The 288,358-nt window shown below is 42.6% G+C and overlaps 8 protein-coding genes across 21 annotated transcripts in view; 4 read left to right on the top strand and 4 right to left on the bottom strand.

Annotated features, from left to right (window-relative positions):
• Nucleotides 1-36,370: 36,370 nt before the first annotated feature.
• Nucleotides 36,371-39,375, top strand: LOC109867911 (protein phosphatase 1 regulatory subunit 3C-B-like). The gene is made up of 3 exons (XM_020457238.2): nucleotides 36,371-36,528; nucleotides 37,565-37,619; nucleotides 37,737-39,375. Exons 2-3 carry the CDS (start codon nucleotides 37,606-37,608, stop codon nucleotides 38,752-38,754), a joined length of 1,032 nt encoding a protein of 343 aa, XP_020312827.1. The 5' UTR covers nucleotides 36,371-36,528; nucleotides 37,565-37,605; the 3' UTR covers nucleotides 38,755-39,375.
• Nucleotides 39,376-47,295: 7,920 nt separating this feature from the next.
• prkab1a (protein kinase, AMP-activated, beta 1 non-catalytic subunit, a) lies at nucleotides 47,296-59,391 on the bottom strand. Of its 5 annotated transcripts, XM_020458009.2 has the most exons (9): nucleotides 59,233-59,353; nucleotides 57,659-57,669; nucleotides 56,411-56,569; nucleotides 55,359-55,525; nucleotides 49,227-49,320; nucleotides 48,930-49,056; nucleotides 48,616-48,749; nucleotides 48,413-48,481; nucleotides 47,296-48,235 (listed from the first exon to the last, which is right to left on the bottom strand). In XM_020458009.2, the coding sequence occupies exons 3-9, from the start codon at nucleotides 56,537-56,539 to the stop codon at nucleotides 48,158-48,160; spliced, it is 798 nt and encodes a 265-aa protein (XP_020313598.1). In that variant the 5' UTR covers nucleotides 56,540-56,569; nucleotides 57,659-57,669; nucleotides 59,233-59,353; the 3' UTR covers nucleotides 47,296-48,157. The 5 variants fall into 5 exon arrangements, with proteins under 5 accessions (XP_020313598.1, XP_020313597.1, XP_020313599.1 ...); XM_020458008.2 differs by lacking the exon at nucleotides 57,659-57,669 and having other exon boundaries at nucleotides 59,233-59,391; XM_020458010.2 differs by lacking the exon at nucleotides 57,659-57,669 and having other exon boundaries at nucleotides 56,411-56,547; nucleotides 59,233-59,391.
• Nucleotides 59,392-64,507: 5,116 nt separating this feature from the next.
• LOC109868615 (PHD finger protein 24-like) lies at nucleotides 64,508-101,612 on the bottom strand. Of its 2 annotated transcripts, XM_031802416.1 has the most exons (9): nucleotides 101,222-101,612; nucleotides 93,427-93,851; nucleotides 91,473-91,658; nucleotides 76,289-76,367; nucleotides 73,384-73,586; nucleotides 68,695-68,861; nucleotides 67,254-67,286; nucleotides 66,282-66,362; nucleotides 64,508-66,193 (listed from the first exon to the last, which is right to left on the bottom strand). In XM_031802416.1, the coding sequence occupies exons 2-9, from the start codon at nucleotides 93,847-93,849 to the stop codon at nucleotides 66,097-66,099; spliced, it is 1,269 nt and encodes a 422-aa protein (XP_031658276.1). In that variant the 5' UTR covers nucleotides 93,850-93,851; nucleotides 101,222-101,612; the 3' UTR covers nucleotides 64,508-66,096. The 2 variants fall into 2 exon arrangements, with proteins under 2 accessions (XP_031658276.1, XP_020313887.1); XM_020458298.2 differs by lacking the exon at nucleotides 67,254-67,286 and having other exon boundaries at nucleotides 101,222-101,611.
• A 26,806-nt stretch (nucleotides 101,613-128,418) lies between these two features.
• On the bottom strand, nucleotides 128,419-130,096 carry LOC109868721 (C-C motif chemokine 19). 2 transcript variants are annotated; one of them, XM_020458446.2, is made up of 4 exons: nucleotides 129,916-130,096; nucleotides 129,545-129,665; nucleotides 129,292-129,416; nucleotides 128,419-129,144 (listed from the first exon to the last, which is right to left on the bottom strand). In XM_020458446.2, exons 1-4 carry the CDS (start codon nucleotides 129,974-129,976, stop codon nucleotides 129,128-129,130), a joined length of 324 nt encoding a protein of 107 aa, XP_020314035.1. In that variant the 5' UTR covers nucleotides 129,977-130,096; the 3' UTR covers nucleotides 128,419-129,127. The 2 variants fall into 2 exon arrangements, with proteins under 2 accessions (XP_020314035.1, XP_031658275.1); XM_031802415.1 differs by having other exon boundaries at nucleotides 128,419-129,194; nucleotides 129,916-130,051.
• Nucleotides 130,097-137,258: 7,162 nt separating this feature from the next.
• Nucleotides 137,259-151,311, bottom strand: pigo (phosphatidylinositol glycan anchor biosynthesis, class O). Of its 2 annotated transcripts, none has more exons than XM_020457793.2 (11): nucleotides 151,191-151,311; nucleotides 150,111-150,589; nucleotides 149,825-149,968; nucleotides 149,612-149,735; nucleotides 149,243-149,402; nucleotides 148,934-149,116; nucleotides 145,476-147,072; nucleotides 140,121-140,324; nucleotides 139,687-139,877; nucleotides 138,859-138,929; nucleotides 137,259-138,687 (listed from the first exon to the last, which is right to left on the bottom strand). In XM_020457793.2, exons 2-11 carry the CDS (start codon nucleotides 150,586-150,588, stop codon nucleotides 138,558-138,560), a joined length of 3,282 nt encoding a protein of 1,093 aa, XP_020313382.1. In that variant the 5' UTR covers nucleotide 150,589; nucleotides 151,191-151,311; the 3' UTR covers nucleotides 137,259-138,557. The 2 variants fall into 2 exon arrangements, with proteins under 2 accessions (XP_020313382.1, XP_020313381.1); XM_020457792.2 differs by having other exon boundaries at nucleotides 151,071-151,286.
• Nucleotides 151,312-152,755: 1,444 nt separating this feature from the next.
• stoml2 (stomatin (EPB72)-like 2) lies at nucleotides 152,756-165,972 on the top strand. Its single transcript, XM_020457880.2, has 10 exons — nucleotides 152,756-152,942; nucleotides 158,277-158,438; nucleotides 158,577-158,676; nucleotides 158,778-158,836; nucleotides 158,932-159,033; nucleotides 159,120-159,254; nucleotides 159,423-159,567; nucleotides 164,407-164,486; nucleotides 164,578-164,706; nucleotides 164,846-165,972. The coding sequence occupies exons 1-10, from the start codon at nucleotides 152,901-152,903 to the stop codon at nucleotides 164,954-164,956; spliced, it is 1,065 nt and encodes a 354-aa protein (XP_020313469.1). The 5' UTR covers nucleotides 152,756-152,900; the 3' UTR covers nucleotides 164,957-165,972.
• Nucleotides 165,973-167,631: 1,659 nt separating this feature from the next.
• Nucleotides 167,632-267,975, top strand: unc13bb (unc-13 homolog Bb (C. elegans)). 7 transcript variants are annotated; one of them, XM_031802409.1, is made up of 42 exons: nucleotides 167,632-167,877; nucleotides 173,687-173,716; nucleotides 199,476-199,575; nucleotides 202,321-202,438; nucleotides 202,607-202,730; nucleotides 207,026-207,099; nucleotides 207,566-207,623; nucleotides 208,936-209,149; nucleotides 220,894-221,205; nucleotides 221,337-221,427; nucleotides 241,065-241,111; nucleotides 241,246-241,324; nucleotides 241,598-241,603; nucleotides 242,243-242,317; nucleotides 242,445-242,664; nucleotides 243,193-243,420; nucleotides 243,617-243,758; nucleotides 244,151-244,320; nucleotides 246,479-246,594; nucleotides 246,732-246,895; nucleotides 247,685-247,835; nucleotides 247,962-248,030; nucleotides 248,126-248,215; nucleotides 248,408-248,545; nucleotides 249,423-249,553; nucleotides 249,638-249,723; nucleotides 254,281-254,407; nucleotides 254,501-254,597; nucleotides 254,685-254,828; nucleotides 257,365-257,442; nucleotides 257,722-257,799; nucleotides 261,995-262,015; nucleotides 262,500-262,523; nucleotides 262,980-263,068; nucleotides 263,236-263,382; nucleotides 263,555-263,678; nucleotides 263,786-263,917; nucleotides 264,104-264,251; nucleotides 264,618-264,674; nucleotides 264,924-265,016; nucleotides 265,120-265,279; nucleotides 265,429-267,975. In XM_031802409.1, the coding sequence occupies exons 1-42, from the start codon at nucleotides 167,856-167,858 to the stop codon at nucleotides 265,712-265,714; spliced, it is 4,860 nt and encodes a 1,619-aa protein (XP_031658269.1). In that variant the 5' UTR covers nucleotides 167,632-167,855; the 3' UTR covers nucleotides 265,715-267,975. The 7 variants fall into 7 exon arrangements, with proteins under 7 accessions (XP_031658269.1, XP_031658270.1, XP_031658273.1 ...); XM_031802410.1 differs by lacking the exon at nucleotides 241,598-241,603; XM_031802413.1 differs by lacking the exon at nucleotides 264,618-264,674.
• Nucleotides 267,976-274,083: 6,108 nt separating this feature from the next.
• The window catches only part of atp8b5b (ATPase phospholipid transporting 8B5b), an 18,596-nt gene continuing 4,321 nt past the window's right edge, over nucleotides 274,084-288,358 (top strand). The window contains exons 1-19 of the mRNA XM_020458048.2: nucleotides 274,084-274,430; nucleotides 280,656-280,737; nucleotides 280,915-280,973; nucleotides 281,110-281,223; nucleotides 282,196-282,294; nucleotides 282,433-282,494; nucleotides 284,439-284,511; nucleotides 284,704-284,774; nucleotides 284,897-284,979; nucleotides 285,098-285,256; nucleotides 285,383-285,471; nucleotides 285,618-285,805; nucleotides 286,265-286,473; nucleotides 286,617-286,660; nucleotides 286,799-286,964; nucleotides 287,293-287,481; nucleotides 287,696-287,811; nucleotides 287,963-288,127; nucleotides 288,245-288,356. Of these exons, the coding sequence (XP_020313637.1) occupies nucleotides 280,683-280,737; nucleotides 280,915-280,973; nucleotides 281,110-281,223; nucleotides 282,196-282,294; nucleotides 282,433-282,494; nucleotides 284,439-284,511; nucleotides 284,704-284,774; nucleotides 284,897-284,979; nucleotides 285,098-285,256; nucleotides 285,383-285,471; nucleotides 285,618-285,805; nucleotides 286,265-286,473; nucleotides 286,617-286,660; nucleotides 286,799-286,964; nucleotides 287,293-287,481; nucleotides 287,696-287,811; nucleotides 287,963-288,127; nucleotides 288,245-288,356 (2,053 nt within the window). The 5' untranslated portion in view covers nucleotides 274,084-274,430; nucleotides 280,656-280,682. The remainder of the gene's footprint in view (nucleotides 274,431-280,655; nucleotides 280,738-280,914; nucleotides 280,974-281,109; nucleotides 281,224-282,195; nucleotides 282,295-282,432; nucleotides 282,495-284,438; nucleotides 284,512-284,703; nucleotides 284,775-284,896; nucleotides 284,980-285,097; nucleotides 285,257-285,382; nucleotides 285,472-285,617; nucleotides 285,806-286,264; nucleotides 286,474-286,616; nucleotides 286,661-286,798; nucleotides 286,965-287,292; nucleotides 287,482-287,695; nucleotides 287,812-287,962; nucleotides 288,128-288,244; nucleotides 288,357-288,358) is intronic.

Raw genomic sequence — 288,358 nt, 5'->3', positions numbered from 1 at the left:
ACATACACTAAGTTGACTGTGCCTTTAAACAGCTTGGAAAATTCCAGAAAATTATGTCATGGCTTTAGAAGCTTCTGATGGAGGTGTACCTGTGGATGTATTTCAAGGCCTACCTTCAAACTCAGTGCCTCTTTGCTTGACATCATGGGAAAATCCACAGAAATCAGCCACAGAAAAAAAAGACTCAAAAGAAAAAAAGACCTCTGAAAAAAAGATGGTAGACCTCTACAAGTCTGGTTCATCCTGGGGAGCAATTTCCAAACACCTGAAGGTATCCCGTTCATCTGTACAAACAATAGTACACAAGTATAAACACCATGGGACCACGCAGCCGTCATACCGCTCAGGGAGGAGACGAGTTCTGTCTCCTAGAGATTAACATACTTTGGTGCGAAAAGAGAAAATCAATCCCAGAACAACAGCAAAGGACCTTGTGAAGATGCTGGAGGAAACAAGTACAAAATGATCTATATCCACAGTAAAACGAGTCCTATATCGACCCAACCTGAAAGGCCGCTCAGCAAGGAAGAAGCCACTGCTCCAAAACCGCCATAAAAAAGCCAGATTACGGTTTGCAACTGCACATGGGAACAAAGATCGTACTTTTTGCAGAAATGTCCTCTGGTCTGATGAAACAAAAATAGAACTGTTTGGTCATAATGACCATTGTTCTATTTGGAGGAAAAAGGGGAAGGCTTGCAAGCTGAAGAACACCATCCCAACCGTGAAGCACGGGGGTGGCAGCATCATGTTGTGGGGGTGCTGTGCTGCTGGAGGGACTGGTGCACTTCACAAAATAGATGGCATCAAGAGGGAGTAAAATTATGTGGATATATTGAAGCAACATCTCAAGACATCAGTCAGGAAGTTAAAGCTTGGTTGCAAATGGGTCTTCCAAATGGACAATGACCCCAAGCATACTTCCAAAGATGTGGCAAAATGGCTTAAGGACAATAAAGTCAAGGTATTGGAGTGGCCATCACAAAGCCATGACCCGAATCCTATAGAAAATGTGTGGGCAGAACTGAAAAAGCATGTGTGAGCAAGGAGACCTACAAACCTGACTCAGTTACACCAGCTATGTCATCAGGAATGGGCCAAAATTCACCCAACTTATTGTAGGAAGCTTGTGAAAGGCTACCAGAAACGTTTGACCCAAGTTCAACAATTTAAAGTCAGTGCTACCAAATACTAATTGAGTGTATGTAAACTTCTGACCCACTGGGAATGTGATTAAAGAAGTAAAAGCTGAAATAAATCATTCTCTCTAATATTATTCTGACATTTCACATCCTTAAAATAAAGTGGTGATCCTAACTGACTTAATACATGGAGGTTTTACTAGGATTAAATGTCAGGAATTGTGAAAAAATGTGTTTAAATGTATTTGGCTAAGGTGTACGGGGCGGCAGGGTAGCCTAGTGGTTAGAGCGTTGCAAGTTCAAACCCCCGAGCTGACAAGGTACAAATCTGTCATTCTGCCCCTGACCAGGCAGTTAACCCACTGTTCCTAGGCTGTCATTGAAAATAAGAATTTGTTCTCCTAGTTAAATAAAGTATGTAAACATCTGACTTCAACTGTATATGTCTCACAAGCAGTGGGAGTGAGATCAAAACACAAAGGTGAGTATCCATTGGCTTTTAATTTGAATAACACATATGTTTTTCAAAACTTTACTAACGCAAATTCTTTGTGATCTGAGCATGGGTCATATTGAATCAGGTCACGGGCTGCATACGGCCCCCGGGCCAGCCTTTGCCCAGGCCTGGTGTAGATAGTGGGGTTTGAAACCAGGACAGCTATTTTGGAAACAGAAATAGAAAGACGGAGGAACGTGGGTGGGAAAATATAGATAAGGAGGATATTATCTGAATAGGGAGACAGAGATATAAAATAGGGGGGGGAAGACTGAATAGAGATTTAATTAGATTTATTAGGATCCACATTAGCCAACGCCAATGGCAACAGCTAGTCCTACTGGGGTCCGACAAAGAGATAGCGAGAGACTGAGGAAGCAGGTTGAATGGTAGGCTACAGTACATGACTAGAGTTGAAACCTCTAACACGTGGCATTTCTCTCTGACTATGGCGCATCTCAGTCCTGCCCCAGAGGGAGCAGGTTATCCAAATTTCAGAGACCATTCCCTTGACTACATGACCATTCCCCAAGTCTTTATTGCAGGAAAGTACGCTTTTGGATGGAAAGTCTTTCATGATTTTATCCAGCTCCCCCTGAGTACAGCCCTCAATGACCCGTTGATTTCTGGTCACCCAGGAGATAAGCAGGAACTGCCATTAAAAATAACTTTTCCCTTCTTTTTAGACAGTCACTACCAACTGCATTTTTTCTTTTTTTCTTTCTTTCTTTCATTCTTTCATTCTTTCTTTCCTTCTTTCTTTCTTTCTTTCTTTCTTTCTTTCTTTCCTTCTTTCTTTCTTTCTTTCCTTCTTTCTTTCCTTCTTTCCTTCATTCTTTCTTTCCTTCATTCTTTCCTTCTTTCTTTCCTTCTTTCTTTCTTTCATTCTTTCTTTCCTTCTTTCTTTCTTTCCTTCTTTCTTTCCTTCTTTCCTTCATTCTTTCTTTCCTTCTTTCTTTCCTTCTTTCTTTCCTTCTTTCTTTCCTTCTTTCTTCCTTCTTTCCTTCATTCTTTCTTTCCTTCTTTCTTTCCTTCTTTCCTTCTTTCTTTCTTTCCTTCTTTCCTTCTTTCCTTCTTTCCTTCATTCTTTCTTTCCTTCTTTCCTTCTTTCTTTCTTTCTTTCCTTCTTTCTTTCTTTCTTTCTTTCTTTCTTTCTTTCTTTCTTTCTTTCTTTCATTCTTTCCTTCTTTCTTTCTTTCTTTCCTTCTTTCTTTCCTTCTTTCCTTCATTCTTTCTTTCCTTCTTTCTTTCCTTCTTTCTTTCTTTCCTTCTTTCTTTCATTCATTCATTTTTCAGTCTGAAAGTTTTACAACTTTCTCCGAACATTCTAAATATACATTGTCTTGACACCTGAGGTTCACATCAACATTTATACTCATTAGTAGGATGAAACGTTCTGAAAGAGGTTAGTGGCTTGAAAGCATGAAAGTTAAATTACAGAGAAAATTAAACATGCAAAGTAGCCTCAATATATTATTTGTGGTTAATTACATTTCCCTCCAAAGGGGACAACCAAAAAGCTATATGCTCAGACTGCCACCTTCAGCAAGTCAAAATATAAATGGCAGATACTTTGCAGCAGGTGGATGTCAGCACCCAACCACTCACCTAACTAAGCCTGAAGAGACAGCAGGCCAGCAAAGATTACAGCAGCAGAATAGCACGGGGCTCTCCTATCAGTGACCACAGAGAGACTGGGGCTCTGGTGCTGGATTGGCATGTCTGCAGTCCTATCTCTCCGTCTGTCCCACCCCCTCCCCATCTTTTCAACCCTTTGCCCCTCTCCCCATTTCTCATCCCATTAATGCCTGAATTATTCAAAGCAGAATAAATTGATTTCTTGATAGTTGATAGTCTCAAATCAAAACCAAATCTCAGGCCCGTCCAATCAGGCCCGTCCAATCAAATATTCATAGAGGAATAAACGTTAGGAGATCATTTGGCTTCTGGAGAAATAAAGTAGACACATTGGAATTTGAAATGAGGAGAATCAGGAAACACACAATTAACTATGACAATATGCAGGTCCAGAGTAATGAAAAACTGTAAAGTTATTTTACATTTCATTCTACTCACGATCCCTTTTACCTTCCGTTTTATGAATCACAAAAACACCAGACATTATGCTTTAAAGGCGCAATCTGCAGTTTCAACATCTATTTTTGGACTTCAAAATGTATGATACGTATAGGAGCCCAAAATGTAAACTTGTTTTACTCCAATGTTTGTAAACAAAGTAAATGTCAACAAACACTGTGTAACCTCAAGACATGGTTAATAAGAGAAAATGAGCACGAGCAGGAGGGAGAGAAAGAAAGAGGAACAGAGCGTGAGATCAAATGGCAGCCAACCCCATCACAGGGAATGAAGGAGTAAGAATTAGTCAAGAGACTGTGGTTTTGATTTCCCAGAGTGCACTGCTAATGTACTAATGAACTCTCCCGGTCTTCAATGAGAGGCCAACGCTGATTGATTCACCCAGGATATAGAGGGAAAAACACCAGAGATATTAATCATGCTGATAACATCAGTACTCAAATCAAGAGAACCTTTGTGCAATTATATGAAATTGCTGTTTGCGTTTCACATCTTTCCCTCCTCGCTGTGCATGACGTCGAAACATTGTGTCTGAAATTAGAGCAGTATTCCAGTCATGTTCAATTCAAAGACCTACTGTAAACCAGTGGTGTAAAAGTAAGTAGTAGTACTTAAGTAGTTTTGGGGGGTATTTGTACTTTACTCATGATATTTTTGACTACTTTTACTTTTACTTCACTACATTCCTAATGAAAATAATGTATTTTTTACTCCATACATTTATTGTGGCAGCCAAAAGTACTCGTTACATTGTGAATGCTTAGCAGGACAGGAAAATGGTGCAATTCACACACTTATCAAGAGAACATCTCTGGTCATCCCTATCGCCTCTGATCTAGTGGACTCATTAAAGACAAATGCATTGTTTGTCAATTATGTCTGAGTGCTGGAGAGTGCCCCAGGCTATCCGCAATTATTTAACAAAATGTTCATTGTGCCGTTTAGTTTGCTTAATATAAGCCATTTGAAATTATTTATACTTTTACATTTGATAAAATCGTGCCGTTTGGTTTGCTTAATATAAGCAATTTGAAATGATTTACACTTTTACTTGTACTACTTACTGTAAGTATATTTTAACTTGAAATGCTTTTTGACTTTTACTCAAGTAGTATTTTACCGGGTGACATTCACTTTTACTTGAGTCACTTTCTATTAAGGTATCTTTACTTTTACTCAAGTATGGGAGTTTTTCCACCACTGGACCTAACTGGATGGCATTTAATTAACAGAGAGTCTTCTCTCCTGGGAACTGAATCCATGACATAAGCCCTTTAATAATGCAAAATCCATGAGATGGGACACTCCTGTAGGCTGTGCTCAGAGTTGTGAGACTAGAGTATGCAATAGCTATGGGATCATAAGATGCATTAGAGGAAAAAAGTTATAGTGGGACTGTGATTTCACATGGTAACAAAAAGGATTCATCATACTGCAGCAACTGTTTCCTACCGTAAAGCTAGGGGGACTGTGATTTCACATGGTAACAAAAAGGATTCATCATACTGTAACAACTGTTTCCTACCGTAAAGCTAGGGGGACTGTGATTTCACATGGTAACAAAGAGGATTCATCATACTGTAACAACTGTTTCCTACCGTAAAGCTAGGGGGACTGTGATTTCACATGGTAACAAAAAGGATTCATCATACTGTAACAACTGTTTCCTACCGTAAAGCTAGGGGGACTGTGATTTCACATGGTAACAAAGAGGATTCATCATACTGCAGCAACTGTTTCCTACCGTAAAGCTAGGGGGACTGTGATTTCACATGGTTACAAAGAGGATTCATCATACTGCAGCAACTGTTTCCTACCGTAAAGCTAGGGGGACTGTGATTTCACATGGTAACAAAGAGGATTCATCATACTGCAGCAACTGTTTCCTACCGTAAAGCTAGGGGGACTGTGATTTCACATGGTAACAAAAAGGATTCATCATACTGCAGCAACTGTTTCCTACCGTAAAGCTAGGGGGACTGTGATTTCACATGGTAACAAAGAGGATTCATCATACTGTAACAACTGTTTCCTACCGTAAAGCTAGGGGGACTGTGATTTCACATGGTAACAAAAAGGATTCATCATACTGCAGCATCTGTTTCCTAACGTAAAGCTAGGGGGACTGTGATTTCACATGGTTACAAAGAGGATTCATCATACTGCAGCAGCTGTTTCCTACCGTAAAGCTAGGGGGACTGTGATTTCACATGGTTACAAAGAGGATTCATCACACTGCAGCAACTGTTTCCTACCGTAAAGCTAGGGGGACTGTGATTTCACATGGTAACAAAGAGGATTCATCATACTGCAGCAACTGTTTCCTACCGTAAAGCTAGGGGGACTGTGATTTCACATGGTTACAAAGAGGATTCATCATACTGCAGCAACTGTTTCCTACCGTAAAGCTAGGGGGACTGTGATTTCACATGGTAACAAAGATGATTCATCACACTGCAGCAACTGTTTCCTACCGTAAAGCTAGGGGGACTGTGATTTCACATGGTAACAAAAAGGATTCATCATACTGCAGCAACTGTTTCCTACCGTAAAGCTAGGGGGACTGTGATTTCACATGGTAACAAAGAGGATTCATCATACTGTAACAACTGTTTCCTACCGTAAAGCTAGGGGGACTGTGATTTCACATGGTAACAAAAAGGATTCATCATACTGCAGCAACTGTTTCCTACCGTAAAGCTAGGGGGACTGTGATTTCACATGGTTACAAAGAGGATTCATCATACTGCAGCAACTGTTTCCTACCGTAAAGCTAGGGGGACTGTGATTTCACATAGTTACAAAGAGGATTCATCATACTGCAGCAACTGTTTCCTACCGTAAAGCTAGGGGGACTGTGATTTCACATGGTAACAAAGAGGATTCATCATACTGCAGCAACTGTTTCCTACCGTAAAGCTAGGGGGACTGTGATTTCACATGGTAACAAAGAGGATTCATCATACTGTAACAACTGTTTCCTACCGTAAAGCTAGGGGGACTGTGATTTCACATGGTAACAAAAAGGATTCATCATACTGCAGCAACTGTTTCCTACCGTAAAGCTAGGGGGACTGTGATTTCACATGGTTACAAAGAGGATTCATCATACTGCAGCAACTGTTTCCTACCGTAAAGCTAGGGGGACTGTGATTTCACATGGTTACAAAGAGGATTCATCATACTGCAGCAACTGTTTCCTACCGTAAAGCTAGGGGGACTGTGATTTCACATGGTTACAAAGAGGATTCATCATACTGCAGCAACTGTTTCCTACCGTATAGCTTGTGTTTCATAATATGAAACCATTTTACCACACCATATACTGTTCTATTAATTCACTGTAAAAACAGAATATGGGCTTTATATGATATGAATGCACAATACGTACTGTAGGTTGCAGATTGCATTTAGTGTCTCATTGCTGTGCTTTGTACCCACCTTTATGAAAGAAGCTGCATCATTCCCAGTATAGAACTGCTTCATACCACAGTACAAATAACTGTTTCACTATACAACACAAGAGCAATGGGCACGCTATCAATAGAAACTGTTATTACTGTCTCGCAATTGATTGGTTGGCATGTTATTGTAGCAAACGGGGAGCAGGGAAGCGAACCCGAGTCCAAGGCCGGCGCTATAGGGTGGCAAAGCAGGGCATGGCCACCCCAGATAGAATTTGTGCCACCCCAATCATAATATTACAAATAAAAAAGGATCTGTCGCTGTGCACTTGAGCAAGCCACATATCCCTAATTGCTCCAGGGGCGCTTTACAATGGCGACCCTGGCCGTGACCCCACTCCATGCAGGTGTCTCAGGGTGAGTTGGGATATGCAACAACAACAACAAAAATTCCAGAACAAATATAAGCATCCCCCCAAATAATAATAATATAAATTATTATTATTATTTAATGACCATGCCCGGTTTTGCTAATGTAGCGCCTCCAGGCCTGCAGACCAGGGCCAAGGCTATATGCTGGCGTGCACTCATGATCTGAAGAAGCGGGGGAGGGTGAAATAATGTAATATTTAGTAGTTAAATTTTTTTTTAATGCATTATGATTGGGCACCTAGCCATGCAATGTCATAAGGTACCATCTTCATTACCTTGTTTTCTCACAGAGAGGGAAAAGGTTGTTCATGTTAGCTACAGCTAGCTTCGTTAAGTTTTGGTAGTGGCGCACTGAGTAATTATAGCTAGTTGGCTAAGCTTTGATCAGCATGGTTATCCGAAAATGGCTGGGCACTGCCAAAAGCAAAACTACTGAGGACCACCATGCCGAAACTACAGACTCTGGTTCCACCATGCCGACACTACAGACCCTGGTTCAATTCCAGGCTGTATCACAACTGGCTGTGATTGGGAGTCCCATAAGGCGGTGCACAATTGGCCCAGCGTTGTTAGAGTTTGGCCGGTGTAGGCCGTCATTGTAAATAATTTGTTCTTAACTGACTTGCCTAGTTAAATACACCTGCACATCTGTTGCCACTAGCACCTGACGACCTCAATGATAGTGAGCCAACGCAGGATTATCTTGATACTTAACCCAAGCTGCATTTTCAGTGGAAGAAAGTGGATATTTTGTAGCAGAGAGTGGCTTGAATATTCCTGCAAGTCAAATGCAGCCTTCTGCCATCCTTTAGCATCGGCTCCAATGCTAATTCAGACAGCGCTTTCACTCAAACTGGCTACTGAAATTGGAAACATGTCATTGACAACACTAAAGGGCTGGGGAAGCAAGCCTCTTGTATAGAGCATTTGAAATGCATGATTTTATGGAAGACAAGACAAACACGAAGTACAATGGGAAAATAAATGTCTCACTCTTGTGAATACTGAGCAGCTAGGAAGATATTATCTTTATCTGTGGACAGTAAATGAGCTTACATTGTGAGGGAGAAGGAAGCAGTGGACTTTTTCTGTCAAATGTTGGAATACACGCTGAGAAAAGACAAGGAACTTGCAAAAGCATTTAGCACAATTCCACGTCATAGCTCTTATGGGTAAGATTTTCATAGAGGAAATTGTGAAGGAAATTGGTGATTCGTGGTATACACTGAAAGTAGATGGAACCAAAGACCCAACTGGATGAGAGGACATTTATATTGTCATTTTTTTTATCACTAACCTTGTTATCGCTAACTAACTAACTAACCACTATCGCTAACTAACCTTGTTATCTCAGCGCTAACAAATGTTGGCCTCAAGACTGAAAATGTTCCAAATCAATGCTACGAGTGGGCAGGAAACACAGGGGTGTGCAGAAAATATTTCAAGGTAACTTTAATTGCAAAGTGCCATTGTCGACTGCATTTGGCTGTGGTGCACACTATGTTGTATGAGGAGGCGACATAGGACTTTTACAATATGTGTAACTTACTGTACAATTTCTTTAGGAAACTAACGGTGGCTGCAGAGTAGACTGTGGAAAGACGTAAAAGACTTATTGATCAGAGATGGACTGGCCACCTCGCCACGGTGTCAGTTATTTCAAAATCAAGTGACCACATCACAGAGACGATCTGTGAAATCGAGTATACTCGTGCATGGGGCACAGAAGTGAGACTGACAGTGCATTCGGAAATTATTCAGACCCCATCACTTTTTCCACATTTTGTTAAGTTACAGCCTTATTCTGAAATGGAATCAATTTCCTCATCAATCTACACACAATACCCCCTAATGACAAAGTGAAAACAGGTTTAGAAATGTTGGCAAATGTATAAAAAAAAAACAATTTTAAACAGATATACATTATTTACATAAGTATTCAGATCCTTTGCTATGAGACTCAAAATTGAGCTCAGGTGCATCCTGTTTCCATTGTTCATCTTTGAGATGTTTCTACAACTAATTGGAGTCCACCTGTGGTAAATTCAATTGATTGGACATGATTTGGAAAGGCACACATCTGTCTATATAAGGTCCCACAGTTGACAGTGCATGTCAGAGCAAAAACTAAGCCATGAGGTGGAAGGATTTGTCCATAGAGCTCCGAGACAGGATTGTGTCAAGGCACAGATCTGGGTAAGGGTACTAACATTTCTGCAGCATTGAAGGTCCCCAAGAACACAGTGGCCTCCATCATTCTTAAATGGAAAAAGTTTGGAACCACCAAGACTCTTCCTAGAGGTGGCCGCCCGGCCAAACTAAGTAATCGGGGGAGAAAGGCCTTGGGTCAGGGAGGTGACCAAGAACCCAATGGTCACTCTGACAGAGGTCCAGAGTTCCTCTGTGGTGATGGGAGAACCTTCCGGAAGGACAACCATCTCTGCAGCACTCCACCAATCAGACCTTTATGGTAAAGTGGCCAGACGGAAGCGACTCCTCAGTAAAAGGCACATGACATCCCGCTTGGAGTTTTCCTAAAGGCACCCAAAGGACTCTCAGACCATGAGAAACAAAATTCTCTGGTCTGATGAAACCAAGATTGAACTCTTTGGCCTGAATGCCAAGCATCACATCTGGAGGAAACCTGGCACCACCCCTACGGTGAAACATGGTGGTGGCAGCATCATGCTGTGGGGATGTTTTTCAGTGACAGGGACTGGGAGACTAGTCAGGATTTAGGGAAAGATGAACAGAGCAACATACAGAGAGATCCTTGATGAAAACCTGCTCCAGAGTGCTCAGGACCTCAGACTGGGGTGAAGGTTCACCTTCCAACAAGACACCGACCCTAAGCACACAGCCAAGACAACACAGGAGTGGCTTCGGGAAAGTATCTGAATGTCCTTGAGTGGTCCAGCCAGAGCCCGGACTTGAACCCGATCTAACATATCTGGAGAGACCTGAAAATAGCTGTTCAGTGACGCTCCCCATCCAACCTGACAGAGCATGAGAGGATCTACTGAGAAGAATGGGAGAAAGTCCCCAAATACAGGTGTGCCAAGCTTGTACCGTCATACCCAAAAGACTCAAGGCTGTAATTGCTGTGAAAGGTGCTTCAACAAAGTACTGAGTAAAGGGTCTGAGTACTTGTTTAAATGTAATTTTAAAAATGTTTTTTTTTTTAATTGTGGGGTCTGAATACTTCTGTAAATGTTATATTTAAGTTTGTATTTTTGTGTTTTTGCTTTGTCATTGTGCAGTATTGTGTGTTGATTGATGATGGGGGGAATCTATTTAATCACTTTTAGATTAAGGCTGTAATGTAACAAAATGTGGAAAAAGTGAAGGGGTCTGAGTACTTTCCGAATGCACTGTAAGACCACAGGCATATTGAAAGCTACGCCAGAGCCAAGCTTTAAGTTTATTGCTGACATGAATCAAGATCCTGGGGCTCCTCGACCCTCCTAACAAGTTACTTCAGTCAGAAGCTACTGATTTACACACTGGTGTCAAACTTGTCTGCTGTATGTATGGGTGCTTGAAAACTGTGATATGAACCAGAATTCAAAAAGTTTTGGGAGGCATGCCAGGAGGGCACGAGTCACCAGCTCCAAGCAAATGATGGAGACTCCTTAGTAAAATGCTGCAAGAGTATGTAGTTGAAAGCACAGTGGGTCAGCATGATGATGGAGACGAGAGGGAGTGTAAACAACAGTTTTTCAGCACTTTGGATGCCGTGCTTGGGGGAAATGTTATCACGATTTAGCAAAGGAAATGTTAAACTGGTGTTAGCTCTTACTGCCATGGATCGGAAGTGGAGTTTTTTGTGGCTTTCACATTCTTGCAAAGTGAAATCACAACCACAGCCAACGACAACAAATGGAGCCCAGTCAGTGTTCTTCAAAGATATGGTGGGCCTTTGTCAGCAATGCCAAATGTGCTGTTGGCACGGAAACATAAATTAACATTTGGGGCATCTACAGCAATGTGCGAAAATTCCTTCTCCACCCTGAAGAACATATTCAGTGAACACAGAGAATCATTGTACCATCTAAACCGCTGTGAAATACATTTTCTTTAACCAAAAATATAGTATTTTCAGCTGTTTGAAGCTGGTGTACAAAACCAAAAGTAAAAGACTCAAAAACAAAACTTAACAGGAAGCCTAGAAAGTCAGAGCACATAGAACAGATCTACTGCTTCTTAGACTTGCTTTCAATGAGAATGAGATCTATAACATACTATAACATGTGAATTTATTCGGTTCGCTAAAAAAGTTACAAATTGCAGCTTTCATTTACTGGTTTTCCCTCATGTAAGACTGGTTGTTTGGCTGATTTTTTTATGTAATGTATAGTTACTGAAGGCCTTTCCTTTCTACTTCAATGCATGTTACATTTATCTGTGATTCTTAATGTCATTGCTTGTTTTTGCGGGTCTAATTTCTATTTATAGATATACTGCTTGCGCTATTTTATGGATATAGGGATAATGGCCAATGTAGCCTATTGGTTGTGCTCTGACGTGAGGCCTGGCGTGGTGCTCTTATTGTCCTGGCTGTCCATTTTGGTGGGGTTGACATTGGCAGCGCATCCTTTCATCACGCTGACTGGCAGTGCCTTCTGTCCATGGTCCTGAATCAGAATCAAATCAAATCAAATTGTATTTGTCACATGCGCCATATACAAGCCCTTAACCAACAGTGCAGTTTTAAGAAAAAGAGCTAAGAAAAAGTAACAAATAAAAGTAACAAATAATTAAAGAGCAGCAGTAAAATAGCAATAGCGAGGCTATATACAGGGGGGTACTGGTACAGAGTCAATGTGCTGGGGCACCTGTTAGTCAAGGTATTGAGGTAATATGTACATGTAGGTAGAGTTATTAAAGTGACTATGTGTAGAGAATGACAGAGAGTAGCAGCAGCGTAAAAGAAGAGGGGGGGTAATGCAAACAGTCTGGGTAACCATTTGATTAGATGTTCAGGAGTCTTATGGCTTGGGGGTAGAAGCTGTTTAGAAGCCTCTTGGACCTAGACTAGGCGCTCCGGTACCGCTTGCTGTGCACTAGCAGAGAGAACAGTCTATGACTATGGTAGCTGGAGTCTTTGACAATTTTAGAGCCTTCCTCTGACACAGCCTGGTATAGAGGTCCTTGATGGCAGGAAGCTTGGCCCCGGTGATGTACTGGGCCGTATGTACTACCCTCTGTAGTGCCTGCGGTTGGAGGCTGAACAGTTGCCATACCTGGCAGTGATGCAAACCGTAAGGATGGTCTCAATGGTGCAGCTGTAGAACCTTTTGAGGATCTGATGACCCATGCCAAATCATTTCAGTCTCCTGAGTGAGAATAGGTTATGTTGTGCCCTCTTCACGACTGTCTTGGTGTGCTTGGACCATGTTAGTTTGTGTGAATGCCAAGGAACTTGAAGCTCTCAACCTGCTCCACTACAGCCCCGTCAATGAGAATGGGGGCATGCTCGGTCCTCCTTTTCCTGTAGTCCAGCGGTCCCCAAGCACTGGGCACATTTTCTATCGGGTCTCATGAAAAGGATGAATAATAAAAAATAAAAAATGTTAATCGGTAAAATAAATTAATAATTATATACAATTATAGGTTATTTGTGCAGTAATTAAATTGAACTTGGTGCAGTCTGTTCTGTTGGTCCTTTTCTCACCACTCTTTAGTAATGCGAGTGCCGCGAGTTCATCACGGTCTGCTTGAGTTGTGTTGCTCGCCAACTTTGTACTAGCTAACTATGTTAGCTGACATGAATGAAAACAAACATCGCTGGAGAGCTTCAGAGGGGGTAAGGGAGATAAAAGGCCCAACAATGATGTCGATAATGCAGAGACAGCAGAGCCAGAGACTGCAAAAAAAAGAAAGCCTCATTCAATAGAAAATATGATGAATCCTACCTAAAATATGGCTTTATTGCGACAGGTGACATGCATGTTCCAAGCCTCCTGTGCGTAGTATGTGAAGATAGGCTATCTAACGAGGCAATGAAGCCCTCAAAACTGCTTTGGCACATCGAATCCAAGCACCCTGCACTTAAAGACAAACCTGTTGAATTCTTTGAGCGAAGAAAACGTGAACAAGAAGGACAGAAGCAAGTCTTGAAAGCTACCGCATCAACAAACGTGGTTGCATTGAGAGCGTCATACTTAGTGGCTAGCCATATTGCTAAGGTCAAGAAGCCTTTCACTATTGGCAAGGAGTTGATTCTACTTGCTGCTAAGGACATTTGCCATGAACTCTTAGGAGAGGCTGCAGCTAAAAAAGAGAGCACAGGTTCCTCTTTCGGCTACCACCGTCACTAGGCGAATTGATGAAATAGCGGAGAACGTTAAGGCACAATTGTTAGAGAGGCATAACGAGTCACCGTGGTATGCAATCCAGGATGGCGAATCTACCGATGTCGACAACAAGGCAATAGTGCTTGTTTATGTGCGATATATATTTCAAGATGATGTGCATGAGGATATGTTGTGTGCGCTGACTAACACAACAGGACTATTCAAGTCTTTAGATGATGACATGTCAGGAAAATTGGATTGCTCATTCTGTGTTGGCATATGCACAGATGGGGCTGCTGCCATGACTGGACGGCTGTCTGGTTTCACTACCCGGGTTAAAGAGGTTGTGCCTGAATGTGAGTCTATGCACTGTGTCATTCACAGAGAAATGCTGGCTAGCCAAAAAATTTCCTCTGAATTTAACGTCGCATTGAATGATGTTATTAAAGTTATCAATCACATCAATGCACACGCCCTTAACTGTTGTCTGTTTGGCAGCTTTGTAAGGAAATGGAGCGCAAATGCCTTCTCCTATACACAGAAGTCAGATGGCTATCCAGGGGGAGATCGCGTGCCAGAGTGTTTGAGTTACAAATGCCGCTGCAGAGATTTCTTTCAAGAAATAATGTCACCTCTGGCAGCACATTTCAGTGTCGAGGAATGGGTCGCAAAACTTTCTTACATGTGCGATATATTCAACCTGCTCAACGAACTCAATCTGTCATTTCAAGGGAGAATGACAACTGTCCTTAAGTTGGCAGATAAAGTGGCTGCATTCAAAGCCAAACTGGAACTGTGGGGATGGCGAATGGACAAGGGCATATTTGACATGTTCCATACATTAGCGGGGATTTTGGGTGAGACTGAGCCTGGGCCGTCTTTCTCCCAGCTGATGCGCAATCAACTAGCTTCGCTGTCAACGCAGTTCGAGCGTTACTTCCCAACCGCCAAAGACCCACGAAGAGCGAAGGAATAGATCCGCGACCCATTTGTGAATGTCCCAGGTAAATTGTCCATGTTTTGACGGTGGCCTTAAAAGTATGATTGAGATAACTTCATGTCTGCCGACCTTTTGGATTAAAATCAAGGCTGAATATCCTGAGATAGCCATAAAAGCACTGAAAAAGTTGCTTCCATTTCCAACATCCTATCTCTGCGAAGCAATGTTTTCCACAATGACGGCAACAAAAACTAAATTACGGAGTAGACTGGACATAAGGAACACCCTTCATGTCACCCATCACCCCTAGATGGGTCCATCTTGTTGCCGGGAAACAAGCTCAGCGACATGGTGAGTTGCAATGTTTTTATTATATGGTCTTTGGAGAAAAATATGCACTTGATGTTTTTTATAATATCATCAAGTTAGACCAACTTAAACTAAAATGTTATGAAAAAAGCGTCTATACTAAACTTATCGGCCTAATCGATATTCCGGTTGTGTTTGAAGATACTATGGTGTTGAACGCTGAGCTGTAGTCTATGAAAATCTTTCTCAGATTGGTGTTCCTTTTGTCCAGGTGTGAAAGGGCAGTTTGGAGTGCAATAGAGTGGATCTGTTGGGGTGGTATGCAAATTGGAGTGGGTCTAGGGGTTCTGGGATAATGGTGTTGATGTGAGCCATGACCAGCCTTTCAAAGCACTTAATGGCTAGAGATGTGAGTGCTACAGGTCGGTAGTCATTTAAGCAGGTTACCTTAGTGTTCTTGGGCACAGGGACTATGGTGGTCTGCTTAAAACATGTTGGTATTACAGACTCAAACAGGGAGAGGTTGAAAATGTCAGTGAAGACACTTGCCAGTTAGTCAGCGCATGCTCGGAGTACACGTCCTGGTAACCCGTCTGGCCCTGCGGCCTTGTGAATGTTGACCTGTTTAATGGCCTTACTGAATCAATAGTTACATTGTGTGCTGTTTTAATGAGCGCATCATAGGCTATCAGTCTTCGTGGGGCTTCTCTTTAACATTGCTTGCTTACTTGTGTGCAAAATGACAGATGTGAGAGCTTTCAAGGAGCAGGACATTATTCCGGACACTTACAAGAAATCTTGCTACGCCCTCCGACAAACCATCAAACAAGCAAAGCTTCAATACATGACTAAAATCGAATTGTACTACACCAGCTCTGACGCTCGTGTGGCAGGGCTTGCAAACTATCACAAATTACAAAGGAAAACCCCGCTGAGAGCTGCCCAGTGTTGCGAGCCTACCAATAGAGCTAAATGCCTTCTATGCTCACTTCTAGGCAAGCAACGCTGAAGCTTGGGTGAGAGCACAAGCTGTTCCGAACGACTGTATGATCACACTCTTCATAGCCGATGTGAGATTTTTAAATGGGTTAACATTCAGATTTATTACCAGGACCCGTACTCAAAGCATTCACTGACATTTTCAACCTCTCTTTGACCCAGTCCGAAATACCTACATGTTTCTAGGAAACATAACCTGTCTAAATTACTACCGCCCCGTAGCACTCACATCTGTAGCCATCAGTTGCGTGTATTCATGAATGCCAAGGAAAGCCAGGCTTCCACAAATACAGTGCCTTGCGAAAGTATTCGGCCCCCTTGAACTTTGCGACCTTTTGCCACATTTCAGGCTTCAAACATAAAGATATAAAACTTTTTTGTGAAGAATCAACAACAAGTGGGACACAATCATGAAGTGGAACGACATTTATTGGATATTTCAAACTTTTTTAACAAATCAAAAACTGAAAAATTGGGCGTGCAAAATTATTCAGCCCCTTTACTTTCAGTGCAGCAAACTCTCTCCAGAAGTTCAGTGAGGATCTCTGAATGATCCAATGTTGACCTAAATGACTAATGATGATAAATACAATCCACCTGTGTGTAATCAAGTCTCCGTATAAATGCACCTGCACTGTGATAGTCTCAGAGGTCCGTTAAAAGCGCAGAGAGCATCATGAAGAACAAGGAACACACCAGGCAGGTCCGAGATACTGTTGTGAAGAAGTTTAAAGCCGGATTTGGATACAAAAAGATTTCCCAAGCTTTAAACATCCCAAGGAGCACTGTGTAAGCGATAATATTGAAATGGAAGGAGTATCAGACCACTGCAAATCTACCAAGACCTGGCCGTCCCTCTAAACTTTCAGCTCATACAAGGAGAAGACTGATCAGAGATGCAGCCAAGAGGCCCATGATCACTCTGGATGAACTGCAGAGATCTACAGCTGAGGTGGGAGACTCTGTCCATAGGACAACAATCAGTCGTATATTGCACAAATCTGGCCTTTATGGAAGAGTGGCAAGAAGAAAGCCATTTCTTAAAGATATCCATAAAAAGTGTCGTTTAAGTTTGCCACAAGCCACCTGGGAGACACACCAAACATGTGGAAGAAGGTGCTCTGGTCAGATGAAACCAAAATTGAACTTTTTGGCAACAATGCAAAACGTTATGTTTGGCGTAAAAGCAACACAGCTCATCACCCTGAACACACCATCCCCACTGTCAAACATGGTGGTGGCAGCATCATGGTTTGGGCCTGCTTTTCTTCAGCAGGGACAGGGAAGATGGTTAAAAATGATGGGAAGATGGATGGAGCCAAATACAGGACCATTCTGGAAGAAAACCTGATGGAGTCTGCAAAAGACCTGAGACTGGGACGGAGATTTGTCTTCCAACAAGACAATGATCCAAAACATAAAGCAAAATCTACAATGGAATGGTTCAAAAATAAACATATCCAGGTGTTAGAATGGCCAATTCAAAGTCCAGACCTGAATCCAATCGAGAATCTGTGGAAAGAACTGAAAACTGCTGTTCACAAATTCTCTCCATCCAACCTCACTGAGCTTGAGCTGTTTTGCAAGGAGGAATGGGGAAAAAATTCAATCTCTCGATGTGCAAAACTGATAGAGACATACCCCAAGCGACTTACAGCTGTAATCGCAGCAAAAGGTGGCGCTACAAAGTATTAACTTAAGGTGGCTGAATAATTTTGCACGCCCAATTTTTCAGTTTTTGATTTGTTAAAAAAGTTTGAAATATCCAATAAATGTCATTCCACTTCATGATTGTGTCCCACTTGTTGTTGATTCTTCACAAAAAAATACTGTTTTATATCTTTATGTTTGAAGCCTGAAATGTGGCAAAAGGTCGCAAAGTTCAAGGGGGCCGAATACTTTCGCAAGGCACTGTATTTGACCAATATTATTTTGTAATTATAAAATAATTCATCTTTTGTCTCTGTTTTCACAGTTTTTCCGTCAATTCGCAAGTGGATAAATCTCACCAGAGAAATTATCAGAGCGCGGGAAACAGTGCCACTGCCTCAGTATGTGTAGCACATGTTTCTGATGCTGTCTGGAACAAAGAGTATGACTTGTTGCCGCCATAGCATTTGATTGATTGATGCCCGCAAGCATTTGGTCTCCCTTGATTTAAAACCTCTTGCGGCTCGGTCTCCCGCTAGCGTTCCACTACGACAACATCCGGTGAAATCGCAGAGCGTGAAATTCTAAATTCTAAAATTGCAATATTAAACATGAATGAAAATACAAGTGTTTTACATAATTTAAAAGCTTAACTAATTCAACCGCATGTCAGATTTCAAAAAGGCTTTATGGCGAAGGCATACCATGCGATTATCTGAGGACATCGCCCCACATCAAAATACTTTTTCAAACCAGCACAGGTGTCACAAAATAACAAATAGCGATAAAATAAATCACTTACCTTTGAATATCATACTCTGTTTCTAATCCCAAGGGTCCCAGCTACACAATGAATGGTCATTTTGTTTGATAAAGTTCTTCTTTACATTCAAAAAAGTCTAGTTTAGTTGGCGCTATTGATTTCAGTAATAAACTCGTTCAACTTGCAAACAAACAAATCCACAAAGTTACCGGTAAAGTTTTCCAAACAAGTCAAATGATGTTTCTAATTAATCCTCAGGTACTCTAATAGCTAAATAAATGATCATATTTAAGATGGAGAATAGTATTTTCAATAGGGAAGATAAATAACGAAGAGTGCACACCTCATTCACGTATGCAACAAGACTACTTTTCTAATGAGGGACACCTTGGATAAACTACAACTCCTTGTTCGTCAAGAAACAAGCCTGAAACCCTGTCTAAAGACTGTTGACATCTAGTGGAAGCCATGGTAACTGCAATCTGGGTCCTATTTATTTGTATATCCCATAGGCTAGCATTGAAATGGCCTGTGACCTCAAAAATACATTTTCCGGATGGATTATCCTCGGGTTTTCGCCTGCCATATAATTTCTGTTAAACTCACAGACATAATTTTTTAAAATTAGAAACATCAGAGTGTTTTCTATCCAATGCTACCAATTATATGCATATTCTAGTTTCTGGGACTGAGTAACAGGCAGTTTTCAGCGTTCCATACCATAGCACCTTCCAAGTTCATCACTAAGCTAAGGACCCTGGGACTGAACAGCTCCCTCTGCAACTGGATCCTTTACATCCTGACGGGCAAACCCCAAGTGATGAGGGTAGGCAACAACACATCCTCCACGCTGACCCTCAACACAGGAGCCCCTCAGGCTTGCATGATCTGTCCCCTCCTGCAGTCCCTGTTCACCCATGACTGCATGGCCACACACGACTCCAACAGGCTCAACATTAAGTTTGCAGACAACATAACGGTGGTAGGCCTGATCACCCCCGACAATAAGACAGCCTATAGGGAGGAGGTCAGACCTGGCAGTGTGGTGCCAGGACAACAACCTCTCCCTCAACGTGGGCAAGACAAATGAGCTTATCTCACAGGTTTACATACACGCCCCCATTCACATCGATAGGGCTGTTGTGAAGAGCACCATAGCAACACCCACCCATAGCACTAGCTACAGCAGGTGGAAGTTGAAGTCACAATTCCTGACAATTAATCCTAGTAAAGATGTCCTGTCTTAGGTCAGTTAGGGTCACCACTTTATTTTAAGAATGTGAAATGTCAGAATAATAGTATAAAGAATTATTATTTCAGCTTTTATTTCTTTTATCACATTCCCAGTGGCTCAGAGGTTTACATCCACTCAATTAGTATTTGGTAGCATTGCCTTTAAATTGTTTAACTTGGGTCAAACGTTTTGGGAAGCCTTCCACAACCTTCCCACAATAAGTTGGGTGAATTTTGGCCCATTCCTCCTGACAGAGCTGGTGTAACTGAGTCAGGTTTGTAGGCCTCCTTGCTCCCATATTCTTTTTCAGTTCTGCCCACACATTTTCTATAGGATTAAGGTCAGGGCTTTGTGATGGCCACTCCAATACTTTGACTTTGTTGTCCTTAAGCCATTTTGCCACATCTTTGGAAGTATGCTTGGGGTCTTTGTCCATTTGGATGACCCATTTGTGACCAAGCTTTAACTTCCTGACTGATGTCTTGAGATCTTGCTTCAGTATATCCACATAATTTTACTGCCTCATGATGCCATCTATTTTGTGCACCAGTCCCTCCTGCAGCAAAGCAACCCCACAACATGATGCTGCCACCCTCGTGCTTCACGGTTGGGATGGTGTTCTTCGGCTTGCAAGCCTCCCCCTTTTTCCTCCAAACATAATGATGGTCATTATGGCAAAACAGTTTAATCAGTTTAATTTGGTTTCATCAGACCAGAGGACATTTCTCCAAAAAGTACGATCTTTGTCCCCATGTGCAAACCGTAGTCTGGCTTTTCTTATGGCGGTTTTGGAGCAGTGGCTTCTGCCTTGCTGAGCGGCCTTTCAGGTTATGTCAATATTGGACTTGTTTTACTGTGGACATAGATACTTTTGTACCAATTTCCTCCAACATCTTCACAAGGTCTTTTGCTGTTGTTCTGGGATTGATTTGCACATTTCGCACCAGAGTACGCTCATCTCTAGGAGACAGAACACGTCTCCTTCCTGAGCGGTATGACGGCTTTGTGGTCCCATGGTGTTTATACTTGCGTACTATTGTTTGTACAGATGAACGTGGTACCTTCAGGCATTTGGAAATTGCTCCCAAGATGAACCAGACTTGTGGCGGATACTTTTTCTTCTGAGGTCTTAGCTAATTTCTTTTGATTCTCCCATAATGTCAAGCAAAGAGGCACTGAATTTAAAGGTAGGCCTTGAAATACATCCACAGGTACACCTCCAATTGACTCAAATGATGTAATTTAGCCTATGAGAAGGTTCTAAAGCCATGACATCATTTTCTGGAAGTTTCCAAGCTGTTAAAAGGCACAGTCAACTTAGTATATATAAACTTCTGACCCACTGGAATTGTGATACAGTGAATTATAAGTCAGATAATATGTCTGTAAACAATTGTTGGGAAGAAAAATGACTTGTGTCATGCACAAAGTTGATGTCCCGACTGACTTGCCAAAACTATAGTTTGTTGACAAGAAATTTATGGAGTGGTTGAAAAACGAATTTTAATGACTCCAACATAAGTGTATGTAAACTTCCGACTTCAACTGTATATTGCACTGGTCATCCCCAAAGTCCGCATTTCCTTCCAGTTCTCTGCTGCCAGTGACTGGAATGAATTGCAAAAATCTCTGAAGCTGGAATCTTATATCTCTCTCTCTCTAACTTTAAGCATCAGCTGTCAGAGCAGCTTACCGATCACTGTACACAGCCAATCGATAAATAGCACACCTCATCCACATATTATTACTTACCCTCTTGCTCTTTTGCACCCCAGTATCTCTACATCATCATCTGCACATCTATCACTCCAGTATTAATGCTAAATTGTATTTATTTTCACCTCTAGGGCCTATTTATTGCCTACCTCCCTACGCTTCTACATTTGCACACACTGTACAAGGTTTTTCTATTTTTCTTTTCTTTTGTGTTATTGACTGTACGTTTGTTTATGTGTAACTCTGTGTTGTTGTTTTTGTCGCACTGCTTTGCTTTATCTTGGCCCGGTCGCAGTTGTAAATGAGAACTTGTTCTCAACTGGCCTACCTGGTTAAATAAGGATCAAATAAACAAAATAAAAACATCTGTGGCATTGTGGCATTGCACATTTTAGAGTGGCCTTTTATTGCCCCCAGCACAAGGTGCACCTGTGTAATGATCGTGCTGTTTATTAATCAGCTTCTTGATATGCCACACCTGTAAGGTGGATGGAATATCTTGGCAAAGGAGAAATACTCACTAACAGGGATGTAAACAAATCTATTCACATAATTTGAGAGAAATAAGCTTTTTGTGTGTATGGAAACTTTCTTGGATCGTTTTACGTTTTGCGTTTATATTTTTGTTCAGTATATATATATATATATATATATATATATATATATATATATATATATAAAACATAAGTTATACCACTCTTACAGCCTACATTTGAGATCCATTTTCTTTACATTTGTACAGCAGTAGGACCAATCTACCTTATTTTATTAGGGCTCTAAAGCAATACTAGTTGTGCCACCCCATGGATTTAAAATGCAGCCTCTGGCATGTCATCTGGAGCCGGGCCTTCCTGGCATTAATAGCAAACACCCTACGCATTGCGCCAATAGGGTTAACCCACTTGGTGGGAATTATAGCGTGGCATACAGCAAGGATTGCTACAGTATAATACTCACACTATTTGAATTCAATGTCTCATTTCAGTCAAGTACAGTAGTACCCTACCAGCAGCCTATGTAGGCCTACAACATGACAGCATTACACAGTTAAACCCTCAAATGACTGTTCGATTTGAGCAGGGCGCACCTCCCTCACCGGCTTCGCCTGGTCATGTGACAGAAAATAGTCGTGTTCAACACGGGCCAACTTAATCAAATCCCCTCTATGTTCCAGTTGCCCTAGTGCTGGGATTTCCATAGAGATAGATAGAGAACTCTTGTGCCCAAAATACCATTTTAGTATGGGCAACGCCATTAAGGACTTACACCATTTTGGGTGGGACTTCCTATGGGTCGAGGAAGGATGACATAATTCCATCTGTGTCATAAGGAGGGATCAGTCAACCTTGGCTTTATACCTGTACAAACAACACACTCCAGGTGGGAGTTTACCAACTCATAGAAGTAGAAGAAGAAGAAAATGTACTACTTCAAAATGGGGATGGCCTCAATGGCGCTGCCAATGCGCTCACAGATGACACAATGGGACAGATATAATGGGGCATCCTCTAATTATTTCTATGGGGATTTCTGAAATATCAGCTGGTGGACATATTGGATTTCGCCGGAAGTCGCATTTCATAATAATAATTATGATACATTTTATTCATGCCTTTCAAGATACCCAATAAAATAGCAAAAATAAACATGACAATAATTAAAGTAAAGTGCATTACAACTAGAGTGGCAAAGCTTAAACATTTGAAGTAATAATTACTTTTCATTGACTTTGAATTCAACTTACTATAAGTATTTGGGGTTTTCAGTCAGCATGATGCATCGTTCAGAAACATACATCTCTTTTCCATAAAATATGTTCTAATTTTCAAACAAGGTTTAATTGGGGATGTAGATAAAGCATTTTTATCAAAAGCAATCACTTTTGTATGTGAAAACCTGGTTCCAAAATAAACGCCATCATTTTTCACCCAGTGTAAAGTCCTCCCACCCAGGCGCCCAAGCCAGCTTAATCGAATCCCCTCAATGGTTATATTGTGGGATGAAACCAGTCACAGGAGGTTGGTGGCAACTTAATTGGGGAGGACGGTATTTTATTTCCTCATTTCCTCATTTCCTCAAGCTGATCCTGAAGTCAACGATTCCCAGGCAAGGTCATTTGACATGGAGCTCAGTCAGCTGTCTCTGCTCCAGCATCTTTTCATGGTGTTTATTAGGCTTGGTTTTAACAGGATGAAGGTGCTGCTAACTGTGAGTCATTCCAGAATCTGTATCATTCATTTATGAGATGGGAGGCAACCAGTGGATCTTGGCACTGAGTTTTGGAAGAGAGTGCCAGTAAGTAAACAACATATTGCCTAGTTGATTTCTGAGAGAATGAATGTGTGCATATAGCTACAGGAAATGTGAAGGTTATGGTCAGTGAGTGAGGAGAGAGTGACACTGACAGACAAATGCACTTGGTTGCTGTGTCAATCCACACACTGAGCAGTGACTCTCTCTCTAGCCAGGATGGAGAGGTTTAGGTCCAGTGCTTGGCAACATGGTCCTATGCTGGTTTTCTTTCAGGGCAGGGTAAAAGTGTGAATTTTTACTGCAAATATTTTAAGGGCTTCTATCTTTCTGTCTGTCTGATGCCAGATGGAACATGATACAGACATGGGCAGTGGTCCAGTGATTTAATCTCTCCTTTTTTGAAAGGTAACATTTGTTGTATGCTTTTTCTTGTGTGCACACTGCATCACGGAACCAACTCCACTGCTTGGCAGTTTACAATATATCCCATTTGCTATCAGGATATTCAAAGCTAATGCTTCAGCGCCATCAAGTGGAGCTACATTAAATTACACTTAAACAAACAAAAAATCATTGAGATTTCGGTAAATCCTCCTAAGTGTAGACCCCACTCTGTACATAATATCCCCCATAATACAACTTGCTGAGAGTCGTACCACAAAATCACATAATTTTGTAACAGGAAATGAAAAGCATAATGGATATACATTTTTTTTAAACAACAACAAAGAAACACCATCCATGGACCTTGATTGAGATGATGAATGTTCTATTTAAAACTGCAGATAGTATCCCTACACACACACACACACACATACACACACACACACACACACACACACACACACACACACACACACACACACACACACACACACACACACACACACACACACACACACACACATACACACACACACACACACACACACACACACACACACACACACACACACACACACACACACACACACACACACACCAACACACACACACACACACACACCAACACACACACACACACACACACACACACACACACTAATGACTTACACCCACACACATGAACACACACATGCACATTTACACTCTATCGTTAAGTGGTAATTTAGTATATGGGCTCACAGAAATCAATGATTTTCAAATATAAAACCGCCTTGTAATCAATTGCATTTGCCGGTTAAAGTATATCAATGGGGATTACTTGACCAAATTTGGAACATTGCTTTGGCTCAAGAGATACATTCTGTTATCTGAGAATTCCAATTTACTGAAAGAACCATGTGGGCTCATCAGGGCCAATGTCACATTCCCTTTATTCAGGTCCTCCTAATTTATCTTTTGACCACTGACTGCAATTACTGTACCTGCTCTTCTGTTTTGATCATGTCATATTAATTTTGCTGTGGTTAATATTGGTACTTTTCTTTTTTCACTTCTCTTTAATAACAAACCCAGGTTTTCTTTTATGCAGTGGTGTTTAAAGCCACCCCCTAACAATGTGATCAATCACATTTACAAACATCTACATCCTATTTGTTTGTATTGCTCAATAATCTTTCACTTATCTCTGATTTCCAGCTAATTGAAACCTGAACATCAGTTCCAGACTTTCAGGGATGGTTGTTTAAGGACATGTATTTTCTTTGTTATTGTGAACTGTGTGATGAATCTGGCACCTCTAAGGGTCACGCCTGGTATCACCTCTGGTATCACCTCTGGTATCACCTGCCACTGTCCATCTTGATACACTATTCCACTTCTCTATTGAAGGTTGAGATATCAGAGAGCAGATACTCTATCAGCCTTTAGTGAGATTATTTATGCCCCCAATTTAACTTTGTGTGACTCGTTTGATTCAGGTTGAAGGTGAAAGGTTCAGCTGTCTCCTCTACTGTCTGTGTCTATTGAATAAACTGACCCAGCAATGCTTTGTTCTGGGAAGAGTCTTTTTGATCCCAGTGCAATTTACAGTTAATTTATACATGTAAAAAACAAATATCAATTACCAGTTCTGATATTCAGAGATGGAGTAAACTATCTAGGGAGATACTAGGGATACGCCTACTTTCCTCCTATTCTTGCCAGCTATCCGTCATTTTTGAACCACGTACTGTATTGGGAGAGAAAAATGGAACAATAACCAGTTTTCCCCTGGACAAATGAGGCTCAGAGGCTGGCATGCAGGCAGACAACTAGGAGGATCGGCAGACAGATGAATAAACGTACAAATTATAGACAGATTGACAAACTAACCTTACTCATTGACTACTGTGTGAGTTTACCAGTGAAAGTGGCCATGCAGTAGACATGCATTGCATCAGCCAATGATGTCACTTCACCAAGATCTTTAGAACAGCTATTGAAAGACTCCTATGTCTGTGGGGAGAAAATAAAGGTTGAAATAAAAGATCCCATTTAATCTGATTGCAAAAAAATCTATGCAACAGACCTTTCCCAGACACGCCCAACAGCCCTGTGAAAAACCTTTACGCTTTTAATTAGCAACATAACTCGTTTTTAACTGGAATAAATAACTCCATCTGTATCATAGGAGACACCCTGGAAGTATAATTGTCTTAATTGGCATCATTCACACAAACATTTCTTTTTATTGTATCATGTTTAAATGGCAATGCCATTTTTAATAACACATGCCCTACAGCACAAAAGCTGATGCATCCTTGTCTGAACCTGAATGCAGGGTTTGATTTCACTTTGACAATGAATTCCTAATGACAATGTGCCCGGTTCAATAATATTGTGGTTTTGTTTCTATGCCTATCTTATAATCCTGTGTTGTGTAAGACAGTTCAGCCTGGGTCATTTCTGTGAGGCTTACCCTTGTAGACAACCCTATAACCAGAGCCATGCAGTCACATGACCCAGACTGATCTCCTGATAGATTGGGTCAATAGATGGGTCTGTCCCTCTACCTCTGTCTTGTGGATATGCTTGCAAGTGGCAACATAGGTGTGGGCAACAGTAAAAATGGAGTCGTTTGTAAACAAACACACTGTAAACATTACTATGGCTGATTCAATTGAATTTCAGCCATTCCAAGTGAGAGGATTAGACTAATCCTTTGTATTTATGTGTACGCTGTGTACAGGATTACTTTATAATGTATCTGTAATGCACAGTGGACACTCTGCGGTCCAACTCATCGCAAACCATCTCAAATGGGTTGAGGTCGGGTGATTGTGGAGGCCAGGTCATCTGATGCAGCACCCAATCACTCTCCTTCTTGGTCAAATAGCCCTTAGACAGCTTGGAGGTGTGTTGGGTCATAGTCCCACTAAGCGCAAACCAGATGGGATGGCGTATCACTGCAGAATGCTATGGTAGCCATGTTGGTTAAGTGTACCTTGAACTCTAAATAAATCACAGACAGTGTCACCAGCAAAGCACTCCCACCCCATCACACCTCCTCCTCCATGTTGCACGGTGGGAACCACACATGGGGAGATCATCCGTTCAACTACTCTACGTCTCACAAAGACACAGCGGTTTTAACCAAAATCTCAAATTTGGACTCACCAGACCAACAGACAGAATGTCAATTGCTCGTGTTTCTTGACCCATGCAAGTCTCTTCTTATTATTGGTGTCCTTTAGTAGTGGTTTCTTTGCAGAAATTGGACCATGAAGTCCTGATTCACGCAGTCTCTGAACAGTTGATGTTGATATGTGTCTGTTACTTGAACTCTGTGAATAATTTATTTGGGCTGCAATTTCTGAGGCTGGTAATTCTAATTAACTTATCCTATGCAGTAGAGGTAACTCTGGGTCTTCCTTTCCTGTGGCAGTCATCATGAGAGCCAGTTTCATCATAGTGCTTCATGGTTTTTGCGACTGCACTTGAAGAAACTTTAAAAGTTCTTGAAATGTTCTGCATTGACTGACCTTCAGGTTTTAAAGTAAGGATGGACTGTCGTTTCTCTTTGGTTATTTTAGCTGTTCTTGCCATAATATGGACTTGGTCTTTTACCAAATAGGGCATTCATCTGTATACCACCCGTACCTTGTCACAACACAACCGATTGACTCAAACGCATTAATGAACTTTTAACAAGGCACACCTGTTAATTGAAATGCATTCCAGGTGACTACCTCATGAATCTGGTTGAGAGAATGCCAAGAGTGTGCAAAGCTGTCATAAAGGCAAAGGGTGGCTACTTTGAAGAATCTCAAATGAAACATTTGTTTTTGATTTAACACTTTTTTGGTTACTACTTGATTCCATATGTGTTATTTCATAGTTTGGATGTCTTCACTATTATTCTACAATATAGAAAATAGTAAAAATAAAGAGAAATCCTTGAATGAGTAGGTGTGTCCCAACTTTTGACTGGTACATTATGTCTGACTTTAAGCACTGCAGTCCGTTTCACGGGCGTAGGCGGGAACAAAGTGATTCATGGCTACATCAAGATTAGGGAATGCAGTTTTTGCTGGCTAGACAACATAAATCTCATTTGTGTCTATAGCACTTCCAATTGTTTTTATAGAAACAAAGAAGTTGTGTTTATAATGTCTTCCCTAATGCTGCTTTTTAAAAATATGTTTTAAATTGGCTCACAACAGAGGGTGTGCGGTAATAGTATTGATTAATGACATTGAAATGTCACACCTAGCTGCTCTGATTGGCCAGGGTGGAGACTGGAAACATTTGATTGGTTAAATGCAACACGGATCACATGAAGAATCAAAAGCTAGTGGTACGAGTAGCATCTCATTAAAATAGCACTTAAATGTCTTGTGAGAGAAATCATTCACATTGAGCGTCTAAAGGTGTGATCGATACCGTAACAATATTTCGAATGGAAAGAACTGGGAGGTGATTTTCACATGCAGACACACACTCATGACTCACACATGCACACGAAGACACACACACACACACAGACATTTACACTCTGTTGGTAATTTAGTCCAATCTAGTACAGGCTTAACAGAATGGACAGCAGAGACAGAATACAATATGACATTTTATTAAATAGTTTAGGCAATGGCCTCACACCGAGGGAAGATCCTCGGAGCCAGATGACATGATGGCAGGTAGCCCTATGCGGGGCTGCTGGCATCGACACCCTGCTGGGAGAAAGGAGTTCCAATGACAGGCCTCATGAGGTTATTACAGCTGGTGGTGGTAGGGAGGTGGAGGGTTGTATAGGCTCTCAGAAATCAATAATTTTCAAGTGTAAAACTGCCTTGTAATCAATTGCATTTGCCGGTTAAAGTGAATCAATGGGGATTACTTGACCAAATGTGGAACATCGATTTGGCTCAAGAGACACAGTCCATTCTGTTATCTGAGAATTCTAATTTACTGAAAGAACCATGTGGGCTCATCAGGGCAAATGTCACATTCCCTTTATTCAAGTCCTCCCAAGTTCTCTATTGATCACTGATTTTGCCAGTAGACCTACCTGGACTCCCATTATGATCATGAGTCATATTCACTCTTCTGTGGTTAATATTGGTACGTTTTCTTTTTTCACTTCTCTTTAATAACAAACCCAGGGTGTTTTATTGCTGGGGTGTTTAGAAGCACCCCCCTAACAATGTAATCAATCACATTAGCAAACAGGGGCGCCGGAAAACGTGTGGCGAGGCAACATTTGCCACAGCCCTTTTCAATCAGGCGCCACACCACTTTGATTTAGTTGAATCAAATATATAGACGCAATGCGTTAAAAAGAGGGGCAGAGTTATGTTTTTTATTGTACCAATTTTGTCATGATTTGTCTAATTGCACACAATTTCTCTGTCCTTCACATCGGAGTGCTGCTGCAGGCTCTTTGCTTTCTTAACCAATGATTTATATATGCCATAGATGACTTACAGGGGGCTCTGTTTTGAAGCCACCATGCTTCCATCTTGGCACTCCTCCACCGTTGTAAAACATATTTTGGAAGCTGTAGAAATGCATTTATTAAAGTATACATTTGTTTTTGCCACGTTTATTCTATTACAGACTCCTTAATGCAGACTTTTAACTGATATTGTGTGAGCTAAACATAAAAATAGAACATTTTAAAAATTTATTTTGGAAGTTCTAATTTTACTGTCCCCACTACAACAACAAAAACAATTCAATTCATGTAATTTTATCCTTATAACATTTATTTTAAATACTGTAGAATTCCATTCATTCCTATGAAACACGGTCTCCGTGTGAAACTCGGTCTAGGGGGGCCCCCCCTGGGTGCACGTTTTGGTTGTTGCTCTAGCACTACACAGCTGATTCTTATAATCAAATCTTGACAATGAGTTGGTTATTTGAATTAGCTGTGTAGTGCTAGGGCAAAAACCAAAATGTGCACCCAGGTGGGGCCCCAGGACCAAGTTTGGGAAACTCTGCCATGGAGGATTGTTTCTTCTGGGGCCTGCCAACATGGCCAACCAGTAGCTTTAAAGCATTTCACTGGCCAATACACAGCATCATCAATCCAGGGTTTATATTCATCATTGGTCTTGACCAATATGATTCACTGAAATAGCAGGTCACGCGGGCCTGCACAAATCTCAAGGTGCACTTTACACTTCCCCTCTGTATTTATTTAGCAAACATGATAGCACATTACTCCTGACAGACACAAGCAAAAACTATTACAGAAATTTAGCAGCCCTTACACCTAAACATTAGCGATCTGACATGCTGTATTGGTTTCTAAGCTGACATATGGAATTGTTTTAAAATGGTCAGATCATTTAGCTATTGGATTTAGAATTTTAGGACCCATTTAGCACCCCACACACCATCACACCTCCTCCATGCTTCACGGTGGGAACCACACATGCAGAGATCATCCATTCACCTACTCTGCATCTCAAAGACACAGCGGTTTAAAATTTGGACTCATCAGACCAAAGGACAGATTTCCACCGGTCTAATGTCCATTGCTGGTGTTTCTTGACCCTCTGTTGCAGAGGTAACTCTGGGTCTTCCCTTCCTGTGGCAGTCCCCATGAGAGCCAGTTTCATCATAGTGCTTGATGGTTTTTGTGACTGCACTTCATGAAACTTTAAAAGTTCTTGACATTTTCCGCATTGACTGACCTCCATGTCTTAAAGTAATGATGGACTGTCGTTTCTCTGGTTATTTGAGCTGTTCTTGCCATAATATGGACATGGTCTCTTACCAAATAGGGCTTTCTTCTGTACATCACCCCTACTTTGTCACAACACAACTGATTGGCTCAAACACATTAGAAGGAAAGAAATTCCACAAACTAACTTTTAACAAGGCACACCTGTTAATTTAAATGCATTCCAGGTGACTACCTCATGAAGCTGGTTGAATGCCAAGAGTGTGCAAAGCTGTCATCAAGGCAAAGGGTGGCTACTCCGAAGAATCTAAAACATATTTTGATTTGTTTAACACTTTTCTGGTTACTACATGATTCCATATGTGTCTTCACTATTATTCTACAATATAGAAAATAGTAAAAATAAAGAGAAATCCTTGAATGAGTAGGTGTGTCCCAACTTTTGACTGGTACATTATGTCTGACTTTAAGCACTGCAGTCCGTTTCACGGGCGTAGGCGGGAACAAAGTGATTCATGGCTACATCAAGATTAGGGAATGCAGTTTTTTCTGGCTAGACAACATAAATCTCATTTGTGTCTATAAGCACTTCCAATTGTTTTTATAGAAACAAAGAAGGTGTGTTTATAATGTTTTCCCTCATGCTGCTTTTTAAAAATATTTGTTTATTTGGCCCTGGAATGAGTAGGTGTGTCCAAACTTTTGACTGGTAGTGTCAATTTTTAATACATATTTAACCGTTTTGGGGCAGGCACAAAACTACCTCCATACTTCCATTCATTTTTTCAAACGGTACCAGTTACCTTCAGACGAGTCACATGACACTTATGGGGGTTGTAAGAGCAAAATGGATAACACTACTGTGCCCGTGATTATCTCCCCTTTCCACAGTGGGGAGATTCGGAAGCTAAACAAAAGTGTTAAACACCGCTGTAGCTCGGCCACCTTCCACCGCGGATGCGGAAGTCCGCCAAAGGCAGATGCGATAGATTGAGATGCAGCCCATGAAAACAAAAGCTCTAGCTTAATTTGATGGATTTTGATGGGGATTTTTGTATTATGTTACTTAGATTGATGCATCTGTGTGTCAATAGACTCATGTTTAATTAGGCCTACAGTTGCATAGGGCAGGACTACACGATGTAAAACTGCATGAAGCAAGCTCAGCGTTGTGAGTTGTATTGTCCAATCATGTTGCTTTCTCTGTGTATAGGAAACCCACCTAGTCCCCTTCTTTAAAATATAATTCATAAGAGCAAGTACAAGTTTGCTGCAGTTTTACAGGGTTTTCATCCTCCTCAAGGCCAGGAGTTTTTTTTAACAATGTGACCTGATTAGAAAAACTCTGGTCCCATCATAGCCCATATTCAAACTTTTTACAACAGATTTATCACGTCATAGAGTATAAGGTCCAAGGTTTTACCTGGTTAGGTTACCAGATCAGGAAAAACAACTGCCCCAGAATGTTCAGTTTGCCACACCACTCTGGGACCTGAGGTGCCATCTCTGTTAGCAAGCATCTACATCCTGTAAATAGTCAACTTGTTTGTATTGCTCAATAATCTTACCCTTATCCATGATTTGCAGTAAATCCCCAGTGCCCAGCTAATTGACCCGGAACATCCGTTCCAGACTTTCAGATATGGTCGCTTAAGAATTTTCTTTGTCTTGATAAATCTGGCACTTCTAGTATCACATCTGGTATCACCTCTGGTATCACCTGCCACTCTCCATCTTGATGCACTATTCCACTTCTCTATTGAAGGTTGAGATATCAGAGAGCAGATACTCCATCAGCCTTTAGTGAGATTATTTATGCCCCCAGTTTAATTTTGTATAGCTTGTTTGGTGCAGGTTGAAGGTGAACGGTTCAGCTGTCTCCTCTAATGTCTGTGTCTATTAAATATAATAACCCAAAAATGCATTGTTCTGGGAAGAGTCTCTTGGATCACAGTGCAATTTACAGTTCATTTATACATGTAAAATATTTTAAAAATCAATGACCAGTTCTGATATTCAGAGACGGAGTAAACTATCTAGGGAGATACGTGGGATAAGACTACTTTTCTTCTATTCTTCCCAGCTATTCGTCATCATTGAAACATACTGTATTGGGAGAGAAAATAATTGTTTTAGCCTAGAACAAGAACCAATTTTTCCCAGGGCATATTAGGCTCAGAGGCTGGCACATAGGCAGACAGGTAGGAAGATCAGTAGACAGATGGATAAACATAAATAATATAGACAGATTGACAGACTAACCTTACTCATAGATTAGGTGTGAGCTCACCAGTGAAAGTGTCCATGCAGTAGACATGCATGCATCAGCCAGTCACTCCGTCGAGACCTTCGGTGCAGCTGTGCTTCTATGTCTGGGGGTGAGAGGTCAGCTGAGGTAAGGTTGAAATAAAAGGTCCAGTTTAATCTGAATGCAACCAATCAACTCCCCCAAAGATCTTGCCCAGACACACCCAAAAGCCCTGTTAGAAAGGTTAAGCTCTTAATAAGCATCAGGTTTTACATGACTAGTTTTTAACTGTCATAAATAACTACATATCTATCCTAGAAGTCACCCTGGATGAACAGTGCCTTCGGGAAGTATTCAAACCCATTCACCTTTTCCACATTTTGTTACATTACAGCCTTATTCTAAAATAGATTTTTTTATTTTTTATAAAAAAATCCTCAGCAATCTACACACAACTCCATAATGATGAAGGGAAAACAGGTTTTTAGAAATGTTTGCCAATGTATTACATATAAAAAACAGAAATACTCAATAAGTATTGAGATTCTTTGCTATGAGACTTGAAATTAAGTTCAGGTGCATCCTGTTTCCATTTATCATCCTTGAGATGTTTCTACAACTTGATTGAAGTCCACCTGTGGTAAATTAAAATGATTGGACATGATTTGGAAAGGCACACACCTGTCTATATAAGGTTTCACAGCTGACAGTGCATGTCAAAGTAAAAACCAAGCCATGAGGTCAAAGGAATTGTCCCTAGAGCTCAAAGACAGGATAGTGTCGAGGCACAGATCTGGAGAAGAGTACCAAAAAATGCCTGCAGCATTGAAGGTCCCCAAGGACACAATGGCCTCAATCATTCTTAAACAGAAGAAGTTAGGAACTACCAATACTTCCTAGAGATGGCAGCCCGGCCAAACTGAGCAATTGGGGGAGAAGGGCATTGGGAGAAGGGAGGTGACCAAGAAGCTCTGGAGTTCTTCTGTGGAGATGGGAGAACCTTCCAGAAGGACAACCATCTCTGCAGCACTCCACCAATCAGGCCTTTATGGTAGAGGGGCCAGACGGAAGTCACTCCTAAGTAAAAGGCACATGACAGCCTATTTGGAGATTGCCAAAAGGCACCGAAAGACTCTCAGACCATGAGAAACAAGATTCTCTGGTCTGATGAAACCAAGATTCAACTCTTTGGCCTGAATGCCGAGAATTACGTCTGGAGGAAACCTGGCACCATCCCTTTGGTGAAGCACGGTGGTGGCAGCATCATGTTGTGGGCATGTTTTTCAGTGGAAGTGACTGAGAGACTAGTCAGGATCGAGGGAAAGATGAACGGAGCAAAGTACAGAGAGATCTGATGAAAACCTGCTCAGAACCTCTGGGGAGACTGGGGAGAAGGTTCACCTTCCAACAGGACAACGATCCTAAGCACACAGCCAAGACAATGCAGGGGTGGCTTCTGGACAAGTCTTTGAATGTTCTTGAGTGGCCCAGCCAGAGCCCAGACTTGAACCTGATCGAACATCTCTGGAGAGACCTGAAAATAGCTGTGCATCAACGCTCTCCATCTAACCTGCCAGTAGCTAGTAGTGTCATACCCAAGAAGACTCAAGGCTGTAATCGCTGCCAAAGGTGCTTCAAAAAAGTAATGAGTAAAGGGTCTGAATACGTATGTAAATTTGTTCTTATTTTTAATAATTAGCAAACATTTCTACAAACCTGTTTTTGTATTGTCATGATGGGGTATTGTGTGTAGATTGATGATGGGGGGGGACATTTAAATCCATTTTAAAATTGGCTGTAACTAGGGCTGCCAGGAACATGTGATACAGCAAAGCAAGTGCAACTGCTGCCCATTGGGAAGCAATAGTGGAAAGCACCTTGATACAACACCGTTGCACTGGTCATTCACACATGTTAGCTACAGTAATTGGAATTTCAATCAAATGTATTTATAAAGCCCTTTTTACGTCACCATTTTACATCAACCAATGTCACAAGTGCTGTACAGAAACATCTCAATCTAAAATCATGTGATTAATATGGAGTTGGAACATTGCTGAGGGCACATTCTTCCATTCAGCTACAAGAGCATTGGTGAAGTTGGGCTCTGATGTTGGGCGATTAGATATTTCTAGCTGTTGTACATATGTATATAATGGTGTTTTATATCATCTATTATACAAGTGTACTGAGAAGTAACTGATTCCAGCTGCATCAGAAACCAGTAAAGTGTTGACTTCAACTTCTGGATCAATTCACTGTGATATTCATGAAATGTATTTGGATAAACTAGCTTCAATCTTACTTCTAAAACAAGTCATGCAGGGAGCTGGTGTATCATTTAAACTTTAATTTGTTGGCAAATAAACATGCTTTAATAAAACCGATTAGTCAGTCAATGTAGCAAATAAGTAGATATGCCTTGTATTCAAGACAGTTTATTTGCTCCGGAAACCGAGGCGAGTTTACACAGCAGTATGAAGGAACAGTAATGTATGACATATATACAGTAGAAGAAAAATATACTACTAACGTTTATAATATATGATAAAAAATATTAGCTATAGTGGAATAGTTATGTCTGAAACACACTCTCGTCAATCAGAATTATGTAGGGAGATAGGAAAAACACCCCAAATAATGTCTAGCGGTGAAGTATCCCTTTAATTAACCAGAGCCATGCTGCCGTTGTTGCCAGCTAGCCAGCATAAACTAGCTAGCTGGGAAGAGCATGGCTTATCAGGACAACTGACTGAACCGAATCCATTCATCTCCACTCGAGTCTCAGTTGCGCAACATACGTCATCAATTTGGGAATCAGGCGTGTCCATATAGCTGCTCCCATGTTCCCTGAAAACTGGAACATCTGGTTGTTGGGTATTTGGAACATACTAGACAAAGATGGATATACTGACAAGATACACTACATGACCAAATGTATGTGGACACCTGCTCGTCGAACATCAATCAAATATCAATCAAATTGATTTGCAACATGTCTAAATAGCTCAAATGCTGCAGTTGTCCTTCAATAGATTCAATATGCGTGTTACACGTAATGTACGTTATGTAACCATACCAAACATAACATATTTAATTTGATTGTCTCAGATTTACATTTAGCCTATTATGTTACGTCTAGTCTATTAGACCAGTCTGCTACATTAGATGAATTTGATCATGCCACACTTCATTCATACAGGAAGCTCCTTTTGACGAAGGTGGAGACAGGAGACATTTGATTGGTTAAACCACACGGTTCACGTGAAGACTCAACTGCTGGGGGCGGGACTCACGAGGAGTATCTCATTAAATAGCCCTTGGATGTCTTGAGAGAACATTCACATGAGCCGTCGAAAGGGTTGATACTGTAACAACATTTAGAATGGAAACAACTGGGAGGTGATATTCCGAAGGTATTCAGTGTGTTTATTCTCTGTTCTTCAAGCCAATTACAGATGGACTTTATTAGAGTGATTTTGGAGTGAATATTCCGTAAGTAACCTACGCTTATTCTTATTTTTTACGTTTATTTCGTTTTTTTTCTCACAAATTAGGGCTACTTCGAATGAAATGTGTTTGTCCATGTGTTTAGTTTTTATAGCTCGTTAACTGGGTCGTTCTACAAAAACAATGGCTTTCCTGTCCCACAAGTGTTTGACTGACAATGTTTTTTTGTTTAAATTGAAGTGTTTTAAGTTAAATTACAAACAATTTTATTCATGTTGTAGAACAGGATCAGTAGCATTAAATTGGCTAATCTCTGGGGTCATGAGTAGAGGTCTAGAGACATACTTTGTGTTTAAAAAAAAATGTTTCTCTTTAAATGTCCTAATACAGAAGTAATTAGCTTTATTTAGTTGACTACTTAACTATTACTAATGTAAAATAATTTCAGGGAATAGCTGCCTCAATTCCATATCACTGATGTTAGCATACGCTTTTTTTATAAAAATATAAAAAATAATAAAAAATCAACATCCCTTACAACTTTTTCCTGGGTCAAATGTTCATTGGAGGCAGGGCCTTTTTTTTTTTTAAGCACATCGTAGGTGTACGTTCTAGAAATTTGGTCATTTCATGCAAGGCCTTAAGATGTGTCAATGGTTTTATAGTCAGGGGAAAGGACATTTTAATTGATCAAATCATATGATTAAGTGATTTTATTTACATTTTAAGAATTGTGGTTCAAGCTACTATGGGTGCCATTTTTAGCTATGGATCTTGTCTGCAGATTTGTCACAGTCACTGGTGTTTATAGTGTTACCTTCACTGGTGTTACACTAACTTTACACATGCCTAAGTAAGTTATTACTAATTAAAACGGCTTCTTAAAATGTATGCTACATCCTAAACTTCCATAGTGTATTTTGGGTTTTAATCATCTCAGAAACTCAAAAAAATGTAATCTTGTATAAGTGTGTCAGATGCTCATTCCGGTTATTTCTGTCTGTCAATGAGATTAGGGTTTTAACAGTATTTTTATAGATTGAGTATTACATTTGGTGTTTTTCTTGTTCTTCTTTTCTAGAACAACTTTTAGCTCTGCTCCATACAACATCCAGTCTGAGAATGAACTGTACACAGTAAGTGTTCACTAATCCATTGGATCTCACCAACACATTTGTAGATGTTATATATTTTTTTTTGGGGGGGGGGGTGCATCCCCATTTCTCAACATAATTTTCTCCTTCCATCTTCAGAGTGCTTCATGCGTTTGTCGGCCACTCCATACCCCAGCAGTCTGCCATGCCAGTGGACCTCGCCATGCGACTGTGCCTGAGCCAGAGCCTGCCCCTCTGTCGTCTACAGGGTGTGTCCCCTCTGAAGGTCCTGAGACCTCACCTTCACACCAGAGACTACCGGTCCCCCAGAGCCAGCCTTCACACTGCTGCGCCGCACTCCTCATCTTCATCCTCCTCCTCCCCAGAGCGGTCTGAGACCAAGAGCTGTGTGCGCAGGAGCAGTGCCAGCCCTAAGAAGAAGCGTGTAGTGTTTGCTGATACTAAGGGGCTGTCTCTCACTGCAGTGCGACTATACATCCCAGACAACTCCTTTTCCACGACCCAGAGGGCTGACTCTTCTTCCCCCTCTACCTCCTCCCCTCCTATCAGACCGCAGGGCCTGTGGCCGGGTCCTGCCGGTGGGAAGCAGCAGCTCTTGAGATTAAGTCTGGCCTTCCCCCAACCCATGGCAGACTTCAAGACCTTCCAAGCCCGCCTGCAGGAGGTCCTGGTGCAGCTGGAGAGCTGCAGTGTGACTGAGCGATCACTGAGTGGCACCGTGCGTGTCTGCAATGTCAGCTTTGAGAAGACTGTGTACGTGCGAGTAACCTTTGACTCGTGGCGAAGCCACCAGGACATCCCCTGTTCCTACCTGCAGCAGCGCTACGGGGCCACTGAGACTGACAAGTTTGCCTTTGATGTCCCTCTCCCACAAAACCTGGATCCCAGCGAGCGTCTGGAGTTCTGTGTGTTGTTCCGGCCAGGCAGCGGGGCCGCGCTGCGTTGGGACAACAACGGGGGACAGAACTACTGTGTGTGTGTAGAGCCTGAGGGGGCTGGGTATAGTAAAGCCCCGGTACAGCGCCGCATCACCACTCCCCGCTCCCTCCAACGTCCCCCCTCATGGCCAAGGAGTGGGGGAACCAGCCTGAAGAGCCCCCTTTACCCTGAACTCTCCCACCCCTCAGAAGCCTTCATCAGCCAGAGTTCAGGGTGACTGGATAACTGTCACTTTCTGGTAGAGTGAACTCTCCCTAGTTTGGTCAGGAAGTGAGCCAGCCTTGCCATTTCTGATTCAGGTGTGGATCTAAGTAGCTGTCTCAACTGCCAGCTGGGCAATCTGTGGCTTAGAAAATGTGCAATGTTAAACCTGATTTTAATCTTGATCGAGGAAGTGACTCATTGAATTGACTGTTAAAATGGAATGACCCCATCTGATGGTAGAGGTTAGGAGGACTACAGTGTGTTCCTTTGTAGTGGCCCTTAACATCCACGGCTCATCTGAGCCCCAACTAATGTGAAATTGATTTGCACCATTGTATTTCTTACAGAATATAGTCCTGTGTTACTTTATTTTTTTAACCCATTTCAGTGGGTGAGTTTCCCAGCACCAAGATCATAATAAGTTATTATTTTAGTGTATCTAGGCTTCTGGGAAACGCCCAGAGGTTTTTGTTTCTCGGTGTATATGATGGACTAATTGTACAAACTCAATGCCCTCCCACTGAGGCTGGATGTTCTTTATAACTGCCATGCAGACTCCAACTTCAGCCACCCTGACTGGCCTTTGAACAAATGTAATATGTGCTTTGAGTTTTTATTAAACATTTGAAAATAATATTAAGTTCTCATTCTAGTACTTGCACATATCACTTGTCAACTGCTGAATTGTAATTACTTTGCCACTACGGCTGATTTTTATTGCCTCCCTCCTTACTTCATTTGCACACACTGTACACAGATTTTCTAGTGTTATTGACTGTGCGTTTGTTTGTAATTGTTTTTGTCGCTCTGCTTCTTCTTTGCCAGGTCGCAGTTGTAAATGAGAACTTGTTCTCAACTGGCCTACCTGGTTAAATAAAGGTGAAGTAAATAAATTCTAACTTTATGGATAGCTAAACAGACAATATACCACCCTCCAGTTTCCTATACTAGTTATTAGACATCTAAGCTAACCCCTACTATAAGCACGTATACCAAAATGAGCAACTCAAATGAGCCTACTTTGACAAATGTGGATGGAATCTTGCGCATTCTTTCTGTCACATGAATGGAATGCAGTAGGAACAGGATTTTGTCCAAAGCCGATGAACAGCAGCGTTTTAAAACTAATCAAGCTTTTTAAGTTAAAAAAAAAGGGGGTAACATTAAGTATTAGAACATGAAGGACAAACAATACGGCATCAATACACTATCAAACATGTATCAGTCTTTCCACAACAGAGCCATCCTTGTGAGGGTGTGTGTGCATGATAGTGATAATGTCCGTTTCCTTTTTCATGATCACAATCTTGTGAAATCCAAACCCTCCAAGATGTTCCCCAATAGCTGTCCCTCAATCATTCCAGACCCCTCCCACCCCCCAGAAGAAAAAGACAATTAATTCCATTCCCCACCCCCAAGAACCCCGAACTAAAAAGGAAACAAAATACATTGAAAACAAAGGACAACAAATCATAACAGCAATGCCAACTGTATATGTTTGTGTGCACGTCTGGCACTATTACATGTGTGTTCTTGTATGTGTTTATTTGAATGAGAGTGTGGGTATATGCACGTGTACAAACACCTGCATGGCATCAGCCTCAGGCAAACTGACATTAGTTGTAAAAACACTGCCACTTAGCGTCATTAAAATGTACTTTTGTTTAATTTAGACTTTTTTCCCCCTTGATCTTTTGACCATCATTCTCTCTCACACAGAAACTCCACTCCCACTTGTCTCCAATTCCACATACCAATCCTCAGCTTCCCTCAGCCCATCCCATCTATCTCTGCTGGGACACCCACTTTGTGTTTCTACGCAACACATATCTTTCAACTATGCTATGATTAACGTACAATTTTAATCTATCTAATCGAATAGAATCTACAGATTGCGTGTTGAAGAGAAATACTTTTAGGAAGAGTATTAGTATATTAGTAATTGACTGACCCGGTCTCTCCAGATCTCCTAACAGTACTATTTCTAGGATCAATTTTAGATCAATGATATGCATTTTCAGCCATTCCTGAACCAGAAACAGGCTACCTGAGGGTAATACCAAAATAAATGGTCTATTGATTCTGTATCCTCAACAAAATCTGCAGAGCTTCGATGATTTTATGCCCCAAATATTCAACATTTTGTTGGTGGCAAGGATTCTATATAATTTTAGCTAAAAATCACGAAGTCTTGAATCTTGCGTTGTTTAATATATCAACTCATACACCCTGTACCATGGAATCGGTACATCAAAAATCTCTTCCCAACTATTTTGCAATCTGTATGGCACAGTTGTCACCATCCTAACTAATCACGCTTTTGAGTTGTGTCCACATTAGTATATAAGTCAGGTGTGCAGTTTGCTTATGCTTCCACTACCAAACACTATCTAAAGGCTTGTTATTGCGCTCTACATCAACAAGGCTCAGATTTCCCTGGGTGTCTTCCTATCTGCCACATCATGCATTCCAAACAGCCTATGTCAATGGATGTTCTGGGTGTAGGAGTGATACAATGGCATGCCTCCACATGAGCCACCTTGACTGACACGCCCAACTATCTGCAGTACTGTTGGGTAATGCTGTAGAGCCTCCGGCAACGTGAACATCAGCTCACTTGGGCGGTAGAAACACAGCAAGTGGTTTGTTACCATGGCAGCATTGGAGCCTGTGTTTGTTTACATGTTAGGGTGGAGTCACCATGTGTTCGGAATAGAGAGTGATGTGAGTCTGCTTTCATTTGTTCTCTCTTACCCCCCCAGGACTATAATGTCCTTGGGCTTAAGATGTTGTGAATTGTTCCAGGTAGATAGGTCAGCCTGAAACTAGTGTGTGGATCTCACATTGTATGGTCAGCATGAAAGGTGATGCCATGAGTCATGACCCCTCCCCACAAAACATAAACATGATAGTTCTCTATTTCCAAATACAACTCAAAAGGCAGCATGTGTCCGCTATTGTATGTTCTGACCAGCATGGACTTGGAACATTTCATATTATTCTGTATGTATATCCGAGACACTCCATTTAGTATGATATATGTTTCGTATTGTATGTATTAATTTGTGGATATCCATCAGCCATTTCGTATGATATGTTACAAATTTGCAAAGCGTACAATATGTTATGACTTGGCGAAACCTACTATATGTTATGAATTTGCAAAATGTATGATATGTTACAAATTCTAGCTAGCTGGCAAATGTTAGCTTGGCTAGGGGTTAAGTTTAGGAGTTAGGTTAAATGGTTAGGGGAAGAGTTAGCTAAATGCAAAGTAACTAAAAGTAGTAAGTAGTTGAAAAGTTGCAAAAATTGTAAAGTTGTCTGTGGGCCTCCCGAGTGACACAGCAGTCTAAGGCACTGCATCGCAGTGGCATCACTACAGACCCGGGTTTGATCCCGGGCTGTGTCGGAGAGAACCATGAGGGGGTACACAATTGGCCCAGTTGTCCGTGATGAGATTCGAACTTGTGTTGTATTTTCCCACCCATCCACCTCGACCAATCACCCCACTAGATTTTGCCTTAAGGTAACCATCTCTTATGTAACCAAACATAACATACAGGTATCATACTAATTTGAGAGTCCTGGATTTACATTTACTGTGTTACGTCTGACGTCTGAGACCAGGCTGTTCTGGCAGGCTGGTACAGGTAGGCCTACATGTTGTGGAATGTTCCAAGTTCCAACCTCACAATGAAACGGCACATGCTGTTCCATATAACAGAAACACTACATATTACCCAATAATTATGCCAAGTTAAAATGTCTGGACATGTGTAAAGCTCTCCCAATTAAATGTCAGTCCGTGTTTTTTTTCTAAAATGCAGGCCAGTAAATTTGCCCGCCAACCAGTCTGCTTCACAGTGCCATTCTGAAAGCTCCCCTGTTGAGTCTAGTGTTGTCCCACCTGAATGCTTCTAACATTTATGAACCACTCGCTAAACAGAGGGTTTATGTTGCTGTGTGAAGTGTTTTTGTCGCTTATTGCTGCCGCTCTTCACCATGACAAGAGGAAGAGGGGGAACGCTCTTTTGTCTGTGAGCTCTTTTGTCAGCAGCACACCTGAGATGGGCCTGAGCAGACAAACAGAGAACTGGTAACATTGCGTTCCACAGTTTGTCAGGTGTTCAAATATGTTGTGCATGTTCCTCTCAAAGTGCAGGACTTGTCACTAGGATATATGAAAACATTGGTTCCCTCTACTGGGGGTTTGAATGTTGGCCTGCATAGTACAATATTTGGGCCCTGTTTGAATTATAATCTCTTTGGCTCCCTCTTTCTTTACTTCCATAGTGGACAGTTATCCAAATAGAGAGACAGTGACACTAGTGCGAGTTTCTCAATCTTTATTAAGTTTCATCTGTTACTTAGTTTATCATCCAAACAATCTCAAATATAAATAAATCCAAGAGTACAGTAGAACGAAGTGTGTTACTGGCTGGTAGGTCGCGAGTTACTGGCTGGTAGGAGCGAGTTACTGGCTGGTAGGAGCGAGTTTCTGGCTGGTAGGTCACAACCAGATATAGTACACAACAGGTAACATCAAAAGCTGACAAGCAAATAGATTCAACTCAAAAGTAATGACTTGAAAAGATAAGGTGGTTTTAGTGGGGAAAGCAATTGAACAAGGAGCTACCTGGAACACTGAAGGAGCAGCGGTGGAAAAAGCACTAAATTGTCATACTTAAGGAAAAGTAAAGATACCAGAAAATGACTCTAGTGAAAGTCACCAAGTAAAATACTACTTGAGTAAAAGTCTAAAAGTATTTGGTTTTAAATATACTTAAGTATCAAAAGTAAATGGAATTGCTAAAATGTACTTACTGTAGGTATCAAAAGTAAAAGTATAAACCATTTCAAACCTGTATTTATTTGTTATTTCTTTACAGATAGCCAGGGGCACCCTCCAACACTCAGACATCATTTAAAAATCAAGCATTTGTGTTTAGTGAGTCCGACAGATCAGAGGCAGTAGGGATGACCAGGGATGTTCTCTTGATAAGTGTCTGAATTGGACCATTTTCCTGTCAATATGCAACAAGCACTTTTGGGTGTAAGGGAAAATATATGGAGTAAAAAGTACATCATTTTTTTTAGGAATGTAGTGAAGTAAAAGTTGGCAAAAATATAAATAGTAAAGTATAGATACCTGATTTTTTTTTATTTCGTATTACTTTAAAGTATTTTCACTTAAGTGATTTACACCACTGTGAAGGAGCTATCTGAACTATGTTGTGTGATATCCAGCAGAAGCAGGGTCCTCTGTAGGCCTTATTTCCTGTCACACTCGCAGATGAACCTCTCACAACCGTCATTGTTGCCTGAGGATGTGAGAGAAAGAACAATAAGGAGGGTAGAGAAAGAGAGTGACATGGAAAGAGCAAGGTAAAGAGTGTGATGAATACCATGAACAGTACTATAAATAATGCAGTACATCGCTAATCATTGTCGTGAATAAGGTGAGAGGGGAAGGGGACTCTTTGGAGCATCAAGTGACCTTTCTGAGGCTCTGGTCACAGTCATGGGCATAGGACTCGGTGTAAGTATTGTCAATGATGGCCCATCATTCATTGTGCTGCATGGCATCATTGTGCTGTAGCACTTGCCATGGACCTCACAGCACCCGTTGGATGATACCATAGGACACACTAACTCTGAGACAATATCAGAATAACACACACTGGCAACACTTTGGTCAGTACCTTGGTGGCAGCAATAAGTAACAAAGAAACAACGCTTTTAAAGCAAAACCTTCATTGATGTCAAGTCAACACAGATTCATTAGTGGTTGGGATAGAATGTGTGTGGACTGGAATGGTTTTAACCCTATCGCCATATTCCCAACCCTTGTCCCTTGACCCTTAACCCCTGACCTGTCCAGATCGTCCACAGGGGACCAGAGCCTCACTTGCCACAGTAGCATCTGTAGTCAGTGTAGTCCAAGATGGGCCAACTATCAGGCATGGTGCAGGTGATCATGTCTCTGAACTGCCACAGGGCCCTGTTGTTAAGGTTGGTTGCCTGGGCTGTAAGAAAGATGATAAAGGATGGGTCAGATCAGATTAATATAAATATTAAGATTTGACCCCTTTACTTGTTTTCTTCATCCATTGAATACATTTAAAATATTCACAAATATTGGATAATGCTAACGATGATGATGATAATGATCGAGACTTATGCATGACAAAATGCAATTGAAACTGTTGCAGGTAAACTTTCCCGATTATAATTAGATTGTATGAAGCTGCTAGTCACCAACAGAGAGGCCCAAAGTCACAAGGGAAACTGCTTGAAGGGTGTTCATGTTGTCAGCCAATGAGAAGTGAAGTTCTGGACCTACAGTAAATCTCTGAAATAGGGTCTACTTATATTACTTGTAACTCAGCGACCTTGAGGCGCTTTCCAAGACAGACCAGTAGTAGACATTGTGGCAGATACTGTTTACAGGAGAACATGCAGCCCCTCTTTCCAGACACATATGGTCATGTCTGAGATTGAGATTTTAGTCATTTAGCAGACGCTCTTATGCAGAGCGATTGGGGTTAAGTGGCTTACTTCCAGCCGCACCTGAGATCGCAGGAGAACATACAGTCCAGTCCAGACAGACACAACTGAGCTTGTCTTGTCTCAAATAAGCTAAGATAAATGACAGTCCATCATTACTTTAAGATGTGAAGGTCAGTCAATCCGGAAAATTTTAAGAACTTTGAAAGTTTCTTCAAGTGCAGTCGCAAAAACCATCAAGCGCTATGATGAAATTGGCTCTCAGAACCGCCACAGGAAAGGAAGACCCAGAGTTACCTCTGCTGCAGAGGATAAGTTAATTAGAGTTAACTGCACCTCAGATTGCAGGCCAAATAAATTATTCACAGAGTTCAAGTAACAGACACATCTTAACATCAACTGTTTAGAGGAGGCTGTGTGAATCAGGCCTCCATGGTCAAATTGCTGCAAAGAAACCACTACTAAAGGACACAAATGAGAATAATAGACTTTCTTGGGCCAAGAAACACAAGCAATGGTCATTAGACCAATGGAAATCTACAAAACACCAGTTTCAATGTCAACAGTGAATAGTGCCTCTGTCCAGTGTCTGTGTTCTTTTGCCCATCTTAATCTTTTATTTTTGTTGGCCAGTCTGAGATGTGTCTTTTTCTTTGCAACTCTGCCTAAGAAGGCCAGCATCCCAGATTCGCCTCTTCACTGTTGACATTGAGACTGTTTTGTTTTGCAAGTACTATTTAATGAAGCTGCCAGGTGAGGACTTGTGAGGTGTCTGTTTCTCAAACTAGACACTCTAATGTACTTGTCCTCCTGCTCAGTTGTGCACCGGGGCCTCCCACTCATCTTCTTGGCAATTTCTCGCAATTTCTCGCATGGAATAGCCTTCATTTCACAGAACAAGAATAGACGGATGAGTTTCAGAAGAAAGTTCTTTGTTTCTGGCCATTTTGAGCCTTTAATCGAACCCACAAATGATGATGCTCCAGATTCTCCACTAGTCTAAAGAATGACTCCAACCTCTTCAACTGTGTATATATATATACACACACACTCTGGACTCCGACATTGCTCATCCTAATATTTCTTAATTCCATTATTTTAATTTTTAGATTTCTGTGAATTGTTAGATTTTTCTGCGCTGCTGGAGCTAGGAACAAGTATTTCGCTACACCCGCAGTAACATCTGCTAAATATGTGTATGCGACCAATCAAATTTGATTTGATTGATATACATTTATTCGAAAAGTAATGTACGAGATACAGTACAGTAGTTTTAGTGAATTTATAGTGTCCCAGACTCAGGCGGATGTGTTCCAAGAATAGCTTTGAGATAACATGGCATGACACAACGAACAGACACACTACTAGATAAGAAGACAAGGTAACACTGTTGAATTTCCACCAATTGGGTGAGTGTTTGGAAACATATGACAACTTTCACTGCAATTGAGCTCAGGGCAAACCAAAAAGAGTCACATTACTAGTTGTCCAAATGCTGTTTTTTTTTAAAGTTGATGCAACAATACATCAAAATCACACATTTATACTCATGTAGATTAAACATATATGTTGTGGTTGTATGGGGAAAGACATGGTGAGAAATATGTGTCTGGAAATTAGGGCTGTGTGTACTCCTGCAATGACGCTCAAGGTCTCTATCCTTTTCACCCCAAAACATGTCCAGGAAACAAATGTTCATATTGCATTGGGGAAGATCATTTTCTCCCGCTGACATATTGCTATCTTCACACTTTTAGAATGCCATCTGGCTCCTTCCCCTAGGATTAATAGGGCCATGCCTCAACAAAATGTTACCTATTACTTGAACATGAAAGAATACTAGTATAACACTTCAATAGATTCACAATATTTTGGTTCAACGAATCCTGTGGAAATCAGATCAAACAAAGGGGAGGAATACATTTAGATTAGATCTTCCATATGTGATACTCAAATTGATAGTCAAGGGGCTACGCCCATCTACAAGAGTTGTATTCCTATCCATACTGGTAGACCCTTTATTTCAGAGATACCACACAATAAGAATGCTATAAAATCAATTATATTTATTGGGATAGAAATCTGGAAACAAAGAAGAAAAATGTACACAACATGGTCCAAGAGGGTTACATTAACAAGGATGTCAAAGGAGCTTCAAGCCTCATTAATCCATCTCCAACTCTGCTTGTCTGTCACCGCACTGAGTTGGTCCCTTGGATTCACATGTAGGGGAGGTGTTTTAGACCATATATAGTCATTTAGAAAATATACACAGCACTATCTAATGATTACTTAACTTACTACTATTTAAATAAAACATGTGCACTGATACGCAAACGGATATAGCTGGTGAAGCATAATGATACAAAGGCCAGGCACACTGGCCAAATGGCAAGTAACAGAGGCTGAAGAGAAAATCACAATAAAAGGCAGGAAAAAAACTCCACTGGCAAAATCCATGATTACTACTACTGTACAGCAACACTGGGGCATCTGTCCAAAATCAAACACTGTATGGTTTTCCATGATACTGCATCTTACCTACTACTTCCTGTTATACTATTTCCTGTTCTTGTCTGATGAAGGGACCTCCTGTCATCAAGCACAGGTCACAACACAACCCTTACGTATTATCAGTCAGAATTCACCACCACCCCTAAAATGTCTCTATCCTTCCTATGCGTAACTATTCTCCTACCTAGTACTCCTCTATGTCTATAACAAAGCAAGGTTGGTGATCAGCAAATGGGATGGCAGTCATTGAACAAGAGGAAAGGCAGACTGAGGAAGATTGGGGTGATAGAAATCATTCTAAACTGAGATATGTACAGGTGTAATGCTGGAGGCTGTGCTGTGAGAAGCTGTGGTGTCTGTGGTGCAAAGGCAGAGACGCCATAGACCTCTGGTCAGATCGGCTTATACAGCAGGGTGGTGACATACTTCTTCTTGTAGCGATGAGTCGCACTAAGCACCATCACACCATCCTAAGAGGAGAGAGAGAGAGAAATATACAACTCCATTCGCACATACTTGACATTTCCCTTCACCTCTCCAAAAGCAACTCTTCTGGGAGTCCTTCTGTTACTTCTTGCAGACGTTGAATCAATCTACTAAGGCTCCATGGCTTTGATTTAATCTTTCTGATCTCCCTGTGGTCTTACCTTGATGGACAAGGCATAGAGGTGATTGAGCATGACATGATTGGGTTCTGGGAGCAATGCAGGGTCACACTGAAGAGGGAGAGAGAAGACATCTTACTCCAGTGCATACACATTACTGTCAATTACATGAATAGCTCTCATTTCTTCATCATTGATATTCCCATGAGGGGGTTTAGATTCAGTTGTTAGCGTCTTGTACTCACAGAGATTCCTGTGTCCTTGTTTAGGATGACCTGTAGCAAGTGAGGTGGGAGAATGGGCGGAGACTTGAACTTTTCTTCCTGCTTGGGTATGTAAGAGTCCTGATGGTACGGTCCGGGAGGAGAGCTAGACAGGTCTAACTCACAAACAGATGGGAGGAGGGGCAAGTTTATAAATGCAATGGGAGAGCGAACACCAAGATTTGTCTAGTTAATATTTTGCTATTGCAAGTTGAAATCTAACTTTCTAACACCATGGAGACATTGTCCAATACAGTAGCATAACTTGAATGGATGAACACGTTATGGATACTGACCTTGACACTGACCTGACATATCAGAGCATTTCTGTGAGTCCACCATAAGTGCATCAAACACCTCAAAGTCAGTATTTTTCACTTGGATGACGTTGTTGACTGTGCCTAGCTGGTTGGTTACAACAGGCTGGAGGACCACAAAACCAGCAATCAAACAGAGAACTCATAAACATCAAATCTGTTCCAGTCATTCACTCCCATATGCCTGTGTAAATAGCTGAGGAGACAGTTGTTCCTATAAAGCCATTACAACATGTAAAACAGAGGTCGTTCTGGTCCCCAAAACACGCTGCTCACCTCAGCTGGGTCATGGGTCCACGTGCCGTCCACATAGAACTTATACTGATGCTCCCCTTCAGGCAGATCCACAATTGCCACAAAGTTGTTCTGACTGAAATAGAGAACAAACTAATATTAAGCGTTATGAATTCGGGAGCAGAAATGATTAAATATTCAAGCATTATACCTCTCACTAAAGGTCTTCATTCATACAAAAGCTGGTTCTCTATCAGATAGGTAAGAATGGCTCACCCAGTGTTCAAGAATGGCCTTTTTCCCTTGATTCAGATTACAACCTCTCACTTGTTTGAAAATGAAATAATTTCCAAAATATCACTATTTTTAGAACAAGCCATAGAAAGTTGGTTGCAATTTCAGTTTAATCCACCAGAAAAGACAGAACAAATATTACAACAAATATTATAGTTAAACTCAAATATATTCATTCATAATTTTTTTTAATGGAAATGTCTGCTCTGTCCAAAATTACAACCAACTGATTGCAGCATTACCACAAAAATGGAGGAGGAAAGTGAAAGGGGGAGAAAGTAAGGAACTTGTTTGTCGGCCCTGAATTAAAGACCATAATTGGTTAAAGAAAACTGTGATAAATCAAATGTATACCAGTTTCATTAAAGGACCAAAGAATTGACAGCTGTGTTGTATAGATGGCAAAATAGTTGGGAAGAGATTTGACGCACTGATTCCATGGCACATACTTCATGAACTGATACACAAAAGGATGCCGGATTCAAAACCTAAGAGTTATTCAATTTAAATGATTTGACGAAACTCTTGCAACATATATAATGTTACATACAGTGCCTTGCGAAAGTATTCGGCCCCCTTGAACTTTGCGACCTTTTGTCACATTTCAGGCTTCAAACATAAAGATATAAAACTGTATTTTTTTGTGAAGAATCAACAACAAGAGGAACACAATCATGAAGTAGAACGACATTTATTGGATATTTCAAACTTTTTTAACAAATCAAATACTGAAAAATTGGGCGGGCAAAATTATTCAGCCCCTTTACTTTCAGTGCAGCAAACTCTCTCCAGAAGTTCAGTGAGGATCTCTGAATGATCCAATGTTGACCTAAATGACTAATGATGATAAATACAATCCACCTGTGTGTAATCAAGTCTCCGTATAAATGCACCTGCACTGTGATAGTCTCAGAGGTCCGTTAAAAGCGCAGAGAGCATCATGAAGAACAAGGAACACACCAGGCAGGTCCGAGATACTGTTGTGAAGAAGTTTAAAGCCGGATTTGGATACAAAAAGATTTCCCAAGCTTTAAACATTCCAAGGAGCACTGTGCAAGCGATAATATTGAAATGGAAGGAGTATCAGACCACTGCAAATCTACCAAGACCTGGCCGTCCCTCTAAACTTTCAGTTCATACAAGGAGAAGACTGATCAGAGATGCAGCCAAGAGGCCCATGATCACTTTGGATGAACTGCAGAGATCTACAGCTGAGGTGGGAGACTCTGTCCATAGGACAACAATCAGTCGTATATTGCACAAATCTGGCCTTTATGGAAGAGTGGCAAGAAGAAAGCCATTTCTTAAAGATATCCATAAAAAGTGTCGTTTAAAGTTTGCCACAAGCCACCTGGGAGACACACCAAACATGTGGAAGAAGGTGCTCTGGTCAGATGAAACCAAAATTGAACTTTTTGGCAACAATGCAAAACATTATGTTTGGCGTAAAAGCAACACAGCTCATCACCCTGAACACACCATCCCCACTGTCAAACATGGTGGTGGCAGCATCAGGGTTTGGGCCTGCTTTTCTTCAGCAGGGACAGGGAAGATGGTTAAAATTGATGGGAAGATGGATGAAGCCAAATACAGGACCATTCTGGAAGAAAACCTGATGGAGTCTGCAAAAGACCTGAGACTGGGACGGAGATTTGTCTTCCAACAAGACAATGATCCAAAACATAAAGCAAAATCTACAATGGAATGGTTCAAAAATAAACATATCCAGGTGTTAGAATGGCCAAGTCAAAGTCCAGACCTGAATCCAATCAAGAATCTGTGGAAAGAACTGAAAACTGCTGTTCACAAATGCTCTCCATCCAACCTCACTGAGCGTGAGCTGTTTTGCAAGGAGGAATGGGAAAAAATGTCAGTCTCTCGATGTGCAAAACTGATAGAGACATACCCCAAGCGACTTACAGCTGTAATCGCAGCAAAAGGTGGCGCTACAAAGTATTTACTTAAGGGGGCTGAATAATTTTGCACGCCCAATTTTTCAGTTTTTGATTTGTTAAAAAAGTTTGAAATATCCAATAAATGTCGTTCCACTTCATGATTGTGTCCCACTTGTTGTTGATTCTTCACAAAAAAATACAGTTTTATATCTTTATGTTTGAAGCCTGAAATGTGGCAAAAGGTCGCAAAGTTCAAGGGGGCCGAATACTTTCGCAAGGCACTGTATATGGGGGATACAACCATCCCAGCTCTGAAGATTTTGCCGCGAATAGACTGAATCATCAGATCATATGTTTTGGTACTGTCCATATATATGTAGCTTGTTTTTGGTCTCAGGTATGGCTGAAGAATTCAAATCAAATTGTATTTGTCACATTACACCTTACAGTGAAATGCTTACTTACAAGCCCTTAACCAAAAATGCAGTTAAGGATTTTTTTTTTAAAGAATTTACTAAAATAAACTGAAGTAAATGTATAAAATAAATAAGAAAAATAATTAAGGACCAACAATAAGATAACAGCAGCGAGGCTACATACAGGGGGTACTGGTACCGAGTCAATGTGAGGGGCACCGGTCAGTCCAGGTAGTTGAGGTAATATGTACATGTAGGTAGAGGTAAAGTGAATATGCATGGATAATAAACAGAGAGTAGCAGCAGCATAAAAATGGGGGAGTGGGTGGAGTTCAGGAGTCATATGGCTTGGGGGTAGGAGCTGTTAAGAAGTCCTTTGGATCAAGACTTGGCGCTCCGGTACCGCTTGCCGTGTGGTAGCAGAGAGAACAATCTATGACTAGGGTGGCTGGAGTCTGGCAATTTTTTGGTCCTTCCTCTGAAACCGATTCTTAAAAAGTAGCCACCCTTTGCCTTGATGACAGCTTTGCACACTCTTGGCATTCTCTCAACCATTTCAATTAACAGGTGTGCCTTGTTAAAGTTAATTTGTGAAATATTTGCACCAATCAGTTGTGTTGTGACAAGTTAAAGGTGGTATCCAGAAGATAGTCCTATTTGGTAAAAGAGCAAGTCCATATTATGGAAAGAACAGCTCAAATGAGTAAAGAGAAACAACAGTCCATCATTACTTTTAGACATGGTCATTCAATCTGGAAAATTCAAAGAACTTTTAAAGTTCCTGCAAGTTGAGTCGCAAAAACCATCAAGCGCTATAATGAAACTGTCTCTCATGAGGACTACCACAGGAATGGGAGACCCAGAGTTACCTCTGCCGCAGAGGTAATAAATGCTTCACAGAGTTCAAGTAACAGACACATCTCAACATCAACTGTTCAGAGGAGACAGCGTGAATCAGGCCTTCATGGTCTAATTGCTGCTGTCATGACGTTGCCCTCTTTGGGTACAGCAAGCCCCATCCCCCTCTCCCTGCCTCCTTACAACTAGGCTGCTGTGGTCAGAGAGGTCGTAAATTCCAGGAAGATCCTGCCGCATGGCCACACAGTATAGAGACAGAGTGAAGTTTCATAGAGAACAAAGGAATTTCTTCCACCTCACAGAACTTGAGGTCCAAACAACATTTATGTTCCGGAGAAGGTATAAAAGATCGGTGAAGAATCCAACGACGAACTGGTCCGTTTGGTACAAGTTTGAAAAACTAATGAGAGACGGTGCGGACACATTACCATAATGCTGTTTATATAATAGCCTCAGATATGAGGTTTACATCTAATTGTTGTATAAGATGAATGAGTGAGGATGATACTATTTGTAAAATTGTGTAATGTGATTTTGGACTTTTTAATGAAGGAAACTCCAATTCCCTTTTGAGTTTAACTAAATCAGAGGACCGCCCATGAGCCCAGTTATGGTCGGGCATCCTGGGACAGGCCCTTTTCTGCAACTCCTGAATAAAAACCCCAACTTTGAGAAGTTCTCACGAGACCATGTTTTTCTCCATTACGAGAGAACAAAGGTAACAGACCACGTTTTCTCTCAATCACGAGAGGACAAAGGTTGCAGACCATTGCTGAATCTTTTAACCATACCACGTGGTTAAACTCTTAGACTATCGATACCAACAGAATAAGAATAAGTCTTTGATATTAATTACTAGTCTGCAGCTAGGAATTTCGTATCATTGAACGTGAAGAACGACAACCGCCGAAACATCCATTCTACAACAACATGAGTGAATGTCACTCTGAACTATCCCCTCTAACCACGACAGAGAGAACGAGAGAGAGAGAGGACGGAAACTCTCCAACAGAAACTAACTTTTCAGCAGAGATCCCGACGACACACTGAGCGTAAATATATATATTGATCGCAATTGTTCCCGAATGAGTGAGCGTTCATGTGCAAAGGATTAGCATTTCAATGATCAACTGTGTGTTGTCTTCTCAGTCGACCCCCACTTCCCTTTCGTACATTCCCTTATCATTTCTTGTAACCATATTTACTTTGTTTGTTTGTTTATGCATTTCTGTGGATTGTTTAGTTAGTTAATAAATAAATGATTTAAGACAATTGATGTATGGATGACTCATAGTGAAGACTGGGTTCGTGCAGATAACCAACAAATTCCGACGTTTGGAATGAGACTAACGTGAGGTCAAATAAATAATTAATTAATCAGAAGACTATTGATCAGATGTGAAAATATCTGAAAAGTTATATTAGGAAAATTATAACTTTGTAATCTGAATATTTTCCTTGGTGCCCCGACTTCCTCGATAATTACAGTTACATGATTAATCAGTTTAATCATGTAATAATAATTACAGGGAAACTGTGATAAAAACGAAAAGTCTTCATTTAATGATAGTAAAGACACGACACTGCTAAGAAACCACTATTAAAGGACACCAATAAGAAGATAATTTCTTGGGCCAAGAAACACGAGCAATGGACATTAGACCGGTGGAAATCTGTCCTTTGGTCTGATTTAAGATTTCTGGTTCTAACCGCTGTCTCTTTGTGAGTCGCAGAGTAGGTGAATGGATGATCTCTGCATGTGTGGTTCCCACCGTGAAGCATGGAGGAGGTGTGATGGTGTGGGGGTGCTTTGCTGGTAACACTGTCATGATTTATTTAGAATTCAAGGCACACTTAACCAGCATGGCTACCACATAATTCTGCAGCGATACACCATCCCATCTGGTTTGCGCTTAGTGGGGCTATCATTTGTTTTTCAACAGGACAATCTTCCAGCACACCTCCAGGCTGTTTAAGGGCTATTTGACCAAGAAGGAGAGTGATGGAGTGCTGCATACGATGAACTGGCCTCCACAATCACCCGACCACAATCTATCTGTAATTTTAAAGCTGATCTACCCCCCCTAAAAAATTGTTTTTAATAAACAGTAAGGGCATACATACAGTATACACTGAGTGTATAAAATATTAAGAACACCGTCCTAATATTGAGTTACACCCCATTTTACAAGGTGTCGAAAGTGTTCCACAGGGATACTGGCCCATGTTGACTCCAATGTATCCCACAGTTCTGTCAAGTTGGCTGGATGTCCTTTGGGTGGTGGACCATTCTTGATAAACACAGGAAACTGTTGAGCGTGAAAAGCCCAGCAGTGTTCCAGTTCTTGACCGAATAAAACCAGTGCGCCTTGCACCTACTAACATACCCTGTTCAAAGGCACTTATATCTTTTGTCTTGCCCATTCACCCTCTGAATGGCACACATACACAATCCATGTCTCAATTGTCTCAAGCCTTAAAAATCCTTCTATAACCGGTCTTCATCTACACTGTTTGAAGTGGATTTTACAGGTGACATCAATAAGGGATCATAGCTTTCACTTGGACAGTCGATGTCATGGAAAGAGCAGGTGTTCCTAATGTTTTGTACATTCAGTGTATACTCACTCACAACACTGTGTGAATTGCACCAAAGGCAGGTCAACGATAATGTTATAAGTACGATGCCCTTCTCATGGCTGCTAACCCACCTCCTGGTTAGGGGAATCTTGTTGGCCCAGTTGTTGAAGGAACCGGACAGAAAGACCTCCTTTCCGCTTCCAGTCCAGCGGAACACAGTGGGGCGGTCCAGTGTGGGCCCTTTATCAGCTTCCAGGTCTTGCCGCCATGCAAGGTACTCTTCTTTCTCTAGTGGAGCCTAGGAGACAAGGGAAGAGGGAGAGATGAGTCTCTGTGTGTGTGAGAAATGGGAAGAGGGAGAGATGTGTTTTGACCAAGGGGTAAAATACTACGTTAATACTGTAGACAATCCTCTAAGAAAACCAATGGTCCAAACCTAATGTCTCCATCATAATCCATTCAAAAGTTATTGAAGTTTTTACCCTTGAAGGACAGACAGAATTAGATTAGAATTAGTTTGGCATCCTACAGGGTGACTAAATGGAGGACAGAGAAAATAAGTGGTAATAAATCTGGAAAAATGGCATCAAGTCAGCTAGGCGGGATTCTGTGCAAGAATTAAGGCTACTGTCTACCTGACAATCCACAGGACACAAAACAATAGAGGTAAGATGGATAGGACACATGATGTGTAGTATTTTCTTTTAAGATTCACGTTCTTTTTAGAATATTTCTCACAAAAACAACCGTATCTCTGAAATGTCAACAGAGCACTGAGCTCACACCCAGCTTTTTATTTTCAAAGCCTTTTACATTTAATTCAGCTCATGTCAAGCTCAATTAGCTTTTTAAGACCCACTGAAATAACTTTGAAGTTGATGACCACAAAATGTAAAATCCTCAACAGTTATTACGAGAAACCTGCACCACTGTCAACAGAGCTCAGTGCTTATTATCGGATGTATTAGGTTATGAAATCTGTCTTTTTGGATAGAATGTTAATTATATGATAGAGAACGACCCCACTTGAACAATTCAGAACATGAATAATCATATTTGTCTTGGTAAAATGTATTTTATAAACATAAGGAAGTTACATTTTTATCACCAAAGCACGTTTTCTCTGGGGCAGAGTGGTTGGACACCCTACATAATTACAGAGGTTCACTCCTGTACAACTGACCTTGATGTCCTCTCCATGGAACATATCAGCATCCTCTGGACTGTCCATGAGGATTTTAGGCCTGTCGCCCTCCTTGGCACGGCTGTCCCGCCGGTGTCCCGTACCCATACCGGTGTTAGTGTTCCCCATGGTCCCCTCTGTGTCAATAAGCCAAAATCACTGTGTGGACAAAGGTTGGAAAATTGCTTAAACTAATGGAACAGTAAAATAAACTAAAATCAATAAGGGACATCATGGAAAGAGAACGTGGGCACATCCAAAGACTATGCGTAGGATAAATGCATACATGTTTTCCCATGGAAGAAGTGGTCAGAAAGATTATTTTTGGACATGAATGCCAAAACGTTCAGGAGATAAAGGTGCCGGCGAATATCAACTTAAATGGTCATGTCTATTCTATGATCTATATTTCTATGATTCAATGTCAGAGTGACCATCGGGTTGGTTCTTGGTCACCTTCATGACCAAGGCCTTTCTCCCCCGATTGCTGTTTGGCCAAGCGGCCAGCTCTAGGAAGTGTCTTGGTAGGTTCCATTTAATAATGATGGTACCCTTCCCCAAATATGTGACTCGGCACAATCCTGTCTCGGAGCTTTACGGACAATTCCTTCGACCTCATGGCTTGGTTTTTGCTCTGACATGCACTGTCAATTGTGGGACCTAATTGTTTACTCCATGTGTAACTCTTTGTTGTCTGCTCACACTGCTATGCTTTATCTTGGCCAGGTCGCAGTTGCAAATGAGAACTTGTTCTCAACTAGCCTACCTGGTTAAATAAAGGTTCAATAAAAAATTTAAAAAATATAAAATAAAATATAGACAGGTGTGTGCCTTTCTAAATCATGTCCAATTGATTGAATTTTACCACAGGTGGACTTCAATCAAATTGTTGAAACATCTCAAGGATGATCAATGGAAACGGGATGCACCTGAGCTCAATTTCAAGTCTCATAGCAAAGGGTCTGAATACTTATGTAAACAAGGTATTTCTGTTTTTTATATTTAATAAAATTGCAAACATTTCTAAAAACCTGTTTTTGCTTTGTCATTATGGGGTATTGTGTGTAGATAGTTTTTTTCCCCAGATGTGCTTTTGTTAAATCATCCCCCAGCGTTGCATCGATTATATGCAACGCAGGACACGCTAGATAAACGAGTAATATCATCAACCATGTGTAGTTATAACTAGTGATTATGATTGATTGATTGTTTTTTATAAGATAAGTTTAATGCTAGCTAGCAACTTACCTTGGATTCTACTGCATTTGCGTAACAGGCAGGTTCCTCGTGGAGTGCAATGAGAGGCAGGTGGTTAGAGCGTTGGACTAGTTAACTGTAAGGTTGCAAGATTGGATCCCCCGAGCTGACAAGGTGAAAATCTGTCGTTCTGCCCCTGAACAAGGCAGTTAACCCACCATTCCTAGGCCGTCATTGAAAATAAGAATGTGTTCTTAACTGACTTGCCTAGTTAAATAAAGGTATATATAAAAAAATACAAAAATATATATATATATATTTTTTTTTATCGGCCCCTCAAAATACCGATTATTATGATTGTTGATTTTCGATTGTTGAAATCGGCCCTAATTAAATTGGCCATTCCGATTAATCGGTCGACCTCTAATATATACACACACACACACACACATATATATATATATTAAATTGTTTTACAAGCCCGTTGGTAAGCTTTTAAATGATCTAAATCTCAAATGTGATTTTTGCAGTGATTAAGACATGTATGTATGTATGTATGTATGTATGGTGGGGTATGCAAAATAGGTCAACTGGGCAGCTTTATCCCTTGAACGTTTGGCATTCAGGTCCCCCCAAAAAATCGCTTTCTGAGCATTTCTAAAATTGGAAAGGTTTTGTTCAAATAAAAAGGGGTGCTATCAAAAAGTGATTAAAAATCCCCCCCCCCCCCCAAAAAAAAAGATGCATTCTATGCATAGCCTTCTCGTGACAACTCCGATATAAATTGCAATAAACCATTTGTTTTTTGTTGTTGATCAAATTCAACAATCTCATTGATCTATATACAAAAACTCCTTGCTTGGTGGGCGAAAAAAACACCAACTGCTTGAGGGAGACAGCTTTTCCATCAAGTGGAGCCTCGCTTTGCCGCTTCCTGTTTGTTTCTGCATAGTTCACCTTAAAAACAGACTGACGTTTTTTTGATCAATGGATCAACTTCCAATTCCGGGAAACGCAGTAAACAATACGGGAATGACGCTTTTTATAACCCTTAACGTTACTTGCAGGTGAATGGATAAATTGTTTTGAGATCATTTAAACACTCTTTATATTCTACTATTTTAAACAACGAAAATACATCCACAACAGGGCCCGGAGACGCTACATAATTGCAATTTGTTTTTTGGAATGAAAATAATTTAACTCGTATTGTAATTAATTATTGGTTATATTTCATACTAGACATCTGGAAACACCAGACAGTTTAGTATCCCTGGTTAGGGTGCTGTGTTAACGTAGCTAGCTAAAAACATTAGCTAACGTTCGCTTTACGTTACCAAGCAATGTTTAGTATCCATGTCAAATAATTTGTGTGTGCGTCCCTGGGGTAAAACTTTTCCACATGTTCGGATATTAAATGTTTTACCGGGAACAGATAATAGATGCACGATTTCCTACACAGCACGCAAGCTCTTTTCGAGCTGCTGCAACCGATGGATCATGGGATGCTATAGTTACTAGCTAGCGAGCTAAAGTAAACAGCTAGCTCCCTCTGTGGCTATATCTGATTTAACGTTGACAAGAACCACAAACTGAGAAGGAAATATGAATATTGAAAACCATACCTTAGAATTGATGTCAGTTTACACCACTAAAATGCTCGTCTTTTATTTGACAATTTTCCCACGTTCTGTTGTTGACAACACAACCTTCCTCATCATTCCAGAGCGCCCCGCCTCTTTTCTTTTTTGACGGTCAGAGAGCGCATGCAGTTTCACTTTCTTACCACCTGGTGGAAGTGTCGACCTTTAATGGGCTATCAAGACTCAGTCCAGCAGGGAAAGCTAGATTTCTAGGACATAAACGTTATAACCATCCTAGCTAAACACTCATTATTTAAGCATTATTTAGACATTATTTCAAACATTTTCCTTGTGTATATCTACAGTCACATAACAATGTATAATCCCTGTGTTGAAAGTCAAACTAGTAGTCCTTGTGTTTTTCATGGAGGTCTTTCAAGTCAACTTTACAATCATGATGACCGGCAGTCAAACAAACAAGAATGGTCACTTGCTTAGAAACTTCTGATAGGGTTTTTCCAACACCCTACAGCTCTCAGCAGCTTGTGAAATAGCTCTGGCTGCACTGTCTGGTGGCTCCCTATCTTCAGTCCGTCTGAGTGTGAGGAGAGCTACAGAGGAGACTGCAGATTATTCTGTCCCTGTTTTATCCTCACCTTCTGCATGTCCTATATGCCAGTACCAATTACTCCCTTTCCATCCTCCCTCCATAATACACAAACAGAAGGCTAGTGAGGGGAGGATGTCTCATAATGATGCCTGAAATGGAGAGAATGGAATGGTATCAAACGCATGGAAACCATGTTAGATGCGTTTGATACCAGTCCATAGTATTCCGTTCCAGTCATTACAATGAGCCCATCATCCCCAATTAAGGTGCCATCAGCCACCTGTAATACACACACTCATCCACTCATAAACAGACACACTCATTATACACAGTTACACATATCTCTGGAGCTGGAGTCTTATATCTCCCTCTCGAACTTTAAGCATCAGCTGTCTGAGCAGCTTACCAATCACTGTACCTGTACACAGCCAATCTGTAAATAGCACACCCTCTTGCTCTTTTGCACCACAGTATCTCTACTTGCACATCATCATCTGCACATCTATCACTCCAGTATTAATGCTAAATTGTATTTATTTTCACCTCTAGGGCCTATTTATTGCCTACTCTTCTACATTTGCACACACTGTACATAGATTTTTATTTTGTGTTATGGACTGTACCTTTGTTTATGTGTAACTCTGTGTTGTTGTTTTTGTCCCACTGCTTTGCTTTATCTTGGCCAGATCGCAGTTGTAAATGAGAACTTGTTCTCAACTGGCCTACCTGGTTAAATAAAGGTGAAATAAATAAACAAATAAACGCACTTATCAAGACATAGACACGTACACACTCTCGCTCTCTCTCTCTCTCTCATGCATAGGTCAGGTACACATATACATAAGGCATCCTCACAAACATACTGATACCCTCCAGTTTTGCTTGCTATCGCACAGGGAGCCTGTGCCCTTTGCTGTGGCTCATAATGAGGTCTCGGATCAAAGTGCTGTTCAAAGGGATGCTGGGTTGTGATGCCCACAGACAGTAGGAGGCTAATTATTACCAAGCTATCTAAAAACATAATCATTATATTATAGTAACATGGCCCCATGTTTAGAATTCAATCTTCTTTCACCCGAATGCCTTTTAGTCAAATAATGAGCTTTACTTTCTAGCTGGGAGCAGGATGGTGTTGATGGTCCAGCATCCCTGTGGTGCCCTGTCTGTCAATCACACGGCACAGCATGCCCCTAGAGGCCAGGCCAGTCAGCAGTCCTTCCTCTGAGCTCAGTGGGACGTTTGTTACCCTTCACATTGATTTACACTGACCTTCATTCAGTCACACAAGAGACTCTGCATAGACACACTCTCGCTTGAATGGGCCCTGACCCTGCTGTCACTGAGTGGATCATTGCTGTTGTAAAGAATAGCAGTGCTATGAGTTATTTTTGAGACAAAGGCTAAATCAAATTCAACTTCAAATGAAATTGTATTTGTCACACTTTGTAAAAAATTTTGGAAATGCTTACTTTACCAGCCTTTCCCAACAATGCCAAGATATATATATATTTTTTTGAAATAATAGAAAAATAATAACATGAGGAATGCATAATGAGTAACAATAACGTGGCTATATGCACAGGGTACCAGTACCAAGTCGATGTGCAGAGGTATGAGGTAATTAAGGTAGATACAGTTGAAGTCTGAAGTTTACATACACCTTAGCCAAATACATTTAAACTCAGTTTTTCACAATTCCTGACATTTAATCGTAGTAAAAATTCCCTGTATTAGCTCAGTTAGGATCACCACCTTATTTTAAGAATGTGAAATGTCAGAATAATAGTAGATAAATCACTTTATTTCAGCTTTTATTTCTTTCATCACATTCCCAGTGGGTCAGAAGTTTACATACACTCAATTAGTATTTGGTAGCATTGCCTTTAAATTGTTTGACCCAAGTTAAACATTTCAGGTAGCCTTCCACAAGCTTCCCACAATAAGTTGGGTTAATTTTGGCCCATTCCTCCTGACAGAGCTGGTGTAACTGAGTCAGGTTTCAAGGCCTCCTTGCTCGCACACGCTTTTTCAGTTCTGCCCACAAATTTTCCATAGGATTGAGGTCAGGGCTTTGTGATGGCCACTCCAATACCTTGACTTTGTTGTCCTTAAGCCATTTTGCCACAACTTTGGAAGTACGCTTGGGGTCATTGTCCATTTAGAAGACCCATTTGCGACCAAGCTTTAACTTCCTGACTGATGTCTTCAGATGTTTACCTGCCTCATGATGCCATCTATTTTGTGAAGTGCACCAGTCCCTCCTGCAGCAAAGCACCCCCACAACATGATGCCCCCCGTGCTTCACGGTTGGGATGGTGTTCTTCGGCTTGCAATCCTCCCCCTTTTTCCTCCAAACATAACAATGGTCATTATGGCCAAACAGTTCGATTTTTGTTTCATCAGACCAGAGGACATTTCTCCAAAAAGAATAATCTTTGTCCCCATGTGCAGTTGCAAACTGCAGTCTGGCTTTTTTATGGTGGTTTTGGAGCAGTGGCTTCTTCCTTGCTGAGCTGCCTTTCAGGTTATGTCGATATAGGACTCGTTTTACTGTGGATATATATACTTTTGTACCTGTTTCCTCCAGCATCTTCACAAGGTCCTTTGCTGTAGTTCTGGGATTGATTTGCACTTTTCGCACCCAAGTACGTTCATCTCTAGGAGACAGAACTTGTCTCCTTCCTGAGCGTTATGACAGCTGCGTGGTCCCATGGTGTTTATACTTGCATACTATACTTGCATACTTTCATACTATTTACTTGCATACTAGTTTGTACAGATGAACGTGGTACCTTCAGGTGTTTGGAAATTGCTCCCAAGGATGAACCAGACTTGTTGAGGTCTACAATTTTTTTCTGAGGTCTTGGCTGATTTCTTTTGATTTTCCCATGATGTCATGCAAATAGGCACTGAGTTTTAAGGTAGGCCTTGAAATATATCCACAAGTACACCTCCAATTGACTCAAATAATGTCAATTAGCCTATCAGAAGCTTCTAAAGCCATGACATCATTTTCTGGAATTTTCCAAGCTGTTTAAAGGCACAGTCATCTTAGTGTATGTAAACCTCTGACCCACTTGAATTGTGATACAGTGAATTATAAGTCAAATAATCTGTCTGTAAACAATTGTTGGAAAAATTACTTGTGTTATGCACAAAGTAGATGTCCTAACCGACTTGCCAAAACTATAGTTTGTTAACAAGAAATTTGTGGAGTGGTTGATAACTCCAACCTAAGTGTATGTAAACTTCTGACTTCAACTGTATGTACATATAGGTAGGGATAAAGTGACTAACCAACAGGATAGATAAACAATAACAGCAGCGTGATGAGTAAAAAGAGTTTGTGCAAAATAGTTCCCCGGGCTAACTATTTAGCAGTCTTATGGCTTGGGGTTAGAAGCTGTTCAGGGTCCTGTTGGTTCCAGACTTGGTACATCGGTACCGCTTGCCGTGCGGTAGCAGAGAGAACAGTATGAATTGGGTGGCTGGAGTCTGACCATTATTATGGCCTTGCTCTGACACCGCTTGGTATAGAGGTCCTGTCCTGGATGGCAGCGAGCTCGGCCACAGTGATGCAAGTTGCCATACCAAGCGGTAATGTAGCCAGTCAAGATGCTCTCAATGGTGCAGCTTTACAACGTTTTGAGGATCTGAGGGCCCATGCTGAATCTTTTCAGCCTCCTGAGGGGGAAGAGGCATTGTCATGCCCTCTTCACAACTGTGTTGGTCTGTATGGAGCATGATTATTCCTTAGTGATATGGCCACAGATGAACTTGAATCTCTCAACCTGCTCCACTACAGCCCTGTTGAAGTTGATGGGTCTCTGACCCTCTCCCTGTAGGTCTCATTGTCACCGGTGGTCAGGCCTACTGCCGTTGTGTTGTGTCGCCAAACTTAACGGTGTTGTTGGAGTCATGGAGTCGTTGGTGAACAGGGGGTACAAGAGGAGACTAAGCATGCACCCCTGAGGGGCCCCAGTGTTGAGGGTCAGCGTGGTGTTTGTGTTGTTGCCTACCCTTACCACTTGGGGGCGGCCCGCCTGGAAGTCCAGGATCCAGTTGCAGAGGGAGCCATTCAATCCCAGGGTCCTTAATTTAGTGATGAGCTTGGAGGGCACTATGGTGAGCTGTAGTCAATGAACAACATTCTCACATAGATTAGTTGAGTTTCTTCGGAGCGGCCAATAAACAGAATATCATCACTTAATCTGTTATGAAAGCGTTATAAACGCTCATCTAAGAAAATATACCCAAGCTTAAAACTCCATTTAGAGATGGATCCAATCTTTATTTTTCAGAAGAACAGTCTTGCAGTCTTGACAAACTCCCGGGGATAGTGTTCAGTGGTGTTGGTGGCAGTAGCCACTCGCAGTAACCATTTTACTCCCACCACCGCAAGGTAGGGCTTCTTAGAAAACCACCAAGCCAGGAATAATGTGGATCACTCTGTGCCTTTCACGCTTACTGGCGCCACATGAACACCTGAGGGGTTTCAATGAGCCACTCCACTCAACAACACTCCAGTGAGCTGCTTAGGACACAATGGTTAGTCACTACCTATATAGTACTCTTGGCATTTATTTACAGTTTTTCACATTTACATTTATCTTGATAGAGCAAATGGTATCTAGTAAAGACACTAACGTTTGTTCCCTGAGCATTGGACACTTAGTAAAGAAACACGTAATACATAGAGCCCATTAGGAGGGTTAATGCCATGCATTTATTTCAGCACTGTCACATATTCCCCAGCCTTTACCATCTTAGCATTCAAGTACCAGACATTAGACCTTCATTACATGACCATAAACATGATATACTGTAGCACCTGGGAAAATGTATCAACATGTTCCCCTAACTAACCCAAACTGTAATGTCGCTCCATAAAGCCAATACATTTCACCGTTAATGTACAAGTCGAGTCTGAAGCAATGCTACTGCAAGTATCATGTGTGGGCTCCAACCTCACTCATCCTACGGAGATCCCTTTTAAATGCATGATTTCAATTCCAAAGAAATAACCCTCAAAAGCTGTGTTGCAATTCTACATTTCAGTGTTCAAATCAAATACTAGAATGGCAGCAGCAGAGTATTCCACTTTGTCATGTGCAGTGGTTGTAGAAGGCTACTACAGTACAGGAGCAAATATACTTATAGGTGAATGAACAGGCCCAGCTACTGGATTTAGTGTCCAATACAACAACAAATTCACAACCTTCATCATAGTCTTCGCTTAAAGATAACAAATGGATCTTAAACAAGCGAGTGGAAATATGGAGGGTAGAATAAATACAGTGTTTTAAATGCATAATAATATATGTCATTATACTTATATGGCATATGTCTCGATATATAATATTACGTATGCACGTAGCTTTCATTCCTGTTTGGTACATGTGCTGATCAGGAAGCAGTTGCACTGTCAGTCTTAACACAGAAGTCTATCCGTTCATCAACCAAGATTTGAAGGGGCTTCAAAATCTCCCTCAATGACAGAGATACTATTTTACTTTCAACAATTATGATACAATACAGAAGATGATCCAAATCAGATGCTTGAACCAATAGCAGGTTATGTGATAGTCGTATGCTATCAATGTAATTCTTATCCAATTCAAAATTGATCACACAAAAGGTGTCTTAGACTGTAACATGACAAATGGAATGTATCAAGTAATCATTTAGTTTCCCCAACTCCGGTCCTCAAGTACACCAAAAGGTACATATTTGTGTTGTGGCCCCAGACAAACACACCTGATTTGACTTGTCAACTAATCATGAAGCCCTTGACAAAAACATCTGATTTAATTTGTCCGGGGCAACAACAAAAAATGTGAGCCGTTGGGAGAAATCAAGAACCGGGAGTTGGGAAGCACTGATTTAGGGGAAAGTGAGCCTCCCGGGATACCCCCGAGCCTTCAAAGCACCACTGAATTGTTGGCTTGTGTGTGAAAATGGCCCGTTGCCTTTTATCCTTAGTGTTTAATGAGTGTCTATAACAAGTGGGTTGTCAGCTTGTGTTGTCATTTTACTGTCAGAAAGTACTTGTAGGTCATTGAATGTTGTTTTCAGTGGGTCGTTGATCGTGGTGTCAGTGGGTCGTTGATCGGTGGTGTCAGTGGGTCGTTGATCGGTGGTGTCAGTGGGTCGTTGATCGGTGGTGTGAAGCAGGAGATCTGTTGATGGCTTGTTCTGTCCAGTCTCTTAGTGGTGCAGTATTCCTCTATTTGCTCAGGTTTGTCCCCTATAGTGCCATGGTATATGCTCTCCCAGGCAGGGTGAGGTCTCGTGGGCTATAGTGGTAGGCGGATGTGCATGGCCAAGCTGTTGGGCCGTGCAGCCAGGATGTAGATGGCACTCTCCCTCAGGAAGTCTTCCCAGCTCACTGGTCTGGTGATGGGAACAGAGAGGTTAGGGAGCCAACTCCTCTAAACTGAGCCTTGCTTACTGCAAACACACAATTATATTTAGTACATACCTGTTGTCATCTTTCTGACTGCTTCTCTCACTGCTGGAGCTGGCTGGACTGCTCTCAGATATGGGGCCAACGTGGCTAATACTGCCTCAGGAAACACACACGACAGAAATATTGTATCACTATACACTACAATTGGTGGCATTGAGTTTCCAACATGTCTGCCAAGGACAAGACACCCTTTTCTTTCAAAAAGTATTTTGTTTCAGCTGTGAAGAGGTCAGGTGCAAATATAGTGCGAAACCACATTCCCACTGAAAATGTCTCAGTGGGTTACTGAGACCAAACGGCTCTCTTCCAGGCCACAGCCAAACTCATGAATGATTAAAGATAGAGAAAGGTTCAAGGTCTGCTTTGTGAACCTCTATGAAAGCTTAATACTTGAACACTTGGTTACATCCTCAATCTTCTCGCACACTCTCTGGCTTAATATTATGTTTACATTATACATTCTCCGGCTTAAAATGATGTCATATACTATAAGTAAGCTCTATGCAAAAGCTGTAAAAAAAGAAAAAGAAAACAGCAGCTTCTGACCTAAGAGGTCAATTAGAATGCATTCTCAGTTCTGGGCGTAGACCCTCTCACGTCAACAACTGTGTCCTCAAAGCTGACGAGTGAAGCCTACTAGAGCTTCTCACAGAAAAACAAAAAGCCTATCTTTTGATCTTTCTAATGAGAGGACTGAATCGATCTTATCTAACCAACAGGGAATCATCATAGGAAGGACTCTTGGAGTATAGGCTAGACATCTCAATTGTTCTTTCAACTTTATAGCTACCACCTGTATTGTTTGATCTGTGATTTCATTATTCCTCAGGTGGACTTTATCCTGGCCTTGGTGGGTGGGGGAGTGAAATGATGGGTGGAATGTCAAAAGGGAATAGGTTGTGTGAGATTACTTGTGGATTGAGGGCTTGGATGTGCCGAAGAGAAGAAAGATACGTATAACCCATGCCGTGCTGTGTCACTTACCCACAATTCACAGGAGAACACAATCCAAAGAGTCTGTGAAGGATGGAATGGCATTACATGACATATAACAATGAAGGAGGGTAACACAGGGTAGTGCATGCACACACTTATTGTGAATTCATTGGTATCAGAGAGAAGGTCTAGATCACAGTGAGACCAACACTGAGATGAAGAAAGATGAGTTATGGAAATAAAGCTAGCTTAGGTAAATTATTTCATACAGCTCAGAGCAGCCCTGAACAGGGCCAGCTCTACGAGGTAGCAAAGCCGGGCCTGGTTATGTCATAAGGTACCACCATTACCTTGTTAAGGAAGCTCATCGGATCCCAGGATGGGGTTTCTTTCCTCACAGGGGGGAAAAAAAGTTGTTCATTTTTCCAGACAGCTAATAATAACCTAGCTAGTAGATACTAGCTTTGTTACTTTTTGGTAGCGACAAGCTGAATAATTATAGGTGGTTGGCTAAGCGTTTATCAGCATGGACATCCAAAAATGGCTGGGCACTGCCAAGAGCACAATTATTTTTTAAAAAGAGGACCATGTCGAGAGCGATCCCAAGCTCACTGATGAGCCTGCGGCAGGCCCGACCACTGAGATGGAGAAGAGCCAGGGCCTATCACCAGCAGCACAAGGGTAACATCACAACAAGCACCTGTACCTCTGTTACCCCAGTCAATAGCAACTGACAACCTGTTGCATCTAACCAAAACTAAACCGGTGGAGTTTATTGTGGCTCGAACATTCTTGCAAAGTGAAATGGCAACCACAGCCAAGCAACAACAAAATGGACCCCACTGAGTGTTCTTCAAAGACAGGATGGGCATTTGTCAGCAATGCAGACTGTGCTGTTGGCACTGAAATATGATTAAAAGTTGAGGCATCTACAGCAATGTGAGAAAATTTAGATGAAACCCCAGCAGTCAGCTTTAGTTCACAGCTCTCACAGGCACAGTCAATTTGCAGCATCTCACACCATGAAAAAAACTAATATTAGTTATTCGTTTGTAGAGCAGGGTTCCCCAACTGGCGGCCTGCGATTTTCATAGATTTTAATTTTTTATTGTTGGACATAAAAGACTGGTTTTCAGTCCAGTAAAATCAGCTCCAAGGGAGCTTCGGAAATCTGTTCAAGTATTCCCACGCATAATAGAGAGATACTGTATTTGATTGTATACAAATTTAAGCAAGGTTTTAAAGTATTATGTTTTAGTACAAAATTATATCCGTTTGGGCTTCTTGCAGTCAATTTGCAGTCTACAAAATATTTGTAATTATTATCATCCCGCAGCTGAATTTAGTTGATGTTCCCTGTTGTAGAGTATGAGGCGGATAGAAATGGGTCACATTGAGTAGGAGCGCCTGACTGCGAGTCTGTTACAGACATTGAATGAACTATTCAACCTCATCTCCATGAGCTCAGTCTCACCAGCGTTATGCTCACCTCACGTTGCAGGACTGGGACTCCTTGCTGAACTTCTGAAACCAGGACTGCTGGGCCCAGCGGGTCTCTGCTCCCGTGACCACACCATCTTTATCCAGGTCCAAACCCACAAACACTGACCGCACGTGGTCTCTCTCCTTAGCGCTCAACAGACGCACCAACGAGTTCTGGGAACAAGGCAGTGTTAATTTTTTGGGCTCTCTTTTTTTACATTTAGTCCAGTCTCATGAAAACAGTGGGCCATTTTAGTCAAATAAATGCCCTTTCATTTTAATCACATTTTTATTGCCTCATTAACCTATAGTTAACATAATCAGTGACCATGTGCACAAACATACATAGCTTTGTCCTACCAACATATTTTAATGCATAACATCCTATTCTTCCCAACAGCAGAAATATGACAAACATAAACTCAGCAAAAAAAGAAACCCTCTCTTCAAAAGATAATTCGTAAAAATCTAAATAACTTCACAGATCTTCATTGTAAAGGGTTTAAACACTGTTTCCCATGCTTGTTCAATGAAACATAAACAATTAAAGAACATGCACCTGTGGAACGGTCGTTAAGACTCTAACAGCTTACAGACTATAGGTAATTAAGATCACAGGTATGAAAACTTTGGACACTGAAGAGGCCTTTCTACCGACTCTGAAAAACACCAAAAGAAAGATGCCCAGGGTCCCTGCTCATCTGCGTGGAGGTGCCTTATGCATGCTGCAAGGGGGCATGAGGACTGCAGATGTGGCCAGGGCAATAAATTGCAATGTCCGTACTGTGAGATGCCTAAGATAGTGCTACAGGGAGACAGGACGGACAGCTGATCGTCTTCGCAGTGGCAGACCACGTGTAACAACACCTGCACAGGATCGGTACATCCGAACATCACACTTGCAGGACAGGTACAGGATGGCAACAACTGCCCGAGTTACACCAGGAACTCACAATCCCTCCATCAGTGCTGAGGGCTTGTAGGCCTTACCAGACATCACCGGCAACAACGTCACCTATGGGCATAAACCCACCGTCGCTGGACCAGACAGGACTGGCAAAAAGTGCTCTTCACTGACAAGTCGCAGTTTTGTCTCACCAGGGGTGATGGTCAAATTCGCGTTTATTGTAGAAGGAATGAGCATTACACTGAGACCTGTACTCCGGAGCGGGATCGTCATGGTCTGGGGCAGTGTGTCACAGCATCATCGGACTGAGCTTGTTGTCATTGCAGGCAATCTCAACGCTGCGCGTTACAGGGAAGACATCCTCCTCCCTCATGTGGTACCCTTCCTGCAGGCTCATCCTGACATGACCCTCCAGCATGACAATGCCACCAGCCATACTGCTCGTTCTGTGCGTGATGTCCTGCAAGACAGGAATGTCAGTGTTCTACCATGGCCAGCGAAGTGCCCGGATCTCAATCCCATTGAGCACGTCTGGGACCTATTGGATCAGAGGGTGAGGGCTAGGGCCATTCCCCCCAGAAATGTCCGGGAACTTGCAGGTACCTTGGTGGAAGAGTGGGGTAACACCTCACAGCAAGAACTGGCAAAACTGGTGCAGTTCATGAGGAGGAGATGCACTGCAGTACTTAATGCAGCTGGTGGCCACACCAGATACGGACTGTTACTTTTGATTTTGACCCCGCCTTTGTTCAGGGTCACATATCTGTGGAACTTTTTCAGTTTGTCTCGGTTGTTGAATCTTGTTATGTTCATATATAGATTTACACATTTTTTGTATTTTATTTCACCTTTATTTAACCAGGTAAGCTAGTTGAGAACAAGTTCTCATTTACAACTGTGACCTGGCCAAGATAAAGCAAAGCAGTGCGACAGAAACAACACAGAGTTACACATGGAATAAACAAGCATATAGTCAATAACACAATGTTAAGTTTGCTGAAAATAAATGCAGTCGACAGTGAGAGGAAGTTTATTTTTTTGCTGAGTTTATATAAGAATTAGCTGGCCATGTAAATTCCTAATTCAGCCTACATAGATATTACTCATTACTTTTTAAAAAACAGAGAGCGACAGAGAGAAGCACAATCACCAGATGGTGCAGCAAAGTATTGGCAAAGTAGTGTGGGTTGCACCTCGCGTCATTGCCATTGTTGTCAATGTTTCACAGATGAATCGGCCACAATTGGGGTTTTGCCCAGTGATGTAGTTGAGTCACTTAACCGCATTTCCAAATCGGGAGTCCCAAGTCCCCTGTACTCGAGTCCCAGACAAAGTCCGATTCACCAATGGTCGAGTCATAAGTCCCTATGGCTGAAGTCTAAGTCCCAGTGCTCAAGTCCTGGTCCAATTGCTCAAGTCTGAGTCACTGGGTTCACATTAACTCAAAATAACAATATTTACCAAGTCAGTGTAGTGGAAAAAGGAAATTGGTCAATAAATTGTTTGCTATGCCTTTTCCTCTGTGCCACCTAATATTTTTGGTAATGTTAACGGTTGCAAAACGTTGTTGAATGTTGCAGGTAGAAATTCCATGAATAGAAACGACGTTGTTCCTTATGCAACACGTCAGCGAAACATGTTTGTTGTACAGATCATATTTCTATATCTGAATGTTCCAAAATGTTCCGTCCTGCTGAACACGCCCTATGTTAGCTATCGCTAGCTAATGAGGTAACATAACTGAACAAGGTGTAGCCTAAAATGGTTAACGGGTCCGGTCCACAAGTAGCCTAGTTTAGAATGGCCTGCTATATGCTCTATGAATGTAAATGAAATGCAGTGGGGAATGTGGGAAGGTTGAGGGAGAAAGACATTCAAAGACATTCTACTTTTCTACACTCAAGGGAGATAAAGGCATAGCTAGACTGTTGTTTTGCTATTAAACTGAATGCTGTTATTGTTTTTAATTTCGTAAAGCAGCTTGTGTTTATTAACCAGGCAAAGGGTAGCTAACTAGAAGGCTGGTGGTGACTGGTTAGCTACAAGGAAGCAAGAGAGGGCGGTGGAGCTGGAGCAGAGCCTGTCTTCCCACACTCCCTGGAGCAGAGCCTGTCTGCCCACACTCCCTGGAGCGGAGCCTGTCTGTCCACACTCCCTGGAGCGGAGTCGGAGCGGAGCCTGCATGCCCACACTCCCTGGAGAGGAGTCTGTCTGCCCACACTCCCTGGAGCGGAGTCGGAGCGGAGCCTGTATGCCCACACTCCCTGGAGCGGAGTCGGAGCGGAGCCTGTATGCCCACACTCCCTGGAGCGGAGCCTGTATGCCCACACTCCCTGGAGCGGAGTCGGAGCGGAGCCTGTATGCCCACACTCCCTGGAGCGGAGCCGGAGCGGAGCCTGTATTCCCACACTCCCTGGAGCGGAGTCGGAGCGGAGCCTGTATGCCCACACTCCCTGGAGCGGAGCCGGAGCGGAGCCTGTCTGCCCACACTCCCTGGGGCGGAGCCTGTCTGCCCACACTCCCTGGAGCGGAGCCTACCTGCCCACACTCCCTGGAGCGGAGCCTGCCTGCCCACACTCCCTGGAGCGGAGCCTGCCTGCCCACACTCCCTGGAGCGGAGCCTGCCTGCCCACACTCCCTGGAGCGGAGCCTGCCTGCCCACACTCCCTGGAGCGGAGCCTGTCTGCCCACACTCCCTGTAGCGGAGCCTGTCTGCCCACACTCCCTGTAGCAGAGCCGGAGCGGAGTCTGTATGCCCACACTCCCTGTAGCAGAGCCGGAGCGGAGCCTGTATGCCCACACTCCCTGGAGCAGAGCCGGAGCGGAGCCTGTCTGTCCACACTCCCTGGAGCGGAGCCTGTCTGTCCACACTCCCTGGAGCGGAGTCTGTCTGCCCACACTCCCTGGAGCAGAGCCGGAGCGGAGCCTGTCTGTCCACACTCCCTGGAGCAGAGCATGTCTGCCCACACTCCCTGGAGCAGAGCCGGAGCGGAGCCTGTCTGCCCACACTCCCTGGAGCAGAGCCGGAGCGGAGCCTGTATGCCCACACTTCCTGGAGCGGAGCCTGTCTGCCCACACTCCCTGGAGCGGAGCCGGAGCGGAGCCTGTATGCTCACACTCCCTGGAGTGGAGCCGGAGCGGAGCCTGTATGCCCACACTCCCTGGAGCAGAGCCGGAGCGGAGCCTGTCTGCCCACACTCCCTGGAGCGGAGCCTGTATGCCCACACTCCCTGGAGTGGAGCCGGAGCGGAGCCTGTATGCCCACACTCCCTGGAGCGGAGCCTGTATGCCCACACTCCCTGGAGCGGAGCCTGTATGCCCACACTCCCTGGAGCGGAGCCTGTATGCCCACACTCCCTGGAGTGGAGCCTGTATGCCCACACTCCCTGGAGCAGAGCCAGAGCCTGTATGCCGCCACACATCACTTTCTCCCCTGCAGCTCACCAGCTGATGCAGGCTGTGTGCCAGGTGTGGCATGTACATCCCATTACTGAACAGAACTGCACTGCGCTTCTAATATTTATTGTGCTTATCACAGAAAAGCTCTCAATCTCTCCAAAAACTATTTTCCAGTCCACTTAGATATGATTTTGTCTCGTCTCGTTTTAGACATCTGAAATTAAAATAATGTTTGTTTAGTTATAGTTTCTGGGTCTATTTAGACAGTTATGGTATCGTCAATTGCCACTGAAAAATTGGTGTTTGAGTCACTATTTCTGTTGACCAAATGAACACTGGAACATGGGAATCCGGAGTATGTGAGTGTGTGTGTTTGATGGGTTTTGGTACCTCTGTGCGGAACTTCCTGAGCACTCCCAGGGACTCATGGTATAGGAAGTCAGACCACTCAATCTGGCCCCTCTTCTCTGAGTCCAGGGCAGCGAACTGAGCCAGTACCTCCTCTTCCTGCTCATCAGACAGGTCCTTCTCAAACAGTTGCTTGGACACAAAGTGGCGGTACTGCAGCAGCTCATCTGACACCAGGCACGACTCTACACAGCAAGAGCAAATTAAAGAAAATTAATCTCCACAAGCAGTGATCCAAAATACAATTAGTTTATGATTCATTTTACGAAGGTGAAATGCCTCTTGTTGATTTCCCTTCACAAAGTAAGAAACAAGGCATAGTGTGCAGTTTTATAGCTACCTGTAAACAGACAATTGCTAACAAATACATACAGTGGGGAGAACATGTATTTGATACACTGCCGATTTTGCAGCTTTTCCTACTTACAAAGCATGTAGAGCTCTATCATTTTTATCATAGGTACACTTCAACTGTGAGAGACGGAATCTAAAAATAAAAAAATCCAGAAAATCACATTGTATGATTTTTAAGTAATTAATTTGAATTTTATTGCATGAGTATTTGATACATCAGAAAAGCAGAACTTAATATTTGGTAAAGAAACCTTTTTTGGGGGGGGAATTTTACCCCTTTTTCTCCCCAATTTCGTGGTATCCAATTATTTTAGTAGCATCTTGTCTCTTGTCTCATCGCTACAACTCGGGAGAGACAAAGGTTGAAGGTCATGCGTCCTCCAATACACAACCCAACCAAGCCGCACTGCTTCTTAACACAGCGCGCATCCAACCCGGAAGCCAGTCGCACCAATGTGGAGGAAACCAATGTGGAGGAAACACCGTGCACCTGGCAACCTTGATTAGCGCGCACTGCGCCCGGCCCGCCACAGGAGTCGCTGGTGCACGATGAGACAAGGACATCCCTACCGGCCAAGCCCTCCCTAACCCGGACGACGCTAGGGATATTGTGCGTCGCCCCACGGACCTCCCGGTTGCGGGCGGTTACGACAGAGCCTGGGCGCGAACCCAGAGTCTCTGATGGCACAGCTAGCGCTGCAGTACAGCGCCCTTAACCACTGCGCCACCCGAGAGGCCCCTGTACAGAAACCTTTGTTTGCAATTACAGAGATCATACGTTTCCTGTAGTTCTTGACCAGGTTTGCACACACTGCAGCAGGGATTTTGGCCCACTCCTCCATACAGACCTTCTCCAGATCCTTCAGGTTTCGGGGCTGTCGCTGGGCAATACGGACTTTCAGCTCCCTCCAAAGATTTTCTATTGGGTTCAGGTCTGGAGACGGGCTAGGCCACACCTTGAGATGCCACTCCTTAGTTGCCCTGGCTGTGTGTTTCGGGTCATTGTCATGCTGGAAGACCCAGCCACGACCCATCTTCAATGATCTTACTGAGGGAAGGAGGTTGTTGGCCAAGATCTCGCGATACATGGCCCCATCCATCCTCTCCTCAATACGGTGCAGTCGTCCTGTCCCCTTTGCAGAAAAGCATCCCCAAAGAATGATGTTTCCACCTCCATGCTTCACGGTTGGGATGGTGTTCTTGGGGTTGTACTCATCCTTCTTCTTCCTCCAAACACGGCGAGTGGAGTTTACACCAAAAAGCTCTATTTTTGTCTCATCAGACCACATGACCTTCTCCCATTCCTCCTCCTGATCATCCAGATGGTCATTTGCAAACTTCAGACGGGCCTGGACATGCGCTGGCTTGAGCAGGGGGACCTTGCGTGTGCTGCAGGGTTTTAATCCATGACGGCGTAGTGTGTTACTTATGGTTTTCTTTGAGACTGTGGTCCCAGCTCTCTTCAGGTCATTGACCAGGTCCTGCCGAGTAGTTCTGGGCTGATCCCTCACCTTTCTCATGATCATTGAAGCCCCACGAGGTGAGATCTTGCATGGAGTCCCAGACCGAGGGTGATTGACCGTCATCTTGAACTTCTTCCATTTTCTAATAATTGCGCCAACAGTTGTTGCCTTCTCACCAAGCTGCTTGCCTGTTGTCCTGTAGCCCATCCCAGCCTTGTGCAGGTCTACAATTGTATCCCTGATGTCCTTACACAGCTCCCTGGTCTTGGCCATTGTGGAGAGGTGTGAGTCTGTTGATTGAGTGTGTGGACAGGTGTCTTTTATACAGGTAACGAGTTCAAACAGGTGCAGTTAATACAGGAAATGAGTGGAGAACAGGAGGGTTTCTTAAAGAAAAACTAACATGTCTGTGAGAGCCGGAATTCTTACTGGTTGGTAGGTGATCAAATACTTATGTCATGCAATAAAATGCAAATTACTTAAAAATCATACAATGTGATTTTCTGGATTTTTGTTTTAGATTACAAAAACAGAGAGCTTTTGGCACCTTTCTGTACTCAATGCGCTCAGAGGGTTGTTTCAGAGATACTTGAAGAGCTGTATGAGAATCAAATCAAATGTATTTATATAGCCCTTCTTACATCAGCTGATATCTCAAAGTGCTGTACAGAAACCCAGCCTACAACCCCAAAAAGCAAGCAATGCAGGTGTAGAAGCACAGTGGCTAGGAAAAACTCCCTAGAAAGGCCAAAACCTAGGATGAAACCTAGAGAGGAACCAGGCTATGAGGGATGGCCAGTCCTCTTCTGGCTGTGCCGGGTGGAGATTATAACAGAACATGGCCAAGATGTTCAAATGTTCATAAATGACCAGCATGGTCGTATAATAATAATCACAAGAGAACAGTCCGGTCTGCATGTACTGATCTATTAATCTGTCAACTGTGCTGTACCAAATAAAGCATACTCGTCCCGGCTTATGGAGATCTGTCAGCTATGAAATGTAGATCTGTCAGCTATATGTAGATCTGTCAGCTATGTGTTCTCTAGAGCTGCAGCAGTATGACTGACCAGGGATGATCTTGCACTGCTTGAAGGTTTCCATTAGGCTGTACATCTCCTCTTCAGTCAGAAGCAGGTTCACATTGTCCTGTGGGAGGGAAAGGTCACGGTTAAATGGGGAGAGATCTGATACAAACTGGCATCTGAAGTCAAGTCAAGTAGAAGGTACTGGAAAGCAGCACAAAGTTAGCTTGGGCGGGATACCGTATACTGAGGTATTTGGAAATAGCCTCAGGATGTTTTTTTCAATATCATCAATACATTTTTATATTTATAGCTTATTTAAGAAAATACCTCCAGTCAACTTGTGCAATAGGATAGGTAATAAAGCAGATCACGGTCTTAATTTCACACGATGAAACTTACCAAGTTCCCCACAACAGCTTAGCCAGTCATGTGTTTGTTTGAAAATAGCACAACAGGAGAAAGCAGGTGAGTCCAGCAGTGTATTGACAGGGGTTGCGTTTTATATTGAAAGGCTGTTGTTTTTGCTTCAATAGAGTGATCAGTGGCGTGCAGCTATAGTTTTCCTTCACAGAAAATACATTAGTGCAACACATTCGGCAGAAAATAGCTTAATTTACATCAGATGACAACAGAAGCTCAACACTATCTGGTTGGCAGCCACACAAGTAAATTAGCCTACATTGAAAAAGCAAGGTCTTTTTTGGCAAAAACGACACATGGCCATCATATTTCTAATGTTTAACATAGAAATAATGTAGCCAGCTACATTTACTAATGTTTTGCTTTAAAGTTCATCTTGCATTTTACCAGAGAAAAGTAGGCTACACCACAAAAAGTAGGCAACTGAAGCACAAAATTTGTCTGAGCCTAGCAAAAATTTAAATAAGAAGCATTTGTGTTGACAAAATGCAGCAAGATATCTTAGGGATTGAACACTATAATAAGGGTTACATGGAGAAAATTGGACATCTCTGAAATGAAAATGGCCCTCCCTTGACCAATATATATATATATATATATATATATATATATATATATATATATATATATATATGACCTAAACCTAAACCCTTTATTTAAAAAAATAAAATAAAAAATTTTAAAAAAGTGACCCTCCCCTATACCCAAGATAGTAATTAAAACAAAGCTCATTCTAAAAATGTAATCAAACAATTACATGACCCTCCCATGGACTAGATTTGATTTTATTTGAACTAAAACCCTCCTCTTGACTGAAATTGAAAAAGCATGAACCTTCACCCTCTAATTTTACTCCAGGTACTTATTCTGTAAATTTCGATCCATTCCTTACGGGTTTTATCTTTTTTTCATTTTGAAAAACAAATATCATAATTTTGCGTTAACGCTTCCCCTAAGTTTAACTTGCTAGTTAACTAAATAAGTGGTTGAATTAATGAGATGGGGCATCATATAGTGTTCGCTTCCTGCTGTGTTTGAGAAGTCTGTACAGCTGCCACTGCTATGATTTCCTTGCGTTTTTTCTCCTCTCTGTTCTTGTGCCTCTGCTCCCCCCCTTCTTCTCCGAGCAGAGCAGGCAGGGCATGTACACATGCTGCTCTAAATTCGGTAGCTCCTACCTATATGTATAAAACTTTGACCTTTGCAATTCACTTATATTTGTTTGCGCTCGTTAGAATATTTAGCTAGCATGGAAATTCACTATCACTTCTTTTGTGATTTTGTGAGTTGTTTTTGGTGCCCCATTGTGTACTAAGCCAGTAATGCCATAAATTCCAGGATGAGAGAAGGACAGTATGATGATATGAAACTCTGGATACCGCCCAGCCCTAGCAAAAAGTGTGACCCACTGCATGCGCTATAGTGGCGTGTATCATAATTATTTGAAGTGTTCTGTAGTAGATTATGCCCTTATGGATTAATGTGCAGTGTGTCTGAATGCATTAGGTTCAGCATGCGTCATACATGTTCCAGAAAGCCTTGGTGTGCTTTTTATGCAGTTTCTCTGAAGCTATTATTATCAAGTATGTCAAGTGCATGCGCTGTCGTAAAATGGCTGCTAGATGGTTTTATAGTATTGCTTCTTAGAACCTGTCCTGAAATTAACAACCACGGTAATAGGAAAATATAAGCCTAGCAGCCATTTTACTACACTCCAGAAAGGTGATGAGTCTGAATGTGCACCATATGTCTACCTGATTCTGTCTACCATGCTGTTCACGCTACAAAGAGGGAGCAGTTCAGGTCGAACACATTAAAACTTAAATTAAGTTAATTATCTGCAGGTGTGTGGTGGATGCAGAGGCCCTCAACCCTGATGAGCAGGTTGAGAGGAGGCAGTTGGAGGACAGAAGGTAATAATTGGGTTGGATAATTGACCATGATGGGTGAAATCTTTGGGTCACCCAGGGTTATGAGATCACATGAATATCAAACCAACTTGATTTCCAGTAGCGTCACCCACCAAAATATATTTAGATTAAAGCTTTACGCACTAATATGGCGCTTGGAAACAGGATATGGAGTCCAGTGCTCGTTGGGCTTTCACTAGCCCCTTTAAGGAATCAAATAAACAGTAGCTTCAGGAAAGATGGGAGTTGTGCAGTGGTTCCCAAACTTTTTATAGTCCCGTACCCCTTCAAACATTCAACCTCCAGCTGCGTATCCCCTCTAGCACCAGGGTCAGCGCACTCTCAACTGTTTTTTGCCATCATTGTATTAAACATAAGAATGAGTGTCACTTCACACGAGGCAGTTTGTGACAAAGAGCTCTTATAGGACCAGGGCACAAATAATAATAATTGTGCTCTTTATTTAACCATCTTACATATAAAACCATATTTGTTCATCATAAATTCTGAATAACAGGTTAATGAGAAGGGTGTGCATGAAAGGATGGACATAACTGTAATGTTGGGTTGTATTAGAGAGAGTCTCAGTTTTAAATAATTTCCCACACAGTCTGCCTGTATTTAGTTTTCATGCTAGTGAGGGCCAAGAATCCACTCTTACATATGTACGTGGTTGCAAAGGGCATCAGTGTCTTAACAGCACGATTTGCCAATGCAGAACGCAGCCCAATCCAGAAATTCAATTTTCACAGAACTGCTTGTTGCAATTGTTCGGATATCTGTAAGTGGACTGGAGGCATGGCATGAAAGGGATAACGAATCCAGTTTGTGTCACCCGTTTCGCGAAAGTACCTGCGTAATTGCGTACCCAACTCACTCAGGTGCTTCGCTATATCACATTTTATATTGTCCGTAAGCTTGAGTTAATTTGCACACAAAAAAAATCATACAATGCTGGAAAGACCTGTGTGTTGTCCTTGTTAATGCAGACAGAGAAGAGCTACAACTTCTTAAATCATAGCCTCAGTTGTGTCCCGCACATTGAATACAGTTGCGGAGAGTCCCTGTAGTAATACTAGATTCAGATCATGCAGTGAGAATTTAAAAAAATAAAAAATAATTATCACCCAGATAGGCCTGTCGTCTCATCATCATGGAAGTGGTCAGACAAGTGAAAATTATGGTCAGTAAAACTTTGCCCCTTGATAAACAGCACACAATTTTGTTTGAACAAAGTTAACCATTTTCACTGTAGTGTCCAAAATGTCTTTCAAGCTGTCAGGCATTCCTTTGGCAGCAAGAGCCTCTCTGTGGATGCTGTAGTGTACCCAAGTGGTGTCGGGAGCAACTGCTTGAATGTGCGTTACCACTCCACTATGTCTCCCTGTCATGGTATCTGTACAGATGGCGCAAAAGCCAACACATCTTGACCACCAAAGTTAATTTGATGTCACAAAGCTGTCCAGTACTTTAAAAATATCCTCTCCCGTTTTCCTGGTTTACAGTGGTTCGCAGAAGAGGATGTCTTCCTTAATTGACCTCCTATAAACATAAAGGACATATACCAGTAGCTATGTCAGGCACGCCACGTCTGTTGACTCATCCATCTGTAATGCATGGAATTCACTGGCTTGTATGCGAAGCAGTAATTGTTTCAAAACATCTCCTGCCATGTCACTGATGCGTCATGAACCAGTGTTTGATGAAGGCCTAGGCCTTTTTATCCCCAGCAGCAGGAAGAATGAAGTCCTCCACAATAGTATGGTGCTTGCCTGTCCTAGCCACTCGATAGCTCACCATATAAGATTCTTCTAGCCCCTTCTTAATAATGGTATCTGTTGCTTTAATAAGTCTTACTACTCAAAAGTCGTCTTAATTCTCGCTCAAAAAACTGATGTGGCTTATTTTTCAAATGGGCATGTTTTGTTTCTAAATGTCTGAGCAAGAGTGAAGTTCTTTCCACAGATTCTCGATTGGATTCAGGTCTGGACTTTGACTTGGCCATTCTAACACCTGGATATGTTTATTTTTGAACCATTCCATTGTAGATTTTGCTTTATGTTTTGGATCATTGTCTTGTTGGAAGACAAATCTCCGTCCCAGTCTCAGGTCTTTTGCAGACTCCATCAGGTTTACTTCCAGAATGGTCCTGTATTTGGCTCCATCCATCTTCCCATCAATTTTAACCATCTTCCCTGTCCCTGCTGAAGAAAAGCAGGCCCAAACCATGATGCTGCCACCACCATGTTTGACAGTGGGGATGGTGTGTTCAGGGTGATGACCCACTGTTAGTTAAAATCCAAGATGGCGTAGCAGTAAGTCGTCCTGTCGTGTCGTGTCCCTGTATATTTTGTTTATATTTTGTTTATTTTTCGTTTTTTACATATTTTTCGTTTTTTACATATTTTTCGTTTTTTACATAGCTATCCCTTTAAAAACATTTTGCTAAACCTAAGCTTCCAAATACGCTGGATCTTCACAACTAGCTATCTAGCTAAACCGCAACCCCGGATGATTACCCCTGGCTAGCGTTTCCACCCACTTAGCTTGAAGCTAGCCCGGCCTGCGCTACCACCGTAGCATACTCCTGAGCTACAATACCCGGGCCCACGACCGGTCTATCGATGTCACCGCATGAAGAGGAATAAACAGACTCACCCCATCGCGACGTCCCCCAAAGGCTAACTCTCTAGCCCTCGCTATCTCCCTGCTTGCTAATTCGGCCTGCTAACTGCTAGCTTGTCCAGCTCCGGTCCGCTAACTGCTACCTTGTCTAGCCCGGGCCTACAAACTGTTAGCTTGTTAGCACAGGCCTGCTAACCGCCTGAATCGCCGCGTCCCAAACGCCCACCGGACCCATATTTACTTTCTATCTCTTTTGACTTTTAATTTGTTTATACCTTCCGGAAACCTGCCTCACCCAATGTGATACGGAATCGCTATTATTTTTTATTTATTTTTAGAACACACTCAAGAACCTCCAGAAGCTAACCAGCTAACTAGCTACAAGCTATTTAGTCATTGTTCGTTTTTTTTACCTGGATAACACTCGCCAGTCCAGCTTCCCTTCCCCATCCACCGCTGCCCCCTGGACACTGATCTCTTGGCTACATAGCTGATGCACGCTGGACTGTCCATAAATCACGGTACTCCATTCTGCTTGTTTGTTTTATCTGTTGGCCCCGTTGCCTAGTCTACGCCATTTTACCTGCTGTTGTTGTGCTAGCTGATTAGCTGTTGTCTCACCTACTGTTTTAGCTAGCTTTCCCAATTCAACACCTGTGATTAATGTATGCCTCGCTGTATGTCTCTCTCAAATGTCAATATGCCTTGTATACTGTTGTTCAGGTTAGTTATCATTGTTTTAGTTCACAATGGAGCCCCTAGTTCCACTCTTCATACCCCTGATAACTCCTTTGTCCCACCTCCCACACATGCGGTGACCTCACCCATTACTACCAGCATGTCCAGAGATACAACCTCTCTCATCATCACCCAGTGCCTGGGCTTACCTCCGCTGTACCCGCACCCCACCATACCCCTGTCTGCGCATTATGCCCTGAATATATTCTACCATGCCCAGAAACCTGCTCCTCTTATTCTCTGTCCCCAACGCTCTAGGCGACCAGTTTTGATAGCCTTTAGCCGCACCCTCATACTACTCCTTCTCTGTTCCGCGGGTGATGTGGAGGTAAACCCAGGCCCTGCATGTCCCCAGGCACCCTCATTTGTTGACTTCTGTGTTCGAAAAAGCCTTGGTTTCATGCATGTCAACATCAGAAGCCTCCTCCCTAAGTTTGTCTTACTCACTGCTTTAGCACACTCTGCTAACCCTGATGTCCTTGCTGTGTCTGAATCCTGGCTCAGGAAGGCCACCAAAAATTCAGAGATTTCCATACCCAACTATAACATCTTCCGTCAAGATAGAACTGCCAAAGGGGGAGGAGTTGCAGTTTACTGCAGAGATGGCCTGCAAAGTAATGTCATACTTTCCAGGTCCATACCCAAACAGTTCGAACTACTAATTTTGAAAATTACTCTCTCCAGAAATAAGTCTCTCACGGTTGCCTCCTGCTACCGACCCCCCTCAGCTCCCAGCTGTGCCCTGGACACCATTTGTGAATTGATCGCCCCCCATCTAGCTTCAGAGTTTGTTCTGTTAGGTGACCTAAACTGGGATATGCTTAACACCCCGCCAGTCCTACAATCTAAGCTAGATGCCCTCAATCTCACACAAATCATCAAGGAACCCACCAGGTACAACCCTAACTCTGTAAACAAGGGCACCCTCATAGACGTCATCCTGACCAACTGGCCCTCCAAATACACCTCCGCTGTCTTCAACCAGGATTCAACCAGGATCAACCAGGATCTTCAACCAGGATCACTGCCTCATTGCCTGTATCCGCTACGGAGCCGCAGTCAAACGACCACCCCTCATCACTGTCAAACGCTCCCTAAAACACTTCTGTGAGCAGGCCTTTCTAATCGACCTGGCCCGGGTATCCTGGAAGGACATTGACCTCATCCCGTCAGTTGAGGATGCCTGGTCATTCTTTAAAAGTAACTTCCTCACCATTTTAGATAAGCATGCTCCGTTCAAAAAATGCAGAACTAAGAACAGATACAGCCCTTGGTTCACCCCAGACCTGACTGCCCTCGACCAGCACAAAAACATCCTGTGGCGGACTGCAATAGCATCGAATAGTCCCCGTGATATGCAACTGTTCAGGGAAGTCCGGAACCAATACACGCAGTCAGTCAGGAAAGCTAAGGCCAGCTTCTTCAGGCAGAAGTTTGCATCCTGTAGCTCCAACTCCAAAAAGTTCTGGGACACTGTGAAGTCCATGGAGAACAAGAGCACCTCCTCCCAGCTGCCCACTGCACTGAGGCTAGGTAACACGGTCACCACTGATAAATCCATGATTATCGAAAACTTCAATAAGCATTTCTCAACGGCTGGCCATGCCTTCCGCCTGGCTACTTCAACCTCGGCCAACAGCTCCGCCCCCCCCGCAGCTCCTCGCCCAAGCCTCTCCAGGTTCTCCTTTACCCAAATCCAGATAGCAGATGTTCTGAAAGAGCTGCAAAACCTGGACCCGTACAAATCAGCTGGGCTTGACAATCTGGACCCTCTATTTCTGAAACTATCTGCCACCATTGTCGCAACCCCTATTACCAGCCTGTTCAACCTCTCTTTCATCTCGTCTGAGATCCCCAAGGATTGGAAAGCTGCCGCAGTCATCCCCCTCTTCAAAGGGGGAGACACCCTGGACCCAAACTGTTACAGACCTATATCCATCCTGCCCTGCCTATCTAAGGTCTTCGAAAGCCAAGTCAACAAACAGGTCACTGACCATCTCGAATCCCACCGTACCTTCTCCGCTGTGCAATCTGGTTTCCGAGCCGGTCATGGGTGCACCTCAGCCACACTCAAGGTACTAAACGACATCATAACCGCCATCGATAAAAGACAGTACTGTGCAGCCGTCTTCATCGACCTTGCCAAGGCTTTCGACTCTGTCAATCACCATATTCTTATCGGCAGACTCAGTAGCCTCGGTTTTTCGGATGACTGCCTTGCCTGGTTCACCAATTACTTTGCAGACAGAGTTCAGTGTGTCAAATCGGAGGGCATGCTGTCCGGTCCTCTGGCAGTCTCTATGGGGGTGCCACAGGGTTCAATTCTCGGGCCTACTCTTTTCTCTGTGTATATCAATGATGTTGCTCTTGCTGCGGGCGATTCCCTGATCCACCTCTACGCAGACGACACCATTCTATATACTTTCGGCCCGTCTTTGGACACTGTGCTATCTAACCTCCAAACAAGCTTCAATGCCATACAACACTCCTTCCGTGGCCTCCAACTGCTCTTAAACGCTAGTAAAACCAAATGCATGCTTTTCAACCGGTCGCTGCCTGCACCTGCATGCCCGACTAGCATCACCACCCTGGATGGTTCCGACCTAGAATATGTGGACGTCTATAAGTACCTAGGTGTCTGGCTAGACTGCAAACTCTCCTTCCAGACTCATATCAAACATCTCCAATCGAAAATCAAATCAAGAGTCGGCTTTCTATTCCGCAACAAAGCCTCCTTCACTCAAGCCGCCAAGCTTACCCTAGTAAAACTGACTATCCTACCGATCCTCGACTTCGGCGATGTCATCTACAAAATGGCTTCCAACACTCTACTCAGCAAACTGGATGCAGTCTATCACAGTGCCATCCGTTTTGTCACTAAAGCACCTTATACCACCCACCACTGCGACTTGTATGCTCTAGTCGGCTGGCCCTCACTACATATTCGTCGCCAGACCCACTGGCTCCAGGTCATCTACAAGTCTATGCTAGGTAAAGCTCCGGCTTATCTCAGCTCACTGGTCACGATGGCAACACCCATCCGTAGCGCGCGCTCCAGCAGGTGTATCTCACTGATCATCCCTAAAGCCAACACCTCATTTGGCCGCCTTTCGTTCCAGTACTCTGCTGCCTGTGACTGGAACGAATTGCAAAAATCGCTGAAGTTGGAGACTTTTATCTCCCTCACCAACTTCAAACATCAGCTATCTGAGCAGCTAACCGATCGCTGCAGCTGTACATAGTCTATTGGTAAATAGCCCACCCTTTTCACCTACCTCATCCCCATACTGTTTTTATTTATTTACTTTTCTGCTCTTCTGCACACCAATATCTCTACCTGTACATGACCATCTGATCTTTTATCACTCCAGTGTTAATCTGCAAAATTGTAATTATTTGCCTACCTCCTCATGCCTTTTGCACACATTGTATATAGACCCCCCCTTTGTTTTCTACTGTGTTATTGACTTGTTAATTGTTTACTCCATGTGTAACTCTTTGTTGTATGCTCACACTGCTATGCTTTATCTTGGCCAGGTCGCAGTTGCAAATGAGAACTTGTTCTCAACTAGCCTACCTGGTTAAATAAAGGTGAAATAAAAAAAATAAAAAAATGAGCTGTGTTGCTTTTACGCCAAACATAACGTTTGGCATTGTTGCCAAAAAGTTCAATTTTGGTTTCATCTGACCAGAGCACCTTCTTCCACATGTTTGGTGTGTCTCCCAGGTGGCTTGTGGCAACCTTTAAACAACACTTTTTATGGATATCTTTAAGAAATGGCTTTCTTCTTGCCACTCTTCCATAAAGGCCAGATTTGGGCAATATACGACTGATTGTTGTCCTATGGACAGAGTCTCCCACCTCAGCTGTAGATCTCTGCAGTTCATCCAGAGTGATCATGGGCCTCTTGGCTGCATCTCTGATCAGTCTTCTCCTTGTATGAGCTGAAAGTTTAGAGGGACGGCCAGGTCTTGGTAGATTTGCAGTGGTCTGATACTCCTTCCATTTCAATATTATCGCTTGCACAGTGCTCCTTGGGATGTTTAAAGCTTGGGAAATCTTTTTGTATCCAAATCCGGCTTTAAACTTCTTCACAACAGTATCTCGGACCTGCCTGGTGTGTTCCTTGTTCTTCATGATGCTCTCTGCGCTTTTAACGGACCTCTGAGACCATCACAGTGCAGGTGCATTTATACGGAGACTTGATTACACACAGGTGGATTGTATTTATCATCATTAGTCATTTAGGTCAACATTGGATCATTCAGAGATCCTCACTGAACTTCTGGAGAGAGTTTGCTGCACTGAAAGTAAAGGGGCTGAATAATCTTGCACGCCCAATTTTTCAGTTTTGATTTGTTAAAAAAGTTTGAAATATCCAATAAATGTCGTTCCACTTCATGATTGTGTCCCACTTGTTGTTGATTCTTCACAAAAAAATACAGTTTTATATCTTTATGTTTGAAGCCTGAAATGTGGCAAAAGGTCGCAAAGTTCAAGGGGGCCGAATACTTTTGCAAGGCACTGTAGTACTTTTGAACATATAACACACTATGGCTGAGGAAAGGTACTACTCCCAATATAAGTGAACCCCAAATCAATGTAGTTCTCATCATATTTGTGCATTTGATGGTCTGTTGTTCGGTGCTTTCCTGGGTAAGGGTGCAGTAGCTCTTAGGCTGCATCAGATTCACAACTGTCAGTGTCCATGCTAGCTGGGCTAACAACAAATGTAGAATTACTGATGCTGGCATTGGATGTGCTCGTGGAAGCAGAACAACTTGGGTCGTCGACAGGTGCAGATGTAGTACTGCTGGTAGAGCTGGTCCATAGAGACACATACATGGGCCTTATTTTATTTGAACCATTTATCAATTTGAGCAAACGGAATGAGCAGCAGCTACATTTGGCTACATACAAACTGTTAGTGGAATTCCCACGAGAGAGTAACGGTTAATGTGTTTGGATGTTAATTATATGACTAGGCTACCTGTATATTGACATTTGGTTGTTATTCCGCTGAAGACTAGATGGTTCAATTTTATTTATGTTAGTGAAACGTGGCTACTCAGGCGAGAAAAAAAACATCACCCAAATGTACAGCCACATTGGAAAATATAAAAAATGTACTGTTTGAAAATGTGAAAGGCCAATATTTTTATTTGTCATACCCCTGACGGCATTGCACGTACCCCAGTTTGGGAAGACCTGCTTTAGAGAGTTTATTTATCACACGTATGCTAAGTAGTCCAAACTCTGCCTGCCAGATATCACAACAGGGGGTCTCCGAACAGGAAAACATCAGAAGAGGAGGGGATGAAGAGGTGGTGAATCAAATCTGGGGGCTGCTAGAGACAGCCTGCTGGGTAACATTAGTACTTTAGTATTTCTGAGGATTGCGTAAACACACTGCATTCAATACGAGTCAACAAATAATCCCATACTTGTGAGTGCATTGATTAGCCTGCATGGGGACGGAGTTTCCTGGGCCTGGCAGTCTTCCATACTCACTCTCACTCAATATCCACCATGATCAAATCACCTCAGCACTGGGAGACTGCTGACTTCATGTTTGAAAGAGCAAAATCTGTTCTGTATCTGTACATAGTGGGATGTGTTGAACTTGGTGTATAATTAAAACACCACAACCCACTTTCTTGGCTACTGTATGTATGTGTATTCTCTGGCAGGTTTGTTAAACTATTGCTCAAGATCAGTTCATGGTGAAAATAATCCCATTTGAAATCCTCAGGGAGCTATAGTAAACATACACTACGTGAGAAAGAGTATGTGGACACCTGCTCATCGAACATCTTATTGCAAAATCATGGGCATTAATATGGAGTTGGTGCCCCCTTTGCTGCTATAACAGCCTCCACTCTTCTGGGAAGGCTTCCCACTAGATGTTTGAACATTGCTGCAGGGACTTGCTTCCATTCAGCCACAAGAGCATTAGGGAGGTCGGCACTGATGTTGGACGATTAGGCAATTCATCCCAAAGGTGTTAGATGGGGTTGAGGTCAGGGCTTTGTGCAGGCCAGAAATGTTCTTCCACACCGATCTCGACAAACCATTTCTGTATGGACCTAGCTTTGCGCATGTGGGCATTATCATGCTGAAACAGGAATGGCCTTCCCCAAACTGTTGCCACAAAGTTGGAAGAGCAGAATAGTCTAGAATGTCATTGTATGCTGTAGCATTAAGATTTCCCTTCACTGGAACAAAGAGGCCAACCCCGAATCATGACAAACAGCCCCAGACCATTATTCCTCCTCCACCAAATTTTACAGTTGGCACTATGCATTCGGGCAGGTAGCGCTCTCCTGGCATCCACCATACCCAGATTCGTCCGTCGGACTGCCAGATGGTGAAGCGTGATTCATCACTCCAGAACGTGGTTTCCCCTGCTCCAGAGTCCAATGACCACTCCAGCCGACGCTTGGCATGGTGATCTTAGGCTTGTGTGCGGCTGCTCGGCCATGGAAACCCATGTTATGAAGCTCCCAACAAACAGTTATTGTGCGGATGTTGATCCAGAGGCAGTTTGGAACTCGGTAGTGAGTGTTGCAACCGAGGACAGATGATTTTTAAACGCTTCAGCACTCAGCAGTCCCATTCTGTGAGATTGTGTGGCCTACCACTTCGGCTGAGCTGTTGTTACTCCTAGATGTTTCCACTTCACAAGAACAGCACTTACTGTTGACCAGCAGGAAGAAATTTGACAAACTTACTTTTTTCAAAAGGTGACATCCTATGACTGTGCCACATTGAAATTCACAGAGCTCTTCAGTACTGAAGACTCCTACCGAAGGTGGCTCCCCTTCCCGTTCGGGTGGCGCTCGTCGTCACCGGCCTACTAGCTGCCACTGATTTTTTCCCTCCCCCTCCTTGTCTGTTTATTGGTTACACCGGTTGTTAATTTGGATATTATTTGGGCTTTATTAGCCAGCCGGCCCGCCTGCTCTTTGTGCGGGATTGTTCTATGTGTACTTGTCGTGCACGCATGTATGTCACGGCTGTTTCGTGTAGGTGAGCTGTTTTTTTGCATACAGTTTAGTTCCCCTGTGGTTTGGGGTATTTGTGTTGAGTGGCGTCTGCTTTTTCACCTGGTCGGTGTATTAAAGACGTGCCTACTCTGAACTCTCTGTCTCCTTCCTCCACTGCATCCCGGACATTACAAGTACGGCCATTCTACTACCAATGTGTGTCTATGGAGATTGCATGGCTGTGTGCTCAATTGTATACACGTCATGAATGAGTGTGGCTGATATAGCCGAATCCACTAATTTGAAGGGGTGTCCACATACTTTTGTATATATAGTACAACAACAGTAATAAATTGGATGACCTACCCTAGATATTTCTGATGATATTGTCATCTCCCGAGTAACACCTGGAGTTGTTTTTATGTATGTGTTAATCTACAATCCAAACAAGTTTAAATAGGTTATTCTATCATGAGTACTTTGGGGATTTGTGCACCGAATCAAATTATAACATATTAAAAGTAATTCCTTTTATGTTACAAAGACCCTTAAGCAATAACAATAAAATGTAGGGACAATGTTGCTGTGACCTTCTGGTCCCCTTGACAGTGGAAAAGTCTAGTCAGAAGTGACAGCAGCACGAGCTCTAACCACTTCAGTCAAAGCCCCAAGTCTGTGGATGAGAAGAGAGGTGATAATGGCACAACACCAAAGCTGTGAAATTAAAATGTCAAATGGGGACACAGCTAGACATTTTGGATGACTGTACTAGGCGATAAAATAAATAGTATTTGTTTCTGCAGCGTTGACGACGGTTCTTTGGCTGTCCCCATTGGGTAACCTTTTTTGGTTCCAGGTAGAACTCTTTGGGGTTCCATGTAGAACCCTCTGTGGAAAAGGTTCTACCTGGAACCAAAAAGGGTTCTTCAAAGGGTTCTCCTATGAGGACAGCCAAAAACCACGTTTAGCTTCTAGATAGCACCTTGAGTGTAGAGCTGAACTCTTCTGAGATGAAAAGGTGTCTTTTTCTCCCTCTCCCCCAAACTAAATGCCTGCTCTTCAACCGATCACTGCCCGCACCTGCCTGCCCATCCAGCATCACGACTCTGGACGGCTCTGACTTGGAATATGTGGATAAATATAAATACCTAGGTGTCTGGTTAGACTGTAAACTCTCCTTCCAGACTCACATTAAGAATCTCCAATCCAAAATTAAACCTAGAATTAGCTTCCTACTTCGCAACAAAGCATCCTTCACTCATGCTGCCAAGCATACCCTTGTAAAACTGACCATCCTACCGATCCTCGACTTTAGTAATGTCATTTACAAAATAGCCTCCAACACTCTACTCAACAAATTGGATGCAGTCTATCACAGTGCCATCCGTTTTGTCACCAAAGCCCCATATACTACCCACCACTGCGACCTGTACGCTCTCGTTGGCTGGCCCTCGCGTCACTCTCGTCGACAAACCCACTGGCTCCAGGTCATCTACAAGTCTCTGCTAGGTAAAGCCCCGCCTTATCTCAGCTCACTGGTCACCATAGCAGCACCCACTCATAGCACGCGCTCCAGCAGGTATATCTCACTGGTCACCCCCAAAGCCAATTCATCCTTTGGCCGCCTTTCCTTCCAGTTCTCTACTGCCAATGACTGGAACGAACTGCAAAAATCACTGGAGCTGGAGACTCATATCTCCCTCACTAGCTTTAAGCACCAGCTGTCAGATCAGCTCACAGATCACTGCACATAGCCAATCTGTAAACAGCCCACCCAACTACCTCATCACCATACTGTATTTATTTATCTTGCTCCTTTGCACCCCAGTATCTCTACTTGCACAGTCATCTTCTGCACATCTACCATTCCAGTGTTTAATTGCTATATTGTAATTACTTCGCCTTAACTCCCTTATCTTACCTTATTTGCACTCACTGTATATAGACTTTGTTTTCTTTTTTTTCTACTGTATTATTGACTGTATGTTTTGTTTATTCCATGTGTAACTGTGTTGTTGTATATGTCACTGCTATAACTGCTATGCTTTATCTTGGCCAAGTCTCAGTTGCAAATGAGAACTTGTTCTCAACTAGCCTACCTGGTTAAATAAAGGTGAAATAAAATAAAAACTAAAAAACACTGATCTTGGGCCAGAAAAAGTCAATTGGCAGAATTGTGCTGCATAGTATTTGGGTACATGGTGTGTTCAGGTTCATAAAGTGTGTGCTGTTAGTGGTCAGAGCGTTGGGCCAGTAACCGAAAGGTTGCTGGTTCAAATACCCAAGCTGAAAAGGTGAAAAATATGTTTGTGCCCTTGAGCAAGGCACTTAACCTTAATTTGTACTGCTATGGCTGCCCTGTAAAATAACATGTCACAGCACCAATCCGATGTATGTGACAATAAAACAATTTTTTTCTTCTTTTTTAACAGTAGCGGGTATGACTCAAGGTAAAAAAATAGAGATACAAAAAATGTAAAACAACTTTGTGGAGCGTGGTTGGTCCATGTGAATAGCCAATAGGAGGTTCAGATTGAGTGACTCACGCAGTAGTAGCAGCTCCAGCCTGTCGAAGTGTGTGCTGTCTCCCTCATCTCCTGCAGGAGTTCGGTGCGCAGGTAGCCCAACTCCCTCAGACAGCCGTCATGGAAGACTCGTGTGCAGGTCCTGCAGGGGAACAGGTCGTTGGCCGTCCACACCTCACACACCTCGCACATCTCATCATTGACCGGCTGGAGGAAAAGGCAATTAAGGTCACTAGGTTAAAGGGCATACTAAAATCATAAAACTCATTGGGGTTTGATGCCTACGTAGGAGGACTGCGAGTTCTATTTCAAATCAACTAGGTGAAAGATGCATCCGTAGGTCTGTGAAATTTAAGTCACTCACACACAGACTCTCAGACAGAGCAGCTTTGAATCAGATGGCACCATGATGAAGGCTAGCGGTCCTCTCCTTGAAGTTACAGTCTTGACTGGGTATTGGCTTGATTAAACAGTGAATACAAATAATTATACCATTGTCTGCTGATTATGTCACATACTCAAATATTTGTATTTATGTTTGGATTCAAAGCTTAGACAGCAATGATTTCTTTCGTAGTAATTGAATACGTTTGGAGTGACATTCTAGCAGTATCGGGTTTAGTCTCCTCTGATTTCAGGTCTGTCCCTCAGGACTGTATTTACAGGAGGTACACACTTGACTGTCAACACAGTGAAAATTATTATAGTGGGAAGTTTGACTAAAGCACAGGAAGTTATTATTATTAGAATAATAAGTTAGATTCAATTCACTGTCTGTGTACTTACCTTTTTAACCGTTGTTTTTATCCTATCATGGTCATCTGGACTGACCTTGTCAAACCTGGTCCTTGACAGGTGACCATAGCCAGAAGGAACCATACCTCCTCCATGCTCAATACTCAAACCTATGAATTATATCCCACAGACAGTGTGGTCTACACCCATCACATTATGAAACGGATGCAACTCAACAGTAGTTTCCAACTAGCTTATCTTCTCATTATGTGGGAGGATTCTTATTATTCTGAAGAGGCTGATCGGAAAGGAGAAATGACTATTGGTTCTACCCAACCAGGAAGGAGGCTGAAACTGCTTTCCAATATCACAATTATAGCAGATTTTTTTGTAACTCCTTGATGACTAATTATGATTTTTTTTTTACTCTTATGCCAAGTATCCTACAGCTCCAAATATAAACAGTGTAATTTAGGTCTGATCTGTAAGTGCTATAGTAATATATGCCATTCATTTTGTTGCTGCTATGGCCATCCGTTTCAGGCAGATGTTAATGTTTTATCTTTTCCTCTCCAGTCTGACCCTGGAGCTCGTATTATTGTAACATATCATTGTTAATTGCTGCAAGTAGTCCGCTCTCTATTCAATTTGGTATATCTGATGAGCACCATTAGTGATAGAAAGCATAACAATCCTCTCTAAGAGTCCTATTATAACAATGTACTCTTCCCAATAGCCCCAACCGGCTGATTGGTCATCTGGTACACTCCTGAACCCCGCCCCCATCCCTGACCACATCAGGATCCCAATTAGTTATGGTGGCCCTGGGTAGTGAGGCAGGGCCAAGGCCTCCTCTCTGAGACAGCCCGAGTACCCACCCCCACCACAGCACGCGCTCTATGAAGAGCACTTAGACAAAAATGATATCGTGGCATGGAAATAGCTGGTGTTTTTAATTAGTCATATGCACGGGATAGACATGGTATACACCGTCCAACGAAATGCTTCCTTGCTCATCTATAAATGCTTATTTCACCTATGCTAGAAAATGATAAGACTCACCATACTTAACAGTTGTTTAGGTCTCTTTTCAGTCAGAACATCAACTCAACTGGAATGCATGGGAGATAATACGGTTGCCATGGTAATTCCTTTCATCTTTAAAATTCCAAGATCCGGGGATTTAAAGAACAAAGTGTGGATTTAGTCAAAGTAAACCCTTTATAGTAGAATACCCTACCTGCTCTCTCTGTCCCAGTGCTATTTCAACAGGCTGGTCATCATTGGCATCTCTCTTGGGACGTACAAATGCAGGTGGGATGAGCTGATGGCCGGTCTTGTCCAGATCCTCAGGTTCCACCCCCTTCCCATCCCGTAACCTATTCCAGGCCTCCTGGTTGACCTTACACTCGTCCCTGGTGGGAGCCGGACCTGGAGCAGCAGCTTGCTGGGAGGTCCCCGAGGGTCCCACTTTGCCGTCTGCCTCCCCGTGCTCCCCCTCCTCCTTTGGATTTGGTAGTGGCAAGGATTCAGCCGGCCCCTCTCCAGATCTTTCCCCCTGGTTTGTTGTGGTTGGAGGGCGTTCCTTCATGCCCTGCTGAAAGGCAGAGACGACCGAGGTGCATTTCTGCACCTGCTGCTTCTTAGACATGAGCACTCCCATTACTATAGATAGAGAGGGGGGGGGGGGGGTGAGAGAGGTGTTCATTACTGCGTGCATGGCATAAATATCAGTTGAGTGATATGGTTAATTAGCCTTGCCATTTTATCAAGAGTTACTATCAAACTGATATACTGAACAACTTGTGTGGTGTTTGTGTGCTTGCATTACATGCCTTGCTCTTACTGGTTCCATTCTCAGGCCTAGTGACATATGATCCATCACCACATTGATGAGCAGAAGCGGCTGAGCTCAATCACATCCCACTGGGCACAGATGTCAATTCAACATCTATTCCACTTGGTTCAAACATAATTTCATTGAAATAGAAACACGTAGAAACAACGTTGATTCAACCAGTATGTGCACAGGGGGATGAAATGGAGCAGTAAACATAAACCAACAAATGAAATGGATGGGAATTATAGAACAAAACCCAGTAATTTCCAGACAAAAAACACAACACATGTAACTAACTACTTGTGCTCATTCCACTCGGTTTATAAGTGACCATGAATTCCATTATTGAAAATGGGGCAGTTGGATTCAAGTTGATTACATGGGTACTTAGAGGACACATGTTGTGATCTGAAATCCAATCCCATTCATCCAGAGTACAACAGGAGTCCTTCCGTGACTCTGTCCTCTCCTGTCATTCTCCAGTTGAAGGGCTTTAGGCTTCAGTTCTTAGGGCTTTTGGTGTACTATTCCCTCCTGCTCAATGACAGGATTTGGAGGACACTCTCTCCTCACACCCATAGCCCTTTACTGATACAGCCTCCTTCCGTGGACCTCCACTAACTAGCAGCTCAGACAGACAGAGACAGATTGTGAACACAAGCTCATCAAAGTCCTCTAAGTGACAGGAGGCGATAATTATGCTGGTGTAATTAACCTCACCCAGTGATGTGTCCTTCCTCCCTTAGCTCAGAGTGTTGAGGTGATGGGGGACGGGTGATACAGAGACGCAGTGATGAGGCTTAGGAGCCAGGATGTGTCTGCGGAGTGGTCTGTCTGTGTGCTGTCTCATATTAGATGGTATTGAAATCAGGAGTAATGGCAAGGTCCAGGGTGGTCATCTTTGTTGAATCTACTCAAAATGTACTGAGGAAACATACGATTTGTCACGTGCACAGGATATAACAGGTGTAAAACAGTACAGAGAAAATGCTTACTTGCAAGCTCTTTCCCAACAATGCAGTATTAAATATCAATGGAAAGAGGAGATCATTTAAAATGTTAGCTAGTGTAAAAGGTGTTTCCAGACACTAGAACTAAGTTAAATGAAAGTGAAGAGCTTGCACTGTGAATAAGGAGAAGAAAGACCATGCAGAGGATCATATAAAAACATGAGCAGGTTAAAAATAATAATAATCTCCTTTGCTCATGTCAGATATCTTCAATGATGGGAAGTCTGACTGTATCTGGGAATTGGAGCTCACATATTGCTGCAAGACTCATGGCACCCGGTTGTGGGAAGAGTCTATAGAGCTCACAGGGCATCTGAGGAAAACCACAGGGAGGCTATCGCTGGCTGACCAGACCTGGCACACACACACTACCATCCTGACTACAGGTTCTGGCACCCCCTGATAGATCTAATAAATAATCTGTCTCTCATGACTAAACATCTTCCCCTGGAGCTGGAACTGCTCATAGAGAGACTGAGCAGTGTAGCAGTCCTCACCGTTTTGAGGTTAAAGGGGCAGTGCAATTATAAACATGATTTTCCGTTTTAAAAAATATATATATTTCCAAATAACACTCTGAAATTGTGAAGATTACATAAAATGCCCTTTGTGTGAGCCGTTTGGAGAAGAAAAAGAAAACAGAATTTCAGCCTTTTCAGGAAGGATGGAATTTTTGGCCCACATGATGTCACAATGTGATCTGATTATAATAGACCAATGACTGTTCATCTGGGTAAGGGAGTGGGCTCTAGAACATCCTATCAGCCAATCAAGGCTGTGTGTAACGTGTACACTGGGAGTCGGGAAGCAAGTACAGGGAGTGAATTTAATAATAAATAGACGAATATGGACAAAATAAGAAACATGAGCAGCGTACAGACATAAACACAGAGTCAATAACGCCTAGGAAAAGAACCAAAGGGAGTGACAGTTATAGGGAAGGTAATCAGGCAGGTGATTGAGTCCAGGTGAGTGATGAGGCGCGTAACGATGGTGACAGGTGTGCATAATAATGAGCAGCCTGACGACCTTGAGCGCCAGAGAGGGAGTATACGTGACAGTACCCTCTCCCTGACGCGCAGCTCCAGCCGTCGACGAGAGGTACGATCCCGGAGACCAGGAGCGAGTCGATAGATTCTGCTGAGGTGCGGGGGCCTGACAAACCGGCTGAGGCATGGAGAATCTGTCGTGCAAGCTGAGGTATGGGAGTCTGAGCTAGCTGAGGTGTCCTCGGTAGACATGGCAAGGGACGCTTGATGGCGAAACCGGGTCTTGTAAACCTGATGAGCCAGCTGAGGCATGGAAGCCTGATGAGCCAGCTGAGGCATGGAAGCCTGATGAGCCAGCTGAGGCATCCCCGATTTCTCCGGTACCTGGACCCGACATCACCTACACTAACAAAAATAATAATAACACAAAACACTACCCGATGCTCCCCTTTGGTGAGGCGTTATACTGTAACATGTTCACTGGGAGTCGGGAAGCAAGTATAGGGAGTGAATCATTTAATAAATAAATGAACATGGACCAAACCAAGAAACACGGGTAGCATACAGACATGAAACAATAATGCCTAAGGAAAGAACCAAAGGGAGTGACATAGGGAAGGTAATCAAACAGGTGATTGAGTCCAGGTGAGTCTGATGAGGCGCAGGTGTGCATAACGATGGTGGCAGGTGTGCGTAATAATAAGTAAACTGGCAACAATGAGCACCAGAGTGGGTGAGCTGGAGTAGACGTGACAATGTCTGTAAATATCATCCCATTTGTTTCCTAATGCCTGCACGACCACTGAGCATTTCAAGGGCCAAAACAGGCTCAGGGAAATAAATTATTAAACAGTGGTTTAGACATAGTGATTACTTAAATGAATAACAAAGACTGAATGGGGGTTTTAACTTATTTATTTTTCTTGTGGAGGCAAGTTGAAGCTGACAAGTTGGTCAGTGCTTTGTACCATAAAGGGAATTCAGAAATATTCCACTGGTTGTCTAGCAGATCTGCTAAACCAAAGCTTTTGCCAAGTAACTGTCACAAAATAATATACTTCCCCTCACACTTGGCTGGTGTTTTAGTAAGAATGTTTTACACGAATCTTAGCTCATGAGACACTCAGAATGTGTAGCCTATGATCCAGAATTTACTCCAGTGAAAACGACATTTATTTACAAAAGGGGATAAAGACTCAATATGTCTAAGATGGCAACAACCTTTATCTTTTGGCCCACATACTACAACTCAGGCTAAATCCAGAGAAATATGTAGGGGATGAGTGCTGTGGTTCTGTCAGGCTGGCTTCTCACTCGTTTCCTACAGGAGCAGCTGGGTCAGACCACTCTGAATGATTTAAATGCCCCTGGATACTTTTGGGGGGGTGGGGGTGGATGGAGCGGAAAACATGGCCACTCCTTGGGGCCGGACCTGACATACATGCACGGCAGAGAGAGAATCCCAGTCTGAATGAGCTGCACTGCGACAGCCTGAATATTCTTCTACTAGGTCTTGAGATATGGGTTTCATTCTAGGCCCTTTTATTGGCACTTGTATCTTTCATATTTTTCCATTTAACAAGACCCGTAATACCTATGAAGAACTGGGTATTACTGTAATAAAGCAAGAAAAACGATTGTGCAGTGTTTTTGGCAGAGCAACAGCATAGTGAATTTGCTCAAGCTAAAAGAGGAGCACTTTCACATGCAGTGACCATCTCTGAATGTAATTTTGTGAATGAGTGGTCAACACACACTGTTAGATGTCTTACACTACTACTTACTCAATGTGTGGATCCAAGTGTGGATTATTTTCTACAGAAACTTCTGAATCAGTTTGATTAGCTTGTTAATTTTAACTAAGACCTCAAACTGTGTTTGCGCTCTGTAGAAGCAAGGCACCCAATGGTGGTGAACAAGATGGATGACGCTCACTGCACCGTCTTGGTGTAGTTAAATATTGATCATTTTGGAGGAAGATAAGAGCACCATGGTGCTCTTTAAATCCCTCTGATCTAGCGCTCACTCCCAGTTATCCTGTATGTAGGCTGTCTACACTCCACTGGTCAGACAGGATCTATCAGAACGAGACCATGTCTGGCACTGCCAGGCAGCTCTGATGGGAGTTCTTGGGTGTTATATAGAATCTAGTTTTGTCCCGCAGAGACATTTTTGGCAAAGACAGAGCATATGCCAAACAGGAAATGAATCGTGGACTGGAATTAGAATGGGTTGAATCCTGTGAGCCGTGTATCAGGGGCAGATCAGGACACCTTGGTTCTCCATTAGTATTCAGTCTGACACCTCCTCTGCACAGGTCTCTAAACACGTTTTATGTGCCTAAAGTCATACCGTATAACAAAAATAAATCATGACATCTGTGATGGAAACAGGAAGGGTCGGTACAGTTTTATAAATGTCGAAAGACAATTTATTCGTTTGACACAGTGGGATCTTTTTGTACCTGTAAAATTATTTATGCGACAAATTGAAGTGCAAACGATTTCTTGCTCAATTTTTGATAGAATAACCATCATGTAAAGGCAAAGTTGCGGTCATCCCACTAGGCACAGACATCAATTCAACATCATTTCATTAAAATGGTGTGGAAACAAAGTTGATTCAACCAGTGTGTGCCCACTACAATTTGAAAAAGCATGCAGTTTATTAGGCTACAGATGAAAGTTAGAATGAACTTCACAGGGTGGTGAAAGTGTATGGTGATGAGCTTGATGCTCCTTAACAAATAAATATCTAGGGTCATAATTTGTATGCAATGACATCATGTGTCTCTCTGTGTGTGTGTGTCCTCACAGTCCCTGCCATTCCATGAGATGTTGTTTAATCCGTTATTTAATAAAGATAATTTTGCTATTAGCTTGAGTAATTGGAGATGGGAGTGAACTTATGCCTTGAGAGCATGCGCAAAAACCTGATTGGGTAAGTTTGCCCTTTATTGCAATAGTTTGTGACAAAACCATCAATAGATTGCATTTTCCAATGGAAACATTGAATTTGTTTTTATTTGGTACATGCGAACTTATCAAGAGTGGTTTTTATGTGCACTGTCGTCACACACAGCCTTTTATTTGCAACAAGTCAGGTCGATGGAAACAAATCTCTGCTTGGGAAAAATGTGATTCCCCCCCCCCCCCCATGCAGATTTTATATAATATTCGCATGAAAATCTGTCGCAAATTGGATGGAAACCTAGCTACTGTGGAATGTCATCCAAGTTTAGCGCCTACATGATTTTCTTTCCCTTCCTGCATTATACAAACTGGTGGATTTAAAAGATTAGTTCAATGAATCCATTTTCACAGTAAGGCTTGAGGTTCTAGGTCTGACTAGAGTTGTGACATGTTTCTCTTCACAGGTCCATTCTGGGTATGTGCTGATTAGAATCCCAACCAGTCCTCCTTTTCATGCTGGGATCATTGGGGGGGGGGGGGTTTGCACAAAGCGTTCATGGGAATGAATCCTATTTAGCCAAAGATCTCATCCACGGACCCACAGAGCAAAGACCTGGAACTAATTACACTAACAAGTTCGCCAATGAGCAGAATGGTTTACAAAACGTACACAAACACAACCACACACACTGGTAAGCATACACAAAAATGGCAGAGACAATGTTTTTTTTTGGAAACACAGACCATCACGCAGAAGCTGTATAATCACATCTGTGTGAGGCACACTGCCATAGTTCTCTGTGCATGTAGAGAATGACTGAGACCAAATCTCCTTGCCCTGCTGGGACTCCTCATCTCTGGTACACCGAGAACACCTCTTCTCTTCTCTGTCCTAGAACCCAACAAAGACACCCAGCGGGCTGACAACTGTTTGGTTGGTCCCAAAAACAAATTCTGTTTGTTTGCTGTCCATGGTGCACAGACAGAGGCGCCTGGAAGTAGAGGAATTTAAATCTAAATGCATCCTTAGAGAGCAGCTCCTATGTTGGCATTGACAGGCTGCCAGGCAAGCAGAACGGCTGTGCCAGTCAATACACTGAGGCTGAGAGAAGAGGACAATGGTCACTGTGAGAACGGCAGAGGAACATGCACAAGCTGCAGGGATCTGTCGCAGGCTGTTGAGCATGACTCAGTCCAGGGATCCAGAACTCCCTAGGTACAGGACCTGTGTTGACCCCAGGATTACCACAGGATGGGACATACTACCTGGGGTAGTATTGAACTCTGTTGCTCTGTTCTGCTCTGTTGCAGGTAGCCTACATAGTGGGACATGATTCGGCCTTGAGGAATAGCAGGATGTTATTTCCCCCCACCCACACGACTAACTCCTTTTCCTGCCACCATTAATTGAAGTGAGCCATCCTACACTGCCCAAAGAGAGGTTATGATGCACAAAATGATCAAACGTGGCTAGAACCTACCCCCCAGCTGAGTGCCGACCTAAATCAGCTGCGAAACGTGCTGTATTCCAGCCAGTATAAGTGGAATGATTCCAAATATTTTTCTAATTAACTGTCATTATGCCAACATTCCATGCAAACAATGCAGTCAATCAACAGCCATACAGTAGCTGAAATCAGTTGATGATAGGACTTAATGCAACAAGTACTGATATTTTATCATAACACTCAGCTTTCCTAGAAAACAAACATTGAGACATTTATGGTCTGTTTACATATATTTTAGAGGCTATTTATATTGGTATAAAACCAGTTTAATGTATTTATAATCATATGACAATATTTTAGGTTGACAGTAATTATATTACACAATCTCTGATATACATCAGATGCCTTACTTTCAAGTTCCTGCATAGGAAAAAGCAAGAATTGCATCACCTATGCCACAACTACCATTCATTCAAATTAGACTGGTTTGGATTTCTCCCTGACCACAATGGCTGCCATTTTCATATCATTTTGGAAATTGGGGACATAGCCACTCTAGTAATTGAATAGGATATCTGTGGTTTCACCCCTATAGCACACACATAGCGTTGCGAAGGCCTTGCTGACACCAGGTCACTATATCCAGCCTATGAATGTTTAGTTTAAAAACACAGCCATCAATCATTGGCAGATGAAGAAAAATGCTATAGCCTAGCTCCTGCAAATCACCCGAGAAGCCTTTTCGTCATGCATTAAATTAAATACAACTCTGAAATGTGTTATGCAACAATTTTGCTTTTGGTCTGTATGTCATATTGAAAATAAATGGAATTTACCTGAGATAAAATCGGACAACTCTCCACCGCGATTTGGGACTTTTTTTCCTTGTGTCTCACGAACAGCTACCCAGCATTGCAAGGCTTCGATTGAATGAAAAGTACGCGTTTAGCCTACTCAAAATAGCCTGGATTTCACAAATGTATACTGCAAATGTGACACGAATTACCTATCCGTGATAAGAGTGACAAGAGTCCGTCAAAACGCTGAAGTGGACAGCTCCAGTGCTGAAATATTTTTCTTGACACTTGCACGTGTGGAGAGCGACAGTGCAGCTCCGCCAAGAGGAACGCGCCCTTGAAAATGCAGCCGTACGCACAGCACAGTTACAGCCAGAATAAAGAACCATGGAGCAAGTGCTATGCACTAATCACACCCACACTAACACGCCTTGCTAGTCAATCGAAAGCATCGAGGAGCTAGATAACTTGTAGGCTACTAAATCTACCTTCTTGATTGGCCGGGACCAGTTCTAAAAAAAAAATAAGTTTGCGCCAGGATACACTTATAGCCAATAACCTCCCAGAAAGGTTGAGTACGTCATGTAAATGGAATGTGGAGGCTTTCACAGCCCTCACTCACTGCTCTCATGGATCAATATCATCAACTCAAAACAACATGATACAATCTGGAGATTTAATGGAAGCCTATAAAACTATCTGTTGACACACAGTTCGGGATACTCATCGGTACAGCACAAGACATGCAACCAAAGGACTCTTCACAGTCCCCAGGTCCAGAACAGGCTGGAACTCTCTGCCACCCCTGGTAACTCAAGCTAGCAATAAAACCAGTTTAAAAAACAGATAAAATAACACTTTACTTCACAAAGGAGCCTGGAGAGACACAGCCATATATATATATATATAAAAATATGTACACAATGTATTAGACCTAGATATTGTGTGTATATGCTGACATGTAGGCTGTGTGATGTTTTAAAATGTATGTATTTCAGCCCTTGACTAATATGTTCTGTACTGTGGATTATATCATGATTCATGTGGACCTCAGGAAGAGTAGCTGCTGATTTTGAAGCTGCTAATGGGTTATCCTAATAAATACCAAATAGTTCAAATTGAAGTTCAGGCATCTTCCAAATTCATTGGAAATTATATTTAGACACATTCAATTGCAGTACTGCACATTTGAACAGAGAAGAAATTCAAATGAATATCATAAATTGTCGTCCTTGTGCCTGAACACTCAGCTTTAAAAGCCCTCAGTTTCTGAGCACATCACTTCACTAAGATTGCCCTTTCTACATATGGAGGGGAGTGTTTGGACAATGAACCAACATGTTTTAATCTGGCTCTATATTCCATCATTTTAGATTTGAGATGCATTTTGTTGGATGCATTTGAGGTTTGTTTTAGATTATCTTTAGCCCAAAAGGAACTGAATGTTGAAAAATATTGTAGTATTTTGGAGTCACTTTTGTCATAAGTAAGAATAGAGGATGATTCTGAACACTCCTACTTTTGTGTGGATGCTACCATGATTATGCATAATCATGAATAATGATGAGTGAATTTACAGAGGCACAAAGATCATACAAATGCTAAGCTCCCCTGTTATTGGAAAGAGGTTAGTTAGCATGTTTTGGTGTAGCCTCTAACCTTTATCATCATTATTCATGATTCATTTTAAATCATGGCATTATCAGGATTCATTTATACATTGTTCATAAACATCTTATCTACTCACTTAAAAATAAATTACTTATTCACTTACTATTGGGCAAAACATAACACAAAACAAACTGCAAATGCATCCAATGAGTTTGCAGAGTCACAAGCATGATGTGGTCATTGCAGGCAAGGAATATGAGACCAAATACTAACAGTTTTTGACATTAATACCCTTTATGTGACTAGTTTCCTTTACACTGATCGGCTGGGATGGTGCAATGGAACAGATCATTAGCAGTTCATCCACAATGCAATAGCATTTGCCATTAGCATTCATTTGGCTGGATTTAGGAGAATAGCCTTGGCTACTTTTCATGCACCCTAATGAACAAATGCCCCAGCACCATACCAGAGACAGGGTGTCACAGTCTCCTATCCCCTTGTTGCATTGTTGCATTGCCTTATGGTTGAGTCAAGATTGATGTGAGTGAGTGATATGCTTGCTTCCTTTGTCCTTTTCTTATACAGAGCATCAACTCAAGTATGATCCTTTACAAAGCCTTTCATTCTTCAGTGTCCTTGCCATCTGCGATCCTTGTGACCTTGTCATTGTCACACTGTAGATGGAATTTCCTGAATGATTGACTGCTCAGGATTCAAACCAACATAATGAAAAGCACATCCACGCTCTCGCTCTGTTCAAAAGATGATTCATAAAATAAAAATGTAATTCAATGATCTGTTTTATCAAACAACCCCAAAACATGAATTCATCAAAGGGCAATTCAAGGCTTTCATCTGTTGTATACCATGCAAATAAATTAAGATTTAGAGAGCACAAAAGAGAGCTGGCTATTATCCAAGTTGTTTTAAATTGGAGATTTTCAAAGGTTATAAAAATATTTCAGTGTCTCCAGATTGATCTTCTTTAATTCCCTTTTTTGGTCAAGCTGGACTGTTGCATTACAATTACTGATATGCCCACAGCCTCTCCTTCCAAGTGCAGTTATACTGTATCTGTATTTTGTCCAAGACAGCTGAGACAACGTTACCTATCAGGGTTCTTTCACAGTGTACTCTTCATCAAATCAGCTCACACTGGCAAACAGTGTCCGTCAGAGACTTAAACGGAATGTTTAGAGGCCAAATGTGCTGCCGCAAGGAGATTGTTCCGGATCATTGTGAGTCATGATTTAAATATTAACCCCAAAAAAACTTTGTTTTTCAGAGAATATGGGGGATTTTCTTTTTTCTCTTCAGTTCAATGCAGTCCCCATCAGAGGACCATCAAAACTCAATAACAGAGTGAGCAGACAGTATAGGAGGAAAAGTGAGTTTAGAACTGACGTGGTGCTGTCAAACCTATTTAGTCGAACATGATTCAATCATGTAACCGGAGGCTGTACAGCATAAGACTTTAAGTGCAATGCTTCACTATAGGGAAACTCCCAACCTTGGCGGTTGGTCTTTCTTCTCTTTTCAAATAGCTACAATAGAATATTCTAGAAGTGCAGGGGTTTACACAAAGAGATAAAACCCTATGGGTTTACACCCCTCCAAAAATAATCAACCACCTATATATGACTGACCCTGGAGTGTGTCATTCTCTGAGATAACATTTAGCCTCCTTCTTTCAAGACTGGGTTAAAACGGTCCTTCATGGTTTGATAGGATTTAAAATAGAAACATATTTGTGCATCCCTATGTTACTGTATTGTGTTGATATTTACTAAATAAACTAAAGTAAAAAATAAAATAAAAAGTTTCTTAACTGCGTTGTTGGTTAAGGGCTTGTAAGTAAGCATTTCACTGTAAGGTCTACACCTGTTATAGTTGGCGCATGTGACATACAAATTTGATTTAAACATGAATAGGAGGCGGTTGTAAAAGTATAGTGATGTATGTTGATGACAGGACTGTAGCCAAGCAACTAAAACAACTGAGTTAGAATTACTCCAATTTGTGAATTGTTGCTCTTGCAAAGTGTCATGTCTTGATTGGCACTGTGCAGCTGTCCTTATAGGCCCTTCCTTCATAAACCTGGGAGACAGAAACAGCTGGTTACACCACCTTACCAGACATAATAGAATGTAATGGTAATTGGATTAGGGTCCTAATGCTGAAACGCGATAGAGACTACTACAGTCAATAGTCTCCGTCATTCAGGTGTCTGAATCACATTTATTCACACTATAGGCACTGAAGCTAAAAACTACAGACTATACTTTAAAACACTTTAAGCTACATTGTAGCTAATATACAGTTGAAGTCGGAAGTTTACATACACTTAGGTTGGAGGCATTAAAACTCGTTTTTACAACCACTCCACACATTTCTTGTTAACAAAGTAGTTTACGCAAGTCGGTTAGGACATCTACTGTGTGCATGACACAAGTCATTTTTCCAACAATAGTTTACAGACAGATTATTTCACTGTATCACAATTCCAGTGGGTCAGAAGTTTACATACACTAAGTTGATTGTGCCTTTAAACAGCTTGGAAAATTCCAGAAAATGTCATGGCTTCAGAAGTTTTTGAGTCAGTTAGAGGTGTACCTGTGGATGTATTTCAAGGCCTACCTTCAAACTCCATGCCTCTTTGCTTGACATCATGGGAAAAAAATCAAAAGAAATCAGCCAAAAGAATTATAGACCTCCACAAGTCTGGTTCATCCTTGGAAGCAATTTCCAAACATCTGAAGGTACCACGTTCATCTGTACAAACAATAGTACACAAGTATAAACACCATGGGACCACGCAGCCGTCATACCGCTCAGAAAGGAGAAGCGTTCTGTCTCCTAGAGATGAATGTACCTTGGTGCGAAAAGTGCAAATCAATCCCAGAACAACAGCAAAGGACCTTATGAAGATGCTGGATGAAACAGGTACAAAAATATCTATATCCACAGTAAAACAAGTCTTATAAATCGACATAACCTGAAACGCCGCTCAGAAAAGGAAGAAGCCACTGCTCCAAAACCACTATAAAAAAGCCAGACTAACGTTTGCAACTGCACATGGGGACAAAGATTGTACCTTTTCAAGAAATGTCCTCTGGTCTGATGAAACAAAAGTAGAACTGTTTGCCATAATGACCATCGTTATGTTTGGAGGAAAAAAGGGAAATGCTTGCAAGCCGAAGAACACTATCCCAAACGTGAAGCACGGGGGTGGCAACATCATATTGTGCAACTCCATATTAAAGTCCATGGAATGAGATGTTTGACGAGCAGGTGTCCACATAATGTTGGCCACGTACTGCAGTGTTTCCAAACCCTGGTCCTGCAGTACACATGTTCGTTGTAGCCCGGTACAAAACATACCTCATTCAACTCATTGAGGGCACGATGATTAGTTGACAAGTTGAATCAGGTGTGCTTGTCCAGGGTTACAATAAAATGTGTTCTATTGAGGGTACTGGAGGACCAGGGTTGGGAAACACAGGTGTAGTGTATATGTTGGAGTCAGTCCGTGGCATAGCGCAAAAGGCAGTGCAGAGAGCAATGTGCAGTCCGGGATGAAAGTGCATGGTGCAGAGTTCGTGCATGAATAGTGAAAAGCCTATAAGTGGGAAGATCAAAGTGGACCAGATGGCCGGTTCGTAAGGTTCACGGCGTGGGGGAAAAGCTGTTAAGGTGGCTAGAGGTTTTTGTTGTGATTGACCTGAACCGTTTGCCAGAGGGGGGAGTCTTCTGAAGAGGGAGGGCTCGGAGTGAAAGAGGTCGGCGAGGATCTTTCCTGCAAGCGTCCTTTTCCTGAAGGGCAGGACCTCGATGGAGTGCAGGTGCAACCGATGACCCTCTCAGCAGACCGGACAATCCGTGGCAGTTTGCCCTTGGACCAGGCACACGCATTCCCAAACCAGACATTGATCGAAGAGGTGAGAATGGACTCAAGGATGGCTTTGTAGAACCAGATCAGTATCATCTGGAAGAGTCTGAATTTCTTCAGCTGGTGCAAGAAGTACATCTGGTGTGCCTTTGTGACTGCAGTAATGTTGTCCTCCTCCTTGAGGGAGATGATGGTCCCCAGGAATCTGAATGATTCAACCATACTTACAGATGAGCCATAGATTATTTTCATTTATTATTTAGGGGAAAAGGCATTGAGATCTAGGTCTCATTTGCAGCAATGCAGAAAATAAAATTATACACAATTTAACACAAAATTAAATATCAAATATTACATACACAATCAAACATGTATCAATATGCTCCCTGAAGACAATCACCATTTCCACGGTTTTGATACGGTTTTGATAATGTTCAGCTCCAGGTTATTGAGCTGATCCTCTGTAGCTCAGTTGGTAGAGCATGTCACTTGCAATGCCAGGATAGTGGGTTTAATTCCTGGGATCACCCATACATAAAATGTATGCATGCCTGACTAAGTTACCATGGATGAAAGCATATATTATACATCTGTGACTGCACCAGGAAACTATCCGGCCAACCTCTCTCCAGTATATAGACTCATCACCGTTAGAGATAAGGCAAGTCAAGGTGGTGTCATCTGCAAATTTGAGTAGCTTGACAGATGCGTAGAGTGAGTGGGGGGGGGGGCACGCAACCCTGTTGCACCCCTATGCTGAGTGACAGAGACATCACTACATTGCTTTAAGCACACAAGCACTGGTCAGCACTGGTCAGAGCCTAGGATCCTAGGACTGGTTAATTAGTCTGTGGCTTAGCATTCACAATCAAGCAACATAGCTTGACTAATATTATGGATGATAAGAGATGTTGCTTCTTGTAGAGTCTATAGGTTCAGGGTTAGGACCAGTTATCTTACACAATGCATAGATACCGACACTAATGTATTAAACAAATAATTGACTGGTTGAGTTTGCTAGATGAAATCTTTCGATGGTGCCTCCTGCTGAGCAGTCGATTGCAATGCTTTACGGCCTCTGATTGGAACCAAGTCAATAATTCACATACGAGGGAAGAAACCCTGTGGTGCTTGTCTCCTCTTGGATAGGAACAGTTCAATCTTGAGGTTTTGACCCTTGCTTTTTACAGCTTATACCTTAAAAGGGCAACTCCACCACTTTCAACCTCATATTCATGAAAACCAGTGTCTACATGTGAAAACTGCACATTTTTAAGTTTGGTAGAAAACATTTTTTTTAAAGTTCTACCCAATGACATCAAAAGTTACACTTTAAAAAGTGTATACACTGAAAATCATGGAGACATTGGCGAGCAAGAAAATACCATCCCTCTGGCTATAAACTCATTGCAGGTTTTGAAAATCACTGTTTTTTTTACTGTTATTCCTATCGTGTGATGTCACAGAAGCATTTTTCACAGATAGCGTCATTTTCACAGACACTAATTTGGTGCTGGAGATAATGAATATGAGGTTGAAAAGTGTCGGAGTTGGCCTTTAAGGCTAGGTGACGGCGCATCAGTAGTAATGTGAGCTGAGCCAACAGTGTGGACCTGCCAAACAGTCATTATGGACCACAAGACATCCATTAGGACCAGTGAGACGGCCAGGCAGAACCGCTGACAGCCTTGAGCAATGAATTTAATTAAATGTGTCACAGGTTTCTGCCTATTTATGGCACAGCTGGAGTACAGAGGACAGGCTGTAATGCTGGTGAGCACAGCAGGAGATTTATATAATTTCATCTCCCCTGATAAAAAATAATTAGACCAAACAATATTTCAAAACCTAGACACTATGATGTGTAGCTTGCCAAGAGGAAAAATAAATATTAAAAAATCTTAAATGCAGATAAATGTGATATATACACCGACCTGTCAAAAATATGGGCAGAAAAAGAGAAGAAAATTAATGCAATTGAACAGATCAGCTGGAGGGTCTAATTCCCCCCTGGAAAATGCTGTGCTAAGGAGATTCATGTTTGATGTTTTGTTGAGGCAATCAATGACTTTTTTTTCTATTTACACAGTCTTTTCCGTCATGACTCTTGGGTCCCTTGTGGCTCCGTTGGTAGAGCATGGTGCATGCAACGTCAGGGTTGTGGGTTTGATACAATTCCCATGGGGGACCAGTACAACAAAAGTATACACTCACTACTGTAAGTCACTCTGGACAGGAGTGTCTGCTAAATGACAAACATATAAATGTCCAGCTGTGTGTACATCGCATAGCCCTACATTAAGTTGATGGATATTGATTATGCCGGAATGAGGACATTAGCACCAATGAAACATATGGTTTTCAGAAATGGGGAAATCGGGGAGAGTATCTGCCACATCTCTACCTGAGAGAGAGAGAGAGAGAGAGAGAGAGAGAGAGAGAGAGAGAGAGAGAGAGAGAGAGAGAGAGAGAGAGGGGGGGGGGGGGGGGGGGGTTGTGTTTGTACAATGTAAATCAAGTTAATGCTTCCTCTCTAAAAATGTACACTGTCAGAGAGGAAGCATTAACCTGACTAGCAATGAACCATCTGAAGAAATGCAATTAGCAGTTTACATTAATAGATAGGATTATCAAACTGTGTACAGTAATGCTTCATCTGGAAATGTGTCATGATTATTCTACAAACCATTAATAGATAGGATTATCAAACTGTGTACAGTAATGCTTCATCTGGAAATGTGTCATGATTATTCTACAAACCATGAATAGATAGGATTATCAAACTGTGTACAGTAATGCTTCATCTGGAAATGTGTCATGATTATTCTACAAACCATGAATAGATAGGATTATCAAACTGTGTACAGTAATGCTTCACCTGGAAATGTGTCATGATTATTCTACAAACCATGAATAGATAGGATTATCAAACTGTGTACAGTAATGCTTCACCTGGAAATGTGTCATGATTATTCTACAAACCATGAATAGTGTTCAAGCCTTTTTCATATTTATTTCTGTGTCTGGATGATGAAAGTGAAAGAAACTCTTCGTCATTACAGTTGCGTGATACAATAAATCCACAGGCATTTGGTACATATTTATTTGAAAGCAATAAAATATTTTTGGGGTTTTGTTGAGTTTACAGACTTAAGACAAAAAGTTGACTGAAAACGTGCTACTTTCATAAGTATATTTTAAAAAACCTGTTGAGATTAAATGCATAGCTGCAGAGGAACACATATCTAGTCTTGACAATTAGCATGATTGTGTCGCATTTCCTCCTATGAAAGTGTGAATTTAATTAGAATGGATTCTAATTAAAATGATTTAATTAGGTTATTTTAAAGCAGGAATCCCTAATGGTGAAACTGCCATGTCTGTTTGCGATATTGCAACGACAGAGAAGTTACTTCAAACAACGAACAATGTTTTTGTTTCCTTCTGACATCATTGCACCCATTTACCACGACGCTGGATGCTCCTCAGTTCCATTAACAAAACAAAAACAAAAAGTGCTCGGGCGAACAGTGGCACTGTTTCCCTTATGCCGATTTCAGCTTTAAGTATTCCGTTCATTTAATAGATCTGCTGCCTCAAGCAGTAATAAGTCAAACAGGATTACTAACAAAAATAGATATGTTTAAATACTATTTATACAGCCAGCTGAAAACTGTGGCTGACAGCAGCCTGACAAAACCTCAACATGAGAGGATCTCTGCTGATTAAAGAGGAGAAAGAAATGAGCAGAGAATGACTGACTTCATTCCTCTTGTTTTCCAATAGGGTGGTTCATTGTTAATTTGTCTTTTAGCAATATATCTATGATTTACTGTGAGGGCACTTCACTGAAGAGTAACTTCATAAAAGTTGGACAGTAATGAATTGAAAGTGCATTAGCTTTAGAGTAAGGAGAAAGAAGGCCCCTTCTGTCTGCCAGACAATCACTCAGATGTCAAATATAAATAGTGTTGATGGTACAAGAGGAATTCCATCTTACCGTGGCAGTAATCCAACAAACCGCTTTACAGCACTTCTTCCTGTAAAGGAAATAGGTATAACCAGAACCTGATGTTGTGGTGCACTGAGCATTCAAACTTTCAAAGCATCAGAGGGAACATCTCCTGCCAGAGTGTTAAGACCACACATGTGACAAAGCCTGTCTGCACTGCTTTCCATTGCATGCTATTTGCAACCAATTGAAGGCTGTCTAATTACTGGACTCCTCTCATTTGCTGATAAGGATTTGGGTGTGGCCGCCCAGAGGAAGGAGCTCCATGGAGTGGACACCAGGGCTGCGTTCATTACATTTTTACGTTCTGGAACGTCAAATTGACCAGAAATTGTGCTGTACTGAACGACCAGTTGAAAACGGGGAGTGGTTGGGTTGTGGAATGCTGTCAGCACGCTGTCAGCCATTTCCCTTTAAATACGTCACTTATTACTTCAAGCCACACCCACCAAAGGGGACCAAACGTACCCCAAAGTCCGTTTAAGAACATTTTGGGGGAAACGTGTCGTTCAGTACACCGTACCACAACATAGCAAATGTTCAAGCTAACTGAGCGCACCTACAGTAAACACTTCCTTGTATGTAAAGAGAAAATAAATGACTCTTTACTTGGTCTTGGTCTGTTCATTTTCATATTTGCCAGCTCAAGCAGATTTTTAGTACCTTATAGGACTTCGCCACTAATGAACATCGTAGCATAGTCTTGGCATTGTTACATTGGCCTCACAACCATAAGACAGCAACTGTACCCTATTACAGTGCCCTATTTACCAGAATATATTCGAACTTTGTATGTCCTTCCAAATTAACATAAAAAAGTAATCACTATAATGTTGAATAAATCAACACAACATAATATAGGCCTACTTTAATAAGTGTTCAACAAATTACTGTTGCGTAAGGGAATATGTGACATAATTTGGAGGTAATGCTTGAAAACTGAGAGCTGCAGGGGAAAATCTACCATCTCACTGATCTAATTACCCTCTTCCGCACATCCTCACAAATTACTGTACGGCTGTCTACCCAAATCACCAGTTGGATAAGTAAAAAGTGCCTCTCTCCATGGCAGCATGACACCTTGCAAACAGAGAGATGGAGAGACATGATCTCATCAACTCACTGCGCTCAAGTTTGTTTTTGTTCAGATTCAGCACCAATGAACCCAGCTGTGCTTCCTGAGATTGCGGAAAGATGGGCGCAAGGGAGACACAAGATAAAGATATACATCCATCACATCCAAACTGCAGGCGTCACCGCTCCAGCCATGATGCTCTAATGTACTTGAGTCAGAAAGACAGGCTCAGCTTGCATACATAATTGATTTCGTCGCTGGGCCAGATTAAAGATGGGCATGCTTTTGTGCGCGATGAGAGGCGGAAAATGTTTTCCCTTTGGCCCTAATGTGAAAGGAAATGGACTGCCACTTATCAGAGATGCACTGTTATGAATGCCTTGTTTGTTGGTTCAACTCATCCTGTTGTAGGCATGGATACAGTGTGAAAAGAGAGGGTGAGACAAAGAGAGGGGAGAGGTTAAGAGTCTGAATCTACAGTGAGCTCCAAAAGTATTGGGTCAGTGACACATGTTTTGTTGATTTGGCTCTGTGCTCCAGCACTGTGGATGTGAAATGATACAATGACTATGAGGTTAAAGTGCAGACTGTCAGGTTTAATTTGAGGGTATTTTCTTCCATATCGGGTGAACCGTTTAGACATTACAGCACTTTTGTAGTGAATAATGATGAGTGGGGGTACGATATTTGAGCATCTTTTGAGAGTTTTTCTCACTCATTATTCAAGATTCATTCAAGATTCAGGATTCATACAGTCTTGAAGGAGTTCCCACATATGCTGAGCACTTGTTGGTGGATTTTCCTTCACTCCGCGGTCCAACTCATCCCAAACCATCTCAATTGGGTTATGGTCGGGTTATTGTAGAGGCCAGGTCATCTGATGCAGCACTCCATCACTCTCCTTCTTGGTCAAATAGCCCTTACACAACTTCAAGGTGTGTTGGATCATTGTCCTGTTGAAAAACAAATGATAGTCCCACTAAGCACAAACCAGATGGGATGGCGTATCACATGCTGGTTAAGAGAGCCTTGAATTCTAAATAAATTACAGACCGTGTCACCAGCAAAGCACCCCCACACCATCACACCTTCTCCTCCAAGCTTCACTGTGGGAACCACACATGCGGAGATCATCCATTCACCTACTCTGTGTCTCACAAAGACATGGCGGTTAGAACCAAAAATCACACATTTTGACTCATCAGACCGAAGGACAGATTTCCACCGGTCTAATCTCCATTGCTCATGTTTCTTGGCCCAAGCAAGTCTCTTCTTCATATTGCTGTCCTTTAGTAGTGGATTCGTTGCAGCAATCGACCATGAAGGCCTGATTCACGCAGTCTCCTCTGAATAGTTTATGTTGAAATGTGTCTGTTACTTGAACTCTGTGAAGCATTTATTTGGGTTAATTCTAATGAACGTATCCTCTTCAGCAGAGGTAACTCTGCTTCTTCCTTTCCTGTGGCAGTCTTCATGAGAGACAGTTTCATCTCAGCATTTGATGGTTTTTGTGACTGAACTTGAAAAAACCTTCAAAGTTCTTAACATTTTCAGGATTGACTGACCTTCATATCTTAAAGTAACGATGGACTGTCGTTTCTCTTTGCTAATTTGAGCTGTTCTTGCCATATATGGACTTGGTCTTTAACCAAATAGGGCTATCTTCTGTATACTGTACCACCCCTACCTTGTCACAACACAACTGATTGGCTCAAACTCATTAAGAAGGAAAGAAATTCCACAAATTAACGTTTAACAAGGCACACCTGTTAATTGAAATGCATTCCAGGTAACTACCTCATGAAGCTGGTTGGGAGAATGCCAAGAGTGTGCAAAGCTGTCATCAAGGCAAAGGGTGGCTACTTTGAAGAATCTCAAATCTCAAATATATTTTGATTTGTTTAACACTTATGTTTTGGTTACTACATGATTCCATATGTGTTATTTCATAGTTTTGATGTCTTCACTATTATTCTACATTGTAGAAAATAGTAATAATCAAGAAACACCCTGGAATGAGTAGGTGTGTCCAAACTTTTGACTGGTACTGTTTCAGGCTGCCTGGATGGCTGTAACGGCCTTGTGGTGAGGATGTGCACTTACAGTAATTGGACAAGGAGAGCAGTGTTAAAACCATACCTACGGTATAAGCTGTTATTGGATCCAAGACAACAGACTCCGGAGCCCATGGATTTTGTATTTTGTTAAATGTGGATGTTTTTTTCATGTTTGAAGTATTTTACACATGCCAGTATAAAGATGGCTCAGTCATCTGCTACATCTGCTCTTCCTTCATACCCGGCAGGTCTTTCTTTCTGCATGTCTTTGAAAATCACTATTTCGAACCTATTAACATTTTCCATTATTTTTTCTTGTAGATATTCAAATGTGTATGAAAGAGGATTATTGTTTGGAAGCAGATAGGACAGTCTCTTGTAGCAACTAGATTGAAATGACAGGAACAAGATAGGCTAAGATATTACATGCTTCTAGCTGTTTGTCTGTGTGTTATTGGATAAGGAAGGTGGCTATGTGGACAAATGGGTGAGTATGTATTCCCTTCCGATTGCTTATTTGTGATGTAAAATTGTAAATCAAGGCACTGAATGCTGTCATTTTTATCTGACTTATACTTCTCTGAGATGTCTATTTTTCATGCATTTATGACAGCCTCTCGAAAAAATGACTTTTAATCGTTTTAATGCCTGTAAAGTTGAGATTCCATATGCTTTTATATTGAATAATCAATTTCTGGGGCCCTTAAAACTGAGAACATATATGCCTGGAGGATGTTTATGAGCATTGACACATCCCATTGGGCACACACTGGTTGAATCAACGTTGTTTTTAATGTAATTTGTCAACGTATTGTGACATGGAATCAACGTGGGAAATACATTGGATTTGAAAGAAGTAATCAACCAATAACTGTTATCATCTCATTTCAACCAGCGCTGTAAACATGGTCTAAGGCACTGCATCTCAGAGGTGTCACCACAGTCCCTGGTTCGAATCCAGGCTGTATCACATCCGGCTGTGATTGGGCAGAGCACAATCGGCCAAGCGTCGTCTGGGGTTGTTCAGGGTAGGCTGTCATTGTAAATATGAATTTGTTTTTAACTGACTTGCTTAGTTAAATAGTTAAATAAAGGTATATTGACTTAACCTGACTAACAGGTTGTTACATCAATCTCATTTCGACGTAATCATCAGAACTATGTGTACATTGAAATTGCGTACAAAATTCCACATGGAAACATAAAATGTTTATTTATTTAACCTTTATTTAACTTGGCAAGTCAGTTAAGAACAAATATTCATTTACAATGACTGCCTACCCCGGACGACGCTGGGCCAGTTGTGCACTGCCCTGTGGGACTCCCAATCACAGACGGATGCGATACAGCCTGGATTTGAACCAGAGGCTTGTCTCAACATCATGCTATCAACCTAGATGAAGAGATGTATTGAAATACAATGTGAAGCTACAGTTCAGCTATGTCTGCCTGAACAGTGACTCCTACTGGTACAGTAGTGAGAACACACTTCAGTGAGAACAAGCTACAAATGCCTACAGTACCTTTATGTAACCTGCTTATCGTTAGAAACAAGCTGTGTTCATTTCAGCTGAGTTATCATGTCAACACATTTAGGTATTGATCAGCTTTCATACTCATTTGTGTAGACTATCTAAATAACATTGAATAGTTGAAAGTAACTCTAAACTTTTCTTATACAAGCTGTATGTGAAAGTAAATTCAGAGTGAGGTTGGGTTTATGTCGGTTACATTGACGTCTGATTTGCCAAACAAAGGACATCATCATTTCAATATGAAGCTAGGTATACTATAAGTCCTCCATGGTTGATATGGATCTTTGGAAGTTTAGAAGTAGTTACCATTAGCCCTAAAATTAGGAAGCCAAATTCATGATATTAATAGAAAACATTTACCTTTGAATATTGGATATAAAATATATATTGAATATTGGATGAGATTTTAAAAAATATTTTACAACATTTCAGCAATTTCAACATATGCGGCAGGTAGCCTAGTGGGCAGAGCATTGGCCAGCAACCGAAAGGTTGCTAGATTGAATCCCTGAGCTGCTAAGGTAAAAATCTGTCATTCTGCCCCAGGACAAGGCTGTCCCTAGGCTGTTAATGTAAATAATAATTTGTTCTTAAGTGACTTGCATAGTTAAATGTACACTGAACAAAAATATAAATGCAACAATTTCAAAGATTTTACTGAGTCACAGTTCATATAAGGAAATCAGTCAATTTAAATGAATTGTTTAGGCCCTAATCTATTGATTTCACATGACTGAGAATACAGATATGCATCTGTTGGTCACAGATACCTTAAAAAACAAAAAATGGATCAGAAAACCAATCCGTATCTGGTGTGACTGCACATTTTAGTGGCCTTTTAATTGTCCCCAGCACAAGCTGCACCTGTGTAATGATCATGCTGTTTAATCAGCTTCTTGATATGCCACACCTGTCAAGTGGATGGATTATCTTGGCAAGGGAGAAATGCTCACTAACAGGGATGTAAACAAATGTGTGCACCAAAAAAATCTAGAAATAAGCTTTTTGTGCGTATGGACATTTTCTGGAATCTTTTATTTCAGCTCATGAAACATGAGACCAGCACTTTACATTTTGAGTTTATCTTTTTGTTCAGTGTAGTTCTGAAGATTATGTTTAAATCAGATTTATGTAACGACCTGTTAGTGAGGTTAATCAATGTATTTAAGTCAACGTTTGACCCATAATTTCAATGTTTGCAAAGCTGGTTGAAATTAGATGATGTACTGGTTGATTACTTTTTTCAAATCCATTGATTCGACGTCATAATACGTTGACAAATGACTTTGAAACAACGTTGATTCAACCAGTGTGTGCCCAGTGGGATTGCCATAGATTCTTTATTATGACATATCCCATTCTGAGGACAAATCTATAATTAGGAAGTACACAAACACATTGAGTTGTTCTCGTTCACATTGTAATTGGCTGTGAGAGAAACATTTTGACAAAATACAGGTACATGCAATACTGACTGGTCTCAGACTCATTTAGTCCTTTTTTCTCCCTATGTTATTTTTTTGCCCCAGTTGGTGCTGTGCTGAGTGTGGCTGCAGAGATAAGCTGATGAAGATAGATTGTCCCTTCACCACAGTTTAACATGGAGTTTACAGTACCAAACTCCTTCCATTTGTTTTAAATGGTTATCGCTCCAATTCTGAGACCAACATATGCTGGCTTGTTTGTGTCCACAAGCGCATTTCTATTTACTTGATAAGTGAACATCTGTTGCAGTTTTGATGGTGCACTGTGATGTAATGACGCTGGAGAGGATGGCTGCTGTTTTATTGGCTCAACCATATTATTTTGCTAGTTTTTTCAGATTGTTTGTAACTTATATTGTACATAATATTGCTGCTACCGTCTCATATGACCGAAAAGAGCTTCTGGACATCAGAACAGGGATGACTCACCTTGAATTGGACTAAGAATGTTTCTTTAATGAGTCAGACGAGAGGGATTTACTCCAGACACCAGAACAGGCCCTCATCCCTGTCATTTGCAGGAGAAAGAGACGGAAGAGGTATCGCGGAAGGAAATCAGGGCGCCTTGCAATGATCCGCTGACCAACGGTTAATCTGCCTTTGCCATCGGTCCTATTGGCCAATCACTGGATAATAAATTGGACAAACTAAAAGCACGTATAAACTGCCAACGGGACATTAAAAACTGTAGTATCTTATGTTTCACCAAGTTGTGGATGAATTACCACATGAATAACATACAGCTGACGGGTTATACACTGTATCGCCAGGATAGAACAGCAGACTCTGGTAAGACAAGGGGTGACGGTCTATGTATATTTGTAAACAACAGCTGGTGCACCATATCTAAGGAAGTCTCGAGGTTTTGCTCACCTGAGGTAGAGTATCTCATGATAAGCTGTAGACCATACTATCCACCTTGAGCGTTTTCTTGCAGCTGTCTACATACCACCACAGACCGATAATGGCACTAAGACTGCACTCAATGAGCTGTATCCGCCATAAGCAAACAGGAAAACGCTCATCCAGAGGCAACATTCCTAGTGGCTGGGGACTTTAATGCAGGGAAATTTAAATCCATTTTTACCAAATTTCTACCAGCAGAAAAAAGTCTAGACTACAAAGCTCTCCCTTCATTTGACAAATCTGACCATAATTCTATCCTCCTGATTCCTGCTTACAAGCACGAATTAAAGCAGGAAGCACCAGTGACTTGGTCAATAAAAAAGTGATCAGATGAAGCAGATGCTAAGCTACAGGACAGTTTTTCTAGGACAGACTGGAATATGTTCCGGGATTCTTCCGATGGCATTGAGGAGTACATCACATCAGTCACTGGCTTCATCAATAAGTGCATCGATGACGTCGTCCCCACAGTGACTGTACGTACATACCCCAACCAGAAGCCATGGATTACAGGCAACATCCCCACTGAGCTAAAGGGTAGAGCAGGACTCTAACCCGGAAGCTTATAAGATATCCTGCTATGCCCTCAGATGAACCATCAAACAGGCAAAGTGTCAAAACAGGACTAAGATCGAATCGTACTACACCGGCTCCGAAGCTCGTCAGATGTGGCAGGGCTTGCAAACTATTACAGACTACAAAGGGAAGCACAGCCGAGAGCTGCACAGTGGCACGAGCCTACCAGACAAACTAAACTACTTCTATGCACACTTTGAGGCAAGGAACACTGAAACATGCATGAGAGCATCAGCTGTTCTGGATGACTGTGTGATCACGTTCTCGGCAGCCGATGTGAGTAAGACCTTCAAACAGGTCAACATTCACAAGGCCGCAGGGCCAGACGAATTACCAAGACGTGTACTCCGAGCATGTGCTGACCAACTGGCAAGTGTCTTCACTGACATTCTCAACCTCTCCCTGTCCGAGTCTGTAATACCAACATGTTTCAAGCAGACCACCATAGTCCCCGTACCCAAGAACCCTAAGGTAACCTGCCTAAATGACTACCGACCCGTAGCATTCACGTCTGTAGCCATGAAATGCTTTGAAAGGTTGGTCATGGCTCACATCAACATGGTATGGTGCAAGGACAATAACCTCAACGTGATCAAGACAAAGGAGATGATTGTGGACTACAGGAAAAGGAGGACAGAGAACGCCCCCATTCTCATCGACAGGGCTGTAGTGGAGCAGGTTGAGAGCTTCAAGTTCCTTGGCGTCCACATCACCAACAAACTAACATGGTCCAAGCACACCAAGACAGTCGTGAAGAGGGCACAAAAAAACCTATTCCCCCTCAGGAGACTGAGAAAAATATTTGGCATGGGTTCTCAACTCCTCAAAAGGTTCTACAGCTGCACCATCAAGAGCAATCTTACGGGTTGCATCACTGCCTGGTATGGCAACTGCTCGGTTTCCGACCACAAGGGTAGTACGTTTGGCCCAGTACATCACTGGGGCCAAGCTTCCTGCCATCCTGGACCTCTATACCAGGCGGTGTTAGAGATAGGCCCTAAAAATGTTCAAAGACTCCAGCCACCCTAGTATTAGACTGTTCTCTCTGTTACTGCATGGCAAACGTACCGGAGCGCCAAGTCTAGGTCCAAGAGGCTTCTAAACAGCTACTACCCCCAAACCATAAGACTCCTGAACATCTACCCAAATGACTGCCAAGACTATTTGCACTGCTCCCCCCCCTCTTTTATGCTGCTGCTACTCTCTGTTATTATCTATTTATGGTCACTTCAAAAACTCTACCTACATGTACATATTACCTCAATTACCTGGACTAACCGGTACCCCCGCACATTGACTCTGTACCGGTACCCCCTGTACATTACATAGCCTCGCTATTGTTATTTGATATTTTCTTTTTTTCCCCTATTTTTTTGTTTTATTTTTCACATATATATATTTATATGTTTATTTAAAAAACATTAAAACTGTATTGTTGGTTAAGGGCTTGTAAGTAAGCATTTCACTGTAAGGTCTACACCTGTTGTATTCGGCTCATGTGACTAATAACATTTGATTGGATTTTAATAAGATTCTTTGACAAGTCTTTGATTTGCTTTGGTTTGACTGGTTTTACACCAAAAGATCATGTGCAAACTATCTTCAGTTTTTCCTGAAAAACATTTAGCTCTTTCCTCAGACTCTTGCTAATCTGATGATATAAAGCTCATCAGCTGCTCAACGGCTTTTAAAGGCTCAATTATTTCCAGCAAAGTTGGTAGTTTCTGCCTCAGCGTTTTATTCCTGGGCCCCCCAAGTAAGGTCAGGTAACGCTGTAAAATTACAATATGCTATCTCACTGGACTAAACAATAACTCAGACAGCAGACTGTGCACACGCTTCAAAATAAGATAGGTGGACAAAAACACACTGCAAAAACACAAAACACACTCAGCAAAAACACTGTCCCTCTTTTTCTCTCTCCATTATACATTTTCCAACACTATCGATTCTGCTCACTCCAGGAAGTGAGTGGTAGCCGGTGAAGAGGCTTTCACCCTGTAGTCCTGAAAACATCCTTCCTCTGTGTTGCCAGTAGCTGCAGTAACATAACAGAGCAGTGATAGACAGCCTCTGGGAATCAGGCAGGATTTCATGATCCAATCCGCCAAGAGTGGTGATCCTGAACAGGCTTCATTATCATTATGGTCCCCTGAAGACCTCCAGGGCTATGATCAGCCATGCACATTCCTCTTACATGGCTTCTTAGGAGCACTTAAGGGGTTTACTGGAGAATAAGGGACTCCCTGAGTATCCACTCACGGACTTGGACATTTAGTATGCAACAATAAGACATGGAAGCTTTCTGCAATCCACAGCCGTGCAACCCTTGACTGTGGTGTGATGCACTTTAAGCTTATAGAAGGGATAGAACTTCTGTATATTTACAATAGAGACTTTAATCTCATCTGCTCAAAAGCAGATAATGGTTAGAATGCCAGTTGGTGAAGAGAGGTGCATTTGGAAGGTAAGCAAAGGAACCCTCCACAAAGATCCACATCTGGAAAAGAGGCATATTTTGGTGATTTAGTTTGGTTCTTCCTTTGCTTTCCTCCTGCCTTGCACAGACAAACGTAGAAAATGCCTGCCCTTTGCTCTCATCAATAATGATGGTTAGTTATGGAGATTATTTACTCAGCATCCTCATCCTGTTTCACTTTATCAATGCAGAAGTTATCCACTCCCCTCCCGTTGTCCAATGATGTTAACAACTGCAGATAAACATGTAAGATGGAATAAGATACAGAATTGGTTTGAAGGCTTGCTTCCATGTCCTCTAACACATTTTCAAACAGTCTATTTTATATTTTCCAACGTGGCTGTACATTTGGGCAAGGTTTTTTTCTGGCCTGAGTAGCCTCATTTCACTGCCATAAATAAAATTAAACCATCTAGTGTTCAGCGAAATAACAACACAATGTCAAATACAGGTAGCCGAGTCAAATAATTAACATCCAATCACATTAACCGTTTCTCTCTAGCGGGAATTCCCATAACAGTCTGTATGTGTAAAACCCCAAACAGCAAGCAATGCAGATGTAGAAGCATGGTGGCTAGGAAAAACTCCCTAGAAAGGCCAGAACCTAGGAAGTAACCTAGAGAGGAACCAGGCTCTGAGGGTTGGCCAGTCCTCTTCTGGCTGTGCCAGGTGGAGATTATAACAGAACATGGCCAAGATGTTCAAATGTTCATAGATGACCAGCAGGGTCAGATAATAATGAGAGTGCGCTGACCCTGTTGCTAGAGGGGGTACGCAGCTAGAGGTTGAATGTTTGAAGGGGTACGGGACTATAACAAGTTTGGGAACCACTGCTCTAACACATCCCATACAGAACTATACTGAAGGGTTTTGAGAACACCTTGGGAAGTCCACAGCCGGACCAGGATGTGATGGACCAGTGAAAACATCGACTCCAGGTTAGCTTAAACCTCTAGTCATGACAGGCAAGTCCTGAAAGGTTGAGAAGGTCTATAGTTGCCCACAACAACCGTGGCACCTAGCACTGTTTCCTACTTTAAACAGCCATTAGGTCAGAGTTCAGAACTCTCTTATGATATTCTTCCAATACAGCTAGAGAGGAAGAGGCGAAGCGAGAGGGCTGACTCTGCCCCCCAAAATCTGTCCGTGTGAGAATAAAGAGTGAAGGAGACCAAGTGGAGATGTTTTGTATGGAGGTCAATGAGAGTGTCGAATTGGTCAACATAAGATTGATTTGGTAATTTGCTAAGTGAAATAGACGTTTTGTAATGTTTTGGTTGTTATGAATGTACTGATATAAGCGGATGCACGTGGCTTCCTGGCAACTTTGAGAAAAAATATTTTATATCATTGTTGTGCCAGTTGTGCACGTGTATCTTCCCTCATTGGCTAGAATATTCCCGCCTGTTCCCCCCTCCTCCAGTCTGCCTTCAGCCTTTGAGGAAATGTACCCCCATTGTTAGACCAGACAGTCCAGTATCTTGTCAGTATAATAGATAATCCTTGATACATTATATCTCGAGTATTGCAACACACTGATAAAAAGCCTACCATAGTTTCTCCCAGGCAGACCCAGTGATTATCCTGCACGCTTTGGGTAGATGGTGCATTAGTGAACAGAGGTTGGAGGTTAGAGGAGTGTAAGGAGTAGCCCACTGGCTCCATCCATTAGCCTGTGTTCCTTCAGCCAAATCAGTACCACTGCCCCATCCCAAACACAGAGATACACACACACACACCCTCCCATCCTCTTTCAGTGCACTGTCAGAGCTCTGCTCCGGGGAACTGAAAGAAAGAAAAGAGATATCACAGCCCCACTCTCGCTCTCTCTCATCCTCAAAGTGGCAAGGGGTTGAGAAGGGCGGGAGCAGCTCTGTGAAGTGCCCACATGAGTGTACTGCTGAGGGGAACCCAGAGAGCGAGAGGTAGACAGAAAGAGGCAGAGAGAGAAATAGAGAGACAGAGACAGACAGAGAGAGAGATTGGGGAGAGAGGCAGAGGCAGAGTAAGAGGCTGCTGAATGGGTGTGTGATTGCAGAGTGTAACAGTTACCAGTGGGATTGAACACTGGGAGGACCAGAAACAGGGTGCAGTGCATGAGACTGACTCAAAGTGACTATGAAAGGGAATAAATGGAAGGGAAAGAAAATAGAGCAGCAAGAGACAGATGGGAACTTTTTTTTCGTACACAAGCCCTTTCCTGTTCCACTGCTGCAAAATTGATGAAGGCTAAACCAAAATGTGCTTTGATGTGAAAACGTTGTTTATATTTTATAATGAATGAAAAACATTCCCCAGATATGCTCAATGTTGGTGAAGAGAACTACAGTAACATCCTCACCCTTGCTGAGAAAGCAATTGACCGTGTTGAGAAAGCTGAATTTAGTCTCATATCATAGAGTGTAGGACTGTAATCGGTGCGTTCAGGGCTGCAGGCAATGATGGATTCTGGGGGGGTGTGTGTCTGTGTGTGTGTGTGTGTGTGTGTGTGTGTGTGTGTGTGTGTGTGTGTGTGTGTGTGTGTGTGTGTGTGTGTGTGTGTGTGTGTGTGTGTGTGTGTGTGTGTGTGTGTGTGTGCTGTCCAAGTTCCTAATCTTAGCAGTAGCCCCAGTGGAGAGAGAAATCAGATGATTACCCGCTGGCTGGGAAAATATCATATCCAAAAGAAATCAGGATCTTTCTGGTGTGTGTGATCCTATGTATGTGTGCTACTGTTTCTGTAATATAACATTGGCATTAGACAGCTTTTGATATCAATCAAATCCAGCCCGAAAATGATTTATGTGAATTGCTCTAAGGTCATACTCAAAATATCCCCAGTGTAACAGTATAACTTTAGACCGTCCCCTCGCCCATACCCGGGCGCGAACCAGGGACCCTCTGCACACATCAACAACAGTCACCCACGAAGCATCGTTACCCATCGCTCCACAAAAGCCACGGCCCTTGCAGAGCAAGGGGAACTACTACTTCAAGGTCTCAGAGCAAGTGACATCACCGATTGAAACGGTATTTAGCGCACACCGCTAACTAAGCTAGCCGTTTCACATCCGTTACACTCACCCCCCTTTTGACCTCCTCCTTTTTCCGTAGCAACCAGTGATCCGGGTCAACAGCATCAATGCAACAGTATAACTTTAGACCGTCCCCTCGCCCATACCCGGGCACGAACCAGGGACCCTCTGCCCACATCAACAGCAGTCATCCTCGAAGCATCGTTACCCATCACTCCACAAAATCCGCAGCCCTTAAAGAGCAAGGGGAACCACTACTTCAAGGCCTCAGAGCAAGTGACGTCACCGATTGAAACGCAATTTAGCGCGAACACCGCTAACTAGCTAGCCGTTTCACATCCGTTACACTAGCACTAAATATAGTTTTTATGCAGCAAAATGACTTTGTAATTCTATTCCATTACCCTGTAGCCATCCACACAGCAGGTACACATTTTCTGCAGAGCAAAAGGGAAAATGAATCTAATTTACAAAGCATGCTCTACCTCACCTCATCTTCATAAATCACCAGAAGATGACGCACGTTGACCATCACCTCTTCATGACTGTTGATTCTGCTCAAATCAGCCAAATTGGCCCTGTATCAGAAAATGGAGACAATCAGCCGCTGTAATGAACTGCCCTCATCTAATATCTGTATAAATGACTTTCAGTGGCACATCCCATTTGAGGTATTTTTCATACAGCATGGGTTAGAAATACTAGAAACACATTATATATGGATAGAGGATTGAAACTTGATAGGAATATGAATACAGCCCAGGCTCTGTCACATCCCTGACAGAACAGACTGGTTGTTTCAACTTCAACTGTCAATCTTAGGGAGTTAGTATGTTCCCACATTAGTCTGACAGGTCTGGGTGTGAAGCTGGGATTTAGAGGAGTAACCTGAGGAAACTTCACCTACATGGGCTTCCATGAATATAGAGATGTCACATTCTCATGAGCCATTAGATTGTGAGTTACAGGGAGACATGAAGCTGATGTCCCAATGCTCAATTCTTTCAGTTGGCATACTGTAATCATCGGAGAGAGATATGCTAGGCCACAACTTGGGCCAGATTCTTTTTATATTTATATATATATATATATATATATATTTTTTTTTTATTTATTTTTTTTATTTTTTTACCCCCTACCAAATTCGTGGTATCCAATTGTTAGTAGTTACTATCTTGTCTACAACTCCCGTACGGGCTCGAGAGAGACGAAGGTCGAAAATCATGCGTACTCCGAAACACAACCCAACCAAGCCGCACTGCTTCTTCACACAGTGCGCATCCAATGTCGGAGGACACACCGTGCACCTGACAACATGGTTAGCGTGCACTGCGCCCGGCCCGCCACAGGAGTCCCTAGTACGCAATGAGACAAGGATATCCCTACAATTGTGCGTCGCCCCACGGACCTCCTGATCGCGGCCGAGCCTGGGCACGAACCCAGAGTCTCTGGTGGCCCTAGACCACTGCTCCACCCAGGAGGTCCCCAGATAATTTTTTTGAGGAAATTAAACATAGAACTTGCATAGAACAGAATTATGAAATAAAGGTTATGAGAATAAGGAATAACCCATTCAGGTAAAAGTGTAAATCTGTCTTAAAGTGTGTTCATTCTTTATTTGTACAGTGTCAAGAGAGTTGTTCATGGCAAAGAAGACATTTCTTGCACCAGCTTGTTCCTAAATAACCTCATCAAAGTATTAACACCTTAAGCATGTACTGTAACTCAGAGACTTGTTTCTCTGTACCTATCCCTTGATGTTGTTAGAACCTGCTCTAGGCCTAGCATACCTCTCTGATGCCAGCTAGAAGGATAATATCGACATATATGCTGATTCGGTGAGTGAGTTTATAAGGAAGTGCATAGGAGATGTTGTACCCACTGTGACTATTTAAACCTACCCTAACCAGAAACTATGATAGATGGTGGCATTCACGCAAAACTGAAAGCGCGAAACACCGCATTTAACCATGGTAAAGTGACTGGGATTATGGCCGAATACAATCATTGTAGTTATTCCCTCCGCAAGGCAATCAAACAAGCGAAATGTCAGTATAGAGACAAAGTCGAGTCGCAATTCAACGTAGCAGGCACGAGATGTGGCAGGGTCTACAGACAATCACGGACTACATAAAGAAAACCAGCCACGTCACGGACACCGACGTCTTGCTTCTAGACAAACTAAACACCTTCTTTGCCCGCTTTGAGGATAATACAGTGCCACCAACGCGGCCCACTACCAAGGACTGTGGGCTCTCCGACTCCGTGTTAACCCTCGCAAAGCTGCCGGCCCAGACGGCATCCCTAGCCGCGTCCTCAGAGCATGTGAAGACCAGCTGTCTGGTGTGTTTACGAACATATAAAATCTCTCCCTATCCCAGTCTACTGTCCCCACATGCTTCAAGATGGCCACCATTGTTCCTGTACCCAAGAAGGCCAAGGTAACTGAACTAAATGACGATCGCCCCGTAGCACCCACTTGTATCATCATGAAGTGCTTTGAGATGCTAGTCAAGGATCACATCACCTCCACCTTACCTGTCACCCTAGACCCACTTCAATTTGCTTACCGCCCCAATAGGTCCACAGACGACGCAATCGCCATAACACTGCACACTGCCCTATCCTATCTGGACAAGAGGAACACCTATGTAAGAATGCTGTTCATTGACTATAGCTCAGCATTCCAGACTCACATTAAGCAAAATTTAATCTAGAATCGGCTTCCTATTTCGCAACAAAGCATCCTTCACTCATGCTGCCAAACATACCTTCATAAAACTGACTATCCTGCCGATCCTCGACTTTGGCGATGTAATTTACAAAATAGCCTCCAACACTCTACTCAGCAAATTGGATGCAGTCTATCACAGTGCCATCCGTTTTGTCACCAAAGCCCCATATACTCTCATCACTGCGACCAGTATGCTCTTGTTGGCTGGCCCTCGCTTCATATTCGTCGCCAAACCCACTGGCTCCAGGTCATCTGTAAGTCTTTGCTAGGTAAAGCACAGCCTTATCTCAGCTCACTGGTCACCATAGCACCACCCACCCGTAGCATGCGCTCCAGCAGGTATATCTCACTAGTCACCCCCAAAGCCAATTCCTTCTTTTTCCGCCTTTCCTTCCAGTTCTCTGCTGCCAATGACTGGAACAAATTGCAAAAATCACTGAAGCTGGAGACTCATATGTCCCTCACTAACTTTAAGCACCAGCTGTCAGAGCATCTCACAGATCACTGCACCTGTACATAGCCCATCTGTAAATAGCCCATCCAACTACCTCATCCCCATGCTGTTTTTTTTTGTTGCTCCTTTGCACCCCAGTATCTCTACTTGCACATTCATCTTCTGCACATCTATCACTCCAGTGTTTAATTGCTAAATGTTATTATTTCACCACTATGGCTTATGTATTGCATTACCTCCCTTATCTTACCTCATTTGCACACACTGTATATAGACTTTTTTTTCTATTGTGTTATTGACTGTATGTTTGTTCATTCCATGTGTAACTCTGTGTTGTTGTCTGTGTTGCACTGCTTTGCTTTATCTTGGCCAGGTCGCAGTTAGAACTTGTTCTCAACTGGCCTACCTGGTTAAATATTTTTAAATAAAAAATAAAAAAATATTAATACAAAAATTCAACACCGTAGTACCCTCCAAGCTCATCATTAAGCTAGAGGCCCTGGGTCTCAACCCCTCCCTGTGCAATTGAGTCCTGGACTTCCTGACGGGCCGCCCCCAGGTGGTGAAGGTAGGAAACAACATCTCCATTTCGCTGATCATCAACACTGGAGCCCCACAAGGGTGCGTGCTCAGCCCCCTACTGTACTCCCTGTTCACCCATGACTGTGTGGCCAACTCAATCATCAAGTTTGCAGACAACACAACAGCAGTAGGCTTGATTACCAACAACGATGAGACAGCCTACAGGGAGGAGATGAGGGCACTCGGAGTGTGGTGTCAGCAAAACAACCTCTCACTCAACGTCAACAAAACAAAGGAGATGATCATGGACTTCAGGAAAAAACAGAGGGAGCACCCCTCTCTATCCACATTGACGGGACAACAGTGGAGAAGGTGTAAAGTTTTAAGTTCGTTGGCGTACACATCACGGACAAACTGAAATGGTCCACACAGACAGTGTGGTGAAGAAGGCGCAACAGCGCCTCTTCAACCTCAGGAGGCTGAAGAAACTTGTTTTGTCACCTAAAACACTCACAAACTTTTACAGATGCACAATTGAGAGCATTCTGTCGGGCTGCATCACCGCCTGGTATGGCAACTGCACCGCCCACAACCGCAAGGCTTTCCAGAGGGTGGTGCAGTCTGCACAACTCATCACCGGGGGAAAACTACCTGCCCTCCAGGACACCTACAGCAACCAATGTCACAGCTTCCTGTGACATTGGTTGCTGTAGGTGTCCTGTATAATCAAGGACAACAACCACTGCCTGTTCACGCCGCTATCATCCAGAAGGCGAGGTCAGTACAGGTGCGTCAAAGCTGGGACCGAGAGACTGAAAAACAGCTTCTATCTCAAGGCCATCAGACTTATGCAGCCATCACAAACACAGAGAGGCTGCTGCAGACTTGAAATCATTGGCCATTTTAATAAATGTATCTCTAGTCACTTTCATAATGCCACTTCAATAATGTTTACATATCTGCATTACTCATCTCATATGTACATACTGTATTTTATACCATCTATTGCATCTTGCCTATGCCACTCTGTCATTGCTCATCCATATATTTACATGTATATATTACTTATTCCATTCCTTAACTTTTGTGTGTTGTGGAATTGTTAGATTACATGTTAGATATTGCTGCACTGTCAGAACTGGAAGAACAAGCATTTCTCTACACTCGCAATAACATCTGCTAACCATGTGTATGTGACAAATAACATTTGATTTGATTTGATAACTTGGAAATTTAACCTACTCCCGATAATATAAGACCAAGGATTTGACTGAATGAAATTATGAAATCATTGATACCAAGATGAAAAATGCAATGTTTCTTTAAAAAATAAACACTTATTTATTTACATTAAATGAGTTATACAATATAAAATCAAGCTTATAGTAACTGTGAGCAACATTTTGACAATGACGTTCTGCAATACACAACAAGTGACAAGAGTGTTGGTCAAAAATAATTCAACGGTATCACAGTGGCGTCCACCTTAAAATGAGAACTAACTCTCAGCCCCATTCACAAAATATTTGAAATGTTGACTCTTCTCAAAGGACGTATACTGGAGCTCCGAGGTTTAAGGATCACCCACAGCCTTTCAGTGTCTTCTCTTGCCTGATGGGAAATCAACAGGTCAATACAGAGGCTGGTTGGGAAACCTCACTCTTAAAGGAAGAATATAGATGAGCCCCATGACTGACTATTTGTACCCTTAATAGAATTGTTTATTCAATTGCATCATAGTTTTACATAGAAGCTCACCATTCTTCCCTTTTCTGTCCTTTCCCTTATGCGATTTCCTCTTCAGTTGCTTGATGAGTTTGGCCACCCAGTTCTTCTTGGTGGCAGGAGGAGCACACAGTCTAAGGTTCTTCTTCGTGACAAACCTGTTGTCAGAAGTAAATGGCAGATCAGACACATTGCATCAATGCAGTCACACACAGGCAGAAAACATTCACTTGTGGTTAGGGTGAATGGGTTCAATTCAGTCTGTAGAAGGTATAATGTTGCTTACACAGTGGCAGCTATCCGACATCCTCCACTGACTGTCTGGATACTGTATGACTTCACCACTCTGTGGGGAAGCTTGGTATCGGTCGTTGTCAAGCAGCAGTCCAAAGCCTGATCTGTGCTTGCTGAAGGGACACACACACAAACACACAGCAGGTTAGATTATACCCTCTGTGTATCCCTTCTGTGTGCGTATACCGTTCTACTCAAATTAAATGAAGAGCGTGTTTACAGTTCCACAGATGATGATAACAACTAGTGATCAAGGCACAGCATCATGTTACTAAGACGTTGTTAGAGTAGTTACTATGACGGCAACTTGCAGCAAAAGTAGTAATAACAGCAACTCTGCAGTAGAAAATAAGAGGATCTCACCTGCTACATGGCTCCAGAGGACAGATGCCAACAGAAGAAGTGCAGCCACCCGTAATGACATCCTGTCTCAGTTGTGCTCTGTCTTAATGCGTTAGACAAGGATCTGCAGATCAATGGACTACTGTGGTTCAGGCACAGCTTTATATATATATCCTCACCGTAGAACTCCTTTCACTTTCACTGTCCTCAAGTCACGCACCCATTTCCCGTAAACCATGCTTCAGCTCAGTACGCCCCTTGACCTCTCACCTTTTTAAAGAAAACTAAATAGAGGCTCTGCCAGTGCTTTCTACTGAGATTAAGAATACTTTCATTGCAGTTACGCCTCCAGGCAGTAATGTCTGTAAATCATTTTCACCGTTGATGGGGAGATAAGTAACCTATGAGAACTGATAATAGAGGATGCAATCCTGTGTGTCAATGTGTGTGGCTTGTGTCAACGTGTGTTGGTTTGTGGTTGTTTGTGTGTATGTAAGAGGGGGGCTGTTACTGTAAGTCAGTACTCTTTCTTTTATGTTTGTGTTTTTCTGTGTGACAGAGGGGACACACACGTCTGAGGCAGGCTACCTCTATGATGTGTCCGTCTGCCCTTACCTGTCTGTCTCCCAGATATGAATTGTGTGGAACCTTCTCAAATGCACCGTAGCATTAAATGTACATTCCAGCGGTTGTCTTACTAACCCTGTGTCAGGTCTAGGCTGAAACGCTTATGAAGACTAGTGAGGCATGAAAAGAGACAGAGGCTTAGTGTTTACTTTGATCCTGCGTTGAGCTAAATGTGTATCCCTTCCAGCTCGTTTTGCTATTATATGCCACCCAGTCTCTACGATGAATCAAGTCAGAGAGAGGCAGCCTTCTCCTTCAAAACCCAGTGATTAGAACAACTCTTTTTACACTGTGTTTTATCAAAAGGGTACACAATATGGCTTCTCAATACTAAGTACTTATCGTTAAATCTCTTACCTTGTTTAGAATATCTCTGCACACAAAATGGGCCAGTAGCTCGTAACAAAATAAGCTGCAGAACATAGGACTGGCACTGCCGTTTTCCCATTTTGTTATCTGACACATAACTAAACCCATCAGAGTCCGAACAAACTTACTCGTTCAAACTTGTATCTCGTAAAAATTTGTTCAGATCGGTTATTAGGAATGGTTATCTAAACACTGTGAAGTCTCTTCAAAGTGTCATGTCACATAAACACCACATTGTGTCAATTCTTACCAGTTTCACATAACTCTATTCAACGCCTGCCAGATCTATGCTGGGATCTTTGTTGGGTAAGTCTATTCCGGGAAAGAGAGCCCTTGATAATGTACTGGCATGAAAGATACAGGATATGCAGGTAAGTAAAGGCATGGCACAATAGATGGCAGTCCTCCAGTGCCGGCAAGGGGAATGTCAGTCAGTGTTTTGTTCTGCTGTGACAGAGACATTTAATTACCAACGGCTGGAGCTACAGAGACCTGATGATGATGCCAAATGGAGGATGAAGTTGCCAATGACTGTTCTCATGTTCTCCTGTTTCATAGGCCATGAATGTTTAGTACCTTAACAATTAACAACCCCTCGCAGCAGTCAAATCTTAATAGACTGGGGTGGTCATCCGTAGGTGAGTAATTTGCCCCATGCTCGCCTCATGTCAACCGTAAAGTTGGAGCTGGCCTGCCGATGCCACTGTCACTACAGAGTTATGTAGTTGTCCAGTCAACAAACAATTAGCCAGTACTAAGAGGGTTGTATGTGTAAATGGTATGTCTTGTTTTTGGCCAGAAGCCAAGCAGAAATTCATTGTAACAGTTCCAAGAATACTTGGTTTTTGGGAAGTCATTCCACAGGGATCCCTGACAGATAACATAAGACCAACAATGACCCGCTATGTACACCTCTTTTCACAAGAAAGCAATGTCGTACGAAAACAATCCTAGCTTCTAAAATAAGCAGTACGAGACTGTTTAACAATGTATATTGCACACTTATTTCGCACAGCTATTCCTTTATACTCTGACAGTGTTAGTTATGTAATCTTTAGAAATGAACCTGTTCAAGGAAAGGCTGTGGTAGTGGCACTGCATATTTGTACATGATTATAATGTTAATCTTCTACTGGGTGGTAAAGGAGAGCCAGGGAGTTGTGGAAAGCCCCAAGTTCACTCTGCAAAAAATCAGAGATAAGGCTGCTTGACCCTATGGCAAGTGTCACCCTGACTAGGGGTCAATGGCTACAATTCCCAGAAATTCGTCAGGCAGTCAGCAGGGGATTCCCACCCTCTCACAGAGCCATGGAAACTGCTGATGTAACCTTGAATCGACAGAATGTATCAACTCCTACCTCACAGCCTGAACCAAGCTATGGAAATGGGCTGTACATGGACTCTCTTCAGGTGGGAGTGCCAAAAATGTGGAAAAAATATTTTTCAGCTTCCCTTTGTTCTGTTTAAAAAAAATTGGACATTGTTTCATATCTCAATTAGCAACACATTTCAAGCCTAACTTCCTTGAGCAGAGCTGTTCTGTTGTCATGACTGTGACTTACCAGTTTGCGACTAGCAATGACTAGTGTGACTGACAGACCAACTTCGGTCCTGCTGTTTCAAATGAAGTGCAGCTCATAAAGGCTTCATAAAGCCTTCATAAACACTACATAAATGTGTTACAAATCATCTTTAACCATATGTCATGCTTTGTAAAGGGTACATAAATGTGGCATAACCACCCATGTCAAATGTGACATAAACCTGTGCTTTAAAGGCCTTATAAATCATATTAAATTGAGGCTTCAAAAAGCATTTATTACCCTGTCATGCATCTTGGTAGAACATTGCAACGCTAGGATAGTGGGTTTGAGTCCCAGGACCACCCATACTTAAAAATATATTCATGCATGACTGTAAGTCCCTTTTGATTAAAGCTTCTAAATTGTATATATTATATCATATTACTCAAACATTTCTAGGATGGCCCAACCTCTTTCCCTTTTGGGTGCACAGACAATATTGGACCTGACCTCAACCTCTCCAAAAATGCACACTCTAAAGTGCAGTCATGCACAGCAAAAAAACATCAGTAAGGCCTTGTAAAATCTGTTTCTATTTTTCACCTTTTTTCAGACTTTTTTAGTAGAAAAACATTGGATTTTAACCCTTATTTTGCCAAGTAAGTTGACTGAGAACACATTCTCATTTACAGCAATGACCTGGAGAATAGTTACAGGGGAGAGGAATGAGCCAATTGGAAGCCGGGGATGATTAGATGGCCGTGATGGTACAGCCAGATTGGGAGGCAAGCTAGCAGTGGGATGCAGGGTGGTATGCTGCTTGCTAACAATGCCTAGACCGCATAATTGGATGACTTCTGAAGTCTGGGAAAAAGCTAAGGAAACTTACATTTGAGGGTACTATCCCTTGAATTCAGTGAACATGCGCTGTACTGTTGTTTGGTTAGCGGTTTTCTGTAGCTCAGTAAGTCACGTGATGGTTATGTATTCCATATTCAGTGATTTGCTTTGTGGCCAATGGAATGGGTGGAGTAAAAGGCCAGCAACACTCCATATTATTCAGAGCCCCATGACATTACACCATATAGACATTCTACATACCTTACTGAGTATTCCCTACAATATTCCCGGACAGATGTCTCTGGTTTTGTGATGTAGTTTAATATGTTCCGCCACAGTGTGACGGTTGTCTTTATGCTGTCACGGCCTTATTGTATATCACGTGGCGTATGAACGAATGCGTTTTTGAGCAAACAACGCAAATATCATAACATAGGTTGTTACATGGCTTTTTAACTGGCTTGGCTTCTCCAGTGATTTTACCCATGTACAGCTACTGGCTATAAGCCAATATGTATTCCATACACAGTGATTTTACCCATGCACAGCTACCGGCTATAAGCCAATATGTATTCCATACACAGTGTCACGCCCTGGTCTTAGTATTTTGTGTTTTCTATATTTATTTGGTCAGGCCAGGGTGTGACATGGGTTTATTTTGTGTTGTGTTTATGTATGGGGGTTTTTCGTAGGTTTTGGGATTGTGGCTTAGTGGGGTGTTCTAGCAAAGTCTATGGTTGCCTGAGGCGGTTCTCAATCAGAGGCAGGTGATTCTCGTTGTCTCTGATTGGGAACCATATTTAGGCAGTCATATTCTTTGAGTGTTTCGTGGGTGATTGTTCCTGTCTCTGTGTTAGTTGTCACCAGATAGGCTGTATAGGTTTTCACGTTCCGTTTATTGTTTTTGTATTGTTCGTGTTTTTTCGTCTATTAAAGATGTATCGAACTAACCACGCTGCATTTTGGTCCGACTCTCTTTCGACGGAAGAAAACCGTAACACAGTGATTTTACCCATGCACAGCTGTATTCCATACATAGTGATTTGAATTGGGGGCATTAATGTGATCTTGGAAAATGTTTTTTTAAACCTACATTCAATGCAAATGTCCCTTAAATATGAACACATGAATTATTGTTCATGTTTAGACAATTATTTTCATATATCATGAATGCAGGTTATTGACAGTTTTCTACTATTTGTTGGGGACTTTTATTTAGAACATTTCTGAAATTCTGTGACCCAGAAGTACTTTTTTAGTGTTGCTGATCATGTGAGTTCAAAAATTAAATGCCCACTTGTGGTGTCACAGGACAGCGAAAAACAAGTAACTTAACCTTTATTGTAATTTAAATTAGTTTGAGTTAGATTACATACTGTACTTACCTCAATCGTTATTTCTAATAATTTCGGTGACTTCAGAGCAATTGCTAGCTAGCCAAAATTAAGCTAGCTAGCAGGCTCAGCTAAATAAAATTTGTAAAGGAAAAAGGAATATAATAATATGAATCTAATGGAGTTTCTCATCTCCCCATTTAGAGTTTCTGGCACACCACAGAAATGCCCTTATCCAGATGGTGTGACAAAAGGCATTTCCTAACAGACCTGCTAGCTTTCTTTGTTGTTACTTTTAAGGTTGGAACCTCCAGCAGGCAGAGACCATTTGTCCGCCAGCTCAGGGTAAAGCTACTCTATTCACAGCTCTGTGTAATATTCAATGTAATTGCATTGCTGGACTTTTTGAAACTTAAACAATACAAATAAATACATTAAGAAAAAATAGAAATTAAAGGAAATGTATGGTTTAAACATGTCTTTGTTTATGTGTTTGAACTTTTATCTATGATTTGTGTAAATACATCATTAAACCTTTTTGTATGTGTTATGACCAAAGGTGTCTGACTTTATAGTCAGAACAGCATCATATGATACAAGGCATTAATGTATGTGTTATAAATGGCCATAGGGGTATATCTTTAAATTAAGTACTGTGTCGTGAATGACCGAAGGTCTCTCAATTCAAACTAAGTAGTACAGGACACTACACAGTCAATAAATAGGTTATTAACATTCTGCTGATTTATGAAGGTTCTCTCGTGATCCACAGGTTACTGTAGGGTGTGAGAGGTATTTAAATGCATTTGTGTGTGTGTGTGTGTCAGAACCAAGATGACTTGGTGTCCAACCTGAGATGACTGCACCAGGTATTCCTCTTCTGTTCCCATGCTTGAGACCAGGGCTTGATTACAGCCTGTTACAATGGTGACAACATTCTGTAGGTGATCTTTCAGTGGGGAAATGGATGACTGTGTCAAAGACCTGATTGGGCCCAGCACCCCACGATATGGCTAGTTTTTGTGTGCGTGTTGTGAACTGTGGAACATGTAACTTGGTTCCAGAAGAAAGACATTTTCTATTTCTTTAGGTTGGGGGCTTTCATCAAGGTAGGTGTTTCTTGGTGTAATGTCATCCTCAGGTTATTGCACAAGAAATACAGTGGGGCAAAAAAGTATTTAGTCAGCCACCAATTGTGCAAGTTCTCCAACTTAAAAAGATGAGAAGAGGCCTGTAATTTTCATCATAGGTACACTTCAACTATGACAGACAAAATGAGAAAAGAAAATCCAGAAAATCACATTGTAGGATTTTTAATGAATTTATTTGCAAATTACGGTGGAAAATAAGTATTTGGTCACCTACAAACAAGCAAGATTTCTGGCTCTCACAGACCTGTAACTTCTTCTTTAAGAGGCTCCTCTGTCCTCCACTCGTTACCTGTATTAATGGCACCTGTTTGAACTTGTTATCAGTATAAAATACACCTGTCCACAACCTCAGTCACACTCCAAACTCCACTATGGCCAAAACCAAAGAGCTGTCAAAGGACACCAGAAACAAAATTGTAGACCTGCACCAGGCTGGGAAGACTGAATCTGCAATAGGTAAGCAGCTTGGTTTGAAGAAATCAACCGTGGGAGCAATTATTAGGAAATGGAAGACATACAAGACCACTGATAATCTCCCTCGATCTGGGGCTCCACGCAAGATCTCACCCCGTGGGGTCAAAATGATCACAAGAACGGTGAGCAAAATCCCAGAACCACACGGGGGGACCTAGTGAATGACCTGCAGAGAGCTGGGACCAAAGTAACAAAGCCTACCATCAGCAAGGGCATCGAAGATGAAACGTGGCTGGGTCTTCCAGAATGACAATGATCCCAAACACACCGCCCGGGCAACGAAGGAGTGGCTTCGTAAGAACTATTTCAAGGTCCTGGAGTGGCCTAGCCAGTCTCCAGATCTCAACCCCATAGAAAATCTTTGGAGGGAGTTGAAAGTCCGTGTTGCCCAGCAACAGCCCCAAAACATCACTGCTCTAGTGAAAACCTTGTGAAGACTTACAGAAAATGTTTGACCTCTGGCATTGCCAACAAAGGGTATTGAGTATTGAGATAAACTTTTGTTATTGACCATACTTATTGTCCACCATAATTTGCAAATAAATTCATAAAAAATCCTACAATGTGATTTTCTGGATTTTTTTTTCTAATTTTGTCTGTCATAGTTGAAGTGTACCTATGATGAAAATTACAGGCTTCTCATCTTTTTAAGTGGGAGCACTTGCACAATTGGTGGCTGACTAAATACTTTTTTGCCCCACTGTATAAGCCTGGGATATCAATCATTCAGAGTTGGCCTTAGTGAGAGTGACCAGGGAGTGACCTTACAGAGTAAAGTAAGTCATCAAAATGATGTCTAAACCCTGGCCATTTCCACTATTTATTTGATTTGAAACCTAACTAATGAAGGCCAAGTGTGATGCGTTGGTACACCAGACCTTCCACACATTTGGCCGATAGTGTCTGGGAATGAGATTAGGTGTAATATGACCTTACTTTAGAGTGTATGCAATCCTTCATCAAACCATGTCACATTTGTGAACCCTTATGAAGGATTTATGAACACAGTATAAGCTAAACAATTTAAAGTGGGACAAACACTTTCATAAATGTACAAACTATTTAATTTGAGTTTCACAATAAGATCAATTTAGTTCATTGGTTATATTAAACAAAAGTATTTGTAACGAAAAAAATCTATGGCAACTGAACCTATCAACTCACCAACACTTATAACAAGGCATGACTCAGATTGGCATAAATATAGTACCCACTACCTTCCGCCAAGAGAAGTAGACATCAATCATTCACTTAGACAGCTTGAGCAAGGGAGCTCTATTGCATTGGGGCAAATTCAACCTGAGCTCAAATTACATCCCTTCAGTTTCATGCATTGTAGACTAGAGCTGAGAAATGGAACATGTCCTTGTCCAGTGACCTACAGAACACTGTACCTACCACAGAGAAATAAATAAAAACAGTCAATGCTTATGTCCTCAATTTCTACTTTTTTTCTCTCTTTTTTCTCATCCAACAAGTCACATCACACAAGGCATTCATTAAAGCCATCCTGTCCAAGGGAAAAGGTGCTTTATTGGCTCACAAGACTACTGACCTGTATATTTGTGATTAGAAAACATTATAAATCATACTGTTATTCGAGATGAATTAAGACAGTTATTGCTGATGCTGTAAAATATTGTAATATAATCGTCAGTGTTGGCAGTAAGAAACCACCATTTTTAAATATAAAAACGATAAAAACAGAAGAATTGATCATTTCCTTCAGCAGACACTTGAGATGACAGACATAATGCACTTTGCTGGGATGGATTAATTTCATTGCTTTTTGCACACTATCCACCCATTTCCTGTTGACCTGTCATACATAACTGAGCATGAGCCAGAGAGCATTGTGGGTCCCATAGGCCCCTTTCCCATCCACTCTGTAAACAGCCTCATTAACTGGCCACCCGATAGGCAATACAATGGAGAGTAATGCTGTGAAGGCTTGGATCTGTCCCATACATGACCAAGGAGAATAAAGTGGAGTATTACAGATGTTCTTCAATGGTTTTAGAGTTTGTCGTTTTGAGGATGGATGTGAAAAGTTCAACCATTCAGTTCCATTGTGGTCCGTCTGCATTGACAGAGCAAGAGGAGAGAGCACCTTTGTTGACATCATATAGCCTACACTGAAGTTGAGTTTGAGAGGACAAGTCACCCAAACACCTCAGTCCCTCTAGATAGTTACGGCTGCCCTTATGGCGAATTCCCCTGGGTCACCCCAGGACCCCCCCCCCCTCTCTGTCCATCCTTGCACCCCCCCCAGAACCAGAGAAGGATGTACAGTGTAGGGTGCCTTACAGTGGGCCCTGGTCAATTGCAACAGTGCAATAGCAGCTCTACCCAGACGTGTCAGGGAGGAGTCTCTTAAACCAGCGCCCCACTGCCACGTCCACCCTCATCACCAGGGTCACCCCCACCAGCACAAACACACTGCTCACAAGGAACCCTGAGGCCTCAAACATCAACCTGCAAATATATAGGAAACATGTTAGAGAAGACATAATGCTTAATAGCATGCTAGAGAAGACAGATGACACATTTTGAGAGCATGACCAGGGACAAACCCAGTAACACAGAGTAGGAAGGAATGACACAAAGCCAATACTGTGGTTACTGTGAGTTGGTAAAGATACTTACTTGGGTGCAAAAACCTTCCACACCATTAAATGTCTCCTGAGGATCGCAGCTGCACAGACTGATGCAAAGACCTGAAAGAGGGGAGAGGAGGTCCTGAGTCAAATGGCAGAGCAGTAGCGTGTGTGTTAGGGATGGGCATGGTAATTCTACTATCCGAATGGACGTTATTATTCAAACATTTGTGAGAGTATTCATTTTGATAAACGTAGGTCTATTTTAAAACGTTGTCTAACTGAAATGGTTCAAGTTACTTTGTTACACACAAGAATATTTTCATGAAATTCTTCATTGAATAAAAACTAAAAAAAATGTAGTGTTTATGTACGGTCCATTGAGCTACTGCTGCTTCAGACGTCACATGGCTGACAGTACACTGTTTACAGCTGTAAATGTAGCCTACATTTCTGAGGACACACAAAGTGATTATTTTAATATCATTGTCTCTCTCATGGACTATGGGTTATGTTTAACATGAGAAGGCATTTTATACTATTACAGCATTTATCCCTCCGGTTAGCCCTGACAACGATATGCTTTTTCCCCCACTTCAAACAACAATTAGCCTACAGGCACGCACCAACAGAGACCTGACACAGATCAATGCAAAACTCTCACCAGAACAGAATCAGTTCTACAATGGCAAACGCCAGACTTCTCTTTCACTGTTGCTGTTAGCCTAGGCTTCTGTTAGCCAGAAACTACCGGAGAATAGCACCCAGAAAACAACTGTGTTTGTGACATTTTGCATCATTCTGATTAGTCAAGAGCAATATTTTGGTTATTTAAATAAAATTAAAATATGCATGGTATTATTCTAATAGTGCTTACCTGTGTCCCGTTAATGAAGAGGTAGCGTGTTGCGAGCTGTAGAAGGGCAGAACTGAACTGCTGGGGACTCTCCCTTAGTCTCATCTCCATGATAGCATTGTCCTCTCCTTCCTCCCCACCCCCCCCTCTTCCTCCTCGTCCCCCTCGCACCTCACACACCAGCGGCCAGAAGAGAAGCAGAGGACAAGCCACTGTATTCACAAACATACAGACACATCAGCATAAACTGAGCATGATATTCATGATCAATATTCAGGTACACTGTGTAGCCATCAATTAACTTAAGAGGTTGTCAGTATTGAAGTGTGGTACGGTATTACGCATAGACTGAAATAATGTCAGGAGGGATATGATTATAGCCACATTAACCAGGATGTCAATCAACCTAAATACATTAGAATTCTTACTGTACAACACAGTAAACGGGTGAGTACCTGCAAAGAGGATGTGTGAGGAGAAGGTGTTGAGGGTGACCAGTGAAGCGGGGAGTATGGTGCCCGTGTGCCCACCAGGGAAGCCCACAAAGGCAGCAGCCCACTGGATGGATGGGAATGTAGGCAGATGGCCTGTGGCATGGAAGAACTGAGTGGCAGCCAGGGACCACAGCATTACCGGGGTCCAGGGCACAGAAAAGCCACCTGGCAGAGGGAGAGACAAGTCAAATCAAAGTAAAACCTTATTGGTCGCACACACATATTTAGCAAATGTTATTGCAGGTGTAGCGAAATGCTAGTGTTCCTAGCTCTAACAGTGCAGTAATATGTAACAATACACACAAATCGAAAAAGTAAAAGAATGGAATTAAGAAATATTAGGACGAGCAATGTCAGAGTCTGTCTGTATGCATTTATGTATCTAGGTATGCACACTACCGTTCAAAGGTTAGGGGCCACTTAGAAATGTCCTTGTTTTTGAAAGAAAAGCACATTTTTGTCCATTAAAATAACATCAAATTGATCAGAAATACAGTGTAGACATTGTTAATGTTGTAAATGACTATTGTAGCTGGAAACGGAAGATTTTATATGGAATATCTACATAGGCATACAGAGGCCCATTATCAGCAACCATCACTCCTGTGTTCCATTGGCATGTTGTGTTAGGTAATCCAAGTTGATCATTTTAAAAGGGTAATTGATCATTAGAAAACCCTTTTGCAATTATGTTAGCACAGCTGAAAACTGTTGTCCTGATTAAAGAAGCAATAAAACTGGCCTTCTTTAGACCAGTTGAGTATCTGGAGCATCAGCATTTGTGGGTTTGATTAGAGGCTCAAAATGGACAGAAATAAAGAATTTTCTTCTGAAACTCGTCTGTCTATTCTTATTCTGAGAAATGAAGGCTATTCCATGCGAGAAATTGCCAAGTAACTGAAGATCTCGTGCAACGCTGTGTACTACTCCCTTCACAGAACAGCGCAAAATGGCTCTAACCAGAATAGAAAGAGGAGTGGGAGGACTCGGTGCACAACTGAGCAAGAGGACAAGTACATTAGAGTGTCTAGTTTGAGAAACAGACGCCTCACATGTCCTCAACTGGCAGCTTCATTAAATAGTACCAATAAAACACCAGTCTCAATGTCAACAGTGAAGAGACGACTCCGGGATGCTGGCCTTCTAGGCAGAGTTCCAAAGAAAAAGCCATCTCTCAGACTGGCCAATAAAAATAAAAGATTAAGATGGGGAAAAGAACACAGACACTGGACAGAGGAAGATTGGAAAAAAGGGTTATGGACAGACTAATCGAAGTTTGAGGTGTTTGGATCACAAAGAAGAACATTCGTGAGACACAGAAAAATGAGAAGATGCTGGAGGAGGGCTTGACGCCATCTGTCAAGCATGGTGGAGGCAATGTGATGGTCTGGGGTGCTTTGGTGGCAGTAAAGTGGGAGATTTGTACAGGGTAAAAGGGATCTTGAAGAAGGAAGGCTATCACTCCATTCTGCAACGCCATACACTGTGGAAGGCGCTTCATTGGAGCCAATTTCCTCCTACAACAGGACAATGACCTAAAGCACAGCTCCAAACTATGCAAGAACTATTTAGGGGAGAAGCAGTCAGCTGGTATTCTGTCTATAATGGAGTGGCCAGCAATCACTGGATCTCAACCCTATTCAGCTGTTGTGGGAGCAGCTTTACCGTATGGTACGTAAGAAGTGCTCATCAAGCCAATCCAACTTGTGGGAGGTGCTTCAGGAAGTATGGGGTGAAATCTCTAGAGATTCCCACAACAAATTGACAACTATAATGACAAAGGTCTGCAAGGCTGTAATTGCTGCAAATGGAGTATTCTTTGATGAAAGCAAAGTTTGAAGGACAATTATTTCAATAAAAAATCCTTATTTATAACCTTGTCAACGTCTTGACTATATTTCCTATTCATTTTGCAACTCATTTCATGTATGTTTTCATGGAAAACAAGGACATTTCTAATGACCCCAAACCTTTGAACAGTTGTGTATGTACAGTGCACCCGGAAAGTATTTAGCCCCCTTGACTTTTTCCACGTTGTTACATTACAGCCTTATTCTGACATTTGATTAAACCGTTTTTTTTTCAGTGTGAGACACACACACACACACCAATCAAAAGTTTGGACACGCCTACTCATTCAAGGGTTTTCTTATTTTTACTACATTGTAGAATAATAGTGAAGACATCAAAACTATTAAATAACATATATGGAATCATGTAGTAACCAAAACAAAGTGTTGAGAAAAATATATTTGAGATTTCTTCAAAGTAGCCACCCTTTGCCAAGAGTGTGCAAAGCTGTCAAGGGATTCTGACAATCAGCTTTACTTGGAATGCTTTTCAAAACAGTTTTGAAGGAGTTCCCACGTATGCTGAGCACTTGTTGACTGCTTTTCCTTCTCTCTGCGGCCCAACTCATCCCAAACCATCTCAATTGGGTTGAGGTCATGTGATTGTGGAGGCCAGGTCATCTGATGTAGCACTCCATCACTCTCCTTCTTGGTCAAATAGCCCTTACACAGCCTGGAGGTGTGTCTGGGGTCATTTTCATGTTGAAAAACAAATGATAGTCCCACTAAGCGCAAACCAGATGGGATGGCATATCGCTGCAGAATGCTGTGGTAGCCATGCTGGTTAAGTGTGCCTTGAATTCTAAATGAATCACTGACCGTGTCATCAGCAAAGCACCCCCACAACTCCTCCTCCATACTTCACGGTGGGAACCACACATGGGGAGATCATCCATTCACCTACTCTGCGTCTCACAAAGACACTCTGTGAAGCATTTATTTGGGCTGCTATTTCTGAGGCTGGTAACTCTAATGAAAGTATCCTCAGCAGCAGAGGTAACTCTGGCTCTTCCTTTCCTGTGGCAGTCATCATGAGAGCCAGTTTCATCACTGCGCTTGATGGTTTTTATGACTGCACTTGAAGAAACTTTCAATGTTCTTGAAATTATCTGGATTGACTGAGCTTGACTGTTTCTCTTTTCTTATTTGAGCTGTTCTTGCCATAATATAGACTTGGTAGTTTACAAAATATGGATACCTTCTGTATACCACCCCTACCTTGTCACAACACAACTGATTGGCTCAAATGCATTAAGGTGGAGAGAAATTCCACAAATGAACTTTTAACAAGTCACACTTGCTAATTGAAATGCATTCCAGGTGACTACCTCATGAAGCTGGCTGAATGAATGACAAGAGTGTGCAAAGCTGTCATTAAGGCAAAGGGTGGACACTTTGAAGAATCTAAAATAGATAACATTTGTTAAATTCCATGTGTTATTTCATAGTTTATGTCTTCACTATTATTATACAATGTAGAAAATTGCAAACATAAAGAAAAGCCCTGGAATGAGTAAGTGTGTCCAAATGTTTGATTGGTACTGTGTTTGGGTCTAATATATATATATATATATATATAAGGTGCCTTGCAAATTTATTCATCCCCCATGGCATTTTTCCTATTTTGTTGCATTACAACCTGTAATTTAAATTTGGATTTCATGTAATGGACATACACAAAATAGTCCAAATTGGTGAAGTGGGGGGGGGGGGGGGAAAATTGGTGTGTGCACATGTATTCACCCCCTTTGCTATGAAGCCCCTAAATAAGATCTGGTGCAACCAATTACCTTCAGAAGTTACATAATTAGTTAAATAAAGATCACCTGTGTGCAATCTAAGTGTCACATGATCGGTCACATGATCTCAGTATATATACACACATATACACACCTGCTCTGAAAGGCCGCAGAGTCTGCAACACCACTAAGCAGCACCACGAAGACCAAGGAGCTCTCCAAACAGGTCAGGTACAAAGTCGGAGAAGTACAGATCAGGTTTGGGTTATAAAAAAAATATCTGAAACTTTTAACATCCCACGGAGTACCATTAAATTAAAGATTATGCACCACAACAAACCTGCCAAGAGGGCCGCCCACCAAAATTCACAGACCAGGCAAAGAGGGCATTAATCAGAGAGGCAAAAAAGAGACCAAAGATAACCCTGAATGAGCTACAAAGCTCCACAGCGGAGATTGGAGTATCTGTCCACTGGACTACTTTAAGCCTACCCTCCACAGAGCTGGGCTTTATGGAAGATTGGCCAGACAAAAGCCATTGCTTAAAGAAAAAAATAAGCAAACACGTTTGGTGTTCGCCAAAGGGCATGGGGGAGACTCCCCAAACATATGGAAGAAGGTACTCTGGTCAGATGAGACTAAAATTGAGCTTTTTGGCCATCAAGGAAAATGCTATGTTTGGCACAAACCCAACACCTCTCATCACCCCAAGAATACCATCCCCACAGTGAAGCATGCGGGTGGCAGCATCATGCTGTGGGAATGTTTGTCATCTACAGGGACTTTGAAATTGGTCAGAATTGAAGGAATGATGGATTGCGCCAAATACAGGGAAATTCTTGAGGGAAACCTGTTTCAGTCTTCCAGAAATTTGAGACTGGGACGGAGGTTCACCTTCAGCAGGACAATGACCCAAAGCATACTGCTAAAGCAACACTCGAGTGGTTTATGGGAAACATTTAAATGTCTTGGAATGGCCTAGTCAAAGCCCAGACCTTAATCCAATTGAGAATCTGTGGTATGACTTAAAGATTGGATTGCTGTACACCAGCCGATTGAAGGAGCTAGAGCAGTTTTGCCCATACCAGTAATTGCTGCAAAGGGTGGCTCTACAAAGTATTGATTTTGGAGGGGTGAATAGTTATGCACACTCAAGTTCAGTTTATTTAGTCTTATTTCTTGTTTGTCTCACAATAAAAAAACATTTTTGCATCTTCAAAGTGGTAGGGATGTTGTGTAAATCAAATGACAAACCCTTCAAAAAAAATCTAGTTTAATTCCAGGTTGTAAGGCAACAAAATAGGAAAAATGTCAAGGGGGGTGAATACTTTTGCAAGGCACTGTATATTCTGAAGAATAGTATAATGTACAGCAATAGTTAAATAGGATAGGCATTGACTACAATACAGTATATACATATGAAGTGGGTAAAACAGTACGTAAACATTATTAAAGTAACTCGTGTTCAATGACTATGTACATAGGGCAGCAGCCTCTAAGGTGCATGGTAGTGTAACCGGGTGGTAGCCGGCCAGTGACAGTTACTAAAGTTCAGGGCACAAATAAGTCAGAGGCAAATAAGATAAATCCATAATCATTAGTATCTCTAGTAGTTAGTTCGAGACAAACATGCAACATATGCAAAAGTAAAAATTACAGGCATGTTATTGAAGATGAAAAGAGGACCAAATAGTCAGACCATTGATCACACACTGTGAGCAGCTTACCAGAGTGCGACCCCTGCAGGGCGTTGAGGGTAGTGGAGGAGGCGTGAATCTGCAGCAGGGCTCCCATCTCCAGGAGCAGCAGCAGGAAGGACAGGGACATGCCCTCTGGATGCAGCAGCAGCAGGCCCAGCCCTAGCAGGCCGCACAGCAGGACCACGGGGGCCGAGTAGACCGTACCCAGCCCGTAGGCCTCCACGGCTGGCCGGTCACCCCCCTCAGGAACCCTGGCTGGTTCTCCATCCTCCAGGGAGCGGCGCATGCGCTGGTAGAGCTGGGGGATAAGGTGGTGCAGCTCTGCCTGGGTGCTGATGCCCGTGCTGGCCCGGTAGCGGGGTGGGGGGAGCGATACAGGGCCTCGGACAGGGGTTGCAGCCCTGCTTTTGATAAATACGGTGAGCGGGTCCAGCCATAGCAGTGCCAGCCCTACGCCCAGCAGAGAGAAGGCAACCCTAGGGAGGGCCCGCTGGCCCAAGCTGATCAGCTCAGCCAGGTTCCGAAAGCTGTCCTCTGGGGTGGCAGCCACAGCCCAGTGGAGCCCCAAACAGACAGACAGCAGAGGCAGGATCCAGCGGGCCGTGAACACCGTGCCACCAGGGCTGTTCAGGTTGCCGTAGTGCCGCAGCCAGCGCCGCAGCAGGTAGGTCCAGGCGCCCAGAGAGGCCAGAGACAGGATGTAGTGCAGGTTCTTCAGACGGCTGTCCTGCACCCGTGACAGGGGGGAGAGGAACGGGGAGGGCTGGCAGGAGCCCTGCTCCTCACGACAGCCGTGGAAGAAGAGGGAGAGGTAGAGAGAGCCCACTAACACCCCCAGGCAGGCCAGGAAGGTGCTGCTCTCCCTCCTTACGGCTAAGGGGGATAGAACCGGGGAGGGCAGCAGCCCGGCGGGTTTCAGGGGGTCATGGACAGGGGGTAGCAGGAGGCCATCCCAGTTGAGATGGATGGGGACATAGAGACTCATGGAAAAAAGCAGAAAGGTGACCACACGGCCCTCTGCTATTACATAGCTGTCAGAGAGCAGGGAGGCACAGCGCAGGAGGAGCACCAGAAGGGGAGGGGTTAATAAGAAGCGAGGCAGGGTCAGCCAGCCACGTCTTGGGGCCACCTCTCCACCCTCAGCTGCTGTTGTCTTCCTGGCCTGTCGGGCTCGCCAGAGGACCAGTACCTCAGAGGAGAGGGCTGCAGCCGCCAGGCACCAGGACCCCTCAGCATAGCCCTGGGTGAACAGCTGACTTGCAGCCACACACACCCCCACCACAGTGGCTGCCACCAGAGGGACCCTCAGCAGACCACTCTCCCTCACCAGCACAGAGGACATCTCAGAGAGGACGTAACACAGCACACAGGCACACGCCAGGACAGCTATGCCGGCAGCCATCTTGGCTGGGTTGAAGTGGGCCCAGGTGGCGCGGCAGGTGTCCCGGACAGAGGTCAGGTACCCCTGCAGGGAGGCCACTAGTTCTGGGGTGGGAGAGCGGCCCTCTTTGACGGTGCTGAGGTACTTGGAGGAGAGGCGGGAGAAGTCTGCCTGCAGCTGGGACAGACTCTCTGGAGGGATGTCTTTGGCCATGCTGGAATAGGTCTCTAGGAAACGGTTGACCTTTAAAAAGACAAAAAGGGTCAAATTTATAATTTGTGTGGTCACGATACCAGAATTTTGGCTTTGATACCGACACCCGGTTTAGCATTTACCATGCCCGATACCACGTCAAAACAAGACGTATTAGCCAAAGTCACAGAACGGGACTTGATCCAGAAAGATCTCTTGAGTTCAATATTATTAGACATTTTTCAGAGATAGCCATGTATGCATTAATGAATCAATTTTACAATCAATTTGACTTTGTTTTTACCAATATATACTGAACAAAAATATAAATGCAACATGTAAAGGGTTGGTTCCATGTTTCATGTGCTGAAATAAAAGATTGCAGAAATTATTCATTCACACAAATTGCTTATTTCTCTCCAATGTTGTGCACAAATTTGTTTACATCCTTGTTAGTGAGCATTTCTCCTTTGCCAAGATAATCCTGATAGGTGTGACATATCAAGAAGCTGAATAAACAGCTTGATCATTACATATGCCAGCCCAGGACCTCCGGCTTCTTCACCTGCAGGATCGTCTGAAACTGAGGAGTATTTCTGTTTGTAATAAAGTCCTTTTGTGGGGAAAAACTTTCTGATTGGCTACGCCTGGCTCCCCATTAGGCCCACCCATGGCCTAATGAATTCATTTAAATTGACTGAAATTGTTGCGTTTATATATTTCTGTTCAGTATAACTACATAATGGTAATCATTTATTTGAATGGTAAATACTTATTTTATTTAACCAGGCAAGTCAGTTAAGAACAAATTCTTAATTTCAATGACGGCCTAGGAACAGTGGGTGTGCCTGTTCAGGGGCAGAACGACAGATTTGTACCTTGTCAGCTCGGGGGTTTGAACTTGAAACCTTCCGGTTACTAGTCCAACGCTCTAACCACTAGGCTACCCTGCCGCCCCAAAATAAATTGAGTCAATCAATATGTAGCCTATCCACATTTCAAGTGAATGCATATTCAATAGGAGTGTGTGCATGCATTGAGTTATTGAGCTTGAGCTGGATTTCAAAAGGCTGTAGACATAAAACAATCAGTTTCCTTTCCATTTGGGACTTATTGTATTTAACTGATGAACAACATTTGAATAGAAGTGCGAGATGTCTCTAAGAACTAATTAATTAATTCACACACAAAGTGAGAGACAGGAGAGTCGTGGCTGAGGCGAAGGAGATAAAGTGAATGAATAAATGTTTTGGCAATGACAGTGTTTTTTGTGACAATGAGCTTTAAAAAAATCAACATATTTTGCATTGTGGTTTGCATATTATCACAAACAAAGTACAAGGGTCATGAATTGATGTTAGCTTCACCTGTAAACTAGCAAGGAAAGTTTGCCTACAAAGCTGGAAGCTACCTGTATCTTCTTGCATTGTAAAGTGTTCTAGCCTGTAATGGAAATTGTTTTCTGAACAGTTGCAACATTTCTACATGCCATATTATTGAAGTGTGTTAACTTCAGTGTAGCATGAGTGAGGAGCTAACATGCAGCCCAGACTCCCAGTGAGGGAAGCGGTTCCTCAGTACAGGCTAAAGCTAGCAATAAATAAGTGGAGCAGGTACAGTGAGCTCGGGCTATAAGGGGACATCAGATGCACTGATAGAGTTGATCCTCTCTCAAATCAGTAGATGATGTGAGAGAAGTACTGAAAGTAACAACAATTCTAGTACCGACTCATTTTCCATGTTATAGTATCTAAAAAGTACAGAAGTTTCGGTATACCGTACAACACTTAATAATCCAAATTAATATAAGCTCGTATTCATGGTTAGAATATGCACAGAAATGTGCAGTCAATTGTAATGTTCAACATACATCACGTGTGCATCTGATATGATAACAGATCTTTGGGATTACCTGTTTGGCATTGATCCACAGTGCCTCTGCCTGGCTGAGACCTGCTGGTGCACCCCCTGTCTGGCTTTCTGCAGGGAACAGAGGCAGCAGGACCTGTCCCACACTGCTGTAGGGGATGGGGATGCCCAGGAGCAGGGCCAGGGTAGGCACCAGGTCTGTCTGGGGCACCACCTCAGGATCACTCTACAGAGAGACAGAAACAAAACAAGGGTCATTCAATGTGGAATGATCAATGCAACACCCACTATTAATTTCATGATTGTTGAGGATATTATAGGAATGGTGGGAATGTGCAGCTGCTATACTCACCTTGGAAGAGGATGCTGGAAAGAGGGGAGAGGGGCTGTAGAGGAAGATGGCAGCATCAGTCTCCTTCTGGCTCTCCCCCCCGTGGTCACCTGTATCTGTCATACCGTGATCTCCCATAACCACTAACAGGGTGTCATTCTGCAGCCGATCAAGCACAGATCTTGGGGACAAAACAATGGTCAGACTGGTAGAGCCATGGTATGTCATCTGACATACCGCACACAGTATTTTAGAGAGCATTGTACAAATGCAATCCTAAAGATAGTTCTTTAAAATGGCATTGATATTACATTCTGTACTACTGAATCTAAGAGTGTATGAAATAGCCTAGTGCTACTGTGGCCAGGAGACCTTATAATTCCCACTGACCTGATGACCCCATCCATCTGGGTGAGCTTGTCAGCCATGGCCGGGTGGTCAGGACCAAACCTGTGGCCACAGTGATCCACCCCCAGGAAGTGAGCTACCAGCACATCCCAGTCATCACTTACCACTGAGGAAGAGAGGAGAGAGGGAGATGAAGGAGACGCCAATACTGTACACCACAAATACAAATGTGTCTGGCTGTCTGCCAATGCTTACTGATGTTGTACAGGTGCTGCAGAATTCCATTGTCCACTGTGTGCAGATCCTTGACATTGAAAGAGGGGAAGGGCAGGGAACGGTGGAACTTTTTGGGGAAGAGACTTTCCCATGTGTCATCACCCATGAAGACCACTCTCTTGCCTATAGAAAGGAGAAAGGGAATAATCAGGCAAAGCTGAGTTCAAATTTTTGTCATGTCTCATCTGTGCCTTTCTGAGCATAATCTTGAATGTTTTACTTACAGGATGGTGAATTGAGCCAGACTTTATAGATTGTCACTCACCCACTTCTGCTAGCTGGTGAACTAGGTTGTCCTCCAGGATGGCGCTGGAGGCAAAGTTATTGCCCACATCAATGAAGGTGGGCAGGGAGCCTGTGGTGAAGCCCTTGATCCTCTGCATAGTGGTGGTGGGGGGGTCGGCACGGAATGGGAACAGGCGGGCATGGGAGGGCTTTGATGAGGTCACTTCCTCCAGCACGGGCAGCTTGTTCTCGAAAGGGCGGGGCTCTTTGTTCGCGGGGTCAAAGCGGGCAAAGTCGATCTTCAGGGCGTCTATGATGAGAACCACAGCCTTGCGGAAGCGTGGCTGTCCTTGGCAGAAGTCCCCCTGCTGGTCCCCTGGCAGCAAAACATCCCCACAGGTGCTGGTCCGGTTGACCTCCAGCCTTACCAGCAGGAAGCCGCCCACAAACAGGAAGATGCCAATGTAGAACATGGCACATAGCCACAAGAGCAGAACTAGGATGGGGAGTCTCTTCATCCTAGGGACAGATCATAGACTGTATATGGGCCAAATGCATGAGTGTAGAAACAATTTGCTGGTTGTAGCTGAAATCTTGATCATGACATAAAAATGTAAATAGCCAACTGATAATCACGGTAATTGCTATAATAGCAGCATTTCTAACGTGATTTAAAAATAGTGTAGAATCTTGCAATATATGTACAGATTCAACCTCTATGTAACAGCAAACTGGCTAACGTTCGCTAGCTACTGGTACACAGGAGGTGCCATAGCATCCATAATCATGGGCCAAAAAGTGAAATTATCTGACGTGTCTTTTCCTTAACACTTTAAGACTGGCTTCGTTAGATTTCAAGTTAGCGAGCTGGACTTGTAACTTGTTACCACGTAGCTATTTACATTATCTGTTTTAAATGCAACAGCCATATCGCTTATCAGTTGCTAGTGCTAGTTAGCCTAGGTACCAACCTGTACATTTACTAGCTAACGTTACTGACCTTGTAGAGCTCCGTTTTGTCCTCTCTGAGACGGGGCTTGTCGACAACGAGTGTATACACGAGAGCCAGCAACGAGACAGGTGCCTCAGGTACACACAGTGCGATAATATTCCCTCTTACCTTCATTGGGACTCCAGTTCAGCTATTCATTCAACTGCCAGCGCCTAACAGAGCAGAAGCGCATGTCCCTACACGGTCACCTCTTGCTGTAACCCCACTTCCGGTATATACTTCTTCTTTGGTATTATTGTGGTCTGCAGTTTTTTTTAGAATTGCATGCTACCACCTACTGTATCGGCTGTGTATCAGCCTACTATTCTGTAGTACGAATTAATTACACAATGTGAAAACATTGCCCTACCAAGTAACCCTGCACACATTAAAATCTCACCACTATTCCACTACTTTGACCCTATCTGATCCTACTCCAGGCCAGCAGTCTGGGAGGACGGAACACTATTGTTCAAAACATCCTGTAACTCTTCAGCAGTAAAATCTAAGACACCCAAGTACTTCTCTGCAACTGCCACCACAACATCTATCCTCTGTGATTTACGTTCCATTCCTGCGGTACAATCGACAACCAGGGCCATGAACACCAAATAAGCAACCTTACTGAAGCACGTTATTCAAATCACTATAGGCCTCACCCTGCACCCATTTTCCTCTACTATTCTCTTCACTGCCTCAGCATACGACACCTTCTGCACTACTCTGACCCTGGCAACCTGCCTTTCTCTCAATGGACACCTCTGATCTCCAGCATCATGGGCACCCCAACAGTTTACACACGAATAGTGGAAAAAGTACCAAATTGTCATACTTGAGTAAAAGTAAAGATACCTTCATAGAAAATAACTAGTAAAATACTACTTGAGTAAAAGTCTACATGTATTTGGTTTTAAATATACGTAAGTATCAAAAGTAAATGTATTTGCTAAAATATACTTACGTTTCAAAATAATAAATAATGATTTCAAATTCCTTATATTAAGCAAACCAGACGGCACCGTTTATTTTAATTTTATTTGATCTACGGACAGCCAGGGGCATACTCCAACACTCCAACATAATTTACAAAGTATGTGTATTTAGTTTGTCTGCCAGATCAGATGCAGTAGGGATGATCAGGGATGTTCTCTTGATAACTGTGAAAATTGGACCATTTTCCTGTCCTGCTAAGAATTCAAAATGTAAAGAATATTTTTGGGTGTCAGGAAAAATGTATGTAGTAAAAAGTACATTCATTTCTTTAGGAATGTAGTGAAGTAAAAGTTGTCAAAAATAGAAATAGAAAAGTAAAGTACAGATACACCAAAAACACTTTAGTACTTTAGAGTATTTTTACTTAAGTACTTTACACCACTGTTACACACACAACTTTTTCCACCAATACTACACATTCCTTTGTCTCATGTCCTCCTGCATCAAAACTCAGAGTACAGACAGTGTCTTCTCTGGTCAATGCTGACATTCGCACTGCAACATATGGAAAGTGCTGGAAATTCAGACTCGGAATATTGTCAAGGCCTACATAACAATGATTAAAAACATCAGAAAGTGTTAGAAATATTAAACATTCGCAATGTATTTTTTATTATATTTACAATAATTTAAACGTATATTTTTTTCAGGAAACTAAGCATCATCTGGAAAGATAATCGCCAAAGTTCCATTTCCCCTATCAACAGGGGGACGTGTTTAACCAGTGCACCAAATTGATGTTGTAACTTCGTTTCCTGAATCGGCCGAGGGTCACACATGAACAAAAATTCATTCACTTCACCTAAACCACATAGCTACATATCAGCCAACAATTAACTTAAGAAAATGTTCCGAACATTGTGCCGGACTGGCGGTGCCCTTTTAATGGTAAGACACATGCTAATTCAAGCTAGCTAACGTTAGGTAATTACTGTTAGTCTACTGAGTTAGCTTGCTACTGTACGCCAGCTAGCTTGCCTTGCTATCATGTGTTCACTGAGATGTTAGTCAGCTAACTAGATAACTAGTTACATTATATATAGTCAGTTCGTCAAATATCTGCGCCGCTAAAACTGCCGTGGTGTACTTTAAGTGCTGTTGTTGTGAAGGTGAAACGCAAAGTGGTAGGCCACACAAACTCACTGAATGGGACCACCAAATCTGTCCTCCGTTTTGAACACTCGCCACCGAGTTCCAAACTGCCTCTGGAAGCAATGTCAACTGTTTGTCGAGAGTTTCTTGAAATGGGTTTCCATGGCCGCACACAAGCCAAAGATCACCATGTGCAATGCCAAGCATCGGCTGGAGTGGTGTAAAGCCGAAACGTGTTTTCTGGAGTGATGAATCACACTTCACCATTTTGCAGTCCGATAGACTAATCTGGGTTTAGCAGATGCCAGGAGAACGCTACCTGCCCCAATGTACAGTGCCAACTGTAAAGTTTTGTGAAGGAGGAATAATGGTCTGAGGCTGTTTTTCATGTTTTGGGCTAGGCCTCTTAGTTCCAGTGAAGGGAAACCTTAAAGCTAAAGCATACAATGACATTCTACATGATTCTGTTCTTCCAACTTTGTAGCAGCAGTTTGGGGAGGGCCATTCCTGTTTCAGCATGACAAAGCCCCTGTGCATAAAGTGAGGTTTGTCAATTGATGTGGAAGAACTTGACTGGCCTGCACGGAGCCCTGACTTCAACCCCATCTAACACCTTTGGGATGAATTGGAAAGCTGATGTGAGCCAGGCCTAATCGCCCAACATCAGTGCCCGCCCTCACTAATGCCCTTGTGGTTGAATGGAAGCAAGTCCCTGCAGCAATGTTCCAACATCTAGTGGAAAGCCTTCCCAGAAGAGTGGATGCTGTTAGGGCAGCAGAGAGGGGACCAACACCATGATAATGCCCATGATTTTGGAATGAGATGTACGACGAGCAGGTGTCCACACTTTTGGCCATGTAGTGTATGTCGTTGGCCAGTTAAAAATGCCCTCAACAATACAATCAAATCAAGTTGTATTTATCACATTAGCCGAATGGTGTTTTTAGGGTTTATAAACCTAAATCTGTGCTCTTTGTTGCTATTATATTTAGTGTTGCATGGTAATATCATGGTACCAAAACGTTTATGAACCAACATTTTAGAATACCATTTCATATGATAGATACTACTGACTTTTTCAGCCCTACCCATCTGAAGAACCTGCTTGTGCCTGTTATAAAATCTTTATAAAGTCAGTTTTGTTTATAAATTCAGTTGAATTTAAGCTACATCCGCTAGTCTCTTGTATGTGCAGATCCAATAATATCCACTTTCATGTGCATATCACTTGTGGCATCTGTAATCGCCAACTGCATCCCCTATCAGCCCTCACTCACCTGCTTCTCGCCGTCCACTCTGCTCGCATCTATTCCTCAGTCAGTTTGAAAAAGTATATAATTTAGCCGGGATGCAGACCCTGATGAGTCTTCTGTTACAATGTATCAACATTGCTCAACATTGCTCTTTGTATCATCACCTGTTATAAGCAAGAGCACTGACCAGTCTGAGTAGCCTTTGCAAGCTCACTCTCATGCAGCCTCTGAGTGTCGGAGATGGAAAAAGCACCGCTCCGCGACAGGTATGCTTGCAGCTTTACAGCAAAGAAAATGGCTTTTCTCTAGCCTAAATGGTTCCAAAAATGTGCCATATTACCAGAGAAGCCTTTTTCTTTCTATCAGGATTCACACTCATTTTATATGATTTCACAAACCATGTCGAGGGACACCTTAAACTAATCCTGGGTTGCTAATTATTGGTTTGATAATATACAGTGTTGTTCAGTCATGTTACCTAGCTATCTAACAACCTGGTAACTTGACAGTAGGTTTAGGCACATTTTAATGGCACTTACAGAAAGGAAAAGAGCCTGCTACTCATGAGATGTGCTTAAAAAGGTAGGATTCATATAGGCTTAATGTAAGCCTAAACTATCGTGTGCCTCCTATAGCCTGTTCTGGATTTTGAAGAGACGTCTTGTGGGGTATGCATGAGTGTCTGAGCTGTGTGCTATTAGTTTAAACAGACAGCTCGGTGCATTCAGCTTGTCAACACTTACAAAAACAAGTAGTGATGAAGTCAATTTTGAGCCATGAGAGATTGACATGTATATTTAAGGGCCAGCTTTGCTGCCCTGTTCTGAGCCAACTGTCATTTTCCTAAGTCCCTCTTTGTGGCACCTAACCACACGACTGAACAGTAGTCCAGGTGCAACAAAACTAGGGCGTGAGTGTAAAGCCATAACACAAGTTTTTCCGGCAGGAGACTATGATCGATAATGTCAAAAGCCGCACTGAAGTTTACTAAGGGTTGGTAACAGGCTGATTGGTCGACTATTCGAGCAAGTAAACGGGGTGGTAGGGTAGCCTAGTGGTTAAAGCGGTGGACTAGTAACCGGAAGGTTGCAAGTTCAAACCCCTGAGCTGACATGGTACAAATCTGTCGTTCTGCCCCTGAACAGGCAGTTAACCCACTGTTCCTAGGCCGTCATTGAAAATAAGAATTTGTTCTTAACTGACTTGCCTAGTTAAATAAAGGTAAAATAAAAACATTAAAAAAAAAAATTACAATTCTTGGGTAGCATAACCATTTTTGCTTCCTTCCAGAACTGAGGGCACCCACATTTCTAGTAGGCTTTGATTGAAGATATGGCAAATAGGAGTGGAAACATTGTCTGCTATTATTCTCAGTAATTTCCTATACAAGTTGTCAGACCCTGGTGGTTTGTCCATTGTTGATAGACAACAATACTTTTTTCACCTATTCCACACACACAATTCAAAATGACAATGCTTGTCTTTCAAAATTTGGTCAGTTATACTTGTATGTGTAGTGTCAGTGTTTGTTGCTGGCATGTCATGCCCAAAAAATCATTAAACTAGTTGCCAATATAAGTGGATTTTGGGATGAATGAGCCATGTGATTCAATGAAGGATGGAGCTGAGTTTACCCTTTTGCCCAAAATGTCATTTAAGATGTTCCAAAGCGTTTTACTTTCATTCTTTATCATGTATCTTTGTTTCATAGTGTAGTTTCTTAAAAAAAAAAATCTGTTTATAGTCACATGATTTCTCCATTTGAAGTATGTTTGCCAATTGGTTGTTCAGCCAGACTTATTTGCCATTCCTTTTTCCTCATCCCTTTCAACCATATAATGTTTAAATTCTTCATCAATCCAAGGGGGTTTAATAGTCTTTAGTCATTTTCTTAATGAGTGCATGCTCTTTAGTAACTGTAATAAGCTATTTTATAAATGTGTCAAGTGCAGTGTCTGGTTGCTCCTCATTACACACCATGGACCAGCAAATGTTCTTTACATCATCAACATAAGAATCACTACAGAACTTATTTTATGACCTCATACTTTGGTTTCCCAATATATGGCTACTATATTGGGATCATTACATCCGATGGATTTGGATACTGCTTTCAGGCTTATTTCTGCAGCACTAGTAAAGATGTGATCAATACATGTTGATTTCATTCCTGTGCTGTTTGTAACTACCCTTGTCAGTTGACTGATAACCTGAACCAGGTTGCAGGCACTGGTTACAGTTTGAAGCTTTTTCTTGGCTGTGCAGTTTGAAATCCACTGATATCACCCAGACAATAGAGAGGTATATCACATACATTATCAAGAATTTCAGACATATTATCCATATATGGACTGTTAGCACTTGGTGTTCTACAACAGCTTTAGAAAAGTTTGTGGCCAAACGCACATCCTTAACATAGGTGCCGGGATAATAAAGAATACTAGTATAGAACAAGAAGCAGCTTCCCACAAGAATGGGCTTTAGGTGAGGCGGATGAACCAGTAGCCATATTATTTAAACAGTATTTAACATGAGATCCTCTCTTAGCTTTACAGGAGTGTGGTTCGTAATATAGACCGCAACACCGCCCCCATGGCATTTCTGTATTTTTTTGTAGATGTCATAACCATGTATTGCTACCACTGTATCATCAAATGTATTATTATCTAAGTGAGTTTCAGAGAGAGACTATGAATGTCATCTATAACTAGCAAGTTATTCATTTCATGAACCTTGTTTCTTAGGCTACATATGTTAATGTGGGTTATTTTTAGCACTTTTCTGGGATGCTTGATTGTCTTTATTGCTGAAGCTGATCAGAAGTAGACATGCTTGTGTTGTTTGTTTGAGCTGATAGTGCAGGGTGAGCTGCACATGGTGGACTTCCTACTAGGGCACACCACCTCTGCTAATAGTATTACTCTGGTTCATAGGCACATGATTACTGCATACAATAGCTGTTGGATCAACAGACCCATTCAGGGCATTTAGAAGGACAAATTAAGTTACTTATGTTGTTTGCTAATGTACATTTGATGCCGCATTATGAAAATTTAGCAACACAATGGTAGGGATTAACTGAGCTGGTCTTGGGTCATTAAGTCATTCTCAACGTGAAATGCGTGGACAGGGTCCAGGAGCCAAGATGATTTGGATCAATCCGTCATTCCTGTAGAGCAACTTCGACACCTTCTGGAAATAGAAGATATCTATAAAAGTGATTCCAACAGAACTACAGTAATCTTTTAGCCAGGTGTGTAATGCCAGTAACCTGCTGAATCTTTCACAACCGCGGCTAGACGATGGTACCGGACCTGAAATAATTGGCTGCTTTTTGGGATCTTTCAGTGCTAGAATCAGTTATTTTAACATCCAATTTTCAGAAGTTCCGAGCTAGCCCTTGTCATTTGACCCCACATGGACTACAACAGCGTCAGATCCCGGCATCTGTCTTAGAACAGTCAAAAGCTGCCTTGTAATGTCCTGTACTCGTGCTCCAGCATAGCACAGGGTTTTTTCCCCAGGAGCCAAGATGTTTCTCGGTTTCTGTTCATCTCTCTAGTTTTGGAAATATTTATATTGACAGTACATTTGTACACCCACTGTATATCTGTACAGCCACTACTCATTCTCTTATAGCTCTATGTTCTCTCTACCTATTTGTATATAATGTATGTAAACACTGTAAATTCTGTCTCTTAATGTTGTCTCTAAATGTTGTCTATCACTAGCAGCACCATATCACCAAGTACAATTCTGAGTGTGTAAATGTACTTGGTGAATAAAGGTGATTCTGAAGTTGCAACGCTCATGGAGTAACCTTCTGATGCAACAATGTGTAATGTACATTGATGGGGATTTTATTGTTTACCTCCAGCATTCCCAGAGAACAGTGCCCACAGTCCCAGCGTTGTGGGTGACACAAGCCCAGCAGCGATGGGCGTCCAGTCTGCCCATGAACACTGTGGTTCTGTTTGTGCCACAACAAGAATCCTGGGTTGTGGAAAGGATGGGCCGCTTCCATCGCATCTTAGAGCCGGTAATTTAACCATTGTTTTCCAATTAGCCAGTGATCTGCACCCTTAATTACTTTCACACTATTTCACAGTTTATATCCCGAATGCATAAAAATGATCAATTTACTAATTTGTCTTTCACTTTTCTGGATATTCTGTAGGGCTTGAATTTCCTAATACCAATACTGGACAAAATCCGTTATGTGCAAAGTCTTAAAGAGATAGTTATTGATGTCCCAGAGCAGTCTGCGGTCTCTTTAGGTGAGTGACAACTGTCACTGTTGTCTTCACTGTAAGCCAGTCTTTATTATTCTCAGTCAGTCCTTGTCTCGGAATTAACTGATATCTGATTACATCCATAGATAATGTGACACTACAGATAGATGGAGTCCTCTATCTTAGAATATTGGATCCTTTTAAGGTACGTTTGTGAAGTCCATGATTTCTTGAGGTTGTTGTTCATGGAAGTTTTTGCTTTGTTTGTAGATATTGATTACAAGATGTACTTCCTTCCAGGCCAGCTATGGAGTTGAGGACCCAGAGTATGCTGTCACCCAACTTGCCCAGACCACCATGCGGTCAGAGCTGGGAAAACTGACCCTGGACAAAGTATTCAGGGTGAGTCTCGGTTCTTTTTTACAAATTGTGTTTGTGATATTTTTTTTAACCTAATTTCCTTGTTTTATATTTCTCTATTTCTCCAGGAAAGAGAGACCCTTAATACCAACATAGTCCACTCCATCAACCAGGCGTCAGATGATTGGGGAATCCGTTGCCTTCGTTATGAAATCAAGGATATACATGTTCCACCACGTGTCAAAGAGTCCATGCAGATGCAGGTGAGAGGGGCTGGCACTGCTGCCAACAAACTGGGAGACAGGTCTTGAACCTCAAACTATTTCTGAGCATGATCTTATTTATAGATTAGTGATACATTGCACATTATTAAGACTTAGCCTATCAGTTTTGCATGTTTACACCCTTTCTGACTGCCTTCCGTTGTGTAGGTGGAGGCAGAGCGTAAGAAGAGAGCCACTGTGCTGGAGTCTGAAGGTCACAAGGAAGCAGCCATCAACGTTGCTGAGGGTCGCAAGCAAGCTCAGATCCTGGCCTCGGAAGGACAGAAAACAGAACAGATCAACAAAGCAGCTGGTAGGTTAATACACATATCTAGATGACTTAAGGCCTTTGTTAACTACTAAGGATGGTGTGAAAGTTGGACCGTTGTTTTTGATGTAAGTTTTGACTGAGTTAGAACAGCTTCTGTTTGCCTTATCTGCCTTAGTTGAATGTAAGTCGATCTAGATAAGTGTCTGCTAAATTACGTAAATGTTTCTGTTGTGCGAGGCAGCTTGATGTACTGAGCTTTCAGAAAGTATTCAGTCCCCTTTTTCCACGTTACAGCCTTACTCTAAAATTGATTAAATAAACTCAGGAAAAAAATAAACGTCCTCACTGTCAACAACGTTTATTTTCAGCAAACTTAACGTGTAAATATTTGTGAACATGAACATGACAAGATTCAATAACTGAGACAAACTGAACAAGTTCCATAGACATGTGACTAACAGAAATGGAATAATGTGTCCCTGAACAAAGGGGTGGTCAAAATCAAAAGTATCAGTCCGTATCTGATGTGGCCACCAGCTGCATTATGAACTGCAGTGCATCTCCTCATGGACTGCACCAGATTTGCCAGTTCTTGCTGTGAGATGTTACCCCCACTCTTTCACCAAGGCACCTGCAAGTTCCCGGACATTTCTGGGGGGAATGGCCCTAGCCCTCACCTTCCAATCCAACAGGTCCCAGACGTGCTCAATGGCCATGGCAGAACACTGACATTCCTGTCTTGCAGGAAATCACGCACAGAACGAGCAGTATGGCTGGTGGCATTGTCATGCGGGAGGTTCATGTCAGGATGAGCCTGCAGGAAGGGTACCACATGAGTGAGGAGGATGTCTTCCTTGTAACGCACAGCGTTGAAATTGCCGGCAATGACAACAAGCTCAGTCCGGTGATGCTGTGACACACTGCCCCAGAGCATGACGGACCCTCCACCTCCAAATCGATCCCGCTCCAGAGTACAGGCCTCGATGTAACGCCCATTCCTTCGACGATAAACGCGATTTCGGCCATCAGCCCTGGTGAGACATACGCCAAAATGACAAACCAAAAACACGTTTTTAGAAATGTTTGCCAATTTATTTAAAATAAACGTACCTTATTTACATAAGTATTCAGACTCTTTCCTATGAGACTCGAAATTGAGCTCAGGTGCATCCTGTTTCAATTGATCTTCCTTAAGATGTTTTTACAACTTGATTGGAGTCCACCTGTGGTAAATTCAATTGACTGGACATGATTTGGAAAGGCACACACCTGTCTATATAAGGTCCCTCAGTTGACAGTGCCTGTCAGAGCAAAAACCAAGCCACGAGGTGGAATTGTCCGTAGAGCTTCTAGTCAGGATAGTGTTTTGTCTCAGATTTGAGGAAGGGTACCAAAACATTTCTGCAGCATTGCATGTCCCCAAGATCACAGTGGCCTCCATCATTCTTAAATGGAAGAAGTTTGGTGTAACGGTTTTCTTCCGCTGAATGAGAGGAGGACCAAAATGCAGCGTGGTTAGAGTTCAACATGTTTAATCAAGACCATACATGAGAACACTACAAAATACAAAACAACAAAAGTGAAAACCGAAACAGTCCTATCTGGTGCAATGACACAGACAGAAGACAATCACCCATAAAATACCCAAAGAACATGGCTGCCTAAATATGGTTCCCAATCAGAGACAACGACAGACAGCTGCCTCTAATTGAGAACCAATCTAGGCAACCATAGACATACAAAACTACCTAGAAAGGAAACAGCCCCATAAACATACAAAACCCCTAGACGAGACAAAACACTTAAATCCCCCATGTCACACCCTGACCTAACCAAAATAATAAAGAAAACAAAGATAACTAGGGCCAGGGCGTGACATTTGGAACCACCAAGACTTCCTCGAGCTGGCCGCCTGGCCAAACTGAGCAATCGGGGGAGACAGGCCTTGGTCAGGGAGGTGACCAAGAACCCAATGGTCACTCTAACAGAGCTCCAAAGTTCCTCTGTGGATATGGGAGAACCTTCCAGAAGGACAACCATCTCTGCAGCACTCCACCAATCAGTCCTTTACGGTAGAGTGGCCAGACGGAAGCCACTCCTCAGTAAAAGGCACATGACAGCCCGCTTGGAGTTTGCCACAAGGCACCCAAAGGACTCCGAACCATGAGAAACATGATTCTCTGGTCTGATGGAAACCAATATCGAACTCTTTGGCCTGAATGCCAAGCGTAAAGTCCGGAGGAAACCTGGCACCATCGCTACGGTGAAGCATGGTGGTGGTTGCATGCTGTGGGGATGTTTTTCAGCGGCAGGGACTGGGAGACTAGTCAGGATCTAGGGAAAGATGAACAGAGCAAAGTACAGAGCGAACCTTTATGAAAACCTGCTCCAGAGCACTTAGGGCCTCGTCTCTAAGCACACAGCCAAGACAGCATAGGAGCAGTGGTGGGAAAAGTACCCTATTGTCCGACATGAGTAAAAGTATAGATGCCTTTTTAATAGAAAGTTACTCAAGTAAAAGTCACTCAGTAATATACTACCTGAGTAAAAGTATTTGGTTCTAAATATACTACTTAAGTATCAAAAGTAAAAGTATAAATCATTACAAATTCCTTCTATTAAGCAAAGCAGGCGGCACCATTTTCATGTTTTAACATTTATGAATAGCCAGGGGCACACTCAACATTCAGTGTGTGAATTTGACAATTTTCTATGTCCTGCTAAGCATTCAAAATAGTTTTGGGCATCAGGTAAAAATTACATTATTTTCTTCAGGAATGTGGTAAAGTTAAAGTTGTCAAATATAAATAGTAAAGTACAAATACACCAAAAAACTACTTAAGTAGTACTTAAGTATTTTTTATTTAAGTACTTTACACCACTGGACTGTAGTGGTTTCTGGACAAGTCTCTGAATGTGCTTGAGTGGCCCAGCCTGAGCCCGGACTTGAACCCGATCGAACGTCTCTGGAGAGACCTGAAAATAGCTGTGCAGCGACACTCTCCATCCAAACTGGTAGAAACTCCCCAAATACAGATGTACCAAGCATGTAGCGTCATACCCAAGAAGACTCTAGGCTGTAATTGCTGCAAAGGGTGCGTCAATAAAGTACTGAGTAAAGGGTCTGAATACTTATGTAAATGTGAGATTTCAGTTTTTATTTTGAATAAATCTGCCCAAATTTCTAAAATCCTGTTTTTGCTTTGTCATTATGGCGTATTGTTTTATTTCTCCTTAATCTATACACAACTTAGCTAGAGGTCGACCGATTATGATTGTTTTTCAACTACGATACAGATTAATCGGCCAATTTTTAAATGTTATTTTATAATTTTTTACATTTAAAAAAATGTATTTTATTTGTAATAATGACAATTACAGCAATACTGAATGAACACTTTTATTTAATATAATACTTAAATAAAATCAATTTAGTCTCAAATAAATAATGAAACATGTTCAATTTGGTTTAAATAATGCAAAAACAAAGTGTTGGAGAAGTAAAAATGCAATATGTGCCATGTATAAAAGCTAACGTTTAAGTTCCTTGCTCAGAACATGAGAACATATGAAAACTGGTGGTTCCTTTTAAACATGAGTCTTCAATATTCCCAGTTAAGAAGTTTTAGGTTGTCGTTATTATAGGACTATTTCTCTCTCTACGATTTGTATTTCATTACCCTTTGACTATTGGATGTTCTTATAGGCACTATAGTATTGCCATCCTAATCTCGGGAGTTGATAGGCTTGAAGTCATAATCAGCGCTGTGCTTCAAGCATTGCGAAGAGCTGCTGGCAAACGCAGGAAAATGCTGTTTGAATGACTGCTTACGAGCCTGCTGCTGCCTTCCACCGCTCAGTCAGACTGCTCTATCAAATATCAAATCATAGACTTAATTATAACATAATAACACACAGAAATATGAGCCGTAAGTCATTAATATGGTCAAATCCGGAAACAATTATTTTGATAACAAAATGTTTATTCTTTCAGTGAAATACGGAACCGTTCCGTATTTTATCGAACGGGTGGCATCCATAAGTCTAAATATTGCTGTTACATTGCACAACCTTCAATGTTATGTCATAATTATGTAAAATTCAGGCAAATTAATTACGGTCTTTGTTAGGAAGAAATGGTCTTCACACAGTTCGCAACGAGCTAGGTGGCCCAAACTGCTATATATATATATATATACTCTGCTTGCACAGAACGCAAGAGAAGTGACACAATTTCCCTAGTTCAAATAAATTCATGTTCGCAGTTCAAATAAATTCATGTTCGCAGGCAATATTAACTAAGTCTGCAGGTTTTAAAAAATATACTTGTGTATTGATTTTAAGAAAGGCATTGATGTTTATGGTTAGGTACATTGGTGCAACGACAGTGCTTTTTTCACTAATGTGCTTAAATCATCACCCGTTTGGCGAGTAGGCTGTGATTCAATGATAAATTAACAGGCACTGCATTGATTATTTGCAACACAGGACAAGCTAGTTAAACTAATATCATCAACCATGTGTAGTTAACTAGTGATTATGTTAAGATTGATTTGTTTTTTTATAAGATAAGTTTAATGCTAGCTAGCAACCTACCTTGGCTCCTTGCTGCACTCGGGTAACAGGTGGTCAGCCTGCCACTCGGTCTCCTCGTGGTGTGCAATGTAATCGGCGTCCAAAAATGCTGTAACTTGAAATCGGCCGTAATTAGTCGGTCGACCTCTAAACTTAATACATTTTAGAATAAGGCTGTAACGTAATAACATTTGGAAAAAGTCAAGGGGTCTGAGTACTTTCGAATGCACTGAACAAGTACACCCACTTGACAGGACGCAAGCCTTTGTGACCGTTTCTGATTAGACTCTTGTTAACTTCACCTAGGTGAGGCCAATGCTGTCTTAGCCAAAGCAGAGGCCAAAGCTAAGGCTATCCGGCTGTTGTCAGACGCTCTAGCTGAACAGGTAAAATAGTTGATGGCTTCATTGTGTGTGTGTGTGTGTGTGTGCGCGCACCTAGATGGCACATTGACCCAACTGATTGTGTTTCGAACAGAATGGAAACGCTGCAGCTTCCCTCAGTGTGGCTGAGCAATACGTCTCCGCTTTCTCCAACCTGGCCAAAGAGTCCAACACCATCCTGCTGCCCTCCAACTCTGGTGACATCAGTGGCATGGTCACACAGGTCTGTCCCTGTTTAAGAAACAATTTAATTATGTGTAATTGCTCAGCCCATCCTCCCCGATCCTCCCTTTCAACACACCCCTGTCTCTCCGTCTTCTCTCGCAGAACAGTAACAGTCTATATCTTCCCCTTCCCCTCAGGCTATGACTATTTATGGCAGCCTGGCTAAGCAGAGCTCAAAAAAGTTAGAAAGTGTGTCCCCAGAGTGGGCGATGGAGAAGAGTGAGGAGCTTGTACCACCAGCCCAGTAGTGAAGGATGTCAAGACCACTCAAAGCAGTCACCGAACCGGAAGCAGTGACAGACAACCATGAGGCGCCAAGGCATTGTTGCCTGGTCAGCACCACCACTGTCTGGCCCAAAGGACACTGTCTATCTGTTGAAGATTGAAGGACATTGAAACAGGAACAGGATAAGAACATAGACTTGTTTAGAGGCCTGGAAACATCAACCCATTTTGGAGGATTCATGTCACTTACACATTGTTTAATTTTGATTGAGTGTTATTGCACACATTACATACATATGTTCCAATTACAAATCCACAAGCTGTCATATTGGTACTCTTCTCTTGCTTCAAATACCAAATGACTGCGATGATCGAAAACTAGTAACCTGATTTAGAGCGTTCTGTTTAAGTGCTGTATTGTTGTCTTTTATATTTCCAACTATTTGTCCTTCATATGTTTTCATTTCAATATGTCATGAATGTTTTCCTTCATGTGAGAGCTTGTGACCTTACATTAAGAGCCTCCCAGGGTCAGAGCAAGCAGAGGAGGGAATAAGGTCAGGTATATGAATAGAGGTTAGGATGCAATCTTTCCTGGAATACTTTCAATTTGGCAGCATTTAGACGGGCAGACCATTCTGATCTTTCTTCTACTAATTGGTCTTGACCAATCACATCAGATCTTTTTCAGAGCTGATCTGATTGGTCAAAAGACCAATTAATGAAAAGAATGATGCCTGTGTAAATTATAAACTACTTCAAGTTAAGTCACCAAAAGTACTTGTAAGAAAATGACCTTGGATGGAAATAGTTTGTTGAAGTGGAATGTTTTATTTCACACCAATACCTAATGGGAAGGGGCCTCTGTTTTGGAGGAAGGTTTTGCATAACATAGCAAGTTTATTGATTTAAATGGCCAATATACCGATAATGGTCATCCACGATGATACTGTCACTATTAAAGGAATTGTGATTGACTTTAGGGAGGATTGTAACACCTCATCACAATAAATCTTGGTTTGAATGATTTGGAAGTAGACACAGCAGTCATTTCCAGTAATTTTTTTCTACATATTGTAGTAAATATACATACAGAAGTCATGCTCTCTGAAAATGACAACTATCTTAGTGAGATTTCTCCTAAAGTGCCATTTTCTGATGTTTTCCATCAGTATGCATGTTACACATAGAAAAAGCCTCAGGGGGGGGCTGTTGTGTTATTCAGTGGTAGTTTGTCTACAAAGCTGCTTTACAGCCTTTCTTAACCATTTCTGATGCACCGTGACTGGGTGCTCAACTCCTTATGTCGTCCTCCATCATTTCGCCTGCTTCCGAAAAATGTCAAAGATAATTTCGGTGGCAAAGAGAGGAAACGTGGAAACAAATGCCCTTGTATGAAATGAGACTAGGCCGCTAGCACTTTATCGGGCAGGAGGAATCCCAAAATATGTGTTAATTGCCCCCAAAATTAAGCTTCTTTTGACAGACATTTTATAGATCAAAGGATAAGTAGAGAATATTTTTCTCCTCTGAGAAAACAGCTGATTCAAAGGGGAATAGGCAGATTTTAAAACGCGTTCATGCTAGCCGTAGGAGGATGCTCTTGTGCATCCTCTGCCGAAGTAGATAATCGAGGAGATGAGCATACTGTTCGCCTACTAACGAATTGACACTTTGACCACCTACCGGTCTCTGGGTCACAGAGGAGAGGATGGAATTTTGTATAATTGAGAATTGTTCAATATCGTCAATTATCCCATGAACCACCCAATCAAAGGTACATGCTGACCAAACCACCTCTGCGCCATCGTGCGTATGTTGATTTTCACTATCCCCACCAGATGTGTTCATGACACGCAGGTTAAAATACTAAAACCAACTGTGAACCAGCAATATTGGTCAAATTCTAGGTTATCCTGATCGTTTTTAGGCATAATGACATCACTCAGACTCAACAATGACAAGGTATTGGCCACCTAGATATGTACATAATGTAGTTTATTTGAAATAGGAAACACTGTCAGCAGAAAATATAATAGTCTAGAATATCCATGTGAATGGACAATAAAGGGCTATCAAAATGTACTGTTGATGGCATCATTGTTTGTGATATTGTAGGATTTACTCATGTGACACCATTGCTTCCAAGCAGTTTTGTGATCGTTTTAATCATTAAGAAAATTACTCCAATCCTTAGTAGTTATTTATTTATTCTTTCAGCATGGGTTGTCATTTGTATCACACGCTTGCCCGACACATTTTACTGAACATACATTGGGAAATTTCTATCCATTTATGTCTCTAGATTAAAAAAAAACATGTCTGGAAAAAAGCAAAAGCATACTTTTTAATCCTTAAGGGAAGATAAATATGTAGCCTTATGTTCTGTGCAAATTTGATATAGGCCTATATTTAGACCAAAAAGTTACACTTTTTTAATTCTATATTTTTTGTACAGGTGAAAACTACAAAACAGGCCACTAACTGGGAGCGAGAACTCTGCGTCACCACCTGTTCCCTCAATCTGTGGTTTTTAGTCTCTCTTCATTGATTGGTCAGAACCTTCTCTACGGTCCGACCTTTTCAGAGATTATGCTCACTCAATGGATGGACTAGATGTCATTCGAGAGTATTTCGGCGCCGCCCTCTTATTTCGGTGCCGCCCTCTTATCTCGGTGCCGCCCTCTTATCTCGGTGCCCTCAGGTTAGTCTAATGAATTTTATCATGGCGTGCCCGTGGCAGGGGGCTATTGCTCTCTGCCGAACCTTTATGTTTCTTTTTACAGCATCTCAAGCCCACCTGTAACAACTTAAAAAAGTGATTGGAGACATTGTTTTTAATGTTACCGGGCTGAGCGCATTTTTTCTGAGACGATTGGTAAATTTTTTAACTAGAGGGATTGTCAGAGAAAAGCTCTTGCCATGTCTCTACTTTGTGTAAGAGGTGAGTTATTCCTTTTTTCGTTAATACATTTTCATATATTTTGGACTTCATAAATCGAAAACGGAACAATTGTTTCAAGTGAAGTAACGTTAGATTGTGAAACCCAGCAGTAACCGGTTTGAAAGCCGGATAGACCAAACTGGATGAGTTGAACTTTTGCGGCCGTGATTGTTTGTTTTTTCCCTTGTTGAAACAAAGTTGTTTCCGTATGTGTCTCCCTTATGGAGATGTAAAAGAAACGCTCGAAGTGAATATATTGTATAAAAATAGTTTATTTAGGCCATTTTATTTGGATTTGGGGATTATCTATTACATAATTCTGAGATGGGAGCCGTCACCTCTACCACCAGCTGTTTTCCAGTGTTTCTGCTCTAGTCAGCTGATTTAACGTTTGTTAGTTTGACATGTCAGTTTCCATGTTACAACATTAGGAAAAAGCAGTTTTACTTGCAAAATATTTTTTGATTGTGTAATGGTTGTAATTGGCTATCAAAAGTCTATTTCGAATTTGGTTGACTTTTATATCAAGTAAAATTAGAATATTGTATGATTGTGTGCTCTTATTGTACACAATCTGTTTTTTGCAATCGTGTTATCGTTTGTGTGGTGTGTGTGATTGAGACACTGGACAGCCTTTTATCTTCAGTTTGTGTGGTGTCTAAGATCACCATTGCCATGCCCTCTAAACATCTCATTTACTTCACAAAGAGTAGCCTATAATCCAATTTGTGTGGTAGTGTTTCTGCTTAACATCTGAAGTCTTAACAATACTGTATACTACAGTTCAGGTAACATTTAGCAAATAAGGTTGTCTAAAGTGAAATAAGTGTCAACGTAGCCAAAACCACATTTCTCCTCTTATACATGTGTAATATACAGCCGTTATTCATTCATGCTTGACTGGCATTTTTGTTGGTTAAGCTGGCTGCGCATGTTTTTCAATTCTTTTTCTGGGGGTACTTGATACTGGCACAATTTATGCTTGTGCAGTGACTCCTTGTTCAATTGATGATGTAATTAGTCATTGAAATTATGCACAAAATACCATCAAGGAATAGAGGCAAAAAAATAATAATTTTGCTTGACTGAGTTCTCAGAACTTCTCAATTATTTATACTGTAAGAAAAGCTTTTCCCTGTTTCTTTTTTTCCGTTCTGAAAAATACAAAAATTAGGCAAAATATCACTGAGATATATCTATTAATGAAAATGAAAAAGAATTACTAGTATCCGACTAGTTTTATTAGCTCCCCCTCTGTCGTCAATACCTGTGGTTCAGGATCAATACCCATGGCTCTTCGGCTGGTACGGGAGATCTCTCTTTTTGGCACTGAGGGAAATGGGATGAAAAACAGGCAGGTGTTGACTGTCAAGTCTTTCAGACCTGTCTCCATCAAGACTAATGATGTTTAAACAACATTTTATGCCTGACATCTCATGTTAGTATACATAGCAGACCAGGTAATAGACCAGTGTCAACCATGCTTGAAGCGTTATTTTCATTATCTCTTCAAACATTCTATTTTGGCAGGTACATAATGGCACAGGTGTGATTGTGGTCAGTAGGAACAGCAGTTGGCAGAGGCACTTTTTGATGGAATTTGTGCCGTGTCACAATTTCATTGTAATCAGGCTCCTCCTAACAAGTGAGGCGTCTAAGTTGTTAGCTCACCTAATTGAGTCAATGGCTTTTGTTGTCACGTCCAGACTTACAGCAGGTGCATGATACCAGATGGTGATGTAATAAAACAATATAAATGATAGCTGTCTTCTCTTGGCATCTCTCCATGGGCTAACCTTAATTCTCCCCATCCTGTAGAATCTTGTTTGACACCTCATTAGGCCAAGCCTCAACCTGGGCCCGTCACAGGCCAGAAGAGATTAGGGCTTGTGGCAGTGTATGGGTCATGAGGAGTCTGGACAGGTGAACACAGCACATCCAGAAATGAACACTCTAATTTACAGTAATTTAGCATGTTTGTTTAATATGCTGTGGTTTCCTCTAACACTTTCGTCCTAGAAAATGTACAACATACATTTATTGATTAGTATTGAGAAAATGGAAACTGGAGCCACCGTAGTTTAGTCTACCAACCCAAACATAGTAGTAGTGCATTGAATCCTAGACCGGATGGTCAGCCTGTATGTGATTGGCTGCTGTGACTCACCCCTTCCCCTGTACAGCAGTGTCATGGTTTTTTGTTTATTTATTGCCCATAGAAAGGCCCATCTCCATGGTGATGTCTTTACACAACAGATATGTGTTCCACCCCTCCAAGTGTGACAGGTGGACAGTCACAGAGACCCATGCTGTGTGTGGATCAGGGCTGGGCTGGGTGGACAGTACACATGGACCGCTCATGATAATATGGTCCTGCAAACCTAGGGATTCTATTGTGTGGATGCTGAATAGGCATCCTGGTTTGGTAGATGATTATTATTGCAGACTGAGTGTTTTAGGAGTACCACCAAGCCTTTTCAAATGCTAAGTGTGCCATTGACATGGAGAGGGATTTATTCTGTGGCTCCTATGAATAAACTCTGATGTGTGTGTCTCAGTGCTATAAAAAAACAGTGTTTGTGACAGTCTTGATGAAATGAAAGCACACTGCGTGAGGAAATGGGCCATGTTGACTTTGTCACAGATTCAGCTGCGTCAATAATCTGATATATAGATAGGGGGACAGAAGGATAGCTTGAGATGTATGGTCTAGGCCTATAAATCAAGAAGAGTGTGAGAGGGGAAAGATGTCATGTTGACAGGGCGAAAGAGAATTGGTCAGAGAGGACAGCGAGATTGAGTATAAAGTGCAGTGAGAGCGAGGGAGAGAGCTGAGAGATTGCAACAGTAATCCCCTGGCCATCTGTTGCTCTGTCTCGCTCGCTCTGTCTCTGTTTCTCTCTGCTCTCTGGTCTGCTTTCCCGCCCATAAGCTCCACCTGATCAGCTCCAGTGCAGTGTGTAAATACAGAACAATAGAAGCCTCTGACCCTGCTCTTCTCTTCCTGTCTCCCTGTACCGCCTGACAACACTCCCTAGGCATGCGTGGCCGGAGTAAGCAGTGTGTCCGTCCCATCCACAATGTGGTCACGTGACTTGCCTCCTCTGACCCCAATTTAAGGGTTACCAGTACTAATCCTCCGAGCTGAGTAACAATCGCAAGCCAGGCAGGCGTCCAGTGGATTCACTGGTGGAAATCCCTTAACTCAATATTCAAATGCACCTTGTGCTGGGCTGCTGGCAACTCCCAAACGTATCTTAAAATTTGACTGGATGTGATCAATGATATAGTTGGTATGTAGTATTCTTATTGGACCTTTTTTCTCTCTTATCATTTTATTACTCTGCTGCTGTGTTTCCAGTCTACTAAAACTAATATATACCCTATCTTCAATTATATATAGCCAATTGTTTCCTTTTACTTTGGTTACAGTTAGGGTTCTTTTGTTGTTCCTATCATTTGGTAAAGAAACAAAGCTATGGTCAGACATCAGGTGAGCACACAGTAGAGCAGATTAGTAAACAGTAGGTTGATAGGGGAACTGAGCAACTGCCCCTGGCCAAACACTGATGGCTTCCTCCAGTCACAAAGATGGACGGCTGAGCAGAAGAGCGATAAGAATCGGTTCCCATCATAATGGCACCTCGCTTTATGGCCCTCTGCTCTGTTCGCCTCCGCTTACAATGACGTCAGCTTGATTGGGACATCATGCCTGCCGTCGTGCCAGCTCAGGCCAGAGTCACAGTCTGGTGGCCTAGAAGAGCCTCTCTGGAAACACTGACGTCACACTCCTGACCCTCTGCTTTTCCACTGCTCCCTTTCCTATTTCCGCAGAGCCAGTGGGAGAATCGCAATTGGATTTCCTTGGTTCCTCCAAGAGGAAAGATGGAAATAAATGAGCTTTTATGAAATGACTCTTGTCTAGCGCGTCATCATCAGGAAAATGACAATTATAAAAGTGGAATCCCAAAATAATGTCTAAAGTGATGAATGTAGCTAGTTGTGCTAGACTTTTTATATATAGAAGGATAGGTAGCGTATCAATTTGTGCGCATGCTTTTCTCATCTGAGAAAACAACAGCAGTTTCAAAGGGAGTGTGGTGGATTACAAACTCTTCCGCGGTAGGATACACCTGAACATACTACCCCACAGGAGGCAATCTAGGAGAGGAGCAAATTCCTCCGGTCACCTATTAACTAATTGATGCTCTCCAACACATGGCGACCGCTTGTCGGTTTCCGGGTCCTGGAGGAAGGAGGAGTCGGAGTGGACAGACCTTTTGCCCATTTGAGAATATCTCCGTGTGTGTAGAGAATGGAAGATGGCAGGTGCATTTTGAAAGTGCTCTCTCCTCCACCTCCTCCATTTCCCTCCTTGGGGTCGTCTCTTTGCCACGTTGTTGCTGGGGAGATTAAGAGGCTAACTAAGATGGGCAAATAAATAGAGCCACACTCACTTGGGCTGCATGTTATTCTAGCTGTGTACAGAGCAAGAGAGGGGGAAGAGCTGTACGTGCTGATATTAAAATCATGTAGACTCCGCTCCTGTCACTCACCGCCACCCGATCCTGCCCATCTGCCATCCCAGCCCTGTCGTTTAGTCGCTGGTACATAAGGCTGAAGCAGCATTCACAATTAATCCCCTCTAAACCGTCTTTCAAATCCATAACCCTCATTGTATAGATACAGGAAATGTCTAAAGTCAGCCAGGTCTAAAAATACATGAGTGCACTAGATGTTGTTTTTCTACTCTCGTTGTCCACATAGTAGATGAAAAGAGAATTTGCAAATTGTTTTGTTTTATAAACATCTGGTAGGCTTAGCATTATATCATTGCCCTTGTTGTATGTTACATGCTGCTTTGTGATACCTAATATTTCGTGTAGATTAATCTGCCATTCAACCAATGACTACCTTTTCACCATTCTGATGTTTCACACACCTTACACTGGAATGATAGGTATGACTTTGACTTTCTGCGAACTGAAGGTCATTAGGTCAACATTAGGCTATCCCTAGACATGTGAAATATCTTTATGTCTAGAAGAGCTTCCAGGCTTCTGTCATAATGGTCCATTTTATTTTTTTTTAAAATATATATATTGCCGGGAAAGTTTGGTGAAACTAATTCCGTCTGAATTGTCCACTGGAAAAACGGACATGCTGTGGTAACATTTATATAACCAACGTTCTATAGTAATACTAGTCCTGTGTGAATAGGATTTAGGGCTCTCCATATTCCAGTCTATCAGGGTTTTGTCCAGGCAAAGGTTGGGATTATGTCTCCAGTGCCAGAGAACATAGCCCTCCCAGATAGGCTAAGTCAGTACGGGAGTGGATTGTGTATTATGGGATTTGACTGTGAAAGATTACAGCACAATATGAAAGTGTGGCCTGACAGAGTAGTGGTAAATTTACATTTACATCTGAATATTTACATAATTCATTTTTCAGGCCTCACCTACACATGTCATGTGCTCTTTTTTTCTGTGGTTGTGGTTGATTGGTGTTTGTGTGACTGGTTCCTGGTCCCTGATTCACCAATTGGCATGCACTGCTGGGTTACACTCAGCATGATGGATCTGACTGCAGCCTCTCAGGGGATGCCATTGAGGAGACATGAAGTGACCACGGGATCACAGTCATTGTACACAATGTAGTCTACAGCAATTTGTTTCTGATAAAGCTGTGTGATATCCCTGAAGTAAGTCATGAGCAGGGATACTGACTTGCTGTTTCTTTAAAAATTAAAAATAAAAACACATCTTCAACGTTTCTAATGGTTATTTTATGTTTCTTTCTTTTTCAGTAAAGAAAGCCAAGCTACATGGATCACGGGGTAAGTCCTTAAACTCTTTAGTTTGGTGTTATGTCTTAGAATGTTGTCCCAAACTAGGACCTTGTGGGTGTGTCATAAATATGTTAGCTATTTTGACAGTGGGAATTATGGGCAGAACACCTGGCGTTAGCGTAATAAACGCAACAAATAAGTTATAGGTCTGACGAGGGTTTGACCACTCACTGGCCAATAAAAACCTGCTCCGAAGCTTTTTGAGGTTGTAATAAACAGAGCGGTGTTTGTTTTCTACCTACAAATACAGTGGGGAGAACAAGTATTTGATACACTGCCGATTTTGCAGGTTTTCCTACTTACAAAGCATGTAGAGGTCTAATTTTTATCATAGGTAGTACACTTCAACTGTGAGAGACGGAATCTAAAACAAAAATCCAGAAAATCACATTGTCAGTGAATCAAATACTTGTTCTCCCCACTGTATAGCTGTCTTTTGAACGGTTTAAGCTACAAAATATTATAGCTTTTTCAGTAGGAGTGAGAGAAAGTGTCTGCTCCAAGCTGTTGCGCATGTAAAACTCTGCTGGCACCCAGCCATCCACTGACGCGATGTGATCTTTCTCGCTCATTTTTCAGAATAAAAGCCTGAAACTATGTCTAAAGACTGTTCACACCATGTGGAAGCCATAGGGAAAGGAATCTGGTTGACATCCCTTTAAATGGAGGGAAGGCATGCAATGGAACAGGGAGATTAGTTTCTCTTAGGCACTTCCTTGTTGGATTTTCCTCCAGGTTTTCACCTGCAATATCAGTTCTGTTATACTCAAAGACAATATTTTGACAGTTTTGGAAACTTTAGAGTTTTCTATCCTAATCTTACAATTATATGCATATTCTAGATTCTGGGCCTGAGAAATAGGCAGTTTCATTTGGGTACATTTTCATCCAAACATCAAAATACTGCCCCCTACACTCAACAGGTTAATGAAATCAACTAATGCATTGAGCTTGTCTGATGCTTAAAGCTTGCGGTTTGATGAAATAAGACAAACGCCTCAAGAGGGTGCCAGAGATCTAGATGACCAGAAGAAAAAAACGTAATCTGACCCAACTATTCTCCTCCAGCTCCTGCTGGCTTTCGCAGATTCTGCTATTCTGCTATTACTCTCCTGAAATTGTTTGTAATGCACTACACGAGGAGTTGGCAACCTTTCTCATATTGAATGCCAATTTATCTTTTCTACTGATCTGTGTGCCAGTTATGGTTTTCATATGCACATTTTCATGTAACAGTTTAATTTAATCTATAATAATGTCTTCATGTCTCAAAATCATTGTCATGTGGTTAATCAAAATTCCATAAAAATCTAAATGAAAATTAGAAACCTAAAAAAGTCAATTATTGCCATTGCCAAGTATGTAGAAATAGCCTACATAAAGCCAACAAATACAAACATTGCAGCCTGCAGGTATAAAAAATCCTATACAACCTCCCGAGTGGTGCAGTGGTCTACGGCACTGCATCTCAGTGCTAGCTGTGCCACTAGAGATTCTGGGTTCGAGTCCAGGCTCTGTCGTAGCTGGCCATGCCCGGGAGACCCAATTGTCCCAGTGTCGTTAAGGGAGGGTTTGGCCCGCAGGGATGGCCTTGTCCCAGTGTGCACTAGCGACTTCTGTGGTGGGCCGGGTGCAGTGCACGCTGACACGGTTGCTAGGTGTACAGTGCTTCCTCCAACACATTGGTGCTGCTGACTTCCAGGTTAAGTGGGGATTTGCAGCAGTGCGGCTTGGTTGGGTTTTGTTTCGGGGGATGCACAGCTCTCGACCTTTGCCTTTCCTGAGTCCGTATTGGAGGTGAGCTCGGGACAGACACAGCTCTAGGCTATTTGTGCAAGGGATAAGAAGCAGTGCTTGACTTGGGCAGGAGCCTCAAATGTTCTACTGCTTGAGCTCCTGTTCCTCTTATAGAATATTAGCTCAAAAGTATTGTGGATCTCCTGCACCTAAATATAAACAGTACCAGCACCCAAAATGAGTACCAAAACCTATTTCAGTCCAAGTCCAGCTGTTCTGGATGACTGTGTGATACGCTCTCGGTAGCCGATGTGAGCAAGGCTACCTTTAAACAGGTTAACATTTACAAAGCCGCAGGGCCAGATGGATTACCAGGGCGTGTACTCAAAGCATGCTCTGACCAACTGGCAAGTGTCTTCACTGACATTTTCAACCTCTCCCTGACCGAGTCTGTAATACCTACATGTTTCAAGCAGACCACCATAGTCCCTGTGCCCAAGGAAGCGAAGGTAACCTGCCTAAATGATTACCGCCCCGTGGCACTCATGTCGGTAGCCATGAAGTGCTTTGAAAGACTTGTCATGGCTCACATCAACAGCATCTCCCGGATACCCTAGACCCACTCCAATTCGAATAGAGCCCCACCAGATCCACAGATGTCGCATCCTCAATCGCACTACACACTGCCTGTTCCCACCTGGACAAAAGGAACACCTATGTAAGAATACTGTTCATTGACAACAGCTTAGCGTCCAACACCATAGTGCCCACGAAGCTCATCACTCAGCTAAGGACCCTGGGACTAAACACCTCCCGCTGCAACTGGATCCTGGACTTCCTGACTGGCCACCCCCAGGTGGTAAGGGTAGGTAACAACACGTCTGCCGCGCTGATCCTCAACACTGGGGCCCCTCAGAGGTGTGTACTTAGTCCCTTCCTGTAATCCCTGTTCACCCACGACTGCGTGGCCAAATACGACTCCAACACCCTTAAGTTTGCTGATGACACAACAGTGGTAGGCCTGATCACTGACAATGATGAGAGCCTATAGGGAAGAGGTCAGAGAACTGGCCGTGTGGTGCCAGGACAACAACCTCTAACTCTGTGTGTGCAAGACAAAAGGAGTTGATCATGGACTAAAGGAAAAGGCGGGCTGAACAGGTCCCCATTTAACATTGATGGGGCTTTCGTGCAGCAGGTTGAGAGTTTCAAGTTCCACATCACCAACAAACTATTATGGTCCAAACCTTTTTTTAATTTTTTTTAATTTACCTTTATTTAACCAGGCAAGTCAGTTAAGAACAAATTCTTATTTTCAATGACGGCCTAGGAACAGTGGGTTAACTGCCTGTTCAGGGGCAGAACGACAGATTTTGTACCTTGTCAGCTCGGGGATTTGAACTTGCAACCTTTCGGTTACTAGTCCAATGCTCTAACCACTAGGCTACACTGCCGCCCCCAAACATACCAAGACAGTCGTCAAGATGGCACAACAAAACCTATTCCCCCTCAGGAGACTGATTTGGCATGGGTCCTCAGATCCTCAAAAGGTTCTCCAGCTGCGCCATCGAGAGTATCCTGACCGATTGCATCACTGCCGGGTATGGGAACTGCTTGGCATCTGACCGTAAGGCGCTAAAGAGGGTAGTGAGTATAGCCCATTACATCACTGGGGCCAAGCTTCAAGCAATCCAGGACCTATATAATAGGCCGTGTCAGAGGAAAGCCCATAACATTGTCAGACTCCAGTCACCCAAGTCGTAGACTGTTTTCTCTGCTGCCGCACGGCAAGTAGTGCCGGGCGTCAAGTCAAGTCCCCCCCCCCCCCCCCCCCTTGTTTTGTACACTACTGCTACTTGCTGTTTGTTATCTATGCATAGTCACTTCACCCCTACCTACATACCAACAAATTACCTAACCTGTAACCCCGCACATTGACTCTGTACCGGTACCCCCTGTGTATATAGCCTCGTTATTGTGTTTTTATTCTTGAATTTCTTTGTTTGTTTATTTGGTAAATATTTTCTTAACTCTTATTGAACTGTACTGTTGGTTACGGGCTTGTATGTAAGCATTTAACGGCAAGGTCTACACTTGATGTATTCGGCGCACGTGACAAAGTTTGATTTGATTTTGATAAGAACTAGTCAGGTAGGCCTATTTTATTAGGTTTCTACTGGATGACAGCATTATATTTTTCCCTTTTCACACAGTGGTTATCGAAAGGGAGAGCTGGAAAGATTTTTCAAATACATAAGAGGGACTATTGTAATTCTCAATGGATGTATGTAAAAACATACATGCTTGCTGTCTGAAGTGAAGAAAGTGGTGGTGCGTAAAGCCAATCAGAAAAACTCAGATCCCCAAATGGGCACATTTTATATGCCTACATTTGCACCTATAGGCCTACTTCTATGTGTGCGCGTCCTTACACATCATTGACAGGAGCGTTCCGAACAAAAGACAATGACTAAATTGACAACTTGTAAATGGAATGAAATAAACCAAAACTTGTTTCTCTCAAGTGTAGCATTGTTTGCTGAGTGCACAATGTTTCCACTCCTACATTGAGAACAGGAAGATTGGAATAATAATATTGAACACATTAACAGAAATGACCATAACCAAATAAAGAAACATTGTAGATTTAAAGTTCAAATTCTTACAATTAAAATTCCTATAATTTCTGATGTACTACTGGTTATATATGTAATAGGGAATTGATATACACTAACAATCAGACGCAAACAATTCACACAATGAAGTTCTGAAACAATGAACGTGCACAAATTGGCTAGAGAGCGCATTCTGGAGAGAGAAGTACATTGTGCATGGTCAATCCAACGTCTGCATTGGCCATGCAGCATTTATGGTGATATGACCTCAGCACAGTTAGGGCATTCATACTTCTTGCGATTCATGGAGCAGCGCAGAGTTGTTGTCAAGGAAGTGAGTTTGTTTATACAGGATTTACCGCCCCCACCTAGTGTCAACCAATCATGTCAATGCGGAGCTATATGCCGCCCTCCGCATTGTTACAACATTTGGGGGGTGCATGGCGATGCGGTACAGAGCTGGATTTGGCCTCTGCATGCCTCTGGAGGCTCCGCGATTTGCGTCACACCTGTTATGGGTGTAAGATGGCGGATCAAGCATAAATTGGCTTTTAGTCTAGGTCTCCGCAATGGATTAGTTCACTGAGATGGGGGTAAATATATATTTGTTTGTTTTAGTCAAGCAGTAGCAAACACTCTTGGTCAACCAACAGCCTAACGACCCAACAATCAACCGGTCGACTAATGTGCTAGGGCTGTCCTAAGTCACGTTTTGTTTACACACACACAACGACAAGAGACCAGAGCCTTGTGAGTCACTCACTGTGGTGCCACACGCACCAGGTGATCTAGTTACAGTATGGAATTCAGAAAATGATAGATCTTATAATTATTACCCTAACTGTCTAAAATGTGCTAAATGTTCTGCATTTGGTTTGCTAACTTAGTAGCTAGTTATATTGTCTTGCAAAATGAAACGTAACAGCAGAGAATCCCCTCCTGGATCAAGAGCCTTGCTGTCTATTTGTTTTGTATGCAGCAAACTGAGTAGAATTTTGAGTTGCTTGCATAACTTTATGAGCTGGGATGACTGTCCTGCAAATAGCTTGCATTTTGCTATGAGATTTGTACTTGTTAGCATTGCTAACTTTCAGATTACAGCTGCTCAGTTGGGTTTGCCCCTTGTGTTCAGTGCCGGTGTTACTGAACATCCCAGGATGGCACAAGGTCTGTTTGACAGTCTGAAAACTGCCTAAATCTAACGTGCACAGACCTTTTGTGGGGGCATCCCAAAAAAGGTTTCCCACAACCGCGGTCACAGATTCGTTCAGCAATTAACACAAGTGGGGAAATCAGCACAATCGGATGAGTAAACTATTTTGATCTGGAATAAATTATACCTTTATTAACAATAATTCCGTCAAAATAGACGAGTTAGAAATATTATAGCCTAACATTACTATATCCAACCCAACTCCATTTCTTGCCACTAATATGTATCCCAGTGGTTTTCAAACGTTTTGTCCCGCTACCCCCCCCCCCCCCCCCCCCCCCCCAAAACTATTTGTGGCACATGTGCATTCAAAGTATTCAGACCCCTTCCCTTTTTCCACATTTCGTTACAGCCTTATTCTAAAATTGATTAAATAAAAGTTACTCATCAATTTACACACACTACCCCATAATGACAGTGAAATTGTTGGAATTGTATTAAAAATAAAACATAAATATTCAGAACCTTTGCTATGAGTCTTGAAATTCAGCTCAGGTGTATCCTGTTTCCATTGATCATCCTTGAGATGTTTCTACAACTTGATTGTACCTGTTGTACGTTCAATTGATTGGACATGATTTGAGAAGGCACACACATGTCTATATATGGTCCCACAGTTGACAGTGCATGTCAGAGCAAAAACTAAGCCATGAGGTCGAAGGAATTGTCCGTCGAGTTCTGAGACTGGATTGTGTCGAGGCACAGATCTTGGGGAAGGGTACCAAAAAATGTCTGCAGCATTGAAGGTCCCCAAGAACACAGTGGCCTCCATCATTCTTAAATGGAAGAAGTTTGGGATCACCAAGACTCTTCCTAGAGCTGGCCTCCTGGCCAAACTGAGCAATCGGAGAAGGATCTTGGTTAGGGAGGTGACCAAGAACCGATGGTCACTCTGACAGAGCTCCAGAGTTCCTCTGTGGAGATGGTTGTCCTTCTGGAAGGTTCTCCCATCTCGGCAGTACTCCACCAATCAGGCCTTTATGGTAGAGTGGCCAGATGGAAGCCACTCCTCAGTAAAAGGCACATGACAGCCAGCTTGGAGTTTGCTAAAAGGCACCTAAAGGATTCTCAGACCATGAGAAACAAGATTCTCTGGTCTGATGAAACCAAGATTGAACTCTTTGGCTTGAATGCCAAGCATCACATCTGGAGGAAACCTGGCACCATCCCAACGGTGAAACATGGTGGCAGCATCATGCTGTTGGGATGTTTTTCAAAGGCAGGGACTGGGAAATGAGTCAGGATAGAGGGAAAGATGAATGGAGAAAAGTACAGAGATCCTTTATGAAAACCAGCTCCAGAGTGCTAGGCACCTCAGACTGGGTTGAAGGTTCACCTTCCAACAGGACAACGACCCTAAGTACACAGCCAGGACAACGCAGGATTGGCTTCGTGGAAGTCCCTGAGTGGCCCAGCCAGAACCCGTACTTGAACCCGATAGAAAATCTCTGGAGAGACCTGATAATAGCTGTGCAGTGACGCTCCTCATCCAACCTGGCAGAGCTCCAAGTACAGGTGGACCAAGCTTATAGCGTCATACCCAAGAAGACTCGAGGCTGTAATCGCTGCCAATGGTGCTTCAACAAAGTACCGAGTAAAGGGTCTTTATACTTCTGTAAATGTCATATTTCTATTTTTTTAAATTTTTTAAAATAAATTTCCCAACATTTCTAGAACTGTTTTTGCTTTGTCACTCCAGGGTATTGTGTGTGTGTGTGTGTGCATTGAAGGGAAAATCTTTATTTAATATATTTTTATAATAAGGCTATAACGTATCAAAATGTGGAAGAAGTCAAGGGGTCTGAATATTTCCAAGTCCACTGTACATGCAAGTGTGCATAGGCTCACAATCGCTGCACAAATCTAGCCTGTCATTACAGCCATAAACGTTGATGCATTTTCAAAATGCAAGATCGGCTAGAGAAATCTACTGTTTTACAACTGCATTTTGAGCAGAAATTCATTCATGTTTGCAGCAAATATCAACTAGGGGTATATCATGTAGCTTTTTTTGGAGTCCAGGGCAAGTAAAATCATATACCCTACATTAGCAGATGTTGTAGGATTGGATGGAAAGCATGTTATGTCTGCACTGCGCCATCTTTTTGGAGTGCAGCTTGCCTGCAGAGTGCTCGTTGCCAGCCGGGAAGCCTTGTTCTTCCTTGTCGTAATACATTTGCCAGAATATGTGACATCTTCATCCCATAATATTGAAGGCAGTGCGACTTTACAGCTGCTTATATTTAGACATGTAGCCACTCAAACTAGGCCTATGTGGAAAATGATCAATCAAATCGCCAGGTTTTCTATTATTGTTTTGGCAAAGATGCCTCTGAAGTATGTTTGGTCATTGGTCAACATCAACAATCAAGACGTGCAACTATTGGTTCTAAAGCGTAGATGAGAATTTAACCACGACTTGTGGGTTCTGAACAACGACAAAAAAAAATATACAAAATAAATATTTTTGGGGGAAATTCTATCACCACTGAAAAGGGCACTTTGGTGGGACAAAGGGTAAAGTGCAGGTAGAGCCCTATCTGTGCACGTGCCTGCCTGTGTGTAAACCTTAAAGCCTTCCTAGCAGCTAGTCACTTGCGCCCATTTATCTTGTAGGTCAAACAGTTAAATATGTCAGGGCGGTGATTGGTTGATTGTGTATTGCATAATCTCATGGAGCTCTGTGTCCCTGCTTCCTGCCTAGCTCTAGCCCATGTGCTTCAGGTTAGCTGCTCAGATCAGTGTTGGCTAAGTCCAAATCCCCACGCCCTCCACCTAGGCAAATCCTTCCACTGTTTGCCTTCACGCCTATCCCATAAGCCCCATGAACGTGTTCCTGGCTAGCAGTAGCTGCAGCAGTGCAGTGAGTCACTGCTGACCTTACCATGGCATCTCCCAGTGTGGTGGAACTCACACACCTCAGGTTCTTGACTGACCCTTGTCTTGGCTAACGATCACTGATTCCCTAGACTTTATCTCCTAGAGTTGTTTGATTCTTTTTGTCTTAAAACAGTTCAACTTTGTACTTTTTCTGGGATGTGTTGTATAGTCCTAGGTGAACAGCCTATGTCCTATGAGGTAAGAGAGCAGTATCCCTCTGGCCCCTCCTCCACTTGTGACAATAGCTCAGCCGCAGAGCAAACACTCCACTTCTCTGCTCAGAACAGAAGACATAAAGTCTGTTCAATCTCCTCCATTGTGCTGTGGGCTACATGTAAACATTCACCTCGCAGACAAGGACAGGACCAGTTTGCCAGCCGTTTGTCTTTTGTCTGTTTATTCAGTTCTATTGAGCCTGTAATCATGGCTTGATTTGTAAGCTCTGGTCTGAAAAGTTCTGTGACTTGACTGAGGCGATAGAGGTTAGTTGCAGAATAAACATGGACACGCATATGCAAGCACACACATTCACACATGCACAGCCCTTTTAATGTTTTGGTCTCTGGTCAAGTGCTTTTACCACACATTAAGATTGACCTGGGATTTTTGCGAGGGCTTGCATCATGCTGCTTCCATATTACCTTGAAACCGGCCAATGGGCTTGATGGGTGATGCCTTTTGTTTTCTGCTCTAGCAGAGTTCTAGTGCTCAGAATGGAGACTTGATACGAGGCTGCGTGGTTGATTTGAAATGTGCATGCACTGACGTTTTCCTGGAAGTATCAACGGGGTTATATAGTCCTAGAACTGGACAGAATATGGCTGTGTTTTATGGTAGTCACTGGGCAGGGGAAAGAGGATGGTGTAGCTATACTGCATGGTACAGTACGTATCTTCTGAGGCAGGGTTTGGTTGAGCTCAATGTAGAATACAAATATACTGTAGCTACTAGCAAATACTTACCCACCACATACATTTGTACTGTAAGCTATTCATAAAACACAACTACCCAGGTGCTTCTTGTGACAGCGGAATATGTCTCCTAACTCATACAACATTGATGAGAGGTCTTAATTTTAAATGTCAGCCTTTAAACCACACGTGTTTTTCTGACTAATTTATTGAAAAACTTAGCATGCGTTTTAATAATGAATGAAGGCACTTGACTAAGGCATGTGGGGTGAGTTGGAGCGACAGACAGAGGGGCTTGGTGAGCTCCCAAAGAATGGCTTAGTAACCTGGGCAGATCTTCGCTGATCAGTCTCCACACTCTGATAGTAGACCGTCAGCAATCATTTCCTGCTCGAAGCTGGACTGTCTATGCTTCTTGATGCTGGATCAAATCAAATTGTATTTGTCACATGTTTCATAAACAACCCGTGTAGAATAACAATGAAATGCTTATGGGTCCTACCCAACAATGCAGTGTGAGAGAAAAAAAGAGATGAGTAATAATAAATACACTGGTTATATACAGGGTACCAGTACCGAGTCGATGTACAGGGGCACGAGGTAATTAAGGTAGATACAGTTGAAGTTGGAAGTGTACATACACCTTAACCAAGTACATTTAAACTCAGTTCTTCACAATTCCTGACATTTAATCCTAGTAAAAATTCCATGTCTTAGGTCAGTATCACTACTTTATTTTAAGAATGTGAAATGTCAGAAAAATAGTGATTTACTTCAGCTTTAATTTATTTCATTACATTCCCAGTGGGTCAGAAGTTTACGTACACTCAATTAGTATTTGGTAGCATTGCCTTTAAATTGTTGGGTCAAATGTTTTGGGTAGCCTTCCACAACCTTCCCACAATAAATTGGGTGAATTTTGGCCCATTCCTCCTGACAGAGCTGGTGTAACTGAGTCAGGTTTGTAGGCCTCCTTGCTTGCACACGCGTTTTCAGTTCTGCCCACAAAACAGCCCCTGTGATATGCAGCTGTTCAGGGAAGCTAGAAACCATTATACACAGGCAGTTAGAAAAGCCAAGGCTAGCTTTTTCAAGCAGAAATTTGCTTCCTGCAACACTAACTCAAACAAGTTCTGGGACACTGTAAAGTCCATGGAGAATAAGAACACCTCCTCCCAGCTGCCCACTGCACTGAAGATAGGAAACACTGTCACCACTGATAAATCCACCATAATTGAGAATTTCAATAAGCATTTTTCTACGGCTGGCCATGCTTTCCACCTGGCTACCCCTACCCCAGTCAACAGCACTGCACCCTCCCACAGCAACTCGCCCAAGCCTTCCCCATTTCTCCTTCTCCCAAATCCAGTCAGCTGATGTTCTGAAGGAGCTTCAAAATCTGGACCCCTACAAATCAGCCGGGCTAGACAATCTGGACCCTTTCTTTCTAAAATTATCTGCCAAAATTGTTGCCACCCCTATTACTAGCCTGTTCAACATCTCTTTCGTGTCGTCTGAGATTCCCAAAGTTTGGAAAGCAGCTGCGGTCATCCCCCTCTTCAAAGGGGGGGGGGCACTCTTGACCCAAACTGCTACAGACCTATATCTATCCTACCCTGCCTTTCTAAGGTCTTCGAAAGCCAAGTCAACAAACAGATTACCGACCATTTCGAATCTCACCATACCTTCTCTGTTATGCAATCTGGTTTCAGAGCTGGTCATGGGTGCACCTCAGCCACGCTCAAGGTCCTAAACGATATCTTAACCGTCATCGATAAGAAACATTACTGTGCAGCCGTATTCATTGATCTGGCCAAGGCTTTCGACTCTGTCAATCACCACATCCTCATCGGCAGACTCGACAGCCTTGGTTTCTCAAATGATTGCCTCGCCTGGTTCACCAACTACTTCTCTGATAGAGTTCAGTGTGTCAAATCGGAGGGTCTGCTGTCCGGACCTCTGGCAGTCTCTATGGGGGTGCCACAGGGTTAAATTCTTGGACCGACTCTCTTCTCTGTATAGATCAATGATGTCGCTCTTGCTGCTGGTGAGTCTCTGATCCACCTCTACGCAGGCGACACTATTCTGTATACTTCTGGCCCTTCCTTGGACACTGTGTTAACAACCCTCCAGGCAAGCTTCAATGCCATACAACTCTCCTTCCGTGGCCTCCAATTGCGCTTAAATACAAGTAAAACTAAATGCATGCTCTTCAACCGATCGCTGCCTGCACGTCCAACATCACTACTCTGGACGGCTCTGACTTAGAATACGTGGACAACTACAAATACCTAGGTGTCTGGTTAGACCGAACTCTCCTTCCAGACCCACATCAAACATCTCCAATCCAAAGTTAAATCTAGAATTGGCTTCCTATTTCACAACAAAGCATCCTTCACTCATGCTGCCAAACATACCCTTATAAAACTGACCATCCTACCAATCCTCGACTTCGGCGATGTCATTTACAAAATAGCCTCCAATACCCTACTCAACCAATTGGATGCAGTCTATCACAGTGCAATCCGTTTTGTCACCAAAGCCCCATATACTACCCACCATTGCGACCTGTACGCTCTCGTTGGCTGGCCCTCGCTTCATACTCCACGTCATCTACAAGACCCTGCTAGGTAAAGTCCCCCCTTATCTCAGCTCGCTGGTCACCATAGCATCTCTCACCTGTAGCACACGCTCCAGCAGGTATATCTCTCTAGTCACCCCCAAAACCAATTCTTTCTTTGGCCGCTTCTCCTTCCAGTTCTCTGCTGCCAATGACTGGAACGAACTACAAAAATCTCTGAAACTGGAAACACATCTCCCTCACTAGCTTTAAGCACCAACTGTCAGAGCAGCTCACTGATTATTGCACCTGTACATAGCCCACCTATAATTTAGCCCAAACATCTACCTCTTTTATTTCTACTTTGCACATTCTTCCACTGCAAATCTACCATTCGTGTTTTACTTGCTATATTGTATTTACTTTGCCACCATGGCCTTTTTTGCCTTTACCTCCCTTATCTCACCTCATTTGCTCACATCATATATAGACTTGTTTATACTGTATTATTGACTGTATGTTTGTTTTACTCCATTTGTAACTCTGTCGTTGTATGTGTCGAACCTATTTTGCTTTATCTTGGCCAGGTTGCAATTGTAAATGAGAACTTGTTCTCAACTTGCCTACCTGGTTAAATAAAGGTGAAATAAAAAAAAGTTCTATAGGATTGAGGTCAGGGCTTTGTGATGGCCACTTCAATACCTTGACTTTGTTGTCCTTAAGCCATTTTGCCACAACTTTATGAAGTATGCATTGTCCATTTGTCCATCACCTGCAGCAAAGCACCCCCACAACATAATGCTGCCACCCCAGTGATTCACAGTTGATGCTGTTCTTCAGCTTGCAAGCCTCTCCCTTTTTCCTCCAAACATAACAATGGTCATCATGGCCAAACAGTTCTATTTTTGTTTCATCAGACCAGAGGACATTTCTCCAAAAAGTACGATCTTTGTTCCCATGTGCAGTTGCAAACCATTGTCTGGCATTTTTATTGCGGTTTTGGAGCAGTGGCTTCTTCCTTGCTGAGCTGCCTTTCAGGTTATGTCGAAATAGGACTCGTTTTACTGTGGATATAGATACTTTTGTACCTGTTTCCTCCAGCATCTTCACAAGGTACTTTGCTGTTGTTCTGGGATTGATTTGCACTTTTCGCACCCAAGTACGTTCATCTCTAGGAGACAGAACTTGTCTCCTTCTTGAGCGTTATGACAGCTGCGTGGTCCCATGGTGTTTATACTTGCGTACTATTGTTTGTACAGATGAACGTGGTACCTTCAGTCGTTTGGAAATTGCTCCCAAGGATGAACCAGACTTGGTATACAATTTTTTTGTGATGTCTTGACTGATTTCTGTTGATTTTCCCATGATGTCAAACAGAGGCACTGAGTTAAGGTAGACCTTGAAATACATCCACAGGTACACCTCAAATTATGTCAATTAGCCAATCAGAAGCGTTTAAAGCCATGACATAATTTTCTGGAATTTTCCAAGCTGTTTAGAGGCACAGTCAATTTGATGTATGTAAACTTCTGACCCACTGGAATTGTGATGGTGAAATTTCTGTAAACAATTGTTGGAAAAATTACTTGTGTCAGGCACAAAGTAGATGTCCTAACCGACTTGCCAAAACTATAATTTGTTAACAAGAAATTTGTGGGGTGGTTGAAACACCTAGGTTGGAGTTAACTCGTTTATCTAAACTTTCAACTGTACATATGTAGTGCCTTCAAAAGTATTCATACACCTTCATTTTTCCAAGTTGTGTTACAGCATGAATTGAAAATGTATTAAATAGAGATGTTTTGTTGTCGTCACTGGCCTACACATGATATCCCCATAATGTCAGTGGAATTATGTTTTTTGAAATTTTAACAAACTAATACCAAATGAAACGCTGAAATGTCTTGAGGCAATAAGCATTCAACCCCTTTGTTATGGCAAGCCTAAATAAGTTCAGGAGTAAAAATGTGCTTCACAAGTTGCATGTGTGCAATTATGTGTTTAACATGATTTTTGTATGACTACCTCATCTGTACCCCACACAAACATATATTATCTGTAAGATCAGTGATTCAACCATAAAGACCAGGGAGGTTTTCCAGTTGCAAAGGGAGGTGTTCAGTTCCAGGGACCTTGGGTTAGTGATGAGCTTAGAGGGCGCTATAGTGTTGAATGGTGAGCTGTAGTCAATGTACAGCATTCTCACACAGGTGTTCCTCTTGTCCAGGTGAGAAAGGGCAGTGTGGCATGCAATAGAGATTGTGTCATCTGTGGAGATGTTGGAGCAGTATGCGAATTGGAGTGGGTCCAGGGTGTTTATATGAGCCATGACCAGCCTTTTCAAAGCATTTCATGGCTACAGATATGAGTGCTACAGGTGATTATCATTTAGACAGGTTACCTTGGCGTTCGGGGACTATTGTGGTGTACTTGAAGCATGTAGGTATTAGACTGGTAGGTATTACAGACTGGGAGAGGTTCAAAATGTCACTGAAGACCCTTGAACAGTGTTTTCCACCAGCGCCGGCTGTCGGCTATCCAGCCAACTACAGTGTCATTTTCAGCCGGGTACTTTTTCCATTTCCAATAACTAGGCTACTTTTCAATTCACTAGTCAGAAAAAAGTCTGCAGAGCCATCTCCCGCTAGAATGAACAATATGCATCTTCTAGCGATCTGTTGATAAGACAGGCGCCTGTCAGTCACGAAGTGTGTGATGACAGGGAAAGACTGCTCGTTTGACAGTCTGCTGTCGGTCCGACCTCTCGATACCTGGGTGTGTGTTGTGTGCACAGTGCACTGTGGTTGCAGTCAAATTTCTACATGGTGGGACAGAGCATGAATTTGCGTGTCACAATTAGCCTATTGTTTTCTGGCATATTCACTATTTTCTTTCGCGTGCAGGGTCCGACATTAACGATAGCTTCCCGGGGCCAGTGAAAACATGTTGGGCCAGTGGATCTCGTCAGTGGCCAGTTACTTTTCATTATAGGATTTGTTTTATTTTTCTAAACTTTATTTTCATGTAGATAACTTTACTTGAAAGTGGGAGTGTTCACTAATGATTGATTATAAGCAAGTGTTTTGCTAACTTGGTCTAAACATTCTACATCTCCTCTTTCCAACTGTGATGCTGGATCAACTAGTCTGGCTAGATGTGAGGGGGGTGTAGAGCGCTGTAGGCCGTGGCACTTCAGAAGAAATATTTGGACTTTTATACAATGCATGCTTTCATTGCTTTGCTAGTAAATTAATATATTGTGTGTTTGTTGGTTTTTAAAGGTTGGATATGTCTGACTTTAATTATCAACAGCAGTTGACAAGGTGGTTCTGGCTCTGAGGCCTATAACCTAATGTGCTAATGTTGTGTCAAATGGACAATGCGCCAATCCTTTCCAACCTGGCATGGTATCATTTGATAGTCTTTTTTAAATTTATAGACCAATCAACACCGATCATGCCCGATCCTGGCTGATATGCTGCCCTAGGCGAGACCCAAAATAATTCCACCCTCCAATCCCCGCAAAGTAGAATACTAGCCTAGACTTTAGTGTCAGCCTGCAATGCACTTTTATGAATGCCCATGTGGTAGCCTACTGTTTGTAAAACAATTTAATGTTAATCCCTGTAATTAAGTTAAATTGATTTATGTTAATATCAATTACCATTATCATTCTCTGAGTGGAAATGTTTGCGTTCATTCATAACCTGCTACACTTGTGAGAAACAAGTTTTGGTTTATTTAATACCACACTCCATATGAGCATGTGCCTGGGTTCTCTGTCCTGTTAATGTTGACAGAGCGCTCACGCACCTGAGGACTCATAGAAGAAGCTGGCATGCTTCTCGCAAATGTCAAATGTAGTCAAGTGTCCAGCTCAGCTTCTCAGGAATTTTTTTCTTCACTTCACAAAGTAAGTCAAGTCTTTCTATTTTTTTTATATATATTTTTTTACATCCATTCAAATTGTAATTGTTCAAATACTGTGCGTAACTATCTTCACAACACTCTCCCCCTCGATAATCAGCGTCGCTAATAAATAGGCTATGGACGTGTTTTTGTTTCTATTTTAATGATTGTCAATTTTCTCTTCATAGCTATCCCCTTTCATACTTACCTTGTCAATTCAGTCTTATAACCATGCAAAATTATTTGTTTTTCATGCAGGAATAAAATATTTAATGTTAATTTTGTAAATGCAGTTCTAAAATGCTGCTTATTGTCATTTCTGCTCTGCATCAGACTAATTTTGTGCTTTAGTTGCACTTCTCCACACAGAGAATTCACTAATGGGCATTCTATCAGCAAACAGCAAGCACTCTGACAAATGTGTAGCTACTTTTCTCAGGTACTTTTCTCAGTGTAGCCAGCCTACTTTTCTCTGGTAAAACGCAAGATTAACTAAGAAAAACATTTAGGAAATGTGGCTTGCTACATTCTTTCTATGATAAACAGAAATATGATGGCCATGCATAGTTTTTGCGAAAAATACCTTGCTTTTTCATTAAACTCATTTAGCCTACTTGTGTGGCTACCAGCCAAATAGCGTTGCACTTCTGTTGTCATCTGATAAATTAAGCTATTTTCTGCCTCGTGTTGCACTGTTTTCTGTGAAGGAAAACTAGCCACACGCCCCTGATCACTCTATTGAAGCAAATACCCTGGTATACGGTAAATACTATATACCACCCAAGCCTACTGGTGGCTTTGATTGAGTGCTTTTACGGAGGTGTGCACGTGTGAGTTAACTTTGAATGGACATGGAGAGAATCAGCTACCTTGACTGTCTGAACTCCGTCTCTTTTAATACAAATTTTATGCTCCTGTCATGATTTAATCTTGTAAAAGGCCTATTTTCGGTAGCTTGGGCTACATTTATTTCTCTCTTTACGGTATCATCTCTTTGAAGAACATATGCCATTGAATGACCACAGCAGCAGTGCTTGTGACGTTATATAAATATTTTGGGAAAAGTGGGAGAACACAGACATAGTTTGAATGGTTTTGTGCGTCGAAATAGGACCTGTATTAAAAATGTATACATGCAGAAAAGCCAACAGACAAGGTAGACATCTTATAGGCCTATAAGTAATAACATGAATAACTTCTTAGTGATCCCTTCGTGTGCCAATTCCGTTAACAGGATTGATTTGGTAACACCCAGTGAAATAGCAGCGCTACAATTTCAAAAACTGAAATACTCATAACAATAATTTATGAATCATACAAGTGTTTAAAGATGAACTTCTTGTTAATCCAGCCACAGTGTCAGATTTCAAAAGGCTTTACGGCGAAGCAAACCATGCTATTATCTCAGGACAGCACCCCATGAAACAAACACAAATCACATTTCAACCCGCCAGGCTTGACACAAAAGTCAGAACGATATAATTCATGCCTTACCTTTTGAAGATCTTCTGTTGGCACTCAAATATGTTGACTAAACATCACAAATGGTCCTTTTGTTTGATTTATTCTGTCGTTATATCTCCAAAATGTACATTTATTTTGCGCGTTTGATTCAGAAAAACACTGGTTCCAACAACATGATGACAAAGTACCTAATATATTTACCTGTAAACTAGATCCAAACATTTCAAACTTTCCTAATCAAATTTGAGGTATTTTTAAACGTAAATAATCTATCAAATTTAAGACTGGATAAACTGTGTTCTATACCGGACGGAAAAAAAGTGGAGCGAGCTTTCAGGTCGCGCGCCCCAACCACAACAGTACACTAGACTTGACCCTTGTTTTGAACAGCCCTACTTCTTCATTTCTCAAAGGAAAAACATCAACCAATTTCTAAAGATGGTTGACATCTACTGGAAGCGATAGGAACTGCAAGCAAGTGCCTTAAAAATCTAGATCACATAGAAAACCCATTGAAAAGAGTGACCTAAAAAAAACATCCTGGATGGTTTGTCGTCTGGGTTTCGCCTGCCAAATAAGTTCTGTTACACTCACAGACATTTCAACAGTTTTAGAAACGTTAGCGTTTTCTATCCAAATCTACCAATTATATGCATATCCTAGCTTCTGGGCCTGAGTAGCAGGCAGTTTACTTTGGGCACACTTTTCATCCGGACGTGAAAATAGTACCCCCTAGCCTTAAGAAGATAAGATTGAAATGGCATGATAATAACAAAGTGTCATGGCTTGTTTCAAATAGCTTTTATTAAGAAGCATATCCATGAAAACAAATGTACAAACAGAATTTAACCATTGTCAGTGACAGTGTACATTGGCCTGGCCATTTACCGTAACCTCAAATTCCAAGACCTTAACAGCCCTATTTCTGTTACCCTACATTACAATCACCGACCACGAGGAGCGCAACCTGGATGAGCATTTTGTTGTATGCTTATTTCTACCAGCGTGCTGCTTCACGTGGATCTGTGTTGCGACAGAGGGTGAGTGTTTCCTCCTAATGGTATCATTCCTTTGTGGAAGAGTTCTTTCAGGGAGAGACCGCAATCACTAAGTGGCTCTGATCTAATCAAAGCCTCCTCCTTCTCCCCTTACCTTTTTACCTAGTATTCATGGGAAGCAGCAAGTGTGGTACAAGACTAGGCATGGGACATCTAATTTGTAAGGGGGAGATGGTGAGTGTCTTCAGGGCATGGTTGTAATGTAATGGCTGTATTGTTGTTACAGACTGCCTGTCCTCCTAAGACTCTAATTAGACCTGTGTCTTCTCACCCCAAAAGCCCTGGGCCTGGTGTCAATATAACTAGTCCTCTGGGGCTAACATAACTGTGAACAAAACATTTGCATTCGCAAGGCTTTGACTTGGCAGTGTGACACCATTTTTTTTTTATTGGTGCTAGGGTGCCAGTAATTATTTATTTATTTCCTCAACTGTTCAGAGGAGACTGTGTGAATCAGGCTGTCATGGTTGAATTGCTGCAAAGAAAACACCACTAAAGGTCACCAATAAGAAAGATTTGCTTAGTCCAAGAAGCACAAGCAATGGACTTTAGACTGGTGGAAGTCCAAATGTGTTTTTTTTCTGGGTTTTTTCCAACGGCTGTCTTTGTGTGACGCATGTTAGGTGAATGGAGGATCTCCACCTGTGTGGTTCCCACTGTGAAGCATAGATGAGGTGGTGTGATGGTGTGTGGGTGCTTTGCTAGTGACGCTGTCTGATTTATTTAGAATTCAAGGCACGCTTAACCAGCATGGCTACCCCAGCATTCTGCAGCGATACGCCATCCCATCTGGTTTGTGCTTAGTGGGACTATCATTTGTTTTCAACAGGACATTGACCCAACACACCTCCAAGCTGTAAGGGATATTTGACGAAGGAGAGTGATGGAGTGCTGCATCAGATGACCTGGCCTCCACAATCGTCAAACCTCAACCCAATTGAGATGATTTGGGATGACTTAGATCGCAGAGTGAAGGAGAAGCAGCCAACAAGTGCTCAGCATATGTGGGAACTCCTTCAAGACTTTTGGAAAAGCATTCCTGTCTCAACAATTATTCTATGTATAAAAGAGTGAAAAAAACAACAAAAAACAACCTTGAATTAGTAGGTGTCTAAACTTTTGACCGGTTTTGTATATATACAGTGCATTCGGAAAGTATTCAGAAGCCTTGACTTTTTCCACATTTTGTTACGTTGCTGCCTTAATCTGAAATTGATTAAATTGTTTCCCCCCTCCCTTTTTTTTAATCTACCCACAATACCCCATAATGACAAGTGTTTTTTTTTTGGTGCCTTTTGGGTAACTCCAAGCGGGCTGTCATGTGCCTTTTACTGAGGAGTGGCTTCCGTCTGGCCACTCTACCATAAAGGCCTGATTGGTGGAGTACTGCCGAGATGGTTGTCCTTCTGGAAGGTTCTCCCATCTCCACAGAGGAACTTTGGAGCTCTGTCAGAGTGACCATTGGGTTCTTGGTCACCTCCCTGACCAAGGCCCTTCTCCCCCGATTGCTCAGTTTGGCCAGGCGGCCAGCTCTAGGAAGAGTCTTGGTGGTTCCAAACTTCTTCCATTTAAGAATGATGTTTTTGCTTTGACATGCACTGTCAAATGTGGGATCTTATATAGACAGGTATTTGCCTTTCCAAATCATGTCCAATCAATTGAATTTACCACAGGTGGACTCCAATCAAGTTGTAGAAACATCTCAAGGATGATCAATGGAAACATGATACACCTGAGCTCAATTTTGAGTCTCATAGCGGAGTCTGAATACTTATGTAAATAAGGTATTTGTTATTTTTAATACATTTGATAATATTTCTCTAAACCTGTTTTCGCTTTATCATTATTGTGTGTAGATTGAGGGGAAACAATTTTATCCATTTTAGAATAAGGCTGGAACGTAACAATGTGGAAAAAGTCAAGGAGTCTGAATACTTTCCGAATGCACTGTATGTGTGTGTATATGTATATATGTGTGTATATATAAAAAAATGTAAAGTGTTGTTTCCAGACCTTAAGTGGTCTCCTGATGTGGTTGAAGCATTGTTGTGGATTTAGAACATCCCATTTTTAAAAGTTTATCTATTAAAAAAAAGTGTGTTTTTGAGAGTGAACCTGAAAAACCTAGGACAACTCGTTAACCTGGAAAATAATACCAGGAAAAGGGTTGAACTGATTTTCATAGGGCCTGTGAAGTGAATCGCAAACAATAACACCCTTATTGAGATTGCGAAAGGTTGTATTTCTTCCCTCCAAACAATCAATGTAAATATGATATTGTCAAATTGGAATTGTGTTCGCAGGGTATGTCATTATTGGCTATAGACTACTTGCTCAGCCCGCTAATTAAGAACATTTAAATTACGTGCGCAACGTTCGCTTTCTCGGGACATTATTATTTTCTTTCAGACCAGTAGCTTTGTTGGCACTGGCAAATGTACCTGAATGTCAAACCCTGCTGTTGTTAATTCGCCTGGTTATGTATCTAATGAGTCCTCTGGGGCTAACAGGTAGAATCTCTGTAGAATGTGGTCTGTGCATGGATGACGTTGTTGCCCTATGCAGTCTCATTCTATACCTGTTCTAATGATTTTAATCAAGTTTTGTTGAGTTTGTGTCCATGGCATAATACATGTTTATTTTTGTCACATTGGAAACCGGTGGAGAGGCATTGGGATGTGATTTAACCAGTCTAAAACTAATCTGGTTACATGTATATTTTCCCAGGTCGATAGACTTGTATAAAGGTGGGTTTGCGTGAATGCGTGTTTGTCGGAGATCACCGCTCTTGGAAAACAGGTCATTTTCCTGAGTGTTGTATATAATTGTCGACTGGTTTGTTGGACGACATTCAAATCCATAGTCTGAGCGCTTTGGTGCTGGAGTGTTTGTGTAGCTGTGTTACGGTACCACTACCACTGTATCGGATAGTTTAGATGACTGTTTCTAATCCTGGCCCCTCCCCTCTGCCCCAGGCTGTGGGTCAAGCAGAACCAACAGCACTATGGGAGGGCGGGGGTGGCGCGGGGGCTGGTAGCTAGCAGAGTGCGTCAGCAGGCACGTGTCGGGCCCGCCCGCTCTCGCAAACTGGCGCAGGAAATGAAAAGTGGTGGTTATGTCACAAGGGCTCTAATCTCCCCTGGGCTGGCGCCGCTGCAAACCGCTGCTGGCTCCCTTTTTGGGAGAAACCAACCAACAACGTTGTTATGCTGACGTTGAGGGTGAGCACTGGCTGTGTAAAGCTGTACACTACAGCCAGGGCCACTTCTACCCTCCTCCTGTCATCCCTCTCTCCATGTCAGTGCTGCTGGAGGGGTAGAGGGAGTTACCAATGCAACTTCAGACTGAAGGGCCAGCCAACTTCTGGTTACATATCCTCCTACCACTAAAGTGGAATGTTTCATGTTGTGGCCGTCATATATTTCAATAACAATCAAGATGGAGATCGTCTTCTCTACCAATTATTTAGATTTGGTACACAACATAGTATACTGCACTATACGCTAAGTGTATACAACATTAGGAACACCATCCTAATATTGAGTTGCACCCCTAAATTTCCTTGGGCATGGAACACTAGGTGTCAAGTGTTCCATAGGGATTCTGGCCCATGTTGACTCCAATACTTCCCACAGTTGTCAAGTTGGCTGGATGTCCTTTGGGTGGTGGACCGTTCTTGATATACAAGGGAGACTGTTGAGCGTGGAAAACCCAGCAGTGTTGCAGTTCTTGACACACTCAAAGGCACTTAAATATTTCGTGTTGCCCATTCACCCTCTGAATCGCATACATACACAACCCATGTCTCAAGGCTTAAACATCTTCTTTAACCTGTCTCATCCCCTTCATCTACACTGAAGTTGATTTAACAGGTTCCTAATGTTTTCTACAGTCAGTGTATAATATCCTACAGTAAATATGAAATAGTTTGCCAATCATTGTTTTATTAAATGAAACTACCTGCTTTAGTGCTGCCTTTTTCAATATGTTTATGAATCAATGGTTTTTTAACCTTAGTCTTTAACTTCATAGTATGATTGATGAGTGACCTATTCTGCTGTAGAAGCAGGTCACAAGTATACCGACTGTCTCTGCATCCCGTAGTCTTATGTACTGGCTTGTTTCAGTGTCCGAGGTGAAGTGGTGATCATTCCCAGAGCTATGTTCGGGAGGCTGCTCTGCAGTGAGGGAATCGGATCTTCCTGGGGAGAGAATGGCTAGGCTATATTTTGCTGCCACCCTGGCGGTGTCCGACTCTGTAGTGAGATTAGCAGGGTCGGTGCATGGGGCTGGGTGCAGGGCGTGGGGGGGAAGGGGAAACAGACTTATCTCCTTGGTCTCTCACTAATGTTGTCAGTCGCACAAAGACTAAGTGAAGCTGTTGGCCAAGCTAGCTTTACTGCTACTGTACAGGCCCGAAGTCTGATCTATGGTCAATCATGTTACTATCCATGTTGCATCCCATCATGGCCACGTCTGCCACCATGTTTTTGTTTTCTGACCTACATACAGAAGTTGTATGATTCTTGTCTGGAAAATCATTTGATGTCCTGCAGATTTGCTGCCTATGTCGTATAAAGACACAGTAATATGGAGACTTTGTCTCCTACATGTACACAGTAATATGTTTGACTCAATGGTATCGTTCTCTTTTGTCCCCTCCCACAATTACTGAGGTACTTTCAGCATGACAACCCTATCCTAATTATGTGGTGGGGATAAATACTGTATCAGTATTGTGTACTGAACAAAAATATACCACCATTTGCATCATGGAGCGTGACATCTCTTTCGCATAAAGTTGATCAGGCTGTTGATTGTGGCCTGTGGAGACTTCTCCCACTCTTTAATGGCTGTGTGAAGTTGCAGGATATTGGCGGGAACTGGAACACGCTGTAGTATATGTTGGTCCAGAGCATCCCAAACAAGCTCAATTGGGTGACATGTCTGGTGAGTATGCAGGCCATGGAAGAACTGGGACATATTCAGCTTCCAGGAATTGTGTACAGATTTTTTCGACATGGGGCTGTGCATTATCATTCTGAAACATGAGGTGATGGTGGCAGATGAATGGTATGACAATGGGCCTCAGGATCTTGTCACGGTATCTCTGTCCATTCAAATTGCCATCGATAAAATGCTATTGTGTTCGTTGTCTGTAGCTTCTGCCTGCCCATACCATAACCCCACCACCACCATGGGACTCTCAGCAAACTGCTCGCCCATACACATGGGCTTCGGTTGTGAGGCCTGTTGGACATACTGCCAAATGTTCTAAAATGGCTACTCCCACCCAGAAGTACGTGACAATGCTGTCGGGGTTACGCCAAATAAAAATGTGATTTACCATTTTCAAACAGTCCATTTCGATTTTCCAACGGGGTTATACATTTGTGTGAGGTTTTTTTTCTTGCCTGAGTAGCCTCGTTTCACTGCCAAAATGAAATTAAACCATCTACTGTTCAGCGAAATAACACAATATCAAATAAAGGTAGCCTAGTCAAATAATTAACATCCAATCACATTAACAATTACTCTCTCGTGGGCGTTCCACTAACGGTCTGTATGTAGCCTAATGTAGCTGCTGCTCATTCCGTTTCCTCAAAAACTAGGACGACAGAGGTGGATATTTTTAAAGTACTGGGCACCTTTGTGACATCAAATGGACTTTGGTGGTCAAGATGTGTTGGTATCTGTACTGATGGAGCAAAAGCCATGACAGGAAAATATAGTGGAGTGGTAACGTTCATGCAAGCAGTTGCTCCCAATGCCACTTGGGTTCACTGAGGCTCTTGCTGCCAAAGGAATGCCTGACAGCTTGAAAGACGTTTTGGAAACTACAGTGAAAATGGTAAAGCAAGGCTCCCTCTCGTGTATTTTCTGCACTATGCAATGATATGGGAAGCGACCATGTAATGCTTTTACAACAGAGAGAAGTGCGCTGGTTATCAAGAGGCGAAGTATTGCCACATGCTTCAATTTTTTTTTTTTTTACTGACCGTCATTTTCACTTGTCTGACTGCTTGTGTGGTGATGAGTTTCTCACATGACTGGGTGATAAAAGTATTATTTAAAAAAATTCTCGCTGAATGAACTCTCCAACTGTATTTAATGTGCGTGACAAAATTGAGGCTATGATTAAGAAGTTGGAGCTCTTTTCTGTCTGCATTAACAAAGACAACACACAGGTCTTTCCATCACTGTATGACTTTTTTGTGTGTGCAAATGAACTCAAGCTTACGGACAATGTAAAATGTGAACCTGAGTGACCTGGGTATGCAATTACGCAGGTACTTTCCTGAAATGGATGACTGACACAAACAACTGGATTCGTTATCCCTTTCATGCCCTGCAACCAGTCCACTGACCAATATCTGAACAAGAGCCTCGTCAAATTGCAACAAGCGGTCCTGTGAAAAGTTGATTTAATCTGACGCCACTGCCAGATTTCTGGATTGGGCTGCGCTCAGAGTATCCTGCCTTTGCAAATCGCGCTGTTAAGACACTGATGCCCTTTGCAACCACGTACCTATGTAAGAGTGGATTCTCGGCCCTCACTAGCATGAAAACAACTAAATACAGGCACACACTGTGTGAAATGATTTAAGACAAACTCTCCAATACAACTCAACATTGCAGAGTTATGTGCATCCTTTCATGCACACCCTTCTCATTAACCTGTTATTCACAATTTTTGATGAAGAAATACGGTTTTATATGTAAGATGGTTAAATAAAGAGCTAAATTATTAATTATTATTTGTGCCTTGGTCCTATAAGAGCTCTTTGTCACTTCCCAGGAGCTGGGTTGTGAGACAAACGCACTAATTATTATTTTTGTGTGTGTAGCAGGCTTAAAATGATGGCAAAAGACATTTGAGAGTGCGCTGACCCTGGTGCTTGAGGGGTTACGCAGCTGGAGGTTGAATGTTTGAAGGGGTTTGAGACTATAAAAAGTTTGGGAACCACTGCTCTAAAGCAACGTGGGAGGCGGCGATGGTATTCAATTATCTGGCAACAGCTGTGGTGGACATTCCTACAATCAGTATGCCAATTGTAAACTCAACTTGAGACATCTGTGGTGTTGTGTGACAAACTGCACATTTTTGAATGCCCTTTTTTAATGTCAACAGCACAAGGTGCACCTGTGTAATGATCAAGCTGTGTAATCAACTTATTGATATGGCACACCTGTCAGGTGGATGGATTATCTTGGCAAATGAGAAATGCTCACTAAAAAGGATGTAAACAAATTTGTGCAATCTTATCAGCTCGTGAAATATGGGACCAACACTTTACATGTTGCGGGTTATATTTTTCTTCTGTGTGTAGGAGTCCCCTCCATGACCTTATGTCATCGTGCAGGCTTTTAACCTCCTTTCTCATCTCTTTGTATTACAGACAAGTTCAATTCATATGTGACTCTGAAGGTACAGAATGTCAAGAGCACCACCATCACCGTGCGAGGGGACCAGCCATGCTGGGAGCAGGACTTCATGTTGTAAGTGACCAGTGACCACACACTTAGACTGCTCTTCCTGTCCTATGCACTCACACACTGTCGTATAGGCCACAACACACCTGTTTGTGTGGAGTATAGAACAGTCTATGAGGGCTCTGTAAGTGTCGCGGTTTTCATACAGTGTCAACGGAATCATTTAACATCAGGTTTGTTTTGGTCGATGAGGAGCAGAGAGTGAAGTTAAAGGGAGGCTCTATGGCCTCAACAGACTTTATTGTGACAGTATGTCCTCCATGCTCAGTCACGAACACCTTTTATGCAGCAGATGCAATCACCCGAGTGCTCTACCCTACAGACAGGTGAGAGCAGGAAAGCTAGCCTGCCGCTGGTGGTAATGCTCTGTAGCTACACTTCAGGTTTATGATTTTCAGACAGTAATACGTGGCAGTAGGTCACAGTCAGGGATTTCCAGTTTTGTCCCCATTTGTTGACTACCAGGTGGGTTGTTGTTTCGAGAAAGGTAGCTAACCGGTTCTCGCAGCTGTTCACTTATTGTTAATCATCTCATCTCCTCATTTTAGTGTTCTGATTGTAGGCTGTTATGTTGTAACTGTAGATTTACTCTTTGTGTGTGTGGTCATCGTTCTGTTTTATTTTTCCAGAACTTTCACAAGGATGTTGCGGCGTGTAAATGTTCTGCCTTAGTACTATTTATGAAACACAATACGATAGCTTAGCACATCACTCAACAGTGTTGCCATCAAACATTCAGCTCAGGCCCCTTGACGAGCACCACCTGTTACTCCTGTATGTAAATCATGTTTAGCAAATGTGTTAGTTTAGCACAAACTACAAGTCCTATGCCAATGAACAGGACAGTGTATGGTCTAGCTGAGGTGAGCAATTGAAGCGCTAGCGAATGGCATTGGCATGTTAAAAATGATATCTAGTGTGTGTCGGAAAATACACAAGTTTACTGTTATCTGAAAACTGGCTCAGCTCGATTTCTTCCTTCTTCAGTGATGTGTTTTCTTGCCAGAAAGCTGTAGCCTATTAGTTCTGTCGGTCAGCCTTTATGGAACAGCTTCCCTAATTGATATCGATCACATTCTATATAATTGACTCCGAATACTTTAGTGGATGGCTGCACGTTGGTCTTCTTAATGACATAGCAGATTGCCAATGGGTCTTATGGTTTGTTAGGCCAGGCTTCTGTTTCTATTAGCCAGAGCGAGACTGGAGTCCAGACCACACCTTCCTTGTGAGAAAATGTAGATGATTTGATTTGAATGGCCATCCCCACCTAGAGACATGCTCAGGCCCCCAGAGGTTACAGAAAACAGGCGTGTAGTGACAGTTATGGATCGATATGTATATCTTACATCCCACACTCGCCTTATCTCTAGGTAGGGCTTTTTCCATAGCTCCTCTGCTATGCAGCTCAGAGTCATTATAATCCTATTGTTCTTAATGTTCTTTAGGTTTACAAATACAACAGAGTTTGATAGAGCCAAGCCTACAGTATGTGATGTTAAGAGCCTACATGGAATTGTCTCATTTGGGCTGGGGCTTATGTTTACACTGACTGTGATGGTGTTGTTTTTAGACGATTTGTGGTAATGGAAGGATCTCTCACTGTTTCCGTGACGGGGTGCTCCAGGAAGTGACATGGAGGAGAGCCTTAATGTTTCTGTGCTTGAATGAGGCCTCAAAAGAACCATCTGTTTCTATGCCAACCCATCAATTAATCATTATTCTGTCCTATCCCTGCTTTTTTAGTGTTTAGAGAAAGTAATGGGGGTAAATTATAAATGCAGTATTTTCCAGCATTGTTTCCCGAAGCCTGTTGGGGTGGGGTCCTGTGGTTCATTCCCATCTCACTCCACAGACAATGGGAAGCTCAAATGAAACATGAATGGATTTCTGGATGCTGCTTTCACAGAAATCAGTCTGTGCCGTTTGTTTCTATGCTGCAGAAAGAGCTCAAAGTGAATTCAGTGTGTGAGTCTGTTTACTATTTTAAAATGTGCAACATTTTATTCTCATTGTTTGTATTTGTTTTCTAAAAGTATATTGGTATGACCAATTACTTTATGACCATAAGCAGTTTACAAGTACCTGGTTGATCATGTTTGCATTCACTGTGGCCACGTAAGAGCCTAAGAGATTGACAGTGAATGGTTTTCTCATTAGGGTAATAGTGTTGTCGTCATTTGGTGCATCTCTTTAAGTGTGAGTGGTTACAATATCTTTATTTGCACCTGGGCTCACTCTTACTGCCACTGTTACTTAGGGCAGTGCACTTTTGATAATTATCTTCTCTCATCTTTCTATTGTGTTTGCCACATTAAGTTGTCAACCACGCTCGATGCCAGTATGCAAATGAGATCGATACATCACGAGTAATAGTCTCTTTCAAAGGAGATGCTCTTTTATTGTTAGCAGGCTTTGCTTCCATTTGAATGGCAAATAAAGGACTGAATGCAATCACAACGTCTGACATGATGCGTAAACAAAGACCACAAGTAGTCGATGAGCAGCAGGCCAGACAGTAGTACTTATCCTAGTTTCTGTTGTCATAGTTACTTCGACGTTTCCATTTGAATGGATGTGACTCACTACATAATAAATGCAACCATCCTTTAGAATATTTACAGTTTACATTGTTACCTATGGGCTCAATCACTTTGTCTCTCTTAATACCAATTTCTGTCTTATCAAACTTTATCAAATGAGAGTTGATTATGACCCAATCTCCTTCATTCCCATCCTCTGTTTCTCCAGTGAGATCAACCGTCTGGACCTGGGGCTCATTGTGGAGGTGTGGAACAAAGGCCTTATCTGGGACACCATGCTGGGAACTGCCTGGATCCCCCTCAAGAGCATCCGCCAGTCAGAGGAGGTGAGGAACACCGAACGCATACATGCATCCAAACGTACACACACAATTACATCAGACATCCAGCTCAAATGTTGAAACCATGTACACATGTCTGGGCACTAGTTCACCGCCCAGTTGGTTTAATCTGATTTGTTTATGACCTCTGACCTTGTCTTCCTCTTCCTTCAGGAGGGCTTAGGGGAGTGGACCTTCCTGGACGCTGAGGTTCTGATGAAGGCTGATGAGATTTACGGCACCAAGAACCCAACTCCCCACCGGGTTCTGCTAGACACGCGCTTTGAGCTGCCTTTCGGTAAAATGTCATATAGATCACCATTTTTCGATCGGGCCCATAGCTATCTCTTTTATATAATAGGCTCTCTTTAAAATGTATTTGTTGCTTCTATACAGTACATAGTCATAGCTTTTACAGTTACAGTACCTAAATGTACGATGCTGAAATGTTGTAGGTCTGTTTTTGATGTTGCATTGGAAGATATGACAGACATAAGGCACAGTAATGATTTATACAGTAGTAGATTTTCCAATGACCTGTGCTTTAACGTACGTCACCAGACATGATATCGATTGGCTGAAATGCCAGCAGGTTGAGTAGTGAGCCTCTTGGATGCAGCCACTCTCGTCTCTCTACACTGAGAGGGAACAGTTATGTAATTTGTAGGTCACTTTCGACATCCCTGTCCCTTAATGTTGCCAGTATTGGCGTCGGCGTGCCTAAAACACTTCAGATTGGTAGCTTCAAAGTTAAAACTGTGGGAGGTGCTTGGGCTACTTTCAGGTGTTTAAGGGCAGGCCTTTGAAGGTAGGGGAGGTGAGGCTGTGTGTTTTGTCTGGGTTCTTTGTACAATTGATCCCATTCATTCACCAGGAAAAGGGTTTGGTTTCATCTGCCTTTGAAGCCCTGGCCTTTTGTGTTCGGCTCTCTTTAATGTCCAGTTTCTCTGTAAAGGATCATGGCCCATCCGGGCACAGGGAGGGAGTGGGAGCTCTGCTCTAATAGACCAGCGGCATCAAATCAAGTTGTATTTGTTACATGGGCCGAATACAACAGGTGTAGACCTTACATTGAAATGCTTACTTACAAGCCCAACAATAGTTTAAATAAAATACCTTGGAAAAAAAGTAAGAAGAATAACAAATAATTAAAGAGCCAGCAGTAAATAACAATAGTGGGGCTGTATACAGGAGGTACCGGTACAGAGTCAAAGTGCGGGGGCACGGTGTCGAGGTAATATGTACATGTAGGTAGAGTTATTGAAGTGACTATGTACAGATAACAGAGAGTAGCAGCAATGTTCCGGGGGGGGGGGGGGGGAGCAATGCAAATAGCCTGGGTAGCCATTTGATTAGCTGTTCAGGAGTCTTATGGCTTGGGGGTAGAAGCTATTTAGAAGCCTCTTGGATCTAGACTTGGCGCTCCGGTAACGCTTGCTGTGCGGTAGCAGAGAGAACAATCTAATACTAGAGTGGCTGGAGTCTTTGACAATTTTTAGGGCCTTCCTCTGACACCGCCTGGTATTGAGGTCCTGGATGGCAGGAAGCTTTGCCCCGTTGATGTACTGGGCCATACGCACTACCCTCTGTAGTGCCTTGAGGTCGGAGACTGAGCAGTTGCCATACCAGGCAGTGATGCAACCCATCTGGATGCTCTCGATAGTGCAGCTGTAAAACCTTTTGAGGATCTGAGGACCCATGCCAAATCTTTTCAGTCTCCTGAGGGGGAATATGTTTTGTCATGCCCTCTTCATGACTGTCTTGGTGTGCTTGGACCATGTTAGTTTGTTTGTGATGTATGTGGACGCCCCGTCGATGAGAATGGGGGCGTCCTCGGTCCTCCTTTTCCTTTAGTTCACAATCATCGCCTTTGTCTTGATCTCGTTGAGGGAAAGGTTGTTGTCCTTGCACCAAACAGTCCGGTCTCTGACCTCCTCCCTATAGCCTGTCTTGTCGGTGATCAGGCCTACCACTGTTGTCATCGGCAAACTTAATGATGTTATTGGAGTCTGGCCATGCCTGGCCATGCAGTCATGAGTGAACAGGAGGGAGCTGAGAGGCCCCCGTGTTGAGGATCAGTGTGGCGGATGTGTTACCTACCCTTACCACCTGGTGGCGGCCGGTCAGGAAGTCCAGGATCCAGTTGCAGAGGGATGTGTTTAGTCCCAGGGTCCTTAGCTTAGTTATGCGCTTTGAGGGCACTATGGTGTAGAACGCTGAGCTGTAGTCAATGAATAGCATTCTCATATAGGTGTTTCTTTCTTCAGCTGTGAAAGGGCAGTGTGGAGAGCATTAGATTGCATCATCTGTTGGGCGGTATGCAAATTGGAGTGGATCTAGGGTTTCTGGGATAATGGTGTTGATGTGAGCCATGACCAGCCTTTCATAGCATTTCACGGCTACTGACGTGAGTGCTACGGGTTGCACTTATTGCACTTATTATATTATTGCACTTATTATAGTCGCTTAGGCAGGTTACCTTAGTGTTCATGGGCACAGGGACTATGGTGGTCTGCTTGAAACATATTGGTATTACAGACTCAGACAGGGAGAGGCTGAGAATGTCACTGAAGACACTTGCCAGTTGGTCAGCACCTGTTCAGAGTACACATCCTGGTAATCATTCTGGCCTTGTGAATGTTGACCTGTTTGAAGGTCTTAATCACATTGGCTGCCCAGAGCTTTATCACAGTCGTCCGGAACAGCTGATGCTCTCATGCATGTTTCAGTGTTCCTTGCCTCAAAGCGTGATTAGAAGTAGTTTAGCTCGTCTGGTAGGCTTGTGTCACTGGGCAGCTCTTGGCTGTGCTTCCCTTTGTTGTCTGTAATAGTTTGCAAGCCTTGCCACATCCGACGAGCGTCTGAGCCGGTGTAGTATGATTTGAGCTTAGCCCTGTGTTGATGCTTTGCCTGTTTGATGGTTCATCGGAGGGCATAAAGGGATTTCTTATAAGCTTCCGTCAGCTCTAACCTTCAGCTCAGTGCGAATGTTTCCTGTAATACATGGCTTCTGGTGGGGTATGTGCGTACAGTCACTGGGGACGTCATCCTTGATGCACTTATTGATAACGCAAGTGATTGATGTGGTGTACTCCTCAATGCTATCAGAAGAATCCTGGACCATATTCCAGTCTGTGCTAGCGAAGCCGTCCTGTAGTTTAGCATCTGCTTCATATGACCACTTTTTGGGGGGGCCGAGTCACTGGTGCTTCCTGCTTTAATTTTAGCTTGTAAGCAGGAATCAGGAGGATAGAATTATGGTCAGATTTGATGGAGGTCGAGGGAGAGCTTTGTACACCTCTGTGTAGGGTAAAGGTGGTTGCACATTTAACATGCTGATAGAAATGAGGTAAAACTGATTTTAGTTTCCATGCATTTAAAGTCCTCGCGCCACCTCTGGATGAGTGTTTTCATATTTGCTTATCGCGGTATACAGCTCATTGAGTGCGGTCTTAGTGCCAGCATCGGTCTGTGGTGGTATGTAGAGAGCTACGGAAAATACAAACTCTCTAGGTAGATAGTGTGGTCTACAGTTTATCATGAGATACTCTACCTCAGGCAAGCAATACTTTGAGACTTCCTTAGATATCGTGCACCAGCTGTTGTTCACATATATGCATAGGCCCCCGCCCGTGTCTTACCAGTCTGCTGATCTGTCCTGCCGAAACCATACATAACCCGCCAGCTGTATATTCTTAATGTCGTTGTTCAGCCACGACGCAATGAAACATAACATATTACAGTTTTTAATGTCCCTTGGTAGGATATATGTGCTTTCAGCTCGTCCCATTTATTTTCCATCGATTGAACATTAGCTAGCAGTATGGAAGGTAAGGGCAGATGAGCCACTCGTCTAATCCTAGCAAGGCACCCTGATCTTTTTCCACAAAATCTCAGTTTCCTTCTCAAGTGAATCACGGGGATCTGGTCGGGGATCTATAGTAGTATTTCCCTCCCATCCGACTCATTGAAGAAGAACTATTCATTCAGTTTGAGGTGAGCAATCGCAGTTCTGATGTCCAGAAGCTCTTTTTGGTCATAAGAGACGGCAGCAGCAACATTATGTACAAAAGAAGTTACAAACAACGCGAAAAAACAAACAAAATAGCATGGTTGGTTAACAACCGTTAAGACCTACCCTGGTAGTAGGTAATAATGTGTACTTTATCTGTCTGTACATTAGTCTCTTGTTGGTTATGTCCTCAAGTAAAGGCTTGTGCAGTTTTGCTGCCCAGAAAACTGCTGTACTCTGTGCTTCTTATGTCTCTGAAGTTCTGTCACTGTCAGGACTATGATCCTTTTCTTCTGTGCATTCATTTGTCTCTGTCATTAAAAACGTTTCTACAGTGGAGCTGTAATACCGGGCCCTGGCACCCAACAGTGCAGTTTGAGGGCCTAGCCAACTATTTGTAATGTCTTATTCTTAAGTGGCTTATGATATATTTAAAGGGCCATGAATATGTAATGGCAGCATGGTGTATGTGGGAGCACGAATGGTGTAGGTTAGGATGCAGCTCACCAGTCACCCGTGTGTGTGTGTGTGTGTGTGTGTGTGTGTGTGTGTGTGTGTGTGCCTGCACCCCTCTCTGCCAGACATCCCAGACGATGAGGCACAGTACTGGACCGGCAAGCTGGATCGCATCAACACTATGAGGATCCATGATGAGGTAAGGCCCACCCAACATGCAAGGCGCCAGGAACAGTGTGTCAAATATGTAGATACAAAATGTACGTATTTATATTTCAAGCAGTTACACTCGTAATCTATTTATGAAATTAGCCTCTGTTTGCATATTGTAAAATACCATGTACATTGCGGCCAAATGTTCTGTAACACTTGGCTCTTTGCATTCACTAGCACACAGTAAAATACATGTAAATAGACGATGGGACTAACTCTGGTCATTTGATTCTTTCCTCACAGAAAACACTGGTTAGGTACCGTATTGACATGTGTTCATCACTGTTTGCTGTGCTCTGAAGTGACAACATAGATTGTAGATAACTAACTATTGCATGCAGTGGCATTGAAGTCATGCTGGTTATACAAATGCAGGAGTTTGAGAGTGACGATGATGCTTTGTTGTGGATGATGGTCAGAGGTCACAATTCCTATTCTTTTCCTCTCTCCAGTACCCTCTGCAGGATGAGGTCCAAAGACACCCCATGCCGCTTGCTGCCTCCCAATGTTGTGAGTGGGACTGACTTCCACACCATAATATCCCACTAGATGGCGCTCTCTCATCAGCCCCGTGTCTCTCTGGCTTACCATTAGTTTGGGCTTTTCACGTTGTTTAAGTTGTCGTATTCCTGAGTTGTGTGAATCTCCTAACCCAGACTTAACGTCAAGTAAGCCTTTTATCCAATACATTTTTTCCATAACAGTCACTACTCATGCAAAGTTAGGAAGAATGTCAACACACAGTGATGCCACTTTCATGCATGGTCATAATTTCCCCTCCTATGTCATGCACAGTTTTTGCATACTCTCCACTACCTCTCACTTTACTTCTCTGCCAACACCCTCACCAGGCAACTATTTCGGATGGGCTGACACACTGAGTATGTAACAGTCTTTTTTGTGATGAATTTTATCCCTTCCCAAAGCTTCACCTTGGCCTATCCTCAATGCATTGTGCATGTCATCCAGCACCAAAAACAATCGCTACAGCAAGGCGAAATATCCCCCCCCCCCCCCCCCCCCCCCCCCACACACACACACACTCTCCTCTCTCTACACCTCATGTCAGAGTTTCATCTATATTTCTTGAGTTTCATCACCTTTATCAATTTCCCCACGGGACATGGAAACACACATTATTGTTTCTACCTGCATGTAAGCAGAACTGGACAATAGCAGTTAAGCCTAGATCTGTTTTTGCAGTCAGTAGGTGACCTTGATAAGCATAGTGGCAGTTGATGACTTTGTGAACAATGTCAATGAGATGCAACCGCATCATCACACAGACAGGGGGCAGTGTTCGCCAGCCTGTTTTGAGAAATCGAAACATCAGTTTGTCCTGAACTATTTCACTTATCAGTCTGGAGCGCAGCCCAGCTCAACTGTCACCTTAAGTAGGCCACTCAGCTCAGGGTCAGCATTCTGCAATCCAAAGGACCTGTTTGCATGCCAAAGTTGAGACTGCGTCACTGAGAGACGATGTCAAAATTGCATTTGAGTTCCTTAACTGATTAATTTGGGTGTCCCTTTTTGACTGTTTAATGACTTATACGTTCAGTCACATCACATTCCCCTTCCCACTGTGGTTTACTTCCTGGTTGGCTTGCATTCAAAGGTGCATGACCCTTGCCCTCCTTACCTCCCTCTTACCTGACCCTACCTGACCCCAGTGTATATCACCACTTGTTCTTATTGTGTAACTCATATGTGTGAGTTGTTGTGGGATAGAATGGAGATTCTGTAGTCATTTTAGTACTTGTAATGCCTAGGTCTCTGGAAGTTATCTTGTGGAGCTTGTCCTTTTGCCCCTCCCCCTTTACAGCCCTGGATGACCATGACAGCGCGGTGGACGACCGGGACAGTGACTACCGTAGTGAGACCAGCAACAGCTTGCCCCCGCGCTACCACACCACGACCCAGCCCAACTCCTCCATGCACCAATACCCCATGGGCCCCCGGCTCCAGAGCCACCTGGACTCCTGCACCGACTCCATCCACAGCTTTGACATGGACTACAGAGACCACCGTGGTAGCAGGTAGAGCTTCTGACACCACCCGCAAACGTACAATACATGCCCCGACACAGAATTCACAGAAATGCACAAATTCAACTGTAAAAGATTGCACACCTGTTCATATATTCTACAATCATACATATTGACAGATAGTGAAGGATGTCCAGAGTTAGGATATTAATAAAATGTTTAGTGCAGTATCAGACAATTTTGTTTTGTTAGTTTGTTTTAAACAGTTTTCTATGGAAATAAATATTTTTGCAAATAGACCCAGTTAGCTGAGGGCCTGAGTCTTAGCTGTTTTGTTTGTTAGAGGGCTTCCCTCTTTCAGACGATTAAGGGACATCAACCCTCCTGGGACAGAATGGCAGAATCAATTGGCTGCCTTAGTTGTACCCTGAATACAAGCATATTTCTCAAGTAATGTGAGCAGCTTTACATTTAGTCAGTTTATGTTCATTTGTCACTGGCACATGGTTTGACACCGCATAGGAAGGAGGTAAACAATGTCACCTGCTTGAATATATGAACAGTGTCCCCGAGGACGTGCTACTTCCATCTACTTAGGTTGTGCGCAACCTTGCAAGATAACCCAATAGCAATTGACTCTTTGGTAATTTGTATATTTGGAATGTCAAAATGCAGTGTAGCTTTGAAGAAGGAACAGATTTGGTCTTAAACAATGTCGAAATTGTCCAACTGCTTAGATGTTTTCCCAGATGGAGTACAAATAATCTGCCAACTCCATTCACGTACCCAGTGTAGAGTGGGTCTTTGCTCTCTTACATGTGTGACTTGCTGTGGAAAACATGTGCTTCAGTGAGATTGTGGTAAATCTCAGTCTGTGTGGACAGATAGAAAGCTGATCCGGATAATTCCATAACATCTGAAAAGAAAAGTGGGATTACAGCCAGGAAAAACTGATTTAAAATTGACGTATTGTTATATGAAACTTCTTTGGCAGTTTGAATGAAACTGAGCTTAGTTAAGCCTGCTATTGTCACATATGGGTCTTTGTGACCCTGGTTTTGGAAGGGAAGGTTCAGTTATAGGGAAATACTGCCCTCCCTGACCGAATTTCTATGCAGTCTGTAAAATGACTTTGGACAGAGATACTTCAGGTTGGATTTCAGGGCTTTTGTGCTGTTATTGAAAATCCCCCAGAATGACGACATCACGCACATAAAATGGGCATATCAAACAATCTGAACACACATTCACCAAATAGTTATTTACACAAGAAAAACATTTTACTTTATCATATGTATTTAATGCTTGTCTGTCAGTCACATGGGCTTTATTACTTTTCTGTCCTCTTATACTTTGCAATAATTTCTGTTTGCATTTTTCTTTCTGGTTTTTGTCCCCCCCCTCGCACATCCCATTTGGCTTCTTCTTTAATCGATGAACCTAAACTAGAGCAATAAACCATAAAGGGAGGGTCAGAATCATCCCTGTAGATTCTGGCATGGGTGTGGAGGATTGGGAAAGCAAATACAAAGTGCAGGGGAGAAATCACCTGAGCGAGTTCCTGGACAAGGAAGAGAATCGTTGGGTTGAGGACGATGTTATTCTCCGAATGGGGAGAGCTCTCACTGAGCCCTCAGGCAGCTCGCTCTGCCAAAGCACACAACACAGTGGCATCATACCTGCCACCTACCCAGTGGGCTATGACACTATCGATCGGCGGCGGAGAAAAAAGATCCGGGATCCAGGAGGGCAGTCCTTCTCCGAGGCGGAAAAACTCATAGATGAGCCTTTTCCCCCTGACCTTGCACTCCTACGCCAGAAGAGAGGGGAGCTCGTGCTGCGGCAGGTGGCAGAGATCGAGGAAGAGGAGGAGCAGATGACGCCATGCCTCAAGCCATACAAGAATGGACTTCTTTACAAGACTAGGATGTGGGCCAAAAACAAGCTGGGGGACACCTTGGAGAACTATGTGGTGTATCAGGAGGAGGAAGCTGCCAGAATGAGAACAGGTTTGGCGTACGATTCAGAGGAGGAGCTGCCGTACTCCATGGGATCAGAGGAGGAGCTAGAGGAAATTGCCTCCTTAGCGGAGGCCATTCACTCTGAGAATGGGAGGGGCCAAGGCAGGTATGCTTCATCCCATGGAGGTCACATAGACAAGTATCAGAGTTATCTGGTTAAGAAGAGTGGAAAGGGGAAAATGGGAGGATGGGCTTCTGAAGCAATGCTGTCTCCAGTGGAGGAACCAAGCGATGAGTATGTTGATCCCATGGATGAGCTCCAGTGCCTAGTTGAAACAGTTTCAGAGTACCTGGCTGAAAAAGAGGAGGAAATAAGCAGGTATGGGTCTCTTCCCAAGTCATCCAAGTCAAGGTTATCTTCCCAGGGCAGCATAAGAACAGAATCTACTGGAGAGGACCCAAGGACCCCTATTGATGTCAAGGAAGAGACCCAGACAGAGGCTCCACCTGAACCAGGAATATCTGGAGTGAAACATGCTATGAGTTCATTATTCAGTTCCTTCACAGACAAGGTTAGTTCAGCCCCCAAGCAGCCACACTCTGGTTCTGCAGAAACGAAAGAAGTACCACCTGCACCATCTTCTCAATCTGGTATATCTAAGCTATTTTCATTAATTCCAAAATCCACCAGCCCTGCTCCTGCTCGTGTTGCTCTTGTATCTCCTACAGCTCACCCCAACGGGACATTTTCCTTCAATTTGCCTTCCCAGTCTGATGCCAAGACACAAGTCCAGAATCAAGAAATGCCAGCCATGAGAACAGAGATGTATAGTACAAGCAATGAAGTTCAGGACTCTGCAACAAAGCCACAAACACCAGCAGTCACTTCAATTGTTGAGAAAATGAGTTTTGCTATAAAAAAATCTGGTGAAGAGGTAGTGAACACCACCGATGGAAAACAATCCCCAGGGAGAAGTGGCTCAAGAGAGGGCTTTCAAAATCTTGCAAACTGGGATGAGAAACATATCCACCAAGGTGAACAGTCAATGGCTGTGGGAGGCGGCAGAAGACCTGATAATTCAAGAAATGTACCCCAAAATAAACCATTTGTTAATACACAAGGAAAAGTTGTGCATGTGAGACCTGACTCTATGATTGCCTCGCAGCAAAGTGTGCCTACTTCAGTGGATGGGAAGTCCATCAACCAACCAGAACCAGCAAGTTCAGGGTTCTTTAGCCCTTTCAAGAAATCGTTCAGCTCATTGATTGCACCAGTTAACCCTGTTCCCCCGCAGGGCCCTCCACCTGTTGCAGTGTATCCTGTATTTGGGTCGGCACCAGATATTACATCAGAGAAACCTGTGGAGGAGCCATCTTTAGGCAGTAAGCTAAAACTTCAATTTCTCTCCTCTGACAATGTCTCTTCCCAACAGCCTCCAAAAGCAGCAGGAGGAGGAATGTTCTCTGGGTTCATGAAATTTGCTTCTGGTGAGGATGTCAGTGCTTACAAACCCCCAGAAATTCCCAATCAAGAACAGGCCCAGCATCGCCAATTGCCCCCAGTTCCACATCAGCAGCATATGCAGCAACATCAAAGGCCACCACCAATGTCTCTTGGGATGCAGCAAGCACCTCCTGAACCTCAAGGTTTTTTGACAGGTCTTTTTAAAGGGGCCGCCACTGACAATACATTTAAGGTTGGCTCCAATCAGCCCCAGCAAGGAGGGTTGTTGTCAGGAATTCTTAGATTTGGCTCTGGAAGTGACTTATCTGGGAACCCACCACCACAGCAAGTTCCCCCAAACAGTCAACCTCCTAGTGCCAGTAATTGTCAACAATTCCCTCCTCAACCTCCCCCACAACAAATTGCACCTCCTCCTTCTCAGCCTGGGGGTATTCTCTCAGGGTTACTGAGTCACCCCAGTCAGAAACAAGCACCAAGCCCATCCCAACAACCACCCTCTCAACAAGCACCTCCTCAACAAGGAGGACTTTTCTCTGGCTTGTTTAAATTGGGTTCCTCTGATAATGTTTTGAGCACCCAAACAACTCCACTCCAGCAACAACTGCCGCCGTCTGCTGGTCCTCGTAATCAGCAGAACTTCAACCAACAGAATATGCAAGGGCCAAACCGTGATCCACTGAGGGACCAGGCTTTTCTAGACAACAAACCAGACTTCTCTAGACAACATACATTTCCAAAACCTGCTCAACAAGGTGGTCTCCTTTCTGGACTTTTTAAGTTTGCTTCTGCAGACAATGTATCTACCAATCAGTCCCCAATACCTCAGACACATTCTGCACCTCCTCTCAATCAGCCTAGCCAGCAGTACCCAAACAGGCAGAATGTGCCATTGCAAAATCAACCAACTCAACAGCCTAGTCAACAAGTACAAGACCAAAATCAACCAACACAGCAGCCTAGTCAACAGGTACAAAGCCAAAATCAACCAACTCAACAGCCTAGTCTGCTGTCTGGGCTATTCAAAAAATCTTCCACAGAAAATGTGCCTCAGCAGTCGCCACCAATCAGCCAAGAAAGACAGCAACATGTAATTTCGTCACCAAATGTAATCTCGCCAAATGCCAGGCAAAATCTAACTCCTTCACGGCAAGATACTGCAAGCCAGCCTGGAGTTCTCTCTGGATTGTTTAACAAGTTAACAAAATCCTCTGGAAATGTTGAGGCCTGCAATCCGTCACCACCCATGCAAATACAGCAAATACAACATCATACAATCACTCCAGCTGGACAGCCTACACAGCAAACACCTCCATCTACACATATACCACATCAGGTCCCACATGAACCCAATGAGGAGGCTGACAAAAAGCCAGGCTTTCTATCAGGACTATTCAATAGGAATCCAACAGATGAAGTCTCCACTCATAAATCTGCAGAAATGCTCAAGCACAATTCAGAGCCGAAGACACTATCTGCAAGCTCCCCAGGTTTGCTCTCAAGCATGTTCAAGACTGGGCCAAGCAACACTGTAGCGAACAATACTTCTGAGTCTGAAATGGAGAGGAGAAAAAGTGGTCTCCTTGGTCACTCCATTCCAAGACCAAACAGAAATGTTGCAGAAATTGCACCTGGCTCATGGGAAGCTGAGACTTTAGATTTAAGGACGTCAGCTACTTATGCAAGGTCTTTTCAGAGCCGACCATCCTACACATCATGCAGCACTGGCCATTTACCTCAGTTAATGCACTACCATGGTTCTCTTCAGTCTAACCACCCATTAGCCACCTCTTACAGTGCAGAAAACATGTTATCCCTTTTACACGGGCATCCAAATACTGCAATGATGTCATCCCAACAATATCTTAATCAAAGTAACCATTCCTTATATTCTGTAACCGGACAGGATGGCTACCAAGATCTGTTGGCATCATATAGAGTCAATTCTAGTTATGGTGAAAACCAATGGATCCAAGAATCAATTCTGTGGCAGCAGCTTCAAAATCAATCACAGACTTATCACACAAGTGATGTGAGTTATGTACAGCCTCCAGAAGGAGCAGTGTTCCAAGACTCCACTCTCTACTGTAGCTCCACAAATATAGATAATCAATATAGTTCCCCTCAACCATGGCATGAAATTGACTATAACCAAGAACCGATTAAGCACCACCAACAAGAGGTACCCAGAAATGTTGACAGCAATCTATATACCAAGAAAAAATTCATGAACAGCTATGATGACTTGGGAAATCTGCATACTAATCAAATGATGGAACAGAAGGAGTACTGGACTGAAGAAGAGGGTGCATTGAACTTGAGCACCAAAATGAGTAATGCCAAGTTTGGTAAATGGAACTCCTTTGATAATGGTAGCTGTTATAGTCTGAATGGCATTTCATATCATGAGGGCTATTATGAGGAAAATCCACCTAATCTATCTTATTCAGCTAATTGGCAATATAGTGACCAAGGCATGGTTAATCAAAGTCAATTGAGTTTGACTAGGTCATTTGATCGCAGTTACCCTAAACCTCACAATGGAGAGATGGAAGAGTGTTTGTACTTGGAAGAGACAGAATGGTACCATCAATGGCTTGTACTTTTGGAGCAAGGTATGTGGTGGCCAGCTGATGATGGGGATTGTGGGTACTTTGTTTACACTGATCATGAATACATATATGCCCTGCTAACAGATGCAGGAGGTACGATGGTCTATGCTTGTGCACCTGAGGGAGAGTCCTTGGGAACTGGGCCTGATAACTTCCCAAGTGCTTGGCTACATAATGAAATGGTCACAGTATGTGGATTTAAAGTCCCTCTCTATAATGAGGATGAGCTCCTCTGGCTCCCTGGACAAGATCAGGGTGTTCCCAAACTCCTCAATGCCCCCCTGGACCTATCTGCTGCCTATAGAAAAGGAAATCAGATCATGAATTTGAACCTGGAGCGGTTCTCTCAGATGTTTGAGAGCTCCTTCCTTGCACAAAAAGAACAGGCTGTAGATTTCTCACTATATAGACTGAACAAAGTCAGAATGGATCCAAGACAACCCAATCATGCCTATCAGAATCCATATATGGGGGTCATAGACCTTTCATGTTCTAACAGGGATCAGAAAGGCCCTTATTGGAACAATCAGCAAATGAAGGAACTTCTCTCTCAAAAGGTTGCTGTCTCGCACAATGCTACCCCCACCACAGATTCCTCTCAACAACGCTTGAACAACTGTTACCAGCCTCGTCAAAGAAGGCATTCATCTTTTGGGGTCAGAGTCAGGCATGTAGATGACACACCAGAGGAGGAATGGAGACAGAGAGTGACTCCAGGAGAGGAAATACCTAATCGGCATGTCAAGAAGTTCTCTTCATTCATTTCCTCAATCGTTGGCAAAACTGCTGAGTCAGATTTGAACAAAGGAAGAGCTGGCTTGGCCTCTTGTGTTAATGGAGAACAATATAAACCACCTGGGACTGAGGCTACCCCAGTGGACCAACAGGCCAAGAGCCTACTTTCATCAGGTTTCCAGAGTCTCAAATCAAAGATTATCAAAGAAGATCCCCCTGCTACAACAACTCCGGCTCAGAGTGTAGTTCAACAGACAGAGAGACCAGCCGCATCCACCTCTCCTAGAATTCTACCCACACCTCCCACATCTGGGCAACCTCCAGCACAACCACCAACTGTTACTCAGAAACCTAGACTTGCACGACAAGCCACCATGTCTCAGCAAGCTGCTCCACCAACACAGCCCACAGTGCCAACCAGTTCCATGGACCCACTCAATAAATCTGTCTCTCCACTACAACCACAATCACAGTACACCACAGATAGATCATCTGTAAAACCAGTGGAAAAACCAGCTGAACAACCACAGGGAGGATTTATGAGCTTTTTCAAGTCTGCCCTACTGATCGAGGAGCCAACGCCAGAGCCCCCTAAACCCCCAGAACCATTGTCAAAACCACAAGATAGAAATGGTTCTACTGCTAGCTTACCTGGCAGCATATCCCCAAATAAACAGGAGGACACAGGAGCCTCTAATCTTTTTGGGTCAATAGGCAGCTTCTTTAGTGCAGAGTCTCCTCCATCACAGCAACCAAAACCTGTTGTTAAAAATGAGCCAAACAGAGTTGTTACACAAGGTTCTCAATCAAGACCATCTCTACAGAAACAACAAACAATGGATGGAGTGCAACGTGGGGTACCACATCCAGCTCCTGGTCAGCCACCAGGTAAAAGCATGTCACAAGTATTTCCTCCCAATACAAGCACTGGCCCCACCCCAGGCCGATCACAGACTATGACACCAACCGGACAAACCAAACAGGAACCACCCCCCAAACCATCAGTTGGACTGTTCGGCTTTATGGGAGAAATTGGAGACATGATCTCTGGAACACCACCAACAACTACTACAACTACTACTAAAGAGGAATCTCCTAGTATGGGGTTATTGTCCATGTTTGGGGGGTCTAGTCCTCAGCAGGCACCAACCCAAACTGAGTCATCTCAAGCACCTCCAGAACCACATGTTAAAAGTTTATTCTCTATGTTCGGTGGACCAAGTCCACCACGGGGACCATCGCAGGCGGCAACACCACAGGCACCTCAATCTGGGCCCAGTCCACCACAAGCTCAACCTCAACCAGAGACCAGCTCTATTCTTGGGGGGCTCTTTTCTGGTTCATCTGCCAGTGAAAGCCCACCAAAAGGATTATTTTCTATGTTTAGTGGCCCCAGTGCCCCACAACCTCCAGGACAAGCTGGGTCAGCTCCAGACTCCTCTGTCCCAGAATCTACAGTGCCTAAAGAACCACCTACTAAAAATGTATTTTCCATGTTCAGTGGCCCTCTGTCACCCCCACAAGCAAGCTCTGTTGACTCGGTAGCCACAGTACCTACTCCTGAGTGTGCCAATGCCCAGAAGGAATCCATCTCAGGTATTCCACCTCAGGAAGCTGCCCCACCTAAAGAGCCACCAGCTACAGCTGCCCCTCAAACTGCGGGTTCTGTGTTGGGAGGGTTGTTTGGAGGATCTAGTCCGCAGCCAGCCACAACTGCCCCTCAAACTGCGGGTTCTATGTTGGGAGGGTTGTTTGGAGGATCTAGTCCGCAGCCAGCCACAACTGCCCCTCAAACTGCGGGTTCTATGTTGGGAGGGTTGTTTGGAGGATCTAGTCCGCAGCCAGCTACAACTGCCCCTCACACTGCAGGGTCTATGTTGGGAGGGTTGTTTGGAGGATCTAGTCCGCAGCCAGCTACAAGTGCTCCTCTAACTGTGGGTTCTAAGTTGGGAGGGTTTTTTGGAGGGCCTAGGCCCCAGCCAGCTACAACTGCCCCTCAAACTTCGGGTTCTGTGTTTGGGGGATTGTTTGGAGGACCCAGTCCACCCCCAGCACCTATTCAAACAGCAAAACCCCCTGAGAACAAAATATCAACAGCTGCACCTCGCACAACTCAAGCAGATGGCACTATAAAAATAAAAGAGCAGGGAAACGCACCTAAAGATGGTACTGCAGTTGAGGCTGTTGATTCTGCAAGCACATTACCTACCCCTGAGTGTGCAAGTGCCCAAAAAGAATCCATCCCAGATGGTGCACTTCAGGAATCTGCCCCACCTAAAGAGCCAGAAACCCCTAAAGAGCCACCAGCTACAGACACTCCTCAAACTATAGGTTCAAGGTTTGGGGGATCTAGTCCGCAGCCAACTACAGCTGCCCCGCAAACTGTAGGCTCTATGTTGGGAGGGTTGTTTGGAGGGTCTAGTCCCCAGCCAGCTACAACTGCCCCGCAAACTGCAGGTTCTATGTTGGGAGGGTTGTTTGGAGGATCTAATCCCCAGCCAGCTACAGATACTCCTCAAACAGAACCAACAAAACCCCTAGAGAACAAAATATCAACAGCTGTGTCTGATACCACTCCAGATACCATTGCCAAAATAAAAGAGCCGGGAGACACCCCTAAAGATGGTACTGCAGTTGAGGCTGAAACCACAGCGCTTACCCCGGAGTGTGCCACTGCCCAAAAGGAATCCATCCCAAAGGGTGCACCTCAGAAGCCTGCCCCACCTAAAGAGCCAGAAACCCCTAAAGAGACATCAGCTACAGGATTTCTCTCCCTGTTTGGAGGGTCTACTCCCCAGCCTGGCACAGCTACTCCTCAAACTGCTGGTTCTATGTTGGGAGGGTTGTTTGGAGGGTCTAGTCCCCAGCCTGGCACAGCTACTCCTCAAACTGCTGGTTCTATGTTGGGAGGGTTGTTTGGAGGGTCTAGTCCCCAGCCAGCTACAGCTGCCCATCAAACTGCAGGTTCTATGTTGGGAGGTCAGTTTGGAGGGTCTAGTCCCCAGCCTGGCACAGCTACTCCTCAAACTGCAGGTTCTATGTTGGGAGGGTTGTTTGGAGGGTCTAGTCCCCAGCCTGGCACAGCTACTCCTCAAACTGCTGGTTCTATGTTGGGAGGTCTGTTTGGAGGGTCTAGTCCCCAACCAGCTACAGCTTCCCCGCAAACTGCAGGTTCGATGTTCAGCGGTATGTTAGGAGGGTTAAGTCCCCAGCCCGCAGCTACTTCTCAAACTGCAGCTTCTATGTTTGGGGGGTTGTTTGGAGGGTCCACTCCCCAGCCCGCTAAAACTACTCCTCAAACAGCACCAGCAAGTCCCCCTGAGAATAAAATCTCAGCAGCTGCCCCTGACACCACCACAGCAGATAGCACTGATAAAATGAAAGAGCCAGGAGACACTGGCACGGTTACTTTGCATGAACACTCACAATTATCTGAGGCACCAAAACAACCTGACACCAAAACTCAGCCTCAGGAGTTGGTTGGCCTCAAACCTGATGGTAATGCTGTTGAAGTAGCCCAGGGTCAAGGGTTTGAGAAACTTCCTGCTCCAGCTGTGGACTGTCAATCAAAAGAAGCGGAAATCCCTGCATCATCAGGGCAACCTGATAAAACGGAACAGCCCTTAAAGTCAGAACAACCTCCAATGAATGATCAGTCCAGTTCTGGGAAAGAAAAGGCTGCATTTGTGGAAGGAGAAGTAATAGATGATAAGCCTATTGTAATTGTGGGAGAGCCTGAGAGTAAGGGAATGGACAAATCAGGCCCACCAGTGGAAAGTCCCCAGAAGATTCCCCAAGCTGACCAGTTGACTAAGACTGAAGAGCCAGCCCCCAAATCCCTGTTTGGGGGTTTTATGACAGGAACCAGTGATGCTGGAAAGTCTTTTGGATCCATGTTTTCATCTCCCCCCACAATTCCCAAAGCCCTTCCCACAATGCCTCAAGCAGAAGCAGGCAGTGGTCTGTTCTCAGGATTCAAAACTATGTCTGCAGGCCTGTTTCAGGAGGAGAAGCCAGGCGCAGCGAAGCAAGAACCATCCACAGCCTCTCTATTTGGGACAAAATTAGGTTTCTGGGGGGCCGCTGCCGAACCTCCCAAGCCACAAGCTCCTCCGGTTATTACCACTCAGCCCAAAGCTAATGATAAGCCAACCAAGGAGACAAGTGATCAAAGTTCGGTAGGTCCCCCTGACTTAGCCAAACCCCAGATTTGCATCTCCACACCTGACGTAGATCCTTCAGCATCCCTGTCCCAAAAGGAGAAGGAAAGCCTTGTAGAACCACTCCCCTCTGCAGATTCCACCTCTGAAGTGCTGCTGGACAACCAGTCCAAGAAGGACCTATTGAGTTCTAAAAGGCCAGTAGAAGCATAATAAATGGTCTTCCCCAACACCATTTATGATGCATTGATATTTTGGGGAGAGTAATCCGGGTCCAGCTCTGCACTCCACCCCACTGAATTCTGTGTTCTGTGTCTTTCCTTTAACCGTGTTTGTTTTTAGCATTTGTACTACTGTAGCCTTGTGTTGGTGGTTGATTGTGAAGTGTATCATACCCATCGTGGTATAGTGATAATAAGCTAAGTATTTCTTACTCTTGAACTCCTAATGTAAGATGAATTCTATGAATGCATTCAAAAGAAAGTCTAACCTTACAGAATTCCCTGTCATTCAGTTTGATCAAAAGAGATTTCAGTAACTCATTGTCCCCCAGAAATAGAAATACAGAAAACCAACACAGGCTAAACCAATAGATACTAAATTATTGAAATAATTTAGTACATTCAAATTCATTTCAGGCAATTGGTGTATTCATTCTAATTTGCCAAAATGTATTTTTTTTCTCTCTCTGTAAGGTTAGATGTATTTTACAATGATGTACAATTCAGTAGGAACAATGCACTAGTTGTAATAATGTCTATATCCAATTAATGAGCCAATCAGTTGCACGATTCAAAGTGTTTTTCTTCCTCACTTATTATTCTAATATTAAGTCTCTTCCCTTACCTCTTTTTCACCACTCCAGTCCGGTGGAAAGTAGTCGCTTTGGGTCCTCTGGAAACCTGAGCCAGACCAGCTCCCAGCTTAGTGAGACAGGCCAGGAGAGTGCTCCAGGCTCAGGGCTGGAAGAGTCCTTCCACTCTTACCACAGTACCACCTTCTGCCCCTCTACCGCTGGCCAGCAACCCACCAACGGACACCTCCCCAGCAATGGACACTCTGTTTTGGGGCAGGAGGAATTGCGCAGACCCTCCCTGGATGTGGGGAAGAGCTTAAATGGCTCTATGAAGAGATTGGACCACTCAGTTGAGAAAATATCCAATAAAATGCTGCAAAGGTGAGTCTGAGTTCCAGCAAGTGTCATACATTTTAAACACTTAAATAAGCATCCACATTTTGGAGCAGTAAATATTACAAGTACAGTATTAGTGAGTGGTCAATCTATCTCTTTCTCCCCACACACCCCAGTTTCCACGACAATGGGCCTCCTTTGCCCTTCTCTCCATCCAGAATTCGCTGGTTGAAGGCCATCAACAAAGTGAGGGTACAACTGCAGGAGGTAGGAAGTTATCTCAATGTAACTTGTCGGTCCTTTCTCATCTTTTACCCACTCTCTACACATTTGCAACCACCATTTTTAATTTTCTGCTACCTGTTTGTATGGTTTCCCCATCTGCATGGTTGGGTTTCACCTCTATGGTAGGTTGAACTTGGCAAACTATATTTCTTATTTAAAGTGTCTATTTAGGTGGATTTACTTGTTTACTGTTATCTGGGTGTTCCCTCAGTGAGGTACCAGAGGGGGTTTTCATGTTGTACATGCAGATCATCACTCTAAGGTCTACTGGGAGTTATTTGTTGCTGCATAAACATTTCTTGAACAACCTGAATGTGTTACTCTGCTTGGTATTTCAGTACAGTATACAGTTTACTCTGGAAAATGTACAACCTTTCATTTCTTGCACTCTCTGCCTCTCCAACCCCCCCCCTTCAGACCCCTCTAGTTAATTTCACCTCTCATCCTGACACCATGTAATTGTGAGAGGTAGGCTTAGCTTCTCTTTGTAAAGTTACACGTGACCTGGTGGCCCTGTGCTTCAGAGGTGGATAATTATCATTAATGAGTTGTTAACTCAGGAATTAATCGCTCTCTCATACAACAAAGGACCTCTCAAATGTAGCCTCTTTTCTTCTCGTGCTATATCAGATTAGTGTTTTCCATAATACAACCCAAGCTACAACCAAATTATGTGTAGTTCAAAATTAAGCATGTTGATGTCCAAAATATCTCCTGAAAAACAGAGTTCAGTCTACAGTACTTATTTATTTTGCTCCATGATCCCTGTTGTCGTCTCCCCTGTCTATGGATCTATCCCTCTGCAGCAACTGAGCTAATGGAGTGGTGAATTGAGCCTAGGGGAGAGACTGAGCAACTGAATGAGAGCGAGGGAGAGATGCAGGAAAATGGGGAACGAGTGTGAGGGGAATAAAGTACAGCTTCAATGTTTATCCCATTTTTTCTTTTGCGTATTTTTTCGAGCAAATGTAGGCCATGCTTTATCCTCTGAAGATGCTCACTTGGAGTTAAAGGATAGTGGGGAAGTGTTGCACATACGGAAATAACTGACACACCCAGTTGTACCAAAAAGGTACAAGGGAAAGGAATGGGCTGAGATGTTGGCAGAATAATACTGTCAGAAACCATGCTGATTTCACATAGTAGACTTGGTGCTTAGGACTCATTTGAATGAGAGGGTGGTCAAACCAGTATCTCCAAACTGTCGCTCAAGGAAATTGAATACATCAAAAAAAGAATGACCTCTGTCAACCTCAATTTATCCTTATTCTCTGTGATGTAGGTATCTGGGTTGGTGCTGCTTTGAGGTTTTATATTGAAAGATTATGGTCATATTGAAGCCAGTCTGTCTGTTTGTCAGAGACAGTTCATATACAGTGTGAGGACCTGCTTTCAGCTGTAGCACAGATTATGTTGTCTAAGCATGCACCCGATTAATCAAACTCCACCCGCGGTTAGAGATCAGTGCTGGTCGTAATGAACAGGTTACAGTTGTTGTGCAGTGTCTGGTTATGAGGGAGGAATTGTCATAGCCCGGTTCCATTATGCTAATTGCTATAGGGCCGGTAGAGAGAGGACCATGTAAATGCCTGCTGATGGAAGGCAACAGGAGAGATGTAGAGAAAGGTGAAAGCCATACACAGTAAGTGTTATTTATTTTGGGACATCAGGAGGGACTTAAGACACAAGACTGTGTAAGGAATTACAATTAGTCATTAGTCAGTCAACAAAGGTGTCAAAGGTCAGGATAAATGTAATGGGGTGCTACAATGCATCTTAAGACACATTTTCACACATTTGGGAATGGATATTAGCTTTGTAAGGACTGTTTGTCTGGGTACATCAGTGTGCATGTCATGTACAGTGTCTTCACATTTTGTTGTTAGTCTGAATTTTAATTGGATTCAATTGAGGTATTGTGTCACTGGACTACACACTACCCCATAATGTCAAAGTGGAATGATGTTTTTAGAAGTGTTTACACATGAATAGAAAATTAAATGTATTCAACCCCTTTCTTATAGCAAGCCTAAATGAGTTCAGGAGTAGAAATTTGCTTGACAAGTCACATAAGTTGCATGGACTCTGCGTGCAAAGAGAGACAGATGTCCTTCCTAACTCAGTTGCCGGAGAGGAAGGAAACCGCTTGGTGATTTCACCATAACTCCAATGGTGACTTTAAAGCAGTTAGAGTTTAATGGCTATGATAGGAGAAAACTGAGGATAGATCAACATTGCAGTTACTCCACAATACTAACCTAAGTGACAGAGTGATAAGGAGGAGGTGTGTACAGAATACAAATATATAAGGCACTAAAGTAAAACTGCAAAAACTGTGGTAAAAACATTTACTTTATGTCCTGAATACGAAACGTTATGTTTTGGACAAAACCAACACAACACATCACTGAGTCCACTCCTCATAGTTTCAAGCATGGTGGTGGCTGCATTGTGTTATGGGTATAATTGTCATCAGCAAGAATTTAGGATTTTTTGGGGGGATAAAAACAAATGGAATAGAGCTAAGCACAGGCAAAATCCTAGAAAACCTGGTTGTCTGCTTTCTAACAGACACTGGGAGACATTCACCTGTCAGCAGGACAATAACCTAAAACACAAGGACAAATGTACACTGGAGTTGCTTACCAAGATGACAATGTCTTGAAAATCTTTGGAAAGACTTCAAAATTGCTGTGTAGCTGATGATTAACAACCAACTTGACAAAGCTTGACATTTTAGTTTTTTTTAAGGAATGTGCAAATATTGTACAATCCAGGTGTGCAAAGCTCTTCGATTTACCCAAAAAGACTCACCGCTGTAATCGCTGCCAAAGGTGATTCTAACATGTATTAAGTCAGGGGCCTGAATGCTTAATTAACTAATAAAAATATATTAGTGTTTTATTTTTCATAAATTGTAACATTTTGTAAAAACATTTTTTTTAAATACATCTTCCACTTTGACGTTAAAGTATTTTATATAGATTGTTGGCAAATCCATTTTAATCTCACTTTATAATACAACAAAATGTGAAACAAGTCGAGGGGTGTGAATACTTTCTGAAGGCACTGTATGTGTGAGTTATGAAGTCAAAAGGGTAGGCACACAGCCAAACGGAGAGAGTGAGTGAGGACAGCGGGAGGAGACCGATAAAGAGGGGGAAATGAAGAGGGAGACTGAGAGCTGGCATTTTCACAGTTTCAGATTAGCTTTGTGCTGGAATATGTCGCCAGAGGACAGAGCGAGCGAGAGAGGGAACAAGAGAAAGTGAACGCACGAAAGAGTGGTGGGAGGGATACTTAACTGGGAATGAACTGTCATGTGAGCCTACACTCCTCGCTCCTGCCCTTCCTGTTTGTACATCTGGAATGAGAGAGAGTCAACACTTCCCCTGCGTCTGTCAATCTGGGTGAAGACGACCAGCCGTATGTGCTTTGTATGTCGAGCATGGAATTAAATGTACAGTACCTGGAGATATTTAACTAAATTTTAAAAAATCCATGGTGACTTTTACGATTTTGCGCTTGTCAACTATTGAGCAGTTTTCCACATGGGGTAAGGTTTATTGAATGATATGCATCTGTAGAAATTGTGTTCTTGCATGAAGTTTGCATTCAGTATTGCACTACATAAAGAGTATTTTCTCCTGACTTTTATTTGTGAAATGTACTAATAGAATATTTGCTTTTCATAACAAAGTGTTATATTGAATTATAGTTGAGTATTGTTTTTACAAACAAGAAAGGACAACTTTGCTCCTGTTGCCCTGAAATAAGAAAAAAAGCGGCCAATCGATCAGTTGAAAACGAACAAAGCAAACCAGACTTTTTTTCCAGGCCGCAGACCATGAAGGAAAGAGAGAAAAGACGTTGCTCTTGGGCACTAAAGTGACTCTGTCAGAATTACCCAGACAGGCTCCTACCAGCTGCCTCCCCCTCTCCGTAGTCTGGACAGCTTACTGTGGAGGCTGAGCCACAGGCCATTCAGACTATATGGGCCACTGGCTGGCTAGGTTAAATGGGCCAGTAATGATCTTCAGGAGCTGCTGCTGAAAGTAATTTGTGTCTAAATCACATTTAGATAATCAATGTGTATTTTACCTCAACATTTCAGTTAATCTTGTCCCGGTTTATTTTCTGATTGTCATAGTTAATGGAGTATGGTGTGAAATGGCTAAAACGGGTCATTTAAATGGAAAGTTAATGAATGTGGATATCTAATTCCTGACAGTCGTGGACAGCTGTTATAAATGTATATACATCACTAATAGCCAAATGGTTCTGGCATGCTAGCTGTTCTTATTGCTATGCATGATTATGCCTTCCTGCCAACTGTGCTCTTATCATGCTAATGCACACCTCCAGTACTTGAGTGGTATTGGACAGAGGTAAAAACCTCTGGTATAGGGGAGGGTTAGTGAAGTTTCCCACCAGCGTAGAGTCCTGTGCATACTATCCACAGGCTGGAGACGCACTTAACATCTACTCCCAGTGTGGACCTTTGAGCCCTGACCGGGAAAAAACAGGCATCTGGCAAATATTTGTGGCAAACTTTTGGTCAATTGGCCGCAAATTTGCAGCACGCTCATATTTTCACAAGCAAATTAGTTTTGTGACCAGCTGTTGTGGTTAATTTGCGGCAATTTGTGAGTTTGGCAAACAATTCTAGAAAACTTGTGGTGAACTTTGTTTGCTGCAAACTGTATGCATATGCAAATTAGATCCCTTTTTTGGTGACTCATTGAACAACATTGAAATGTATCGACATAAATCAAATCACATAATTTAAAGTTAACTTACTAAAAACTAAACATACTAAATGTACGGTACCAGTCAAAAGTTTGGACACCTACTCAATCAAGAATTTTTCTTTATTTTTACTATTTTCTACCTTGTAGAATAATAGTGAAGACAAAGTATGAAATAACACATATGGAAAAGTGTTAAACAAATATATTTAAAAATATATTTACTATTTTAGATTCTTCAAAGTAGCCACCCTTTGCCTTGATGACAGCTTTGCATTCTCTCAACCAGCTTAATGAGGAATGCTTTTCCAACAGTCTTGAAGGAGTTCCCACATATGCTAAGCACTTTTTGGCTGCTTTTCCTTCACCCTGCAGTCCAACTCATCCCAAACCTTCTCATTTGGGGTGAGGTCAGGTGATTGTGGAGGCCAGGTCATCTGATGCAGCACTCCATCACTCTCCTTGGTCAAATAGCCCTTGCACAGCCAGGAGGTGTGTTGGGTCATTGTCCTGTTGAAAACAAATGATAGTCCCACTAAGCGCAAACTAGATGGGATGGCGTATCGCTGCAGAATGGTGTGGTAGCCATGCTGGTTAAGTATGCCTTGAATTCTAAATAAATCACTGACGGTGTCACCAGAAAAGCACCATCACATCTCCTCCATGCTTCACAGCGGGAACCACACACGCAGAGATCATTCGTTCACCTACTCTCCATCTCACAAAGACATGGCGCTTGGAACCAAAAATTCTCATTCGACCAAAGGATGGATTTCCACCAGTCTAATGTCCATTGCTCGTGTTTCTTGGCCCAAGCAAGTCTCTTTTTGTTATTGGTGTCCGTTAATAGTGGTTTCTTTGCAGCAATTTGACCATGAAGGCCTGATTTCACGCAGTCTCCTCTGAACAGTTGATATTTAGATGTCTTACTTGAACTCTGTGAAGCATTTATTTGGGCTGCAATTTTATGTGCAGTTAATTAACTCTAATGAACTTGTCCTCTGCAGCAGAGGTAACTCTACGTCTTCCTTTCCTGTGGCGGTCCTCATAAGATCCAGTTTCATTGTAGCATTTTATGTTTTTTGTGACTGAACTTGAAGAAACATTCAAAGTTATTGAAATTTTCTGGATTGACTGACCTCATAAAGTAATGGACAGTCGTTTCTCTTTGCTAATTTGAGCTGTTCTTGCCATAATATGGACTTGGTCTTTTACTAAATAGGGCTATCTTCTGTATATCCCGCTACCTTGTCACAACACAACTGATTGGCTCAAACACAATAAGAAGGAAAGAATTTCCACAAATGAACTTTATCAAGGCACACCTGTTCATTTTAAATGCATTTCAGGTAACTACCTCATGAAGCTGGTTGAGAGAATGCCAAGCGTGTGCAAAGCTGCCAAAAAGGCAAAGGGTGGCCACTTTGAAGAATCACAATTATAAAATATATTTGGATTTGTTTTTTGGTTACTATATTATTCCATATGTGTTATTTCATAGTTTTGATGTCTTCACTACTATTCTACAATGTAGAAAATAGTACAAATAAAGAAAAACCCTTGAATGAGTACAGTAGGTGTGTATTAACTTTTGACTCGTACTGTACATCATGTCAGAGAATGTGTAGGAATATATGATACATTTTTAAAACCCATTGAAACAAAGCCCTATTGTCTACATGTTTTTCAAAAGATAGGATTGATTATTAGAATTGATATGCACACTCTGACTGCAATCAGAAAAATACAAAACGTGTGCGACAGTCTTAAGTGGTGTTAACATAGATCTGTCTAAAAGACAGTGCCAGAGCAAATCAATAGATATTCACATTCACTGACACACTTTGGCTATCTTAGGTGACAACACATATACACACACCATGCTGTTACGGTCTACATTTGGGTCGAGTTAAAACATTGTTACACAGAGAACATGTTTTAAAATGTTACATTTGAAGGTCACTACTAAGGACATGGACTAATAACTCATTACTTAAATGTATTTTATTCATAAAGCACTTTTCACAATCCCCAAAATGGAACGTTTTGAATTTTAAAATAAATGATTGTGATCGAATGAAAGCGTAACACAACGTGCTTCAGTAGTTGAACCAAAGGCTAACAAGCCAGATACCATACTGTAGGCAAAAAGCAGGCACACATGCATTTAAAAACAAACTACAAGTAATTTAACCGTGGCTAAAGAGTGGCTTAAGAGCATATTACCATTGGAATGAGACACTCATAGCTCATCCGTCTATTGATCTATTAATTCAGAGGAACATATCAGCAGGAGGGCTGTGCTTCCTCCTGTCACTTCTCACACTACATACAAGAGCAGATACTTATCCACTATTGTTGAGTGGAAAAAATACATGCTTGCAACAGTCTTGCTGCAGGGGATTCGGTTCCTTGCAGCTGATACACTGTGGTCTGTAGGAATTCCCATGCTGGGGCACAGTGGGAAAATTGATATCAAACACATCATAGGACTTGAAGCACACATCCAGAGGCCAAAGCAGTGTGTACCTTGCTCCAATGCCGGTCCATTATTGACCGTAAACACCTGTGAGCAGTCCCCAAGAGTCAACACAAATGGGTAGGGTCTGGTCACCTCTGCCTGGTGCTGGTACTCAACCATGTTGGTCCCAACTTGTTAGACTATGAGGACTTGTCAGGCACACTGACAATGCCATCACACACAATTTATTTGGTATATTTTATAGCAATTTACATCAATCAAAACCCAATCCCTGTTTGATGCCTACGTCTTCTATTAATTTTGGGCTGGGGCATATAGTTTCATTTACACATCACTAACCATGTTTACAGCCAACCATTTTAATGCAGCTGAATTACCTGACGCATGAAAAGTCAAGACCGGGCTGATAGAAAGATTAAATGGCTACAGACAATTTGTTTGTTTGACGTAGTGGGATGTCTCTTAACCCAGAGTAACCTAAATGTATTACGCGAGAAATGGCGGCGGAAAATCTATAATAACCGTCATATCGACCCTGGACAAGCACACCTGATTCAACTTGTCAACTAATCATCATGGCCTGGGTGAGTTGAATTGAGGTGTTTGTCAAGGGCTAAAATGAAACTGTACTGTTGGAGGTACTTGAGGACCAGGGTTGGTAGACACTGGGCTAGAACTCATGTGCCAGAGGGGGCACATTTGCTATATAATGCAACCGTTTGTGACAAAACTATCAGTAGAGTTCAAAATGCAATATAAACCCATTTAACTTGTTACATGAGAATTTAACAGCAAAAGTAATTTTTATGTGCACTTCGTCATCACGCAAAGCCTTTTATCCACAAAAAGTCAGTTTGCTGGAAACATCGCTGGTGGGAAAATGCATATTGTTTTATGCAGATTATTTAAATATTTGCATTTAAATCTGTTGCAAATTGGATGGAAATTTACCCAATGTCTTTGAGTGTGCAGTAACACGTAACAGATTCTGGAATGCTGTTCCTTTCATTCAAGGTTTACAAAAGGCCATCTAATTGTCCCATCAATCTCCCTATGCTTATCTAATATTTAAACTAACAGGCTGAACGTCAATGAAGGGCTTTCTGGTCTCATTGAAGCTGGGTCGGAATGTCTTCCTGCCTAATTTGTATACTGGTGTTGGGAGGGCCACTGTCAGAAGTCTTAAAGCGATGTCACCTTGTGTATCTGGAGAGAAGACTGTTTAGGGAATAACTTGATAGTTTCAGGCTAAAAGTAAATGAGGTACCACCAGCAGGGTTATTTAAAACAATACCTGCACTTCCAATACGTTTTTAGATCTGTTTCTCGCTGGACTGGTAAAACAACGTTTTTTTGGGGTCCTTGAAGACTGCAATCCAGTACCAGTGAGTTTCCATGAACAGTCTGGGTTTGAAATGTCGAAGTCCTGAACAATCTGGGTTTGAAATGTCAAAGTCCTGAACAATCTGGGTTTGAAATGTCGAAGTCCTGAACAATCTGTTGTAAAGCAGACTAACTTTTTTGTAATATTTTATTACTGCCCCATATGACTTCAAATTGTGTTATGTTGTAGCCAGACAAACGATTACTTTTCCATTGCAATTGATCGTTAGTCTGGCTAACACCTAACTCTTGAAGTCCTCCTGACTTCAGAGTCTGGAATGGCTCTTTGATGTTGTCGGCACAATGCGTCTAATGAAAGGGGCTGTGCTTTTACTGGTTGGCTCTCTGTATTTCTCTCTCATACAGCCCCTGAGTACTGCCCACTTTCTTACAATGGTTGGATTTTCAGATACAAACAATGAGAGGTCTCAACCCCGAGGGAAAAATAAACAGAGAACCAATCAAACCCTGTTGCACGATTTATTAGAACCAGTGTGGTTACAGCTCTCCCTGCGCTGTGAGTTGCGTCAGCCAGGCTAGTTAATCACAGCAAACAGAATAAAATTCAAGTCTGTTTTTGTAAAAAAATGTAATCCACCATGGCCTGGAGTATCCAGCAGACGTGGATACTCTCTGACTATCTCAACTGTCTTGGCCCCATTCTGTCTGGTCCACTGAGCCCTCCAGATCATGGTCTCCTTCATGTACTCTGCAACCTGGTTTGCCGGACAGATGTTGTTCAACCACTTGGTCATCTGGGCTGCGCTCTCATATTTGACTGTTGTGAGCACAAAGTATTCAATAAATAATAATATTCCTTATAACAATCAGTTTTCATAATATACAAATCTTTCAACATATACCTGGCAAGACCCGGCTACTGTTCAAGCTTGGTGTGTCGCTTGGTGCGTCCTGAGGACCTTCCCTTGTAATAAAAAAAAAGGTGGCGTTTATGGAATACTCACTGCGTGAAAGACTTATGTTCTTCTTTAACTTTAGGCTATAGTTGAGTCGCTAGCTAACATGCTACTGAACTGTGACACTAGCATATTGACATGCATATTGGTATTAAAAGACTGCAACGTATTCACCTAAAAATGTGTTTAGGCAAATCATTAGTTATCTAGCTACCTAATCACATGAATTGTGCAAAAATATGATAGTTAATGTTAACTATTTAAGTGCTAGCCAGCCAGTCAGTGAGTGGTGCTGACCGATTTGAAACTGGTATCACAAAAATGTGTTTCACACTCTCCCATAAAACATGACATTGCTAACTAGGCACCATTTTAGCGAATAAAATGTTAGGAAGTTGAATAAGTTACACTCACCAGACAACTTTGTCAGGTACTGTAGCTAGATGGATTGGTTTCTAATTTCCAACAGATGTTTCCCCTTGATTGGTCAGTAATGCTTACTGGTCATGGAACTCATGTGTTTACCATAAATGCTGCTGGTAAACTGTTTGCCACTAGTGGAAATAAATGTTGCTACCACAGGTTTGCCACAGATACAAATAGAATCTTGAGATTAGTGTCTGCCAGAAAAAAACATTTCGCAAACTATTTGGTTTGCAGCATATTTGCCACAAACTTGCTGGAAGTTTGCAACCTTTAGAGAAGGCCTAAGGATTTATGAAATTATTTGTAGTTTTAAAATACAGATACAGTGGGGCAAAAAAGTATTTAGCCAGCCACCAATTGTTCAAGTGCTCCCACTTAAAAAGATGAGGCATGTAAATTTCATCATAGGCACACTTTAACTATGACAGACAAAATTAGAAAAAAAAATCCAGTATATTTTTAATTTCAATAGAATTTGAATATCATTGAAATGTTATTTTTCTTTTCAGTGACATTCTGATTTAATCACTTATGTTTGTGTTGGAATGGAAAGGGTTAACACTGAAGAGAAAGATTCAATCAGAAATTTCTTTGGTCTTTTGGGAGATAACTCCTAGCCAAGTCAGTAATTTGCTCTCAGAAGCTAGATAGAAGGCATCTGCCATTGAACTGAATTAGCAAAGATTTTGTATAACTAAACCAAGATACACCTGTCATTTTCAAATTGGAACAAATTAATCATAGTGGACAGAGCAAGCAAGGAGGTGGGCAGAGCCAAGCACGAGCTAGCGAGATCCTATTGGCGTGTTCTAGCATGCATTTGCATATTTCCATTAGGGAACACCTTGCTCTTCCATATTTGGTTGTGAGTTTAAATTCCAAGTGGATACTTAACATTTATACATCCGGGAAAATATGTCTCATTGTTTGATCTGTGGTATTAGGGCAGAATTTTGGCGTGACAGTGGAATCGACCAATAACATTTTGACTTGTAATAAGTGGGACGTTTCTGCAGAAACGTATGTAAACAGGTTTCCCACGGTCTCGCTAGCTAGCTTTTGTTGTAGGCAATGGGGTCCGCAAACCCCTAGGTACTGCTGAGGATTTTTATGACCGCTAGCAACAACAGAATAAACAAATTACATTCCTACAGTAGAAAAGAAGAATGTCTTCTTTCTAATGATGATTCTCAACTCCTAATAGTGAGCAAATTACACTCATTGGTTCCAATTATATTTACTGGAGTATCTGACATACAATAGGCTTTGAAAAAAGCACCCTGCAAATAGGTTAGCAGTGTGGCAAGTGCTTTTTTTTTAGACCTTTTGTAGCTAATAGACTGTTAAAGTTTACACTTCCTCTTCCAATTATAATGTGGGGAGGTCAAAATAATGAAAAATGATCTACCACATCATTTAATTTAAAATTGTTGGATACTTCTCCTTGCCATTGTCATTCACTTGATGAGACGAAGAGACGTGAATTTGTTTTGTTTTTGCTAACGCGTGATAGGTGTCCCTGGGTCGCCGGTTTGTCTAGGAGGGGTCCCATGGCAAGAAAAGGTTGAAGACTCCTGTTCTAGGCTAGTGTGCAGTGACTGCAGCAGGTGTTATCGAAGAGTATGGTGCTAATAGCTTCGCCCCTTTTCAAGATGAACTTTGAACAGGAAGATAAGTTTCATCGTCTGGGGCGTGGAAGTGTTTTTTAAATTTTTATTGCAGCTCACTTGCTGTTAGCTATCTCCTTGAAAGTAACTTATCTATGTGAAACATTGCTGCATTTAAACTTTAGCTCGCCGGTTACTTTGTGCTAAACGTGAGAATTTTTTTGCACTGGGAAGTAATATTTGTACATTTTGGTTGGGAAATGCTTAGCCTAATGGTTGTGTTTTTGTATTCTTATGATTGGGACCTATTGGCTTATTATGTCAGAGTGAATAGGCTGCTTATCGTTTAGCATCATGCTGTGTGTGACTGCTGTCTCTATCGGCCCTATTTGTTGTACAGAAAGTGTGGTCTCCTACATGGCATGCTCTGCATATTACGGCATGGGCGGTATACTGTATACCGTGCTATTTGGAAGTAGCCACAGGATGGTTTTTCAATAAATAGCATTGAAAGTATTTATTTGAAGTTTTTCTTTAGAAATGTGAATATTTGTAGCTACTTTTTAATTAAATGTCAGAAGGGTGTGCATATTCAGTCTGATCATTTTTGGGTCAGTGCCACTTGAAAAAAATAATTCTGAAAATTTCGTCCTCAGTTAGATGGATTTCATAGTGTATTTGTCTCCCCTTCTTGTGGGCCTATTATATGCATGAGACTTTTGTTTTTATGGGCAACTCAATATTGGGAAGGTGTCCTTAATGTTTAGTATACTCTGTGTACATTTTATCTTATTGGACATTTTCCTAGATATGTTTGGTATGTGCTCTAGCTACAGTATATGCATCAAACTCCAGTCCAGTTAGACGTAGATGATAAACTAGCTCCTAAAGCTGACAGGAAAGAAAGTTAAGCCAGCGACCGTGTGCTCTGTCTGACACAGACTTCTTGGTCTGGGCAAATGGCCACAGAACCACACAGCATGATGGTGGTTAAACTGACCATTCTGTCTGTCATTCAGTTAGACAGCAGCATGGGGAGGGAAATTGTGCAGCACTGATTCCCCTCAGCGGGTTGGTTCTTAACAGCATAATGGCACACAGTGAGTGGAAAGGGTTTGGCTGTCACTGTCTGAGCTGCTTCAAACAACCAGGATCAGTGGGGATGAGGGGTAAATCAAAATCAAATCAAATTTATTTATATAGCCCTTCGTACATCAGCTGATATCTCAAAGTGCTGTACAGAAACCCAGCCTAAAACCCCAAACAGCAAGCAATGCAGGTGTAGAAGCACGGTGGCTAGGAACAACTCCCTAGAAAGGCCAAAACCTAGGAAGAAACCTAGAGAGGAACCAGGCTATGTGGGGTGGCCAGTCCTCCTCTGGCTGTGCCGTGTGGAGATTATAACAGAACATGGCCAAGATGTTCAAATGTTCATAAATGACCAGCATGGTCAAATAATAATAATCACAGGCAGAACAGTTGAAACTGGAGCAGCAGCACGGCCAGGTGGACTGGGGACAGCAAGGAGTCATCATGTCAGGTAGTCCTGAGGCATGGTCCTAGGGCTCAGGTCCTCCGAGAGAGAGAATTAGAGAGGGCATGCTTAAATTCGCACAGGACACCGGATAGGACAGGAGAAGAACTCCAGATATAACAAACTGACCCTAGCCCCCCGTCACAAACTACTGCAGCATAAATACTGGAGGCTGAGGCAGGAGGGGTCAGGAGACACTGGGTAGATGAACAAGCAATGAATCCTTAAATGTTAGTTCGCTGTTGCGTAAGTGCATATTTACTTATTGCCTCACTATAGAGTACATTTGTGGATTTCCATGTACATCCAGGTTCATAATTATTGGCACCCTCTAAGAATCTGTTCTATGTGCTCTATTTCTATGCTTCCCGGGTTTCAAGTTTTGTTTTGTGTCTTTTGCTTTCGGTTTTGTACACCAGCTTCAAACTGCAGAAAAAAAAAATGGATTTAATGACAAGATACTGTATTTCACAGCGGTTTAGATGGTACAATGATTATCTACACTGTCCATTGCTTGTTTTGTCACAAACTGACAAGGAAATGGCAGTTCGATTTCTATATTTTGCACCTTTAAACAAAATATGTTTCTCTGAGCAATTGTATTAGTAACAGCCCCAGACCATTATTCCTCCTCCACCAAACTTTACATGCATCGGGCGGTTAGCATTCTCCTGGCAGCCGCCAAACCCAGATTCATCCATCTGACTGCCAGATGGTGAAGCTTGAGTCATCACTCCAGAGAACGCGTTTCCACTGTTCGAGTTCAATGGCGCTTGGCATTGCGCATGGTGATCTTAAGCTTGTGTGCGGCTGCTCGGCCATGGAAACCCATTTCATGAAGCTACGGACAAACATTCTAGTGCTGACGTTGCTTTCAGAAGCCGTTTGGAACTCTGAGTGTTGCATCTGAGGACAGGCGATTTTTACGAGTTACGTGTTTCAGCCCTCGGTGGTCCCGTTCTGTGAGCTTGTATGGCCTACCACTTTGCGGCTGAGCCGTTGTTGCTCCTAGACGTTTCCCCTTCACAAGAACAGCACTTAAAGTTGACCGGAGCAGTTCTAGCAGGGCAGGAATGTGAAGAACTGACTTGTTGGAAAGGTGGCATCCTATGACGGTGCCACTTTGAAAGTCACTGAGCCCTTCAGTAAGGAAATTCTACTGCCAATGTTTGTCTTTGGAGATTGCATGGCTGTGTGCTTGATTTTATACACCTGTCAGAAATAGCCGAATCCACTAATCTGAAGGGACGTCCACATACTTTTGTATATATAGTGCATCTCTACTGCAGCTGGTATGTGCACAAAAAATACCCTGACTCAGAGGAGAGAATTGAGCCGTCAACTAATTACCAGGCTGTCTTCTGATCATGTCCTAATTATAGAGTTTATACCAGCTGTACGGTGTCCGATCATTTCCCTGCTCCTTCCTTCTCCGTGACTGAAGAGAGGGGGTGAGTGGCCAACCCACTGATGTACAGAGCATTGGTTTGACTCACAATGACCCCCAATATCAATGTGGGATTTTTATCACAATTCCACGCTCCACAATAATCTATCTCTCTGGCGTTGCAGAGATGAATGCCCTCTACTCCCACTCTCCCATGCCTGAGTGTCTGCATTTTGTCTGTGTGTTTTGTATGATTTCTGCCGGCAGTGTAAATAGGAGTGCATTGGCATGAGCTAGCTAAATTCTTATGTGCGTTGTTTGCAAACCATATAGAAACTGACTGCTCAAATAACTCATCCAGTCATCCATTGCAATTTTACTTATCTTATCTTGGCTATAGCACAACTTATTTAATTTGTTTTTTTAATGATATCACCAGACATTATATAGCGGCCATTATATAGCAGCAGGAATTTGGTGTTTTTCTCTCTCTGCTTTCTGGTCTGTTGGACTGAAAAATGTGTATACTGGCAAGGTCTCAAAATGAAGGTGGAATTATAAAAATGTGTATTGATTCTCTGAGGGATTTGTGTACTGTATGCCAATGACTGAAATGTAAAGGATGAAATGGCTTGTACGCATGCATAAGGGAAGGTTCATGTTGATAGGAAACAAACATTGCAAACTTAAAACAAATCTTTGCGTATGTATTTCTCTCATGTCTCTGTCTTCTCTGCCTTGCCAGTCATGGACAAGGCTCTGTGAGCAGATCAGTCTCTTCTACATCATCAGAATGTTGTGTGGTCACACAAAGAACTGAGGCCCAGGGTGCTGGTTGGTCCCTGAGGACGAAGACCAGGAAGCCAGGCCCCCAGACAGTCCTCAGGGATGTTCTCTAGGGGCCACGAGAAGGGCCTCAGTGGACCAGATGAATACAGCGGTGTAGAGGCACCTCAGAGTCCACACAAGTGGTCCAAGAGGAGGGAGCTGGGGGGTAAGAAGAGCACTCAGAGCCCCAAGGTGGGCCGGAGCCTGCGGAGGAAGTTCCAGAAGTTCCTGCAGGGCCCGGCAGGGCCGGGGGAGCCCTCCATCCACCAGCCCCATCATCTGCTCTCCCCTGTGGAGCAGGACATATTTATATGTGGCCTGAAGAGAGATCCCTCCAGTGGGGAGTTCACTGGACTCCACTCCTCCCTGCCCAATGGCCGAAGTCACACAGGGACTCTAAACCCACCTGTGGCTGGGAATATGACGCTGAACAAAGAGGGCTTCATCAATGCCCCCGGTACTGTAAGTACCAACGACCCCACCGCTAGCCTACCCATCACTCCCTCTGGAGAGAACAGCAGCGCTGAATGTCAGGATGGGATCGTGGTTGTGGAGGACACACACAGGCCTTCTCCTAGTGAAGAGGAGGAAGATGAGGGAGAGAAATGCTCCAGTGACATCGTCGAACACATATTGAAAGAGCTGAGAGGTATCAACAAGATTCAGGAGGAGATCGCAGACCTGCGGCAGTACCTGACCTCTGTGAGAGGCTCAGTGGACGAGGTCTCCTGCTGTGTGGATGCAGTGCTGAATGAGATAGGGGAGCTCTACTCCTCTGGAGCCTCAGCACCAGGACCCCAGACCCCTCAGAGGCCTAGTGGCAGCCCGGGCAGTCAGAATGTTGTCACAGCCTTCCACAGGAGGGCCACCAGTCCTTTACTGGAGTGCCTGCAGGGGTCTTGGGACAAAGACCCAGTGAAGATGATGATGGTGCCACCCCAGGAGTCACCTAAAACATGGAGAGAAAGGTTAGCTCCTTGCCAACCCGAACCAGCTGACCAGGAGAATTCCGACCACAGCTCAGAAGTGTCCTCTTCACGACCAGGGCCCAGTCAAGCCAGCCTCTCCTACCTGGACCAAGGGTATGCCCATGACTGCCCCAGCACCAGCACCCTGTCGTCATGTCACAGCTCCAACACTCTGGACCGGGATGCCAGGTACCGCTCAGTTAAGGCCAGGCTATGGCAGAGTGGCTGGGCCTCGGCAGGCATGCAGCACAGTGTGAGCGGAGATGGGGGCTGGAGCGAGGAGAACGGTTGGAGCGAAGAAGACATCTACTCCTGTCAGAACAGTGGGGAGGAGGTGGAGGACCACTGTGCAGGGCCAGGTGCCTGGGACAGGTACACCACAGGAGAGACCAGCAGCACCCCAGGCCAGTCCTCCCACAGCAGCTCAGAGCACCTGTCCCTGCTGTTCGGCATCCATAAGAACTCTCCCTCCAGCTCGTCCAGTGTGGTGGACTGGCGGCACCCCAGGCAGCAGGGCAGCAATGGACACCTAGTGTGTGACTGTTCAGCCAACTGCCCATACTCTCGGAGCTCCGGCTACCACACAATGGACGCCTATGCTGATGTGGGGAGCTGTGGGCCGTCCAGGAGCATGAGTTGCTCCACTGTACTGCTCACAGACTGTGATGATGGCTACCTGGAGCTGCACTCCCCCTATGACCGCTATACGTCCTCCGCTGACACCCTGGATGTGGGATCCGTTGAGAGCCTGGACAGGGAGTGGACTGAAAAGTGTGTCCCAAGAGACGATGCAGGAGGGTGGGTGTCGGGGGACCTGCCTAGCCCTGAGCCTGAGAACACCCAGCTCCTCAATGTGGGATTTGATGTGAAAAACATTGGGAAGGCTGTGCTCACCTTTAGGTCTGCTTTGAAAGGGGCTCTGAGGAAGCTGGAGGGTTCGAGCCCGGAGCCTGGCAACGATGACAGTGAGTCAGAAGCAGCTTCCTCTCCTGTCAGAACCTGCTCCCCTGAACCCCCGGAGGGAGCGATCACTATGCCAACTGATCACGTTCGCTCTGCGTCTCCTCTGGAAGAATATAGCGAGGCCTCAATCTATGTGGACTGCAGCCCAGCCCAAGAGAACCTGCCTTGCTCCCTACAAGCATCCCCAAATGAAAGGACTCACTCCCCCTGCACCCCTACCGAGTATCACTCCATGGAGCATTTAGAGAGCCAAGGAGAGTATCAGACTGATGGAGAACTGTCCAACCCAGAGCTAACACCAGACCACAGTCCTCCAGGAAGGGCTGGGAAGAGTTCAGCAGATTTTAACATCAGCCCAGAGGGGATAGGGTTAAGTCCAACAGGGTTAAGTCCAATAGGAGAAGACCACGATGGCGCTGATCAGGATGAGTTTAGAGAACAGGATGTTGTTAGCCCTAAGAAGGAACGCCTTGCTAATCTGCAGCGCATCCTGAAAGAAAAAAGACAGAGACGTAAACTTTCCAAAACTTCCCAAGGATCCCAGTCCATGTTCTCTGAGGAGGAGTTCAATCCAGGTAGATCTCCTTTCGTGTGCTACATTATTTGCAGGTACAGCAACAAAAAAAAAAGTCATCTAACACTCATATTCCCTATGTACCTAAACTCTGACTGCTTTTCTCTGTCTTCATTAGATGGAAATGACACATTTAGCCCATAATTTATAACTATTAATGTAGCAGTATAAGATATGATTGATCCTGACAACTTGGATTGAAAATTGTCACTTGATTGGTAGTATAGTTGCCCTGGTTATTTATGATCTTCTTAGCTATTTATATACATGAACCCTAATGTTGTCTTTTTTTGCTTCCAGATGGCAGCAGAGAAGATGACCAGGTTACTCTCATGAATTTCAAATGAGCTCCCTTTTCAGTTATGTTTTGTTTTCATTTACACAGATATAGTTTGAGTTTTGGTGCGACTGTTGTGTTTGCCGTTGGGTGTTTTTATATCGTATGCACGGAGCCAAGCATGGTCCCTTTTTTTGTTTGTCATACCTTGAACTGAGGTGTTTAACTCTTTGCTTGGGATTTATTTTTGAGGTTTGCACCTAATGAATGCATTTTCAAATGGATATAGAATTATGTCTTGATCGAATTAAAAGCTCCTATTATTTCTGTAAACCTGAATAGAGTAAAATAGTTATGTTCTTGGCAGGATCAGACCAATAGAAAACACTGTGGTGAAGTTGTTTTTGGAGAAGCCATATTCTCGCACCGGCTTCAGTGTTTACATACAACATCTGAATCTACCTGGTTCCCTCAGAACTGTTTCAAACGCTGTCAGAACCTCCTAGTACTGGGAGAGGAGAGCCCCAGAGGGGTCCAGCTACCTAACTGTAGCCCCATTAATCTGAGTGGAAGAGGAGCACTGGCGCTGATGAAACACTTTACCTCAGAAGAAGAGAGAAAACATTTATAGTTATTGTAAAACTCCAAAATAATTATCCAATGTACTTCCCCACCAAAGTTTTCTCTGTTGTACTCTGAACTGCGCAACAAAAACAAGTTGTGCCTTGCTTTATCTGCATCTGTACATTGTAGTGATGTGGGACAGCAAACTGCTCAGTGTTCCTCATCTCCTTCCCACATCTGATTTGACATGCACCTCCCTCTTGCTATTGAGATAAACACATATACCGGTCAAAAGTTTTAGAACACCTACTCATTCAAGGGTTTTTCTTTATTTTTACTATTTTCTGTAGAATAGTGAAGACAAACTATGAAATAACACCAATGGAAGACTGTTGGAAAAGCATTCCAGGTGAAGCTTGGTTGAGAGAATGCCAAGAGTGTGTAAAGCTGTCATCAAGGCAATGAGTGGCTACTTTGACGAATCTCAAATATAAATTATATTTTGATATGTTTAACACTGTTTGTTTGGTTGCTACATGATTCCATATGTGTTATTTCATCGTTTTCATGTCTTCACTATTATTCTACAATGTAGAGAATAGTAAAAATAAAGAATCTGTTGAATGAGTAGGTGTGTCAACTTTTGACTAGTACTGTATATATAAACAATGATCATTTTGGTTGTTGAATTTGATCTATTTTAGGCTTTTCAGTTTGGCAACAATCATTAGATGCCATGTATGGATCAAATGTAATCCTCTCCTTGTCTCGAGACATTACTTAAAATGCTGTTCTGAAATGGTTTTGTTCTGCATGTACCATCCAAGAGGTGAAACTCAACCTGCTCTGTCTCTTTCCATTCTCACTAACCTCTGTGTACATTTTTTAACATATAAGATTAAGTATATTACTGTGGTCTAATTACTGACTCTGAAAAACGAATGTGTGTTAAATCCTGCAGGGACGAGATGATGGACACAACTCCAGACAAGCTTGGATCAAACCAGGGTAAATCATGATGATACCCAAATAATTTCTGTCAATGTTGATTTATATTTCACATACCTTTTTAATGTGCTGGAAAAGCTGATGCATGTGTTTTGTATTCTGTACGAGCGTATCATTCTGTTCCGTGTCCATAGCGGTGGAAGTGGTTTGTTTGGGATTGACAGCATGCCAGACCTTCGTAAGAGGAAGCCTATACCTCTGGTCAGCGATGTGGTAGGTGTTGCTTCCCATCCGTCTCAATGCTTCAAATCACACTTTCTGTCCTGTCTGTCAGTACATGTTGTTCTATCCTGTAATACCAGAACAAGAGAAGCATCTTCATAATTAAGGATTAAATTGATCATTTCAGCATTTGCTTGAAAGAAAGTGATATCATCATAAGGAATCACAGAGCTATCACCCAGTGAGGCACATGTCAAACCAGTGTTACATTCTCTCTAATTATTCCCCACAATTCTCTTGAATGCAATCACTCTCCTTGGTCAGGCTATGGTAAGTGGAAAAACCACAATTGCTCCTTTCCTTTTAGTCAGAATTGTTTTTAGTATACTGTATATCAAGTAGGACATGAGATTGTACACCATGCAACTGTTCTGCAAATAATGTGTAACAGGGGTTTCATGCTGCACGTGAGTAACCAAATGTCACCGTGCAACTGCACTATAGTTTTCCTACTTGATATAACCATTTAAAACAATATTCCCTTCCTCGTATTCTACCTCTCCCCTTAATTCATTCATATGATAGATTGATTTGTTCTGTTGGGTTGTATTCTCCACCCTTACATGCTGAGCCATGTACAGACCATCACTACTGGCATTAACTGAATCCTCCATTGGTCACACACACACACACAAAAACACACACAAACGTCTTGACTGGTCAGTGATGGTTTAGTTCCTCCCATGTTATCACCTTACATGACCTGTGTTGTAACAATCTTTACATTAGTTCCTTCCTTCACCCGGTCTGGTGTTAACTCTATGGGCCTTGTTCTACTCACTTGGGTAGTACACTCACTGGGTAAAGGTTCACAGAACACTTACAGTACTCCACCAATCTTTGTGATCACTGTTTGGGTTTAGTTGTTTTAACATGGCAACTAACATGATTTTCACCTGTCGTCCACAGTCACTGGTCCAGGCTAGAAAGGCTGGAATCACCTCTTCCATGGCCGCGCGCTCCTCCGTCAAAGACGAGGAGCTGGTGAGTACATCATGGGATGCATATTACTCTACTGAATTAATCAAGACTCTGTTCAAAACTCACCTGAGAGGACCAATATCATAGGAATAAGTAATATCTCAGTATCCTCTCTCCTTCCCCTCTGTAGAAGAACCACGTTTATAAGAAGACTCTTCAGGCTCTGATCTACCCCATCTCCTGCACCACGCCCCATAACTTTGAGGTGTGGACGGCCACCACGCCCACCTACTGCTACGAGTGTGAGGGGCTGCTGTGGGGCATTGCCCGCCAGGGCATGAGGTGCTCCGAGTGCGGGGTTAAGTGTCACGAGAAGTGCCAGGAATTGCTGAATGCTGACTGCCTGCAGCGTAAGTACAGCACATCTGAAGCTAGACAGACAAAGTATGTTTCGGATCCTTCTGCGACGACGCAGCCCTATTGCTAAACTGAGCGATCTGATGCATTGAAAAGCCAGTCACACGATTGACAGTGTATGAGACATAGATATGCATTTTGCAATAGATTTGTGTTTTATCATTTCTCTTCTCTCATTTGGCTGGGTCGACACTTTTCCAGACTTTGTCAACCGAATTGGTGGCTCGAACTTTCCTGTTGATTTACTCCTACCTCCTCACCATCCCAGAATACAGCTGTCAGTGATATGTAAAGTACAGTGGAATTATATGGTGTACTCTGTTGGTTATGACTGATGTTGCACTGAAGACATAATTATACATCCAAGTCCTTTTTCATTCTGATGACTCGGATGGTCAAATAAATAGCTTTTAACAACTGGGTAGATATATACGAATATTTACATCACAACCTTCACATTATGGTGCCACAAAGAGACTCCTATTCCATGTACTGTTTTTGGGTGGTTTCTGATGTTCTAGGTGCTGCGGAGAAGAGCTCCAAGCATGGGGCTGAGGATCGTACCCAGAACATCATCATGGCCATGAAGGACCGCATGAAGATCAGGGAGAGGAACAAGCCGGAGATCTTTGACGTGATCCGGGATGTCTTTGTCGTCAGCAAGGCGATCCACGCTCAGCAGATGAAGACCATCAAACAGAGTGTACTGGACGGAACCTCCAAGTGGTCGGCCAAGATCACCATCACAGGTACACCAACAGAGGGAGTAATGGTATTGCACCAGTGGTCACGTTCCATGAACTGTTCTATTGTACTGTAACTAGTCTTCTCTCCCCATCTGACTATGTCTGTCTCTTTATTGATTTCAAATGACTCTGTGTCATCCTGTCTGTCCACCTGTGGTATGATGCTTCCCTGTCTCACTGTTCATATGTCTGTCTGCAGTGCTGTGTGCCCAGGGACTGCAGGCCAAAGACAAGACGGGTTCCAGCGACCCCTACGTCACGGTCCAGGTGGGCAAGACCAAGAAGAGGACCAAAACCATCTACGGCAACCTCAACCCTGTCTGGGAGGAGAAGTTCCACTTGTGAGTCTGACTTGGCCCTGCACATGTAGTCAGTAGTATTACCCTGCGAGAGCGCGTGTTCCTATAATGTGTAAGCAGGCCAAGACTTCAAGCCTCAGGCAGTCTAAATGTCCTCACCCAAAGGAAGTATGTGGTCATGTTTAACCCACTTCCAAAATATCACACGCTGTCTGGAGCCATTTGACAATGGGAGACACTAATTTATTCATGTTAGTGGTGCACACACGTGTAATCAACTCTTCCCTTTATATTATGTCAGGCCACACCTAGTTCAGTTCTACTACCTTAGAATGAGCTGCAATGTTAGCATCCACGCAATGTAGTTACCATGCATATCTGTTCTTGGTATGAAATCTTCATGTTAACGCTACCTTACTCATTTTCTCCCCCAGCGAGTGTCATAACTCGTCGGACCGCATCAAGGTGCGTGTGTGGGACGAGGACGATGACATCAAGTCCCGGGTGAAGCAGCGTCTGAAGAGAGAGTCCGACGACTTCCTGGGTCAGAGCATCATCGAGGTCCGCACGCTCAGCGGAGAGATGGACGTCTGGTATAACCTGGGTACGTCCTCGCTATCCTGCAGTATACTGTCGACTGTATGTGAGACGAAGGTGGCTGCCTGTGTTCGAGACCCATCGTTATGTTAAGTGCATGTACAGATTAGTCAAAGGGATCAGAATGGTAAGAATGACTGCGTCAAAGGAGGACATACCACTGCATCGCAGCCCTGAGAAATAGTAGTGGCTTCACACAGGGCCTGTGTGAAGCCACTAATGTTAATGTGTTCTCTGGAGTGAAGCCATGAAACTGTCCATACCAGGCCAACTCTGAGCCGTTGGAAAGTGTCCAGGATACAGGGCCCCTCCCCCTTTCACAGCCTCTCCTCAGTCCTCACATGCCCCTGTGCTCCCTCCTCATTGTGTCCAAGAGGCTCTATTTTTAGTGTGTGTACGCGGGTCTCAGCGTAGAAGTGCTTGTATCCAGCCGTTTCAGATGATCAAAAGGGTGAAGGTTGTTTGTTTTGTTCATGCTTCTTTTATTCTGGAATCCTCCGTTTTCCAGATATGTACTGCTCTAATCCCTATCACTCATACATCTACTCTTCTACGTTATGCCAAAGGCATATTCTGTTAGCGTCCTCATTGCATCTGCCAATTCCCTCCTTTTCCGTTTTGAATTATACTCTATTATTATTATTATACTCTATAGGAGGGCTGAAATGAACCCTTTCAACCAACAGATTGTTAGTTGCTACACAGTGCTTTGTCTTAATGGACTGTCTGTCCCAGGGTTAGTTCATGATGGGTTGAAAGTCTAAGAAAATAAACATTGAATCAAAATGTATTTGTTACATACACAGTTGACAGCATTCAAGAAATGTGCAGTGAAATCCTTATGTGCTAGCTCCCGCAACACCCAAGACCTCTTACTGTAACACAGTGGGTTAGTTGGCACCCTAGTGTATCTGCCTCTCATATGTCACCAGCTCTGATCTACATTGTAGCCCTCTTCTCTAGTCCAGTCTGTGTTGTGCTTGTACCTCATTACCCACGTCTCCCTTGGCCAGCAATACCATTTGTCTTGCCCAATTGCACAGGCGAGGAGTGGCCCTAAGGCTCCTACTTGCCCTGGATGAAAACATTGGCTGTCACCACCATGGTCTTTACTTTCCCCTGGGCTTACTCTCACTTGTGCTTCCTCTCCTGCCCCTTTCTGTCTTCCTTTGTCCACACGGCTTCTTTCTTCCTCTGTTTTCTAGCTTTTACACTCTCCCTTTTGGAATGGGCTGGTTAGGGACTCAGGAGGAGGGTGGGGTGTTGAAAAAGCTCTTCAATGTTCTTCTAGCTTTAAACACTTTCCAAAAGTGAATTGTTTCATCGCCCTTGGCTTTCCTTTTTCTTCCTCCTCTTAATGATAGTCAACCTTTTTAGGGATGCCTCACTGTCTGTCATGGACTTCCTATCCCTGCAGATGAGAGACCCAGCATGAGTTACTGATGTGGTGTGTTTGTTTGCGTGCATTGGGTATGTGATTAACTGTGCCATTCTGAAGCTGCAGGCCTCTTTCTTTGCCTGTTTAATCATGACTTTTTGAAAACGACTCCACCATGATACTGAAAAGGCCTTTCAAAGGAACAGCACTTCTTGAATGCTAAAGTGGTTGCTTAGTGTGTTCGCTCTATGACAAGGGGAAACGTCTGTACACTTTCCCTAGACTGTGAAATATACATTTAGCTGATGTTACTCATTGACTGTGTTCGATACAACACTAAAAGAGCTGTGAAATCATACGCAAAGCCACTCTCTCTTTCATCTCCTCCATCCTCTTAGGGGAGATCTCCTCCTTGATTAATATGTAGCACACTCCAGTCGTATCGCGGCCGCTTAGACGACACGTACGAATTACCCTGATAATGTGGCTGTCAGGGGAAATAGCCGGGGATGAGCTGCCGAACACGCCACTTCCAGAATAAGACCAGCTGAAGTGTCCTCAGCCGGAAGAACAAGGACAAATCCATACAACCCCGAGCCCTTGTCCTCAGTACAAACTGTAGTAATGCTAGTAGTATATCACCCACTGAATGGCCTTGTAGCGGAGCCACTGTAGACCCATTGATAGTAATAGTCTGTAATTGCCATTTGATTAGCAGACCTGCTCAATGTGACAGATCTAGATTATATTATTTGACTCACTGACTTGTGTGTGTCTATTGTTACAGAGAAGAGGACCGACAAGTCGGCCGTGTCCGGCGCTATTCGTCTCCACATAAGTGTGGAGATCAAGGGAGAGGAGAAAGTGGCTCCCTATCACGTCCAGTACACCTGTCTACACGAGGTACAACACTCAGTACATCTCTTTGTTCGTAAGATTACTGCAGAAACCATAATTGAAACTAGTCCTAAACCAGCTCTGAAACACAGCTTCTTGTGGGTCTCTGTATTACACGGACATTGTGGCTGTCTGCCTTCCAGAACCTCTTCCACCACTCAACGGACGTTCTGGGCCAGGGGGTGGTGAGGATCCCAGATGCCAAAGGAGACGATGCCTGGAAGGTGTACTTTGACGAGGTGGCCCAGGAGATAGTGGACGAGTTTGCCATGCGATACGGGATCGAGTCAATCTACCAGGCAATGACGTGAGTCAGAGGAATCTGACAACCTACTCTAACTTTCTCTTGCTATCACACGCTCTGTTCAATCTCTCTTTTGTTCGCTCTCTTTCTCTTGTTCCCTCTTCTCTCGTTCTGTTTCTTCTCTTTCTCTTATTCTCTCACTCTCTCGTCTCTTATCTCTGTTATTTATCTTCTCTCTCTTGTGCTCACTCCGTCTCACTCTCTGTCCTTCTCCCCTCTCCGCCCCCTTTTCTCTAATATGAAATAGCCATTTGGTGCTGTTGTCATTTCCTGGTGGCCCCAAATGAAGGAAAGTCAATTATAAATGGTCTAAGAATGGCTTTGTCTCCATGAGGTGCCATTTTTTGTGCAGATGCCTGTTAACTGGCTCCATCATTTACACAAAGCACACTCAGGTGGCCATCCCTCAGACGTAATGGGGCAGGGGCCTGATGGGAGAAATGAGACAGCCATCCCACATAGTGAGGGATCATTGGGTGAGAACCTGACCCCAGAGAGAGTGCTAGCTAGCTAAACATAGGCCTGCTCTTGTGCAGTGTGGTGTAAATCCTATTACGTCCCTGAAATCCACTGCTATTGTATATTATTTTGCCCAATAATGAAAGATGTCTATGGTATAAATTGGGTCAAATTACATAAACATGTCCTTAGCATTTCGACCTGAACATTACATTGTGATAATTATGGTATGTGAACAAGAGACGTAATGAAGCTTTTAAATAATAGAATCAACCAACATTGAGCTGCTGTCTTTGAGCCCTCCCTGACAGTGCCCTCTCCTGGTGTGTTTAGGCACTTCGCCTGCCTGTCCTCTAAGTACATGTGTCCTGGCGTTCCGGCAGTGATGAGCACCCTGCTTGCCAACATCAATGCCTTCTACGCCCACACCACTGCCTCCACCAACGTCTCCGCCTCTGACCGCTTCGCCGCCTCCAACTTCGGGGTTCGTATGGCCCCACACCCCTTTCTCTCCCAACCCCAATATCACCATCTACCTTGTAGCTGTCATATACCACAGCTTGTCTTTCTCTGAATGATTTTCACCTTAATTCTCTCTTCCCTCCAACAGAAAGAGCGCTTTGTCAAGCTATTGGATCAACTCCACAACTCCTTGCGCATTGACCTCTCCACATATAGGGTAAATTGAGAAGTTTTAACGTTGACCTCTAAATATGCACCTTCCCCCTCTCTCTGTTTTTCCTCATGGAATGGTCCCCAATTATTCTCCCTCAGAACAACTTTCCTGCCAGCAGTAAGGATCGTCTCCAGGACCTGAAGTCCACTGTGGACCTACTGACCAGCATCACCTTCTTCAGGATGAAGGTATAGGCAAAGGGCTAGGCTACAAAGACTCTCTGTGAAGAAACATTTTCTCTACTCCTGCCTTTGATGTTTTAGTTTTTCTTACTCTCAATGGGTACTGGTGCTATGACTGTAAATCATTACGATATATCACTCTTTATTGTGCTGTGTAAGTGTTCTCTGTAACGCTCATCATCTCCCTCTGGTGTTCAGGTCCAGGAACTGCAGAGTCCCCCTAGAGCCAGTCAGGTGGTGAGGGACTGTGTTAAGGCCTGCCTCAACTCCACCTACGACTACATCTTCAACAACTGCCAGGAGCTGTACAGCCGCCAGTACCAGCTGCTGGACACAGTGAGTCACACAGTCGATCTTAGTTCAACTCACTGCCATTTACACTAACAGATTTAATGCAGGATATTCATATTCTACCCAGAGTGGTTGAAAATGCACTTTGGTGATGACATTTCACTTCATTATGTTAGAAAATACATTTTACCAAGGCAAGTATAATTGTTCATGTTCTGAATCATTCAGTGGGGTCTTTATCTACCATATCATTAACATGATATCAAAAAGTCAGATGTCAATAACCTAGTACATCCCATAATGAGCACCAAGCTCAGTTGAGAGTGGTGCAGCTTTATCGCTGACACTTTTGAGGAATTTACTTTTTGTCTTCCAAGTTGTTACTGAGTGTCGCAATAATCCAAATTAGCATGACATTGAGCTGAATTAAATGCAAAAGGCTTTGAAAATAAATAAAAAGCTTGTCGTACCCTTTGTTCCGTTGACATTTCACAGAAATACGCTTGTTTTTGCGAGAAGTCTTTGGGAAAAGAACAGGGACTTCACATGAACAGCGTATATTAAAATACTATGTCATGTCTCAAAATCAGTATTTATCTTACCTCTATAGTTTTATGTCCTCCGGATTCGAAAAGAAAGATGGCGAGTTCAACAGTGAGCCTGTCAGTTAACCTTAAATCTTGCACAGTATATCCCCTAGCTGACGTGATGCTGTTTTCCTGATTTATGACCACTTTTTTTCCTCTGGTCTCCATTTATTTTGTCACCCTAATTTTATCCATCCTACAAGGGTAAAAACTCCATTAAAATTTGAACGTATTATGATAGAGACATAAAGTTTGGATCGTTTGGTTTTCTCAGAGGAGTATCTATACAATTAACATATCATTTTTGCCTGTTGTGTTGTTGTGTTCTGGTCCAGCACAAAGAGGATCTTCCCCTGGAGGAGCAAGGCCCCAGCATCAAGAACCTGGACTTCTGGCCCAAACTGATCACCCTTATAGTCTCCATCATAGAGGAGGACAGGAACTCCTACACACCCGTGCTCAACCAGTTAGTATCCACACACACTAATAATTTATGTACTCCTGTAATATTTCCAGTATGTAAGGATACTCTCTACCATCTCTCCTCCAGGTTCCCTCAGGAGCTGAATGTGGGGAAGGTGTGTGCTGAAGTCATGTGGGCGCTGTTCTCCCAGGACATGAAGTATGCCATGGAGGGTGAGTCACCACGGATGGCCGATCAGGAGCCGAGCAGACACGTGTCCAGTCTGCGTTAATTTGGGGTCAAGCTCCTCAACCACTAATACCATATTCCCAGTCTTAATGGCCCTACCAGGCCTTTTGTCTGAGTGTGTTTGTGTTAGTTGTTACTATAGGGCGAAAGAATGAGCCCCAGACTATACAGTTGAAGTCAGAAGTTTACATACACTTAGGTTGGAGTCATTAAAACTAGTTTTTCAACCACTCCCCAAATTCTTGTTCACAAACTATAGTTTTGGCAAGTTGGTTAGAACATCTACTTTGTGCCTGACACAAGTAATTTTTCCAACAATTGTTTACAGATAGATTATTTCACTTATAAGTCACGATTACAATTCTAGTGGGTCAGAAGTTTACATACACAAAGTTGACTGTGCCTTGGAAAATTCCAGAAAATGTCATGGCTTTAGAAGCTTCTAATAGGTTAATTGACATCATTTGAGTCAAATGAAGGTGTACCTCTGGATGTACAGTGGGGCAAAAAAGTATTTAGTCAGCCACCAATTGTGCAAGTTCTCCCACTTAAAAAGATGAGAGGCCTGTAATTTTCATCACTTCAACTATGACAGACAAAATGAGAAAAAAAATCCAGAAAATCACATTGTAGGATTTTTTATGAATTTATTTGCAAATTATGGGGAAAATAAGTATTTCGTCACCTACAAACAAGCAAGAATTCTGTCTCTCACAGACCTGTAACTTCTTCTTTAAGAGGCTCCTCTGTCTTCCACTCGTTACCTGTATTAATGGCACCTGTTTGAACTTGTTATCAGTATAAAAGACACCTGTCCACAACCTCAAGCAGTCACACTCCAAACTCCACTGTGGCCAAGACCAAAGAGCTGTCAAAGGACACCAGAAAGAAAATTGTAGACCTGCACCAGGCTGGGAAAACTGAATCTGCAATAGGTAAGCAGCTTGGTTTGAAGAAATTAACTGTGGGAGCAATTATTAGGCAATTGAAGACATACAAGACCACTGATAATCTCCCTCGATCTGGGTCTCCGCGCAAGATCTCACCCCGTGGGGTCAAAATGATCACAAGAACGGTGAGCAAAAATCCCAGAACCACACCTAGTGAATGACCTGCAGAGAGCTGGGACCAAAGTAACAAAGCCTACCATCAGTAACACACTACGCCGCCAGGGACTCAAATCCTGCAGTGCCAGACGTGTCCCCCTGCTTAAGCCAGTACATGTCCAGGCCCGTCTGAAGTTTGCTAGAGAGCATTTGGATGATTCAGAAGAAGATTGGGAGAATGTCATATGGTCAGATGGAACCAAAATATAACTTTTTGGTAATAACTCAACTCGTCGTGTTTGGAGGACAAAGAATGCTGAGTTGCATCCAAAGAACACCATACCTACTGTGAAGAATGGGGGTGGAGACATCATGCTTTGGGGCTGTTTTTCTGCAAAGGGACCAGGACAACTGATCCTGGTCTGATGAATGGGGCCATGTACCATGTATCGTGAGATTTTGAGTGAAAACCTCCTTCCATCAGCAAGGGCATTGAAGATTAAACGTGGCTGGGTCTTTCAGCATGACAACCGCCCGGGCAACGAAGGAGTGGCTTCGTAAGATGCATTTCAAGGTTCTGGAGTGGCCTAGCCAGTCTCCAGATCTCAACCCTATAGAAAATCTTTGGAGGGAGTTGAAAGTCCGTGTTGCCCAGCAACAGCCCCAAAACATCACTGCTCTAGAGGAGATCTGCATGGAGGAATGGGCCAGAATACCAGCAACAGTGTGAAACCTTGTGAAGACTTACAGAAAACATTAGACCTCTGTCATTGCCAACAAAGGGTATATAACAAAGTATTGAGAAACTTTTGTTATTGACCAAATACTTATTTTCCACCATAATTTGCAAATAAATTCATTAAAAATCCTACAATGTGATTTTCTTGAATTTTTTTAATTCTCATTTTGTCTGTCATAGTTAGTGTACCTATTATGAAAATTACAGGCCTCATCTGTTTGTGGGAGAACTTGCACAATTGGTGGCTGACTAAATACTTTTTTAACCCACTGTATTTCAAGACCTACCTTGCCTCTGCTTGAAATCATGGGAAAATCAACAGAAATCAGCAAAGACCTCAGGATTTTTTTTTATTGTAGACTTCCACAAGTCTGGTTCATCCTTGGGAGCAATTTCCAAAAGCCTGAAGGTACCACATTCATTTGTACAAACAATAGTACGCAAGTATAAACACCATGGAACCACGTAGCCGTCATACCGCTCAGGAGGGAGACACGTTCTGTCTCCTAGAGATTAATGTACGAAAAGGTACAAATCAATCCCAGAATTTCTGCAAAGGACCTTGTGAAGATGCTGGAGGAAACCGGTACAAAAGTATCTATATCCACATTAAAACAAGTCCTATATCAACATAACCTGAAAGGCAGCTCAGCAAGGAAGAAGCCACTGCTCCAAAACCGCCATAAAGAAAGCCAGACTACTCACAAAGCCCTGACCTCAATCACAGAGAGAATTTGTGGGCAGAACTGAAAAAGCATGTGCGAGCAAGGAGGCCTACAAACTTGACTCTGTTACACCAGCTCTGTCAGGAGGAATGGGTCAAAATTCACCCAACTTATTGTTGGAAGCTTGTCGAAGGCAACCCGAACTGTTTGAACCAAGTTAAACAATTTAAAGGCAATGGTACCAAATACTAATTGAGTGTATGTAAACTTCTGACCCACTGGGAAGGTGATGAAATAATTAAAAGCTGAAGTAAATCATTCTCTCTACTATTATTCTGACATTTCACAATCTTAAAATAAAGTGGTGATCTTAACTGACCTAAGACAGAAGTTTTACTAGGATTAAATGTCAGGAATTGTAAAAAACTGAGTTTAAATGTATTTGGCTAAGGTTTATGCAAACTTCTGACTTCAACTGTTCATGTGGAGTGTACTATAGGTACTAAGTAACAGTAGAAGGAAAAGGAAATCTCCCCAGTCTGTCTTCTCCACCCCCTGTCTGTGGCTCCGTCTCTGTCTCAGCATTGTGTATGTGTCTTCTACCATGTCTTTCTTTCAGTAATGGATAACGTTGATCATTACCAGTGGCTTCAGGGTAAGACTGCATACTGTACTGTAAATGATAAGAGACCCTCTTCTTATGCTATTCTACAAGTGCCAGTATTCTGTTAGCCGTTAGATATTTCCGCAATAACACCTGAGGGGGTGTGGTACAGTATATGGCCAATATACCACAGCTAAGGGCGGTTCTTAGGTACTGTTCTGGATACAGCCGTTAGCCGTGGTATATTGGCCATATACAACAAACCCCCGAGGTGCCTTATTGCTATTATTAACTGGTTACCAACTTTATTAGAGCAGTAAAAGAAAACGTGTTGTCATACCCCTGGTGTACGGCCTGATATACTACGGCTGTCAGCCAATCAGCTATCAGGGCTGGTACCACCTAGTTTATATCATGTATTTTAGTGTTGAATATAATTTTATTTCTACTGGAGCTCGTCTCCATTCCATCTTCCTCTCCACTTCTATCTTGATCTATTTCTTTCTATTTTGTTGCCTTGTTGTCTTTCATTTCGTTCCTTCGGTCCGTGCTCATTCCTCTGTGTTCTAGCCCCATCTGAATTCCACCTTCGTGGGCAGACATTTTATGCTGGTAAGAGCATCAACTCCACCCCATCACTCCTCTTGTCTTGTTCTCCTCCCAGAACCCCCAACATATAAACATAGTTAGATCTGTGTTTCCAGTGAAAACTGTCATTCCCAACAGAGATGCAAAGGTAATCCTATAGGGAAGGCTGTTTCTCTGTGGTCGGACAGTTTCTGACGATGTTTTACTTACCGTATTCCGACGAGGGCAAGGCGGAGGGCTGAGTGGGATTACTAGGGAGGGAGAAGAATATGGAGCAAGCTACACTGAAGTTGAGTATGGAGAGAGAGAGGGGAGGATGGAGGAGTTCTGGGGATGTGAGACACAGTAGAGCTTCATGCGGTGCAGAGCGAGAGGGCGACAGAAGCAGGGAGTAGATGTGCTGGGTGTGAAAGCTGCTCATGTCTCCCAGGACCCCATCTATTACCTCTCCCCAGAGGTGGATTGTACATCTCTAACTTTCCTCTGTCCTCATGAAACTCATTTTCACACTCTCCCAATGATAGATGTCTCTCGATGTTTTGTGTGTGTTAATCACCGTGCCCAGGGGCACAAGGGGAGTGGAGCTGCCCATCACACACTCAGCCTGCAGTAAGCCCACTTCAATGCCCAGTTGAGAGAGGAGAGCCCTCATGTCACCTGGCTGTGGCTGTACAGCCCGCTGGGGGTGGCTGGCTGCTCTTCACTCCTCTACCTCCAAGCTTACAGAATCCTACCTGTTCTGTGCCCTAAATATCCATACTTCTCTTACAGTAATATTATGACTCAGACACTCATACATAAGTGCATATTTATGCACACTTGTACATAATGACACGCACAAAAAGAGAAACACCCTCAGAGAGACACACACTCACTCTCTGTTGTGTTTGTCTCCACAGAGCATGAAAAGCACCGGCTCTGTAAGAGTGCCGACTACATGAACCTGCACTTCAAGGTCAAGTGGCTGTACAATGAGTATGTGAAGGACCTGCCAAACTTCAAAGGGGTTGTACCCGACTACCCATCGTGAGTTAACCATGACTTGTTTTAACTTAAGAAATGTGTATAAAAATAGGTTCACTCTATTTTACCCCTTACGCCAATCTTTCCCATGTGCAGGTGGTTCTTACAGTTTGTGCTGCAGTGGCTGGATGAGAATGAAAGCGTTTCCATGGAGTTCATGCATGGAGCTCTGGAGAGAGACAAGAAAGATGGAGTGAGTAACGGGAAAATAACCAATCTTTGTCAGCTCTTCACTATAAACGATATAGTTACAATTGTCTCCATCCCCTTCTCCCACCAGTTCCAGCAGACATCTGAGCATGCTCTCTTCTCTTGCTCGGTGGTGGACGTCTTCACCCAGCTCAACCAGAGCTTTGAGATCATCAAGAAACTGGACTGTCCTGACCCAAAGGTCATGGCCCACTACAGCCGACGATTCGCCAAGGTAACCTTAACCTCGTTGTCCTAGCTACCTGTCTGACCTGTTGACAAATGCCCGTTGGGATAGATTGTTCTCTCATCTCCACCATCTGTGAGATTCAAGTCATGCTTGAGTTCTACTTTAGGCTTGAAATGTTTTTCAAACAATAGCTAGGTTTCCATCCAATTGGCAACATATTTGAATGTGAATATAAAAAAAATTGGCATTAAAAAAATATATGCACATTTTCACACCTGAGATGTGTTTCCATCAAATTCACTTGTAAAGGCTGTGCGTGATGACGTAGTGCACATAAGAATAACGTGTGGTTACATTTCCATGTACCAAATAAAAAAATACAAGTTAAATGGGCTTCCACCGCATTTTCAACTCTAATGGTTTTGTTCATGAATAAATGTGTGTTTATATTGCGAATGTGCCCACTCTGTACTTGGCACACAGTGTGCGCTCTAGCCAAGAGCTTGTACATACAGTGCAGGTATGCTATCTACTGATCAAGTGTCTGGGCAAAGGATAGGATGAATATGATGATCTCTGACCAGAAAGCTACCATTCACCAGCTCTGCAAGAGTTATGTCAAAATATGTTTGTTACTCACCAAATGTGCCTGCATCTAACGTAGTTTACTGCCATTACACCTGGTATGTATTGTACTTCCAAAATGGGTCTAAATCAATTTTAAAAAATTGACCAGAAGAGGCATCGCTAGGGTTGCAAAATTGTGTCAACTTTCAATAAATTCCCTGGTTTTCCAGAAATCCTTGTTGGAGGATTCAGCATGTTGTGGCTCATTCCCTCCTGATTCCGGGACCAAATGATTGAAACCCTAGCGGTGCCTTTTCTGGTCAAAAACAATACATTTGCTTGTACATTTTCATATACACCTATTCTGGAAGTACGTACCGGGCATAACTGCAGTAAATTACAATTGTTGCATATTTGGTGAGTAACAAACATATATATTGACATAAACCCGCAGAGCTGGTGAGTGGTAGCATGAATGGTAGCTTTCTGGGCAGAGAAGAGATCTAGTCATATTCGTCATTTCTTTTCCCCAGATCCTGGTTAAGCCAGCTACATGTTGAGAATATTATGAACAAAATAGTGAGATTATTTTTGTTTCTCAAACGGCACCCAAGCATTGATCATCATGTTACCAGAATAAGACCCTCTATATTTATTGGAAAACAACATCAAGCTCATCACCGTGCACTTTCATCAACCTGAAGTTTTTTTAATTTAAATTTTTCTCCCCAATTTCCATCTTGTCTCAACGCTGCATCTCCCCAACGGGCTAGGGAAAGGTGGAGTCATGTGTCCTCCAAAACATGACCCGCCGAACCACGCTTCTTAACACCCGTCCACTTAACCCGGAAGCCAGCTGCACCAATGTGTCAGAGGAAACACCATTCAACTGACGACCGAAGTCAGCCTGCAGGCACCCAGCCCACCACAAGGAGTCGCTAATACGCGATGAGCCAATTAAAGCCCCCTCCGCTAAACCATCCCAAAACCCAGACTACGCTGGGACAATTCTGTGCCGCCCTATGGGACTCCCAGTCACAGCTGGTTATGACATAGCCTGGGATCAAACCTGGGTCTGTAGTGACACCCCAAGCACTGCGATGCAGTACCTTAGACCGCTGCGCCAGTCGGGAGGCCCAACCCTGTGAAGAATTTATTTCATCTGTAGCCCAATAAATTGTATGCTTTCCCGAGTTGTAGTGCGAGGACCACACAACATATCATTGTGTGACTCCAAGTTTATCCCGCCATTTCTCGCCCAATTTTATTCACACAAAAAGATCCCACCTTGTCTAGTGTATTTTTTTTCTCAACATTTTCCGACAAATGAGCTTTTCCATCAGGCCTGTCGCAACATTTTTCCGACATGTACTTTACTCGCATGAAATGGTTGGATGGAAACCTGGTTACTGGGAGAGAAAGTTTGGCATTTGCTCAAACATTTTGAAATAGCCCCAAATCTCATTAAAGTGATTAATGATCATGACCGCCCATTGCATTTTCTTCGGAAAGCAGCCAACTCTTTCCTTTAGAGAAATCCTTACCATTGCTTTTCTTATTTTAGAGTACTATACCCTTATTACAGATATTAGCCTTAGAAAATCCTATTTCTATAAAAGCAGCCCGAGCATTGTCTGGGGGACTTTAACATTTGTGTAAAGGAATTGGATATGATATGTTCTTATTAAATAGAAATGTCTAATGCGACAATCGTACTTTCTAGCTGGGCTTGGGCTGGCACAGTCTATAGAGAGACTGAGGTTTTTCATCACAGAGAATATATTCAGAGAATGCATTCCTACTTTCAGAGGACTCATTCCAGCAGTAGTCCAGAAAAGTTACCCGACAGTAACCTCACATACCCTCACTCTAACTTTACCTAAAAAACACACTAGCTTCTAGTCAGTGTTAAAGGCCACTTCCCATTAACAGAAAAGGATGACAGTCATTTAGTGGTTGGAATGAGAGAACATATTTCCAATGACACTGTAATGACCTGTTTTCCTCCCCACAGACTATTGCCAAAGTTCTTCTGCAGTACAGTGCCATTCTGACCAAGAGCTTCCCCTCCTACTCTGACAAAGAGAAGATTGTAAGTCTTCATATTCTGCCTTACACATCATAGTGCATTCGGAAAGTATTCAGACCCCTTGACTTTTTCCGTATTTTGTTACGTTAGACTTATTCTAAAATGTATTCATAGTTTTTTAGACATTATTCCACATTTTTGAGTAAGGCTGTAACGTAACAAAATGTTAAAGTCCAGGGGTCTGAATACTTTCCTAATGCACTGTATCCTTAGTGTTTTCAATGGGAGTTTCAACCTCTAAATGGTCTCTCTATCTATCGCTCGCTCTCTTCCCCTTCGTAGCCCTGTGTACTGATGAACAATGTGCAGCAGTTGCGTATCCAGCTGGAGAAGATGTTTGAGTCCATGGGTGCCAAACAGGTAAGCAGCAACACTATGTATGGGGAAAAGATGATAACAAATAGCTATTTTTCACAGATGGGTAAGATGGAATCGGGGTGAACAATGTTCATACTTACTGTGCTCTGGACCACCAGAAACCTCCTGGAGAAAACTACATGCGCATTGTGTCTCTGGGCTCATGCAGCCGGTCGAGCAGCCATTGGTTTTTAGCAGGTTTTGATTTAAAGGAGTGAATGATGTGCTACTCTAGCATCACACCTAGAGAAATGAAGAACATCAACTATTTGCTCTATGTGAACACATGGTTCAAATTGCTTTTGTGTGTGACTGTTCTTCATAGACAAGATTATGAATATGTTTGTGTCTTTCCGTACTAGATTGCAAAAGCGGAAGCAATGGTAGGGAGATGGTTCACGTGACTTGGAGAAGTGGATGTGTGCTACTGTAGTATCCTGCCATGTGGAATAAAGCATTAGATCAATAGCAGCTATAAGCCAGTGCTTATTGTGTAGACTACTAGACTGTTACATTAACATATGCCCTTGGTGATGCTATTATGTCCCTAGATCAATTTCCTAGAGTGCATAAAGCTATGTGCGGTCTATAGGTTTTCATTACCGTCCCTTCAGTATGTTTAGCATCCCTACTTAAGAGCACAATGTAGTATCTATATGTTAAGTATGTTTAGGACATGCTTTATTCTGAATGATTGTTCCGTTCTTACTGCGTAGTAAGTCAGTTATGTGGTTTGGATGTTGAGTAAAGCAGTTTGTTGTTTGGCCTAGTAATCCCATCGTTTTGGTTTACGCACCCATGGCTGAATTGTAGCACTAGACTTTGACAAATTGACTTTAAATAGGTGTTTCCTCCGCTGCTTAAGATTGACGAGCAGGTGGATGATGAGGAAGAAGAGGACGAGAAGGTGGGTGTTCGTTCACTTTTGGTCGGAGGCTGTTTGATAGTTGCCAAAGTGTTGTAGATCCTGTTGCATATTAAGCGTTGTCTAACTCGCCTTCCCCCTGACTAGCAGGTCAGAACTGAGGATGAGGAGAGAAAGACTCTGGTGGGTATTTATCATTAGACGACTGTAGGATAGAGTTCACCCTCTATAGAGCCTTTAGGTACCCCCATAGTAAAACCATAGACAAGTCAAATACTGGAGCTAGATTTCTCACATGATAGTTCCCTGTGGCCAATTAGATGAGTCTTTAGTCTTTTGAGGGTATGGAAGTGTAATGGTAAGAACTTCTGCACCCAGAGGATCAGTTTCAGATTATTGGGGCTGTGAAAGTGTGAAATGCATGGAATAAGCTAGTATCCAGAATTGTTTGTTTATTCACTGCTGATGAATGGCATTTGGCTTGTGGTTGGGTTTTTCTAAGGTAAGACAATCAGTGTTCATCTAATGAATGTAGAGAGTGGAACTTTAATCTGAACTGTGTTTTCAAAGAAGCACAACTCTGGGGTTGTGTGAAGCCGTGATGTTGTCGTCAAAGCTCTGCGTCGTGCTGTGAGGAGATGAACTTGAAAGGCGGACTGTTCTGGGCTCCTGTAGAGGAGGAGGGAGATGTGGGAGGGAAGGAGTGATTAGGAATGGCGTTATCTCAGATGAAGTTTAGTAGGAAGAGTTCACAGGAACTTCCCAGTACATGCTGACTCTCGCCCTTCTGCCTGGCAACACAAATTAGACACTTAAAAGACAAGACACACTGTTCAAGTTTCATTGTCAACAAGCCCCCCCAAAAAATGTAACATAAAAAAAAACAATTCTGTTATGTTTATTTTGACAGAAATACTCAAATAAACTACAGTATCTTCAAAATTGTACAATTCTAATGGAATGGTCGTAAACCGTTGACTGATAATGAACATTCTGCTGTTACGACATGTCTTTTTATCTGTGTCCTGGAAAGCCTTCACACAGGTCTTCATTATAATCACTCTGACCTTCAAACTGTGGTGATGACTTCGTGCAGTTAGCAGGAATAAAAGAAACTTGGGCATTTTCCCCTTCTTTTCCCCCCCCCCTAGGGCAACATGGGCAAAATGATAGAATGGCGGCAGGTGGGTGTAAGACTAGGACATTATGTATGTATGTATGGACTTTCTGTACATGGATATACATATATATAATATATTGTTTTTGAACCTCAAATAGAAAACTGACGACCCCTTTTCCGCACAGTGCATTCGGAAAGTATTCAGACCCCTTGACTTTTTCCACATTTTGTTAAGCTACAACCTTATTCTAAAAATGTATTTAAATTGTTTTTTTTTCCCCCTCTCAGTACTTTGTTGAAGCACTTTTGGCAGCGATTACAGCCCTGAGTTTTGGGTATGACGCTACAAGCTTGGCACACCTGTATTTGGTGGGTTTCTCCCATTCTTCTCTGCAGATCCTCTCAAGCTCTGTGAGGTTGGATGGGGAGCATCGCTGCACAGTTATTTTCAGGTCTCTCCAGAGATGTTTGATTGGGTCAAGTCCGGGCTCCGGCTAGGCCACTCAAGGACATTCAGAGACTTGTCCCGGCTGTGTGCTTAGGGTCGTTGTCGTGTTGGAAGGTGAACATTTGCCCCAGTCTGAGGTCCTGAGTGCTCTGGAGCAGGTATTCATCAAGGATCTCTCTCTGTACTTTGCTCTGTTCTTCTTTCTTTCAATCCTGACTAGTTTCCCAGTCCCTGCTACTGAAAAACATTGCCACAGCATGATGCTGCCACCATCATGCTTCACAGTAGGGATAGTGTCAGTTTTCCTCCAGACATGACACTTGGCATTCAGGCCAAAGAGTTCAATCTTGGTTCCATCAGACCAGAGAGTCTTGTTTCTCATGGTCTGAGTCTTTAGGTGCCTTTTGGCAAACTCCAAGCGGGCTGTCATGTGCCTTTTACTGAGGAATGGTTTCCTTCTGGCCACTCTACCATACAGGCCTGATTGGTGGACTGCTGCAGAGATGGTTGTCCTTCTTGGAGGTTCTCCCATATCCACAGAGGTACTCTGGAGCTGTCAGTGACCATCGGGTTTTTGGTCACCTCCCTGAAGAAGGCCTCCCTGAATACTTCCCGAATGCACTGTAAATACAGAACATGATACTGTAATGTCTGATACTGCTGTCATTGTTGACATGGTCGGCTGGTGTAACTTGTAAACCGACTCAGTGTATCAATCATTTCTCTGAGGGTTTATCAACCGTTCTGCCTCTGGCTGGAGGTTCACAGTATGTTTTGTGTTCTGTCTCACTCCAACCCTTCAGGAAAGTGTGGAGGAGGAGGTGGTTGAGGAGGAGCAGGTTGAGGTTTGTTGGTGTAGTAGAGGTTGTGTCAGTGACACACTCACTGATATCGTCATGGTCACATATAGTCATTCCCACTCACTGCCCCTCTCTCCACTCACGTAGTGGTGGTCACACTCGCATTCGCCACGTCATTGTGCCTTGGTGTGAATGGACACCACCATCGTTACCCGGGTGACTTTGATCTTGTTGGGTTTTTCACTGGTCATCTGTTTGGTGCAACACTCTTCCCCTATATGACTACGGTACTGTTGTCCCTTACCTGTTGGCTAAATCCAAGTGCAGCTGTCTTGCGCTCCATTACACAGACATCTCCTTCCCACAACTTCATTTACTTTCAGACTACTACGCAGTTGAATGATTTAGTTCTTTTCCCTTTTCTTTTGTTTTCAATAGACTGACAAAGAGAAGGTGGGTTCATTACAAACAAGTGTTGCATACATACAGTATGTAGTCCTACAGTATGTAGTCCTACAGTATGTAGTCCTACAGTATGTATGCAAAGGTTTACTGTACCTCTTTTAACAATTTTGTCTTGGTTAAGTTTATTATCCTAAATCTTCTCCTGCTGTTAGTACTAGTTGGGTCTGTTGCTGGTCTGTACTTTATTGCAACAAAAGACACATTTGACTTTTATTTATTTTTTATTGTACGTCTCTCAAAGATGGATGCACCCCCAGAGGAAAAGGTGGGTTAGTTTGTGCCTTTATCCCTGGGTCGTATAGTTGAGCGGTAGCTATGCTGCTCACAAAAATGTCACTGGTTCATTGGTCAACACATTTCCCAATTGGTACAATATTATTTTATAGCACCATCAGATATTTGCCATGTATTTCTAGTTTTTACCTCCATACTAGCTCTTGATAAAATACAGCAATAAATACGGTGATCTCCTTTTTTTCCCCCCTCCCACTCTCTGATAGCCTGAAAAGAAAGACGAGAAGGTGAGTGTAGTAAGGATGTGACATCATCAGTTCCCATCTCCACTAACACTGTATCACTCTCACTAACTGTCACTTACTCAGCAGTATATACACGTACAGGAGGCTCATGAAAAAAACATACTCAATCTCTCCCTATAGCCCCTGTAAGCCTTCCTCGTATCCACTGGTGCAGAACTCCTTCAGTAGTCTCCCCTACAGCTGTCCTATACTCTTGTCTGCAATCTAGACATGTAGTCTAGTCCCTGGCAGTCCATGTATCAGCTGGCCTATTGAAGCATTAGCTTAATGGGCCACATCATGTTGTCATCTGTCTGGCTGTGGTTGCTTTAGGCCTCTGTCAGATGGTTTCTGTCAGACTGATGCTGTGGTTGTAGATACGGGACACATTGTGACCCCTGGTGGTCCTCCAATAGAATATACTTCTGAGTCAATGAATCTGCTGTCATATTAAACCGCCATTTTCTTTCATCTGCTGTCTTTGAAGGTGGTGATTATTACCGACAAAAAGGTGGGTTAGTCTACAGGAGTGTTGGCTCTAATAACAATGACTGTAACTAACTGGAAGAGAAGTAGCAGTGACATTGCAAGTATAGGGAATCTCGCTACTTCAGTCAAACATTTTTCACAGTTTCTCTGAAAACGATGTTTGAGTGACCATTGCCTTTTCTTGCCATACTAGGTCATCTACTGGCAAAAAGCAGAATAACATGTTTTCTCCATTGCTGCTGAATTATTGTGTGTGCTCTACTTTGGCTTGCAATTCGCATACTTTACAGTATGTGTATTATCTGGCATCAAAGGGAATTATGTTGCTGTTTTCCCCCATATCTATGGTTTATGAGAATCATGCTTAACTGTTTTACCAAAGCAATTCTGTACTCAGTACTTCTATACTTATTACACTGTCTCTGTGTGCTTCGCTGCGCCTGTCTGACTATCTGTGTGTCTGCCTGTTTGTCTCCAGCTGGACACAGAAGCCAGTGACCTCCTGAATGAGCTTCAGGTCAAGCTGAACAATGTGCTGGATGAGCTGAGTACCACGTTTGGAAACAGGTACACGCATGCTCCCACACAGTCCCAGGATTCCAACGTGTACACTCTCCCCATACTATGTCACTCATAATGTTTCCACTGTGAACTCATGCACACATGGAGTCCATATATATGGAGTCCATTTTGGCTCTGAACCCTAATACCTGTGGCTCCTTTCTCTCCTGTAGTTTCCAGGTTTGTATTGATGACTGTATGAGACAGATGGCCTCTCTGCTGTACCAGATCAAGGGCCCAGTCAACGCCAACAGCCGCAACATGGTGGAGGCCGACTCAGACAACGTGCTACGGCCACTTATGGACTTCCTGGATTCAAAGTGAGTGGATCCCTCCTGCTTTTCTATTGGCTGCTGATTTGGTGGTGCCCATTTTGGTGCGTTCCCTCAGAAGTCAGTTGTTTTTGTCAGTATGTTGTGCCATGTTGCGTGATTGTGTACTTGTTGATTTGCTGTATGTGTTGTCACATTAAACGTCCGTGTGTCTATGCAGGTTAACGCTGTTTGCCACAGCGTGTGAGAAGACTGTTCTAAAGCGGGTTCTGAAAGAGCTGTGGAGGATTGTGATGAGCAGCCTGGAGAAAACCATCGTCCTGCCCCAAGGAAACGACACCTTCGTAAGGCCTAACACCCTCCTAACATTTACCTTCAAACCTGGGCCTTTTCCTCACGAGACTCTACTCCAAACACACCGTCACCTAATGTTGTGTATTCCTCTCCTCAGGGGGCTCAGATCCTGTCTGCAGCCAAGGAACTGGGGCAGCTCTCCAAGCTTAAAGATCACATGGCAGGAGAGGCCAAAAGCCTGACACCGAAACAGTGTGCTGTCATGGATATAGCACTGGACACAATCAAAGTTTGTCTTTAAGTTTATAGACAAACATACACCTGTGGTAAAGTTACTACTTAGATGATGAGGGGACTGTGTTGCTGATCCTTTAATTACAGGCCTCATTCATTGTATATTAGGGAATCAAACCTTCTCCCTCTTCATCTCTCTCGCTCTCTCTCACTCACTCACTCCTCACTCACTCTTCTGCAGCAATACTTCCATGCAGGAGGGAACGGTCTGAAGAAGGCGTTCCTGGAGAAGAGTCCTGAGTTGACCTCACTACGCCACGCTCTGTCCCTTTACACACAGACCACAGACACGCTCATCAAGACCTTCGTCACAACACAACACACACAAGGTGAGGCAGCTGGCACGCACTCACACACACACACACACAATAGCATCAGTCTGCTTCCCATTGTGTCTAACTAAATACAGTAGTCATAAAATAAGACCTTTGCTTCTCCCCTGCTTTGCCACCAGGGGTCACCAGAGGCTCCAGTGCGCCCTCTTGAGTACTGTTCTATTTAGTATTGGGCTTGAAGTTGATCTATCAGCTAAATACTGTGCCTCTGTTACATACCTAGAAACAAACTTTCACTGGCTCTGTGACTGTTCTGTGTGCTGTGATTTGTCTAACTCTAAAATGACTCACTGCTGCCATTTGACACTGTTTGCTTATTTGTCTTCTTTCTTGGGATCTTTTCTGCTGCCTCCTCACCAGTGCACAATGGGAAGGGTATTAGGTTAACTCCCAAAGAAAAAATACAACCCTCCAGGGGTAGGTGGTGCCATGAATGGATAGCATGTGCTAACAACACCGGTCTCCTTTACTCTGTACATAAACCCCCTCCCATCTGCCCCTGTGGGTGAGTTTGCCCCAAACACCAACGTTGACTGCTCCTCCTCCTGGTTGTATGACCCTACCCATACCTTCTCCTCCTCCTCCCTAAAGGATACTACTGGTATCTATAATCACACTGACCACCACTGGAAGATAATGTCTTGTGTTTCCATCTGTGTGCGCTAGGGTCAGGAGTGGACAAGCCGGTGGGAGAGATATCCATTCAGATCGACCTATTCACCCACCCTGGTACTGGGGAGCACAAAGTCACTGTCAAAGGTTTGTATATTTGTGGAGTTAAGGAAAACAATTACTCCAATAAACACTTCTCGCTCTCTCCCCATCCCAACAAACAAACTCATCTCCTTCCTCGTTGTACTAGTGGTGGGAGCCAATGATCTGAAGTGGCAGACGTCTGGGATGTTCCGGCCTTTTGTGGAGATCACCATGATTGGACCCCACCTCAGTGACAAGAAGCGCAAGTTCCAATCCAAGTCCAAGAACAACAGCTGGGCGCCCAAGTTCAACGAGACCTTCCACTTGTGAGTCCAGAGCCAAGCAATAGTACAGTAGCCTGTTGCCTAAAATGATCAATGTGTACTCCCTTGAAATAGCCATTGCTCATTGTAAAAATTGTAAAAAAGTAAAGTTGTAAAAAATGATCTCCCTCCCCTCTTCCATGTCTCCTCAGTATCCTAGGTAATGAGGATGGCTTTGAGTGCTACGAGCTGCAGATGTGTGTGAAGGACTATTGTTTTGGCCGTGCCGATCGGGTGGTGGGCATGGCTGTGATGCAGCTGCGGGATGTGGCAGAGAAGGGCAGTGTGGCGTGCTGGTGCCCCCTGGGTCAGCGGGTCACCATGGACGAGACCGGCCTCACCGCCATGCGCATCCTCTCCCAGCGCTCCAACGACGAGGTGGCCAAGGAGTTCGTCAAGCTCAAGTCTGAGTTACGCTCTGAGGAGGAGGGCAGATGAGGTCTCCCTGAAGGAGGGGTGTGAAGGGCCTCTAGTAAAGTGGGAAGTAATAGGAGCACATTGACTACTACTACTTTGGACTAATAATGTCCCCTGGCTGCTATTGGCTGTTTGATGGACACTGGTTCACCATCACACTGTCACTCACTGTGTTTTTCTCAGACTCCACCTTTTGTGTCCCTCACTCACCATCTCCTACACATACGTAGTTAGTTTCTCTCTCACTCAATGGTTATTAGGCACAATCTCACACGATATTGTACTTATGTTGGTTCGCCAGTCTGGCACTATGGACATGCCATGGGAGCTATATGCCAATCAATTCCTGCCAGCCTGTATGCACTTCAGTACAGGGTCTCCCCCTCACCCCACAATCCCCCTCAGTGTTCATGTGCAATACCCCCCCAACTGTGGCCAAATGTTTGATGCCTTACACTTTAGAAGCTGTGAACGTGTGAAGTTCAGACACAAAACTGTAACTGTAGTAGAAAGCTGTTTATCTTCCTCAATCTCTCTTTAGTGTTCTTCGTGATCCATGTTCATCTCATTGATGCCACTATTAGGGTCCAAATGCAGGATGTCATTGTTGGTGTTTTGTTCGAAGTAGATTCACCTGGTTTCTATCGTTTGGACTTCTACAGCATGTCAAGTACCCTACTCCTAAATATAGTGTACAAATCCACCGTTTTTCCCTGTAGAAAAGTGGTGGGGGGGTTTTTGTATTAAAATTAGTGCCGTGTGGTGGTTCTGAAGTGAGTTTTATGTTTGTCTCCCCCCTATTTTTTGACATGAGGTACTGTAACGTCAACAGCACTCAATGTAAAGGGTTTGTAAGTTGTGTGCCTTGTCAAGTATTGGGCTCCTATTCATAACCCATTAGTCCCATACAGTGTTAACAATGCACTTTGAATAAGAATTACTGTAATACTTTTTAGTCTAAATTGTCAAATGTTCTTAACACAAGGGCTGCCTTCTATCCAGAGAAACTTCCTTTTAAGGATAGAGTGGTGAGCACTTTTTAATATGGACTATTGCTTCTTACATCAAAAACAGCAATGGTGTATGTAGGGCCCTGTCTTGAACTTAGTAATCACTGCTAAATAACCAACCCTCAATGACAGCCATTTTGTTTATAGTTTTTATGTATTTATTCCATATGTATACTCTGGTCTACTTTGCAAACAGAGGGCTGCTAGATGGAGTTTGAGTATAGTTTTCAAAGTGGTTTTGAATTGCTTTTTACTGCAGTTTTCTAGCAGGACCCTACAGATACTAACTGGACCTAGAGGGTCTTTTGGGACCAGAGGAGTTTAAATGATTTTAATCTCAGATGAGGGAAAGGCTAGCCTCGTATGGTTCGTAACGAGGCTAGGAAAAGGCAGTCCAAGCTCTCGGTTTGCAAATATTTTCCAGCTATGTTTCCTTGTATCTCTGAGTGGCCTTACATTGGTGATAATAGAAGATTTCTATATACATGTTTTTACCCCCCATTTTCTGTGTTTCTTTTGTCTCACAACGATACAGAGGGTTGGTCAATTTGACCTAAATCAACCGTATCAGACTGATATTGTCTGTGATTTTCCTTATTGCTGTTACTTTATTTTTGTTTTTAATTGTATTGGAGGATTTATATTTGTTTAGATGTATTAATTTTTTGAGATATAGTATTTATATTTTTGTTATTTTCCATTTTGATCCCTCTTAAAAAATGTTGGAGTGATGTTCAGTACGGTATCATGAGTTTATTGGATCTACAGTATACAGAAAGGGGTAATGCATGCCTGTCATATCCCTGATAGAAACGAGGAGAATTTTTTGCTATTTGTCAAGTAACACTGCCGTTGTCCATACAATAATTGTCAGTTTGATGTTCACACAAAGAAGAAAAGTGCAACATCACACACTGTTAAAGCTATATCTGGGCTTTATATGCAGAATCTACAGTACCAATGTGAATACATCTTTTGGGCTGTTGATTTAGGGGAAAATGTCTACTTCTAAGAAGGGCATTGCCACTAACATACATGTTCCTTGTGCCAAGCTGTGCAAGAGTTCACTTTTTGTTTCATTTACATTTTTTAAACCTTGTGAAGCATTGCACTATAATTGAATCACTACAATAGTTAGCACGTGTTGTATGTCCAAGTAACTGGACTTTTGTGAGGTTTTATTTTTATTTTGCAACTGGAAAAATCATGGTATTGATCATTAAAATGTGTACATTACAATTTATTAATTTTGTATAAAGTATTTAAGAAATAGCTATTGATGTGTCTGGCTAATTATTAGGGGTTCACAGCGAACTCGTGTAGATTGGTTACTTTTGTTTTGAATTTGGCACACAGAAATTACAAGCCAACTACCGATTGGTCTATAGGTGGCACTGTTATAAGCAGTCTCACTTAAACCCTCATATCCGGCGGCCCGTTTGACCTAAACACTTGAAACCTTGTTTGTAGGTGTCTTTCCTCATCCTGAACATATTCTCCTCAAGGACCCTTAATGTCCGTCAGGATAGGTTTTCCTCCATCTTGGACATTTATTTTTTTACTTTTGAAAAACGTATTCTCATGAACCACATACACTCTAAAAAAACAAATGCAGTATGTAGGCCCATGGTACATCTCTTAGATGATCTCAAATTAAGTTAAGGGGTTGGTTAAGAGATGACTGAGTAATTGATAAATCAGGAAATCTGATTTTACTTTACCATTTAAATCCACTAGAAAATGGCCCATCAACTCAACTTTTTAGGGTCATCACAGACATTACCATGATGAACCGTGTTAAGTTTGGCATTTATCTTCAAAAATAAGGAACCTTTACAGTCAAATTTGAGTATGTAAAACTAATGCTTTTAAATAATCATACAAATCTGACTAAATTTGGAATGTTGGACCATGGTACTTTTCTCAAACTAAGGGATTGGTCAAAAGATGGCTGAGTTATTGACAAATCTGATTTGTGTCCATTTAAACCACTAAATCCACTTCCATAGTGAATTATCAACTTGAAATGTGTCATCGCTATCATGGCCGTCCCTAAGATGAACCACACTGAATTTCTTGTTGATTTCTCAAAAAACATGGAAACTATTAACTAATTATTTTCATATTTAACGCAAATGCTCAAAATCATCTCATGAACTATATGCCAGATTCACTCCAGATTTTGTGTATATAGACTCCTTACATTAGTCGCTTAATGGTTTAGAGATTTTTTTTGTTGCTACATTCAAATACTGTATGGATTTACAGTACCTATAGATGCACGTTAGCACTTATGCTGATGCAAAAAATACTTAGTCTTCTCATGAACCATAAATCATATTGACTCTAGATTTCGTTATGAAGACTCAATGAATTAGCCTCTAATGAATTTGAGAATAATCAGCCACACTACACTACTAGATGGCACCATATCAAACCAGGGCTATAAGAACTGAGCCGATGACCAAATTTGGTATGGAGCACCTTCCTAATATTGAGTTGCACCCCCTTTTGCCCTCAGAACAGCCTCAATTCGTTGTGGCATGGACTCTACAAGGTGTCGAAAGCGTTCCATAGGGATGCTGGCCCATGTTGACTCACTGTTTTTTACTAAATGTTTACTCATTTATAAAAAATGAAATATCACATTTACATAGGTATTCAGACCCTTTACTCAGTACTTTGAAGCACATCTGGCAGTGATTACAGCCTCGAGTCTTCCTTGGTATGACGCTACAAGCTTGGCACCCCTGTATTTGGAGAGTTTCTCACATTCTTCTTTGCAGATCCTCTCAAGCTCTGTCAGGTTGGATCAGGAGCATTGCTGCACAGCTGTTTTTTAGGTCTCTCCAGGGTTCAAGTCCGGCCTCTGAGTGGGCCACTCAAGGACATTCAGAGGCTTGTCCCGAAGCCCCTCCTGCGTTGTCTTGGCTGTGTGCATAGCTATTTTTAGTCCCACCCTTCAGCTCTCCTCAATGCCATCCATCTACCGTTTAAGTCAGAAGTTTACATACACCTTAGCCAAATACATTTAAACTTATTTTTTCACAATTCTTCACATTTTATACTAGTAAAAATTCCTGGTTTTATGTCAGTTAGGATCACCACTTTATTTTAATAATGTGAAATGTCAGAATAATAGAGTGATTTACTTCAGCTTAAATTTCTTTCATCACATTCCCAGTGGGTCAGAAGTTTACATACACTCAATTAGTATTTGGTAGCATTGCCTTTAAATTGTTGAACTTGGGTCAAACGTTCAGGTAGCCTTCCACAAGCGTACCACAATAAGTTGGGTGAATTTTGGCCCATTCCTCCTGACAGAGCTGGTGTAACTGAGTCAGGTTTGTTGGCCTCCTTGCTCGCACATGCTTTTTCAGTTCTGCCCACACATTTTCTATAGGATTGAGGTCAGGGCTTTGTGATGGCCACTCCAATACCTTGACTTTGTGGTCCTTAAGCCATTTTGCCACAACTTTGGAAGTATTCTTGGGGTCATTGTCCACTTGCCTCTACCAATTTTGTGGTAATGCTGCAATTAGTTGGTTGTAATTTTGAGTAGAGCAGAAAATTCCATATAGTTTTGTTGGCTGCGTGTGTCAACTTTTACCCCCTTTTTCACCCCAGTTTTGTGATATCCAATTGGTAGTTAGTCTTGTCCCATCGCTGTAACTCCCATACAGACTCGAGATAGGCAAGGGTCATGAGCCATGCCTCCTCCGAAACACGACCCTGCCAAGCCGCACTGCTTCTTGACACACTGCTCACTGAACTTGGAAGCCAGCCGCACCAATGTGTCTGAGGAAACACCGTCCAACTAGCGACCAAAGTCAGCTTGCAGGTGCCCGGCCCGCCACAAGCAGTCGCTAGAACGCGATGGGACAAGGAAATCCTAGCCGGCCAAACCCTCCCCTAACCCGGATGATGCTGAGCCAATTGTGCACCGCCTCATGGGTCTCCCGGTCACAGCATTCTGTGACACAGCCTGGGATTGAACCTTAGACTGCTGCGCCACTCGGGAGGACCAGATTATACCATTTTTGTTTAAAAAAAAAATATATATATATACACACTGCTCAAGAAAATAAAGGGAACACTAAAATAACACATCCTAGATCTGAATGAATGAAATATTCTAATTAAATACTTTTTTCTTTACATAGTTGAATGTGCTGACAACAAAATCACACAAAAATTATCAATGGAAATCAAATTTATCAACTCATGGAGGTCTGGATTTGGAGTCACACTCAAAATTTAAGTGTGATTACAGGCTGATCCAACTTTGATGTAATGTCCTTAAAACAAGTCAAAATGAGGCTCAGTAGTGTGTGTGGCCTCCACGTGCCTGTATGACCTCCCTACAAAGCCTGGGCATGCTCCTGATGAGGTGGCGGATGGTCTCCTGAGGGATCTCCTCCCAGACCTGGACTAAAGCAGGTGATGTCCCAGATGTGCTCAATTGGATTCAGGTCTGGGGAACGGGCGGCCAGTCCATAGCATCAATGCCTTCCTCTTGCAGGAACTGCTGACACACTCCAGCCACATGAGGTCTAGCATGGTCTTGCATTAGGAGGAACCCAGGGCCAACCGCACCAGCATATGGTCTCACAAGGGGTCTGAGGATCTCATCTCGGTACCTAATGGCAGTCAGGCTACCTCTGGCGAGCACATGGAGGGCTGTGCGGCCCCCCAAAGAAATGCCACCCCACACCATGACTGACCCATCGCCAAACCAGTAATGCTGGAGGATGTTGCAGGCAGCAGAACGTTCTCCACGGCGTCTCCAGACTCTGTCACGTCTGTCACATGTGCTCAGTGTGAACCTGCTTTCATCTGTGAAGAGCACAGGGCGCTGGTGGCGAATTTGCCAATCTTGGTGTTCTCTGGTAAATGCCAAACGTCCTGCACGGTGTTGAGCTGTAAGCACAACCCCCACCTGTGGACGTCGGGCCCTCATACCACCCTCATAGAGTCTGTTTCTGACCGTTTGAGCAGACACATGCACATTTGTGGCCTGCTGGAGGTCCTTTTGCAGAGCTCTGGCAGTGCTCCTCCTGCTCCTCCTTGCACAAAGGCGGGGGTAGCGGTCCTACTGCTGGCTTGTTGCCCTCCTACGGCCTCCTCCACATCTCCTGATGTACTGGCCTGTCTCCTGGTAGCGCCTCCATGCTCTGGACACTACGCTGACAGACACAGAAAACCTTCTTGACACAGCTCGCATTGATGTGCCATCCTGGATGAGCTGCACTACCTGAGCCACTTGTGTGGGTTGTAGACTCCATCTCGTGCTACCACTAGAGTGAAAGCACCGCCAGCATTCAAAAGTGACCAAAACATCAGCCAGGAAGCATAGGAACTGAGAAGTGGTCTGTGGTCCCCACCTGCAGAACCACTCCTTTATTGGGGGTGTCTTGCTAATTGCCTATAATTTCCACCTGTTGTCTATTCCATTTGCACAACGGCATGTGAAATGTATTGTCAGTCAGTGTTGCTTCCTAAGTGGACAGTTTGATTTCACAGAAGTGTGATTGACTTGGAGTTACATTGTGTTGTTTAAGTGTTCCCTTTATTTTTTTGAGCAGTGAATACTTTTTCTTAATAATTTAGGTTGAAGCATAATATTGTATTTTCTGGTGGACTAAACTGAAAATCAACCAACTGTCTATGGTGTGTTCACTAAAGTCCTCAAGCTAGAGAACCAGTTCGAATTCAAGTATCTTTTGTATGACTGAGGACTTTAGTGAGAGATCTAATGCTTTAATATTTAAACATTTCTTCCTTCTGATTTCATATTCATTATATAAATAGAGCTGTTTAATTTTGTCTTGCCTGCTGTTTCAAATGAAATTGAATATTTTTTGCTCATATAATTTTAAAAGCAAGTCGCTAGGTGTAGGCAAGGCCATAAGCAAGTAGGTAAACTGGGATATGACTAAAGAAGTAATCAGGGGGATTTTTACACAAGTATACAGATATTTTCCTTTCCATGGTAGCAAGATCTTATCTATTTTTGCTAGCTTTCTTTTCAAATGAATTGTAGTGAGATTATTTATTTATTTTAAAATATGAATACTGAGTAAGTCAACTTCACTCTCAGACCATTTTATTGGTAAACTGCACGGTAATGTAAAAATAGTATTTTTTTTATCCAGTAAGTAATACAGTTCACTTATCATAATTTGGTTGTAATCCAGAGAGGTTAGAAAAATGACCTAGATCCTCTGAGGCTGTGGAGGTATCCAAATTGTGGATTTAAAAGAAAACATGAAAGGAAATCTTAACGCTACAGCAATGAAGTTATAGACTATTCTGTGCTTCCAACGTTATGGCAACAGTTTGGGGGAAGGCCATTCCTGTTTCTTGCAATGCCCCCGTGCACAAAGCGAGGTCCATATAGAAGTGGTTTGAGATCCATGTGGAAGAACTTGACTGGCCTGCACAGAGCCCTGACCTCAAGCCCATCAAACACCAATGGGATGAAATGGAATGGCGAATGTGAGCCAGGCCTAATCACCCAACATCAGGGCCCGACCTCACTTATGCTCTTGTGGCTGAATGGAAGCAAGTCCCCGCAGCAATGTTGCAACATCTAGTGGAAAGCCTTACTAGAAGAACAAAGGGGGGACCAACTCCATATTAATGCCCGTGATTATGTAATGAGATGCTTGACGAGCAGGTGTCCACATACTTTTGGTCATGTAGTGTATGTTCTACAGCGTCTTGGTAATACCTTGATTTATAAATGACACATGCCCTGTAAAGACCACTGTGTCACTGAAGAAGGGTCATGAATATGTCCATCCCCACAAGGTAAGACTTACCCACAGTTATAATGACATGATGTGTCTCTTCAACGGTCCTTGGTATCATGTGTCTATATTCGTGTCTGTGCATCCGTTTACCCATTGGCTCATAACGTAGTCCTGGGGACTACAGAGGACCCTTACTCATGTCCAGGTATTGGATTTCACCTGTGGCTCTGAAGCGCTGAGATTCTGATCAACATCCTCCCCCTACTTTCATAACAATTATCACAACTCCGATGGTACTGACACTTCAAGTCCACGTATGAGCAATTTCATTGTCTGATAACAGTAACATTTATAGACATTAATAAATCTTGTCAAAATCAATATGTAATCTATTGTAACTTTGGGCAGTATGCCTGTTTGATATGAATTCATAGAGGAAGTGGAAAATGATGTGCGTCTGCGCATGTGTCCCCACCTCCGTGTGTGTGTGACATACCTTGCATCCTCTGATCTCCCTGGTCATTACCCCATTGCTTGTTCTGATTGGCTAGTGTCAGTCCCTTACCACACAGTTTTACTGCCTCTGCTCCTGCCCTGCTCTGTGGCTCACCATCGAAGTCCAAAGATCGCTGCCTGCAGTGTTTGCTCAAGCTTTGTGCCATTACACTGAATGGGATCCCGTTCCGTTACCTACTGCTGACTGTGGCTCCCCCAGCCCCTCACATCCCAGCACTGGGACTCCACCTTTTCTGCTCTGCTCCTGCCTTCTACCTAGGGGTCTGTGAGGAGCGCCTCTGTCTGCGTCTACGTCTCGGCCTGTGTTTGACCAGACGGAAGCATAGCGCCGAGTGAGAGAACTGGGAGTCATTGGTATTGTACTTTCTCCCCGCTCCTCTGATTTGTACCTATCTGTGTGTTTTGCTGAAGGACCTTGCCGTTCCTAAGGACTCTGATACCATTCTTCTCACTGACGTAAGTGACTGTCATGATTGGATTTTTTTCATTTTTATGACTTTCTACTGATATTGCTGCTAACAATGTGGTGAACCTGTGTCTGGGGTCTAGGAGGGAGACTGTCTACAAGTTCAGAGACTACCGAGATACAGTATTTGGCTATTGAGTAAAACCGGATCAAAGTCGAATTGACCTCCAGCATCTCAATGATCTTAAACACAATAAAGCACTGTATCCAAGTGTATTTTCTGGTACAATGAAGGGAGTAGAGATGTCCAATGTGAGTCTCAACTAAAATAAAATTGAATGGAATACTGTGTGTGTTTAGTTTATGGGTGTGGGAAAGCATTGTGATTACCTAGTTTGTTTTGGTTTGGGGTGTTGTGGTGGGCGTGAGAGGAATAGATGACCTTATGACCTCTGGTTTGGAGTTGTGGATACAGCTGTTGATTTGTCAGTTTCTGCCAAAAAATAAATGTAGCTGTGGTGATTGAACTACACAGTGTCATGGTGACAACCCTGTTGACATTATGAACGCACAGAGACTTCAAGTCGTCTGACCCATTATTGTAATCCCATTGTGGAAAGGAAAATTGTTCCGTTGAGAATCTGAAATGGCAAATGATATAAGTGGCTCATCATGTGATCTCCATTGCTATATACTATAAATACATATAGATTAAATAAAGTTTATGTAATTCTAATGCTTTCCATTTACTTAAATAAAAAGTGTGGGCTTTTTTAATATGAGGTTGAGCTGGTGGCCCCCATCACGAAGGACCTAGAAAACGGATAAGAAGAGAGATAACTTGAGAGGAGCTTTGTGAATATACTGTAGGGAATACCAGGTCTAATGTTCAGGGTTATGAGCTATCTCACGTGTGTTGACTCAGTATGGATTATCAACAGGATATTTTTCTCTGGTACTAAGCGTTGATAAGGATTGGCACTACATCTCAACATGACAAACAGTGCATTCGGAAAGTATTCAGACCCCTAGACTTTTTCCAAATGTTGTTACGTTACAGCCTTATTCTAAAATTGATTATCATCCCCCTCTGTCAGAGTGAACGTCATGTTCTTGGTCACCTCCCTGATCAAGGTCCTTCTCCCCTGACTGCTCAGTTTGTTGGGGCAGCCAGCTATAGGACGAGTCCTGGTAGTTCCAAACTTCTTCTATTTAAGAATGATAGAGGCCACTGTGGTCTTGGGGACATTCAATGCTGCAGACATTTTCTGATACCCTTGCCCAGATCTGTGCCTCGACACAATGTCTCGGAGCGCTACGGACAATTCCTTTGACTTAATTGCTTGGTTTTTGCTCTGATATGCACTGTCAACTGTGGGACCTTATATAGACAGGTATGCCTTTCCAAATCATGTCCAATCAATTCAATTTACCACAGGACTTTATTGTTTAGAATAAGGCTGTAACATAACAACATGTGGAGAAGGGCTCTGAATACTTTCCGAATCCACTGTACTCTACCAGTGAGTATAGAGGGAAGAAAACTTAAGCCATAGCACGTTAATGTAGAAGAAACTAGTATGGTACAGTCAATGTCTTTATGAGTGACTATAAATTGGACGTGCTATGATCAGATTTGTATTTTCCTCTATTTTTGGGTCGTTACACCAATTAGGTGCTTTTTGAGTAGTGTATCTTGGTAAAAGAAAAAATTATATTTCACCTAATTTTAACATGGTTTCATAACGAGCACATGTTTAACTTTTTTTTTAAAACAACTTTTTCCACCATCTCAAGAGGTAGTAAGTGCCTAATAAAGGGCAACACTTTATTTGGATAGTCCATCTGTAGATGGTCTACAGACTATTTACTGACTATCAGAAACATTTCAACCATCTCCTAACCTTAACCCTAACCATTATCCTGACCTTATTCTAAACCTAACCGTAACTTTAGCAAGCAAATCCCTTTGTCACAGGGGGAATGGAAGCTTTTTGTGTGTAACAGGGAGGAGGAATTAAATGCAAGCTTCAGATTATTATTTTTGTATTCTTAATATTCCGTTTCTAGCCGGTCTGTCTATGGTTGACCTGTTATGCTCGAACTGTTCAGTTTTCCACCACAATATACCAGATTTAAAAAAAATATATATAATGTTAAAGAGTAGACCCAGATCACCTGCTGTTCCACTATAATTTGACTATTAGATGTTCAATGTCTCTTTAGATTTTTTTTTAAAGGAGTAGTTTCAACATGTTAAAACAAGACTTAAAATGAGAGACAGTGTTTGTTTTACTTTAAAGTGAATCACTAATAACATTAAATAAATAATCATCTTTAAAAATGACTGTCAAAGCAACAAAATAACTAGGGCTTCACAATGAGGGTGAAAACTTGGAGAAATGTGTGTCTGTGTTAAAATCTTCCTAGAAGTCACAGAGGGAAATTTTAGCAAGTCTTCATTGAATTTTGCATGTGGTCTATATTAAAGGCCCTTAATTTTATATAACAGGATTTAAAAATTAAATCACAAAAATGACTGAAAATATAAAATATAATGGAACACGTTTCAAAGACTCCCAATGGAACAAATTACACTGTACTAAAGATGAGTCATAGTTTGGCGACGTGGACTAAGATATTTCCAGGGACTATGGTTTATTTTAATTTTAAAAGGCTCCAGCGACAGGAATCCAGAACAACATTTATGAAAATCATATTTCTGGGAATCTTGAAAGATGGAACAATCTCAACTTTTCTTCACAAATATTTGTCTAAATATGAACAACATTTGAAATATACATTTTGATAGACCAAAGTACAGTATCATCTATCACCATGTAAAGGAACAATATCCTGATAAATCCATTTAGTTGCATTTTATGTCACCTCTGTCAGACACCATAAAAGGCATTTAATTTCTGCATGTATTGTTCAGCAAGTGATAAAAGGCATTTAATTTCTGCATGTATTATTCAGCAAGTGATAAAAGGCATTTAATTTCTGCATGTATTGTTCAGCAAGTGATAAAAGGCATTTAATTTCTGCATGTATTGTTCAGCAAGTGATAAAAGGCATTTAATTTCTGCATGTATTGTTCAGCAAGTGATAAAAGGCCTTTATTGTTTAGTTCTAACATTAGATTAGTCAAATTTTATAATACAAATTTCCCAACATATTTTTGTTTTGTGTTATAGCTTTATATAATGCTCCAGGGCTAATTTATTTCGCTTTTTGACATGTTTTTCTAGATTCAGAACATAAAACAACATTTATAAAGCAAACATTATACATTACTGTAGGTCTAGAACTGCAAATACTTCAATAAGTTAAGAATATGTTGCAGAACAGTGATTCAAATAAAAATTCTGAATATCTGTCCCTAAAAAAAACTTTTCATTTACAAAACAGCCTATTTGGCAATGATATGAGTCAGAAACATTTATTCTACTGTCAAGATTGACTACAAAGGGTACATAGGACCATTCTGGTCATAAAGTCTGTCTCGTCCAAAACAAAGTTTTGGGAGACTTGTGGTCGTGACTGCGTCACAAGGTTGGGTTTGTTTCAAACCTGTTTCAATTGTTTCAACGCTGCCCACATGCCCAAAGCTGGCAGCACACAAGTAATCATCAATTCAGAGTACAGCGGTACGCTACCCAATCATAATGCCCGTGGTAAATTTGGATCACCTTTGGATATCCCTATGGGTCTAGGTAAGGACCAACGGTCAATTGCACAATGTACATGGGACAATATGTTAACTCCAAATTTGAATAACTTTAAACCAACTATAAATTATTCAAATTAATACACAAATATTGAAAGCATATGTATATTATGGAGAGTGGTACTCAGTAATATGCTGTATTGGATTTGCCCCAAACATAACACTTTGAATTCGGGCCAAAAAGTTCATTTCTTTGCCACATGTTTTTGCAGTATTGCTTTAGTGCCTTGTTGCAAACAGGATGCTTGTTTTGGAATATTTGCATTCTGTACAGGCTTCCTTCTTTTCACTCAATCAATTACAGTAGGTTATTATTGTGGAGTAACTACAATGTTCTTGCTCCATCCTCAGTTTTCTCCTATCACAGCCATTAAACTGTAACTGTTTTAAAGTCACCATTGGCCTCATTGTGAAATCCCTGAGCGGTTTCCTTCCTCTCCGGCAACTGAGTTAGGAAGGACACCTTTATCTTTGTAGTGTTTGGGTTTATTGATACACCATCCAAAGTGTAATTAATAACTTCACCAAGCTCAAAGGGATATTCAATATGTGATAAAAACAAATGTACCCATCTAGGTTCTCATCTTTGCGAGTCATTGGAAAACCTACCTGGTCTTTGTGGTTGAATCTGTGGTTGAAATTCCCTGCTCGACTGAGGAACCTCACAGATAATTGTATGTGTGGGGTACAGAGATGAGGTAGTCATTCAAAAATCATGTTTAACACTATTAAAGTCCTTGCAACTTAAGAATAAAACTTGTTAAGAAATGTTGTAACTCCTAAATTGATTTAGGCTTTACATAACAAAGGTGTTGAATACTTATTGACTCAAGGCATTACAGCTTTTCAAGATTTTGAAAAATATAATTCCACTTTGACATTATGGGGTATTGTGTGTATTTGGCCAGTGACAAAAAAAATCGAATGAATTTAATACATTTTAAATTCAGGCACTAAAAACAAAATGTGGAAAGTGTCAAGGGGTGTGAATACTTTCTGAAGGCACTGTACATGTTTTTGCCTCTAAAAATGCAAATTCAACACAAACATATTCTAAAATATGGAAAATTATTCAATAAAAAATCTTAAATAAAAACAACCATTCTCTGAGATCTTTCAGTACTCAGCACGGAGTTGACAAAAAAAACTAATTAAAATGTACATATTTTAACAAATTTATATTCTATCTTAAAGTTCCAATGCTGCCTTTTTTATCATATCAAATGATTTCTAGGTAACAATTCAGTACCTTACTGTGATTGTTTTCAATTGAAGATGCACTTTGTAGAAATCACTCCGCCATTTCCTGTTTGCAAAAATTCTAATAGTTCACCTAATTTCAGTTAATATTCATTATTGCCAGTTTTTAGAATTTTCAAAACATTTTTGGAGATTTTGACATTTGGATCCTTTGCTCCGGACAAGGGCATATTCCACTAAATGTAATTTTGTTGTTCAAAATAATGTCAAAAAAATTATATAAAACAATCAACTATAAAAATAAAGTTTCCCTGCCTGACAAGGATTGTCCCGACTTTCAAGAATCCCTGATTTAGTTATTGAATTAGGCCTCCTCCAGGATCCATTTAATCTGTGTATGAGAAACATGTTCATAGAAACCTGCTCCTTGTCCAAAACGTAAAAGACAATCCCTATAAAGCCCATTAGAGCACCTCTGTAACATTCTCAATGCTCTAATGTTGCTCAATTTCACCTAGTCAATTCTCTGTGTTCATTTAGATATCAGGAAACTCACTCTTTGCTTAGGGAACAGGTGTGTGCCTTTGTCTGTGGGCAGAAGGATATGTATGGAGGCGGTGTGCAGTGATGAACTAATTATCGCTCTCATCAGTAGTGTAAAACTGATAAGAGTGGTCGTTACCAATGACACTACATTTAAAGTAAGAATAAGAATATAAGAATTTGTTTGTAACTTGTACAAGTAACACGTTCCCCTGACTTGCCTGGTTACATAAAGGTTAAAAAAAAGGTTTTAATAAAATAAAGAAGACCTACGTGAGTACATCACTGCAAGGCTCACCATGAACTTGTCACAATACAATTATAGCTGTTCTACAGTTGCTGTTCCACACATTGGTAGAGAATATAGACCTACTACACCATCTACTGCATCTTGCATGTTCGGCCATCGCTCATCCATGTATCTTTATGTACATATTCTTATTCATCCCTTTACACTTGTGTATATAAGGTAGTTGTTGTGAAATTGTTAGATTACTTGTTAGGTATTACTGCATGGTCGGAACTAGAAGCACAAGCATTTCGCAACACTCGCATTAACATCTTCTAACCATGAGTATGTGACAAATAAAATTGGATTTGATTTGATTTACTAGAGTAAATGAGACCGTTCCTGTTGTTAAATAGTTACAGTATACTGTAGCTGCACCACCCTTGTATGAAGAAATCCTGGTCAGGAATTTTCCCAACCTTGCTTCTCATAATTTTAGATTACGAGTTTCACTATTATTCCATTATGTTTCTAGCTACTATTCCACATCACCCATCAATGTTTTTCTCCCAGGTGGAATATGGAAGTGTTGAGGTGAACATGGGGTCCCTACTGTCACGGTTGGGCCTGGAGTGTGGCGGGAAGGCTGTGAAAGGTGAGTTAAATGACCTGTTGATGTCTGATGCCCGCTCTGGTGCGGAATTTATTATTTTACTGCCAAACCTGTGTCTCAGCCCTAAAGTGTGTTAAAACCAGAGTTTATTAGTGGAAAAGTTGCTACTTTAATGGCCACACCAGTGATCTTTAAATGATGTTGTGTTTCCATCTACAGAAGAAGAAAGACACCTACGAGCAAATGACAGAGAACTCAACTTGTCTTACAAGTACTCTGTGAGTACTGGGGTTGACTATCCATTCCAAACCAACATTTACATGATGTGTGTGTGCGTATATGTTGTATGCATGTTATATATGTTTTCATGTGTATGTGTCACAGTAACACGTTCCCCTCTCGCTCCCCATGCAGGACAATGCCATCAAAACCTCCAAATACAACATATTCACCTTTCTCCCGCTCAATCTGTTTGAGCAGTTCCAGAGACTGGCCAATGCCTACTTCCTCTTCCTCCTCTGTCTCCAGGTAACCTTTACACGGTTTTATAATGCAGCCGCTCTAAACCGTATGCTCTCACTGCTGCACAGGGCTGAGTCCTGTTGACAAATGCACTGGGACTGTACGCCTACATACTATACCTGTTAGGAGAACATCCATATGACACAATGTACATGTAATTGGACATCTTCACTGGCTTTCAACAGACATTAGATATGCTTCTCTGAACTCTTTTGATTTTAACCAGTTATATAATCTTATCCAGTTATCGTTCAGCATATCTACGTACGATTTAGATAGCCCCAGTCCAAGGCCAAATCAAGGGAATCATTGTACACATATTCAAACTCCTGAAATATACAAAAAACGTACATTGAATCTGAGTGCAAATGTGTATTTCTTCATGGTGTCCACGTAAGCATCCTCATGCCAATGGAGCTGACTGCAGGTCTATACAGTACCCCCCCAGAAAAGCCTAAATTTGTCAATTTGTTGGGGCATGGACTCTACAAGGTGTCGAAAGCGTTCCACAGGGATGCTGGCCCATGTTGACTCCAATGCCACAGTTGTATCAAGGTGGCTGGATGTCCTTTGGGTGGTGGACTTTTCTTGATACACACAGGAAACTGATGAGTGTGAAAAACCCAGCAGCGTTGCAGTTGTTGACACAAACCGGTGTGCCTGGCACCTACTACCATACCCCGTTCAAAGCCCTTAAATATTTTGTCTTGCCCATTCATCCTCTGAATAGCACACACATAATCCATGTCTCAATTGTCTCAAGGCTTAAAAATCCTTCTTTAAGCCTCCCATTCATTTACACTGCTTGAAGTGGATTTAATAAGTGACATCAATAAGGGATCATAGCTTTCAACTGGAGTCACCTGGTCATGGATAGAGTAAGTGTCCTTCATGTTTTGTGTACAGTGTATAGTAGGGAGTATAGTAGTACAATATAGCAGCAGAAAGGTGAGTTTTGTCTCTCCTGGCTCCTCTCAGAGCATCCCAGAGGTCTCGTCCCTGCCCTGGTACACCACCGTGGTCCCCCTGGTCCTGGTGCTCTCCATGACCATGGCCAAGGACGGCAGCGACGACATGGTGAGCTCAACATCTACTAACTACAGTATTAAGACTGCATGCAGGAGATGATCCACGTAGACCTGTTTGTCGTCACAATTATGTACATGTCCTGGTCTCCAAATCCTTATTCTCTTTCCGTTTCCTTCGCCTGTGTAGAACAGACACAGATGTGACAAACAGGTGAACAACCGGCAGGTGGAGGTCCTCGTTGAAGGAGAGTGAGTCTCTTTTTGCTGTTGTTGTGTAAACCAGATTCTCAGTGCTTGGAAAGTGCTTGAATGTCAAAGATTAGCAATAGTCTCAAGAGGGAGAAGGCTACAAGGGCACGCCTGGTGCTCAAAATATATGACGTATGTCGCGCAGCGAGAGTTTAGTGGGGATGAACGGATTCGGTTCAGTCAGTCATCATAATGAGACCTCAATTTGGATGTTAAATGACGAGACAGAGTCATTGATGCGAGTTACCAGTCTTGTTCAGTGCTTAGTTTTTTGCTTGTGACAAGAAACTTGAATTTGAAACTTGCCTACTGAAGTTGGGACTTCGGAGAGTTTTCAGAATCATTCTGTTTTTATAGGAGTAATTGTTCCTTATTTTTAATTCAAATGTAGACGTTATTAATGGCGTAGTTCTAGGCTACATTGAAAATCACTAGTATAAATGTCCTTTAGCTGTCACCCTGATATTGGCTACACTATCTAACTACTTCCCTCTCCTTTATCCAGGACAGCAGTCCGCAGCAAGTGGGAGCATAGGACACACTGTGCCAATTTCAAAGATTTTACTGAGTTACAGTTCATATAAGGAAATCAGTCAATTGAAATAAATTCATTAGGCCCTAATCTATGGATTTCACATTGGTTGGTCACAGATGCCTTAAAAAAAAAGATAGTGGCGTGGATCAGAATACCAGTATCTGGTGTAACCAGACACATCTCCTTCACATAGAGTTGATCAGGCTGTTGATTGTGGACTATTGATCAATGGCTGTGCGAAGTTGCTTGATATTGGTGGGAACTGGAACACGCTGTCATACACGTCGATCAAGAGGATGTAAAACCTGCTCAATGGGTGACATGTCTGGCCATGGAAAAACTGCGGCATTTTCAGGGTCCAGGAGTTGTGTACAAATCCTTGCGACATGGGGCCGTGCATTATTACGCTATAACATAAGGGTGATGGCGGCGGATTAATGGCTCGATAATGGGCCTCAGGATCTCGTCACGGTATCTCTGTGCATTAACATTTCCGTTTATAAAATTTAATTTTTTTTAGTTGCTCGTAGTTTATGCCAGCACATACCATAACCCCACCACCACCATGGGCTCTCTGTTCACAACTACTTGCCCACACGATGCCATACACAATGTCTGCCATCTGCCCGCTACAGTTGAAACCAGGATTCATCCATGAAGAGCACAGTTCTCCAGCGTGCCAGGGGCCATCGAAGGTGAGCATTTGCCCACTGAAGTCGGTTGAGCTTCCCTGAAACTGTTTGTGACAGTTTGTGCAGATTATTTGGTTGTGCAAACGCACAGTTTCATCGGCTGTCCGGGTGGCCGGTCTCAGACGATCCTGCAGGTGAAGAAGCCAGATGTGGAGGTCCTGGGCTGGCGTGGTTACACGTGGTCTGTGGTTGTGAGGCTGGTTGGTCGTACTGCCACATTCTGTAAAACAACATTGGAGGCAATTTATGGCAGAGAAATTAATATTTCATTCTCTGGCACAGCTCTGGTGGACATTCTAGCAGTCAGCATGCCAGTTGCACACTCAAAATATGCCACCCCTGTCATGTCGGTGGATTATCTTGGCAAAGCAGAAATGTAATGTCAACAAATGTGTGCATAACATTTTATAGAAATAAACTTTTTGTGCGTATGGAACAGTTCTGGGATCTTTTATTCTAGCTAATGAAACATGGGACCAACAGTACATGTTGGCTCTCACTGAACCAAATCCATTCGTGTCCAATCAACTGCGCAACACACGTCATCGATTTGGGCACCAGGCATGTCCATATAGCCTCTCCCCTCTCGAGAGGTCTATATATTTGTTATGAATGCATCTGGCGGTGACGTTAGTCAGTGTTCTTAGCTTTTTCAAACACCAGAGGTCACTGTAGGCTTGCTTTAGCGCTGCATCATTACATTCTTGCTCTTTTCAGACTACAGAGTGAAAAGTGGATGGATGTTCAAGTTGGGGACATCGTCAAGCTAGAGAATAATCAGTTTGTCACGGTAAGGATGGAGGTGATAAAGGTGTCTGCAGATGGTGATAAGGTCAAAGGGCAGACATACAATAGAAATACAATCAGCCAGTGAGGTTCACCAATCATTCTACAGAATTAAAAATCTAACTGATTTCATAATTTATGGAGTCTCTCTCTCTCTCTCTCCCTTCTTTTGTTCTGTCTATCACTCCTTCTCCAGGCTGATCTTCTGTTGCTGTCCAGCAGTGAGCCTCTCAATCTTGTCTACATAGAAACTGCTGAACTAGACGGGTGTGTCTCTGTGTGTTGCATGCATGCATGTATGTGTGTGTACACCTGTGAAATTTCACTGCCATTTTTAATTGTATCAGCTCTCCCTCCGTGTTTCTCATCCTGCTTTCTTCCTCCTCTAGAGAAACTAACTTGAAGGTGAAGCAGGCCCTGACTGTGACAGGGAAGCTGGAGGATAGCGTAGAGAAACTGGCCAACTTCAATGGTAAGACTGGAAAAACAGATTATCATGGCTTAAAAGTCTAGATCATATTATTTAGAATACTCTTACCTGTTCATCAGTCACTGTTGTATAGTCCCTGAACCTTTCTGTCCCTGTGTAGGCGAGGTGCACTGTGAGCCTCCCAACAACCGCCTAGATAAGTTCACTGGCACCCTGACCCTGAAGGGAGAGACGTACTCACTGGACAACGAGAGGATACTGCTGAGAGGTTGCACTCTGAGGAACACCCAGTGGTGCTTCGGCCTGGTCGTCTTTGGAGGTGAGCCATATTGGTCCACATAATGACTGAGACATTACCTATTAGGTTAGGGTGTCCCTTTATATGGCCAAAACTTTCATAAAAAAAAAAATCCTCAACCGATGATAGGTCTATTCATTCTTTTAGGTCCAGACACAAAGCTAATGCAGAACTGCGGAAGGACCACATTCAAACGGACCAGCATTGACCGCCTCATGAATGTGCTGGTGCTGAGTGTGAGTTTGAGTATTATACACACACAGACATACACACACACACACACACCTACCTCTTACAGGTTAATACCTGCCTGGCGCCCAAACAAAATCTTTCTTTACCCCTCTCTAATAAATACCGCTACAACTGTTGTTCGGTCTTCCAGATCTTTGGTTTCCTGATGATTATGTGTTTATTCCTGGCCATTGGGAATGGGATCTGGGAATACCAGGAGGGCTCTAAGTTCGCTGCATTCCTGCCCAAGGGGGTTAACGCTCCCTTCTCAGCCTTCCTCACTTTCTGGTCCTATGTCATCATTCTCAACACTGTGGTGCCTATCTCTCTCTATGTCAGGTCAGTGCACTTTACATATTCTCTTGGAGTGACAAACATATATTTTAGATATTGTTGTAAAAAAATATATATATATATGGAAATTATAATGGACCTATATTCATACAGGTTTTTTGAATGTGTCCAGCTAATAATCACTGAAATGAAAGCTGGAGCATTAAAAAAATCATCCCAAAAATATGAATAGATGACTATTTTTTGCCAATTTTGACGTTGAGGAAACATAACCAATTTTCAGTGCGGCCCTCCGGATCTCGTTGAAGGCCACGGCCTCGTGGCAAAATGAGTTTGGCACCCCTGATCTAGTCATTCACTGCATGTGCATCAAAATTCCCAAACGTGTTACTCTTACTGTACCTTTGATGACAGGACTGTTTCACCACTAATCATCAAAGTGAATTGATTGCATTTCTTTCTCTCTCTCTCTTTCTTTCTCTTCCTCCTGTGTGTTGGGTGCAGTGTGGAGATAATTCGCCTGGGGAACAGTTTCTACATAAACTGGGACAGGAAGATGTATTATCCCAAGAATGACACGCCTGCCGAGGCCAGGACCACCACGCTCAATGAGGAGCTGGGCCAGATCAAATACATCTTCTCTGACAAGACTGGAACACTCACACAGAACGTCATGACCTTCAACAAGTGCTCCATCAACGGAAAGGCCTATGGTGAGGCCTGTCGCTGGAATACACACACATAAACAGTTGTCATGTGTTTACACACACAGATACATTAAGACTTCATTTAATACACATTGGAGCCAATCAGTCACTGTACCATGTAACTGACGAAATGTACTTCTGTTCTCCAGGGGAGTTGTTGGACTTCTCAGGACAAAGAGTTGAGATTAATGAGGTGAGAGGTAGAACAGGGTGTGTTGGGTTTATGGATTTAATGTATGAAAGAACCATCTCTAAGTCCCTTTCTTTGGCAATACGTCCTTACATTCTGTGGCATAAACATTCCTAACCCTCCTTTTTCTCTCTCCGGTAGAAAACAGAGAAGGTGGACTTCTCTTGGAACAACTTGGCAGACCCAAAGTTCTGTTTCCATGACAACAGCCTGGTGGAGGTTGTGAGGGATGGCAACCCTGAGGTGCAGGCCTTCTTCCGCCTGCTGGCACTGTGCCACACCGTCATGCCCGAGGAGAAGAAGGAGGGTGAGCAAGCGCCTCCTGCTGGATTCACATGTTATTGCATGGGTGTAGGTGACTATGGAGGCTTGAGGTACAAATTGTACCTCACCACAGCCCTATGTCTACCCCTTAATGAGAGAACTATCTGTGATACTAGTGGTTGGGACAACTGCTACCTACTCCGTACGCTAGACTAGTCTGGGTACCAGTCTTTTTAGCTAACATTCCACTCTTTGCCATTCCTCTGGCAAATGACAGGAGTGGCAAGGAGTGGAATGTTAGCTCGAAAGACTGGTACCCAGGACAAGGTTAGACAAGGTGACAAATGAATCACTCCATTGTGATCTTCTAGGTGAGTTGTACTACCAGGCCCAGTCACCAGACGAGGGTGCTCTGGTCACAGCGGCCAGGAACTTTGGCTTTGTGTTCCGCTCTCGTACGCCAGAGAGCATCACTGTGGTGGAGATGGGAGAGCTGGTCACCTACGAGCTGCTGGCTGTTCTGGACTTCAACAACGTACGCAAGAGGATGTCGGTCATCGGTGAGTCCAACAAACACTAACCGTTATGCTTTCACAATTTGAAGGAAATATGTTCTGCAACCATAGCTATCTAGAATGATCTGAATGACATGAAGAATCTATGAATCTATAACGTTTGTTCAAACTTTGGTGGCTTTATTGTAAGAGGTTGAGTTTTTCAAACGTTTTTTTATTTGAGCAAACCAAACCTGATTATATCTTGTGTGGCCCCAAGTGCGCAGTCCAGAGGGCAAGCTGACTCTGTACTGTAAGGGAGCAGACACCATCATCTTCGAGAGACTGAACCCTTCCTGCAGCAACCTAACGGAGGTCACCACCTTGCACCTCAATGTGAGTAACCAGTATGTCTCTGTCTGTGCGTGTGTTTATGATTATGTATTTCTTGTGGACCATGTGAATATATGTTACAAGATCGACTATATCTTGTGTCCAACCCTGTACATGTGTATAAGACTATAACTCTAAACTGTTCCATTGACAGGAGTTTGCTGGAGAGGGTCTGCGTACACTGGCTCTGGCCTATAAGGACATAGACCCAGAGTATATGGAGGATTGGAAACTGCGCCACCATGTGGCCAACACTGCCATGGACGAAAGGGAGGAGAAGCTGGATGCGCTGTATGAGGAGATAGAGAAAGGCCTGCTGGTGTGTACCACAGAAAAAAGATATCATTTCAATGACTTATCATAAGGCCTACAAGACAATCTACTAGCATAGACTGAATCTTACTGAATCTTACCGTTTGTAACGGTATGTGTGTAGCTGTTAGGATCCACTGCCGTAGAGGATAAACTACAAGATGGAGTGCCCCAGACCATCGAACAGCTGTCCAAAGCTGACATCAAGATCTGGGTGCTCACTGGAGACAAGCAAGGT

The sequence above is a fragment of the Oncorhynchus kisutch genome, linkage group LG23 (assembly GCF_002021735.2).
Source record: "Oncorhynchus kisutch isolate 150728-3 linkage group LG23, Okis_V2, whole genome shotgun sequence".
NCBI lineage: Eukaryota > Metazoa > Chordata > Actinopteri > Salmoniformes > Salmonidae > Oncorhynchus > Oncorhynchus kisutch.
Note: the sequence above shows the minus strand (reverse complement) of the source record. Positions and strands in the feature narration are given on the sequence as shown.

What these genes read in the sequence shown, in the direction of transcription:
- prkab1a (XM_020458008.2), bottom strand. Translation starts at nt 56,539, where the DNA reads ATGGGGAACACTAACACCGGTATGGGTACGGGACACCGGCGGGACAGC. An exon ending in GGACCCATGACCCAGCTGAG is followed by an intron (nt 49,057 to 49,226) that starts GTGAGCAGCGTG and finishes GTGGTCCTCCAG; the next exon opens with CCTGTTGTAACCAACCAGCT. An exon ending in TATGTCAGGTCAGTGTCAAG is followed by an intron (nt 48,750 to 48,929) that starts GTCAGTATCCAT and finishes TTTGTGAGTTAG; the next exon opens with ACCTGTCTAGCTCTCCTCCC.
- LOC109868615 (XM_031802416.1), bottom strand. Translation starts at nt 93,849, where the DNA reads ATGGGAGTGCTCATGTCTAAGAAGCAGCAGGTGCAGAAATGCACCTCG. An exon ending in GCTGGAGCTGCTACTACTGC is followed by an intron (nt 76,368 to 91,472) that starts GTGAGTCACTCA and finishes TCCCTCCCACAG; the next exon opens with GACAATGTGAACCTGCTTCT. An exon ending in TCCCAGTCCTGCAACGTGAG is followed by an intron (nt 67,287 to 68,694) that starts GTGAGCATAACG and finishes CATCCTTCACAG; the next exon opens with ACTCTTTGGATTGTGTTCTC.
- LOC109868721 (XM_020458446.2), bottom strand. Translation starts at nt 129,976, where the DNA reads ATGTCATTACGGGTGGCTGCACTTCTTCTGTTGGCATCTGTCCTCTGG. An exon ending in CCTCTGGAGCCATGTAGCAG is followed by an intron (nt 129,666 to 129,915) that starts GTGAGATCCTCT and finishes GTGTCCCTTCAG; the next exon opens with CAAGCACAGATCAGGCTTTG. An exon ending in TGTCGGATAGCTGCCACTGT is followed by an intron (nt 129,417 to 129,544) that starts GTAAGCAACATT and finishes TTCTGACAACAG; the next exon opens with GTTTGTCACGAAGAAGAACC.
- pigo (XM_020457793.2), bottom strand. Translation starts at nt 150,588, where the DNA reads ATGAAGAGACTCCCCATCCTAGTTCTGCTCTTGTGGCTATGTGCCATG. An exon ending in CCTGCAGGGGTCGCACTCTG is followed by an intron (nt 140,325 to 145,475) that starts GTAAGCTGCTCA and finishes TCCCTCTGCCAG; the next exon opens with GTGGCTTTTCTGTGCCCTGG. An exon ending in TCTTCATTAACGGGACACAG is followed by an intron (nt 138,930 to 139,686) that starts GTAAGCACTATT and finishes CCCCTCTTTCAG; the next exon opens with GTCTTTGCATCAGTCTGTGC.
- stoml2 (XM_020457880.2), top strand. Translation starts at nt 152,901, where the DNA reads ATGTTCCGAACATTGTGCCGGACTGGCGGTGCCCTTTTAATG. An exon ending in ACAGATCAACAAAGCAGCTG is followed by an intron (nt 159,568 to 164,406) that starts GTAGGTTAATAC and finishes AACTTCACCTAG; the next exon opens with GTGAGGCCAATGCTGTCTTA. An exon ending in CAGACGCTCTAGCTGAACAG is followed by an intron (nt 164,487 to 164,577) that starts GTAAAATAGTTG and finishes TGTTTCGAACAG; the next exon opens with AATGGAAACGCTGCAGCTTC.
- unc13bb (XM_031802409.1), top strand. Translation starts at nt 167,856, where the DNA reads ATGTCTCTACTTTGTGTAAGAG. An exon ending in GTCTCTACTTTGTGTAAGAG is followed by an intron (nt 167,878 to 173,686) that starts GTGAGTTATTCC and finishes TTTCTTTTTCAG; the next exon opens with TAAAGAAAGCCAAGCTACAT. An exon ending in TGGGAGGAGAAGTTCCACTT is followed by an intron (nt 243,759 to 244,150) that starts GTGAGTCTGACT and finishes TTTCTCCCCCAG; the next exon opens with CGAGTGTCATAACTCGTCGG.